The sequence below is a fragment of the Labrus mixtus genome, chromosome 4 (assembly GCF_963584025.1).
Source record: "Labrus mixtus chromosome 4, fLabMix1.1, whole genome shotgun sequence".
Classification (NCBI taxonomy): domain Eukaryota; kingdom Metazoa; phylum Chordata; class Actinopteri; order Labriformes; family Labridae; genus Labrus; species Labrus mixtus.
In genome coordinates, this window is record NC_083615.1 from 10,769,584 (window position 1) to 11,057,941 (window position 288,358).

Sequence of the window (288,358 nt, forward strand, 5' to 3'; positions counted from 1 at the left end):
CCCATTCCTCTTGACACACCAGACCCCACGCCCTGGCCTCCAGCCTCTGAAGCTCCTCGCTCTGGTAGCCCCACGGTTCAGGCCTCCGCACCACTTGCCTCTCTCGTCTCATGTAGTCTCTGCTGAAAGAGGTAGGCGGCGGAGGTGCTGAACCGGCAAGGTGCACCAGGAGCTCCAAGACTGCGTCCACTTCCCTCACGCCGGAGGACGCGCCCTCCGGCAGACTCTCGAGCTGCTCCTCCAACCGCTCCGCTTCCTCTCTGCAGCCGGCCACCCGCAAGTCAAAACATATCATCAGGACTTTGTTCCTGGGCGGTGTATTGGCTGTGGCGCTCGGCCCTGGGGCGGAACCTTTGGTGCCATCGTGAAAAAGTTTGGACAACAGGGCACCATAGGCTCGCTTCTTGAGAGCCCTGCGGAAACCTTCTCTGGAGACTCCTCCCAGGGCACGGCGTTTCCATGACACCCCGGTCAGACTGGCGTCACACAGGGCACCCAGCAGCTCTGTGATGCTGCTGCTGCTGCTGCTGCAGGACTTCATGGGGTTGTTAGGATACATGGTGACAGTGTTTCCTCTGCCTACATGATTCAAATAAAATGGGGGTTAAATTGTGTAGTTTTCTGTTACAATATAGAAAGAAACTGATTATATGAATACACATGCATACACCTGCTGTTGTCATATATTTTAGCAGCTATGTAGTTTGAATCTGGCAACCTAGTTTGTTTACTTATTTGATGCAGTACACATCACCAAATGATAAAGGTGTCCTAAATTGTACATCAAATCTCAAACTGAATCATCGCCCAGTTCCCTTCTGTTTCTTTGTTTACCCTTTGAAGCTGGTTGGTGGATATTCAGTTGACTGAAGACAGTTTTAGATCCCGACGTGACTCCTTCCCGTGCATGCTAGCTAACTGTTGTTATTAGCATGGCTGTCCTGGTTAGCTGAAGGTGCGAAAGAAGGTACGCTCCACACGGTGAGTCATCTGCACACCGCCCAATTGTCAAAAATCAATCACTTTGACAAATTGTTCCATCGCACTAGCGCCAGTTAATCTGCTGTAGTTTTGTTTGTTGTCGCTCGCTAATTGCGAGCTAGCGGCTTCACTCATCTCCGGTGTCTGCCGCGGGGTTACGACAAAATCTGCCCCTTTGAATCTAATTGGACAAAAGATCATTCTGTCAATGCCGATTGGCCAAGAATTCTGTTAGGCTATACTGATTGGTCGAGCTTTTCTGTCAATCACAGGATGTAAAAACCTGTCAATTGCCATCACACTGTGCTGCGTTCAAGTGATGCGACAAAAGTGTAAATAATAGTTTTCTTAGTGTCAGGTAGAACACTTTATACGTAGGCTATTTAAGGATAATAATTGAAGTTTCATTGAATAAAACAATGAGGAATGTAACAGCAAAAAAAAAAAAAACATGCAGCGGGCTCATTGACTATTGTCTCCCGATCTTCGTTGATAAACTCCATGTGATTTGCTCATCATATTGCAGCAAGTTGAATGTACATTAATGCCTGAAGCCTAAAAGTAAAAGCTAAATTGCGTAAATAGGCACTAGTTTGATTTGTGTAATAAAGGGACGGTCCAAATTCTTTACTCATTCCTGATACAATTTGCCTGATTTTAATATAATAACCAAAGCAATTCTGTTGTAAGAGATTATAAATCAATACACAAACTATATATGAATGTAGCCTATCACATAAGACACACTTAAACTGTAGGCTATGTTTAAATTAAATTATGAACAAGCATTTAATAGTTCTCTGTAGAAATATGTTTTGTATTTATCTTATTTATTTATTCTGTTAATATCCCAAAACCATGAGGTACACCTGAGCAATTTGAATATCTTCCATAATCGTCAACTTTACACAGTGGATATGATGGACACTGTATTTGCTCACCATTTGATGTCAATTTGTTAGATTCTATCCTCAAACTACATGTTTGTATTCTTTCATCCATTTGTCTCTGGAAAAGAAGAGAGCTTGAAGTTGTGATTCTAAATTAATTGGAAAATTGGAATATGAAAGGAAACAGACATAGGTTAACAGTTGTGACATTTCTTCATAATCATTTAGCTCTGAATCTGTTAGAATCTATGGTTAGAATGCAAGCTACATCATTTAAATTATTCATCAAAACAACTATTTAAAATGAAACTACACCATCATTTTTATGGTGTATTTCTATTTATGTATTCTTCTTGTACCCCTAAGGCAGAGGAAATCAAAGCCAAATCTCATTAGAAGGTATAAACACATACAGGCAACATTTAAGCTGCTAGTAAACACATCCCTCTCTGAATGAGAGACTGGCTGCTGTATGTAAGGCAAAACAAGCACATTTTTAAAGCAGTTTATTTTTTTAGATTTAGGAGAACATTTTTACCAAATTTCTTGTGTGAATTCCAGCAAGTCTTGATCCAAGTGGATGTTTTAAAATAAGAATTTTCAGTGGAGAATCTTTGATTTCTAGACATTGAAAGAGCATAGTTATCACAAGTGCAGCATACGGCAAATAAATTTAACTCTGGGAATGATGTAAGTAGCAAGACTTAATAGAAATATAGTACAGTATTGCCTTTGATTTTGCACCAGTGATCAAGGGTAGTGTACAAGATGCAGTGCTGGCGATAATCAAGTGTAATCACTCCTGCTTTGGTAGCGGCCCTTGAAGTTGCTCTATCTGTTGCTGCATCAATGATCGGCTCAGTGAGACGTCGGCCTTCGTAGGCCTCTGGTCTGTCTTTGATATGCCCACCCTTGTGTCTGGGTTTGTTAAGCAGTCCGATGAGGCAATTTTGTCTTTCATCTTTCTTTTTTCTAGTTTAATTCTTCGCTGTCAGTACTTAATTAATGTTTTCACAGCAATTTTTCAACCTTCACTGCAGATGGCAGATATGCTGTGCAGCTATTTAGATTATCAACTCGTTTCATGGCGCCAGACCTTTGCTTTTAGTCTGCATTCTGAGCCGTGTGACAGGAACCTGATGTGGCATTTGGGGAAAAGTGTTAGCCATCATTGGCTATGCTGCATATGAGAAGTGATTCTATCAAGGAAGGCTTTTGGGGTCATTACATGCACAAATGTCTGGAGAAAACTGTCACCTTTTCATGCTTATGGCCCTCGGAAAATGGTTGGTTGGTTTAAATTGGAAAAATAATAATATAAATCTGCCTATTACTTCAGCCTGTGTGTGTAAGCTCTTCAGTCAATCTAAGGTAATGTAATGAGCTGTACAAGTACCAAAGACTTCAAGGAAAATGATTCCGGTCACTTCAACAAGAAATTAGCTACCTGCAGCATGTGTTACTTTATCTTTCCAAGGTGATTGTGACTCATGCAATATGCATGGGAGGTGAGTGTTCAATTGAGGCTAATCAATATTCTAAAAGTGAAAGAAACACAGCAGATATGAAGGGCGTATATGTCTCTGAGTTTATTCACGGAGGAGTGTATGATGAAACCTGTGGGTAACTGCTCCGTCCACACAAAACTTTGTAAAATTAAGTTCATCCAGTAAAACCAGACCAGGTACAAGATCGAGGATCATCTGAGCTGCCTAGGATGGGGAGGATACGGTTGGCTTTTATTAATGGTCCTGTACTGAAAAAATGGAGCGTCCCAGTTTCTTTAATCGTTACAGCACATTCACAAGTTTCAAAATGGAAAAAAGTCTCGACAACTGCACAAACAGTTTTTTTTCTCTTTTGCTTTTTTTTGTCCCAGGACTTAATGCATAGGATTATACAGTTAGAATACAGTATTTCAACATCTTTTACAAAGATTCATATGGTATAGGAAAACAAGAAATAAAAATAATAACTGCACAGCAGTAAGAATGGTCATTTGTCGAGTATAGATAGTCATTTATCATACACACTGTTGAATAGCTTAGAAACACAGGGCAAAAAAAAGAACAACGTTGGAACAATGTTATATTCAGTCTACATAAAGATACCCTTTTGATTTCAGACTAATTTAGGAATGCCAGACATTTTCAAGGGAAACCCAAATCACGTTAGCCACTGTTTTACATTTATTCATTTTGGCCTTTTTGCCTTAGCCACCAAAGTCCTACTAAGCACACACCACAGACGCCCAAAAGGAAATGCACACATTAAAACTGCAACCATTAAAGAAATCATACTGAAATGTCTTCAGCCTATTGGCACACAAATGGCTGCAGCAGGGCATCTAGCATTTATGACGGCACACATAATATCACAAGTCCAAATACATTGCTGTGTCTATAGCACTATCGTCATCATAATCACCTAGTTACCGATAGAATAATTTAGAAACAATATATATATGTATCATCCTATTCAATAAGGCACTTTTTTGGTTAAAGAAAGGCTCTGAAATAAGCTTCTTGCATCAACTCTGTTAGCGAGAGAGAAGTCAGCAGTAAACAACAGTGGAGACAAGGATAGAGTCTGCAGTCGGCATGCAATTAAGATCAAAAGCCTCCCCTGCTGATTCCATTATACAGAGTGCCACTCTGCACTGCGCTGAGTGGGCAGTGCCAAGTGCTGTTGGTCGGGATGCCAGGGTGCCACGCTGAGACGGCAGGCAGACAGGCAGGCAGGCAGGCATCGAGGTCTGTGCAACCCTCTCTGGAGCCAAGGCAGGGATCGTTAACATTCTGGGGTCTCCGGAGCTCGTTACGCTCCGTCAACTACACACATCCACGATCAGATACAGGGACTACAATTAAATCATCTGTCAACAGCTAAACCTACAATTTTAGGATGGAACATGGTGGCGTTCGTTTAATGGCCCAAGAAATATCAAACCCTCATTCCTACCCTGTGGACACCTCGGCTCTGACACTGACACTCAATATTTCAATAACAATTATGTACATGATTGAACCTGACCTCGACGACAAAGAAAAAATGTTGTTCAAAACAAACTATTTAAGTACCAACTGCATCTCCAGCTCGTATTTACATCAGCAAAAGGCTATTTCATAGCTTAAGAGGCAGAATGCTTGATGATTATTTGGAACATTACATGGGTAATACTAAAAACAATGGCACTAAAATGATGAACACTAAAATTGCAAAGAATTAATTTGGAAAACTCTTGAACATATTGCTGATCTGCTACTGTATGTGAAGGCAATTAGTAAGCTAATGAGACTGTCGTGGTGTTCTGACATTATTGCAGGGCTAAAATGAGTGACATGGCTCCATGGCACAACACAGTTGCTTCTTGCTGACACAAATAATAAGAGAGGAAATTTACCTGGAAACAGACTCGCTGTGAAATGATTAAAAACCTTGAAATGTCCTTCTGTGCTTTAGTTGAAGTGGAATGTATCATGGCACTGTACAATAAAGGGAGACAGACTGTGCTATTATCGACTTCCCGAAGCACAAATGGCAGTCCAGCTTGAAGCGAATCCGAGTCAAAAGCAAAGAATTTAACTCAAACATTTCTGAACCCTCCGGGGACCCGTCAGGCATATGAGCCTGTACATTGCTAGATTAACCGGTGTCCTTGTGAGGACCCTTTGGTCTCTGTCAAAAGGCTCGGCGAGAGCGCGGCTCCAGTGTGTCACTGAGTGTGGGGAATTAAAATGACAGAAAGCAGGCGTCCCTTCACCATCACACCTGACAGTAGGCATCCTGTGTGTGCACACACATTCTGAAACATTCACACACGCACTCAAGTTTTAGTAACGCACACTCTTGTTCACATGTTGCACTTCACACAGACAGCTACGCACACACAGGCTAATAAAAACACTATCCGCATCACAAGGTGATCCATTTAAAAAGATAATTTTTTCCTTATAAAGCTTTCCGCATAAAGACTGCACGATAAAAAAAATATATAATACAACTCTTAAAACATTTTCTACACAGAAAGAAATTGAACATCTGATTATCTCCTGTGCCAGTGCTCCACAGAAGGGCTTAATTCTTAGAGAGGTCTCTAACGCACTGCATTGTGGGAGCAATATTCAGTGAAGCATGAGTGAGCATGCAGACCTTTAAAGGTTTGGCAAGTGAGCTTTAAGGCGTACCTATGACAGCGTAACCCATCATTTTCTTCCCCTTTTTGCTCTCTTTCTGCATTTCATTAGTCCCCGTTACCCCACTGTTCAGAAAACTCACGCCCACATGAGTCCCTCCTCACCTTTCCTTATTTCCACATTTTATTCTCTAGAAGAAGAAATAAGCCCCTGTAGTCACTGGCTGTATCCTATCGTTCTCTCGCTCCCCCCATCCTCCCTCCCTCCAGCCGGTGTGTTAGAGATCAGTCACTTTGTTTTCCAGGGCTGCTGCTATCTGCTGGAGCCGCAGGGTCAGCTGTTTACTCTGGGCAGCTGGATCCTCGTCCAGGGATGCGATGATCTAAAAGAGGAATGGAAGGTGAGAAGGGCGTTAATGGAAGAAAATGAGGGTAGAAGATAGATATAATAAGAATAATAGGAGTGATTGGGTAGTTCAGCGGGCAAAGGAGGAATGTCAGGGAAGCAGGAGAAACAAGGACCGGAGAGACGGCCGGAGAATGAGCGCAGGACAAAGAGAAAGAAAAGGGGACAAAGTAGGAGGAGAGGATGGTGTCATTTGACATCAACAGTCACGTCATACAAGCTGTTATTGTTTTGTGAACTCCACTTAAGGGAGACTGACAGCCCCATTTGTTTATCCGACTTGTTCATAAGGTTTTGTTTACCCCCCCTTTTTCTTGACCTCAAGTGGCAATGCACAATGGTAGCTTAAAAATCAATTCCCAGAGCAATTTTCCAATTCACATCCCACAGAAATGCTTTCAATTAAAATTTCATACAATCACTCTTCTGGCATATCAACAGTGAAGAGAGAGTGGGGAAAAAAAGGAAAAGCAATAATATAGTGGGCAGTAGTGCATTCAGTGGAATAGCGTCCTTTGGGTGTGATAGTCAGAGAAGGGCCTCTTACCCCATCATAGTATTTGCTGGCGTACTGGTAAAGCTGATGGAGAGCCACTTGTGTGTTCAGTTTGTCTGTGTGCGACTGGATAACATAAGAAAACAAATCCAAGGTTAAAGAGAAAATGTGCAACAGTACAAGAGTTAAATGAGCAAATACTTTAGAGGTTTAGAAAATAGCTGCAGAGTAAACATTTATGGGAAAAAACAACCATCTCAAAGAGGTAATATATTATAAGTAAACATCAGACATTAAAGATATAACCCGCCACATCTCCCTGAAAAAAAACAAAAAAAACAGTTCTTTACACTATTTATGGTCGTCTTTTTACAGCACTGCCATTCGATGAAGCTACTTTCTGAATCCCCCTCCCTATCTCCACCACTCCTGTGGTGAACGTAAACCTCATGCCTTTGCTTAAAAACTTCACAAGACATTTTAAATCACTCTGTAGTCCAGCTGTATTCACACATTCAAATAACTCCTGACAGTGTCCTGAAGTTTTCTGGCCGAGCTACATGTGTGAACACAAACGGACATAATCTTTCTTTACCCAGACTTTTTCCTGCTTACCCTTTAACAAGATTTCCACATGAAGTCGGGGTGAGCTGACGTGTGAAACTGCATGTCATAGAGCAGCTTCATACTCTCTTCTGTCTGTCGACATGTTGTTTTCCACTCTTTAGTTGAACATGTGGCTTGGTAGCATTGATTTAAAGGCATAGTTGTAATTATAGCGTCGGACTCAGTCTGCAATCTTAGATATCTTGTAAACATTACGACCACAGCATCCTTTTATACGTCATGTCCTGCCTCCTGAGAAACAGGAATCTTTCTCCCTGATATCAGCCTCACTGTTTACTGCTTATTCACTTAAATCTGTAATAAGAGCTGTTCAAAGTGGTTCAGCCATTTGTCTCAGTTTCCTCCTCCAAGTGGTTTGCATTTCACTTGGCTAAAGTAGATTGTTTAAGTTTCTGTTCATGATGTCTAACAATGAAAGCCAATGTTGTCAAGTTTTAGCACACATTTTCCATATTTTAAAGGGAACAGGAAAAGAAAATGTCAATTTATTTCTACATCCATTCATAGTAGTTATTCAGACTACTGAATTAGATGAGTTGGTTCATCAAGATAAGCGGAGCAGTTAAGTGGAGCTAATTCTTCAGTCAGATTCCATTACACCATCAGCAAAGAAAAGAGTGCAGTGATGTGACTAATAGGTAATTTGTTATTAGGCCTCCAGTCAGACCTGAAACAACCAGAAATGATGCGTAAAACATGAAATCTGGCATGTCTGTTTGTTTTTCTGTTGTCATTTATTTGAGGAAGGTTTTAGTCTCCTTAAGGCTCAAGAACAAATCTGAGGCCTGGTCAACTGAGATTTTTCATCCTTTCAGTGACTGTTTAAGTCACGCACTTTATGTATGTAATAATTAAATCTCTCTCTGTTGCACCTTTCAGCCAAGCGTACAAGTTATCTTTGGCATGTTTGTCATCTTTAAGGGGATTTTTGGCATTTTTAGTTAGGGTTTTTTTTTCCCCATGCAGCACTTGAAAATGTGCAGAGAAACAGGTCGGTTCAAAGAAACTTGGTGGGCTTTTAGATGATGAGTTGCCAGCAACACCAAGAGAAAGCAGCCACTGTTACGGTGCCCTGGTGTTGTATTGGAAAGTACACAAATAAGAAAAGTAGCACACGGTATGATAAAACAAAAGGGCAGATTATTGACGGACTTCCAGGATAAAAGAATGCAACTTTGTTGTGCTGCACTGAAAATAGATACACTGGTTACTTTTTCGTTGTATTTCTAAAAAAGAAGTTGCTCAAGGGCTTTTTTGTAGTTTGACACTTCCCTCACTGTTATTATCAAAGTGACCACAGGAGGCGCCAGATCCCCAAAGACTGTAATCTTAAGGATTTTATAGCAGAGTGATCTCAGTGGTTCAGAAAACGACAGCTGTGTTGCTCACCCGTGACACTTCTGCCAGATGAGTGTTCATGTCCTGGTCACTGACGGGTACCATCTGCCTGATGCCCTTGTAATAACTACACACACACACACACACACACAGGAGAAAAGGGGATAATCACTACATTGTGTAAGCGTTATTGACACAACTATTACAAGAGGCATTTCGAACTGACATGAAAACAACAGATCGAAAGAATGTAGTAAACTGCTGATGGGACTTACTCATCCACCATCTTCTTGTAGGTGGAGATCTCCTTTGCATAGAGAAGTTTGTTACTCGGAGAGTCCTAGAGACAAAAAGGTGACACAACTGTGAAAACAATGACACTTAAGATGGGTTGACCTTTATTGACATTCCTCTTCTCCATCCTTTGTAGTCCACTTTGATCCCATCTTCTCTATCTTCCCTCTTGCTCTTTCACCTCAACCCCCCCCCCCCTCCTCCTTTCTTCTTCTCCATCTCTACTCACCCGGCTGAGTTTGTGCTCGCTCTTGGTGCAGGCGTCCATAAAGGTCTGGGCGATGACAGAGAGCGAGGCATCCACCACTTCAGACACGTGAACATCGAAGGTGAAGTGGGGATTCTTGAGGATGTTCACCCAGAATCGCAGGGGAAGGCTGCACCGGAGAGAGAGAGAGAGAGAGAGAGAGAAAAAAAGAGCATAACACAGATCTATTATTGCAGTTTTTATCTTCATTATTGCTTTCCAATGGGTGACAATCTAATCAACGGCATTAGATCTTTGAATTCTTCTGAGTCAGGCAGGTTTTTCATAACTTAACTGAGGTGCAATTGTGTGCAGAACAAGATAATAACAGTGAAGGAGAAAAGCCTTTTTTCTACAGTAGGTGTCAGTTTATTCAGAACAATACCCTCAACTGTCACTGAAGATTACTATTTCATATAATACTGACCCCCTCGCTGAATCATTGCTGAGAAAATTAAAACGGTAAAAATATCATCCCTGAGTTTTTCAACAACAGGGATCAACAGAGAGTTTCAGTCAATGAAGCTTGTCTTCCCAAACAAATAACGATCGCAAATGTCTCACCAAAACCTTGACCTTTAATGTTCCCGTGCAGCCTAACAACCCAACACACCGATTACTTAAGGTAACGCTCGAGTACTCTCGCTAATTTCCCTTCTGAGCAGCAAAAAACACGCTCCGTACGCATCTTTCAAACCTCATGTCAGCTTGTGAATTAAAAAAAGAAAAACACTGAAGTATCCCAAAACAAAAACTTCCCCTTCATGATCGAAAGCCCCGCCATCTGAGACATGAAACGCACACCGTGTAAAATTCAGACTGGTTTGGCAATATCTCAGGGGGAGGCTGCAGTGAGAACACAATAGAAGCATAAAAATAGCAATGTTGCTATAATCACAGAATTAAATTAGCTTGGGACATAATTACCATGTTTGTTGTGCCTCATACACACATTCATATTTAATACATGGCCCTCAGTTGATTTGATAAACAGAACGGGTGGATGCAGAATGTGGTGTGGTGTGTAGTAACTAATTAAATCGCTCATCTCCTGTCCTTGTGTGGGTGCTCTCTTGCCAGCCTTACGTCAATCACCGGCATCTACATGCAACACGTCGTCTTGTATGCTTGAGCCTTAGCCGACGTGACACTAATTTATGTACTTAAATGTCACATGGGAGAAGGGGGGGGGGATTGCCATTGCAAACTAAGTGAGCTGAAATTGTGAATTTGTATTCTGTTGTTTCTTGGATAAGTAAGTCTTATTTCTTGAAGAGTAACCCTAACCATACTTACCCTAACCCAGCTGGATTTATTGTGTCAATTAGACTCAGACAGTCAGTGTCTGCTTGTAAAGGTTTACAGTCATTGGTGGACATTTACTGAATTCCACTGAGTCAAAGGTAATAATGTTTTTACCAGAAAGAAAAAAAACACTTAATAAACTTGTAAAGTATAGTCCATCGTCTGACATTAAACAAAGTGGTCCCTAAACCTTTTGGTATGAGAAACAGAAGATGCCTCTAAGATGTTAGCAGCTCCCCCAAAAGACATATTGTCTCTCTAAATTCACAGACAGCTTCATTTTACTATTAGAGGTTTAATCCCCAAAGTAGTAACAAAAAAGTCCAATATTTCAAAGACAATTGGAAGACAAAGAATATTCTAGGGGAATGAATTTTTGATGAAAAGGAAATTTTTAAGCAGTTACCAAAATGTCAGCTATGCGGCAGGAAGTTTGGATCATTCTGTGTAGATCACTCATGTGTTTTTTATATGTCAGAAACTAAATGTGTTTTGGTGAACAGGAATGGTTATTGTGTCAGAATCTAAAAATGAACCTATGACAAAGATCAGTTGGTTCATACATGTCGCATTTTTACCTGTTCGTCTTCCAGATATGGATGGTCTCTTCATCCACATTGTTGTGTTTCAGCGCTTGCTCATCCAGGAAGTCAAAGAAATATTTGACAGCCGGTGGCACCACTGCCCCCGAGCACAGCACGCTGCGGAAGAAGTCATCCACAAACTGCTGCAGTGTTCCCTGAAAATGGCCACAAATAATGTGAGACAGGGCAGAGACAGAGAGCAGAGCCAGAAATATCTCCGCCTGGAGACATAACTATTTGCACATAACGTCAGTGAAGATATTCAGGCTTTCCTGAGACTATTTTAGCATCTGATTTGCACGATTCAAACGTGGAAGCCAGCAATCAGTTAGCTTTTTAAGTGAAAAAAAATCAGTAAAAGTATAATTACTATTTGCAGGAGACAGTTAAATTGGATAACTACTTCAGAAATGTCTGATTGATTAAATGATTCATTCTTTGTACCTTTACAGAAAGGAGTCGTGTTAGATAAATCTCCGTAATGGCTTTGGTCATCGACTTGTCCTTTATGCTCCCTCTTTTAGATTTGATATCATCCAGCTCGTCTGCCGGCCTCACCAAATGAAAAACCTTGTCGTCTTCCAACAGAGCATTTCCTGTCGGAGGAGGAGAGAGACAACACTTTGAAAAACTTTCTTTGAATAATTATCCTCCTTTTTTTATTCATGCACACCCTCACAGAACATATTCTGATGATTAAAAAAGGGACCGTGTTTGTCAACTGAACTCAAATGCAGAGAGAATATCCAAGTAGACATGTGAAACAATAAGCTGCTCAGATATGCACATGAAAGCGCAGAAGATAAAAGAGCATATTATTTCAGCATAATCTAAGCGTACTATACATAAAACAGCAAGTGTTAGTATGGTAAATGAGAGAGGGGATGTTGTTCAAAAGCCCTGGGGAAAAGAAACAAAAGGCCGGCATTAAATTAACAAGTAGACGTCTGATGTACACTAGTTTGGGTTCAACAAGTGTGTGTTTATGTTTTGATTTTCAATCAATCAATCAAACTTTATTTATATAGCACCTTTCAGACAACTTAAATTGCAGTTCAAAGTGCTTTACAAGAGTGCAGAAAAGTTATTGACGAAAAAGTAGTTTATAAAATCATGGATAAAATCATTGAGAGACTAATGCACACAAATAAGAATTAAAAAATATGTATAAAAATGAAAAAATAAAATACGACACATAAAAGCAACAAGATATTAAAATTAATACATAGGAGAAGAATATTTGAAACTGTAGTAGGATAAAAAAAGACAATACAATAATGTTAAGATTTGAATTTCTATAAAGCACTATATAAAAGCCAGACTGAATAAATTAGTTTTAAGACTGCGTTTAAAAATCTCAATATTCTCAGCTCCTCTCAGACCCTCAGGAAGGTTGTTCCACTGTCTTGGAGCGTAACAGCTGAAAGCAGCATCACCAAAGGTTTTTGTCCTGCTCTGTGGAACAACTAAAAGAGAGGAACTGGAGGATCTGAGGGGCCGTACTGGTTCATAAACTAAAATCATATCCGATAGGTAGTCTGGTGCAAGGCCATGTAATGCTTTATAAACTAATAAAATAATTTTAAAATCAACACGAAAACTAACAGGCAGCCAGTGTAAAGATTTTGTGTGGTTTAAGGGACACTTACGCTCTTCATGGTTTTCCTGATTCTGGTAGTAGTTCTGCTGAGTTTGAAAGACTTTGGACAGCACTAATGTGGCGTTATCTCGCACCTGGAACAAAGATAACAGTCCTTTGTTAGATAGAAGACGCACAACAATAGTGACTAACTTCACACATCTTGGATTTAAAAGGTGCTAAGACTGGGGTCAGCGGTCTCATTTAGTGCCCCAGAACTAATTCATAATCAATACGATTGAATGGACAGCAACATTGGGGTCTTTATAGGAGTATTTACAGGCCATTTTCTCTTAAGTCAACCCTTTATTGACCCCCTCAAAACCTGTGATTAGCACTACTCCAACACAGCCAATGGATCTATAGCAGCAAGACTGCACGATTGGAACAACTGCAGGACAATGGCAAGTAGCGTGAATGGAAGAGAAGCACCTTAAAGAAAGGGGGATTTAAGTGGCTGGAAAGCAGGACAACGAGGGGATATTTGTGAGTGACCTTTATTTTCCGAGGATCAATACAGTGCCAAGAAGATTTAGTGTTGTGTTGTCGCCGTTGAGCTGACAACAGCAGCCAAGACCAGGCGCTTTCAAATGACTGCCAGAAATTTTAAATTGCAGGCATGTCGCCAAACTGACAAAAGCAAAAAGTGAAGGAAAGAGTCTGCATAGTGCTTTCTTTAATGTCTGATTTAAGAATACTAACAGTTCTACCTTTATCTTCTGAATACTATTTATTCATACTCATTCATGACAAAAGCGCTTACAACCTGTGAAATGTTCCCTAATCTGGAATTAAAATACATTTTTATATTTATTTTAATATTATTACCATCACCAACATGTTAGAAACAGTTTCTTATTTATATATCCAGCAGATACAGGCACCATTATTGTTCATTTTTACACCACACAAGTCATAAAATTAGAATATGTTTTATTTAGATATATGAAGACTGGATAGATTAGAAGAAGAGACTAATATAAATATTGACACAGGAGAATTAATTAACCTACCATAGTATTAATACAATTGTATGCTATCATTTAAAAAACACCACTATGACACATGATGTACAGCTCAGTCTCTAACTGAAAAGATGTGAAAAAAGGCAACCCCCTTTACGTCCACACACCCACATACAGATCTACTTACCCACTGCCTTCTTACATCACATGCTTATTTTAGTCCGGTACTTTTGTTTTTCAAATTCATTTAAATAATTTCATCAGTACTCACATTGTAATGCGCCAGAGTGTTGATGCATTTCCACCTGCCCTCTTTCTGGGAAGTCAAGTCCAGATCTGACAAAATCTGCCCCGTTGAGCCCGGGCGCCACTCTGTTGTGAGAGCAGAAATAAAGAGTCAATTATCAATCAACAAAATTCGCTCACTCTTTCTCTCACTCTCTCTTTGGATTGAGTGACACACTTGAGGTAATTTCATATGAAGTGTTAAGATCTGTATTTTCTGAATAATTTAAATCCTATTCTTAACAGTGATTTGCAGCTGAGCATTTTCAATTTGGAAAAAATCCAACACAACAGCCAACCTGAGCTCGACACCATCTGGGACACATGATTCATTTTCAAGTACCACCAAATATAAGGGGGTTATATGTCTCTGATTCACCATGAAAGAAGCCAAATCTCTGCTTATCTAAAATGTATAAAGCAATGAGATCTACAGCATGCGTGGGAATAATAAAATGGCTTTGATGTTGGAAAATGTCCACAGAGCTTTTGCCTTTCAAGTCAGTCCCCGAGGTTTCTGACTACAGTAGCAAGTATAACATTGTTTAGGGATGAAGGCATTTTTTAACTTTGCTGACACTGAATAAACCTAACCTCCGTGAAGCTTTTTTTTTTATTCCACAAAAGTAAACATGAATATGAAAAGATCATCCTCTAAATAGAGTTATGTTTGGACAAAATAATTAAGACTTTCTTATTTAGACAAATGCATGATTTATACCTAAATGCCCTTCAGTCAGGACCGATATTCTCCTCCATGGTGACATCCTCACCACTCCTTGTTACTCTTAAATTATTCATGATAATTAGATGGTTCCTGCTTCATATCATCCTCCTCTTAGGCGGTCTTCATTAACTCACCCAGCGTGACGCTGTCGACCTTTGGTCTCTGGGAGTACGGCAGGTTCCTGTACACCTGCTCTATGATCTTCTCTTTCACCTGTGAGATTGTGTCACAGTTCAGCACCTTGACGGGCGTCACGTCTGGGCCCTCTCCCTGCACCAGCACTTGCAAGGTCTTGAAACATAACACACAAACACATACAGAAAATAAGAAACCTCATAATAAGCCAATTTGGTATCAGTGTGTGCAGAACATGTACACCTACACACACAAATAACAAATATGCAGAAATATTCAAACATGGCCAGGGTACCCAACCACCCACCAACAAAAAGCACACCCACACAACCCAAGTCTCCTATGTCTGGATGTTGTCGTCATGGCAACCAGGGCTGTCAGCACACACACACACACACACACACACACACACACACACACACACACACACACACACACACACACACACACACACACACACACACACACACACACACACACACACACACACACACACACACACACACACACACACACACACACACACACACACACACACACACACACACACACACACACACACACACACACACACACACACACACACACACCTGAGAGGACTTCTGTCACCATGGTCAGCTAATGACCAAGGCACAGCAGGAGCAAACTCTGACCCACCTACCCTCCCACAGTCAGTCACTCTGACAGAAATAACTAACTGACCACTCCAAAGAAAATGTAGAAAATTCTATTGAAAAAGCAACACTCATAAGCCGGTCTGTTTTCAAGGTAGGAGGAGCACGCTGTGAAATATATCCAAACGGAAACCCAGCGTCGGCCTGTGAAATCAAGCTCATTGAGTTTTTTCTCCCTCTGTAATTCAATCACATAAGGCGATCCATCACGGCGGGAGACGTGTAATTCAGGCTAATTTGATAATTGTCCTCGACAACGCCATTACCCATGGGCCTTTTTATTTGTGCTGACTTTAACAGAAAACAGCTGTGTTCACATTAGCTTCCATTATTGAAACACGATACAAAAAGGGAGACCAATGCAGGCTTTTTCCCTGACACTTGAAAGCTGCCCAAATGGATATACTGAGCTGGTGCACGTGAGGGGGGGGGGGGAGTGGAGTTGGCTTGTACTCTTTAGTTGTGATAACTTGTAGTACTTTTCATCTGAGCTGTGCATTTCACTGCTACATGGGAATGTGAAACCTGTGTGGTTTTATTTTTTTGAGCCGGGAACATTGACACTGAAAATGGATGTCACATAGAAATGGGCAGTCGCCTGTGGGGTTTTTGGTGGTTACCATGGCAACTGTAATGTGTGTGTGTGTGTTTGTGCGTATGCATGTTTGTTTTGCTCACCAGGCACGAAACACAATGCAATCGCAAAGCAACGTGTGCAGTTTATTTTTCCTAAGACTGAGGTTTTAACTTTGTATGTTTGTTTGTGTGGGGCCTTATTGTTTGTTTGTGCAAATGTTTGTGTCTGCGTCTGCGTTTGTCCATCTCACCAGGACGGAGTACTCGACATCGTCACCCAACAAGCCTGTGTCGTTGAGGGTGTACTTGGCTTTCTTCACTCTGGCGTCCACAGGCCCTTTCTCGATCTGGTGCTTGATGGCTCGGAACAGTTTGTACAAGGGCTCGCCTGCAGAGTCCTGGAACACACAAACACACACAGAGGCACAGAGGACCGTTTACAAGTTGTCTCAGATGCTGTCAAAAGCTAATTGTTGTGATTAGCAGTTTAAGAAGACACAAAAAAAAGCACATTATCAATACTGAGCACTAATGAAAGAAAAAGAGGCATCTCTGCATTAGTCTGTTATCGCTAACTTCAAATATACACATCACTACATATCACTACTGAGTTAATTAGCCTGTCTAAAAAACATGTATACATATTAGGTTTCCCCTTAGAATAGATTTACATCTTAAGTGACCTATAATCTTACCTTCAGAAACTGGTAAAGGCAGATTGACATCCAGTTACACAGCATCCTTTCTACCACCGTCTCTGATCTGGAAAGAGACATTAGATAAGTATTTTTTTTTAATCTTGTGTATTTTATTGATTGTGCATTGTTAAAAATAGTACATACATAACATTAGATAAGGCGTGCCAGGTGAATCAGTAATTTGCATTCCTATGCTATAAAAAGATCAAAAAGTATCAACACTAGGCTGTTTCGTGTGAGCGTATCTTAGGAGCTTTAACATTTGTTTTTACATTCTTTGTACCATGTTTTATGTACTTGGACTTTTAAAGTTTACCATTTATGGTGATCCCCATTTTAAAACTCATAGTGTTACAATGCTGGATTCCCATACTGAACGTGGTCAAAGTTTCAGATCATGAGCTACACTAATGTTGGATTTATCCCAGGATAAGTCTGCAGAGTGCGTCAAATAGAATGGCTTGTTCTCCAAATCATGCCATCGTTCCCAGATATGTAACCCTGCAGCGTTCTGCCCCCAGAGAGCTAGCCAATCAGAAGCAAGTGGGCACATGGGGAACGGAGCCTAGAAAGACACAGTAGCTGAAACGGACTATTTCATGCAGAGGCTGAACGAGGGTTTTTACTGATGCCAGTATATAAGACAAATACGCTGCAAATCATGCAAAGCTGCTCTATAGGTTTCACAGACTGACAACATTAAAGGTGAAAATTTGTATTATATCTTGTGCTAGTGCTAGTGCTAGTTGAATGCAAAGTAATACTTATCGTGGTATCATTGCATCCTCATACTTTTTTTTACAGACCACATTGTTAAGAGAGCTAGAAAATGTCAACAAGTGAAAATCCTGCACTGCTTGACATTGTCAACTCAGATATCTTAATTCAAAACTCATGTCAGTGGTCACTTGACTGATCGCTTGTCTTAATGTCAGATATCCACTGGTGGGGGGGCCTGTTGTTAGCAGCTAGCATGCCTAATTAGATATCTTGTGTATAAGAGGGCCCGTGTTGGCACAATGGCCTAATCAACATAATGAGGCTCTCCACTGGGGGACAATTAAGATGTGTACTTGCATAACAGCCAGTCAAGGCGTGCTGAGGCACAGCAGACAGTTTAGATCACAGAACCCCCTCCCAGCACTGATGAGCCACTGACTGTACTCTCAGACAAGTGGGTCCTGCTGCTGGAGGAGGGGATGGGCCGTGAATGATTTGACCTTGACATTATTATAACAGTGGAGGAAAGGAAAATCAAAATGGACAGCTAAAATTGGTAATTCTTTTCTGAATGCTATTTACTTCAATCAATGTAGCCGGCTGAATGTTTGGATGTGCGTATACATCTCAGTAATAATGAGATCCTGCCAAGAGTGAAAGCATTGTGCAATTAATACTAGGCAATAGACAATCAATATAGGCAATATCAGAAGTTGAATATTAAAGTTGAATTTATCGGTCATAAAGAATCTTTCATTTCTGCAGATGCTGTTAATCACTTTGTCTGAAAGATGCCGCAGGAACGGTTTCAGGCATTTACAATCACACTATAGTACAAGTCAGTCTTTATACCAATTATTGCTAATGTTTATTTTTGTAGCCCATGAATAGGCATTGATATTAATTTCAGATTGTTTCATAATCAGCTTGAAAATCCTTACAGAAGCTTTAAATAAAGAGTACTAAAGGAATAAAAATATTCTTAAGTTCTTTCTCTAAATACAAAAGTCAGGATAAACATTGATCCGTACAGTTTGTGAAGAGAGTGATTATAAATTGGAATTTGGTGCAGGCTAGATATCCACCTAAGCATGTCAGGTGAGATACAGTTTGGTAGATAAAAGCTGGATTTTGTTATAAAGCCTGTCACATGCTTAAGTAAACATCTGTTTTCATTAGAAATGTCCACTGAAAAATCTCTCTGCTAAAGGACTCTGCTATAAATCAATTTGTAGAAAGCTTACAATGTGACATATGTATTCAGCCCAATTAAAACATTGTGGACAGAAAGTACATATTAGCATTTGCCTCATTGATTAACAGCTAGGAAAAGGAGATAAAAAAGCTGCTTGAGGGAGACAACAACAGAAGAATCCTCCTGAACATGGTGCATGGAATCCAAGATTGGAAAGAGAAGCAGACGGAGAAGCAGAAGGACGAGGCCTGGAATAGATCAAGCAGCAGTCTGGCTCTTCACAGTGGACTACAGTAGTCAGAGCAAAATTGAACAGAGAACGTGACAACAGAATGAAACTGTCCTCCGCATCTTGATGTGAATCCCAGTCCTCCAAGAATGATTCATAACAGTGCAGCCAGGGTTTAGATATGAATTGATTGTCATCATGGAGCTCAGAAACAAGGACATCTTATGATCTCAGTGTAAATTATACCAAACACGACAGCCTTCAGCTCTGTAAGCACCTTATGAGGATGTAAAGCTTTGCTACCATCAACATGATCAAATGCTTACAATGACAATGCCAGCGATTTCTTATTAAGGCTAAACATAAAGTAATGCTTAACAGATGGGAACTTTGTTAGTGATGGAGTTAACTGTCTATGTGAGGATGAATTTGATGATAGAAGGTAAAGCAAGGTTTCTTCATTCAAAACAATTCAGACTTCTTCTCAACAAATTCTGATTGAAATCACATGTAGAATCTTTTAGGTTTTTTAGCGCTGCACATCTTAATGTCATGTTTGCATGATGTACAAAAGTGAAGCAAAACAACCCCCCCCCCCCCCACACACACACACACACACACACAATGATCTTAGAAAAAAAATGACAAAGATCCCACAGGTCCCCAAAGTCCACAGCAGAACTGATTCTTGTGTCGGTTTGAAACAAACACTCACAGCTATGGAAAGCTCAATGACTATTGTGTTAGTGTTTGTTATGTTTTCTGTCCCCATTCCTCATGCCCTAACTCTGCTAATCAGATGACCACAGCAATGCAGGAGTCACATTGGTCAACTGAGCAGTCAATCACAACATTTAAGCCATTTTTATAGCATCAAATAACTTCTAAAAAAGGAATGCTTGGGCATCAGCATGATGAGATCTAACTTTGAAGACAAACCATTTTTGAGTAAATGTGTGACATGTATTTTTGATTTCACATTTTTAACCATGTCCCATCTGTTAACATGGAGGAGGCGGTGCTTATGATCCATACTGCGGCTGGTGAGTAAGGGGAGCTCTGAATGTTTTGGCATCATTTTTGGGGAGCTGTCATGTTGTACATCTTTTTATAAATGTATGGTGGCTCTTGATGAGCAGAGAGAATGATCATGTTGGTAACAAGAATGTCTTTAAAAAAATGACAGGCAATCCATCCAAAAATATTTTTGGTATGAACTTAAGAGGTTGACCAAACCAATAAACATATTACCCTCTAAACTTACCCAACTGGCATGACTGAAAAAGCATCGAAGTTATCCAGTATTCCATGATATCTTGCAGATCAGAACTTCTCAGATACCAAATGTAGCATGGGTGTTAAGTGATTATGTGTGACTGCACAACTATCTACTGAACAGCAGCACTGAGTTGCTCCTTTCTCACCTGCGCAGCATGAGTTTAGGGTTCTTGCTGTGGACATATTCCTCCATCAGCTCCAGCAGCAGTGTTCTCATAATATCGGTGTAGTATTCAAGCTTCCCGTGCAGAGCCACTGTCAGCAGGGAGGCAAAGTACACCTTGGCCCTTGCGTTGAAGTCATGACTGCGCTCCAGGGTGCGGATGAACTATAAAAAAAAAAAACACACACACAAAGAAAAAGGCAGATAAAGAGCTAAATTAACTATCCTGGCAAAGCTTTCACAGACACACACACACAAACCCATAACCAAATCCCACATTTTTTTCTTTTAAGTAATCAAAAGCCTAATGCTAGTGAAAACAGAAGTTATTGAGGTTAACTTCAATTCAGCCCAGTAAAATGCTTCAGCTGAGAAAAGATACCAATTAGAGGAAGAGGAATCATCCACACATATGTAGTTAACACCTCAGAGGCTTTTCCTGTGCCATCAAGATTGGATTATTAGGAATCTTCACACATCTCCCTTCACTGTCTTCTACTTCTCACTTCTAACACTGTACTTCACTAACTACATCATAAAGAAATCAAAGGAAGAGTGCATGAATTCAGAATAGATATAAAAGACCTCCCAGTGTACTGACTGTGGATTCAGATTTAAACACGAAGAGATGTAGGGGAGAATGCATCATCCGTGTTGTGGAAAGTAAATCCCCATTAGTGTTTTTGTTTTATTTATATCTATCTTAGTTACGACAATGAAAACAAGTTAGTTGTGTTCCTATCTTTTTACAATCGTCAGCAAATCCTGAGAAGAACCCATAACAATAAATCTGTCTTCTTAAAGGATTGCCCGTGAAGCCACAGCTTTATATAACCCTGTTAAAACATGAAGAGAGGCATACCTCATCATTACGATGAACAAGGCCAGTAAAATGTGTTAGGAAACAACACAACAAATGTATTTTTGATTTGTGAGTTGGGCTCCAAATGAGAGAGATGTGACTGTGAATGCGCAAAGATATAGGCCAATGTTTTTGCTCCTGCTACTTTTCTTTTTTTTTTATCTGGTGAGTTTGTTAATAATTTAAAAATAAAATGAAATCACATTATGTTTTAGATCTGTTTACTGTATGAAGTTTGCTTACATTTTTTAACTGAAAGACTGTTTATCTAGATGATATGAAGACTGATCAATAAAATGTTTCAATAAAACTTTGCCTGTTACAGAAAAAAACATGCGTCTATAGCCATGCTAAATGTTAGCTGGCAGTGCAGCGTTTTAAGCTTCATGCTAACATCTTGATGTTTAGCCATAATGTGCATTATGTTCAATATTAAGCTTTGTATGTTAGCAAGCTAGCATAGGGCGCCAAAGAAATGGGTTCTAAAACCAGGAAGTAAGTTAGCATTTCAGTGCTTTTGAGGTTGAATGGGTCGTTGGTTAGATGCCTGAAATAAGGTCTGGGGTTAACACAAACATATGAGATGTTCGCGTTTTGTTGTACGACATTAAACACGTTAGTGATAACCCCCACTTGTGATTTTTACGTGTCCTTAAAAAAGCTGCTGCTAACAAGTGGCTAAATGAAACTACAGTACGGTTGTCGGGAACATTAAACGTCATCATCTCTGTTTGAAGTTACAATTAGACACAAAGGTCTCCTGTAGGTTTAATCTTTGGGTTTAGGGAAAAAAAAGAAGATCATTACAAAATGCATTAGGCTACAGTTTCACTAGCTAGTCAAAACTGCTAGTTAGCTTGTCGGAGACATCCTGAGGCATAGTGGTGGTGACGTTGAAGCAATGCGACCATGGTGTAGTTTGCTTGTAGCTTAATGTTTTTTTTTACTTCTGGGGTTTGCACGCTTTAAACATCTTAAAAGTGGTGTTCATTTGTGATCAATCTTTCTGAACCAAACCTGACAAACGTGTTAGCCACAGACCTTATTTTCTGCAATGATACAAAAATCTGATGCAAAAATCCAATTGGCTTTTTTTTCCAAGACCCCATGGCAATGCTAACTTCTGGGTTGGCCCACAAAAATACTTAATTTGGTGTCTTCTCTATTAGCAATAATCACATGCTAATTAGCACTATACACAAAACAGTGGCGTAAGATAATAGACATAAAACTATTACAAAATACTTTTCAAAGTATTTCATCATAATAGTTAGGGGAAAAGGCTGCACGGTGATGCAGTGGTTAGCGCTGTTGCCTCACAGCGAGGATGCGTGGGTTCCTCCCACAATCCAAAGACATGCTCGTTAAGTTAATTGGTGACTCTAAATTACCCGTAGGTGTGAATGTGAGTGTGGCTGGTTATCTGTCTCTATATGTCAGCCCTGTTATTGACAGGGTGTACTCCGCCTCTCGCCCAATGACAGCTGGAATCGGCAACAGCATCCCCGCTAACCCAAATGGGAAAAGCGGTAAAGATAATGGATGGATGGATAGTTAAGAGAAAACAAGAAACATTCCAATTTGAGGTAATGATTGTCCTCGGCACATTTTATGACATTCAACCCATTCCACAATTTCCTTCAGAGGCAACCTGTTGGTGGCGTCAAAAGGAACCATCTGGAAATAGTGATAGCACAAGTGTCTGTATAAAATTAGCTGGCAATCAGCTGCTGAGTTGCTGTGATATTTCCGACTGACATTCCAAGAGCCCTTCTCCTAGTATGCTTAAAAAGTGTTAAACGGTTTAACTTTTCAAACACTTTGTAAAACTTGGGTTGTGAAGTATAGTGCAGTTATGTCTTTGTGAAACTCAGATTTTTCCCACTTGAACATGGCTGGTTTAAACTGTGTGTATGCAGACATTTTCAGTCTGTGACCTTGATGTGTTACATTCATGTTCAGTGTAATTACATTGATGAGGAAGGTCTTGGAGTTCAGGAGGTTGGAGAACTGGTTGAGTGCTTGAGTCACTATGGCACGGCGAGCCTCTGGGATGTCAAGCTTTCCTGTGATCATCACGTCATTGGCACCGTCCTTAGAGGGCAGGAAGAAGACACGGTCTGTGTAGGTTTTGTAGTCCAGGAACGGGATTCTTCCCTCACTGAGTTCATTGGTGTGGTCCTCCATCTCGATCATCAAGTCTGCGAGATGGAAATGAAGAAAATAAAACCTCATTTGTATTTAATAAGCAGCTTCGTGTCATTTGTTTGCTGCTCGTCTGTTTCAATCATTAGACTGTGAGAAAGCGAGAGCGTGGCAGAGGAAAATTATTTCAGCTGTAAAAGATTGTTTTCTATTACTGTTGCTGCAAAACTGCTCCTCAATGATGATAACGTGACGTTAAGCAGGAGAATTAATTTAATTCACTGCTGTGCAATACATCAAAGAAATGTAATCAGAGCTATGAAGCACGTCATTACTTTATAACTTCTTAGAAACATGGATCATTTGAGGGGCATTACAGTTATTGCAGTTTCTGCACAACTGCACTGTCTTGTACCTGTGAATTCTTTCTTGCAGCGGTCCCGCACACTCTCCTCCAGATTCTCCAGCTGGTGTTTCACTTTCTCATATTCCCGCTCAGCCTGTTGACTCTTTCTCCTAAACAGATTCAACAAACACAAAAAGCATCATGAGAAACTAAGTCTTTGAATAATATTGAGACCCCAGGAATGATGTGTTACAATGTTACAATTGACTTAGCAGACGCTTTTATCCAAAGCGACATACACCAGAGAGTAAGTACAACATTAATCCATTCATACACCACCACTGAAGCAGCGGGAGCAATGCAGGGTTAGGTGTCTTGCCCAAGGACACATCGGACATGTTGCTCAGCTGGGGATCGACCTTCTGGTTGAGAGGCGACGACTCTACCAACTGAGCCACAGCCGCCCCCTGATATAGGAATAGAGCTATCACATTTTGAAATCAGCCTTCCGACCATTCCAATCAAAAAGGCCTTAGTGAACTTAAAACCTCATGAGTAATATTATGTAACAGAAGATCAGCAGTAGGAGTCTTCAGATGATATTCAGACTTATTTAAACATTTTGATGTGTTGTTGTGTTTCAAATTTGGGAATTGAACCTTTACTCCTGCTGATGTACATTAGCATTAAAAAAAAAAAGATTCTAAACATTTTTTAAAGTGTGAAATGGTCCCGAAGTCAAGAATAATGAATGACTAATAAAGCTTCAGTCATAAGAATTCTGAGGTTGCACCACCTCTGGGTCCCACAATGAATCAGATGGGTGTCAAGGTTTTTGAAAAATTAGAAAGGCAAATTGTTTCTGTTACACAATGTTCTTTTTATCTTGTCTTTTGGGCTTTTCTTCATTCAACCAAAATCTTCGGTATGAGGTAACAAAAACAAACTGTTTGACCTTCCTACAGTTTGTTCATCTGACAGATATCCAAAATATAAATTGTTTGCCCAATTACTTTTTATATTAAATACACAAACAGTACGGACATATGAGGGACCTTAAAGATGAAGGAACAAAAAGTGATTTAATAAAAACATAAAGATTGATAAACCTAAAAGGCTAGAGGAACCTCAGGCATAAAACATAGCTTGTTAGTAAGCCAGATCGGTGACATTTTGTGATGAAGAGCACAGAAATAGCCTCTCCTGAAAGTGAAAAACTGACATAGAGATATAAATGGAGTTACGTGGCATTAAATTCAAGGACCAAGAAGTTTGGATAATTGCGTTTCTGCAGAACATTTTAAAAACGATGGTGTCTGTGGCATTAAAGCTAAATAACTCTAACTCACCTGTAGCAGTAGACAGAGATGGCGATGATGAGCAGCATGGGCACAATGACAGCGGGGACGATGATGTAGAGCGACAAATCATTCTTCTTCTCATACTGCACCGAGTCGACCAACCACTCCCTATTCCCAAACTTGATCTGGGAATAAACACAGAGAAAGAATGGTATCATCAGCATGAGCTCTCTCTTAAACCACAGATTTATACTGATAGGATTAAATGGTAAAGAGGAATCAGGGACGGAGGAGAATCGACATAATAGCCCTCAGTTCTTCTAAAGCAGCGTCAGGAGCTTTCAGAGTTTTTAAGGTGTGTGGGGGATTTATAGGTTGTTGTTCCCATATTAAATGTACAAAATGAATAAATGTAGAGAGTTAAATACTTCCTCATCAATCTTTTTCTATGTAGTTATTCTGTACTATTGATAGTCCAGTGGCATCACTTCATCATGCAGCACAGAGACACAGAAGTAAAACAATAGCTTACGGCGAGGAGCTACCCAGAGGAGAGGTTACAGTGCTCATCACAGTTGTGCCTAAGCTATTATTAAATGTAATTACACAGGCCTGTAACAACAGGAAAACTGTTAAGCAGTAAAAAGTGGCATCTCAAGATGTACAGTAGTCTTGCCTTTAGAGAGGCAGAGTCATGATTCATTCTCTCATTTTTAAGTGTGTGAGTGTGTCTGCGTGTGGAATGTGAGTACGTTTATTTATCCAAGTACTGCACTTAAGAAAACAGTGAGAATCTTCATTCAACATATTTTTTTCCAATTTAAACACATTTCAGACGAGCATACTGCTCCTTTCACAAATGCTGTAACATATTGAGATTATTGTAACAAACCTTCAGCAGAATTCAAAGAGGCTGATGCTTTATTATAAACTTAACACACCAAGACTATACACAGAAAGTAGAGCTGAAACAATTAGTGGACAAACAAACAAATCTTTAACAAATGATAGTCATTTTAAAACATTTTCTTTTGGGGGTGTTGGACCGTTCGACCGAACCCAGTAAACATTTGATGGAAAAAATAATCTACTTATTAAACTGCTATGTAGTATTGTATGTAATATTGAAGTTATTTATAATATATTACATCCTTAGAAAATCTAAAATCAACGGGATAAAGTGCAGCTTTCCAATGTATGCTTTAGAACAGTGGTTCTCAACTGGTCGAGCCTCAGGACCAACCACCAAATTGTTTCATAAAAACATTGCGACCTAAATTTCTAATATTTTTCAATCAACTAGATTCTATTTAATAAAAAATCGTGAAGTTTGGACCTCAAGACTGTACAAAGCGTGATAATAAAAATGAACAGAACGAAAAAAAAAGAAAGACTTTTTGACAAAAGAAATCTTCCAGGCACACCTTCTCGACCCACTGAAAACAGCTCCGCGACCCACTTTTGGGTCCCGACCCACCAGTTGAGAACCACTGCTTTAGAATAAACAATCTTATGATTTAATATACAGTTTTTAATATTCATTGGGGGCATTTGTTGTGTGGTACAGATTTTGAAGGCCTTCTTCCCCCCTGTTTGTTTGATTGCTCTCTGTCTGAACTGACCGTTAAGTCCAGCAGCCTGGGCCGGGTGTCTCTGCGCTGGAGTCTGGAGCGAGCGCTGGGCGGGGTGGAAGGCGGGTCCAGAAATAGCTTGTCGTCCTGAAGCGTGTTGACCAGACAGGGAACGTCGCCAACAAACGCTTGAGCCTCTTTGGCCGTCATAGCTTTGGAGAATCCCCGACCCTGCAGGAGAAGATCAACTGTCATGCTCAAAATCACCAAATTACATCGGAAGAAATTAGTTTCTGCATTTAAATACCACCAAGTCATCATATGAGGAGTATTGAAAACATAATTTTACGCTTTTTCATTATTAAAGAACGGAACGTTTATGAGAGTTATTCAGTGTTCAATTTTGAGCGCTGAAAGTAATTAAAAAGATTGAGATTATATACAATGTAAGCACATTTGCAAGTAATTTTCCATCTAAAGACACTTTGGGCACAGCTCCAGTTAATCGTTCAGTCCTGGCATTGAGTCTGCACATTTCTACAGTACACGTCTGTATCCACAGACATGCTTTCAATTACTCTAATGCAGTCTGAAATATACAAAGGTGAAGTGAGCCAACATCTACTGTAAGTAATTATAAAGTAAATGGTAAATGGACTTGAGCTTGTATAGCGTTTTTGTTGTCTTCCACTCAAAGCGATTTTGAAACCACAGGTCACACCTTCCCATTCACACCACATTCACACACTGATGGCAGAGGCTTCTATGTAAATTACATAATTTTTTATCTTTTAATAAGATGTTAAATTATTTAAAGAGCCCATATTATGCCCTTTTTGGGGTTTGTATATTTAATCTATGTACTTACTTTTGTACGTTCACAATAGCTAAAGTCCAAAAAAAGTGTCTGTTTTCATGTACTGCTCCTCCTTGCTCCCTCTCCGCTCTGAGTCTGTCAGCTACGCTCTGCTGAGCCCCCACTGTTAGACCCCACGTGGGCCAAGTCTGCTCTGATTGGTCTGCTGATCCGCTCTGTCGTTATTGGTCAGTTGCTCAGCACGTGTCTCGGAAATTTCAACATGAGCTGCAGGGCTTGCCACAACGAGCCAATGGGCTTAGATCAGTGATCTCACACTGACAATGACGTCGGACTGACAATTTTTTATCGAGGGGGGCTAGAACCAAGCGTTACATGCAGCTAATGCTACAGCTAACAGGAGGAGGTAGGAGAAGCCGCGTTTCCGCGGACTTTGAATTTTTGCACATAGATGTGCCTAAACATGCACAGGACACTTGGAAAACACACTAAAGAGCATATAAAACCAGAAAAAGCATAATATGGGACCTTTAACATAAATTAACTTTAAATGAAGGCTTAATGTGTTTTACAATCAATCAGACATGCTGTTTATTGAGTCTTCAAAAATGTAAAAATAATATAAAACTGAAAATTTGATGTTAGATTATCCAGTAATTCAAAATAAATTTAAAAAAGAACCAACATGGATTATCAGGAATATGTTTTCTTTTGCAGTTAATCATCTCGTGCCATTTCAGATTCATCATGTGAAACAAATAAACGTCGATAATTGCAACTATTATCCTCCATTTGTCTCAGTTCATTTGATTTCTAAAAATAATCACACCACTGAGCTGAATTATTAAATGTGTTTCTATTTGCATAATTTCTACATGCAATCAAACTTAACCATAACTTGAGCAGCTAAAGAAGGAAAATGTTGCAATTCAGCATCTTTTCCATTTTTGTCACCAAGTCCGATAATAACGGCATTGTGCTTAATCCCTTCACATTAACCGCAGCGTAATAAGGAGCCTGAGCAGCCGGTACTCACAGTGACGATGATGATGCTGGCCTCGGTGATGACTTTCTTTTGCAGCTTATCAAAGCAGGGGTCAGGGTGGTAGTCGAAGGGCTTCAGCTCCTTCACCCAGTTGTCAAGCTGGACGTAGGTTTTGTACGGCTGGATCAGGGAGTCGTTCACTGTCGGAGACCGAAACTGGATGACTGTGTCATTCTTGTCATGAGCCTCCTGAATGTGTAGGAAAGAGTCAAATATCACAACTGGGAATAAATAATACATTACAAGTTATATGTTGACATATACAAAAAAACGGAAACGCAAACACAAGGAGCTGCGGTTTTGGAAGAGGCAGTAAATTACTACATTGTTGTGTAAGTGAAGAGTGGTTTGGGGGTGGTGTGGACTGAGATGAAAGTCTGATGGGTGGGAAGGGGAAAGTAAAAAATATGAGTCCCTTTGAGGTAGTTCTATTTAAATCCCAATCTGCCTTTGTAGAATAACAGCCTCTGATGAATCATAACTTGTACTGAGTCATTCCTCCTCTGGCTTTGTTGTGTTTTTGGTTAGCTGGACTGATGGTGATATTTCTGTCACTCCCTGATTGTTTAGATAGAAGGCTGATAAAACTGTGCATGACAGCTTAGCTCGAGAGTCCTACGCGTGGTTTAAGATTTCCAAAAGACAAGGCAAAAGGCGGAGGCTACATCAGATAATGCTTGGAAGTAATTCAAGCAATCCAACTGTAAATGGCTTACATTAACATCCTTCTAACTTCCTTTAAGTTGTGGTAATAAAATTCATTAAAGGACTAATCTGAAGCAGCTATGTGTGATCCTTTAATAGAAACACGCACATAAGAAATAGTTCAACACTCTAAGGACAATGCGGAGAAGCTAGAAGCTAAATATGGAGCTACTGCAGCGAGCAGCCTGTTAGCTTAGCGAAGCTCAAAAACAAGAAAACACAGCAAGCAGCCTGTTAGCTTAGCTTAAAGAGAAGAAACTACAGCCAGCAGACTGATAGCTTAGCATGAAGATAGGAAATGGGCAACATCTAGCCTGGTTCTGTGAAAAGGTTAGGTAATCCACCTCCAGATCATCAAACGATCATTTATAATTAGCTTGGGTGAATCTCTACTAAAAATGTAGTTATAAAAACATGAATTTTGAGTTTCACAAGGCTTATTTTTTTTGTCTTCTGAAGAACACACTGAGTTTACGTTCATATGAGATGAATATTGAACTGAATTTAATTAAATATCCATTCTCTTCCAAGAGAAACACCTTCCTGGAGTCTCCACTGGTTGCCTCACAATTGCTCAGTGTCAAGAAAATGTCTGCCTAAAAAACTCTTCATAAAAGGAAAGTCTACACAGAAATACTTTGACTTGTCAGTGTGCATAGGATTCAGTGTTTATGATATTATTTTGTTGTCATGTTATTTGAAGTGTCTTTTGTTATTTAAAAAAAAGATCTTGCCTTTAAAAAAATGAATTGTATTTGATTGAGTCTAGCTGGGAATTCTGTTTACTTAGAAACTGACGGGTTTAAATGTTTTTTTTAGCTCTCTGTGTTATTTGTTCACTACCAACCTTTTGATGCAACACATTTTAATTTAGTGTTGAGTACAGATGTACATTATTTCAAGGATAAGTTTGACCAGCTCTTTAATTTTTGAATAACGAATAGAATGAATAGAAACTGAACACAAACCACAGCTTTGAGCAGCTAACCTGACCTACAATGTAAACAACATGTTTCCACTACACAAAGCTAGCTGCATTAATGAGTTAGAAATATTCGGGTCCAGTTCAGTGGATAGACTTAAAACCAAGAGAAGCTTATGAAGTTGACCAGCTAAAGCCTTTGAGATAACACTTTACATCCGCAGATAGTTTATTGCAGCCAGAAGTCTTTTCAAATCTCTGCTGTCCCCGGGTAGTGGGGACCAGAGACTTGGCCAAGAGTAAAGTGGTGAAGAGCGACATAGCCGCATAATCTTCTGCAACCTTAATGCCGGTATTAAATTTAGCCCTTTTAATGAAATGAACAAAATTGCTGCTGCTTAACACAGCGCAGTACACTGGAGGGCAGGCGGCAGCAGGCTGTGTACAACTCCTTCAAGTTTCCTGGCAGAGTCAGTGCTGCTTGAACAAGCTGGACAAGGAACATAGTGATTTTGTGAAACAGTGGTGCTGCTATCTGCATTCCTGCAGGTCTGAAGGATTTATGGTCTAAACAGTGAGATGGAGTCATAATAGCTTATGGAGTAGACTATGAGTTTGCTGGTGTGTGTGTGTGTGTGTGTGTGTGTGTGTGTGTGTGTGTGTGTGTGTGTGTGTGTGTGTGTGTGTGTGTGTGTGTTTGTATGTGTGTTTGAATGTATCACTGTAGTTGTGGGCTCATGAGATGTGTTCAGATCGATGTACTGTGCTGCTACTGTGAGGGGAGGAATGGATTGAAAAGTAGAGATTCCTGGAGTCAATGTGTGCATACTGGAGCAATTGAAGAGCGGAGAGTGATAAGATCAGGGAAATTAAGACTTTTAAAGCTGAATAATAACCAGTGGGTTGATTGGCAGAAGGAAAGAAAGACGATGATAAATAAAGGGAGCATCAGAAGAAATAGAGGACACACACACCTCAAATGATGTTGAGTTGTCTCTTTCGACCTTTAAGACAGCAGTCTGGATCAGGTCAAAGCTGGAGCCGGTCACCACAATGTTCCTCCCTCCACTAAAAAAACAAACAAAACAGGCTTAAATACACAGCTAACAACACAGTAAAACACATATATGAGTAAATATATCAACAGCCAAACAAAGATAAACCCCAAGGGAGAGTTACGGGAAGACATACGCGCTTCTTAAATTGTGCCTGGAGTAATTTTCAGCGGAGATGAAAACAAATTAGTTTAGGCTGTCTGTTCCTCCAGTCTGTGTGCCTAATCACACGCGCCCTGGTGCTTTCAATCGCACAGAAAAGCAAGATAACCATCTAATGCATCCATTTTCAGCGATCGTCAAGCAGTTCAATGCAACATCAAAGACTATCATTTATAACCCCTTCAGCTGATCAGAAGTCAGAGTGGGAAAACTCCTGCATGTAAACACATGAAACACAAGAGGACTCTGCAACTCTTGAAGGACAAATCACACTTTTAGAAACAAAAAGGTTTCTTGGTGTTTTTAACCTCTACAAAGCTGGAGAGAGATGGAAGCTTGGAGGTCAGAGAAGAGGGCAGGTATTTTTCTTAGTGGGCAATTTTCCATGACAGTACTGTTCTGTTTGACCTTGTCAACAATAACAATTTTGTAGCTTTTCCTTTTTTACTTCTCAAATAAAAATGAAAACAATTTGACGTTTCTATGAGCTATTTCAAGTTCTAACTGTTTTTTTCTTCTTCAATTATGGTATCTAGAAGTCATAAAGTATCTATTCTCCAACAAGATTGAACGTCATTAGTTTGCACACATTTTATTGCAATAACTGGTCAAAGTGAAAATTGGAACGTAAAACACTCAGGAAAGTTATTGAGAAGTACCCTAAGGGGTACATGAAGTAATGTGCCATTTTTTATGAAACTACATCCAAAAGTTGTTGAAACAGTGAATACCAAAAACACAAAAATAACTTCTTTGTGGTGCACAGAGAAAAGCTAAGGGGTGGTTCTAATTCATGTGATTCCTTCAGATTAGATTAGATCAATTTTACTGTCTGTCCAAACAGTGACAGAAATTCCCCTTTGACAAGGCTCAAAAAAATAAACATGTCTTACATAAAAAACCCATATAAAACCCCACATATAAATCTGTTTGATTTTGTTCAGGCTGGTTATTGCAGAGGGAATGAAGGATTTTTTGTAAATGATTTTCGAGGCCAGAGGGACTTTGTAGCGTCTGCCTGATGGCAGCAACTTGCACTTTAGCACCATTGTTATTTCAACCATTTGTCATGGCAAGCCATCCAATATGTATGATATTTAAGTCTAGATCAAAATGCTGAACCTACAGGCATTGACAATCAGAATTAATTTTGAACAAAATAAATTGGTCCCTCAAATCAATTTATTTTCTGTAGCAGACAATGCTGTCCCAAATCTCAAAAGAATAAATCAGTCTGGCTATAAAAAAGGAGAGTAACATCTTTCAAATACCAAACCTTCTCTTGCGCATCCTGGCTCCTTGAGATGAACCAAATATAACAAACATTTTGACTCAAGTCAAAGGTCACTACACTACAGCTCAATACTGACCAGACAAAGCTCCCTTTGGGATGGTGGTCGTGCACGATGGGATTTTCCAAGAATTCGAAGGCGTCTCTGATGGTTTTTGTGGTACTCTTTCCATACATCACTGTGACGGTGAGACGTTCGGAGGGCACCTTCTCTAGGTATTCTCCTGTCCTGCAGGTGATCTGCTCTCCAAAGTGCTCCCTGCCAACACAAGGACATATTTCAACGCTGGCTGGCTGGAGGAGTTAGGGGTCGCACAGGGTCACTGTGCAGTGGAAGCCAACATGGCAGCGGCCTGACAGCTTGTTAAATTTTGGCTTTGCTGCTCTATAGCTCGTTAGTTTTGTGTTACCGCTGCCTAAAATGTCACTACGGGCTGGTTTTGACAGAACACCCGTGATCACAACAGCTGAAGCGAAATGTGAGAGAGAGAATAAAAATCCTGCATATGACACCTTAGTTAAGGTCAATTCCATTTTTACTGCAGGAATGTAAAAAAAAAAAATCAATTTAGGCTTCAAAGTGTGCATACTGTAGAATTTGCATAGAATACAATGTCTGAATAACAAGTAGCACTTATCAACTGAATGGACTGAATTGAAAAGAATTGGAGTTTGGCGTGAATGACAATTAAGAAAAGAAATCCTTACACAGTGCAGTCCACAGTCCCCACGGTGACCTGGACGTCTTCTTTACTGCCAGTGTCCAGAAAATGTCCTTTAATTGTAATAAGGGTGCCCCCAGCTTTAGGACCTCTGGAGGGTTTCACTTCTGCGGGAATCGGGTCCTGGTGAGGGGATGTAGGGGGTTGAAGAGGTGGAGGGGTTAGCAAAGATCCAGCATAAATACATACTCATCTTTCTCCTGCAAGGATTTACATGCAAACCGGCGCTCCAACCTACACGCGGCACACTCATAGAATAGCTACACACACAAAAACAGTGCAAGTCATACACACACACTTCCCCTCACCCTTCTTGATCTCCCCCGCTCTATTAGACACATTCACACACACACACACACACACACACACACACTCACACACACACACCCATACAAGCACCACATCTGCCTCAATTTGCTGAGCAAACAGTTAGGCGGAGCACTCCCCTGTGGGGGAGCTTTAGCAGAGCCGCAGATATGAAAAGCCAGTTAAATAGCTACGCTGGAGCCTGTTAAAGTATTAGAGAGAAAAGGGGGCCCACTGCATTGAATCTGGTTAGAGAGGAATGCATACACATTGTGGCTTTTTTGTACGGTACAGTGCATTATTACCGTAATATGAGGGCATCTAAGCGCTTAATTTAGCAACACATTAGGACGCTGGATTTGTACATTCACTGTAAATGACATGACCTTGGTATGATCTGATCAAAGGCTCTTTGCAGTAATGAGATAAAACATAAGAGAGAGGCCTTCAAAATATCAAAAGCAGTTGAAAGCTTCTGAATGTGTTTGTTTTAGGGATTTAGAATTGAACACTTTCATTCTGACAGTTTAGGTAAGGACAATTCAAGAAAAAGATAAACTTACCCTGTAGGTGAAGTACATGGAGGAGGTTCCTTTCTTTCCCCCCTTCACTTCCACTTCCACCTGGCCCCAGTTATTTCTCATATCCCGAACCGGATCGATCACACACACCACGCTGGAAAGGCAACAAGGAGGACTTTTATTGAAAACAAGGGATGCAAAACAATAACTGATATTATAAAACAAAAATGTCACACAACTTAAAGACTTGTCCAATATCCTGGACACACAAGGTATGACTTAAGATTGCTTCTGTTATCTCATTAACAGAACCAAATCTCAAAATAATTACTGACACATAAGGGCTCACATGAAATCAAATGAAACAAGACTCATTACAACTTTGTTTTAGACATATACTATCTGAACTATTGTTTAATTTCAACATGTTTGTTTTTGTGGAAACTGAATCAGCATTTTTAAGCTGCACTTTGAGTACTGCAGGAGAAGACGGTGAAAAGAGTGTAGTAATTTATAAAAAAGTAGTAACAGTAACTAAGAGAACCAAACTCACATGTCTTTTGTTTTCGACATTTTGAAGTGGGCAGACGGGCTAAATAAGTTCCTAAGATTTAAGTACTGTTGTTGACTAAGCAGCTATAAACGTTGAATGATTTCTTATGCCAGATTGGCTGTGTCTAGCATCTGAGAAATTGGACCCTCTGGGAATTTCCCACATTGCATTCGGAATTGTGTGATAAACCAAACACGTCTCAGTCTGGCGCGGTCCTCTGGGAATGTGTGTTGCTTATGAAAGAGGTCAGCATAAAGTGGCAAGCCTTGCTCGCTCTAACAGGTGGGCCGCGAGTAGACAATTAACAGCTACAGCAGTGTTGTGAAAGGATTAAATCTCACATTGGAAAAGCCGACAGTTTAAAGTGAATGAGCTAAAACATGCAGTCGACCATGCAGGACAACTAACAACAAGATGAAGACCACTGTACAGGCACGTTAGCGCCGAAAGTAGATGATTTAAGGTTGGATATCGTTCCATCTGGTCTCATAAATCCTGTTTTATGCCTCATCCTGCAGATGGCGGGGCAAGAATTTGTCATAAACGTTGATCAATCCTGCCAGGTGTCAACAGTTCTGGCTAATGGCTGTCGGGCATCAATGTGGAAGTCTTCTCTTTTAAAGACCATTTGTATGAAGTGAACACTTTTGAAACACAGCTGTGACTGAAGTAGATTTGTGAGGCATCAGTTTTATTCCAGCAAAAGCTCGTTTGAGCACCTCTGGGATGAGGAGAAGCACAGTCTGTGGCGAATCTGTGATGCTTTTTGTGTGAATCACTACACAAACGTATTTAGATTATGGTCCTCTGTCAATTATAAGATGTTTATGAGTTATAAGCAAATCAACAAGAGAGACTTTTACCCTCTTAACTTCTGTAATATTTTTTCATCCAGTCCCCTAGGCCTCAAAAAAAGCAAAGATTAAGAACAGTTGAATATATGAAAACAAATGTGAGTAGCAGAATTTACGGAGCTCATTAACTTCTCATAGCCTCAAACTGTACACATAGTAGCTGTTGTTTCTCGGCATGAATTATCTGACAATTCCTTTTTTTTTTTTTTTTTTTTTCCCACTGTATTTGTGTAGGACTTGAATGCAGTAAATGTATTTTTTTTAAGCTGGTTTTGTTGCTTCTGCACAGAAAAAGCACCAGCCTACTTCTCCCACCTCTGCATTTGACTTTTAAAAGAGTGATTTTGTTTCTGAATCAACTCACACCTGGAGACTTTCAGATCAATATGGTGGCATAATGAGCTAATTAAAATATACACCCAGGTCACCTCGAGGAGAGAGGCAAAGCTCTACTTAGCTGATAAGGTATCCAAAAGTTTATGAAAGAAGCATTTTATGCAGTTTAACCGAAAGTAAATAACCAAAGGACTATACGTGTTTGTGTGTGTTGCTTCTGATTTATTGGCTAGAACAAAGTGGACATGTGTAAGTATTACCTTGTGGAGACGGCGTACTTCTCCTCCTGATGGATACACGGCACCCCGACCACGTTGATGCTTTTGATGTCTGATTTGTGGATGCCGAGGTTTGAGCCCCGGATGGTGATTGAGATTCCTCCCTGCAGTGGGCCATAACGGGGGATGATCTGGATAGTGGGCGATGCAGGAAAGGGGGGGGGGGGGGGGTGGGTGGTGGTGGGTGTTTATAGGAAGAAAGGATTTGAAATGGATTTAGACAGATTAGTTGTGCAATAGGAACATACAAGAGATTTACACAGACTGTGTAAGTCGGCTGAATAGTTGCAGTTTAAGTGTTAAATATTCAAAGCCTTGCTTGAGAATTACATCCATACTGTATGAGTCATGCATGAATGTTTGTGAAGGTATAAGAAGCCAACCAGTGCTGGATTATTTATGATAATACTAATAATACGTGAGGAAAATAAAACACTTTATGACACAAAATGGGCTTATGTTGTATGATGAAGTACAATGTAAACATTTATGTTCTATAATAGTATGTACATTAGTGTACTATAAATAAGCTGAAGATATTTTTTATAAAAGATGGAAGTAAGAGTAAAAACAAGATTATAGTAACTTTGCAAAGTAAATGTAATTAAAATGTTAGTTATTTTGAATTCATCTTAAATCGATCCAGACCGAGACTTTGAGGGCACAACGGATTTTTAAAAAATGCTAATGTCAGCATACCAACATTGTTATAATCACAATGCTAACATTCGGATGTTTTGGAGGTTTCATGTTGACAATGTGCAGCATTTAGGTGAGCAACACATGTCTACACCAATAGACATTCTTCTGTGATATCTTCATTAGCGGTTGTATCAGTAGGGCTGTAGTCTGGGTGGTCATAACCTCTGTCACATCGACATCCACACAATTACTCATTGATTTTTGTCAATGACAATGAGGCACCAACAATTAAGTGAACAAAGAAAGTATTGATCCAACCCCAAATGTGCTGGAGATCACATCAACACAATCCCAAGGAGAAGTAGACTTTCAACTTCATAAAAAAAAAAAAGTCTGTAAATGACTCCAATCAATAATCCAATCAGTGAAGTCCGACCCATTTGACTGCTAATCAAGAGCCTTGAACGAATGTTTCAAGTTAAGAGGTCAAGAAAAACAGAGGACGTTACTTACATCAGTGATCAGGGGGTCAGGGCACTCGGTGTTGTAAGGGTCCTCCGACACTTGCTTGCACAACTTCTCGTACACACACGCCTTCTGCTTGGCACACCATACACACCGAAACTTTGGGTCAGCGTTCTTGCAGAGACTACAGTCCTCCCTCCCCATGGAGCAATTATACAGAGTGACTGTGCGGGGGGGGGGGGGGAATGAGGAGAGAAAAAACTGTTGTTACATCTCTAATTTAACATTTTCTATATACAAAGAGTTGTTATTGCATTGTTTTGGTGTGATCTCACTGTCTGTTAAGGATCTTTCAGGATCTGCATCATCTGCTAAATAGATTAAAATGTAGTCTTAAGTAGGATGTGGCTGAAGATTACAAGTTTGAAAATGCCATAAAAAATCTTGTGCTGTGGGAGAAGAAAGTTGGGATACCAGACGTGTTGCTGGCTCTTCATCCCTTTTTAAAGGCAGTTTTAGGCTAACAATGCTACGGGCATTATTCCCCCTGAAACTCTGACTAAATGTCCTCCAGTGATGTCACTTGTGTCAGCAGAGCCTATGGCAAAAGACTAAACGTTTTTAAAATCTGTGTGGGTATGGAGTAAGAAACAAATGAGAACCACAGACATGTGCTGGACACTCCTCGTCCAAGTTTAAGGCTATCAGTGTCAGGCTAAAGTAGTTTACTAGCATAATACACCGCAAACGCTGGCTGCCAGAGATGACTCCAGAGAGAGAGAGAGAGAGAGAGAGCATCTTGGTTTGGGCTGAAGACTACAAGTTGGGAGACACATTTTTGGACTGTGGTGTAAGAAACCAGTGAGAATACCACACATTTGATACCCTCTTTAAACTAGTTAAAGGCAAGCAGTTGAAGGCTACATTAGCCGCTAATAGCATAACACGTCCAAATCTCAGACTCAACTTTCTCTTGCGAGTGTGAGCAATTAAGGCGACAGGTTTTGATCGGAAGAAGGAGGTCTGGAATTTAAAATATGATATCGCTCGCTCTGCTATATTGATTTTTTTTTTTTTTATCATCCATTGTGAGTACCACAATGTTATGGAAGTGCAATTCTGAGTTGGTGGAGCTCTCTTTTAATGGGCGGCTGCAAGTGCTTTGTTTATCGCTTTGCCCCAGGTTTGCCTTACAGGCAACACACAGTCTACCCTCAGGGCTGAAAAAAGAAACCCTCCACTTTCTCTGCATGTTATGATACAATCTGTGGCCTGTTTCCTTAATAGAGTGAAGATGTTTTTTTCCCCCAAAAACAGACTGGAATCAATAAAAAGGAGGTAGTGAGGCACAATGCTGCTTGTAGAAACATCATTTTAACTGTATCTTATCAGGTGAAGGAAACGTATTTATCTTCACTTGATGAGTGCAGTAATACAACAGATCTTGAAACACTATTACCAATCTGTCTATACTTGTTTAATTTGTTTTGTAATTATTCACTGGTTTTTCAATTTGAGGCTTTTCCTGTTTTGTTAAAATAAGCTTACTGAGACCTCTATTAATCATGTTGATACTGCAATCACTAATTGAGTTTTGAAGGGAAACATTTTTTTTTTCATAATGCAGATTAAATGAGTTTCAAATGAATTGACATAAATAAATAAAGGGTACTCTTTATGTTAAAATGCAATGATTTGCCTGTGCCTTGGTTCTCTCAGCTCCGAAAACAATATATGAAATAAATAATTGTTAGGAAATACATGTATGTTGGAATTTGTTAAAGCTCTTCTAGTTGGCCTGATAAGGAAAATGTAAAACAGGCTTTATAATCACTTGTCCTGAATGACCCTGAATCCTCCCTGTTATGTCATAACTATTTATGATAGTACCGTTTATTTTCTAATTAATTTTCAATTGAAGATAAAAAAAGCAGCCTCTTCAGATCCACCAGAGGTCCCACACTGGGACTAGCGCCGTACACACTGGGCATTATAAATAAGATCTCCACATTAACATGTGAGAGAGTGTACCATTCAGCGTGCTGTCCATCTTCTTTCCCGACTCCTTGTCCTTCACATAGAAGAGGACATTGGTCTCCGGTGACTTGTCGTAGGAAAACTAAGAAAATGGAAGAAGATGAATTATTAATTCAGAGACCAGTGATTAATGACAGTTAAGCTCTTCTCTGCAAACAGTGTGGGCTGCCGCTCACCCGTGCCAAGGGAGAGAAAAAAAAAGGGGGGGGGGGGGAGAATGTATCAAGTCTGGCAGATTTTCAGCTGAAGAAATCAACGTTTGAAAAGAACATAGCTGGAGGCTATGCACTGCTTGAGCTTTACCAATCACAGAATCCACAATGTAGAGATGAAGCTAAAATAAGTGAGGGGAGTCTGTCCATTAGAGGGAGCTAGAGAATATCAAAGGGACTGTGGAGAAGAGCTAAAGGGTGAATTAAAGATGAAATCAGCTGTGCAAAGATGAAAGTTTGCATTTAAAGATTTCCAGGGCTGAAGAATGTGCAATCAAGTGGCACTCTTCAATATTTTTTCGCTTGGTTACAGGTTTTTTTTTTTCTCTATTGCACTTTGATAATCCACATATCAGCTACAGTTCAAGGATCTGGGCTGAGAGGAGTGAAAATTGGTCACAAGCTGTGAGGAAGCTGAGCAAAGGAACAATCAGCAGTACAGTTTTAACAGAGACTTAAATGAGTGTGGAGCAACTGGAAAACAGCCGTACTCACACTGAAGCCGCCGAAGGTGTAGAACGGCCCTTCCTCAAATATGACTTCTTCTTCCACAGTTTTCATCAGCTCAGTGCCGATTGTGAAAAGACGACCCTGAAGAAAAAAGAACAAATAAAAACAAGAAACATTATGTGTTAATTTATGTAGATCCTGTTTGCAAAAAGCTTTTCTCTGATTCCACACCCCCCCCCTCCACCCAGCTCTGTAAAACCAGCCACCCAGAAATGTAAAAGACTATCTTGTTCTGCAGACTCTTTCAGCCCCCTCTGTTCTCAACCACTGAAGTTTGGATCAGATGACTGGCTCCTTTTTTTGTTGTTTGTTGTAACTGTGTAGCATGTAAGACAACAAGTGCATTCACAAGTCCTACATGAGCACCAGGCAGAGCCTCAGCTGCACATCTGTTGGCATAATTTACCTCCTATGTTGCCCTTGTTGGGCTTCAATTTATACGGAAAACAAGCAGACCTGTGAAGACATGTTTCACAACTGAAGCAAGGGATATGAAATGATCCTTTGGTATTCTAAACTTTCATCACTTGGATTCTGTGTCATCAAATGGATTACGAAGAGGTGGGGACTTTTAGAAGTATTAATTTCACAAGAATGTACATTTCCATGCAAGAGCATCACATGCAAAAATGCTTGATGTGTCACCGTCTGTAACTTTCTATCACAATGTTACCAGTCAGTTTAGATCAATGAAAGCCAGCCAAAAACACTGTTGCTTAATGTTATTGCCGTGTAAACATCTGCATTAAGAACTCAATTATCATATAAAAAGGAGCGCATGGTGTTCGCATACATCGATTATATGTGTATGCTTCTGCCTCTTTGAAGTATGTAGTCTTTAATTCATGCTAATGACAATCTTAAAATGTTTTTTTGTTGCATTCTTTTCATTTTTTCAAATGCAAAAGATTATTTTTGCATCTGCAGAGTCCCTTGTGAGCTTGAGCATTTCTTCCTTCAAATGGGAGTATTAATTTATTCCCTTGTTAAAGTGCGTGTCCTTATACCAGACCCATGGGGCTTTTTAAAGAGCAGACTAGTCGTTCAGAAGTGCTTTAAATTCTGTGTGTGTACTACTTTACCGGGTAGTGGTCCAAATTGATCCCCTCGAAGCTGATACGAGTCTTGTAGCCCACGGGGATCAGCACAGGATCTGGATTCTCAAACTGAGGACACTTGGCTCCCTGAGAAGGCAATCAAAACCAATCAGATACACCAACTTTTAATAATTTACATTTTAAATAGCACGCCAACCACTTAACGGACACTCTGATCTGCAGAGATAGATAAGTGTATCTCTGAAACATCTGCTGACTTGTAAATTGATATCCTCAATCCTAGAATATTTGTCATGCAAGATCGTGCCAGCTGATACCGGGATTTGAGTTTTTGATTCATTTTCGGGAGAAATTTGGATCTTGAGGGACTTTATCTAATCTGGTGATTTAATGTGCCTTTTAAAACTTCTTCTGCACTTTTCCTGCATTCATTATACTTAGTGTTGCAAATAAAATACCTTGAGTGACATGCATCTGATGTGTTAATCCTTGAAATGACTAACCTGGCGGTGGTTGATGATGTTGGGGCCCGACACACTGTCGTCCATGTCGCTGCAGGTGTGGTCTTGTGTATTCCACTGACAGCCCCACAAACTGGCCACACATGACATGCACCTGAAAACATGCAGAAATACAGACACATGAACACCTAAGATAAGAAAAATGCTTTTACACTCATAATTAGGCAGCAACAGTGGCTCACACGCACATAAAATGCACACACAAACAAAAGCTTAAAACATGCAAACTCATCAAAGAGCATCCCGCACAAAAAATCTATGCTGCTGACAGCCAAATGGATCTCTGCAAGTTCACATAAGCAAAGCTCGTTCATCACACACTCGCCGGCATAAAAGAAATGACGGAAAAAAAATAAGGAGGTGAGAAAAATGGGGAGATTGACTTTCATTTTTTGATTAATGAATAGGAAACTGAGGCAATTTCCTTGGCTCGGTAATAAACGGAGGGAGAGAAAAATGCAAGAGGTGCATTCAAAACCACCGTGCATCACAATTTACAAACAGAGCCTTGATCTCTCATCTGTTCATGCAGGGTGATACATTTACATCAACCTTGTCAGCTGATGCTGTGTTCAGTGTCACTGTGTATTTTTCGGTGAGTGACAGAGCAGAACTGATAGATTAAGAGTCTGACTCACGGCGTGTTTTCAGATTTCCTCACTGTGGCGGCACAGTTATAGAACTTGAACTCCCGCGTTGCCAGCTCCACCGTCTCGTTGACGAAAATCTTGACCGCAACGGCCACAAAGTCTGAGGACACAGCAGAGGAAGGGTTAACATGGGAAGCACTGGCTGTTAGGAGGATACACATTTAACACTCATAAGAACAGGAGAGACGTCTAGAGTCGTGAGTAATTCCGAATATTCATGACTTCCACAGTTCATGATAAGATTTAATTTGTTCATTTATAGAAGACATGACCTTTTAACAAATTGTGACAGAGCATAACCTGAAATCCCTTTAGACTTATTATGTTCTAATTTAACACAGCCTGGAGTCCACAGCCATGCTGGAGGCTATGTAAATTGTCCTTAAATATAACCATGACTTGCATGCATTGCTTACGTTTCCATGCTCACAAAGGGTAATTAAACTCTGAAGTTTTACCTAATTTACACCATATTTATAGCATGTTCGCATGTTAAAATGTAAAGCATGAGTAGCAGAGGCTTACAGGCATGTGATTCATTTTGAAGGGATTTTATCACAAACCAATGTGTTGGACAATTTAAACTTAGTTTTGATAAGTGGAGGACCAAAGATAGAACAATTTACAGATTGAGATCAACCTGTTAGAAGCACAGACTTGTGGTTAGAACCCTACTGCCTCCCTTTCCAAAAGAGGATACTCAAGCACCTTTGATACTCTTTTCATGATCAATCTGGTAATTATCCGATTGCCAAAGCAACCGCCTAAATCTGTTGCGGTAAACTGCAGTCATTTATTCTGTAAAATACATTATTTATGATGTTAATGGAGCTGGTCTTTGTTTTAGGCAAGGTGGTTCACCTGTGCTATAAAACAAACTTTGATCAATCACAAACTGCCCGTGTACATATGCTTTGCCAATTGGCGATACAACCTTGGTTTATAATGAGAAGCAAAGACACTTGCTTTGAAGGAGGATGTATTAAAGACAGAGGGGTTCATCATAAAGAGTGTACCTTGGCCCTCAGTTGTTTGTGGTATGCTTGAAGAGCTGGGCAGATCGCAGGAGACTTGGCCAGAGTCAGACATCACGCCATCACTCCGGAAATACTCCACGGTGCAGTGCAGGTGGTCAGAAAGTCCGATTGCAGGGAGGGACGGGATGTTGATCTTAACCTGAGCAGAAAACAATGTGTTTTTTTTGGGGTTTTTTTACAGAAAAAGGTTTTTGTCCATGGCTGTGTAATAAAAGATTTTGAAAACTGACAGAAAAGTGTGTAATTGAAAAGTAAAAATTGAGAAATTGTTTCTTTTAAGAAGCTGGAGACTGATTGCCAATGAGAAAGAAGGACAGGTGCTGTTGATGGAAAAACACAAGTGAGTCAGGGATGACGGGAAAGAGAAGTAGTGAGGAAGCGGAGGAATAAAAATTTTAAAAAAACTTGAGAGAGAACATGCACAAGAGAGGCTCTCCATCTTCAGGCTTTGAGCACCATCAAACAGGTCGGTTATAATAAGCCAGCTTGGAGTTTTCTCGATGGATCAATACCGAGCAGAACAACCTAGAGCACAGGGTTTTTTTTGATTCACAATGGAAACAGTTTATTACTCAGGCTCTGCATGTTTATGTGCACGCATGTGTGTTCTGCGGAGCCTGAGAGACAGAAAGAGGAGCAGAGAACAAAGGGAGATGAGGAGGAGTGGAAAGAGAGGCAGCACTGTACCTTCTGAGTCTTTTTACAGGAAAGGTTCGGGGGATAGAAGGAGACAATCTTGACACACTGCTGCTTGGGGCTCCACAGCCAACCATTCTTCTCTTCTGCCCGGCGGCACTCAGACCTCCTGGTACACCTTCAGAGGGAGGATGAACAACTCCCATCAGCCCCTGCTCCACACAGTCTAAATGCTTTCACAATGCCTCAAAAATACAACATCTGTGAAGTAACATATATTTAACAGCTTTTGTGCAAAACAACTCTATGCCCAAGTGACTCCGAGCAACGTCTGTGCAGATTTCAAGAGAAGACTGGATATAGATATGAAAAACATTTGATGCCCTCATTCTTAACTCTGAGCAACAACAGTTTACACATGATCAACATTGATTAGGATCTCCTGATCAATCTAGGTTGAGGAAGAGTACCAAAAAACATCGAAAACAAATGCTTTAGGAAGCAGAAAAAATACAATTTTTTACTGTCTTACAACATTTCAACATTTAAATCATATACTGATCCGGTAAGTAAATCAATGTTTTTGGGTTTGAACTTTTGGTTAAACGATTCAAACCGTTTGACCGTTTTATTAGCCTTCTGTTTTTTTGTTAACAAGGCTATACTGTTGTTTTTCTCTTTGCAGTCAAAATCTGTTGATTGCTGTCAAACCTGCACAGTGCTGTGAAGAAAATGTTCCAATTTAGCACATTAGTCTTAGTCTAGTCTTTCTCTACACTCTACCCTCTGGTCTCTATATAATACATAGGATATAATGAGCTTATTTGATTACTGGTTATACTATAATTTAAATTAATAATGATAAGAGTTTTTTCTTGCATCCCTAAAAATGTGTAATTATTTGACAATTTGCAGAATGATTCGTGAAACCATAAAGGTGATGCACATTTATGGTATATTGCACAGAATAAGATAACAATCCAACTCCACTTGAAATGTCAGCATTTTTTTAACACACATAATTTGGCAAAACTTAATTCAGCACAAAAAGCATATTAGTAAGAGAATATAATGTAACATAGACTGCAGGGGGAATTAGAATGAAATGAAAAGGAAAAAAAACAAACATGCTAAGTTGGGCTGAGACGTTCCTTTATTTTATATAATTTTATTTAATTATTTCATGATTATTTTTGTCCAATCAATGACGCAACATCAAAATGAGAAATATGTAGCGTCATCGGATTATTCATTAATTGATATTATTGTAGTGTAAGACAATGGAAAACAGCAGAAGTATCATATATGAGGAAACTGAAAATGATCAATATAGATCGAGATTGATTACCAGTGAATCAACAAATCATTGAAGCTTTAGAGTAGAATAAAGTGCACATAGTATTTCTGAATATCATGAATCAGCAACCTCCAAAGCATAAAACTAAATGTCTTTGTGCTTTTTTTCTCGTTCCTTGTCACGTCGCTGTAAAATACATGATACATACTGCCCCATTCACCCTCCAGACTCTGATAAATACAGGCTGATGAGAGTAAATTTCACAGACTGCCTTCACTGCATGAGGCTGACAAACAGCTTTAATTCCTTAAGGCTGCCCGGACAACAGGAGATGGAATATAACCACAGAGGAGTAGTAAAAGTGTCTGCAATAAAACACTGAACAAATACCCTGCTGTGTTTTACAAATGGAATTGCATGTGTGGGTGTTTGTGATAGTCTGTTGTTGTGTGCATGCATATATAAGTGCATGCATGAGTGTGTTTGTGTGTGTATGTGATCCCTACCTGCCCTCTAGGACACACCAGCCACAGTAAGGGTCCCTCAGTTTCACACATGATTGGCAGTCTTTCTTTTGGAGGCACGTCTGCACGGGCACCTTGGTGATCTGGAGCATTACAACATGAAATATGATCAAACAGAGCACCTGAGGGGAGACACTGCACAAAATACTAAGCATTTTGTAGTATTGCTACAAATGCTCCCAGGTTGGTTGCAGTTGCGTAGAGTGAGAGTAAAACAAGTCCTGTCACAGTGCGTGGTCTCTCATGTCTAGAATAACTGAAACAAGTTCCTCTGTCTACAATGGTTTTTGTCCTTTATGTGTACGGTTCAATGATTTATATAGGCTGAAATAAAAGGGGAATGAAGATGCAACATGTTGTTAAATTCTCACATTATATAAGATGTGTACAGTGTATTGGCTAAATTACTAAATTACATGGCTGAAGAAACATTAGATAAGGAAAGGTCCCTGTTGATGAACTTCAGTTTACATGTGAATGCATCTGCAACTATAGTCCAATAATATCAAAATGTATGTGAGGGATCGTGTACAGTCAGTAGACATTATTGCAGAAAATTAAAACCTTTGACAGGGTTGCAGTAGTTTTACACCTTGAAGGGATTAATCTCGCACACACTACCTGCGTGATGCATGCTTGGTTAACAACAACTTCATAAAGCAGAAAAATCTGACAAAAAAGTGTCACATTTTGTATCAAAAGATATGACAAATCTTTATACGTGCTTAAAACATGTTTCACTGTTTTTACTGCAAAGGTAAAGAACAGTGAACACCGCAGCAGTCTTTAACAAAATAAATAAACAAACAAGTATATCATTCCATTACTGGTCCAGTAGAATCAAATATTCACATTTTGGAAGGAGAAAAGTTCTTTATGAGTTCTGAAACATGAAGTCAATTTTCTGAAAATTCTTCTTTTGGTACCTTGTTGCATACATTACACATTTCTGTGAAGAATCTACAGCAGTCAGTGACAGTTTTATCAAAAGCTGACCTTTTGATGAATATAAATTGCAAAGAGAGTCATTTCAACTTGAGTTGAAAAAACTTGAGTCCTCCAGCTGAACTTTTGGAACAGATGTACTTCCATTTTAATCAATGCAGCTGTCTAAATAAGTATCATGCAGGCTACTTTTTTACATTTATATGAATAGAGTGATGAAAGATACTCCACATGCAGTACCGTGTCTGAACAGCCCTTGACTTACACACCCTTTTCTCTGTGGTAATGTAGAGGTGGCTCTGACTGAGGTCGAAGAAAAGGTTCTTGTTGACCTTCTCCCCCAAGGTGTCGCCAGGAGCCTTGCTGTACACATACGGCTCCTCAGCCAGGTGTACCTGCACACAAAACAAAAGGTAACTCTGTCAGACATGAGGTGTTCAATCCCCCCACCCCCCCCTCCTGCTGCTTCCCTCAGGTAAAACCTCCAAAGGAAAATTTCAAGTGGATAAAAGCAACAAAACGGATGAAAACCTCACCTTAAAGACTTCCCCCTGGCTGTTCCCCAGGAATGCCACGGTGTGATCGTTCTCCACGGCCACGGCCACGGCAGTCAGAAGGCCCCGCCTGGTCAACACTTCATTTACCTTTAAGGCAAATCTCGGTTTGCTGGCCAAGGGGGAAGGCAGGAAGTCTGCACCACATTTGAATTGTTCCAATGTATCCTTCTGTTCATGAAAAGGAAATAACAAAAGGCATAATGACTCATTGCATGCATCAATGCATTGTGTTTTACCACGGGACCAGTGTCTGCTTACGGCGAGGGATTTGCCAGTGAATACAGTGATACACTTAATTAAGAATAAATTATATTTGCATTAAAGTTAAGGCTACTTTTTGTAACCGTCAGTAGAGAACTGTCTTTGATTAAAGGAATTTCATCATCAAAACCAACCCATCACATACAAATACATTAAACAACAACACACTGACATTTGTGTACGATAAATCAATTAAATCTAATTAGTCAAAGCCAATCAAAACAAACACACCTGAGTACATCAGTTAATAGCAAACAACAAGTCTCACTTTACGTGTTTGCAAGCACACACACAGTTTGTGATTAACATCAGTTATTTGGGTAATTCCCTCTTCTTCTATCTATCTTTAAAGACCATTAGAATCATAATAATAACGATACATTTGAATTATAAAGCACTTTTCAAGAACTCAAAGACACTGACACAATTGAAAGATCACTACAACATAGTAGGAACAAACTACAGAACAAAGCAACATTACACACAGGTGATATAAACAACAACATGCAAACCACATGTCAAAAACACACGGCACATTCACACATTAAAAGCTCCTTTAGAAAGGTGATTCTTGGGCGATGATTGAAATGTGGATGGGTCAGTGTGTTCTTATGTTGTGTGAATAAGTGTGGGGAGGGAGTTCCAGAGGGAGGGGGAAGCTATTGAGAAGGTCCCGTCCCACCAGGTTGGGTTTTGGATTCGGAGAGGTGGAGACGAGGGGTTGGCATTGGAAGAACGGCGGCTACGGGAAGGAGTGTGGAGGAGGTCAGTGAGGTAGGCGGAGGGCCTGGTGGCTCAGGGCATTTTGAGTGAGGTGCTGGATTTTACGTTTTCAGGGGGGTAAGGGAAAGGGAGGCCAATGGAGGTTTTGCAGGACAGGGCTGATGTGTGTTCACAGACGCGGAATGCGTGTGAGAAGGCGTGCAGCGTGCAGCACAGTTCTGGATATATTGAAGTTTATAGAGGACTGTGGATGATCTGCTGTAAAGGATGCTACTGCAGTAAATGAGTCTGGATGTAATGAAAGCATGCATCAGTGTTTCAGCAGCAGAGAAGAGGAGTAATGGACGGGGGTGGGCTGTTTTTAAGGTGGAAGAAGGAGGTTCTTGTGAGCTGGGTAATGTGTCGATTAAAGGAGAGGTGGCTGTTAAACATGATAATATGAGATGGGGGGGGGGGGTGTTTGAGCCTGAAGTTGTGAGTGGATTTGGGGCTGATGATTATTGTCAGATTATCACTCCTTTAGCTAAGAATTACACCAATATGCAAAATGTGTTCTGTGCTGTACTATGGGGGGTTTAACTGATGGGATATCCACACCAGATGAACAGTACACTGTCTCATTGATGGTAACAGAAAATGGCGACACAGAATATACTGTGTCAGCATTTCTGTTACATGGGAGGCTATTTGTTTTTCTTTGACCGTGAATCTGTTCTGGTCAAACTAGGCTAAAGCCGTGAAATTAAAGCCCTGTTTGAATCCAAGGGCTACTAGCTTCATTTAAATGACGCATGTTTAATTACTATTATTAGTGTTAATCATCTCATTAAGTTCATTTATTTCATGTGATGCTCAAATAGCCTGGCAGAGAAGCCCCAGAAGCACGCCTTGCTTCATGTGGAGACGGTATTAGATGCAGGGATAAAAGCTTATATTTAAGCAGTGGACCCAAGGGGCAATAAAGCCCCTTAATTTGGTGGCCAAAGCACATCTTTGGAAACCACAATCAAGGCTTGGGTACCAACAGGACAGCAAAATACAGCCTTCCTTAACTGTTGGGGTTTCAGCCATTTGTCTATCATCGTATTGTAACTGTTAGATTTAAACTTTTGCATTCAAACATAGAAGACTTGAAAATGTAAAACTTGTGAGATCCACCGTGAAAAGGAAACTTCAGCTCCCGACAATGGGCCATATATTTCTCCAATGTGGCCTGATTAAGCCCATAATCGGCTTTTGTTCTATAACATCTTTATTATATTACTCTGGAGGACTCCGGTGAATCGGCAGAGAAGACACAGAAGGAGGGAAAATGTATGAGACAGAACGAGAGCTTTAGACAGAACAATCCTGAAGGATCTGCAGAACAAAGCAAACACTGAGACATCAAAGTCAACAGCGACACATCTCTGCATTATAGATGACTGCAAAGGGGATTCGTCAAATGATATCCAGCTAACATCTACCATTTCAAACAGACTTTTTAAAAACTTCAATCAGCTGACACAAAAGAGGTACTTGCCACAATTGTTGATGTGCAGAATTCTTCATTTTTGGATGAGTAGGGGATGTCCACGGCGGGAAAGCCGGAGATTTTCCCTGAGTCGCTGTAGCAGGCGCTGATGATGTCCGACAGCTGCTCATTGATGGAGTTGAGAGGATACATGCAGAGGGCAGAGTTGTTCTCGTCGTCGTCTGGACTCGCCACCATGAACAGGACTTTGCTCCAGGGGACGACTTTCCCATACATGCCTGCTTCAGTCATGACCCGTGCGAGCTCTTTCCCTGGAGAAGCCACATACGCAGCCTGGACTTTGTTGTATCTGTTATTCTTCCCGCAGTTTAACTGAAGCTCTGTGTGCGAATAGTAATGGTAGTCGTCCTCGCAGAGACGAGATATAAAGGTGAGGTTTTTAGTGTCTGTACCGTCCAGTGTCCGCGAAAAGAGGAAGTAAATAAAACCGTCCTCTTTGAAGGCAAGGCGGAAGTCGTGAAGGTACTTGGGAACAAATGGCGTCGTCTGTACCGTGGATGCCTCAATGATGCTTTCAAATACGACCCAGTCTCGATCGTAGTCGCGGAAGTCCTGAAGGATCCTTGTGCTAATGAGTTTTGTGCTGTCCAGGCTTCCGTAGCCCTTCCCGACAAGAAACACACTGAAGGTGTTGTCGTCTTTCGAGTAGCTGGACATAACGCCCACCACGTTGACGTAATCCTCTATGCTGGCAACGTAAGTCCTCTCTCCTTTGCTGTCGCTGTAATACAGCTGCTGCTCCACGTTGGTCAGGTTCATGAGAGAGCAGATGCCTCGATAGCGGCTCCCGCAGACTATGAGGGAGCCGTTGGATGGATGGACCAGCAGGAGCTTGTTGAGGTTGGGCATTGGCTTTGTGTCCTGGCATGCAGAAGCGGGAGGCGTACAGGTCCGAGCGTCCTCTTTGGGGCCCGTCACCGCGCGAGCCTGCAGGCCAAGCGCCGGCCCCAGCTGGTAGATGGTGTTGACGGCTCCCAGGTAAATGCGACCGGTCTGGGGGTCCTGGACCACATTGTTGATGGGGGTCTCAGAGATGTACTCCAGGATGGGGATGTTGTTGCTGCCCTCCTGGGCTCTTGAGACTGATTTACAGAAGAGGACGAGGAGGAGGGAGACCCAGCTCGCCATCTCTGGAGAGAGCAGAAAGGAGAAGTGTTTCATTATTAAAGCAGTTAAATGCACACAGACGTGTACATTAACATCAGCAGTGCAGAGTAGGTAAGTGGTTAACATGCGCTCCTGAACACACACTTAACATGCAATCTCATGATCATCAGGGAAAAGCCTGCAGACGGAACGCCGAACCACGAGAATTCAAAGGAATATTTTGACAATTAAGGAAATACTTTTTTTTTACGATTTTTATTAAAGTAAGGGTCCGGGGCTGATTGTTTTCTCTTTGATTAATGTGACGATCAAACAATGAGACATAATTACATGTTGATGAGTAAGCTTTAGAGGCAGATACTCTTACATCTGGACAGAGGCAGACCTACTTCCCACAGTCTTTGTTTCAGCTAAGCTACCCGTCTCCTTGCCCCAGATTCACATTTACAGCAAAGATATGAGTTATATTGATCTCCTCATCTAACTCTCGGCAGGAAAGTTGATAATTATGCGTCTTAAGAAGTCAAACTTTGCTTAATTTAACACGAGAGCTTTTCAAAATATACCCTTTGAGAAATTTCATTTGATTGATTAAAGATGAAAAGTATCTGCCTCTGAAATGCCTTTAACCACCTCGAGCTCAGTGCTTTGTAAGCTTTTTGTATTCTTTTAGCACCAGAAAATAAATCTCCCTTGATTCAAATATTTTTAAACCTGAGACAAAAAAACAGGGGCAAGTGCGGAAAATCTGTTTGTTTTCATTGTTATGTGGTGATACAGACCTTTAAGAATACTTCCTATGAAGCATATCAGACTCAATATTTACACTGTTAGGATATATCTAGAATCCAGTATGCCATGCAGCAGTTTGTGTATGACCTAACGTCCTGCTCCACTTCTATAAACGCTGGGTTATTATGCATCTAATTGACTTAATATCAAAGATGATCGCTCGTGAAGAAATAATTCTGCTCAGTGTGGAGGAAGAAAGATTAAGGCCGAAAGCTACATCTCAAACTAGAACACAATAAAACCCTCTTTAAAAAGCTTGGATCTGTTCCAGCCTCATTTGCACGTTTGCTTCTCTTTTATTTTAATCTGTCTCCTTCTACAACACCTTCAAGCACAAGACACAGGAGTAGTCTCAGAAACATGATCAAACAATGTTCCAGTGAAATACAGACAGCATCATGTTCACCAGGTGCATGTGGAGTGCACTCTCGCTTGCTGTTTGCCCAGGCTGTGGTTAATGTGGAGCTGCAGGTGGCTTTCAAGCAGCTATTGCCCACACAGCAAATGTGTGTGTGTGTGTGTTTGCATGTTAGTTTGGAGCTCACACACATTAAATAGCCCCCCCTCCATCCATCCATCCATCGTTCCACCTCAGCAGTCAAGTCCAAAGGCACATTTGTCAAATTGAAAACCCCTGATGAAACTTCCAGGAAGTTGCTTTGCCAGAGCTGTGTTTTATTATTTTAACCCGCCTTCCCTCGTTGGACTAAGTGGGGAGACCACTGATTAGGCATTAGCCCAGGGGGGATTCTGTTCATTTCTCCGGCTCCCATTTGCAGTTAAGTGCCCACTACTCGATTTGATGATTTTATTTTTCTCTCGCAGTCCTTCCAACTCCCCTCCAACATCCAATTGCACTGCGTAAACTAATCGTGCCCTTTTCAATTCATAGCCTTAAATATTTCAATTAAAAATGAAATGATGCAATAAAATCTGTGTGTGCTCTTTTCAGGACAGAAATGTGCAGTTGGTTTTTACAGCTTTAATTAAGAGAGTAGGGTAGTCAGCATTTTTCAAGATTTAACAATAATACACACACACACACACACACAAACACACGGGTTGAGAAATAAATGTGTAATTACTTAAAACAACTATTCCAGCTCTGAAGTAACGAAACATCAATTAAACAGACAGATCCACTGGCAAAGTTGAATGATGGTCACAAGCATGTGTCAGCATTTAGAGGCGCCACAATAACTCACTTTTTTATGTCTTGAGTTTTGAGAAGCATCAAAAAAAACAAAAAAAACTGCAGGATTTGCAGAAACGCTTGTGCCTGCTCAAGATGTTGACAGCATAAACAACAAGATAAGTCAGGCTGCAGTGTCAAAGAGTGGTGACAACTTGCAAAAGTATTCGCAGCGAGACAGAGGAAGAGTCTTAAATATGAAAACTAAAATTAAACCTTGACAAAAGTAGTCGAGAAAAGTTTGCTCCAAACAATAAACAAGCATCAGTTAGCCTTACTTAGGATGTATTGAGGGCGTATCTGCCTTTTGGGAAAAACATGTAAACATAGAACGGAAGGCAGATGGCTTTTTTTGATGCCATCAGTGACAAACACCCAAGAAAAAGCCTGTGTAGGCAGAACATAAATAAACGCTAGAATGCAGTTTCTGTAATAACTGATCTGTTAAACACTAAATTCTGCCTTTTGTGTTCATGTCTTCTTTGAAATTTCTATCTTTTCCGATGTTTTCGGATTCTGAAAGTCTTAACAAAAGCTGATTTTGCCCTCATTAACTCTCAATTTGTCAACTTTTAACAGTCACTTATTCTCAGTTCACTCAAACAGCTTGGCGGTGGTACAAATCAACTCTCTGGCGACGGCTCTGATGGTGTTGGCCTCTCAGGTTCAGGTAGTCTGCAATGCCACGTGACCGTTATTGTACATTTTTTCCACCGTTTCAAACATATGGTCGGTAAATTGAGTGGTTTGTAACTTCATTAGCGGCTCTTGTACACAAAAAATTAAACCTATAGTGGGTCTCTGCTTCTACAAAATGTCCTGAAATGAAACAACAGCTGTTTGCTTGATGCTTTTTTTCTGCACACAAGTTAGAAGGCCATGCTGTCTAAATATTGGCTGTGATTGTAAATATGGACAGTAATTGAAGCATGACAGCCTCACCAAATGTACCCTCCACTAAAACTGTAATATACACATTTCTATCAGTTCACTGGGCCGTGATACGGACCGCACAGAAAGGCTGCACAAAAGGTGGATTATGTGAACGATTCTATGACAGAAAATGACTCGATTCCCTCGACTTTCAATCAAACACGCTGTGACAAAGCAACTTTCTCAGACTCAAATGTACAATGCAAGGACAATGTCTTCGGGGCGTTCATTTAGGTTTCAAAAACTCCAGTTCCACTTACACCCGTGGCTTCAAAGAGTCCTTTTCTTGCTCTAGCAAATCCTATAGCCAGCCCCTGATCAGAAGGGGAAGAAAAATTCCCTCAGATGCTGCATTGTGGGTCAGTGCGAACCAAATTCGAAACTTATTTCAAAGGAGCCTGTTCTCTCCTAGGATGTCTCCTTCTGTTGCTCTATCACTTTTCATCCTTTTTTCATGGGCTTAATCTTGCACGCTGGAATTAAAGAGGCTTCAAAGAGCTGCGGAAAAAGGCAGACGTCTGGTGGGGGTGTCACAGGTGGAATGAGGCCCATTTCTCGCCCAGACCAGCCCACCACTCTTTTTCTCATCACGTCTCGAAGCTGTTGTGAGCAAACACAGCGACCGGGCACACCATCCTACACGCGGTTATCCTGAATAAATAAAAAGCTGCTAAATTTAGAGGCTGCGTGCTGCATCAGCCTGCAGCTAATGAAGCCTCCGATGGCCTGGAATAAATAATAATGAAACGCATCGTGTGCTAATGAAGCTGGCACATCTGAAAAATGTGATCCTGTGAAACAAACAATTGAGGAATTAAAGCCGGCCTGATTGCCACCGCTAAACTGACCTCAAATTTGAAACCAACTAATTCATGTGCACACTTTTCACTTTGTAGTTACAGCAAAAAGCAACAAGGAGATGTTTAACACAGACTCATTAGGACGAACATTTACATTACTTCCTCATTAGAGCTTGGTAAAGGGCTGCACAACATAAACGATAATGATGTGATCACTTTGTAGCAAGTAAAGGGCTCTTGAAGAAAAAATATTTTTTCTAATTTTTGCTCACTGATTCAGTTCTGTTCTTCCTTATCTCATAATAAATCTGACTTTTATACGTTGGCTGAGGTTGGATGGCAATAGATCAAACCTTTAGTCAGTCATCTGAAATCATCTGCTGCACAAAGAACGCTGTCTTGTTTTTTGAGTATCCTAATTAGGACGATTTGCCAATGGAATGATGCCTCAGCCAACCTTCAGTTTATCTCAGATTAGTAGTGATGGGAATTCTGGCTCTTCTGAGTGATCCCAGATCATTTGGCGCAGCTTAGCAATAAGAGCTGTGAAATTCCAAGAATAACACTATTTCATATGATGTTTGATCTAAAACATTAATGTTATACCGGTATGTGCTTGTGGTCGAGCTGTGAGGGAGGAAAAAAAAATTCAATATTTGTAATCTTTGCACGTCATCTAATCATTGTTATTGCTTCTCACTTTTTGTCCCTCATTTTGTGCAGGCCTACTAATCACCAGAAGACAATATTTTCTCACTGGAAAAATTCAATGTAACAAGGTCATGTTACAGGAACCAAAGAGAGTAACAATACAAAAATGATCGTTGGTAACTTGTCAGTCAGGATCAGAATAGTTTAGAGAAACAGAAATTGCCAAAAGAGTCTTAATCTAATACATCTAATAAAATGTTTTCTTCTCATTTCTCATGCCAACCCACAGGGTGGTTAGACAACCATTATGACACTAAGTTGATCTTGTTTCATTTTGTCATTCGGTGCCGATGATCAGCTGATTGTTGCACAGGAAAAAACTCTGAAATGGAATATTGAAACCAGGCCTTTCACATTCAATAGTTTCAATATAACAATAGAAACTGGAAAACAGAGTAATCATCAGCTCCCTTATGATTGATATTCTCAGTGATTCAGCTACATGATTTGATGTAGCACAGTTATTTGTAAATTCCATCTCCGTTTATCATGTCTTGTTGGGGGAAAAATAAACTCGAAGAAAAACTGCTGAGGTACAAACATGCACACGCAGGTTTGAAAATAGCACACGGAGGTGTGTCGGCTTGCTGTTCATCACACACACCCCTCTTTTTGAGCACTTTAGTGCCATCTCTTTTAGCCTACCTCCACGGGTTAGGACATGTCTGGGCAGGAAAAGAAGCTCTCAGCAGAGGAAAATGAAAGATAATTGAAAAATGGCAGGTGTGCACACAAGCACACACACAGATTCGGCTTAGAGATACATGTGCACACACAGATACGTGCTCCGGCGCAGCTTGAAGTGCTGACAAGGTAATCCCGCTCTGACCACACAGAGACACTGTTCTTCTCGAACTGCCTCGCTGTGTATCTTTGACACAGGGGCACTAAAACCCAACATGGCAACCAAGACGCCTTTGGCCATTCCCTCCGCCTTTTTTATTTTTTCAAAGGGAGACGCCCACCAGGAGGAAGTGTGCGAGCATGTCAGGAAGAGAAGACGGGGGAAATATTGAGAGGAGAGGTTGGGGGTTGAATATGTGTGCAAAGATTAGATCCCACACACACAAACACTTCTGCAAACTGCTGACCTGGCAAGTTTTCAAGCAGCGTGAGTGCTCCTCTCACTCATTAAAACAGACACAGAAAGGAAACTGATATAATAAATAAAAAATAGACACCCTACCCCGAAAACATAATAGGATATCACCCCATACCGTGATCGTTCATATTCAGCACTTTCTTTATCAGAGGAGCTGGCTTTGACAGATGCCAGGGTCTGACACTTATGTGGGGGTGGGGGTGGGGTGGGGTGGGGGGGGGAGTGTCTTACATTGAAACCGTTCTCAGTGTAACGCTCTGATAAAAATGAACTGCTATTAAATTACTCCCATGTCCCCAGAGGACTCAGGACTGGGAGGAGAAGAGGTGATCGAAGGGTTAATGCTCTGAAGCTAATCTCGCCGTGTTCTCTGAGGTGCTGAAAAGTGCTGATAAATTGTGTACAAGGCAACATGACAACGTGGGTTAGGCACCATACAAGGAGCCTTAAATGAGGGGCGGATCCTTGTCCTTTTATTTTCCCGCCTGCCGCCATCAAGGGAAAAAAAAAAGTGTCATTGTTAGAGATGAAACATGAAGTGGGAGAGCGAGGAGAACTTCTCTTTCTCTACATGTCTCCAATCTTGGATATTTTTTTTTTTCTTTTTGACATGCAAACGCTCTTGTCCCATCCTTACAGAGAAATTGTTTCATGCGTCGCAATGGGAGGCTGCCGTGACGGCGGCAATCCAATTTCCATATGAACAATTACCCTGCCGTCAGGGTTGGCAGTTCATTTATTTCAATTTGACTGACTGGGAGAACCATGCTCACCAAAGCAGCCAGCCCAGCCATTGTATTCAGGACACCAGGCGCAGGAGGGGGGGGGGGGGTGCTGGATGAGTCTGGACCATTTCTTTTGGATCCAGATCCAGCTGCTCTGGCCTAAATGTGCTAACACCTTTAAAGTTGGCCCGTGACCCGGGGAGAGTGTGAATACTTAGCTCGTCTCTAAGAACATGTGTATGCCCTCTTGTGTGTGTTTTGTCTATATTGATGTATGACCAAGGCAAGTTAGGGGGGGGGTACAAGTGTTAACCCGCCTCCCACCACCCTTTTAGGCACAGCACTTTTCCTCATTAGGACTGATAGGCTGCTTGTGTGTCCGTTTACCGCTCTGTCACCACTTCCAAGGCTCCTGCTATCTCCCCTCTGCCAGCTGGACACTCAAGAAGCAAGAATGCAAAACCCGTCACACACACACACAGACACAGAAACTACACATTTAAACTTGCATGTGGAAGAACACTCGCACACAAACCGATACGCTCTTTACTGCACTTTTCCGCGTACTACCTTTCTCCACAGCCGACCTCTCTGCCTCTTGTAATCTCTCCATCTCTGTTTGTCTCACAAACAAACACACAAATGCAGCCTCTCTCCGTCTGGGCAGCAGCAGCTTGGGCTAATCTTCCAATGTTAACCGCTCACCCCTCCCACCCCGCCGCCCCCCAGCTGGACGTTGCAGCTCTCCAGCGAAACAGAGTGGCTGTTTGCTGTGTGGACACAGCTGGCGGATGTGGGGAACCTGATTAAACGGCCAGGCCTGGCGGAGAAGAGCTACTTTCAGAAGCCAATGGCTTCTCCGACATTGCCGCCACATCCAGACGGTCGCTAATACACACAAACAGTTGTAGGGGCAGGCATGCATACACAATGCCACTAATCAACTTGACTCACTCGCAGAGACGCAGCTGAGATCCAACACTGTAACTGCAACATGAAAAATGTTGCCCACATCCACAACTCGGGCTCCAGCAATATTAAAATGCAAGATTTCCCAATTAAATCAGTTAATTGTTTAGCCTAAAGACTGTCTGACAACTTTGAAATATGCACTTCCAAGTCCAAAAGTGGGGTCCTGAAGTTGTTTGTTTTGTACAGCAATCAGTCTAAAACCCCAAATTATTCAAATTTATCCTTCAGAACCCGACTTTTAAAAAACTGAAAAAGGCAAATGTTGCCTTTTTTTGCTCGAAAAATTACTCACATGATTATCAAAACGGTTGTTGATTAATTCTCTGTCCAACAGGCAGTCGCTTAACGGACTGCTCTTTTCAAAACTAATTTCTTTGTGACAAATTGATTGATGGCTGCGGGGAATTTGCTTTTTTCTTCCCGCTCCCATCAGGGTTCACACTCTCTTTTTAAAGAACAGGTAATGATTCATTGTCTTGCTCAGGGGCACTTCAGCAGTGCTGGATGCTTGCTCACACTGAGACATTTAAATCCAGCTTCCTCTTCTCTGAGGGCAGTTTCTCTAATCTGAACACAACCCCAAGGCGATCCCAACGCACACTCGCTCTTCTTCCATCCTCTCACGTTCCAACACACAGCCACAATTAAGAAGTCAGGCAGGCAGAGTGACTGCTGGGAAAGAATCCATTACACACCTTATTGGTTATAATGATTTCACTTCACCAGCATAAACGCCAATGAGCCATGAAGGTATCTTGTAATGTGGTTTAGTCTCAGTGCCGGCTTTGGTTTGGTTTCAAGGGGAATACTGATCCAGAGGAGCGTCCTTATAGGAAATCACATGAAAACTTCCGAGACAGTGGTCAATAAAAATGTAACAAATGAGGGTTTACAGCAGCTTTGGTCTCAAATAAACAGTTTAAAAGTCATGTAAGCATTTTGAGTTTTTTTCCAAGACTAACATGAGAAATTATATCAGTCTTTTGTCTGTGTGTTCAACAGAGGTGAATTCAGAAACTGTTTAGCCAAGCTTGACATAAATATTAAAAGAAGCAATGTGGGTAAAAACATCCTCCATCACCTCCAAAGCTCTGTAATCTACACATTGCATCTCATTTGTTTTATCGACGCACAAACACGGATGAAAAACTGACAATTTGTTTTTCCATCTGTGACATGTCGTTGTCTATAGCTGAGATGCCAGACGTGTTCACGAGCATAGGTTTGGTTTCTGTGCTTGGAAGAAAACTTGGCAACCCAAATGTGACAATAGAGAAAGTGTGTGCATTTTTTTCTTTCAGAGAAATCAGGTCATGTGGATAATCAGGGAACAACTGTACGTGCACTAGTAACCTGTATACATACAGCAGCTCTGCTATCTGATTTTCTTTCACTTCCCATGGCCTTATTTTAGAGGGATTTCTCATTTAATTCAACTGTAATGATAGTAGAGAGAACATTTAAAAAAAAAGATATATTCATTATTTTAGAGTTTAATTTGTGTTAGTTTTAGTTTGATACAGACTTTAAATGGTATCATCTAAATACACAAGGACACATTTGTCTGTGTAAGTATTCACCTCCCATCTGCTCTGCTTTCAATTTCCCCATTTCAATTTTTGCCTTGTGAATACACACTGGTAAAAAAAAAAAAAAAAAAACAAGGTAAGGAGAAATCAGCGTTTGCCAGGAAATAAGTAACTGGGGAAATCAGGTTTTTCAATCCACTGTGGATTACAGGTATCCTGTTGACATGACAATGTAGAAACCAGCTCTTGGTGGAGAAGCAGAATGCAACCCAGTTACTAAGGTGTGTAAGCACACAGACTGTGACAACAAGACAGGAAGCTGCACACATGTCAACGCACTCCTCTGCTGTTTGTTACAAATATAGTTACAGCAAATAGCTCCTCTTAAAACACGAGTCAAGCTTGAGGACACACTTTAACAAGACCCGCTTCAATGATCGGCCCATGGATATCCTTTTATATGAAAAAAGGATACAAAAATATTTACATTTGAATTCATTTCTTGCAATAGGAGACTTAAACACTTAACTGTAAATTCAATAAAGATATAAGAGTTTGCATTGCTGTTCTGTGGCCTGTAGCACCAGCTATGTGTAAATGATGTCTTAAGTTTAGGTGTAGAAACTATAGGTTCTAATTTAAGTTGTATGATTATTTTGTTGCACCTCAGAGACATGAGTTTGAACTAACGTAGCCTAGTCTGCACACTGGTGGTTCAAATGAAAGAGTCACAGATTATACAGATTATCAAGAGCAATGCCATTATGTTTTTAATAAAGATCTTCTGGTATATTACTAGGTCAATGGCGCTGGCATTGTTTTATTAATAGGTTTAATTTATAGGCTAATTACCCAATCAATTAGTTGTTAAGCACATTCAATCAATTTATTTTAAAACGCTTTTGACCTGGCTGTTTATGCGGAGGTAATGAAGGAGAGCCCAGCAAAGTTAAAACATGTATTAGATGATAATATATATCTTTATTCAAGCCACCTACTTTATTTTTTAGACTAAGTCTTACTTTCACAAGTCATGGTGTTGTCTAGCCCATTTGCCTGCATTTAACAAATGTGGTACAACAAATTGATGACAGAGCTCTACGGGTATTTGTAGGTATATTTTTCAGTTTTTGCCATAAAACACAAAAGAACAATATCATCAGCTGTGTTTTTACTAAAAATGTTTGGCCTTTAAACACGGGTGGAAGAGTGAGTGACAAGAGCACAAGCTGTGAGAGACGGAACTTCTCTGGTTCCATCCAGACTTCTGGGATCTGAATGAGCGACAGAGGTACCTCGAGAAAAAGATAGAGGAGAGATGAAGGCTGATCGAGGCACTAAGAAAGGAAAATGAGGAAGCACAACACATGTTCCTGACTGAGTCTCAACAGGTCCTTTGTGTGCTCTGGCAGGTGTCTGTCACTTGTCAGATTGACTCAAGAGTGTGGACGGTGGCTGAGCGCTGTATGGAGCGGATACGTCTGAGCACGTATGAGCATCGTCTGAGGCACGCAAAGATTCTAGCTCTCTGTAATGACTTACAGCTATCAAGTAATGGCCGACAGATTGTCCAGGTCTCCTCAGCATACGGAGAAAAGGTCATGTTCAGTGCTTAAAAGGTAATGGCTAAATTAGCTGCACAAAAATACCTCATAAAATTAAATAGCTTTCATGGAGAAGGGGCTCTTTCCGCCGGTCGTGCAAGAAGAAATAGACTGGGCTACTTTTTTAATTAGTCTGAGGACGAGAACTAATCACAGGAGGGGTAGACTCTGATTACTTGCATGTATGCCTCAACTCATAACACAAGAGCACCTTCTCACTTCTCTCTCTCTCACTCTCACAAAATGTTAATGAAAAAAACACATTTGCACCTCCACCACTTCTCCTCAGTTGTCTTGATGCTATCGAAACCTCTCCACAACACTCGCCCCTCCATCCAGCCGACCCCTACAATCTCCATCCATCATCTATCAGTATTTCTGTAGCCATAGGGGGAGAGAGCTGCTAAGCAGGGCCTGACTAATGGCTAAACAAACACCATTATCAGGCCTCGATGGCCAAACGCTGAGCTACAGGAGCCCCAGAGCAGCTGAGGCTCTTTAATACTTAATCCCTGCTGCCCTGCTCTGCTGGCGGCTGCTTTAAACTCAGCTAGAACGAGTAAAACCGAAGGCTCACTAATGAGGGAATAAGCACAGAAGCATGAGGGAGGAGGGGGTCTGAGGTAAAGAGCAACGTCATGCATACATGCACACACACGTGCGCAATCACTTAACGCAAAAAAAGTGAGTGGAGAATGGAGTGTATTGAGAGTGGGCGAGGGAAGTGTGGCCTACTCGTCTTGGCCAATTCCCCTTCTAAAAAAGGGGGCTCAGGGAGAAGTTAATGAGCCTGTTACAGCCCCAGAGTTCCCCTGATAAGGCCGCTGATTACACCACATGTTCAGGCAAGAGGATTGTGTGTGTGTGTGTGTGTGTGTGTTTTTTTTTTCTGTGTTTCCATGTGTGTGTGTCTCCTGACCCTAAGCGGTCATCTGCTAATCGTACGTTCACATGTCAGGAATGCACACGTTCAACACACATGTTAAACACACTTTCACACACACACACACACACACACACACAGCTCTCCAGGCCCCATCTATCCCTTGCACACTCGCCCACAGAGTTGCACCCGTGATCGCGTTTCTCACGCGCACACACACGCTCAATCAAGTGTGACTGAGTGAGCAAGCCACTCAATGAGAGTGGGTGATTAGGCCCTCGGAGAGTAGGCCTGACCTTTCCCTCCACATCAAGTCCTCGGTGCGCATGTGTGTTTTTATGAGTCAGTGGTTGCGAGCTCTCGGGCCTGCACCACTTCACATCAAATGTCACTGACTTAAACGAGATGGCCAGAGAGAGAGAGACAGGATGGAGGAGGAGGGACAAGAGAGGGAGGAGGAAACATGAATAGGAAACATGACAAAGTTTTTTTTTTAACAGTAGTCTGCAAGAAAAGCGAGAGAAGGGAAAAACTTAAGAAGAAAAAAGGAAAGAGAGAGATGGACTGAAATGAAGAGAGAGTGCTGTCACAGATCAATCTTCTGTCTCTCCTCTCTCCCTCTTTGCCTGAGAAAACAGCAAAGCTGAGGTATTTATAAATTCCTTGCTGGTTGTGGGAATACAGCTCGGGCCCTTGTGGGCAAAAACGCCTCCCCCTCCTGCTGTCGAGATGGTTGAGTCTGCACTTCCTCGTTGTCAGAGCGCAGACGGACAGAGAGGCAGACAGCCTGAGTCAGGCATCCAGGGAGCTAGGACGCGGCGGGGCAACTGAGGTTTTGTTTGCCAGTTGGTTGCGCTGCTAAATGCTGCTGAGATTTAGTTATCATTCATATATCGTATAACTCATGGGCTCATGAAAAGAGTTTGTTCAGAGTTCCAGTTATTCTGTAACTCGTAAAGTCATTGAAGAAATTAAAAGAAATAAAAGCATTCACTAGGTAAATCAAAAAAAAAAAAAATTCTACAGTTCTTGTTCATCAAAAAGATAAAAAAAAAAAAAAAAATTCACAATGAATATCAATAGCATCAATTGACAGGAAAATCTGAAATTTCCATATTTAAATCTCAGAAAGATATTTCAATAGGGTAAAACACTGAAAAAGTCAATCAGACTGTTCAAACCATCCTCAGGTTAGCCAAACTTTTCTGTAGCAAAAAGAGAAAATGAAATTATTATCAGAAGCGTTTGTTGTAAACACCTTTTATAAACCGAGTTTGTAGACTGACTTTCTGGTCCAACTTTGACCCATAACAGTTTTCCTGTGCAATGAGGGACCATTACCACCACTTCGGCTTCTCACTTTGGCTTTTAACTCCCAATAAAGTGTTTGGGGGTAACAGTTTACAGCCTGTCTCATCCTCTGACTGCTGGCTTGTCACCCTGTCTGACTTGAAGAGAGATGTTGCTTTTTCAGTGAGTACAGCGTCGTCACATCAGATAGAGATGATAGCAGGTATAGAAAATACATATCAAGTTGTGACAAACTGAAAATTTTTCTTAGAGAAAAAAAAAAAGGCTGAGTTATGTGATGCTGCAGGTAAAAGTAACCATCTGTGTTGCCTCACAGCCTTTCCTCGTCTTCCTCATCCCGTTGTCACCTCAGATCTCACAGGAGGTAGCGAGCCGGCATTCAGCGGTGACGGGTTGGAGGATGTGTGGCGCGTCCCCTAGGTTAATTAAGTTTGAAATCGTGAATATGATCAGTGGGGCTGCCACTCAGGGCTGCCATCCACCGCCACCCTTCCACCCCCTCGCTGTGTCCCAGCTACGACCAAAGTGTTCCCGCTGTCTGACAGGTGGAGGGGCGTCTGTGTGCACAAGTGTGTGAGGAAAGAATGTGTTATTATCTACGCTAGAGGTAAGACAGGAGATCATGTCATCAGTGTGTCTACAGATACTCTTACACTGGAGCCATCACGCACAATGTTTGTGGAGCACGTTTTTCCTGTATACTAAAAACTTCTCGCAAATATTAAGACTGATACAAGATTAACCATTACTCATTATCTTTGCCTGCCTTAACTGTAGGGGAGCCTGGAGGGACATTTAAGTGTGATTTGACAGGAAGGTAGGGAGAGTGTATTTCCTGACCTACTAGCCAAAAGCCACACTTGTGAAAAAAATAGCATTTAACTGCCTTTCTAGTATTGTATGTGACTCAAAGGAAAGAAAAAAACAACTTTGCACACCTATTGCATAAGACAGGTGAGCAGGAGAGGATCGAGTCCATGAAAATCAGGCAAGCCTGATGAAGGTCTGGGACCAAAGTTTAGCCAACAAATGTTTGCCAGAGTAAGGCAGTGTGTTGGTTTGCCTGCAACGAAAGGGTAGAAATATGAAAAGGATGTGTGGTGTGCATGAGAAAGCGCTTATATGGTTGGTCAATCCATCTATTAGATTGAAAATTGATTTTTCTTCCTTTTCCGGGATTAAATGTTTTCTGAGGCTGGAGCTTTTTCTAATCTTATCTACGGGTATCTATGTTGTACAGACTGTAGATACATTTTGGCCAATATAAATGGACTTTATTAAAAAGAAAAATGAGAGATTGTATTATCAATGAAACATTTAAGTCACTTGTGAATTACAAAGGGTTTAGCCTTTTCTGATTCTTCTTTCTCAAATGTGAGATTTGCTGTTTGTTCTTTGAGTAATATCATTGAACAGTTTTGTAATTTTGGTCTGACAAAGCTGCAATGTAAAGACACTACCAGGGGGCTCTGAGAAACTGCAAATATAGTTATCCCATAAAATATAATAAAAATTGTACATTACTTTTCCAACCCCTTCACTGCATCGCCTGAATACTTGATAGTGGGGCTGCAACTAATCACCATTTCATAATCTCTTAATCTCTTAATCCCCTGATTTTTTTTCTTGATTAGGCAATTAGCTGTCTTTATGTGAAATTTGATAAAAAACTGCAAAAAAAATTCAGAGCCCCAAAATTATGTCTTCAAATTGCCTGTTTTACTCAGCCACAATCCAACCCTCATAAATGTTAAATATTTAATCATATAACACGACTGAAAAGTGGAAAAACTGTCACATTTGAGGAACTGAATAAAGAGAATGCTTAAATAGAAAATGAATGGAATGACTATCTGAATTGTTGCTGATCAATTTTGACAACTAGATGGACCCATGCGGAACTTCAGATCTTCATTCTCTTAATCTCTCTGACACACACACACACGCACGCACGCACGCACGCACGCACGCACGCACGCACGCACGCACGCACGCACGCAGGCAAAAATGAACAGTGTTGGTAAATTTAAAAATAAATGACAGAGTTCCAGTTCACGCCAGACTGCAGCCTTTTCTCCGGGCCATGATTGCTGTTTTCCCATGGTGGCTGGTGGGAGAGCTGGAGCTGCACTGATTGTTGATAGATGTCTATTGGCATGAGCAGCACGTAGACACACACACAGACCAACCACTAACACTACCTGTAATCCAGGAAAAACGGACTGTACGTCTAAGTGAGAAGTTTAATTGGCAGGAGCCATTTCACATAGTCACAGAGAGAGAGAGAAAGACAAAGAGAGAAAGAGAGAGAGAGAAAGAGAGAGAGAGAGAGAGAGAGAGGGAGAGAGAGAGAAATAGAGAGAGAGAGAGAGAGAGAGAGAGAGAATGGGTATATGTATATTATCCCCGGTAACAAAACTTTTACTGTTCAATGGATTTTGATTCCATACAAGGATCTGTCATTCTGCTCATAATATTTTTCAAACCATTGAATGATGGCATTTAAAAAATAAAAGTCAGTTCTTTATACAGACTGGTATGCAAATGGTAGCGTAACATTTCAGAAAGTAACTATAGTCACAATCTATAGTCTATAAATCACTGACCCTTGACCCTTTTTGAAACGATGCTCTGACATTAATACACCAGTAATGATAAGAAAAAACATATACAGGGCAGCTGTCACTCAGCAGGGAGAGCTGGTTATAGAATAATCTTGAGAATTGGTTGTCTTAAGGGTTTTTGAGCACAGGTACCGAATCCTGCATTACTCCTGGAGACCAGGTTGGCACTATCTCAGTGCAGTTAATTTACCATTAATGGCCAAACGTAGGCCTTGTCCCGGCAGCAGAAGCCAGGCTCTCAAGTATATGGAGCTCCCCCAACCTTCAGCGAGGTGATCGATCCCCAACTGGGCAACATGTCCGATGTGTCCTTCGGCGAGACACTTAACCCCAAATTGTTCCCGCTGCTTCTGTGGCGGTGTATGAATGGGATTAGTTACCTCTGATGGACGATACCACATAGCGACCACTACCATCAGTGTGTGTGAATGGGTAAGCGTGACATAGTCGGAAGACTAGAAAAGCGCTATATAAGCTCAAATCCATTTACCATTTACCACTGCCCGACGCCCAGCCACCACCATCGTTATCCCACATGCTCTTTTGTAATGCGTCTTGGGATAACAGTCGTTATGAATTGGCGCTATACAAATAATGACTGATTGATTGATGTATGTACTATTTTTTTTTTGAATTCACAAAAATTCACAAGTTGTGTACATCTTCAACCACAGGTGAAAAAGATTAAAAGTATGATGTGATGCACATCTACGCCTGTACTTCTCACCTGATGAATAGCGAGGATTATGTTTCATTTTGATTATGTTTTTTGATTAATTGCTTAGCCCTCATGTGATCACCGTTTCTAATCAAAAGCAGATGCACAAAGGTCAGAGGGAATTAGCCCCACCACCACCTAAAAATAAGCTGCTTTAATCAGGTTGCAGATGGTCTGATAAGCAGCGTGATGGCATCAGGGGCTAGTCGTGTGGCGTAGCTGAGGCGTGTCAGAGATAGCATCTGCACCTTGTCTCTAAAGGTGCCTCTGTGTCTTTTATGTCAGGTGAGTGCGCTGACATTCTGCCACATCCAGACGTCAGATGTGGCGGGGTCACCGAGGCCAAACATCAAAGTGTGTATCTATGTTGGCAGGTGGTTAATGCAGACGCATTCATTCTCTCCTGTAAAAAGAAGTGGACACCTTTCCAACACACACTCACATGCTGCCGACATGACAAGCTTTACGTTTGAATCTGAGATAGGGTCTGCAAGCGAAGTCTATGCTTCTGTCTCTTTATCTCCTGAGCCTCCTGCAGATAATTACAGCCATCCCCGTCTCTAAGACTCGGTCACACCAAAGCTGCCAGTCTGCGCAGAGGAATTATCGCCCGGGCAATCACAAAAACGGAGCACGCCAAGGTCAAGCCCTGTGTTCAATTTCACTTTTGATTCCGGTCCACCTTTCTTTCTCCTCTACCACTTATCCACTCCTCCCTCTCTGCCCTCCCACGCTGTCACTGTTGAATTTTCCTCTGAGGCTAACCTCTATTTCCAGGACAACCAACGCCTTGACACTCATTCATTTCCAATCCTGCAGAGTGGTCGGCTGAATGGAAATTGACGATTCAATTTTTGGAATGAAACTCAAGAGTCCTTTTGGAATTGACTCTCCCCTCCTCTCCTGCTTGGGTGCCTGTCCTGCCACCCACCACCTCTGCTCCCCTCCACCGCCACTCACCATCTCCGTCCTGGTCTGCTGACTAAAGCCAATTTCTCCGCTTGTATGGAGACGTGGGCGAGATGGCTACCGCTTAAAACGCCCTGAAGCTCCCGCCGACTTTTCCCAGACACCTTTTCTCCATGCCTGCTCCCTCTCATCAATAAGCCGCTGTCAAACAAGCAAACACTTAAAACCAAAAGGGGTTTATTCTCGGCATTGCTCCCAGCTGGATGTTGGGTGGCAATTTAAAAATGATCTATGCAAATGTAATTTCGCTGTGTGTCATCCAACACAGCCAATTAATGAGTGAGCTTCTCCAACCCAACTATAAATTAACAGGGCTAGATATAATAGCTAGATTAATGTGTTTTTCTGGCACTTGCCTAATTGCGAGAAGACTCCGGTGGGGCTACTGTGTGCTGCCTCATTTCTACGTGTGATAGAGTGAGTTGAGACAGCGGAGGGATAAACGCCTGCGTTGTCTATATTTATCATTAATATGAACTTTGTTGTTGCTGCTTTTATTTATTTTTTTGCGAGCGATACATGAGGAAAGCAATCGGGAATGATATTTTGTTCCTAATGGAACTTGCATCTGCTTCAGCTAATTTACAACTAAAAATTGCTAGATTAAGTTCAATCTGAAGGACAGCATTAGCTTCCGTACTTAAAACTGGAAAACAAACCCATGAGTGGTCAGAGGTACTTATGTGCATAAATAGCATATCTGGTAATGAGAAATGAACACTCAAGGCAGAGAGAAAGTGTTGAAGATGCAGAGAAAAGAGACGCGTCTTAAGTAAAGTAGACAGAGGGGATGAGTAACCGCGGAGGGAAAAAAAGAGGGAATGATAGGGAGAAAGACTGAAAACAAGCTCTAGGATCCAAAACAACAACAAGGAGGCCTTTTGTTTTGCCCCTCTCAGCCAATTGTTGTCGTCGCCAAGGGTGAGAACGCTAATCCGCCTTGGAAAGAGGAGTTGGGAGGATTTACTCTAAGTATCCTTATTAGTGGGAATTCACTGATACGCGAGAGGAGTGGGTGACGGGTGACGGGTGACGGGAGAAGGTAGAGGGCATTATGAACAAGGAGGAAGAGGGGAACAGCAGGGTACTCTGACTACACTGTAGGTGCCATATGAATCTTTAATACAGGGCTTAATGGCGAGGGAGGGAATGAGGGAGGAGTGGATAATATAAAGAGAGTGAGGGAAAAGGAAAAGGGGAATCTCCGAGGAGGTTACTGAGCCGGCCGTATCACAACACTCCTGATAAGTGCAAGCCTCCCAGGATCAAACCTCATTCTCCACAGCTCCAGCACCAACGACGAGTCTCCTTTCAGATGCAGAGCACACCGGCAAAAGGACAGACTCGCCTTTGTCGTTCAAAAACAAACAGAAACGGAACGGGGGAAAAAAAATGGATAAAGGATCTTTCCAGGTGATAAATTTCCTAATTGCTTTTGTTAAACACATACCCTGCTGGAAGCTTGGCCACGGTACATCGTTTTAATTACACGCACAAGAGCCTAATTAGTTGTATCTGTTGTACCAGAGGCTAACGTGCACCCAATTAGACCCGAATCAAAAGGATGGTACAGTCAGACGAGGGAAATGTGCGCTTCTTTGTTCTTTACAGTATTCATCAAATAACAGAGGGAAGAAAAGACTTAACTTCCCAACTTGCTGATGTCATGATCACCTCTGCTATCTTTCAACTAATTAAACACCGTTTCTCGTATGAGTGCCAAAGCGAGCGGCTGCCTCACTTGTCAGAGTCCCCATCTCTTTGTCCTTCTCCCTGATGGCAATCACTAAAGTGGGAAAAATTATTTGTGCAACGATAAAGACTAAACAACAGAGCTCATTACTGAGGCATTCGTGCAACAGTTAGTGGATTATCTCGGTGCAGTCTTCAGAGTCGGATCCACTAGCTGATTCACATAAAATAACAATACTTAAGAAGACTTAATAAAGTACGGGAAAAATGGCACTAATGCAGCTTTTCCAATAAGGAAGGGTAGCTTTATTGATGATATATTAAATGGAGAAGTATACTGCTTGCTGCTCTTGCATTAACTAATTGTTAAGCAGGCCTCCGGGGGAGATAAGACATAGCCTAGCAAAAAACATCTGACAAGGGAGCTTAGAGCTAAATTTATTCGAGAACATCTACAAATGATTTCCCTAATGACAGCATGAACAACATGGGTGAACCAGAAACAAGCAGATCCTCCACTTTGGAAATACAACCACATCAAAGGCTTCTCCAAATCCCCCAAAGAAAAGCTCCTTCCCCTCAGCAGCGGGATGAACAAGATCCTGGTAACTTCCACATCTATCGCAGGTCCTCCCGAAAAACTTTATCATTCGGCACAGGGAGCTTTTTGCCCCCACCTCCCTGGTGCGAATTCACCCCATTTCAGACATCACATAACAGTCTCCTGGGGCAGCACTACAGCGGAGTCGAAAAAGGAGACAGCATTTCGGAGCATGTAGCGTTTCATCTCGGCATGTTCCCCTGTTAGATGTTAACAACCATGTAGGTCTACTGTACTCTACAACCATGTCTATCAGTCATGGAAAGCAACAAGAGTGCAACATGGAATTTGCTTGGGCCAAATGGAGCCTTGTGGCATTTTTTTGAAGCCGTGACTAAAGCCAGAAACAACACCTGGAGAGAATCTTTCAGATATTTATCGGGGACACAGAGAGGACTTGTCGGCAAGAGGTATGCACTGACATAAAGAGGTGCAAATAAACAAGAAGCTGGAGCAGATGGACATGGGAGTGCCCAGAAGGTAATGCTAATAACAAGTGGCATCTGGTGGAGCCAGTCCATTTTCTTGATTGGTTCTATTGTACCTCTGCAGGAGCAATACTGGGCTCATGGCCTGGCAATCCACATGTGTACAGGCCCAAATAGTCCCTGACAAGTCACATCTGAGTGGTGGGATTGGATGGAGGGATGAAGTGGTGGAGATGGGGGGCGGTGTGTAGCTACTGATTGTTACCATGGAAATAGTGGCCCAATGATGTCGAGGTTGGATCGAATAGCGTGCAGCTGTTGATGGCTGCGTGAGGCCACACGTGGGAGATATTCCCAAGGTTTATAATCACTGTCAGCCGCCAGCTCGAGTGGTCTGAGTGTAATCTTTGTGTGTGTGTGTGTGTGTTTGTGTGTGTGCAAGTGTGTTCCAATCTTCCTGGGAAACTCATCTGTCCTAAGCTTCCAACTGGCAGGGAAATCCTAAAATCCTACCTACCCGGCTTTCTCATGAGTGACAATCTTCTCTCGCCGGCCCCTTGTGGGTTTTTAGTTTTTTTTACTTCAAGGAGAGAAAACAACATGTAAAAAGAAAGCAAGCTGTGTGATGCTAACAAGAGATCATCTATGTTTGCAGAATACAAACAGGTTGCAATTCTGCAGCACAACAACCCAGTGTCACCCATGTTTTTCTTATTTCCCAATCAATAACTAGTATGCACATACGGTATACGCAACAACTGTGCACCTCTGGATCAAATCAATGCCAGCCTGCTTTAAAAAAAAAAAAAATCATCATCATTTTCGCTGTAGCGTCGCTCTGCTCATCAGTTTACACACTGAATTTTCATTAGGAGGCACTTAATAGAGACAGGCACGTTTAAGAGTTTGGCTCTGGGTGGGTGGTTTGTGTCGATTAGGCTGACTTCATCTCTATCACAATAAATAACATTGATCACAAAGGCTGAATGAGGAAGGGGAAGGGTGTCGGGATTAAAGTGGAAGAAGGATCTGGGGTGACGTATGATGAGAGCCGAGGAAATTAATAAAACGGAGAGATTGGTTATGTGTAAGAGAGGGTGGGAGAGACACACTGAGCTTGAGAGTGTGTGTGGGGGGTGTGTGTGGGGGGTGGGTGGGGGGGGGACCACAGTCATTCCTCGTAGTATCACATTCTCAGTGAGTCAGTGTGTCAGACCGCTAAAACACACAATGGGTTTTCTCCTATGAGACACATGCACTCTGAGGCTTTAACATATAGGGGAGCTACTTTGGCTGAGGTGAACATTAACAAAACAAAACAATCAGGCTAAACCAGTAATGACATCCTGGCCCCTGGAAATAATCTGTGCCGCTCACTTTGCAGAGAAACGCTTCTTCACCCAGTCACAGTTCACCAAAAGGTCAGAGCGGCAGAGACGAATTGTTTCAGCTAAATCCAATCCTCAGCTGTTACAATATGTTCTTGACAGCATGGAAAGTACAAGAACCCTGGTTCGACACCAGTGAGACGTTGAGTTTTTCTTTCGAGGGAAATACAAAGACGGGATAATCACCGGTGTCAGTACAGTCCTTGCCCATCAATGTTAACTTCATATTCTGAAGAATAATTACTCGTTTATTCATTTCATTTGGGTTGACAGTTGTTTTGCACAAGAGACGAAAAACATCTGTGTTCTCAAGGGCAATGACCTTGCACAGCTTAATAGATCTTTTCGATGTTTGCAGCCTTGGTATGCTGCCTGGATTTGTTTACAATGCAGCATGCTCAACATCACAAATCGGGGATTGCGTGGCTGTTGTCAGGGATTACTGGTCTGGTCTTTGAGTTTTTCATTAAACTGCTGTATCGGAAAACAAACAGCTAAAAAAAAAAAGACAAAAAAATAAACTCCCATCAGCCTCTTGGCAGAGAAGGCTATCTCAGACATACATTTGCAAGACCCAAATGTATTCGTATTATGTTTCTAAAAATTCTATAATGCTATGCTTCCTCATAAATAAAAAAAATGATCTGACGGACTGCAGTGACAGAGACACATGAGCTTCTTTATTTTCCAGATGAGAGTCACATTGAGACGACTGAGGAAAATATAAATCAAAAAAGCTTATGGCCACAGGCTGGACATCCCATACAGTAGGCCTATGTGTCTGTGTTTTTAAAGCTGTAATATGTTTAATATCTAAGCTCTTTATCCTATAGAGGGCCGCAGAGTGATTTTGTTTGACACCGTAGAGAGCGGAATCCTCTTACTTTCCTCTTTATGAGGTCAGCAGTGGAAATGGACAGAGTTCAGACAGATGGGGCCCGAGGGAATGAGGAGAGAGAGAAAGAGATAAAAAAAAATTAAGAAGAGCATCAAAGCAAGCTGGGGAATAAGACAGGACAGGATGGGGAGGCAGAAATATGTAAAACTAAAGGGGGAAAGATGAGTGAGAATCAGAGAAAAGCTGAGGGAGATTAAAAGCGTCATGCTTCAATGAAGCGCTTGCCAGATTGATGAACAGTGTTTGAACAACCCCCCTACCCAAACCCTTAACTTTCCAATGTGGGAATCGAGGGATGTGTGTCTCATTATTCTTATTATTTTTCAAAATAAGTTCTCCCATATTCAAGCCTCCTTTCACAGTAATCTTAACACAAGCACTTAGTGCTTACTAACATTAAAATAATGTGACCTAAAAGAGTTATTCTGGTATCTTTGAACATTAGACATTTCTTTTTACTGGGACTGAATAATTGGTATATAGCTTCTTGGAATTCATCTAAGTACTCAGCCACAAAAAAAGGCTGCAATGTAATCCTTCCATGCAACTGTCTGATCAGTTTATGCCCACTAAAAGTGCTTGTTTTGCCACCAACAGGCCCTCAGTGTTATACCCTTATTGTAAGGTAAGGCTCAAAATGTACTAATGGATGTTCTGAACAGTCACTGAGGTCAGCAAAAGAAGTGTACCATCATAGGGAGTGGTAAGATGAAAAAATATTTAGCTTTGGATCAAAGTACAAACACATACAAAAATAAAGGGGCTAACTTTTAGAGTCCCCTGAACCTTAGTGTAAATCCGTTTTTTGTTATTTTTATTTTAACACTAAATATTCACACGGAAAAACACAACAAGGATATGTATTAAAAGTTTAACACTGAAAAGCTCCAATAATCCAGTTCATCTGAATTATGACTCTCCATCAAATCATATATAAAATAAAACAACTGAACAATTTCAATGTTTCTGAAATTTGATTGTTTCACCAAAGAATGTGACCAAGTGAGCCCAGGCCCCTTACAGGTAGCGAGCATATAAAGTAAAATGAAATCAGAACAAGAAATTATCTATTAACATCAGGGCAGGCTGTATGCAGTATGTTATATTATGTTATACAGTATACTGTGTATATAAATTTTTTTCAGATTTTTGGGGGTCTAGATGACAGTATTATTGTTTTCCTGAAAAATGTCTAATCAAATGCTTTAGAATGGGATCATGGTTAGCTAAATTGACTTTATAGAGAAATTACAAACCCAAAAAAGTGGATTTCACTGTTTAGGAGCAAAAGAAAGAATGAGAAGGCAAGGGCACAATGTTCTGGTCTACAAGGCCTTAATATTGTTTATCCTATTTGCATAATGTTATTCGGGTAGAGATGTCCCATCAGTCGCAGAAGAATAAGAATCCCACTTAGTTAAACCTGATAACCAAGACATTTATCCAAGTATTGATGGACTGTACTGCCTTCCTTTTTCTCCCAACAGAACCTGTTAACTCTGTTGCCCTCTGAACATAGATGTGACCACTTTCCCCTGCCCAGGCCAAGGGGTCCTCTGTAAAAATGACTTGTCGCTAAGTGCTGTCTGAAGTGAAGCTTTGATAAGAAAAAGTGCCTTTTTTCCACTCCACTGCTCAGATCTGCAGGAACCAGTCTGCTTGGGTTGTTGCTTCACCAGACACCCCCCTTCTACCGCCAACCTCCCTGTATAATTTGGAAATGCAGCAGGCTGGCAGAGGGGCTCCTGCTAGTCTCCATCCTCGAGCAAGAACACAGCCTTGACAACTATCTCTTCCCTGCGATGAGCAATCCTTCTCCGCCAGGCAGCGCAAAGAAAAAGTGTTGATGCCAACAAAAATGCATGACAGCCACTCACTTATGTTAAAACACAGAAGCACCACATCCCTCTGTTTGACTTTGGTTTATTTTTCAATCACCCCTCCTAACATCTGAACTCTGCAGTCCCAGTGGGGGAGGAAGACAGTTGACAGTGAGGCAGACAGCTCCCCTCCTTCAGGGGTTTGAACTCTTTGTCCTGCAGAGTAGGGTTGAGTGTGCAGGCTGGGGTAGGGGATAGGGGGTGTGAGATGGTTTTAGGGGGGAATGATAGTTTAGCAAAAGGGGGTATAGAGGGAGACTGGAGAGAAGAGGCCCATCAATATCCTGTCAAGACTGCCTGAGAGAGCTACTGCAACAGAAATGCTGAGATAACACAAGACTGACAAGTTTACTTCCATGCTTTTTACATGGTGTGAGATACAACTGAGGAAAAGTTCACCTATCTTCCATTTTTTAGACAAAAAGCTGCGGAATCAATGTGCAATGTGTGAGGACCTTTGTGGATAGAGCAATCAGAGAGGAAAGGGCTTATTGGATGCTGTGTGTTTTTTGGGAACTCTACAGGGCTTAGTACTGGGCCTCCTCATGTTATTCAAAGTGCAAGAGCAAAGCCAGTAAAATTGTCCTCAGAGGAGCAAAACAAAACAAATTTCAGGTCAGAAACTGGAAGTTTACAGACAAGACTGAGGTGGAATTAATCTTCTCTCTTTTTGTAAACACAGCTTGAGGGAGAAAAATGTACAATGTTTTACAGATGAGATGATACTCATCACCCTGATTTCTCTTTTTCAAACTAATCACTCCAGACAGATGGTGCATAAAGAAGCCTCCCACTTATTCTGCAGTGGTCTACTGCCATATCGTTTAATATGGTGCACGGAAGCTCCAGCTGACCTGCGAGTGCAGATAGCAAAGAGGAAATTTCTCTTATAGCGCATATAAATTGTCCAGCAGACCAACACATACTATCATCGCAGTGAAAAGGGCAATGACAGCTTCCATACACCATTCCACTTCAGCTCTTCAAATGCATGTTAAGAGGATGGGATCTGCAAATTAGAATTCATATCAATTACTTCCTGTCTTCTCTGACTCGTAAAGGGGAGTAGTGTTTTAAGGTAAAATATCAGTCATTAGGTCCACATCATCAAAAATGCATTAGGAGTTGTTCCCGGGGAACCAGAGACGATTTTTGTGGGAGAGAGAGATTTATATCCTGTAATTTTAAAATCAAATCAAAAGGGAGGAAGCAAGGCACTGATGCAACTCCAACCATTTATTTCCAAAGCAGCTCTTCCTACCTTGCAGGTGTCACACAGTCTTGAGTTTTCCAAAACCCCTCTGGTACTATTAATTAAATAAAAACGATCTTCATGTCTCAGAGATCCCTTCATCTCCACTTCTCTTGTCTTTCCAGCCCCTCTAACCAAATATTGCATTGACTTGTGTCTCTCTCTTCTTGGGAGATTTCACACAGACTCAATAAAGCCATGTGTTTGTGTCTCGTATCACATTTAAGACAGCGGATCACCGCGAGTGGGCTGCAGGGCCTCTCTCTCTCGTACACAACAGATACTACTGTTATTGTTTTCGTCCTCTCGCTGACAGTGACAGAGCAAAGTTTGCAACAAGCGAGTCTGGGCCTTTTGAGAACAATTGCATATGCAATGCACCAAGACAGGGGTCTCTTACTAAAACATCACAGTAAAAATACACATGCCAATTGTTTTTTGAACAAATCAAGCAGATGGTTGGCGACACAATACTCTTCAAAAAGGGTGACATAGTTTTGAGCTTGTATTTTTTCTTGGACCCTGTTTGATATTTGGTTCCAGAAAATTGAGTGTAGCATAGATTTCCACAAATTCTCTTCCTCACCTTTGTAAGTCATAATTGAAAAAAGATCCCTTGGGACTGCAGTAACACTGCTCTTAAAAAATAAATAAATTAAACTTTTGGAAGACTGCTGCGTTGATCAATGTCACTTCTACTACATTAACAAATAAAAATCCAGAAGAGGAGGGACTTCTGATATAAACTTGATCAACAACAATGGTGGAGAAGAAACTAATAATTTTTCCTCACAAAGTTTATGTCATTAAATCACTTTAAACATAACTCAAGGTTTAATTCATTTTAACATCTGGTCTGTTTTACAGCAGCTGAGTCACATGAGGCGAAAACTTGATATTAATTACTTGTGAAAATAACAATCGAACCCAACGTTGCTGAATTACATTGTATTCAAACAGCTGCACTTCTTTAACAACAACATAAATAGACATCTAACAGGAGAGGACGAAAAAGAAATAATAAGATCGTTTTTCAGCACACAGTGTGTGTCTGTCAGAGAAAGCTGGAGACGGAGGGGCAGAGCAGGCGGACACAGTGCACCGCATGTGTGTAGCTGTCGCATCTTTGCGTCATTATGCACATGGTGTAGAACTGTCAACTTGTGTGTGTGAATCTGAGATCAGCCCAGAATTGGGTGTCTTTGAGAGGACCAGCTTGTCACCAGCCGAAAAAATGAACTGATTCTGGTCCCCAGCTGGTCAATCGGTGCACCTCTAGTTTTGATTTATATAAACATGACTTGTTTTCAGGACAGAAAATTCAGTCGACTGGTCGATGGTTCGCTAGTTCTTTCGCTCCATCACCTACCATAACTATTAACATAACATTCCCTTCATGCTTTGCTCGTATCATTTTATTAAGCCAATAGATATTCCAATATTTAAGCATAAAAAGTTTTCCCATACCAATAGATGATTATTGCCTTCTCAGCTAACAATTGAATATTCTGAACATTCATTTTAGATTCAGTCTAAAAACTTAACAAAGGCCAAGCTTCTATTAAACAGAAACGTAGGACATCATAATATCAGCTCCTCCTACGCTCCTACGTGGTGGTCATATTATGACCACCACCAATTACCATCCCTTTGAGAATGATAAGACAGAAACATCTTTTAGTTCTTGCAAATTGCAGTAAAGGAGTATGTGCTTTAGGAGACGAATAAGAGGAGAACTTCAGTTCTGAGTGATATAGGGAAGGAGCAATATACAGTAGAAAGTCTTGAAATCAATTGACCTAGAACATTTCTATCCCCCCACACATGGGCGACCATGGGTTCTTTAAATTCACCATTCCAACCAATTACACTCCAAGGGAAAGCACCTTCCCCACAAAAAGATATTCCCTGTCCAATTTCTCTCCCCATATCTTACTTTCTCAGGATGATACACTCAAGCCATCAGACAAGGCCGGGGCAAAGTGCATGTTTGAAAGAATATACAGAACACTGTGGCTGTGATGGAAATAAGGAAAAGTGTGGAAGAAAAGTAAGTTCAATTCTGAGCTATCTCGCTCCCTTTGATCAGGAGGAACGGTGGATTAGAAAGGATTCTCCAGAAGTTCCCACTTAATCCGCATAACATTTTCTAAACCTACCAATAAGCATTCCAGCACATTTACAGCAAACTCAAGTCTACTGCCAAGGTCAGATTAGACTACAAGCCCCCCCACTACAGCAGCCAGCAGGTTTTTTTTTTTACTCAGCCTAAATCACTCCTCAGTATTAGATATACACACACACTGTTCGGTACAGCTTTCACTTCACCAAATAATGTAAAAAGAAACCATTTATCTTTGGCTTTGGTCTCATTTCGTGTCTTTTGATGGATGCCGCTGTGCTGAACCAAGCAGGTCAACTTTCTCCGCTGTGTTAGGTGAGGATTTTTGAGAGAGAATCAGACAAAGAGTGACAAGAGAAACATTTCTCCAGGGGTGTTAACTATTGAGAGCTGTGATGTTTTCTGCCTACAACAGCCCTCCGGCCTCTTTTGAACTTTAAGTGTCACATCTCTGGAAACAATTTCAGATTGTGTGGGGAATGCATCTTTGTGTGTGTGTGTGCATTTGTCCTCTGAGGGAGAGTATTATGTCTGTGGGGGTGGACTGATGACACAGGCATGCAGACTGAGTTTTTGTGTCGTCAATCACCTTTCCCATACAGTAAATGATTTTTCAACAAGCTCCAGGGTGATGGATAATCAGAACGAAAGGGTGGGCTGAGTACTCCTCTACTAGTTTTTCAATGGACGGTGCAGGGAAAGCGAAGGTCCCTACATCATCACCACACTCTTGTTGTGCGGCGCACGTTTTTCCATTTGGTGCGCTAACGTTAAACGTGGCGCCCTGGGCCAAAGCCATGATGGATTCCCCCTCCTGGCAGCTTCCCTTGTGTCAAAAGGAGCACTCAGGATGAGAGAGGTGGTGGGATTGGGAGGGGGCGATGTCTGGGGACAGCAGCCCCCACATCGAATGAGAAGCTGCCAAATGGAGCCTCTGCAGCTCTTCATCAGGGCCGGTGGTCCTGGAGGGGTGGCTGCTCCAGGCGAATGCTGCAAACTGCAAGCCAGGCAACACATCTGTGCAGCTGGGTTCTCTCATGGCATACAAAGCCTCCAGCAAGTAGAGGCATGCTAGGCTGGGACAGATTGGGAATACAGAGGGAAAAAGAGAGACAGCTAGTCAGACAGACAACAACACAGGAAAGTGTGTTTTTTTTTGGGGGGGGGGGGGGGGGGGGTTTGGGGGTGTATGTGGCTTCTGACTCTAGATACTGAAAACTAAACTTTCTCATCCTCTGAAACCAAAAGCAGCCGTTCAGTGGTGAATGCACAAAAGCAATGCAAGGGAAATTTCTATGGTAATTCTTCCCCTACAATCATTCTTCGTGTCTCTTTTCAGCTGCAGCTCTCACATGCTTTGTCTCTATTTTCATCCAGGTATAATTAAAGCCCACTGCTTATATTGTTGATCATCAATTAAGATGATTCACAGTCTCGCAGGAAGACTTTTTCACTTGATTGTATTGTTGTCGCGGCATCTCCGTCTCGCTGTTGATCCATCAGAGGAATTTATTCTGAACTGATGCAGCAGTTTTTGCTGACATTTGCTTTACTGATGTTGTTGTTTGCCTCCCCTCTCTAACCGTGTTCGTCTGGAAAGTGACACTTTCATTCTTTCATTGTCAGACAGCCTCAAACATTTAGAACATTGAAGCAGAGCTGCTCTTCCAAACAATGCATTAAACATAAAAGCTCAACTCAAAAAAAAGGAGGTTCCCTCCTAACAGGCCATTTTGATGTTTTTTCAGAATATTCATGCAAATATTACTAGAAGATGAGGATTTTGGGAGAGAATGCACATTAGCTTAATCTTTCATCTAGAATTTTTTGGGGGAATGGGAAATCTCAAGTGGTGCAAAAACTAGGGAAGACATAGCCCAAATGTCCAAGACCATCTTATGCCAATAAGGCTTTTAATCTCCAAGCAGTTGCAGAAAACTAAAGGTTGGTAAAAATATCCATTATGTTGCTTCTGACTCTGAACACCTGTGTACAGCTTGATATGTCTTTGTGAAGTTTAAACTACTCAAAGCCCATGTTTCAAGCGCAAATAGACAGAATGTGCTTAAAATAGTGCCAACCTCATTTGTATGACCAATTTTAATAAAGGAGTCTTATATTAAAGCAGCTACATGCACCTCTTTCTGCATCTTGTGCTTGTTTGTGCGACTGTGTCCCCTACACGTTCATAATGTTCTAGTTTATTGGCAATTACAAAGCCAAAAAGTTTTTGTCATTGCACTGCAGCTGTCAGCACCAATAATTTCAGCTTGTCTCATTGAGAGAGAAGTAATATGATGAGACGTATGATTGCAGTATGCTCGCTTATTACGCATGTATGCGGGCCAGCCTTGTATAATGCGACCTTAAGTTTTATCATGACAATCGTGACCCTGTCCAGCATTTCCATTAAAGAATATCTGTCTCATTAGATTATAGAATGCAATCTGTGGAGGGCGAGATAAAGTGGTACCGGGTCACACACTCAATATGTCATCATTATGTAACAACGGGGGAGCACGGCCATCGCTCTCATGCTCACATGTGCACATGTACTTTCTCTCTCTCTCTCTCTCTCTCTCTCTCTCTCTCTGCCTCCAGATAACGGTCGAACTGGCAGCTCTCTCATCAATTTACAACACAAACACACATCAGAAACACAAGCTGCAGCCGCCGCTGATAGGAAATGGGATTTGGAGGGAGTGGCTGAAAATCAAAAAGTCCAAATCCAACAGAGTTTTTTCACACTGCATCCCATATATACTTTTCCATCTCATTACCGTGCACTTTGAATACTAATGGACATGCTTTTGCAAAAGCCATGCAGCACTAATGATTTACAGCTATGGAAAGTAAATACACTAAGACAAGAACGGCGAACAGGCCTTGGAGGTATTATTCAGGGACATTCCTGTATACGCCGTAAATGTGGTTTCATGTGAAAACATTATTTATGAGAACAATTTCCCCAACAGTGTCTGGAGGAAAATTGGTAACTGCACTTAACGTCTTTGTACTTCAGGAGGAAAATGTCATGCAAATGCATGATTTCTCATGTGCTCGCCATGTACAATCCTACTTTAAATGCTGCCCCGCAAATCACTTAATGCGGCGGGAAAATGGGCATTTCAGCCTCGTCTTAGATAGAGTACGAGATTTTCACTGTGTAATTCCACTTCTTGCTCAGTGCCAGCAAAACTCTCCCTCAAACATTTCAGCCACAATTTAGGGATAAAAAAAAAAAAAAGCCCCCCTCCCTCGTAGCTTTTTTACCCGTTTCTGGTGAAATTATTTTTAGCTTTAGAAATCCATGAGAATGAGAAACAGAGAAACAGCAAGAGGGACACAGATACATGCTGCTCGTAATGCCAGTGGATTATTGGAAGCTTGCAAAATCCCATCAAAAAAGATAGGGTAGAAACAGATCAGACTGTGTTACATGGAAAAATAAGAGCAGCTGCACATTGTTTAGCAGTGGCCTGCCCTCCTCACCACACTTCTTCTCATCTCTTCCTTTTGAGCATCAAGGCCACTCCTGGGGAATTAACCCTGTAGTCATTATGTTGGTGAGGGTCACTGCATCTGTGGCATGTGTGGAAACACCAGTAGTGCTCTGGCGTCAGTGCTCCGCCTTGGGCGTCCTGCCTGCTTTCACAAATACACACACAGGCACACATGCACACCCGAAAAAATGAGCCATGTCACGTACAAAGAGAATAGCAATGCGGCCAGGCTTGTTGCCCAGTCACCAGTCAGCCTGCTTAATAAGGATGGCAAATAGTCCCTGCAGCACAATAACAGCAGCCGCGATATTCTCTTTGTAGCTGGAGCTGGAGTTTAACTGTCTCCATGTCTAGGCAGAGGGCTGCAGGTTCACAAGGCTAAACGCACACGCTCCATTTGAATTAGAGCTGGACTCTCTGAGGTGACAGAGCTCGTTTTCAGCTCCAGCCTTCAGGGAGAATCCAGCCAGGCTATCGCCTAAACCAGCAAGCACATTGATGTGCCACAGGTGAAAATGACAGCCCAAATAATGAACGCCATGAGAGTAGGCAGGGCAAACAATGGCTCCAGGCACCTGCTGTAAACGCTGGCATCACTTTTTAATTGCCAGCAGTATCGGTTACGCTTGGTTGCAAGGGGGAGGAGTGGTCCTTTCTGTCGGGCTCAATCTGCACTGTGCCATCCTTTACGCACAAACGACGACAAGCCCTCTCCACCTTTATCTCCAAAATAAAACAGATGGATGAATAACCTGTTTAGCACCCGCCATGAAATGCCTTTCAATAGATCGCCTGCCTGTAGCAATTTTCCCTCCTCCAACTTCGACCGAGGTGGCAAGATGAGCAAACAGACATTCAGGCGCACACTCAGCCCCGGGGGCACCATTATCCGAGGCACAAGTGTTGCCGCCAAAAGTAATGGAGCTGTGGGTCTACCTGGCTCATGGCAGCCCTGACTTTTTTATATTGAAATGGAAGAAATGGTAGAGATCTGAACTGTGTTTATGAGGGGGAAAAAAGCTGCCAGGGGCCTTGCTGTGGGATTAAAAGAAATGGCCAAGAGTCAGGATAAGTAGGGCTGGGCGCAGCCGGGCAGTCCCGCTGTTGGTGTGTTTTTTTTCCCTCTGTGTTGGCTGGTGCTGTACTGTACCGGACTGGGCTGGGTTAAACTGGGTTGGGTCAGACTATTGCTGCCAGTTCCCAGAACACAAGGAGCCTTTTTACTCCTGCCAATCACAACCAGATGTGCCCAGACTTGTTTAAGAATTCAGATCCTTCTCTCAGCCTTGCTTTTCTGCTCTAAGCAAGTCATGAGAGTAACAGCATACAGATGCCAAACTTGCTGGAGCACATATATTCTGACACACATACAGAATTACACACATCCACAGGGACTTGCATGCACACAAACACGGCCTGGCTGAGGCGCTGTAATCACAGGGGCCCAAAAGGAATCCCAGAGCAGGAATGGGCTCCAATAACATGCTTTTCAACACAGGGGCGCCTGTCTCATTCACCAGTTCCCTCAGGACATGTCGTTTGAGGAGATTCCACCTGACATGACTGAGAGGTTTACGAGTTGTAGACAGAATCCTATTTTCACATAGATACCAGGTCCTATCTAGACAATGTCCAGGCAATCAATTATCAACCAGACGGGATCCTTCACCCCGGAAGTTCTCCAACGGGTACCCTCAACATCTACAGTAAGACAGTAGAAATACAATGTCAAACATTTGACTGCAGAGCCATTAGTCTGCCTGTGGGTGTATTTTAATATTTGAGTGCCACTGGAATGTTTTCCCTTCAAACACAGTGGGAACACAAATTTGTGCCCTGCAGCAACATAAAGCATTGATGTAAAAGATAGCAGCACAAGAGATCGTTCCACTAGGCAACCTTGCAGCTGCTGTTTGTGTTTAAATGAATCTAGGGCTTGGAGTGGGTCATGTGTTGCATGTGTAGGCAGTCAGAGCTGATGTGCTATTAACTATTCATTACATAAATCTGATTAGGGAATTATTCACCCATGCAGGTTTGGTGAATAAGCATTAACACGGAGCCTTAACCTCTTTTCTCCTTTTTCCTGTGCTCCGGAGGATCTGCTCTGCCCTCTCTGTATCTCCTCTGCCATGGATCCACCTCCAGCAACATTATCAGCCGGTACCATCTGTTCCCTGCAGCAAGTGTAAAATTGAGCTGCTTGAGAGTTGTCCGATATCGATCGCAGGCACATTAATTTCATAACGTCACATACAGAGTGTCACCGCAATCGCATCATGGGATCGGTGCACCCGGTCATGCCCACAGATGTCACAGCTCAGGATCTGAATCGAGTGCGAGCACACTGCAGGGCGTGATGTGTGCACTTCTAATGTCAGAGCAACACGACTGCTCTCTCATGGAAAATAAATGGTGGTTACACCAGGCTTATTCAATTAGCCTTTTTGAAGGTCTACATAATAATAAAAAAAAGAAGTTTCAAGCAGCTGGACATTTGCATTTAATTTCTGATCTATAATGCTAAAAATGTTAATTAGTTAACCCACCAACTTTTAAATCCTAAAAGAGAATTAGGTTTCTGTTGATATGTTTTAAAATAATGTGCATTGAAGATATTTTAATATTAATTTTGACAGAGTTCTTTCAATTCCTTCTGCTTAAACACAGACTTGACTTAAAAATTTGCCAAATTTCCCGATAATAAAATGAACACAGTCCAAACACACGTTACTCAGAAGTTTGTTTTTTAATGCAGTACTGAGTTATCCTTCAAACATATCAACTACCTTTACTCTCCTTAAGTTCAGCTTAAAAATCACATTCAAGTTATATAGTAAAATAAGTTCTGTGATGCTAATTGATCCAAAGGCCAGATTGAGATAGCTGAAGTGCCAGATCGGACCAACATTCAACCAATTTGAACAGATCTTGTTAATAATCAAAGGATATATTAACATAGATGCATTTTATAACATCTCAGAATATGTTTGAATAATTACTGTTCAGGAATTATATTTGAATGACCCCCTTCTGCCAAGGTGTTAATACCATCATTTTGTTGTTAATGGCAACTGTGAGAAACAGGTTTTAATAAACATGAGGAGCTAATGTTTGAGATGACCGAAGAGAACCATCTACAGCCCTGCTTCCAAACCACTACACAGCGCTGTGTTAATTGCACTTCAAACAAGGGCAACAAATAAATGCAACAGAAAAAAAACTGATTTTCAGAATCAGAATCAGAAATACTTTATGAATCCCAGGGGGAAATTTGTTTTTTACTCTCTTCTCTCATATATGAGTCATCTCATTTCTTTTACACACTTGGTAGTCAACTTTGATAGACACCCGAGAGATAAAATGACCTCACTTTAAAAGCACTTTCATTCCACTGGTGGCTCGACCCAAGAGTGAAAATCAGAACACAAGATGGTTTTAGGAGTCATTTGTTCCCAAGATTTGGACACAAATTAATCAATAAAACAAGAGACCAGTAGGAGTGTTGAAACCCAACAATAAGACTGTGCAGAAAACACTAACCTTTATTTCACATTGCATCACTTGTAAGGTGTACAACCAGCAACTGGGTGGGAGATCATAAATAAGAAATAATCAAACAATAAAATTATGTCTAATTTTGTGTCACATTTTTAGGCCATACTTGATTTTATTTGTTTTTTTATTTGGTTTAAGTCCAAATGTATTCGTTTTTCGGACATGTAAACAATATGTATTGAAGATATAATCGGATATATTAGAGCAGATATAGCTTTTTGAGATATCCCATTGTTACCTCAACTGCTCTTACGGTAGATTTTATTCCAAGATGGTGTAATAAAAGTTATAAGTTTAGCAAAAAAATGTATTAGAAATAGTCTTATTGCAACTATAAAAATCAAAACCAAAATTCTAATCTAAACAACGGTTACAGACAGGCAAGCAGAGTGATCAACAACCTTTGCAATATCTAAGCTGTGCAGAAGTCATGGCAGAAAATATCCTAAAGCACAGGCAAAATCCAACAAATGAATCGAGCACAGTGTTGTCATTTACTGGTGTCTTGCAAACCCTTGAGGTTCTCACCCATGACAAGCTCAACATGTCACAACAACAGAAGTTGCACTCACTCGAAGGTGCCACACTGCAAACAAGATATGGGGCAAGATCCGGTCAGAAGTGTTGCTGGTTTGTTAAATGGTTTTCACATACAGTATGTTAGACAGAACATATACCGGTGTGCACATCAGACTGTGTGTATTTCTGCTCTCCTTATGGCTGCTGTCGTCAATAACAAGTTAAGTAAAGAAAACACAAAATGAGACGCAAACCGAGCTCCATTTCAAGTTCAACTCATTCTGGTGCCCTGTTTTTTGATTCAATCAAGAAGTAAGCTCATGCAGCGAGGGTGAAAGTCATGATTTAAGAAACTTCAAACAATGCACCTGAATGGCTAAACAAATCAATGTAGGCAACTCTTGTGCCCTCAGACATCAAGTTTAATGAAAAACAAAATGATCAGATTTAGCATAGCCAAGTCATCTGAAGTGTAAAGAGGAAGAGCACTGTTAGATGGCAACAAAATGCATGGGCCACTTTACAGCCAGATGCTTAAAACAGGTTTGAGGTTAAACAGGGAACCAAAGAGCATGTGGCAGCTACAGGAGAGGTGGAAGGATGTGAGCTGAGTGGGACAGTACAGGAGAAGAGTGCATGCCCTACAGGCTCCTCTTCAGTAGCTGGTCCATTGTGGTCAACTGTACGGATCGGTACGTCGGGTCAATAGATCATTAAGCAATCCCTTTGCTGCCCAAATAACACAGGGATCAGAGTGGAGATAAGAGCCCAGATCAATGCCTGATGGACGAGAGGATGGAGCATTGGGTGGAGTATGAGGCAGAGATGTACGGTGTGGGTTCCATCATGGCAGTGAGCTGAACGGGTCTGCTATGTGTCTTAATGCAAATGGTTAAAAGGGTCGATTCCCAAAAATCATTTTAAAAATACATTTTTTCATTAGTTCTAGTGCTAGGCCAGGCATGAAGCATTGGTGTCATACGAGGTCCTGCTAACCCCAAACCACATAACATAAGTCGATGATTCGGGCGGTTTTCACTCAAGGCAGAATACAGGGGCTGGTTTTGTTAGAGACAATGACGAGCTGTTGGATAAAATCAAAAAGATGAGCCTACTACGCTGAATATCAGACTTTTGGTCGTAAATGGACTGTAACTAAAGTACTTTTCTATTCTTGCTTCCATACACTACATGCCGTTCACCTCACACTCATTCTTACACTGATCCTGATGGCTCATTAGGGCTCGTGTTTAAGAATCACTTCAAACATTTTTTTACTACTGTACAGGAACAATTTAGGTTGCAATGTATTGCCCAAGGACACTTAAGGCTGGGATCTAACCACAAACCTTCCTTCCCATCTCAAAGCTGCCCAATGAATTTGACTGTGGTCATTTTTGTAGTTGGATTATTGTGATGCACATTTTTGACTAATTTAATTCAAAAAACCTTATTTATCCGTTAGGAACTTCAGTTGTGTAAAAAAGCATCATTGCTCACATGGCTCACATGAATGAAACCACACATATGTATATCACACATCAACACCCAAAGTGCAATCAAAGAGCCCTGAGTGAGTGAAGCTTGTAAACCATAACAAATGCTGCATGCCAGATTAGCAATAAATGATGTTACAAATTATACATTTTCTAATTTAGAATGTAAGTTGGGCTATGTCTTTACCCTCAAAAAGGGAGTACTAATGCATTGGACGTGAGTTTGCAGTGTTTCCCCTAGGTTTACAGCGTTGGGGGGGGGGTGGGGACAAGCCGACAAGCCGACACGACGACACGACGACACGACGACACGACGACACGACGACACAAACACTTGAAGGAATCTTGGTGTTCACGTGTTACTTTTAATGACAGCTGTCCTGTTCTATCGGAAAAGTATCCTTAAATGACTTCTTTCCCTGATTTCCGACTCTATCCACTATCCTATCCCTACAATAAAGGCACAAAAAGCCCATAAATAAATCTTTTTTTTTTTTCACTTGACCTTCAGGAGGGGCGGGGGGGGGGGGGGGGGGGGGGGGCGGGCTACCAATATAATGGTAGGGGAAACACTGGTTTGTGAAGAACTTTTCTAGTCTTCTGACTACTCAAAGGGCTACTCAGGGCACACTCACTCACCGGGCCCAGCGGTCCTGTACCAACTGCAGGAGACGAACAACTCTACCACTGAGCCACAGCCATCCCACACAGGTGCAACTATATTAACTTGACTTATAGAATAACATTACAATAACCTTTAGGTATAAGCTTTTTAAGTCTTTGAGTCCTTAAGTTTATCTTTAGTTTCCTTCATCGTATGAGTAGACTGATAAGGAGCATCTGTCAGGTTTGAATCCTTTTCTTATTTTAAGCAATGCGTTGAAATGCAGAGATACACTTGATTTTTTTTCCCCAAACAAGCGAGAAAGTATGTTTTTTGTAAGTTGGGTAAACTAACACTTGAGAAATGGCTCATTTGAGCATGGCTTGGACTCTGCTTAGCTTTTATCACCTCTTTGACTCTATAGATTGGATACCTCTGTGAATGAGGATTTGGCGGTATGAAATGGATGAGGTTTTTTTCATTGGCAAATGGGAGAGCACAGCTGGATAGAAATCCCATTAGCCTTTTCTACTAGGTCTAGGGATGGGTTTATTGCCTTTTTAAAATTCAGATATACAGATCATTCTGTCTAGTTAGCTCATTAACATCAGTAGTTATCAGGAGTACCAATTTAACAGCATACATTATTCCAAACACCTCCAGGCAAAAGCTCAGCTATGTGGTGCAGGCTATAAAAAATGTATCAAATCAGCATGTAATTATACAAAACACAACATTGTGTTAGCTAATGCTATAAGGAAGCACTTAATCGTATAGAAGAATTAGCATGCCAGTACTAATGCCTTAGTATACGGCCAATATAAGTTAAAGCCCATTCTTATGACCAGGATCCCCTCTTAATGAAAGAGGTTCATTTTAAAGGTCAACATCTGGTGTTTATCAAACTCTTAATAAAAACAGGTTAGAAAATTGATTTAGAATCACAGCAGCTTCAAATTCCTTCTGAATTGATTTTGTACTTCTTAATATGTCAACATGCTCGCATTATTGGAAGAAAGAGAGGGTCTGTGTCTTTGATCACACGTTTTCATTATCATCCATAAGGAGGGCTTGTATTAAAATAAACACAGCAGGGGGTAAAGCCTGGGGACCGCTGCTTCCTGTCCCCCTGTCTGATGTCGACATTGGGTCTTCCTGTCGGTGTGTCTGGGCCAGACCTGCCTGCTGGGGGCCCCCGAGAAACTCTTGAACGAGGAGGGTGGAGGGAAGAGGAGGAGAAGTGGTGGAAAGCCATACACAGACACTCCTCCCTAAAGAGGAACAGCATGCCAGCCCCAGTGGACATCTGTTTTCACAGGTGTGCTCACCCGATGTGATTAAGATTGGCGCTGCACACACCCCCGAGCCATGCCGCACTTGTACGCCAACACTGTGGGTGCTGGGGCACGGGTGCGAGACGTGTGGAACAGTTGTGTTGTTTTGGGGGCAGATGGAAGTGATGATGAGAGTTTGAATGGAAGAGTAAGAGGCAAGTGAAGGGGAAACGGTGATGAAGGAGGGATAGTTTTGAGAGAAAACTCTAAAAGGCTTATACTCTGCAAACAACAGTTTACAGGAACAAAATTGAACAAGAGTGGGATTATTTGGAGCGCATGCAGATTATCCGTCTGCAGTTTGATTCTTTAAATGTGTCAGAGAGAGAGATCACATGAAGGGATCAGAGTAAACCACACATGGGAATTGCTTTTTATAAATGCATATACATGTGTACACAGAGATATCGGCATGGCCTGAATGGAAAACCGTTCACCCCAGAGAAGCCTCCAGGAAATAAGTGGGCAGTTGTTTAGGCAGAACCATAACGGCTTGCACCCATAGCTACAATGTACCTGCTTCTATGGCAACCAGAGAGAGGAGGGATTGCTTTGCCTTACACCAGCAAGCCACTTCATGCTTTAATGTAAAGCGACAACTTGCCGGAATTAATTTGTGTGTTGTCAAAAAGTCCCCCAACAGATTTAATTCTAAAAAATAGAGGAAAAAAAAAAAAGCAATTTTCTGTATTTATGTTGGATCCCCATCCACCCCCAACCCATGACACTGTAATTCTCCAGTGGTTTTGAGAACTTTCAGCCATTTCAAGTGATCTCACTCCTGGAGTAGTACGAGGCGGCGACAAGAAAATCTTTAACGAACGAGAAAGCAATTCCATTTCACAGCAGCGAGTAACAGAGGAGGAGGGGCGGGAGAGTCAGTCACCAGCTTCTAAAGAGAAATGGAAGCCTTGGATAAAAGCTGCTCACCCTGAGATATCTCCCCAAAAAAAAAAAGAACGGGAAAGAGGAGCAGACAAACTTAACACCAAATAATGCTGCTGTACGACTCAGAAGCTTACCTAGCACTGACAACTGACAGGATGAGTGCCACGCTGTATGTAGCTTATTAGTATCTGTGAACCTCACTTTGCTTGTGCCCTCAAAACGTCTTAAACCTGACAAAGCAACAACATCTCTTACAGTAGGGATGATTTGGAAAAGAGGGAATAAACAAATAATAAATACACACTTCTGCATGTTCAGCTCGGTTCATAAAGGCTTTGAGCAGTTTCCATCACACAAACCGGCGAGTGTGCACTGTCGCTGTGCAGAAACCTGTTGCTAATGCATGCAGAAGGAGCCCAAGAATAGAAATGATAGATGTGCACATATAGCAAGCAGTATTCAGAGTTAATGTTGCTTGCTGCGATATCAAGCTGCTGGAGACAAACATGTTCCATTAGTGAGTCTGGGATATATTACAAACCCTGATCACACAACCAATCCACAGTCCTTGTTCCATTATCCATCCAATCATGTGCACCCTCATTCCTTCCTCTCTTCTGTCCCTGCCGTCAATGAAGCAATGGCAGGCATCACTCCCACAGCTCTGCCCTGCTTCAATCTGCTCTCACTTCCCGAGCATTTTCTCAGCGAGGGGTACGACTTCTCTCCAAAGCTAGATGTGAGAAATGTATATATTTGTAAGTGCCAGTGCTAAGCGGCACTGAATGTCGGGCCAACACCAGACAGATGGTTCTGAGAGAGGCAGGAGATCAGAGAGAAGCTCCCTCCCACCCTCTCTGTCCTCTTTCCCTCGATTTTATTTTTTTTTTCTCAGAGAAGCCACTATCACAGCCCCGCATGCTATCAAGGAGCTACAGTGTACAAAAGCATCTTTAATTCCCCTGATGTTGGATTCAGCTCACTCTAACAAGGATATCAAAGTAGTTCATCAATGAGGGGATATTTAAAACTCTAAACAAACCAAGAGAATACTACTGGGAGGTTTCCTGGGGTATAGAAGGACAAATACAGACAAACAGAAGAAAGGAGTGGGATAAATAACACAAACAACAAAGATGCAAACAAATAATCTGGGGGGAAAAAGAGCAGGAAAGAGCTTCTCAGATTTACAGTGACTAATGACATGGTAATTCTTGTGTATAACCGGTTTAAAAGGCACAATTAGCCTTGCCCTGTGTGTCCTTCATAGAGCAAAGCACTGCCAGCTCAGATTAATTGATATAATCAAAGGCCAAGTGAGTATAAATTGTATAGCCAGAATTCTCCAGAGCAAAAGTTCCAAAGTGTGAACAAAAGGAATGACTGACTCAGTGTAAATGTGCTGTGTGTGTGCTTGTAGCGGGGATTGTTTCATTTTTGACATGAGGAGGAATTTCATGTCTTTATTTGGGATACATCTGTTTTACACTCGGCTTGCTTTGACACCTCATAGGAGGCCGGGGTCAAATGAAGTGCGGGAGAGCTTAACAGCCCTCACACACACCAGGGGAGGCAGGGCTACTCAGCTACTAAAAACACACACGAATGGATTTGCATTTACGCAAAACAGACAGGCAAGGAACCACACAGACAGACACATTCAAAGTCTCCACAACCCTGCAGCTACCCTGTGTGTGCCACATCAGCCGTGCTATCCAAATTCTGCGCCGTGTTTTGCGTCTGCCTTTCACAATCTCTTTCTATCTGTAACTCGCAAACGGAATGTGCAACAATTCACCCACAGTGCAAAGAACTCAACCAGGGTCGAAAGGCGCCATGGCAGGAGTGCTTTCCCCACAGAAATATGTCTCTTGGTGCGGAGGAAAGAGAGGAAGGTGGAGAAGAATCTGCCAATCGATTGCGATTGTTCGAATTGGATATAAAGCTCTCTTTGTCCGCCCGTGCTCTTCTGACCTTTATCGGGCCACTGAAGAAGGCATACGCTGCGAGGCCGAGGGGGAAATATAGTGTCTGTTTTGTGCTTAACACACTGCTCACAGATTGCAGAGCTGGCACGACACGGTGGACACAGACTGTCATCCCGACCTGGGCGCTCTCTGCCCTGCCCGACCTTGGTACCTCTGCGCCAATGAGCCAATGAGAGCCATAATACTGTGTCCTCGCCTAAATGAAAAAAGAAAACTCCCAGAGACAAGGCTGGAAAACAGAAACAGGCTCAAGACACAGAGTTCATTAACAGATAAACGGCGGGAGGTGGGCAGAGAGAGAAAGAGAGGGAGAGAGAGAGAGAGAGAGAGATGGGAATAAATGAGGAAATGACAACGGACGGAAGATACGGGGAGAGGTTGGCAGCCGTCCATGAAAAAGACAGCTGGCAGCGACATCCTTCACAAACCTGGCGACGCAAGCGGCATGATGGAGGCAACCTCCAGAGACATAAAGAGAGGAAGAGAGGAAGACAGAAAGAGATGAGGGGGTGTAAAGAGGGAGAGGGGTGTTTAGGAAGTAGATAACGTGGCTTTAGCTCCAGATTCCCCATGCTAATTAACATGGTTCCACATGCGAGGCCCCCTGCCTGCCTTACAGCCTGGCCCAGTCTTCAGTGATGACACTCAGGGACAGAGAGTGACGGGAAAATGAGAACATGTGAGTCTGTTAGGAAAGGCCTGCAAGTGTGAGGGATGAAAAGGGATAAAAGGTGAGGCAAGGTCTGAGGACTGTTGGCCTTGTCTGAAGGTGAGCTGGCTCCCCCGCCAGCCTGCAGCAGGGTTCCTCTGACGGAGCGAAGAGGAGGAGGGAGGGGGTGAAGATGAATGAGTCTGAGTGTCTGGGGTGCTGATCAGCAGCCGAGGCGCTCACCGGCCATCTCGCTTTGACTCTCACCTCATCCAAAGCAAGAGAGAGCGAGATGGAGAGAGAGAGAGAGAGAGAGTGAGAGAGAGAGAGAGAGAGAGAGAGAGGCTGAGAAAGAGAAGTGAGGAGGCCAATGAGCCAGCACCGATCCAGTCACAACTCCACAGACACAAATCCTGGTTCTGTACCATTAGCCCCAGACTGTCATAAATCAGACAGAGCCAGCCAGCAGGACAGAGGGAGAAGGCCAAACAGAGAAGTCAGAAAGCCACAGACACACAACACTGATCAAACAGCGAAGGGGGGGGGGGGGGGGGGGGGGGAACAAATGGCAACCTCTGAACAGTCAAAACATTTGTAACATCACATGACAGGCTTTGCGCACATAATAGAAGAGCTGGACTGAGTAGGTTTGGGTATCGATTCTAAATGTTTTTTTGAGTCCTTGCCAAAATGTGTCAATAACATTGAATTCTGCAGCCGTTGAATCCTGAAAACTTGTACTGTATGCCTGGTTATATTATTTGTCTATTCATTCTTTAATTAGAATAAATACTTTTGTAGACCTCACCCAAGTATATAATGGTTCATAAACCTTTCTGCAGATAGCTCTGAAACTTATTGTAGTCTAAGTAAACAGAAAACACTGATCAATCAACCAATCAATGAATATTTATATAGTGCATAACAGCTACAGAGGTTATCTCATGACACCAACCATGTCATGAGATAAGCCTAAATTATTTATTTTTTTGCAATACAATTTACTGCAACCGCACATTAGTCCTCCATGAGCATGCAATTGGGAAAGAATGGCAAAAAAAACCCTTCATTTGACAGGTAGAAACCTCAACCTGAGCCAAACTCATTGCTGGACAGCTGTCATTGCCAACTTATGCACTGAAAAAATTTGCTCAAATGAAGGTTATATAAAAAGAGTTATGGTCACTGAATTGCAGTTTAACTACTGCAATGTTTGGCACTGGTCTAAAAAATAGCTTTAGGACCAAGAAAGCCATCCTTTTCTAAGACCTGCATGGTCATACACATGATCCATATTCTCAAAAAGCTATTAGACAAGAAATCTAATCTTTAGGAATATGTCATTGTAAATTGCAATGCTTGATTAGAACATGAAGGTTAGCATTTCCACTTGGTAATGCCATTACTGGAGCAAAAGCTTCATTAGCATTACTGCTTGTAATAACCTCAACAAGGGATTTCCTAACCCAGATTTCAACCACACCCAAACCCAGGCATGCTGCTTTGGCATTCGCCCTGCTGGCAGATAAACAACGCATCTGCCTCCCTGCTCAGTAAGTTGTACATCTATATTGTATGAACCACTGTAGAAAAGACAGTTGTTTTTAGTATGTATGTGTAGGAGCGTTGTGTATCATACTGTGTGTGAAAAGATTGGATTCCATGCAATACTGTGTGTAGGAAGTGAAGCACAAACTGGCAGTCTTGCAGCAAGTTATGGCAAGCTTGTGCCAGTACTTCCTTACACAGCAGTACGCCATGAGGGCATGCAGACTTCTACACCAACATCCAATTAATTTAATCTCCGCACACCACACATTTCGATATGCTAGGAGCATAAGGAGAGGAAGTGAAGGTATGAAGAGGGTGGAGATGAGCGGTGAGGCAAGTGGGAATAACTGAGAAAAGTGGAAGTGGAAGGATGGGCCAGGGCCGGAAATCTTAGAATTTCCTGTATCTTGCATTTGAGTTTCTGCACGGGAAAAAGAAAATGCAATTACACGTGCCCTCTCAGCCTTTTCAGGCAAGTGTGCTGTGTAGAAATGAGGGTTGTAGTGGGGTTTGTGCCCTGTGGCAGCCAGCTCTCGCATACTCTATGCTAATAGAGGCTTGTTCTGCATTCTAAGAGTCGTTTGGTGGCAAGACTCTATATGAGGGGAGCAGCGCAGGGTGAATGCAGGGGATCAGCAATGTAAGGGGGGGAGGCGGGGGCAGTGGGTCTGTGGCCTTGTGTCTCCGGAGATAGTAGGAATAATGAAAACCTCTGCTGGGACTTCAAAGCAAGCGGCTGGTCATTTCCTGTGGTGATGGCTGATATGGGGTCTACATGTTCAGGCAACAAGCACGCACACACTTAGTCACACATTCCTGCCAGCAAAACCCGGCCAATGAACACCACTTCCTTTGATGGTATAGTTCAGCCAAAAAGAAGGAGAAGCAAGTCTTTGGACGACGAATAGATTTGAAAAGCCTTCATTTGTTGTTGGCGGAACCATCTAAGTGCTTAAACCACAGCCCTGGGGTCAACACTAACGCAATCTGGGTGTAAAGCCAGAAACCTGTTGGCCATGTTAACCGTTTTCTAACACTTTCATGTTGACAGATTCCATATTGAAACTGGCAACATTTTATGGACAACACAACAGAACAAATACAGCATTCAGCCGTGTAAATACATAACCAATTTCTATTACTCCATGTTCAAAACAATAGCCCTTTCTTGGCAGACACACTGACATATTATGGGAAAGAAAACAGAAGTATAATTACTAACATCAATAATAGATGAAAGAGTTGTAGTTCCAGGAAGCCTATTGGATGCATGGACACCAACTGGAAGTAGTGGTGGTTGGTGGGGGCGAACCCGTATCAAAATCGGCACCAGTATATTGTTCTGCCACAACACTGATTTTTGCAACACTGTCATGGCCAGTTTAAATACACATTTTCAGTTGCAGTGCACAAACGAAGCAACAGCCTACCAGCCACAGTGGGACTGGCAAGGAAATAAAAGTAGCTATACGTAGTGATTTGTGACTGAAAACAACTAACAAGGGTTAACCAGGGTTAATTGATGTCTAAGAGCATGAATGCATTTTGTGCTATTAGTCCTCACTGAATAGATAGTTGTGCATGCTGTAGTTCTGGTTGTTAGGAAAACGTTTGGGCTCACATGAAAAACAACGCTGAGGTTTCTGTACTGCTCTGAAGAGAAAATAATATTTTGTGTTCACACTATATTATGAAATGCAGATTGTTTAACAAATGCTCCTCTTCGCTCTCCAGATGCAATTTTAAAACATTTAAATCCATCCCCTGCCGTCCCCGGGCCGTCTGTGACCACTTCTGCTCCCTGCACTGTTTGATATTGTTTGTTCTGTTACACTAGTTATTTGTATTTATTTTATTTTGTAGTTATTTATAAGAAATATTAGTGTTCTTACCATTTTATTCATGTTTGTTTATAAGTATTTTTTATTTTAAAATAAAGAAATTCTGTTAAATATAAAGCTGAATGCCAGTTTTCTTTCAGTGGATGAATTGGATGAATATTGGTCAAACTGTCTATAATTTAAGGGGCAACGGCTGAAATCTTGCCTAGGGCACCAAAATGGTTATCGAGCAGTGCCAGCAATATGCAACTCAGGAATGAGTTGCATATTGCATTGCAGGCTTATTTGAGGTGGAGAACGGGCTTGTAGTGAGTGAATATGCGTTCATACTGTATCTGTATGTGCCATCCTTTTAATATTTTGCTACATTAACCAATATCGTAAAAAGCAAAATAAATACAGTGATATGCATCTCAGGTCATATCGCCCACCTACAGTATACTGGAATGGCATGTCAAGTATTGTTTTATATCATGATCAATTTTCCATATTAATTTTAAGAGTGTATAGATAATTCAAACAATATACGCTGCAACACAGTTAAGCTTTCAATTTCTAGGGGGTTGGTCTTACAGCAGAACCTTTACTGTACTTTTTATCAGTTTAGTGGTGGTACTTTGTGTTGCACACATGTTTACATGACATTTCATTTCCAATTAATTTTATCCTTTCAAATACCAAATTCCAACACCTTCATATTTTGTTTGGCTGTGTCGAGTACCAATCTGATCACATTAGATAAAAACATAAATATGATTAATTTAACAGCTTTAAGCTTTTATTACTTACTCTGTTTCACAACACTAGTGCTACCCCTTAAAACTGAAGCCTTGCATACGGTACACATTGAACTGTATATATTTGCCAAATTGCTAATATTTGACATTTTTCTCTAATAGTACTGTACATTTCCTTGTAATAATTTCTATATTGTCCATGGAAGTAGTTGCCAGTTGGAGCTATATTTGCGTTCATGACAGCAAAGCCATCATTTCTGCAGCTTTTCGTTATCTGAGCAGGCCTATGAAATGTAACATATGCAAAAGACAATAAATAATCTAGTATGCGTATGAGAGTAAGCATTACATATGAGGTAAACCATTTTTAAAAGTGTGAAATAAGATCTGCTTGTTGCTCATCACGTGTACAAAAATACAAGAAATGCAATCTGAGTGGCAATCTATGTGAGGGAAGAGGCGCGGCTGGCCAGCAAGCTAACATAAACAAGCCTGCAGTGACCGTGTCTGGCCAGTCCTGTTTCTTATCATATCATCAAGTTCTGTTATGAATGCCAGACTTCTTGTGATTGTGTGTGTGTGTGTGTGTGTGTGTGTGTGTGTGTGTGTGTGTTGTGTGTGCGAGTGCCTGTCTGTCTGTCACCCAGAAGAAAGGTCTATGTGCCTTATGTGCAACTAAAAATCACAGATAGAGCGCATGAGGCAGACGTGAACAAAAACACACATCTGGTTCCTTTCAGGATGCCTGGAATTCTTTGCCTTCTTGGATCAGATTACTTCCCGAGCCCCCTTGCTGGCTGTGCAGGAGAGCAGATAAACTATAACTGCTCGACACAATGTTTCTCTATTCAACTTGCACATGGAAGGGTGTGGGTTGACATAAGTAGAGGTGAAGCTGAGTTTAGAGGGAGGTTTTGAGTGTAAAATATCTTTGAGCAGGAGACTCCTGAGTAGCCAGGTATGCTAATTTATTGCTTTCAACCCTTAGCAGACTCCTTCCTTACAGTGTGTCATGCAGTAGGCCCTAGAGAAGTAGAGAAAGGGCACATTTAAGGTGCTGCCAGCCAGCCAGAGAAGCAGTGTGATCCTAAACCTGTCCCTACTGGGGAAAGCCCCAAAAGAACAGGGTCAGCTCTGCAGAGATCTAAACCTGAGAGACAGAGATACAAGGTCAGGAGACTTTTGAACCTTTAGAGTTGAAGCTGTACCCCAGTAAAAACACTCCTAAACTGCATGAGTTGAGTCCAAAAGACATTTTCCTCAATTCACAGTCTGATATATTACTGAAGTAAACCATGTTTATTGTTGTTTAGCTACAGGAGACCCCATGTGCAGCTATAAAGAACAAGATAATTTCTATTTCCATATGAAACTACCACACACCTTCGCATAAGTTCTTGCTATAATTCCTGAATGGCCCCTCTCCTTTACATTTTAGGGCACCCTGCTTCCAATCTCACCGCGCTACTCTCTTATCTCCAAGGTTTGACAGAGTGATGTCTTCAGCCAAAATCACCTCAGCTACTCCGGTTCCCCAGGAGATGGAGTGCCGCTGATGTAGACGATTCAATCAGCGAGAAGCGAAAGAGCAGATCGCAGACAATACGCCGCGGCCCCATTACCCCCAGTCCTCAGTTACCGCTAGCGACGCTTAGCTCGGGCCCCCACCTAATGGGCCATAATATCATTTTATGCTGTGTTCCAGCTCTTTATACTAGCTCTAAACATAACACTGTCGCCAAGGCACAATAAAAACAGATATATTTCTTTATTACTCCTCACAAAGCATATCACCAGATCTGAGCAACCCTACAAAGGAAACTAATATCTACAGGAACCCGCTCTTTTCCGTGGCTCATTTAGAGCAGACGCACAGTTGTTATTGCATTGAGCTGCACTCTGCTGGCCTCACCTCCCCATGCCGTTCACTCAGAGTGTAATGGATGTTTTATTATAATCAAATGAATACAATATCTTCACCATAAATAACACACTGAAAAAGCCATTTTCATGTCCATCACGCCTCAAGCAACGAGCTGCCACATGTTTAATTCAGAGTCGATGTAATTTGCGGTTTTTTTGTGTGCTTCTGTATAGGTGAAAAGCGACTCGTCTCCCTTTTACTCACCCTCACGTCCCCCAAGCTGCCCCCTTTCCACTCATCCAGTAATCGCACGCCACACTTTCTTGCATAAAGTCGTGCGGGGCTCCAGCGGGTTCATTACCTTGCATGATGGCAGGAAGAGAAAATGTCACCTGGGTACTCTGCTTTTGAGGCCATTCACTTCCCTCGTCTCTTGGGGGACAAATGCTGTGCTTGTAAGTCTCGAGCAAGATGAGGAGAATTTTACTTCGGCGAGGGCAAAGTTATTATCTGCTACCACGAATCATCACCTACACCGTGTATACGATGCCATTGTCCTCTACCCTATAAATCACTGGGTCTGACCAGCTCGTTTACACTACTGGGATCTGAAAAGAGATGACCGAATACTCGGACGGGAGTGTGTGCTTTCGTTGGTGTGTGTGTGTGTGTGTGTGTGTGTGGGGTGTAAGATGGAGCAGGAGGAGAGTTGGGGAATCCAATCTCTCACACAGAGGAGCAGAGACAGGCGGGTAGATACGCTCTGGGCGCAGAACAACCCTGGTAGTATCTATGAATGAAATGACAGGATTACAGGGGTATTAGAAAACCTGCAGAGATGGTTGATAATGCTGTTTATGGTTCAGGATCCCTATTCTCATAGAGAGAAAGTGATTGACTAATGAAAATATGGTCGAAGTCTTCACATAGTCACCTAGGAGAACATTTTGAGGGCGATCCCCCTTCTGTAAATAGGTTGATGTTTACTGCATTAACAGAAATACATAGCAATTTAAGTGTGTGACATTATTTTTGCTGAACCTCTTTAAAATAGGGACACTAAACATAAGCTCTTTTATCCCGGTTAAGAATGGGATTATTGTTGTGTCAACAACCCCCATAGATAATAGTAATTACTGCCTTCGTGATTCAGTGTTTCGGCGCAATCAGACTGCAACTTCGGTAGCTGACAGCTTGGTCCTAATTACCAAGAACCACCAATTACTGGCTCCATTTCATTATTTATAAAGCTTAGCACACCCAAATAAAAGAGACTTCAGTGACTCGGAGCCGTCACATCTCTGGCAGCTGCAAAGGGAGCATCCACAGGACCTGCTGAATCATTTTCCCCAAAAAAATCTTCTAGACAACTTTCCAGTCAGCATGCAAGCACAATATTGTTAGAGTAAAGAAAACTGAGTAAAATTCGGAGCACAGAGCCAACAGGGGGCTGCCTTTATTTCCTCTTGGCAAGCCACAGGAAGTAATAGAGCTGCAAAGGAAGTGCATTATTATCTCTTCTTTACCTCCTGCTTGTTTATCTGCCAACAAGGCTGCAGAATCAACTCTATAACATCAGCCCCAGAGCTTTTAACTACTTAAACACTTTGCATGTTGTATCTACATTCATATTTCATGCATTCCACTGTGAGGTCTATGATACAATCATTTACTCGTCTGCTGCCATGTCAAAAGATGCCTCTATAAATAATAAAACAGAACAAAAAAACAATTCTGTATCTGGCGAGTGTGTTCAACTATCCACACACACTGACATTCACAGATGTTTCCCATCACCCTCTGCTGCCAAGCGCCGTCCAGTGATGGCTGAGCGGGGGTGAGTGGGGAGCTCAAGGCGGGGGTGTGAAATCCTGCTATTCCTGCTCCAGTGAATTCTGCAGAAACTTGGCAGATCATTGAGGAGATTTGTATGTCTGTGGATTTGATATGAAACTGTTCGAGAGACTCGCCTGGAGTCTGTCTCTTAACGTGCCTCCACTTAAAGTGGGCCTGTCTGTTTAGCTTATGTTCCCATAAAGCCTGACGGCCACATTTCTCAGCCCTCAAGGGTGCAGATGGACGATTAACTCAGCAAACAGGTCCTATAGCATCATCTGAACAATAACCAATTCAACACGTTTGGTGATTCAAAAAGTACGCCTTTGAGTAAAGAAAAGCCCATAATCCTCAAATATTGGAACCAAACAGGAAACATGTGCCTCATCTATTCAGATTCTACAATCGTACACCTTGTTTATTAACAAAGATTCTTTCTGTCTTGGTGATTCAGTGTAAATTCAATGAATCACAAAACCGGCTCAAACAGAAGCTCATGCTCAGCAAGCTATAAAGCATGTAAAGCCATCACGTTCCAAAATGACAAGCAGTCCCAAAAAAAGAGATTAAGTATGTACAAAAGGAATCTACTGCCGTGATCCAAAGGGCTTTGCATTTAGATGACAGTTGCGCTGGGCAGGCCTTGTTTGCGAGGGCTGGAGAGGAGCGGTATATGTGGCCCGGAGGCCGGATCTGTTCCAACTGTGCCCTGGCAAGAAAACGTTCTGCCCAGTCAGCCTCGACAGCTTGGATATTCACAGGGGGCGATGGAAAACTGCAGGGCTTGAGGGCTGAAGTAAGGCTGGGGGAGCTCAGTGGAGAAAAGGAAGGTGGGGGGATGGATTCAGGAACAAGGTGTTTTATATTATTTTGGGTTCCGCAAGGACATGGCATTTGCCGTGTTCGCTGAGTGACATCAGGCTTATGCTGGTGACGAGGCTCCTTGTAGCCGAGTTGGCCTGTGGTGATTAAGTTTATCACTTGGGAGGTATGTTTGGAGGGGGCTTTCTTTAACCACTTTTAAACATTCTGTATGTGTCGTGCAGGTTCAGCAATACCTTTCTTTGGTGATTACTTTTAAGAGCCTGAAATTGAATAATGCATTTATTACTGCAGCGTAAAATAAACATTAGTATCATCTATGGTTCACGGGAAGAAAAACAGATGGATGATGTGTTTCCTTTTTGACTTTAACCTTATCATAACTATGGCCATTAGATAACGTGGCATATAATCTTTTGACAAACCCCTGTGACCATTTTCTCGAGATGACTGACATTAAAGTTAGCACCATTACTTTGATTTAGTGAGACAAATGAATTATTCACTCTCGTCTCTGGGGATGCATAGTTAAATTCTGACTCAAAGGCATCACATAAAGGACTTTTGATGTTAAACAGTTTCTCTCCACTTTAATAACCTGAACCAACTTCTGAAGTGCCACAGTTAGTAAAATGCCAACAGATATATTATAAACAAAAACAACATTTCATTTTTCTCTTACAATATGAATAAAATATTTGAGTAAGTCATGCCCACGAAAAAAAATAATTTTGTTTACCTTTATGATTATTATTGCTACCTCCATCAAAGACACACTTAAAAAGGTGAACCAAACCCGTATCTCTCACAAGAACTAAAGTGTGGAGCTGTAAAGTAGACGGCACAAATTAACATTCAAAGCATCTAAAAGTAAAGCAGCAGATAAAAAAAAAGCCAGTGTTGTAGGACACAAAACTGTTGGCTTCACTTTCACCGCTGCAAAAAAAAAAAAAAAAAGGGACAAGAAAAAAACAAAAGATTTGTTTTCTCTTGTGCATCCTAATTCATTCATCCCCAAGTACCTCGCAGCTCTGGGGTTGTACCAAGGCAACGCCTCATGGGAGGAATGATTGACACCTCCTAATCCTTGAGGATACCAAAAAGCATGCCATTACCATGACATTTACACCATCTTCAAGAATACGAGCTGAAGTGCGCGAACAACAAAGGCATAAAAACAGTGAACAAAACTCCAAAAATAGGATGATTGAATTCTTAACGTGTTGTGTTTCAGATTAGGTGCTCCGAGCAAAAGCATCTCCCCACCCTAGTTCTATTAATTCACAACTGGTTTACCCTACATTTCAAAAACGAGCCATATTTTGTTCATCTTTAACACCAGCGGGCAGGCTGGCAGGCTTGCAGAGCTGGAGGATATGTGATGGAAAGTGGAGCACAAGAGTTTTGACCTCGAGAAACAGCTGATTAAGGAGGAGATGAGTGAGAAAAGGAGTTGTCTGTCAAGCTAAGCACTAAACAGATGGACAAGTGTAGCACACTAAAAACCAGCAAGTCCTGGGGCTTAATGGCAGATTTGGTTTTATGGTAAACCACAAACAGTCACAGTTAAAGAGGCGACCATGAACCAAAAACAGTCTTTGGTTAGTATTTTTCATCCTTTCATTAATTTTGTTTTTGAGACATGGTGCTAACTGATGTTGCCAAAGTCAGAGCTGAATTGGAAAAAAAAAAAAGCTTCAAGGTTTTAAGCACCTACTTTTTGTAAAAATCTACAAACTAGCCTTCAAAACTGAGCTATCCTGAATGTTTTCAACCTAAAAATACCAGGCTCTCTGTGTCTTCATGTTCCAGCTGATCATTTAATGGTCTTGCTCTACTGAGTGTGTTTGACTGTTTATTGTTAAAACTGTGTTTTCCTTCCTTGTAACATCTCTACTCTCTATGGGACAAACTTGGTAAAATAAAGGTAAAATAAAAGATTTTATATCATCAACTGAGTGGCTTCCAGCAACATTAGCTTCTCCACTCTATGAGCAGAAGAACAATTTACAGCTGTCTATATAAAACTATTATTGCAGCAGTTAATTGCCGGGGAACTTCATTTAATGAGCACCGGGGTAAATTTAATCACTTGCAGCCTTTCATAAACAGGAAAAGAAAGAGGGTGTACAAGAAAAGTTTTGACAGACAACAACGTATCCTAACTCGTAGGCTAAGGCCTGATTTATAATTGGTCCATTGTTTCCTGACAAACAAACACACACTGTTGACAATTTACTAGCCAGCAATGTTCAACTTCTGTCAACATAATAACAGAAAGTGTTTATATTGGTTTAATGTGGCACTAGGGGGCTGACCATTGCCTGTGTTTCCCCCAGGTGAGATGGTCTCACTGCTTCCCTCTGCGCTCCCTTTAGTATTTGCCCAGAGCTCACTATCGCCCCGCTACCTCTACTTTTGCACTGACAGCTATACAATGGGAGCCAGGACTGCCATAACGAGTAGAAAGTGGAGGCTCGATTAATTAGAGCCACCCCCCCCTCCACAACATCGCCTCCAACCCCTCCTGTTAACTCAGAAGAGTGGGACACAGCTTGGTCATGGCTTGGACTGTTGAGCCCATTGTGAGAGAAATAGGGGATGGAAGTTGTTGGGTTTTTTTTTTTCCCTTCTTCTGGCTGCCGGCCAATGGGGGACCGTAGTAATTGCCCGAATCCCACTGTGGCAAGTGTGGAGAGAGTGTAAGGGTGGCACAAGCCAAGGAAAGTGGGAAAGTGAGAAAATGCTGGGGCTGAGTGTGGGAACAAAAGTGTAGCATTTCTTTTTCTAATCAGACCAAGAAAGAGATGGATAGAAGAAGAGATGCACTGATAGTTATTTTTTTCCTTGCAAACACCAATTCAGTAAGTAAAGTCTATGCAGACATTAAATAAAGACAGTTACACAAAAGCAGACATAGACAGATCAAAACAAACAGTTGGGTCTTCAACTGCATTTGACTGTTACCACATAATGGCAGTATCGGAGGCCATAACTGTTGATTAAATTGATGCTGCCATTATCGGAAAAACTGTTGATAAAAACGGACTAATCTAAAAGAACATGATGACATGTAGGACAAGTGATTCAGAAAAAAGGAGAAGAGCCTGAGGACTCTGTTGCATAAAAATAAAACAGAAGAGAATGTCCTATTACTTCAGAGTTAAGTGAAAACAGAAGGACCTGGGGTGCTACTTACTAGGCAGAGGCGGACAGGGGTGCAGGGAGCGTCTTGGCTGTTGGAGTGGAACGGAGCAGGGTGCAGCAGCGGCTACACAGTGGGCCCTCGCTGGACAGTTCAATCACAGGCAGCCAAAGCCCCGGGCAAACTTGGCCAATTAGCCGCACACTGCCGCTGACCCCCAGCTTCATTAAGGGCCTGGGCTCTGGATGAGGGGGGAGAGAGGAGAGAGGGAGAGAAGAGGATTAGGGGGGGAAGAGAACGTGCGCCAGGTTTAAGAAGAGACACAGATGCATTTGCACAGACACAAATGCCAGAGGTGATGCTCAAGGTTACAGATAAACACAATCAACTGTGAGAGCACCCTATACCACACACCCTATACCCCCCCATAGGGTTTACAGACGCAGCAAAATGTGATGGTGAGGGGACCGAGAGCCATGGAGGCCAGAGGCTACAGCTCCCCTCTCGGTCCCACATCCCTGCACTGACAGCAACAGGTGTGGTGGCCAGTAGACATGCAATTACCAGGCTGAGAATCTGCTCTTTGTGACAAAGACAATGGGGGATCAGAGAGAAAACCAGAGCCAGAGGGGAAGAGAAGGGGAGCAGAGTGGGAGGAGAGGTGAGAGATGATGAGGAGGAGAGGAAGATACAGACTACCGAAAGTCCCTAGAGGGGAGGAAGAGAGAGCGGGAGAGCGATTTCCAGTTGTTTCTTTTCATCGCAAATCCCTCGCTAACAGAGCCTGGGCTTGCAGAGCGAAAAAAAAACCAGATCAAAAACCAACACATACAGTAGTTCTGGCACACCTGTTGTGCTGCAGGAGTAATACAAATTTACACGCTTTGGTGGTCTGCAGAGACCTCACATATGTGTGTGCGCGAAACAATGAGACAAAGGAGAGAAGAAACTGACAACATCCCATTTCTATTCAGCCTGGGTGGGGCTGTTGGAGGTGCTTTGGGACAGGTTGCGCTCAATGAGCCCTGACAGGAAAGCTGTTTGGTGTATGCATGTGTTTGTCTGCATTACAAGTGTGTAAACCCACATGGGACCTCTGCTTGCATCAGCCTGGTGATGGAAGCCTCAGTGGTGCTCCAGCAGGGCGGGGGGAAGCAACTCCATACTCTCCCTCCCTCTCTCTTTCATTCTCAGATTACGAGCCTTCGATCAGGCTAAAGTAATGTTTGTGCGCTTTGCCGCCAGTAGTGCAATAACCACTGTCAGAAACATTGCATGCTTGGGTGAAGTGGAGATACTGGCCCTTTATTTAAAACAAGCGGAGGATAAAAGATCAATGGGGCAATTTAGGCCGTGAATTGGAGGGAAAAGTTCGCAAACATAGTGGGAGATTATGAGAGGGAGATATATGTGTGGAATGGAGGGGGGATAGTGGGACCAAGGGGCATCTAGCTCATCTTGGTGCGAGTGGCTTATTGATCGGTGGAGACACACAGCTCTGAGCCATTCATCACAGGCCACTCAGGCCCTTAGATAACTCCTATGATAGTGCCCCGGCTGCTGAGCAGCTGCAACTGGCCACATCCATTATCCTTCAAAAGTAAGCCCCCTTGCCTGGAAAGAAGCATGGTGGGGCTGCTGGGTGACAGGCTGGAGGGAGGGCTTGGATGGAAATGGAAAAGGCTGGGCCTGTGGTTGGGAGCCTGAGGCTGAGGAGAGTGTGTGTCTATAAAGTCAGAAGCTGGGGTTGAAGGGACAGGGTTTCATGAAAATAGGTTCTTTGGAAAGCCAGAAAGGAGGGGAGAAAATGTCCCTTTTTTAACTCTTTTTTTTTTTTTTAAAGTGTCATGGCACTATTGTTTCCACTTCTTGGCTAAACAGTATTAGCAAAGCTGTTTTATAGCAGATAGCACACGAGACATCCAAGGGACAGGCAGCTCTGAAAAACTGCTGAGTGGCTCTGTGTGCATGCGTGTGTATGTGTGTAGAGACAGAATTCCCTGATTGGGCAGGTGGGGATCAGCCATAATGAGCCATGCAGGGAGAGAAGATGGGGGGGGGGGGGGGGGGGGGGGAGAGAGAGAAGGGAAGAGGCCAAAGAGCGAAAGAGAGATGGAGTGAGAGTGATGGAGACAGGCTCAGAGCCAGAGACATGGCCCCAAAAGAGCAATTACAGGAACTCCGGAGAAGGTGTGGGCCCAGCCCCCAGGCAGAGTTTCACACACCACACAGCCCTGCCAGACACACACATAAACACACCAAAGATATGACAAAAGACATATAACAAAAACTAACAGAAGACATAAATGAATGAAACACTGAAGCCTTGTTTAACAGTCAAAACTGGAAGGAAGTGAAGGGAATTTTTTATGGATTCAAAACCTAACCATAAGACTCCTCCACAGGTTTTTGTTGCTGCAACATTCTGAACTGGTCGGAACCTGTTACCGTAACAGCATGGCCTGAACAAAGGCTCAAACTCCAGGGCTGAGGTCAGTGTGGGTAAAACTTTCACCAGATGTGATTTTCCTCCGTGCATTGAGTGCAAAACAACACTGAAAAGGCTGGACAGCCTCTCACCATGGTGCCTGTCACAAATACGAGTCTGAAATGGTTTCTGAAGGCGACGGTTTTTAAACCCCCCCCCCCCTCCCCTCCCCTCCCCTCGAACACCCCACCTCACCCATCAGCGCCACCACTTTACAGAGACCGACAGGCGAGAAAGAACAAGCAAGAATGATAAGAAGAAGAAAAAAAGAAGAGAGTGATGCAAACAGATAAGGGGGAGGGGAAATTAAATTAAGAGAAAAGTTCTCGCGCACCGGTATGCACCATTGATTTCCTATTCTCTTGGAAACATTTAATGAGCTTAAATAGGAGCCTCGTTTGACACTGCCACACTGACTCTGAGGAGCCTCCCAGTGAGAGGAAATCGTTCAGCAGCTGTGACGATACCAGAGAAAGGGGGGGGGGGGGTTAAGATGGAGAGAAGGTAAAGGTGGAGGATGAAGAGGGTGGGTGGATGGGAGGGAGGGGGGGGGGGGGGGGGAGTAAAGGTTTTAATTCCAAAGCAAGAGACGTGTGTAAGACAGATGTTGGATTATCCTAGGGAAATGGTCCATGGTAGCATTACTTGCCTGTTTCTCAGTAAGTAGGAAAAAAAGTATGAAGGATGAAGAAGATTAGAGGAAGAGAGGCAGGCGGAGGAGGAGGCTAAAGGTTGTCTACATCTACCCAAGATGCCTAGTTATGTAGGTGCTTACCTCTCACAACAGGCACTCATTATAACCCAACAATGTCCAAACTGATTGACAGCTACTGCTCTGCTGCAGCGTTTCACCTCATTACTTCCTGGATGACCTCCCTAGAAGGTATTCAACAGATGCCTATTGCTTGGCGGCCATCTTTTTTTTTTTTTAACCCTCACTGCTCTCTTTTCTCCCTCTAGCTCGAGAAAACCATTGTCACTTCAGAGAGTAAAAGTCCAGAGAAGCTTCACTGCTCTCCGCCGATGATGAGGGCCCCACTGGGAACCATCGGCAAACGCTTTATAAAGCCGTCCGGCTGAGTGAATGGACGCAGCGTCCCGCCACCTTTCGAAGGCAATCATGATAATAAGAGTGTGGAGTCAAGCATAGCTGTACACTGGCACCACAGGGGGGCTTCCCTTTATCGATTGCTGAGTGTGGTGGTGTGTATATGGGGAGTGTGTTTAGGGTTGGCTGGGAAATAAACTGGATTCAGTGCACTTAGTGCGTTGCAATTTTCAACAATTCTCCATATCAAAACTCATTAAACTGACAAGTCCAGAGTCATAGTTTTAATAGTGATTCAATATAATCTGCCTACCAGAAGTAAGTCACCACAAAAAATGTATGGACAAAAAACATTATAAATTGCATTTTATATAGCTAGAGACTAGAGTTAAACTCAAGGGCAATGTGATGTTTTAAACTTTGAATTATTCACACAAGACAAGATAAAAGGCGGGGTTGGTAATTTTGGAAAACTAGCATGATTTTGAAAGTGGCATTCCCTCAGTGCTACGTCTGCACTCACCCTCTCCCCTCTGTGCTCCCTCAAAAGCCACGCCCCTCACACACATTCACGAGTGACGTTGCTGCAGAAGCGGACCTCAGCTCATCGCTTACATTGTGTCGAAACAACGTGGTCTCATGACTCATGTCTCATTCAGGCAGGGAGACAGGGAGGTTCCTTAAATTGGTTCCTCGTGGCAGATATTGGTCAAAGTTTTTACCTGCCTTCAACTGTTACAGTTGACGCATTTTCTTTGTTCCTTTTTCAGAGCACGATTTATTCATTGTCTGTCAGGACTTCAAGATAATTTCAACCAAATTTTAAAAAGTGTATCTGGAGAAAATGACCAACACTGCCTTTAATTTACAAGACTCTTTTTTGCCCTTGAAGGATCAATTCAGAAAAGCTCCAGCTTATGTGTCCTTGTTGTCTTCAGTCAGCCTTTTTTCACCATGTCTTAGCAATACACTCAATGGAGGACAATTCTGCAAAAGGTTGCCACCTCGACTGGCATTTTGTCAGTTTGTCATCTACACTGTATTTAGCTGCATCAAAGCAAAGCAGGAGAAACAACATGGCAAGATTTTAAATGTACATACCCAGAGTCAAAATGTCCCTTCAGTTTTCATAGTTAACAATGTGTTGACTAGGAAAAGACTTATTGCACAGTCATCCCCACCTCTCCAGAGCAATGTTCACAATGATAAAGAAAAAACAATTATCGGTATTCCCTCAATGCTCTCCGGTGGACACAAGATATCAGCAGGGTCTGGAAGTGTTTCTGCCTCTTGTTTGCTGGATGGTGCTCAGCTTGTTTTTAGGTTAGAGGTTCTTCAGTGTTTATTTCAGGTTTTAGCAAATCATACCCAAGGCTCTGAATCTCTTCTAAACAAATTTATCAGGTAATACAAACTGGTTGAAACACGTTATAAGTAAGTTTCCCATTTAAAAAAAACAGTCTTACCAATGCTCTGTGGTTCTTATTTTATTTTATTGTCACAAAGACATTGTTGTAACTTGAAACACTTAGAAATAAGTTGCCAGGAAATGCTCCAATGTAGGGCCGACAGGCAGCATATTTGGCAAAACAGTAGACTCATTAAGGCTGCCTCAGGAGTCAGGTGTGAATAGGAATGAATAGTTGATGCTTCTATCTAACAACCAAATCTCATTCAGATACAGACCCTTTCTGCATAAAGAGATCTGCTCGAGACTCTGCTTAACGTACATTTAATAGGAGCGTTGGATAGCCTATCATGCAAACTGTAGTCCTCAATGAGGGCTACTCGGGTTCGACACAGACCCCCTGCACTTTGCTGCATGTCATTCCCCACTCTCTCATTCAGATCTCATATTATCCACTGTCCTTTCATCTATGAATAAGGGTATAAAGGCCAAAAACATTTTTTTTTTAAATGCATGAAAGAGTGCTGTATAATGCTTTACTGCTGGCTAAATGACAGACTCTAAAGCATGATAAGTAGCTGGTAAACACTCTGACTGTAGACTTGTGTTTGTGTGTCTAAACACCCTCATATTTACATGCATGTGTAATTGTTGCTACTTAGCTGTTAAACCTGTTAGGTCCCTGTGTATGCTTTCTGCAGGGTCAAACATGTTTTCTGGTTTAAAGCATCTTTGACATTCCTCCAGTGTCTGGTTCATATGTTAGCAGGTCAGACAGGACTTCTTCAGTCCCTGACCCCTGTTTTTTTTCCTCCCCTGACTCTGGCTCAGCTGCTGGGAGAGCTGCTGGCTTGCAGAGTATCTATCCAGACAGATGCATAGTAAGCAGTGTGGGTGTTCGGCACAACTGGCAGCAATGCTGAGGCCATGTTTCGCTGGGCTTTCATGTGTGACTTGCAGCTAAAGTTGTGCTGAAGGAGATTTTTCTATGGAAATGATTCTTGGGCTGAAATAATCATGCGATCCTCTGGTGATTAATTACTGTGAAAGAAAAACAGCCCACATGAGAGTGTCCTTTTTTTTCCCTCCTGAACAGTTCCAGCAGTTGCATATAGGTGTACACCCACACACACCCCCCCACACACCCACACACACACACACTCACACACTCACACATACACACACACACCAACTATATCAACTGAGTAAATATCTGCATCATAAGGACAACAACTTTGGAAGGCATGGTGTTGAATTGTCCAAAACTTCTTTGACCAAAGTCCCAACCTGTCATTCCAACCATTTTTTTTTCTCAACACAGTGACAGTGACAATTTCTCACCAGAAACTATCATTGCACTTCCTAGGAATCCATAGGCCATCATCTATACCACAGTATGGACCATTCTCTAAATCACTTATACTGGCCTATATATAGCCTGTGGAGAAAAGGTTATTATTGAAACAGAAAGCTATATTTCATAATTGCTCTACCACGCTTCTATCCCCTCAGTGAAATTGGCTCTCCAGAATAAATTCCCTCTCAGTCTTTTCCATCTCTCTTTATCTCCCTCTCTTGTCTGTTAGAGGGTGTGATTTTGACAGGCCGACTGTCTCTCCTGGCGCAATAACCACCCTCCATTTGTATCTGCGGAGGGTGCATTAACTAGACAGCGTAATCAGGCCGCACAGGAAAGGCAGCAAGCCTCAAAAACTGACTGCTTTTTACCACTCTTCGCTATAACAGCTCGCCATTAGGCCACAATTAGCACGGCTCGGTCTGGCACATATAAACCCTCAAAGACCTTTAGACGACAGAGTGGATGCCAGAAACATGGAGACTTTTTTTTGAAAGTCCATTGTTGCACAAAACACTCTGGAAAAGTAATCTGATTTGATTAGTCTGGATGCTGAAATCAATAAAAGTAGGAGACTTAAAACATGTCATTGTGCCGAGGGACCATGCCAGAATCTAACCCAATACCACTGACATCTTACAGTCAGACGTTTTTGATTTAAGAGTCTTACAGAAAAGGCTTATCGCCAGACACTTCAGACAGTGCATGATTCATCTAAAGAGGCAGCAAGCAAAAGGAGAAAAAAACATCCGAAAAGCACTGCCTTATCATAAGTGTATGCACTCTGCGAAAATGGGAAGTGAGTTTTATTGAAGTACCCCTGTGGTGAAGGTGCATTTCAGGTGAATGTGTTCCTGTCGGGATACAGCCGCAAAAGTCTGTAGAAAGCTAAGTTCAGTACGCACAAACACTTTCCCTCCCTCAGGGCTTTGGAACAATACAGAGAAATGCATGTCCCTGTGGTCATTTGTGGCATGCTGGCAGTAGGCAGACGCAGATAAGAGTTTGGATCGGTGGAGGCTGACACGCTGTGATTATCTCCCGCTGCTGGAATTGACCGTCCATCAATCCAGATAGCTAAGAGGACCAGGGCTGGCCAATTCAATTGTTGTCTTAGAAAAGATTTTTATGATTCAATGACCTCGAGAGAAAAAATAAAAGAGAAAAATGTGTCAAGGGTTTCAAATGTGTGTATTCAAGCTTTGTTGTTATTCGGTTTCACAAATGCTCATGAGAGAGATGAGAAAGTGCTGCATTCTCAGTATAATCACAAGCACATATGTTCTCTCACACACACACATGGTGACACTCAGAGACAACCACCTGACTTTCCATGGCACCCTCTGAAGTCCCAGTCTGCCTTTCCTGGCTCTCTCATCACCTTCCCCCTCACCTCATGCTGCGTGTTCTGGACCTGGAACCAAGTCTGTACAACAGACTGAGTCACAGGAGAGATGCAGGAATGAGAAGGAGTGAGGAGAGAGAGAGAGAGAGAGAGAGAGAGAGAGAGAGAGAGAGAGAGAGAGAGAGAGAGAGAGAGAGAGGGAGAGGGAGTGAAGGAGAACGTCAAGAAGCACATTCTTTCTGCTGAGCGCCATCTGGAAGTGGAAAGGTAGATAAACAATGACGTGAGCCGCATCCCATCTCCTTCCTAAACCCTGAGCAGACATACACACTTTGCCACAATGCACGAGCGCCATCATCCACCGATTCTGTGCTGCGCGCCAAGCATTGTCAGGGATTGGGTCTTATCAATCGTTGGCCAGATACTGAGTGGAAGCGTGAGGCAAACAAAAAGGGGAGGGGAGAGAACAAAAAAAGTGGAGGGGGAGCTGCAGGCAACAATGAGAAACACAAATGAGATGATGGCTGGAAGCCACCCGTCCACGCGGCCCTGGACCAACTCTATTTTAATCTGGTCAAGTCTGCCTCAAAATCAAAGCAATCTCCCTGAGTGAGCTGACAGAGGGAGAATCAGACAGCCAATCCCACCCAAAAAGGAAGTTGCTGAAGAATCGACTGAGGGGATATGGTGCTATGCTGCATTGTGCTAGGAATGTAGACTATTATGGCTGGGGAATTGTGCTTTATTTAAAAAAAAAGGTCCATTTGCATTCACTCAGCGTGCAAGAAGAGCTCGGGGGCAACGTTAGCTGATGCTCCTGCTGCTTTTGAATTCCTCACCATCTTTTTCAGGCCCTTCTGGCATGCAATATATCACAGAAGTGGTAGAAATCTTTATTATCCCTTATGGGGAAATTGTCCTTGTAGTAAGTCAGAGATAATAACAAAAACAATATCCGTACAATGCAAAAAGCACAGAAGTTTGAAGCAGACGACGAGCAACAGCTGGAGCAACAGCCGGAGGGATGCTCCCTGTGGGCGCTGTGCCTCTTGGGGCCACCCTGTCCTGAAAATGTGCTTTGCTAGACCCGAGTAAGACTAGAGTGAGACATACAAAGGCCACAGTGGGGTCGACTCAAAGAAGGAAAGCCAGAAAGAAGGGACTTTGACAGCTATCCCTCGGGCTGCAAGAGGAGCTGCACCTGTATGCACCTCAGCTCTGCTCAGTTTAGTTTCCATCTATTCAGACTCCCTGCTCGCTCGAACACACCCGCAGCAGACACTTCAGCTCTGTTGGCACTGGCGGAACAACAGGAGGGAAGGATCAGGTGGCGGGGGTAGGCAGACGGAAAGAGAAGGGTCGAGGGGGAGGGTTGACAAATGAGTCTCGTCAGGTAACACTCACAGATGTGAAAGGATGGAGGGGACGAAGAGAGAAAAAGTAGGTAAAGGGAGGGGAGGGTGTCTGTCAGCTCATATTGGTTCATCAGTGAAAACCTCCTTGCCTGATTAGAAACCGCTGCAGCCAGGCAAGGCGAGGACAGAGACAATTTAAAGGAGGTGTCATTTAGGTAGCATAGCATTCCTCACGCTTAGCCCCACTCCTCTGTTTTGAGAGACTGGAGCCCCTTTCTTTTTTGGGATCCAGAGCTTATGGCCTTCTTCCCCTCCATAAGGCCCCACATATAGAGTGTTACTCTCAGTTTAGTGATGCACGATATGCGATAAAATAGTTCAATTTTGGGATACTGTGATAGATTTCTAAAAAGTTAAAAAGGGCACAATAGCAAAACTTCAAAGTTTGTATGTACTATATCGGCTGTTCTTTATGTGTTCTACAATACCCCAAGGCTTTCTAGAGACCCTCCTAGTAGCCAGCTAGAGGAAGAGAGAGAGTGCACATACGCACAGAAGAGCAGACACTGAAGGAAAGAAATCGACCAACTTTTTTATGCTTAATCGGCATGGCAGGCACCACGTTGCTGCCACCGGTGTTTTCTGAAGAGGACCATAATATGGTAATTATGATAACCACCTCTGTGTAGTAAAATGCAATTCTTCTTCTTCACCTCAATTATGTTGCGAATATTCATCGAACACTGACATCGCCTCCCAGCTGAGCGCTTCAACCAATGTCCGTTGGCACAGAAGGACAGGTATCTTTTTAATAATGGTAATCATTTTAGCACAGGGCAAGTGCTTCTTCAATGTACGGGGGAAAGCAGGGAGCAAGTTGTGAGTCAAACTTTTTTTTTTTTTTAAGTCAACAATGAAAAAGTAGCTGGCTGCCATGGTTTAGTCAGTAGTTGGCTGATAGCCTGTGTTTGTGGAAAGCTCTGAATACCTGTGTTTGTAACATGTTTTACCTGAGCTCACAATAAATCCAAAAAGCATTTATTTTCGCAGCCATATAGGCACAGATTAATCTAAGTGTAGCTGATTGACAGCTTGAGCCTCATCCTACTGCATCAACATAGTGAAAAGCATTGCTTGTTTATGTAAATTAATTATGTATACATCAACTGATGTGTCTTAGATTATGTTTTTGTTCAGGAACTCTTAACTGGATCATTGAATTAAACATTTTAAGACAACTGCAAACAGAACTTCTTGCAAACAATAATTTGTGAGTGACAATCTACTTTTGTCTCGTTTTTTGAAGTTTTAAAGTATGACATAACAAGTGTTGTCCCATTTGGGTCTGCTTAACTGTGACTAAGAAAACACAAAACATAGCGCCTATCACTCCTGGCATACTTCCTTCTGCAATGGATTTGAAAGGAAGAGCCCTGGAACCATTCAAGGGCCTGGAAATGTGGGTCAAACACATGACATATTAATACAATGAGTGACTTTAAAGAAAAGTGAGAAGAGAGAGAGAGGGAGAGAGAGAGAGAGTAAGGGAAAAAAAGGATAGACCGGAATAGGAGCCAACATATGCAGAGCAGAGAGGATTTGTGTTTCTACGTGCCCCAGCATGCAGGGACACAGGGAGCGTCTCTGGAACCGGCTCCATGAAATAAAAAGGAAGATAATCACTTTAAAATGATTTTGGCCAAATAAATGAACGATCCTTCCGCTATATTGAGACCTTGATAAATGCCCACTGTCGAGGTTGTTATTAAACACCAGAGAGTCTAGTGGGTCCCTGTGCCAGGCAAAACTAATTAATGCTGGGCAGATGTGTCTGAACAGTGGTGTACCTACCACACACACACACACACACACACACACACACACACACAGAGTGCTAGACGGCTGTTCACACTTCCCAATGCACGTTTACACACATGCTTGCTGTGACACACACACCCTTTAAATGGGCTGTTAACCATGTCCACAGTGCAATCAGTGCCAGCTGATGAGCGGTCACCATGCTAACTGGAACAGGTGAGCACAAAACAACAGCATCTCAGCTTCAATTTTTTTACTTTGTCGGGCTTGACTTCGGAAACTCTTTGTCAGCCAGCGGCCAGAGATTGAAAAACGCCTTTCCCTGGTGCCTTATTAGACTTGCCAAAATTGGGCAACATGTTTCAGCTCTGTGTTCCCTACCTTCACTGCTGGAGGTGATGATGAGAGTTAGAGCTAACAGAAACCAATTAATCTTTCATGGTGCACGTGTTCTTGCTTTTGTTAGATCCGTTTCTGAAATTGTATGAGACTGCAGCTGTACAATAGAGGGCTTGTGACACGTTCATCCTCCTCCTCGTCTTCCTCCTCCCCCATCTTCATTTTTTCCACATACTTTGTGAGCAAACAGCTGGGATTCTTTTTTTTTTTTTTTTTTTTTGCGAGAGCTATCATTACTGCAGCCTACAGGCATGAGAGCCACTCTCCAAATTGCTGATGGAAGGCCAACTAGCCAAGTTAGAGCTAGAGCTAGAGATGAGATTGCATTGGCAATGTGAGTACTCAGGTCGAGTTGGGAGAAGGGGGGGTAGGCCATTACATGCTGAACACACAAACTACACATCTGTGCACACACAAAGAAGAGCGTGACATGAAACAAATACAAGCGCCTGTGTTTTATCTTCATTTTGGCTGTCGGTTCGTCATCCTGTAACCACATCAATCTAAGGTCACACAGTCATCAGGAGCTCTCACATATTCGACTACACACAAGGTAGTGACTAATCACCCATCTGGAGCAACCATTCCCAGGTCTAGATGACAAAGCGCCTTTGCAGCCACAAATATAGGCTAATGCCCTTCTAAACAAAAGGCTTAAGCTGTATTACAGCTAAACATGCTGGTCTGAGGGGGGAGGGAAGACAAGCATGGCCAGGGGAGAAATCAAGTGAACTCACAGATAGGCTAGCTGCTAGTGGCTACATGGAGCTGACAAGTCTGTACGTGCACTTGATTTCAATAGCAGTTCCCCGTGTCAAGGGCAGTGAGAGGGCAGAGCTGAACAGTAGGAAAAACCATGTCGGTGTACCTAGGTAGTTTGTGAAGTAAAAAAAAAAAAAACAGTGAGGCTTGTCCACAGGGCTTTGCCGGAAACCTTCTCATCACTAAATATTAGCATGTTAGAACTGGCAGGTGCTAGCCATCACCTCTCCCAGCAGTCCACGGGGGTGAGGCTTACCCTCGAAATGCCTCCACCACTCCACACCACTCCCGGTTCTCCAGCAGAAGCAGGCAACTAGCTTGCACGATCCAGGTTAAGTCTCATAGTTTTTGAGAGGATCCTGATGCAACCAAAGCCAGGTTCAGAATGTGAGCTAAGGTTGGATCAGAGCCAGGAGCCATTGGTGAGCAGTGCGTTTTGACACAACAGGCAGAACACAACATTTTCAAAAGGCGAAGGAGGACTTGAACGGCGCAGTGGTGAAGAGTGCTAGGCAGCTGTTTCAATCAGACCCTCTGATAACAACCCCTTGTCCAGAATGACGAGTGCAAATAGGGCAGGGGAGCGACAAGCTGCACAAATACAAATCACTTCTTCGATAGTCTACACTGAGCTAAGCAAAAAATACCGCACTTGATTCCCCTCGTTCATTTATAAGCTGATCAAACCTCTTGGGATTCAATATGAGCCGCTATAAAGAACTTTAATGTACTGCCGAGCATTAAGATTAATGTGCATGCTTACAAAAGAGCATATGACAGTACAGTTAATAAGCAGAGAACACTTTAGCTATCAGGAAGATACAGCCGTATATGAACAGACAAACATCTAGCTAATGGAACTGGCCATATCATTTACCGTACAGCTTGTAGCCAGACGCAGGATGACACACTGGCTCCAAACGCAAGGAAGATGGGACACTTTCATTACTCGATAGATAACATCCCAAGAATACTTTCTAGAGGATGAATCTTTGCTTTCAACCCCCACTGTGAACAGACAAACAACTAGCAGATCAATTATGAGTGGGGGAAATGAAAACTCAGCGTTATTAAATTCTCTTTTTCCATTTTGTGTTGGGATTTAACAAGAAAAAATGCCTTTGCACAATGAGACAAACAGATGGAGGCATAGGCACTTAACCCCAACAGCACAGACATTTTATTGTATTTTGGTTTTCGGAAAGGAAAGGGAAAAAAAACATTTACATTTTTATTGTAAAACCAGTGCAACTAACGTGATTCAAAGCTCTGGCTGGAAATCACCTGGCTGTGAGTGTGCCTGATCTAAATCTGTAACAGATTCAAGTTGCCTGTACTCTGCTGGTCTGACTATTACATTCTGACCATTGCAATCACCAAAAAAAAACAACAAGCCTTTACATCGGTGACTGTGCCTCAGTCCCATTAAAAACCCATCACACCCACCACTGCCATGCTACGCTTACTGCGCACAAACCCCATGGCTGTAATTGGCTCCACTGCACCCTTTACCCACTCTGGACGGGCCAACAGACGAATGCAAACAACTTCTCAGTAACTGGAAGAGAACAAAATTCTAGCGAAGTCTCAGTGACATCAAGCATGACAAATGATTTCCAAACATAGGGGGGGAAGTGAAACCAAGAAGCCTCTTTCAACCAGACAGGAACGAGATAAAGGGATGTAACAAAAAAAGAGAAGAGATGGAGTGAAACAAACAATGTTTAGAAGGCTAAAGGTGATGATGGTGTGACCACGGACAGACTACAACACTCCACACAAACAGACACTAAGGTGTGAGAGTGAAGCTGAGCTGTTGTCTCACGGCGACCGCGTCGAGGGCCACAACCATGTCATTACCCCCGCCAGCAAAGAAGAGAAGAATACCAGGGCCTGGTATTTTTGGGAGAGTCAAGAGAGTGTTTGTGCAGAGCTGTATGACAATAGGAGAAAGATCAACAGAAAGCAGGGAAAAGAGACTGTGGATGTGTTTGAAAGTGTGACTGAATGAGGTTTGTGCGCATGGAGTGGATTGTATGCCATCAAGACTCAACGCTTTAGTTTGAGCAAGCGGCAGGGAGATGTTTGTCATACCAGAACATGGAGCGTGTCTGGACTGGGATGAGACGGAGAAAACTCTGGCCAGCCCCTAAGGCTCTCTGAATGATAATACACTGCCCAACATCTGACTCGCAAACTCATGGTTTAAGGGACCTCGGCGCGTAGGGCCACTTACACAAAAGGAAACACAAATGAGAGGGGAGAGCAGAAGGGGGAGATATTTATGGAAAACGTATGATTAATAAGCAAAAGAAGTAAGTAATTATCACCAGCAAGAGACAACAGAAACCCCCAATCAGTCATAATTGTTTCTCGGTGTGACATGACTGTAGATAAAGGAAAACCATAATTGATATTCTGAACTGACTTTTGTTAATTAAAGAACTGATTATTCTGCTTAACAGACTTCGACAACCAGAGGCGCAGCACTGCCCTTTTCGAAAAGGCACATGCACAGCGTTAAACTGAATTCCTTTGAGGCCTACGGTTTTGGCAGCGCTGCTGACCGGGGACGAGGGCATTCAATGATATGTAAACAAACACACACAAAAATTGGAAGAGGGGGCTTGCATACGAGACGATCCCCCTAACCAAGCACTTTTATTTGTTTTCTCCAATAAATGTCAAGCTTTATTAATTGATTGAGCCTGAGAGGGATAGAGACCGGGAACTGGGAGAGAGGCAGTGTGTGGACTATTGTGATTTCATTCCTCTTTGCTCTCTGGGGAAATGAAGCCAAAAACCTTACATCAACAATATAAAAACTCTACAGAAACAAAAAATAAGCCTCAGAAATGATCTGAATTCTCATGTAGGAAAAGTCTATAGCAAAAATACCATGTAATTACCAAAGCATATCTGTAGACTGAAGGGCTTGTGGATTAGAAAGGTTGGACTCTGAACAAAAGGAGACCTTGGGCTTACTGAGAGCCAGGTCTGGGCATACAGGGGAGGCAGTTGAGGACAGCACACTAAATAGAAGTGACAGTCAGCAGATACGCGCCAGTCCCCTCCACCCGCAATCACTCTAGCCCTCGCCTCCACCTACTCCGCCTGTGGTTGGCCTGGAAAAGAAAAGGGAAATAAAAAAACACACACCCTTTTCTCCCCCCATATCTACTGATTACATACAATGCACCCTAACATACCGGGAAAGAGGAAGGGGAGGCGGGGAGGGGAGGGGAGGTGGGGAGTGAATAGACAGGGAGTGCTGCCAGGGCTTACTTTTAGATAGTGTGGTTATCAGCAAGAAGAGGAGGGAGAGAAACAAAGAGGAAGTTTACCGGCGTTGTTTTATCTGGAAGGGCATTAAACGGAGAGGCGCACAGGGGACAAGACAGCAAGAGTTACAGAAAGACCGTTCAGAGGAAAGGTAGAAACTGTCCAAAGTCACGCAACCTTCTGGATTGTCCTTTTCTTTCAATCTCACAGTTACACATGCACACTTTGCCCTTGGCTGAAAGTCATTCCCGGTTCGTGGTTGCTGGATTTGATAGGCGTTTAGGCCTTTAGACGTGTTACCGAATGCAGCTCGCTGGGTTTTCAGTGTAGCTTGATATGCAGCTAGAGGCTGAGACTGGGATGTAAACTGAATGTGGCCTTTGATAAAACACTCAAAGGGGGACAAAAACTGAAGTAGAAGTGGGGAGCCCATTAGGCCATGGTAGAAAGTATGGGAGATACAGAGGGTCAGACGATTGGGATGGGGAAAATCTGTGCCCTTTTGTGTCATTCTTGACCCCTTTAGATGGAGTCGAAGCTTGCACTGAGGGAGTCTGATGGGCACTCTGCCCCACAGGTGTGAGCTGGAGAGGGATGGGAGGCATTCCAATGAGGGGACCCCCAGCCCTTAAGACTGCTGCCGCCAAACACAGCACTCAGTCAGCCCGCTGGAGCCCACTAATCAGAGAAGTTAGCCACTGACCTCTCCACAGGCTCCCTACCTTTTAATGAGACTCATGCCTTTGATTTGTCCACCTGCCTGCAGGGAGAGACAGATCATGCATAAGCTCCTACAAACACGCGTGCACACACACCAACTCCTATTCACTGGCACCACTGTGTAGATTGACACATCCACACTACTGTGGACACGAAGACATGAGAGATGCACATAGTTGAAAATAATGAGCGCTCTGTAATCCACAATGGCCACGGGCTCTACAGACGTGTACACACACGCACGGGGAGAGGATACACAGCGGTGGACTAGCAGAAGCACTGCCTGAGAACTAACTACAGCAGACTAATCAGCACAGCACACACAAGGACACACAGCAACACACAGACTTAAGCTGAACCGGGCTCAAGGACACACAACACCCAGCTTGTTAGGAAAAGGATGAGGAAGGTGCAGGTGAGATTGGATCCAGACACGCTTGCTCACAGATAGAATTGAATTATTGATCAGCCAACAGATTGTGTTATGAGGAATTCATGGATCCGCGCCTGGGCTGTCCAGCTCCCCGAGGCTGCAAGACAGACTGCGTGTGGACTCACTGTACGAGTTTGTGTATCTGTGCGCGTTCACACGTGTGCTGGGGAAGCCTAAGGGAAGCAGGCAGCGTTGGTCGAAGTCCGAATTATTTTCCGCGGGGCGGAGTGGGCAAGGTTGAGTTCGCATTTAGACAAGACAGAGCAAACAGTGAATCGATCAAGCTGGCCAGGGCGATGCACACAGAAGGAAGGGCTCACCCTCACTGCGCTGAAAGGGCTTTAACTGCTCACACACTGAGTGGCTTTTTCATTGGCACTCAGGCAACAGCACAATCCTCAGCCCTTCATACCACCAACGGAAAGAGAGGAAATGGGATTTTTATTTGTCTGAGCTCCACGGGTGGTCTGCTGCTGCTAATAATGCGCTGAAGTGGAGGACCCTGCTTAGCTTGGGTACCATTACCAGCATCAACATCAGCCGACATGCGGTGCGTGCCATTAGACAAAGGTATGACTATATTGTGACATGAACATGTGGTACCTGAGCGCACACTTCTGCCCAGAAACATTTCAACACTTCCTCTATAGTCATCCACAGCACGAGCTCTACTTTAAAGAAAAAAGAATCAGTCTACAGTCAGCTCATGCTACTTTATGTCTAACATGTATACAGTTAAGGACACATCACCTTCACCAGTTGCTATCCTACCACTGGAGACTACTTTAAGGTGGGGACAAGCCTGACAAAGGTCCTGTGAATCCCAACACTGCAGACGTAGATTAAATACCAAATCATTTTAATTCGGTCTAATCAGATCATTGCCAGAAAATGCAGACACTTCATCACTGGAATTGCAGAACATTTGATATTCCTGCTTGTTTGTGGTGATTAGGATTAGTCAGAACAGATGTGTGGTTTTAACACGCAGCTCGTTTAAGGTTCATGTTTTGTTTTCAAGTGAGAAGGTGTAGAGATACATAAAGAACCCAGCGGGACCAAGATGTGAGTTCATTTTTTCCATTACCCAAGAGGAGACCGTATGAGTAATTAAACGACAGACGCGGAGGAATGTGTGATGACATGCTGACGGCAGACTAAAACAAGGATGGAAGTGAAAAAGAACAGAACCCGGTTAAAAATAAAAGCACTGGCTGAGGGAGGAGGAGGAGGAGGGGGGGAGGCATGTAAAAGGAACTGTAGATCTCAACAGGGAGAACTATAGAATGATCCTAATGGAGGTCTGGATCTGTAATTAAATGGCATGCGACCAGTCTGCACTAGTTCACCAGTAAATGAGCAACGCCACACTGACATGGCCTTTTACACCCCACTTTTCTTCAATCTGTTACTGGGAATGCTGCACACTTCTCCTCCATATCCAATTGAAAGAGGATGAAAGTAAAAGGGGAAAATGTCTCCTGGTGAGACTTGTGTGATTTGGGAATCCAATTTGGCAGTGTATTTTTTTGTAAACATTGTAAGTGCAGCTTGTTTTCAGAGAACCCAGTAGCAACAAGCAGCATTAGGCTGTTCCGCTGTGTGGGGAAGAAGGAGACAAGGTCTTGGTAATAAGGTTTTCTAACCCCAGCAGCAGATCTACTCCTGCTAATGACTGTAATTAAAGAGTCCAACTCCACGGAGGGATCAATGACGTGGGATCAGCCCAGACAGGACGCAGAGTAGACACAGCAACAGCAGAAGGAAGCGACCACAGGGCTGAGTTTAAAAACTTACAGGCTGAACAAATGGGAGGCTGAGTGGTAAGCTTGCATGTGTTACGAGGGCCTGTAAATATTTAAGCATTCTTACTGGGGCATGTGGCTGCGACTCTGATGTCATTTCTCAGAGGCCTATCATTTGCTTTAGTTAGAGGCTGGAAAAAACAAGTGTGGAGCGACTGTAAACACAGATCTGTGAAAAAGAGGAAATACTGGGAACCACTGCATCACAGGACCGGAGTAAATCCTGCAAGAACAGCAAGTTATCTGCATGACCATCACATGTCTGACCAACTGTATACAGATTAATGTAGAGAAGGAAGAGGGTTGGAAATTGCAGATACAATGTCTATTTGATTTGCAGACACCAGCATAAAATAACTGAAAACTTCAGTTGTTGTTAAAAAAGTTCAGAAGGGAAACCAAAACTGGGCTGCTTTAAGGCTGCCCAGATGAGTCAGTGAGAAATAATGCATTTTATCAAGGCTGCATGAATAGGAGAGTGAGGCTGGGGGGCAGGCACAGACACCCAAGACATAGAGCTATGATGACACCTCCACAGATCTGCATTTCAGAAGACAGCTAGGAGCCCCAGGCACATTTTAGGCACCAGGATTAATATCTACACACCACGTTAAAAAAAAGACAAAGAATAAAGTTGAAAAATAATGGTTCAACATTACGGAGCTCCAGAGAATTAATGAGGAGAGACTGTTCTGCTGATAAAAAAGGAACTAGAAAGTATGTTCAGAAGTGGACACGCCAACAAAAACAGGAAGTTATGAACACAAGGGCAGTGGGTACTTCATGGTCCGTTGATCAGGCATCGCTAACATTCCTGCAGATCATGACCAAGCCAGAGGTGTACACTGCTGAAGGTCTGTCTGCCTGCCACAATGCCCCAGCTCAACACGGTCGATGCCAAGGTAAAGGTGTGACTCATACATACTAGGTGCCCTACATGAGCGTGCCCTCCATGAGCGTGCCCTCCAAAAAAGAAGAAAACAAAATGTGAAAGCTCCCCTCCAGTCTGAAGTATTTTAACTGTTGTAATACGTTTTGTGTTTTATATGTGTTTTTTTCCTTTTTATTGCAGCATTGATTCGTTGTTTTTGCTAGTATTTTACACATCTTCTTCCTTGCCAAATCCCTCTGCTGCTGCACCGGTCGGCTAATTTCCCCAAAGGGACCAATAAAACAACCTAGAGTATCCTAACAAAAAAACATTGCTTTTGCCATAGAAAATCCAACCTCTGACATTAGAAACTACAAGTTTTTGCGACCAGCGGTCACTGCAAAATGTCAGTCTCTAAGGTTAAGGCCGTATCTCTGGCAGTATTATAACGGCTGCCGAGACTGCTGCCACAGTGTAACGGTCTGTCAGTTTACAGATGAGAAGCAACCGAGCCAGTGGCATTTAACTAGAACCTCAGTAACTTTAACAATCGCTGTATGAACAAATTTTAATAGGTCCCTCTTGGATCATAGGCGATTGAAAGGCCACAATACCCTCCTCATTTAACAGAGACAAGGACATGACACTGACAGAAATTATTTCATTCTCATAACACTTTTTCATTATGAAGTGTAATAAAAGCACGTAGCCTTCCCTATAGGCTGCTTCATCCAAGCTTGATTATATGGATTGTGAATTTATGTCTTGACATTGCTCTAGATGTACACATGCTTATAAAACGACACAGTTTACATGAGTTTATGTACTGTGCAACTGAATGAGAAAAATCTGAATTACACTAACATGTAAACTCTGTGCCTCATTTCACTCATTCAGCATTACATTTCAATGTAAAGAAGACATAATGAATACAGCAATCGAGTTATATAAGAAGCCTGCGGGGTTTGCAAAGACAAGTACAGGTGTATGTGTGAAGAAGATCTTATATTTCCTCTGCAGAAACCTACGACTTTTTATACTGATTCAAATGGACAACCGAGAGACAGACACCCAACCTCCAGCAGTGCTGCCATCTCAATGTCCACTTCTGGCTGCCAACGGATTTCAGCAGATGTCAGAAATAATAAGGACAACATATATTTCTTCAAGATCTAATGGTGCAATGCTATTTTAGAGCCCTTCTGCAAAATATTCGTTTTTACCATCAAGATAATTTGAATGGTTTAATTTAAATGGAATGTAAAACTTTAAACCTCAAAACATTTTCTAAAAATCTCCCTGAGGGGAAAAATGTCACACGCTTGTTTTGTTTCATGGGATTCAAAATGTCATACAATTAAACATTTTAACACAGGATTACTTTTTTTTTAAGTACAAAATATAAAAGTACACCACAAAAAAATGCAATAGCTTAAAAAATATAGAATTTTAAATGGTGCACATTTTGATTTTTGATATATTTCTGATAACATCTCTCATGCCAACAACAGGGGCTCTGTCTAGTAGCGAGTGTAGTTTTTAAGGCACCATCTATTAATAATAAGGTTGCTCTGAGTCATACACTGCTAGTGAGATACTTCCTGAATCCACAAGGATCATTCATCTCTCTCATCAAGTTACACTCACACAGTCCATCCCTCTAAGCCGTCCTCAGCTTGCCACATTATCTTCCCTCTTTGCTCTCTCAGGTTGGTGTGACCTTCATCTCCAGCTGCCGCCAGTGCACTGACCCTTCATGCATCTGTCACCCACCAGTCCTGGCTCAGAATCACATACGGTTCATAATTAATCGCCCAGTGTGCGTACAAGAAAAAACGAAAAGAGGAGGGCCAATACTTGGCGGCAACTATTCCGTATAAACCTAAAACAGCTGGACGTCATATTAGCTGTAAAACTGAAGTGATAATTAAAAGTGATCTTGGCAGGAGTAAATTGGTCATTTTGAGGATTAACAGTGATGTGATTTAGACGGATAAAAACAATGAATAGGACCCTCTGGTGCCTGAGGTAGGATTAAATGGCAGTCACCTCAAATGGAGCAACTCTGTTAGGGAACAAAAAGTGCAGTGAAAATACATTACAGGTGGAATAAGTGGCTCTACACAGTTTCCATTATTCCTCAGCTACTGTAAGCCTTAGTCCGTTTCGAAGCCAAATCTCTCTGAGCAAAAAAAAAAAAAAAGAGTGATATCAGCAAGTTGCCAAATCCTGCACAGGCACCCTTAATTTGCAGAGAAATGAATTGCGACTCATCTTCAATATGTCAAAGTCTGAGGGATCTGTGATTCGTCTTTTCATCATGAAGCAAGCGAGCTGGACTAAATATCGCCCATCACATTACAGTGATTGAGGCAGGCACCAGCAACTTCCCTCTGAAGTGTTTAAATGGATAGCATTTTGATAGCAGTACATGCCAGACTCAATTACCAAAGCGAAAAATAAATTAGCTTTCTGGTCTCTTTTCTACTGCCAATACAAGCCTCGAGAAGAAAGCATCTGACTAAGATTTCCCAGGATAGGAACCAAGGTGACCCTTTACTCTCATCGCTGCTGATAAGTTTTTGGATACCTGCTTCCGTCTGGCTACAATGCCTGGCTGGGTGTGAATGTTTGCCAGTGTCCTGAATGGGTTGAGGTGGTTGACATGCCTCCTGTGAGCAGGTAGCATCCAAAAAACCTCCGCAATGCTGTGTCTGTGTCAGCCTGTCTGTTCAGCTGCCATGGAGAAGAAGGTGAGTGGAGGGAGAGGCAGATGTCTGTATTGTGTATCCATCACTGACGCTCAGTCCTCAGATATGCAACCTCAAGCCGGCTGACAGCCAACACCACTGGAAGTGCCTTTGGAACACACAAAGATTGTGTTTTCCTCTGGGAGAACTTTTTTCAAGTAGCCGCCTACCTCTCTAAACCTCCCATCACGTCAACCGTCTCCCTCTGCTTGACTTTTGTTCAAATATTGGGATCTCTCGGTTCTCTTGCAGAACATCCAGCCCACAACCTCTCAACCGAGCAATTAAGGCAGCTCCCTTCCCACGTGAATCATTTATCTCTTTCAGGACTCTGAGCATATTTACAATATTCATCATGTTCCTCTTAGTCATGCTCCAAGACCTGAGAATTTAGTGAAAAGCCCATGCCAGATGAAGGTACAGGTGAGGACAGAAGGAAAGCAGTTTGAGTAACAGTAAGGTGAATAAATATGAGTCGGCAGTAATGCTGTAACCGAGTCAGAATGTTGTCAGTCAAATTGGATTTGGCCGCTCAACAGACTGCTGGTTCCCTCTTTTCAGTTCAGCCCCACATTAAACTCATATCAGCATACATGGGTCTCATATTTTACCACCAATGCCAGCTATCAAACATATATTAAAACATACCCAACCAAGTGCTATTTTAGTCTTTATGGTCATATTACCATCTTTCCTTACATATAATTTAAGCTGATGAGGGATTTTAGTCAGCCAGAGAGCTAAAGTTAGTGACAAAGTAAGCTAGCAGCTGAGCTAGCCCTTGTGAAGAGGCACAGAGAAGCACTGACCTTTAACCTGACACTAATCAGGGTTGTTCTGATTACCTGGTATGTTTTCAAGGACATTGCTTATCATTTGCTCCATAAAAAATAAAAATAATGAATAATAATCAATGGCGACAGCTCCACTTAAACACTGCTGTGTATCGGATATACAACTACTGTAGCCAGCTAAATTATAACACCTCATCAGCCCCCAGTCGGCACCAGAAATACTAATTTGTCAACCGTATTACTATTTTTATCAATTAAGGCTCGCAATGCCAGGAAGATGTTGTGTCTAAGCAGCCGCCAGCTGCTAGCCCGTACTATAGCTCTGGTTAATGACTACTTCAATAATGCTCTACTACCTGGATGTAAACCAACACAGTAGATGGATGGCATCTCAGTGTGGAGCAGTTTGACAGTGTTTTGATTTACAAAAAAATTAACATAAAGTTGTATATCGGCTGCGTTAGGTTAAACTGGCATATCAACCGGAGCAATTCGTAACCAGCACAGGAATTTGGACATTAGCCTGTAGGGAGGACTGACAGTGTTAGCGCTGCTTACGATAGCCACACTCTGCAAACCAATCTGACATGGTTTACCCACATATTTAGTTGTACTGGTACATTGCTAATAGAAACACTGATTTTAAACTTATTATTGTAGTGTTAAACATTTTCTGAGCACTGCATTAGTTTGTTGTGAGGGAGAGTACCTATGCCGAAAATACAGCTAATTTTAAAACCTCATAAACAATGAACACTGAAGGGTCACTTGGTGTGTTAAGCGAAACAGTCTGCTCTGTGGCTGGCCATGCATCATTGTGTACAATGATACAGCCAAAAATACAAAAGCCCAGATTAAACTGACATCAGAGTCCTGTTCCCCCTTGACTTATGAACCACAATATCAGTTGCAGCTCCGTACAGTCATGGACATGGGTTGAAAGACAGTCTGGGTTGATAAATGTCAGAGTTGCTTTAAAAGATACAAGTAAACCATGCTGAGCTGAACTTGCCGGGGTCTGGAGTGCTGTTCCAGAGAGCTTGCAGGCTAACTATATTAAACTCTGGATTTCAGTGAAGTTAAAGCTGCTTGAGGTAGAAGAGGTTGAAGCAGGGGTTGAAGAGCTGGCCAGGCTGCTATCTCCCGCCACAGAGCCTATCCTCATGGCCTGCTGCTGGGTGAGAAGGCAGGTGAATAAGCTTGATCACACCTTGTAGGTCTGTCATACATCAGCTTTGTTATCTTCGATCACAAACACATAGCAGGGTAAGAAGTGTTGAGTGGAATGGGTTGGGAGGGTTTGGTGTGTGAAGTACAAACAACCCCACATGGGATAAGAGGGCAGGAAAGGAAAGCTTTCGAGGGGATCATTTAGGACAAGGCCAAAGAAGTCCAAGGGCAAGGGTGGCAGCCGTAAAACCCGGTGGAGATAAGATCAGAAATCCACCTCAGCATGACGTTCCTTCATCATAGGATAATCCTCCGACATGAAAAGACAAGCCAATCCCCAATCTGAAAGAAATCGCTATTCCCCAGATTCTTCAGCAGTCTAATACTAAGCTGAGTGACACGCCCTTCACGCATCTGTCCACACGCCCCTAGAGACTGTGTACTTTAGATAAGACAGGAACAAGGTAATGCATATGGCACTTTCTCATGTGCACCACACCTTTTTATGACACAGTTTACTAAGTCCATCAGAGGGGAGAATGATGGTCTAACAGTCACCTCTTTATGTAAAAGTAGGTCTCACAAATGCTGTATTATGAATATGATTAAGGAGCCTGTATTTGTTAGGACAAGAAAAGGGATTAACAAGTAATTTAAAATGAGCCACTTGCAGTGAACCAACCCATATGCACGATTCATCGTCTTTTGTGCTGGTTTTTTTTTTTGTTTGTAGGCAGCAGACAGGAGACCGGGGATTGCTTGTTGCTTACAAGGATTAGGGTTTTATTTTCAAAATGAAAATGACAGAAGTCCATAATCCAATGCAAAGGAAACAAAAGAGACACAGGATGAGTTCATATTCATTTGACCTCAAAAATATTGCCGCGTTCTGTGAAATGCAGCGCATGCCTCTAGGAGACGAAATGGTTTTTTAGACTATCAGAGAGAAACAGTGTTACGGTAAGAAGGGCAGGATGAACTTTAGCTCACCCAAAACATATAGGAGCTTAACAGCCGAGTGCTCCCTACCTCCAGTTTCTCAGTTGGTCAGAGGCTATTTTACTGAATCCAAAAATACCCAGAGAGGATTCTCACCACAAAGTTGCATTTCCAGCGCCAGCGGTCGGTTACAGAGAAAAACAGAGGGACTCAAAACGCCTGCTTTGTTTGTTATTTTCTGCTTCCCTAGTATTACAGGGTATGAGTTTGCATCCGGCTTTTTGGATTGTTCTGCTGAATCCTGAAACACTTGCATGACCTGAATGAGGAATGTCTTCTATTCTATTGCCCTGAAAAGAGCATCTATGATGAAGAAGTGTGCTACGCTTGTCTTTTTCACCCTTGCAGGGAGCTGGGGAAAACATTTATCACCACTCTCTTGTGCATAGATAAGGTGTCTCTATTTATTCCGAGTGGTGAGATAAACCCTGAATGAAGCTTTGTGGGGCGAAAAAAGGAGAGAGAGAAAAGAGAGATGGTGGAAAGAATAGGGAAAAGACAAGAAAGCAGCTAACTTTTCCATGGCTTGTGTATGTCCATGTGAGCAGATGGCATGTATTGGAGATGAGAACCATCCCTGCTCAGTCAGGAGCCCGGAGGCTGACCCCCTGCTCTGACCCCCTTCCAACCACCACTCCTACCACCAGCAGCCGCTTTTCCTGCCTGCACATGCCCCCCTGCCCAGACTAATCCATTCCCGCTATGAGACTGCTTGTGTAATGTCATTTAATAGGTATAATCCCCAGGAGCTAGAGCATCCTCTGTACAGTCGGTCTATGCAAAAGGGCGGAAGACATGAATAAAAGGACGATTTAGAAAGACAACAAGGCAGTACAGTGAGTGTGCTGAGGGGCTGAGCCGGGGACAGAGAGATACAGACTGACAGAACTGCACAGGAGATTCAACAGGGACATGAATAGTGCTTCTGTCTCCTTGTTCTCCAAAGAGAGACAAGAAGAAGAAAAAAAAAAGAGGAAAAAACAAACAAGAGGCAATGCTCACTGCTACTTCTGTCCTCTCAGCTGTTGATGTACAGCCCACTGTCCAGAGGTGAGGAACACAGTTCACATGGTCATTTCTCACAGAAATTGCCAGTGTATATGGGGACAGACGGCTCCTTGTGAGGTGACTGGGCAGATGCTGTGACTTCAATGCTCCTGAGATGAAATAAATGGTTTTATGAAGTCTACAGGGAGTTGTTTTGTTGCTCCGAACATACATTTGTTGACGTTTACAGTATAGCAACTTTCCAACCAGACATAACTACAACCAATGAGCACGTTTTTTTTTAAAATTCCAGTACAATAAAACAGCTGTGGATATAATTTCATTGTTTGAAAGAATGATAAAATCTTCCTAAAGCAAAGCCTTTTTTTGTTATTATGATGATGCTTTGGTTGTTTGAGGGACATGTTTGTTTGCATTCGCCTATAGCCTACATCTACCGTAGCCTATTTCCTTCAGCTTGTCTTTTCAAACTAAACATCGGAGGCAGCCTATAATATTAAAAGCGGAGTACGGTTTGCACTCTCATGCTATATCGATAGGGCGTGTAGTAGGCTATCAAAACTTGGTGCACACGTGTGCCAGGATCTTGAAATTGATACTATGGTTCAACGCCGACACCAAAAGAAGAGTCCCAACCCCACTCGTAACGGGATACAGCTGCTTCCCCGGAACTCACCTTGGAGGAAAGGAGAGCCAAAGAGAGTAGTTGCACGAACGAACGGGGAACAGTCCGGATAGGCTACTGAAGAACTCCTTCCCTTCGGTGAAATAATAGTCTACATTAAAAAAAAAAAAAAAAGAAGAAATAAGTCCGTCAGCAAGTTCACATCGTCCTCTTCCAGGAGGTTTCAGGAAGGCACTATTCCGTAGAAAACACGCGCTACTTGGTTGACTGATTTGTCAATTCCTGTTGAAAGGCGACCCGGGCAACTCCTCAACAAAAGAGTCTCTGGTTTCAATACAGGGTACTTTCTCCACGCCCAGGTGCCAAGTCACATGGTCATTTCCAGGTGTGTGTGTGTGTGTGTGTGTGTGTTAGTCTCCACGAGCGGTGGCTCTTGGCTGGTAGCAACACACCTGTGGGATCCGCTCACGCGCTCCCCTCCACTGTCATCGCGTTTAAAAAGCGGGATGTTGTGCGGAGGGAGGAGAGTAAAGGAGGGAGAGAGGGAGGGAGGGAGAGAGAGAGAGAGAGAAAGAGAGAGAGCGAGAGAAACGCGCTGAAGGAGAGCCGTAGCTACCGGGTATGGATAGGAATTATCCCCCCTCCCGCTTCCACACTCACCGCCGGCTGAGAGACGCTGTGTGGAGACAATGAGCTGCAAGTAGTAGTAGTAGAAGAAGAAGAAAAGGGGGGGGGGGGGGGGGGGGGGGGGAGAAACAAGTTGTGTCGTCTGTTCACCGACGCGCCGGAATATTTCCGCGGGCGGTGGGAGCGATGTGGAAGCAGCCGCCGAGCGCTGTGGCTCCCAAAGTGTGGTCCGGAACTAACAGGGGTCTGAGGGGGTGGTTCCAGGTCATTCCAAACAAAATAAGAAATATTCACAGGGTCATGTTTAAAAGCAGGCTAATGTGTTTAGTTTCGGTAGCTATAACTCCCACGTCATCAGAATCTAGGCTAATCAGCCATAGACAAAAACAAAAACATGTGTATTTGATGCTTTTTTTTTATTAGTTCCAATGAAACAAAACCTATGGGATGATGATGTTAGATAGAAAACACATACTATTGTATGTTGCTGAAACCTTATTTATCAAGTGACACAATTAGGCTTTTCAAATCCATCATTTTGCTTCGTCATATTGGGAAAGTGCTTAAACCTAGAATGTAGCCTACATCACAAACTTTGGTTGTAATCAGTGTTACAGAAAGCCATGACAGCGAGTCAACATTCACATAACCAGGACCCTGAAACACAAGTTAAATTGTATTCAACAATTATTCATTCATTAGCCCATTTTAATTATCTGTGTTCCCTTAAATGTCCCTTTGGATACATCCTACCTGTAGAGGGGCAGGATTTCAGTCATGGTGATGATAGCCTTACTATTGATTTGTGGACTGGACTATGCCTACAGTTAAAACATCCAGTTTGGCATTTTTGTTTTAGAAGGTAGCCAAATCATAATGACACAGTCAACCAGGTCATCAGAAAGAATGCAGGTTCAAGACATTAGGGCACTCTTGGTTTCACTTTTGAATCAGTCCACTTCATCTTTACAGCCCATGGTCCAGACGCAGTCATTTTTTTAAAGATACCCACATTTGAAACAATAGCAAATATAGTACTGTGTAATATATATCACATATGGACTATCCATAAAAAATAGTAATAAACATCAGGCCTATACTTTGATATTGAGCAGATGACACTATGGACAGCTTTGCAAAACTCTGCTATTGAAAGGATACAGTTGGCCCTGATTGTTGACAGGGAGGTCTGTCAGTTCTCCTGAGAAAGATGCATTGCTGCTGAGTTTTTCAAATGTCATTCCTTGGTCCTTTGAGCATCAGCAGCAAGTTTCTGTTCACAGTTATAATAGAAGTATGACAGCAGAAAACCCAGCAGCAGCTATCTTGAATAAAACTTAACTTTATTACAATCTTTTTGTACGTTACAACTATGTAATGTGAACCACTATGATATCGGCGTCACTATGATCAGTGCAATTTTACTTGTATCTTTCCATGTTTGTGCTTTTATGATGATGTGAATCTGAATTATTGTGCACTGTATTTTCCAGTGGCTGCTTAAAAAAAAATCAGCTTTCGTTTTAAATTTGGTAATTATCTAAAAGCCCACCTAGAGACTATAATTGTAAATTAGCTGTCACCGTGTAATCAGATGCAATACACCTGTTATATTTTAAGCATCTGAATGTAATGATGTAAACCGCACCTTCCTGTCAAAACAAACCATCAAATAAAACATAATTAGGCATTGGTTATTGAATGGAAATGAAAACAGATTAGTGTAAGCAGGGAATCTGGGGACATTGCTTGGTTTAAAAATAATTTCAAGAGCAGCTACTCCTCATTTATTTGTTTATTGAGCCTTATTTGACTGAGTCCTTACAAGAGCTGTATTAGTATTCATTATAGCACATATTGGTGTGCTTTCTGTACTTCAGCTGCTGAATCGTTAATCACAAGAAGTATAATTTCAAAGCTCTTTAGTCAAGCTAAGTTTTAGAAAGTGCAACAATCCCTCATCGCCCTATGAATATGTAACAACCTTTGAATTGGCCATATGTTGAGATCTTTTTGGAGAGGAATGTATTCACACATTCATGCTGTGAGGGGCTAAAAGTTGCTCTGATTTCAGATGTGGGCCATATGTGAGTAAGTACTACTCAAGCTTGATTGGCTCTATCCACACCCAAGAGGTTATATGAATAGTTTATTTCTGCCTAATACCACAGAACACTGCAATCTGGCACAGGGAATATGTGTGGCTCTGTGTCATGTCACGTTGTGTGGCCGGGCGGGCGTCACTTTTGTGAGTGATTTATGGGCATGTAAATGAGGCTGTCTGTTTGGGGAGAAGTATGCTGCCTTTGCCCAGTGGGTCCAGGAGGGAAGACAGGGACTGCGTGGGTGTAAGACGGTCCCAAACTGCTGACACAGGCACAGACCTGGCAGAGATTCACAGAGCAAGAAGGGGGAGATGGCCTTCACAGGTCTTCACACTGACTGATGAGATCAAGGAGAAACTAGGCCAAGCCAGACAAGTGTCAGGCAAACAGACACCGAGAGATAGAGTGAGAGAGACAATCACTTCCCAATCACAAATAGAGCCTCGAGAGTGGAAAGTGTCGGGAGAGAGCCGGGTTGTTTTGGGTCTGAGTTCAATATGTCTAAACCTGTTTGTCTAAAGAGTAATGAGGCTGCAGAGTCTGGGAACATGCTAGCCCAGGGGATGTCGTTGGCCAACAAAGGCCAAGACAAAGCTCTCTAAATTCACTAAAGTGGAATAGAAGTTCACTTTGTTCTACTACATAGCCTCACTGTGATGACATTTTGATCAATGCTCCTAAACCTTCCTGTAGCTTGCCTTTATGTTCCCTGAATAGTGATGATCTGTTATCATGATGTTGTCAAATGGAAACCATTAGTCATACAGTGTGTCCCTCAGCTAGTCCGGCCTGTAAATGTTTGACTATCAGCATATTTTACAATCTTATGACACAGCATTCCAGTTGTCCATAATGATGAAGTGTTCATATCAGAAGCCAGGTTCAGAGTTCAGCGGCTGCTTACAATGTGGCTAGATCGCCCTCTGTTGGTAGTAGCTTGTATTGTTTAACACATGGTTTAGAACTTGTGTTAATTAGTTGTACTCAATTATAAGGAATTTATTCATGTACAATAGTTTTCAACAAGTATACCTTCACAAATATATTCTATATAACCACAACAGTTCTTTATGTTTATTTTAAGTTATAAAGCATCCTCTGATTATTGTCCGTGCAGATGGAGAAGAAGATGATAATAAATGCATGAATAAAGAGCCATTCACTCAATATCCACATGCTGACTATGAAATATATTGGTACATAAAAAGGGTTTCCAACACTGTCAAATATTGAATTCACATTTTATATCTATCCAAACTTTTTGTGTGTAGTTTTTATACAAAACTGTCCAAAAAAACCACAAACAATACAGTTCACAAATGCTAAATCTTACAACACTGTTGTGATTTACCTTATTTTCTGTCAAATGTTTTACTATAGGGATGCTGATACAACATTATTACTGATGATATTAGACCCTGTTCCCATTCATTATACAGTACATTTAGTCTTTATCTTTTCCATTGTAGCATGGTAATCAGACTGTACAATATGTTAATTAAGTATGTTGTACAGAAGGCCAACAGGACCAACTTTCTTCTGTTTTTTGTGATTAAGAGCATCATGATTTGCTTACAACTTCAAATATAATTAGGCATTGTGCATAATAAATGTAGTTTTATCATAAGCAAGTGCATTAGCACGATGACACATATGGTAGCCTCTTCAACAAGTTATCACTTCCTTTTGCAAAAGATCAGAATATATAAATAAATGTATTGCATTTCAGAATTAAAGGGGACAGTTTGGATGCTATTTTTCACTGACACTAATAAAGTATGAACTGCTTAAGCTTTAATTATGGCATAAAATCATCATCGATTATGAGGGATGAAGTTGTGCTAATCTTATGCTGTTTTGTCAGTAACACCCCAACTTGTACACCATCACTGAATTATTAGTTTAGGTAAGGATAGGTCGTTTAGTAAAAGTCAGCACTGGGGATGTAAATGCTCTCATTGTCTCATGTTCTTTTTCCTTTTGGTGAAAGAAACTGGACATGTCCATGGTGTTCTTCTAAGATTTCCTTTTTTTTTTTTTTTTTTTTGGATTTTCACCTTTTTTGAACTGTTTGACAGTGAAGAGGCAGAGAGGAAATGGGATATGATTTGCAACAAAGGTCACCAGCTGCAACTGAATCAGTCATATCATATTTTGGCATGTTGTTATCATTTGGCCACCAAGGCATGCTAAATCGTTTTGCTATTCTACACATTCTCACAATTGTACCCTTGTCTGTGCCCTTGCTATGCAGCTGTATTGTCGGAATATATCAGTCTTGTTATTTGCAGTATCACCAGGTGAAGGTTGCCAGATATACAGTGATGGCAAACCTAAAGATGCAGAGACAACAGATGGAGCAGTTCACAGACACAGGAAACTGTCATGGTGGTGAATGATAAAGGTGTGAAGAAAGACTCAAAGGGCGGTAGAGGGAAGGTTATTTAAAGCGTTAGGAACACTTTGATTTGAATGGCTTCCTGACCTAGCTAAGTGTGCCTCCAGCTGTCAATATGACTTATAAGTAATTACTGAGGGAGGCAGGGAGGGCGAGAGGGAGGGAGAGATGTGTGAGCCAGAAGGCTATGGCTACTGTATGCAGGGCTCAGATCCTTTGCAAAGGCATGTGCGACAAGGAGACATCAGGTTTGGCATAAAACGGACAGACAGGCTTATGGTGCCATTCTGACTCAGTCTGGGAATAACCACAAACTGGGAATAGCAGGGTGGCATCAGTGTGGGGGTTGGTGTGAACAATCTGCAAGCATGTGTGTGTGTATGTGTCTGCATGTGTGTTTCAAAGTGGAAGAAAGTCATAATATCTGACTAAGAAGATTGATGATTAAAGATGCTGGTCGGATGTAGCGTACAAAACAGTGTGGAAAGATAGTGTGTCCATTTCTGTCGCTTTAAGGCGTGAAGCTAAAATACTGTGTCTGACCTTGAAGTTTGGAGAGAAAATAAAAGGCACCATGAGCGACATTTGTCTTCTCTTATCAGATGTCTCCTTGTGGTGGCTGAGCTGTCCCTCCTCTAAAGAAAAATGTCATTGTTTTTCCCTCTCTGCTCATAACACAATCTAATCACACTGTGCCCAGCTCATCCTGTATTGTCCAGGTGGCCCCTCTCTGAGATGGAACAGAGGGACTCTCAGCATCAATAAATGTCCTTAACCAGGATGATGTGATGTAGCTCAGATTACAGCAATGGCCTGCTTTCATCCAAATACATGTGTGCTGTATAGTAAACAAAGACACAATGAGTATGGTTATATGCACATCATGTAGGTGCAGGCTGTTTAAAAACAGCAGCCAGTAAAGGAGATTTATCAAGATCAAGTTTATCTTCAGGTGACAGTTTTTTTAATTTTTGGGCCCACATCCTTCTTTATAGATTTGTACACCAGGCTCTATGATGGCAGGTGTGGTCAAACATTCAAAAACCCCAAGGTGAAAAACATCTCTATAAAACATCATTCAACTACAACCAGAGGGAAGCACAAATTAAAAATGGATAGCAAATATATTAACATACAATTATTCAAGTATATTAATACACTAATCATCTTCATAGACAAGTCCAAAACATATTACATGGATATAAAGATAACAGCAGAATGGAGAAACCATATCTATTTTGTTTGTTAAGTTTGGGTATTTACTATGTTTTATATTTATTTTATTTGTTTTATTTTCACATACAGATGTGCATTCAGGTTTTAACAGGTGTTTTAAATGTTTAACCATACCTGCCATCATAGTGCCTGCTAACTTATTGGTGTACTTATCCATCTTTATTTCTATATATTGGGCCCTCAATTTCCAAAACCTGTCACCATAAGAAGACCTCCGGTTGAAACATTGTGATTTTAGTAAACTTTTTTAAGTGTGCGGTAACATCTTTGTTTGTAAAGTAAACAACTACACATACCTGCTTGCATGCATGCATGCACTCTAACACAAACTCTGCACTGTATCCTTTCCCTGTTGAGTCAGTACCATCAGTAATTCAAAGAGGGTTGTGTGTCTTGGAGAAGGTCTGCAGAAGTGTGATTATAAGGAAAAAGCTGCACTATGTGGTCTAAGCTGGATCAGCCTTTTTGGCACATACATCGTCTACAGACTTTCACGACAAGCTTACATTTCCCCAAACCAAAACAGCTCTACTTAACTCACTATGAGCTGCTCCGCCTGGTGTAGGTTGAACGTGACCCGATTGTGATAGACACTGATTTTTCTCCCTCTCTTTTCTTTGAGATGTGTGATTGATGGTTCTGGGGGGAAAAAGCTCTCAGCATGTTGAGGACTATAGGCTGCCCACTGAGCCCCTTTTGGATGGCATGGTATTATGTGGGCTGCCCAGCAGCCTGCGCTGAATGGCAGAAACAGCTAAGCCATCTGTTACACTCTATTTTCATCTCCCTGTCTATCAGCAGAGAAAAGCAACAGCCAAAAGGGGGTTCAACTCCTCTCACAGAGTCCTGTTTGTTCAACAGGTCAAGTCTAAGCCTTGCAGTGAGGGACCACCAAACCAGATCTCATTTGAACCAAGGCCCAGGTAATTATAAAAGCCCACACCGCATCATTGAGCAGCTCCAGTGATAAAGGAGAAACTTCTAATACAAACAAGTAATCAGGTTTCTTTGAGAATTTGAGGAGATTAATGCTGTCACAGTTGTTAAATGACCATAAACCAATGTGTCCACTAATGCCTCTTAAGCCAGGTTAAAAGGATCATCTTGTGAATTGAACTGCGTTCATGTAATGTGTTTCTTGGTTTGAAAAAGGAGAAATTGAGGCTTTCCAGGTGAGGATGAAACAGAGGCTGGCAGGATTCATTTGAGATTACCTGGCCCAAACATGGTGTAATCCCCTTATCTGCATACTTACCTGTCCCTGACAGTGATCCAGACGTACCTCTATGAACTTCATTGGCCTGACATTCTGGCATGAGAAAATCCCTGTCTAATGTGTCAGCCCAGGCAGCTTTAACACCTGGCCCGCCAATGCTTATCTGCTGAGCACCCAAAAGCACCTGCATTATCCCAGTGAAGCTCCACCACAAATGAAAGAGCTCCCTAATATCCACCTGGTGAAATTGCAGTTTATGTCATGCTGCAAACACACAGTTTGCATAATACCATTAGCCTGGGATTATGACCTGATCTAAAATACATGTTCAGTATCAGACATTTCTAGTTTTGGCAACCTTTCTCCTCATGGCTGGCTGCTAGAGGATTTTTTCGAGCTGATAAATCTAGCTTGCTATTTTTAAATTGATAAACTGTCTAGGCCCTCTTACCATTTCTGAGTTTTTACATCTGCCTTCAACTGGCTATCTTAGAACTTCCATTAAAACGTAAGGCTGCAGTTAATCCCTTAATCTAAATTTCTGATGAAAAATATGTGCAGAAAATGTTGTCTTTAAACCAAAATGTGTGCTACTATTTTGGTATATGTCTCTATAAGCCCTGTTCTCTGTGAAATACTAAAACATTTGCTTTACAATCTGTGTTTGAGCTTTATTTTTCATTTGACTCATGCATCTTAAAAACACAAGGTCGCTAACTTAAGTGTTAAAAAGCAAATATTAGAAGACATATGAGCAATTTAAACAGATAAAATGCTTATAATTCGCAAAAATCACATCACATTTACAAGGCTTTTACTCTCTAGGGGTTTAAAGCCTTGGCCTATGTGGATTTTACCTATAGTGTATTCAAAATGTTTTGCTTCCATAGCATGAATACATTTGCAAACAGATGATTTGTTTTAGGCAACACTATTGAAGGTAACCCATTACACAGCAGTCATTTTAACAAGTTAACAGCCGAAAAAATAAAAACTCGTTTAATCTATTTCCTGCCCAGCCATCTTTATTTGTCACACAACAGGTCAGCATCACAGGAGAGCATCTTCTTAACAAGTATGGACCAAGTGGGAGTAACTTTACTCTCTGAAGCACTTGTAAGGATTACTATCTCTTTGTTTTGGATATAATAAATCGAGCACTTCCAGCATTTCCCCTTTTGAAAGTCGTAGCATACTATTTCAACTTTTCTTGGGAGGCCGAAACATGCGAGCAGGTGAGTAGGCTACGGTCACATCTCGTCGTACTTGCTAAGGTAGCCTATGTTAGAGGGGACAGCTGGCTTTGGCATGCATATATGTAGCATGCATATATGTATGACATCGTTGTGTCATTTCTAATTTATTACTATCCCTGCTTTTAAAAGCTTCGTCATTTAGACGGTGAAAAATGTGCACGTCCATGTGACGTCAGAGTAATTAAAAAAAAAACACCGTGCCAATTTGAAGGGGGAAAAAAAGTTTTTGGGGTCAAAGTAAATACATTTAATAAGTTTAGCCCCTTTTGACAACCAAAACCAGCCTCTTGTACTTTGTTTTTACTTAATTGTCGTTAATTACAAACTTAAAGGCAGAAAAATCACTACATTCACAAGATGTACTGGGATCAGAATAAGCAGAAGAAAAAAAATACTCTGAAGAGTAGAGCAGATTAATCCGTGTCTACACTGACATCTGGTGGTGTGTTTATGTCGTAGCGTCGTCGATGGTCTGGTAGTTTTGTGAAGTGCTGTTTCTTGAGCTCATATGTCTAAATTGATGCGTTATTTCAATAAATTTAATTTGAAAATCGACCACGCTTGTTTCCACACTACGCCCCGTGTTACCGGAGTGTGCCAAACAAAGCCCTCTGGAACAGCAGTTTTCTGCCTCGATATTCATTCATACAGTACTTTTCATTTTATTTATTTAATACACATCGTATTTTGGAATACATAACATACTACACTGCCTAAAATGTCAATGCCTTTAAATAAGGCAAACAACTGTCAGCTGTTGAGTGTCTGTGAGGTTACAAGCGGAGCGTGGTACATTGTATCCCGAAATGCATTGCGGCACGGCCACAGTTTGATTTCTTTTTTTAATTAAACTTTAAACCGACAAACTGTCAAACGTATTATTTAGCTTGTTTAACGTGTACGTGGGGTAGAATTTGCTCAGTCGATACTCTGATTTATTAGGATTAAAATTTTGAAACCGTAACTGAAAGTCGTATGCGGCAGAGTGACCTACCCTGATCTGACGTAGCACAAATCAGCTTTGCGCAGTGGCAGTATCGTAGCCTATGAGGTTTATCCGAGGCGCGATTATTGCTAGTTGAAAACTTTACCCAATACCCCGCCTAGACGACTTGAAATATAGTCGGCGACGGCAATTTTTGACGGTCTCTAAGGAGACTGATTTCATTGTTGAAAAAAAAAAAAATTAAGACTAGTGACTGATTACGTCACAACGTGTTACTGTTTCGGTCATCATCCCCGTGATGTGTGTTCACAAGTCAGTAGGGCAATTTTAAGGAAGAGTTTCATCATATTTGGGCTAATAGTTTGGGCATATTTTTTTCTTACAACAAATACTTTAAAACATTTAAATCAGATATTGTAGTAGTTATTGTTGGGGTAATTTACAAACAAGTGGGAGCATGGTGGACTTACGTTATCAGGTTACAACTCTCATTCTGTTTTATCTTTCTTTCTGGCGTTTTTATAAATTACCGTATGTTAAATATCCACTGAAGATCAGGGTTTCGTATTACAAATGCACGACTGGTCATGCTTTTTAGTTTCCTTTTAGTGCCCCCCTGTAAAGCCGTATTGTGACTGTGTTGTATGTAGTCTCATAGTTGGTTTATTTTGTACCTTTAAGCTGCACACGACGTGGTATTGGATATAGAAGCATGTGCCTTGTTATTTATTAGCATATTTCATTGTGATGTGAATTTAATTAGTTACAATTCAACCGTGGAACATATTATGCTTACGAGTCTGATAAATTGAGGAGCACAAACAAAGACACACAGGGAGTGTACGTCATTTCCGCTTACGGCGTCTTTCAGATGTTGTGTATTAATTTAACGCTGTGGGAGTTTTTATGTTGGATAGCTTGTGTTTATATATATATTATTTATTATTACACATTTATACATGCTCGGACCACACATCCACAGCAACAAATGTAAACATTACTGCCGCATGGTTACTTTTAACATTTCAGAAGGCGTGTCTTTTTTTTCCTTCTAAATATTCTCAAAGTTCACTGTTTCTAGATCTGTAGGACACTTTTAAGGTTTTTGAGAGTCCAATCTGAGGAAAACGTAGGTTGTGTGTCTACGTGATTATAAAAATATATTTAACCCGCAAATGAAACCACACCCATTTCAAACCGTGACCCAGAGGTGTAGGGACTTCATATAGTAGCTTAGCTCTGCTGTTAGGTCGTCAGCTTTGCGCAGTGGCAGTATCGTAGCCTATGAGGTTTATCCGAGGCGCGATTATTGCTAGTTGAAAACTTTACCCAATACCCCGCCTAGACGACTTGAAATATAGTCGGCGACGGCAATTTTTGACGGTCTCTAAGGAGACTGATTTCACTGTTCAAAATAAAGATCACTTTAAATAAATGTATGGATGCGGACATGTCGCTGTACTGCAAGTCTCATACATATAAGTAAATGCTCAGTTTGTTTTAGCATGTTTTACTTGGTACCCACAGTTCTCAGAAGTCAAATTCCTTGTGTGAGTGTGTGAACCTGAGTCTTCAAAAATGTCTCTTTAAAAGAGAGACTTGTAAAATAGAAAGATCTAAATATACGGCGGCAGGTGTAGTAAAAAAAAACCCATTACATTAGTACATTAATGTTGAGGAAATGGCATATCTGTTTTATGTACTGGAGATACGTACACTTCAGTCATCTGAAAAACACATTTGTTTTCGGTTTAGTGGTGTTCATTCAGCATATTGAAAACAAACTATTGGTAACTTAAAGTTCCTCTGACATTGTGACAACTGTATTCATGTTTTTATTTATTTATTGCTTACATTTTTACATTTTTGGGAATATAACCACTTCAATTATAGCATGTCTTGCTGTCCCTTTCAAAGCAGGTTATTTAGAGGATGAGTACGAGTTACACGGTAAACAGTAGAATAGATAAATACAACAAAGTGTTTTGAGTTGCACTTTTGATGATGCGGTATGAAATGACCAAAGTCCTTTTTCTGTGACAAGTTGTATTGTAAATTGAACTTTAATACAGGAGCTGTTGGGAGGTGACATTTCAGAAGTTTTCTTTTTATAGATAAACTTTGGGAATTTGCCAATATCCTGAGTCGTGCCTCTGCAGATACTGCACATTTTAAAGAAGCATATTTATGAAATGTTTGCTTTGTATGGGTGCTTGTAAGTCACTAGTACATAAAAAAGGAAAAACTTCAAATAAATGGTAAAACACAGGATCCTGTTTGTGGTGCAATGTCTTTACCAGAACAGCAGATGGCACTCTGACACAGGATACCGGGAAGTGGCTTTAGGTAGAAAACAGATGAAGGCAAAGAAACACGTTTCTCTGGATAAAATCGACCAGTACAAGTCAGTGTTGTTTTTGACCAAGTGGGGAGACGATGTATAGATTTAAAAGACGGCAGAAGTGGGAACCAAAAGAGTTTTTTGTGACTTGATGCTGATCATTCAATCAAAAAGTAGAGCCAAATAGTCTTCTGTGATTGAGATTCCTGTTCATTTGTAGAATGATGTTTGACTCCCCTGTAGAGAAGCATAATTGCAGTGATCCCTGATTAGAAGAGGGGGTTGCTCTTCAGCAGTCACAGGGGTAGAGGGGTAATCAAGTCAGTTTTCTCATTAGGCAGATGAGCTCAAAGCCTCTTGAAACACTAACATGCAAGCAGCCATTGGAGCATACTTCTTTTTCTCACTCTGTCACTACGACATACTTTAAACTATGATGTGTTAGGCTATTATTTCAACCTTACATTCACAGTTGTTGCTCCTAATTACAACATAGTTCATAATAATCAGCAGAACATTGTTACTCTTCATCAGGGTTGAGTTAATGATGACATACAAATAAGATGTAGTTCATAAAGTGTTTAAAATAATGATATCAGCTGAATGTTTGATGTCATTTGGTTGTACCTTGTTTTATTGCTTTTCAAAAGCTTTATATTCTGAGGCATACTGCAAAAAAATCAATGACAGTAGACTGGCTGTTAATAAAAGTTGCGTTATGTATGTATGTGATTTCATCTCAGTTAAAATTGATTTGATTCATGAAAATTCTTACACACAAGAAAAATATCAGCAAACTTCACCACCTTTTCAAGTTGTAAAAAAAAAAAAAATCACATCATGTTCAAATGACAATAAAATGTTTCCATATTTTTCGGAGCATTCTCAGGAAGTGAAACTACTGATAGTAATGAGACAATAGTTCATGTGTGAGAGAATCATGGCATTGAGTTTCATTCCTGAGGTGATGGTACTAAAACATTTCCAAAATATCTCTATCATTGATATCAATTTAGATCCTGTTCCCAACGTTTCAAACTAATTGTTTGAACGTGCATTTCAAATCCATTATAATGTCAAACTTTAAAACTCATGCACTCACTCATGCAAAACATCGATCTACGTCGTCTTTATTTTGAAAATCCTAACGCATGCCTTTTGGACCGTTTCCGCCCAGCTGTGCATCATCCTGAACTTTTAAACGTGCAAGAGGCAAGCAGACATTAGTAAGCAGCCGAGATTAAAAAAGAAGATATTAACTCCTCTCTCAGGACAACACAGCCGTGTGGCAGTGTTGCGGACATAGATTACACCTAGGCGGGCCGCACAGCTTTGTTTATAGACCATGATTGCATTTTTCTTTTTTTTTTATCCGCATTCGATTTCCATCTAAGATCCTGTATGGATGAAAAACATTCTCCCCTCGCTACTCGTCGCTTAAGTAGAGGGAGCAGCGTTTGATACAGGCTCTGCAGGTAAACAGAGATAAATCCACTGTTACAAGTCTCCTTAGATACATTGATTGTAGTGCGACGTCTCATGTTTAATGTAACATAAGCTGCTTCAAGTGATCTCAGCAGTCTCTCTCTCTCTCTCTCTCTCTCTCACTCACTCACTCATTGTGAGGCCATTCTGTCAAACAAAACTTTGTCCCAACCCCTCTTTTTTTTTTAACAAAATCTAGATTCCAGTTAAACAAAAAAGAAGATCAAACAGCCTGAGAAAGAATGAAGGGCTAAAATAGAACAGTAATAATTTATAGTAGAGATGCACTGATTGTGGAAATCAGCGCCGATAACGATGTTTGAACAATAATGTAGCGGATTGACGGATACCAATGATTTTTTTTTTACAACTTCTTTTGGTGTAAGACTCAAGAAGTCAGTTCAAGCACACCTTTTAGCAGTTAGACCTGTTTTAATAGAGACGCAAATCCATTCCAGCATTTAGCCTGTGATATCCCTGACAGAGAGAAAGACATTCGCTACAGACGAGCACACTAACTTAATGTTGATGTTATTCACTGACACTTGGAGATGGGAGAATACAACTTTACCTGATTGCTGTTCCACAATTCACACCCCTTTTTTTAAGCAATGACACAAGGATGAAGGGGAGCCTTTTAATCAGTTAGCCGCTGGCTTTGCTCTGAGTGTCTGATCGAAACATGCAGAAGAGCAGGGGCTCAGTCAGAGCCGTTGTCTGACACAAATCCATATTTTACTACTAGTATTTACCCACCACTGTAGCTGGTAGGTTTAGCAATCAGTGTTGCCTTGTGTGTGCTATACAACCAAATGTGTGTATTCAAACCGGTGATGGCCAAAATCCAAGTCTTGGCAGAAAGTAATACTGATGACCTTACTAATGTCAGTTTACCGCACACTCCTGCTAGATGCCGGCATGAAATTGTTATGCCACACCAGATTCTGTTACTGACATCGGTTCATGCCACATTATACGCAGATGGGCGGATGTCTGTCAACAGGGCTGATATCAGCCGATCCCGTTGCGTCGGTGCATCCCTCATTTAAAAACTCTCTCCCAGCTCTGCTAATTGATTATTGAAAAAAGACGGATTATGCTTTCAGACAAATGGAGCATTTGGTGTCTTAATCAAAGGTGAAATCGAGGCTTTGAAGAGTGATTCGTGTTTACATAAATTACTCGAGGGTCGGCTTTTGCATTTAATCTTCATTCAGTACGTATGACCCATGATGCACCGCTTTCACTGTCTGCAGCCCACAATCATGGAGCATTGAGCCCTCCGCACCAAAATGGAGCCCCAAGGTTGACGTTGTCTGTGTGGGGTCCTGTTGACCTGCAAATGACCCGGTGCTTTCTGCATATTAATTATGGTACTCTACTCCTCAGACAAATGTGGTGTGATAAGTGGGGAGTGTTTTTGATCTTTACAGCACATCTTTCAAGCTCTGACCAGATTTCAGATATCACTGACAGCTCTTCATCTGTCTGAAATGAAATGTCATGATACGGCTTTGATCTGTGGCGACGGCAGCTGGAGACTAGCCAAACACGAACAAATGAATTGAACAGCATCACAGGACTAGTTTCTAGGTAACCATGTGACAGCAGCGACAATCGCTATGGAAACCAGCGTATTCTCTCCGTCTCTCAGTTCTTTGAGGCAACGTGTGAGAATCTTCCCTTTCCTGTGAATTGGTTTTTCTTTCCATGTTTGACAGTTGTGGAGGAAGACACCGCCACGTCATTGGAAGTCATTTCCCCTCTTTCTCCGTACAAGCTGTAGAACAAATTCAGACAGGCATTTTTTACTGAAAGCTAGACACCAGGGAGAAATCATGGTTGATAATAAAATGTCACAAGTTGGGCTGAGAATGCGTCCTGAAATATGAACACTACTTCTGTTCATTACTGTGCTCACTGCTCTTATGACTTTCCTGCACCTTGTATAAAATGAAAACTGCAATTATACTAAACTCTATTACAAATGAAGACGTGTTTAAGATCAGAGTAAACAGAAGGTCGTTTTAGTCATGTTCCTCAGATCTTTTGTTCAGTATGTTAATTTGCAAGGCTTTCTGTTTTGATCCTGTTTATCACAAATCCAGTTACAACTCGATGCTCCGAATGGAAAAAAAAAACCCAGCTTGTCTTCAAAGAGGAAGACATCACAGACGGTGCTAATAAAAAAAACCACAAAAAAAACAGGTGCAAATCTAAAAGAGGGGCTTTGATTTGCGGCCAATTATGGACATCCTTGATGCATCACCTACCCTTCCTCTTTCCTCAGAGACGATCAGAAGAATTAGCCCATTATTCTTGGGAGAGAACCAGAAATGCAGAGATCACACGACTGAACGGAAACCTCAAAAGTTATCAAATTATTCACACACACCCAATTAAACTCAATCCAAACCCCTCTAATGCCATCTCCCTCTTAATCACTTCGGATGTACAAGAGGTTGCCCCCAATTAGCTGCCTCCTGTGACACCCTGACACCCGGCTGCACCGTGATTGTGTTTCAGCCTCAATTACTGAAAACTCTTCAGGCATTCAGGTGATGGGTCTCCTCCGCTCTCCTTCTATCTTTCTTTCTCCTCCTCCCTCTGGTTCCAAGGTGCTGTCTAAAGATGGTCACTCATGTTTAGGAATATTAGAGCCTTAAACTACATAGATTATTATTATTTATCCTTGTGCAAGACTTGGCCTGTTCCTTGCAGATAAAACAACTTGACACTGTTTCATATATATATATGTTCTGGATAAATGCTTGTTATGGAGTATTACGGGCTATCAGGTTTCCTTTAGGTGTGATTTTTGCAAGTTGAAAAACCTAATAGTCTGCCATGGCAACTTCACACATTTCTGGAATAAGTAATAAAATTCTCCAAGAAGAAGAGAAAATATTGCTTCAAAGTGGAGTTTGGGGCTGACAGACAGAATCTGTAATTCAGGTTATTATTAATCTATGATATATAACCCTCAGAACTCCAAAGTAGAAGTGATGTCAGGGCCCGCATCGGTATATTTTGATGGTTGTGTTGTCATTTTCTTAGTATCTTTAAATGCTTCATAACAGAAACATAAAATATCAAACAATGTGATGACAAAGCACACATATCACAAATTTTACTGTTGCATAAAGGCTTTCATTCTTTTTGATCTTAGATATGTTTAAACAGGATCATGTAAAAACTAACATGTGTCCAGAGTGCTACTGCTCATTCTTTGTCAATAGAAATAATTTTAAAAAATCGATTTACGGAAAAAAAAATTGAGATTCTTATCTTCTGAGATTTTAAATTGATTCATAACTTCCAAAAAACGATTGATTTTTTGGCTATAAAGTCACTCCCTGCTAAGTGCTAAGGCTAGCTCTTTCCCTCAGTAGAATGCCAAATAGAGCAACAAGCCAGTCTCACAGATGACTGGAGTAGATCTAGAAGTACGTACTAATTCATAAATAGACTTTGAATCATGATTCAAGAATTGTTTTGAATCGAAAATAGATTCTGAATGGTGACCCCAAGAATTAAAATGGAATCAAATCAAATCACACCCAAAGATTGTTAGATCTAATTTGAGTCATGAGTAATGTAATGACAAAAAGGGTTGCAAATTTCAGTCATTTTTCTTAACCGATTCTTCCTTTAGAAGTAACAGTAGTTTTTCTGAGGTGACGGACGCCCTCTTTTGGTATAAAATGGTATTACATTTGTATTACGTTTGTCAGTTAATACATTTTTAATTGGTCAAATTCTTAACGATGAATCATTTACATCCCTAATGATAACATCAATTAGGGATCTAGGGATTTTGAAAATGTATCACCACTAGTCATACTAATACTAATACTTCTCCAACAGGGAACAATGATTCACTTAATCATCTGAAACACAAACCACTTCCATGAGACTCCAAATCAAATCTTAAATTAAAACAATGATTTAATGATTCCTAGTCGAAAAGGTGACCATATCCTTCTCTTTATCAATTTAAATTTAATATTTAATTTTCTGATATTTGTTGAGTTGTTTCCCTGTGAACGTGTTGTGAACTTGTGGACGATTGTGAGGACTTGAATGTTCTGCCACTCTCCATAGTCCACTTGTGCTCCTTTTCTAATGTCATTAAGTAAAAGACTATGCTCATCCCTCTAATGATCCCATCAGGCTGACAATGGATAACCACAAATTATAATGGTAACTGGGCTATTCATAATCAGATATTATAATTCTAAGTATTAGGGCTAATATAGTTATACTTTGTAATTGATCAGTGTGAGCTTCATTGAGCTAATGTTGAACTGAGCTTTTCTTAACTGAACTCCACTGTGTTTGATAGCTTCATGTCAATCATCACAAGTCACATTTCCCCAGGTTAACTTTGATTCATACCAGTAATGTAACAAAAAATATTCCCCCATGGGGGATCATTAACGTCTATCTTTATCTTACCTTTATCTTTAATTTAACAGTATTTGTGTCCACACTGCTTCCTTCAGCTTGTTTTTGTGTCACTCAGACACAAACATGTTTTTTTCCACTCCTCCCTGTCCAACCATTAGTTGTGCCACCACATGGGGAAAGAGAGACAGCCCCCGCCCCACTCAGGGAAAGTGTTGTAGAGGCATAATGGCAGAGTGTTGTTGCAAGAGTACAATTGCAGGAGAACCATCAGAAATTTCCAACTCGAAGAAAATACATAGTTTGGCTAAATAGCAGAATGGAGATCAGTCCAACAAGTGGCTGCAATCCTGTTGACACACTATGGGAGGGGTTGGGGAGGAGGTGAGTTGGTGCACTGAGAGAGTATTGTTTTGGTGCTTAGGTGTGACATCTACTTAATCGAAAGTTGCATAGTATTGCTTTAAGATTTGTGAAATGTGTCACTTTTTTTTTTCCGAGTCCTTTAGTAATGGGATTAAATACCCTGTAAAGACAAAGTTAAACTGAATTAAGAGGGCTAGGTTTTTTTTTTTCAATGGATCACATACATTTAAATTCACTTTTAGGCCAGTATTTGTATCAAGTCCGACTTGATAGAAGCAGATACCAAATATATAAGACTTGGCTATGGTCCAAAACTTGAAAGCTTAAATTTTGTATTCCTTATTTGAGATCTTAAGTCAGTGTCTACTGATTGCTTGCATGTTCCTTAATATACGTATTGGTTGTTAGAAAAGGGAACCCTGACTCGTTCAGATGATTGGGAGCAGAGTTCTGGTAGCCCCTGATAGCCTGTGGCTCAAAGAAATGGCTTTTTAAAAGGTACCAGTCTTCCCTGTTTCCTCAGGAGCCAGATGCTTTTAATTGGATTTCTTTGACAAGATTATTGCCTGCTCTGAGGCTCAGCTTGGATAGTGTGCAGTTTTAACAAGAGAGTCTACAGCCACTTTAATCATAAGCAAACTTTACAAAGATGGTTGATTTGGTTCCAAATTACAATATGACCTAATGTTGTCCCCCTTTCCACCTCCCCACTTTTGCAAATTGTGCAAATCATGGTCATCTGCCATAGAGCCTGTTGAGACTTCAAAAAGATATACAGATGTGTTTGTAATCAGCAAGACATATGATGTGTAGTATAAGTTGATGTAGTACCACAGATGTAGAGGAATTAAAGAGACGTGTCTGTACCATCACTCTCATAGAGGGTAACATTTAAATCCACAGACTGTAAAAAAAAAAGAAAAAGCCTTTCCTCCCTGAGACCCGTCTCCTCATGGGTTCTCTGACCTCTTTAAATGAAACAGACTTAAGGAAGAGCATGTACTGTAGGCAGTGAGTTACACCAACCAACCTTATAATCCCTGAGAGGAAGGCTCTTTTAAAATCCTATTATAACGGCATAGCAGGTCCAAGCTTGGTCGAAGCAATTAGTCAGAGCAACCTGTCTCAGTCTGAAGGTGCACAGGAATTGATTAAGACGAGAAATAAGATCACATCATGCCAACTGGAATGGCACATTGTTTAGTGTAATTGTGTCAGAATACTTAGAGCCCATCAAAGACAAGAGGCTTCCACAAGGACAATTAGCACAAAGGATATTACCTCAGTAAGTGTTAGGAAGGGAATTCATTTTTTAAAATGTGTCCTATGACTTGCATGAAAATATGCCCTGAAATGAATGTATGGTTTAAAAATAAAAATAATTTATGGATTTTGAGTCGGCAGGTTAAGTACGACTGTTCAGAGTTAGAGCTTTCAATTTAAAAGTCAAAATGAAAATGCTCAATTAGAAAGATTTATGCTTCTTTTTATTGCACAATTCTCAGTGAAATCCAACTTCTAATGTTCCGGCTAGATTATGAAACAGCATGAACTATGAAAATGTTCAGAAAGTGCAAAATTTGATTACATCACAACACATGAACATACTGTCTGTTTATGTAAAGGTAATGTAACTCATCTGTAAAAGGGTCACGTTGAGATGATGTGTGTATTACTCAGACTATGAAGGCCTCCTGTAAGTGGTTGGACTGTGAGGGTGTTTGGTCAAAGTGCGACAGAGAGGCTCTGCAAGTGATAGAACAGTATGAAGTGAGACATAGGCTACTTGTCTCTGGGGCTCAGCTGGACATTTTTTTAACAAGGTTCAGGGTTTTGAGGTCAGGACGTCGGACGGGAGTTTATTAAGGCTCTCCTTTTGACTCTGCAGTGTCATGGCCCTCACGCTGTGTCACATCTGTTCTCATATCATCACTTGTTAAAGCCAGCTAAAAAAAGGATTCTGGTGTCACTTGTGCCAATCTGACACCAGATGATTTTTGAGAAACATCGGGCAGTTGAACAAATTGAAGTGTGATGCCCCTAACCACGCTAAACTCCAAAGTATCAAGGGATTGCTCATTTATCAGCACTTCAATGTTGTTGTGAATTTGGACAGCAGCAGTACCCGTTTTAGATTGTAAGTTTCAGTGTAACAAATTGCTCCTTTAATAACGTTATGCTACTGATTGCAGTCACACAGAACCAGCAGCTGATATTTGCAAAATAAATATTGACACGGTGAGGGAGAGAAGAAAAGTAAGCATGCTGAGCTACAAAGTGTCCATACAAAATGAAATGAAACACTTCAATTTCATAGCAAATCTCCATGGCGACTATGCCCTCTATTAAATGTTGCTTTCTTCTTACTGAAACTCTGCACATGTGATGTACATGTGATGTACATGTATGCACTTTACTGTGATCCTTCGCGCCACTAAATCCTGCCAAGGGAAGTTCACTTAAAGCCATTATTTCATATGTTAATGAACTACATTAGTGACAGGAAAGAAAGTTTTACAAAGAGACACGATGACCTTGTCCTTTTCTATTCCTGCCGCCTCTGTTCCTGCCGAGACTGTTTACACTTGGGCTGAGTGGTGAACAGACCATCAATGCCTGGGCAGAGGAGGTACTTGTCTTTCATAAACTTCTTTCACAATAAATAGGCTTGAACATTGTGCACGAGTTGTTGAGTCGTCCTAAATTAAGTGTTCAGAGATACCAAACTCCAATGTTTGCCTCAAAAATCTGTTCTGTGCACGGAACAGCACAGTATCATTGGGATACATTTATTTTATTCACAAATAATTTGTTCATTTTTAGAACTACCCAGATCAAACATACTGTGTGATATTAGTTTAAAAAAAAATAAAAAATTTGTGAAATAAAACTATCAATGTATTTATTGAAAAATACCCAATCTTTGTTGAATCAGTTTCCAGTATAGAATATAAAGTTACTCAAACAAAAATAGAAATAACCCTCACACATCTGATTCATAAGACAGGAGCGTAGGAGAACAATGTGTCCATCAAAAACGTAAAGGTAAACTCCTGTACACTGACAGTCGTCAGCAAACTGTTTGTCTGATGAAGGTCTAGAAACGTTGCCATAAATGGTTGTGTGAGAGTTAGACCGGGTGCAGTGAGGCCTTCAATATTAAAACAACAAAATATTTAATGTCAGTTCTTTTTCAGTTCTAATTTCAGCTACTTGGCATTTTTAATGTGCATAAACAGTCATTTTATTTCAAGATAAATTCCTTTAAATGGAAATGTCATTAACAACGAAGCAGAGTTATCTTTTAAGTAATGATAATTTAGGCAGCATGGTTGATTAAAATCAACACCCATTTCAAATCTTTAAAAAATAGTATAACAGTTCATATTACTATGAAGGCTGAATTAGTTTGTCCATTTGTCAGTCTGAGGCTTGGATGACAAGTGTTCGACTACACACTGCATGTTTTTCTTAATTTAATTTGAGTAAATCTGGGCACTTAATCCACTTTAACATTTATATGATGTGCATAATTCATAGTGAAGCAGAATGTTTAATGTACCAAGGAGAGTACATTCCCACTGATGTTGTGGTGATTGGCTTCATGAAACATGATTAGAGTCCTCGTAAGTGCAAGTCATCCTTCTTTCTGAACAAATCAAATTTAGAGGACATAATCATACATACTGCTCTGATGGCAGCTCAATGACTCCCCTCAGGGTCCACAAGGTCTTTAGACTGCATTAGTATTTATTCTGAGATCACATGCAAACATAAACACGAAAGAGGATTTTTAACAGAACAGTGTGTTCCTTTTTTTTTTAATGGTTATTAGCAATCTGAGATGGGTCTTTGTGTTGGATTTGTATTGGTTTCTTTATCACAGTTTAGTTGTTGATTTTTGTCTTTCCTACAGTTTCTCATGTTTCATCTTGCAAATGAACACTTGTTGTCATATTCACAAGGGGTTCTAAAAGTCACTACAGCTGGATGTATACTCGACTAAAGGGGGTTAACAGCTGTCCTGTGCCTTTTGATTTATGGTTCAGATTTCACCCTGGAAACAGATGGATGTACTGTACATCACAGGGCCATATGGTGCTTCTGTTATATTCCCCACTGTAATATTATTTACACTCTTTCACTCACAATGCCATTGAGAATTATTATGGGAACATTCGGTTTGTTCTCAGTACTGAGTGGGAGACTACTACTGTGCAACTGCTCGGTTAATGTTTTTTTAATTTAGTTCCATTATGTAGTGATTCAAAATGACGCAATAACCCCTCAACACAAGTTCTGGTAAGAAGTATTGTTCTGATTTACACCTTGACCTGTAAACCCAGTTAGAGGGTGAGCTAACATCACAGGGTAGAACGGTTGGCACTGCACTTGGATACTATGAGATACCAGATTTTGAAACAATTAAATCTTCATTGTTTTAATGATAGATGGTGTCGAAAATGGAAGGCGTCCTCAGTTCTATTTTTTAACAAAAAGCTGCTGCAAAGAGGTAACAATAATATAAAAATCTGGTATTGTGACAACCCTACGAGGTAGCACACAATGCATCAGGATTTTTCTATGGAAGACGCAGAGAGAGTTCAGAAAAGGCTAAATGATATAAGATGGAACCAACTGCATTAGATCTTGTCTTGTTACATTTGCTCAATAGAACAAAAGCAGGAGTTTAAACCTCCTGAAACACTGCTGGATGCTTCCAAAGCACACATACTGCTGTCTGCAACCTGCACATTTATTCCACGGGCCAGTGTGAGAGAATCTGCCGGGCAAACAAGATGGTGTTTTATTGACAATTCTCTTTGAGCTCCTTTAGAACATGTCGGGAACCAATCCCTGTCTGTAGACGGGAGCTTGCATAAAATAAGCTGTATAGAAAGTCAAAAAACCTCCAACAGCTTTGCCATTCAACTCTTTCTTTCTTACTCTGCATGTCGTTATCTTTTTGTTAAAGAAAGAATCGTTGTTAGAGTCAACTTCCACTGTGGGGGGGCCGCAGGTCAGTCAATGAGACCAGCCATTTTTGACATTTACTGTTCAAAGCTTCTCAGTGTCAACACCACTAAGTCTGCTCTATCAGAAAGTGGATCTATTGACTCGTGGGGGAATGTCAATGCAGGAGCCAGCATGCGGGAACAAGGACTTAGCTAGATTTATTATTGGATTTCTGTCCTAACCTTCAACCTGTTTCTGCCACAGTGGTTATTTTTGACCAAACAGCAGGCCGATCCGGTTCTTTGTCCCTTTCGGGTAGGTCATGAACACCCACACAGAGACTTGGGAGTGATGGAGCGTCACTACATGGTCAACATCCATGACAAATCTTCTGTCAGACAGGTTTTCATTCCAGGCACTAAACACAACGGGCAAGACATTGTCTTGGAGGCAAGGCCAAAACACCCTCCAACAAAAAAATTGTTTTCTTTTGACAAATATGAAAATAAGAAACTGAAATCTTGAATCTTGATGTCTGATGACTGTAGATTGTAAATATTCTACCTCCTTGTTGGAGGCTTTGAAGCCAACAGGAGTGTACAGAGCATAACAAACCCATCTGACGCTTATGCAACAAATACTAGTGATGCGTAACGCCATTCGATCTAAAGAAACCCATGAATGTAGTATGAACATGAAGAAATACAAACTGTTAAAAACACCATCTGGCCATACTTCTGTTAAAACGGTACATCAGCAGGGATCTGTTTTCTTAAATATGGCTTATACATGTTGAGTATGTGAAAATGCCTGTTTAAGACCAGTATGTAGGATAAACACCAACAAAGCCAACACAGCAACTAATATGCCATCACTTTAACTATACTGGTTTTAAATACCTCCTGTGAAACAAAAAGACGGAAAATAGGACTGCCGGTGATCTCCAGCCCATAACTCAAATACCACATAACCCGGCAATCTTGACATGCCTGGGGAAAAACAGAAACCTAGATAGGGAAAAGTCAAAATGGGGAACAAGAGCTCCTCACCACATTGCTGCCCAGAGTGTATGCCCGAGTCTCTCCGACCTGGCTCCTCTAAATATCCCCCTAAATCCTAATTACCTAAAATATAAAGTTTTCATTGAATGGGTCTTGCCCAAAATATCACCATCAATAGTAATATCAAGATTTCTTTTTTTTCTTTTATCAAACCCAAGAACATGTCTTCATTATTGGATTAATGTTGATAAAGGCGACCTTACAACCAAAGTTATACGATAGACTATATCAGAACTTTGTTGATATCTTAAAGAAACATAAACTTTTAACTGTAAAATGTAACGTGGGGAAACTAGAAATCAATTCGATTTTTCTGTGGAATCTGTGTTGGTTTAACCTCACGCATTCATTCAAGTTTCCATACCTCTTCTGAAAAAATTCCATCCAAAAGTACATAGACAAGAGGACACTTAGGATTATACTTGAGAGTGAGTTTTTGATGAATAATTCAAATACCCAATGCAGAATGTGACACATGCATGGGAAACAATGATGGGATTTTAGTTTGAACAGCATTTGTAATGGTCTGCTGCGCAAAGAATCTGTCAGAATCTCTCATTGTTTTGTGTAAACAAGACGGGCAATAAAAAGCTTAGCAAGGCATCAGTCAACAACCCACACAGCTCTGCACAAGATTGTTAAAAAGCAATTTAACAAGAAAGAGATGAATTGTTTGTCACATTAATACGTACGAGTGAGGGGATTATTTGAACGTCAATACATGTGCAAGCAATTTGAAGGTTAGGTTTCCAGTGTGCTGATAAGAAAGGTTGCACAGACTGTCAGCTTCAAGCTTAATATCCGATGTGAAAGAGAAGACGCAGGATATTGGCTGTCAATTGAATAGTCAACTCCATTTTGAGCACTTCCTCCCAATTATAGATGGACAGGGTGAGGAAAGTTGCTTTTACTCTGAATTCTGTAAAACACACTTCTGTGACAGCTATGTTGAAGTCATTGGATGCAATAAATGTCCCCCTCCAGAAACAGATTTCTGAGCTGTTAAATTTAGAACACATTATTGCCTTGCTCCCTGCGGGCCAGCCAAAATGATCACTAACATGTTGTACAGTGTTATCACCTTGATTCTAGGAATCTCTGAAGCAATTTTACTTTTGACTACAGGAAACTTTCTCCTGAGTTTTGACCACAAGAGACAAGTCATAACTTTCGTTTCTGTTTCAACAAAACATTAGCGCTCCAGATGTTGCAATACTGGTGGACCAGAAAGCATCTGCAAACCCCACTGGTGAATTCTTGTCTTTAATTTAGGAGTCTTTTCAATCAAACCAGCATTCCACACGATTAGTTTATTTTACATTATACTACTGTGGCCCCGCCAGCCTGGTCCTCATCACTATCAATGCACGCTATGCACATCGAAGCGGCGGTCTGCAGAACGAATGGATGCAAATTTTAATTTATGTCAGGTTGCGTGCAATGGGGTTAGGTTGCATCTGCACTTGCAGTCATGACGGCACATGTCCGTTACATAGCTTTGGATACACAATCGCGCCATAAAATACCTCTCTCAGCATTTGATACTGGTATATTGGTTGCACTGGTGAATAGGACGCAGCCCACTTTGAAATTAAAATAAAAAGGTATAAAATTGTATCTTAAACATCGGATTTTATTTTCGGTCTTAACATCTTTTGAAACTGGAGATTCAAAAAATAGAAGGTCTGGTTGAGTTGACTCCAGAGAAAAGGTATGTTGTCAAAAGATCCAGAAGTGAAATTCTCAAAGTAGCCAATCGCTGATCTGAAACCTTCCCAATAACACCCCAACAATTTCCCAGCTCTGTTCTGTGCTGTGAACATCCCTCCTGCTTGTTTTGGCTGCCATCCACAGTGCCATCTGAGCCACCAGCTCGCTGACTAAGACCAAGGCTGTCTCCCTCAGCCTGGAACCTGGGGTGCTTGTCTGCCATCCATGCTGACATACAGAGCTCAGGCCAGCTCTAAAGGGTGGATGAATAATACACAAGCACAGTCCAGAGGTTTTTTTTTTATCTATTGGTTGAATAGAAAATGTGCAGGGATCTGTTTTTTCTCTTTCTTCTTCTCTGTAAGTTGCACATCAATGGACGGTGTATCCAAGGATGAGTTCTTTTTGGGCTCAAGAGAAAGAGAGAGAGCAGAAATGGGTGTAACTACATGAGGCAGATGTTAGTGTGAAAACCATATGATGATAATAATAACTTTATTTATATAGCACCTTTTAAAAAACACAGGTTTACAAAGTGCTTTGACAAACAGCTAAAACAAGAGATGATAGCTCTGATAAGCAGTTAAGACTGATGCATTTGTGTTTACGAACATCCCTATGGCATTATCTAATAAATTCCACAAATAATGAGCCTGGTTTCAACTAGATGGAAAATACTGCTGTTGTGGAAGTGGAAAATGTGCCGATAGCAGTTGCTAAGAAACTACTGAGGTGTTGCTGTCGGACAGCGATAATTATACGGCTGGAATGTGATCACTTGTGAATAATTTATCCAGCATGAGATGGAGCGACAGGAGCGCAGGGAATGTTGCATCCACCATATGTGTCAGAACCAAAGTAAACACAGTGATGAAAAGCCTGCTAATGGTGCCACTTGGAGGACCTCCGGTGTAGCCAAATGAAAGATGGCCATGCCACTGAGTGTGATATAAAAAAGTGTTGTGATGATTTTGGCAAGAGGATTCTTCAGATGGAAATGAATGACAGAACCTGCATCAGGAATCAGTGGGTAGCACAGCAGACAGCTTGTTACCGCAATGAATATAACAGCTGTCACAATTTATCAAGTGACAACCGAATGACTGCTCCATTTTGTTAAGCAACATTTAAAATTGCTTGTCTCCTTCAATATACACATTCTTACATTCACTTTGCCTTGTTTGGCAGTTTCTACAGATTCACAGGAGCTGGCATCAGTCCTGGAGACTGTACGCACTGTGTGAGTGCAAAGCCCTCAGTTCACTGTGTTTTAGATCGTTTGTGTAAAATTGATTGACAGTTTGTTTGTGGAAGATGTTCCTAAAACATTAAATCAACCTTTCAGGCCTGGACTTGTACAGTGCAGGACTCTTTATGTCGAAATAAAAAAAAATGTGTTAAAAGCTCTGCAACCTGAAATCATGTTAAAAATGTACTATAAAATACGTTGGTTTAACTGTCAAATCAAACCTATTGTAAAGCACTGACAGCTATGTCAATCATTGAATTTAATGTAATCCTTGTTTCCACTTTTATTAGGAAATTATTCAGAATTTGAGCATGTCTCTATTTTTCCAGTTGTCTCAGAGACGTGACGTATTCCAAACATTTCAGTAAATATGCACAAATTGTCCAAAGTACCCTGCCAAGTTTATATGTGGGCAGATGTGGGGAGAAAAAAAAATTTGATATTAAGAAATTAAGATTACAAATGCTCATGATGTTTATAATAAATATCAAGTAGTTTCAACAATTTTTTGATTAAAGAATCAAAAGCTACTCCGCTGTATGAAGAGCAATATAATGTTTTGAATAATTTTTATCATCAGTTTAAAGCTCCTGTGAGGAGTTTTTTTTTTTATCTGGTCATGAAATAGACGGAAATTATTACTGATGGCTCTAAAAGACCTTAAACAGCAACAATAAATGAGAGCTCCTTACTGTTGCTTAAGATTAAACCTTAAAATTTAAGCTGATCTGCTACTTCAGACTTTGTGCATATGATTTGTTTTTGTTAATTCTCAAGTAACGATTAAATAAAATATGACTAAATGTTTCAAGGCAGTAAATGGCGTCACTGTTTTTCCAACAAAGCGTCACACAGTGTGAAACAAAAACAGGGAAAGATAAGAAACACGTATTAAATGTGTATTATTAAGATTTTTGAACAGAACTTACAGTATGCTGCTCAATGATGAAAGTAGGTCAGTAGGAAGCTAATAGAGAAAGTCTGTTTACAGGGACTTTAGGACCATCATTATTTTAGCAGATTTTACACTCAATGTGTGTTTAATTTGTGTTGAATGAATTTGCAGCAAACCTTGGGACTTTTCAAGTCACATGGAGACTATACCGTATACATACTAAAACAGTGGAAGTAACAGAAGGGTTAATGTGAGCCAAGCAGTTCTTTTTTGCCCTTAGGCGCCCTCACTGGTTAAACTGGCAATGCACTCTATTTTCAGCTTATTAATGCAATTCCATCCAGGGCACAGGTGGCAGAGCTCGAGAGCTGCAAATTGCTGTTGCTGGCAGTCTAAAAGTGAGTATAGCTGTATCTATAATCCACTAACTACCATTCTGGGTGGAGAGTTACTTTTTTTTTTTTACAAGTTTTTCTTCAGGGTGTATTTGACAAAGATGTGATATGACAAGGAATACCCTTTTGGACTGTTCAATCATTATTATCATTTAATACAGGGACTGCCTTATATGCCAGGCTCTCAAAGGTCAGCATCAGAATAATCTCAATTATTTATAATGTATTTAGCTTTTTAATATCCCACTGTAGTGCACAAAAACATGGTTTGGTGTCACATTAGGCCTAGTTGCCCCGTACTTGTCCTCCCTCCCCAGCCCCCCTATTGGCCTGCACTCACATTGCTCCAGGCCAACCTTGGCCAGAGCACGGTTACCTCTTGTACACTAGTCATCATGTTGTAATACGAAACATGCACATCCTGCACAAGCTGCATCTCAGGTCTCTTAAATGATGTCTCCTCGCTTCTCTGTCGAACCGGAAGTAGGTCTGGACCTGTCATGTTAAGGAGCATTCCAAAGCTTTTAAAGCTGCTTAGGGGAGAGGAGAGAGGAGAGAGGAGAGAGGATACACGAGAGTTGACTGCATGGAAGTCTCTTTTCTGACAGACTCGCCTTATTGGGTTTCACTCATTGATTGATGGGATGCTGCAGTGGATCGGACTTCAATGAAACTTGATTTGATTTGTTTTCTGATTCACCATCAAACAACATGTCTGTTGATGATTGTAACATATGATGTATTTTCTGTGTAAAAATGACACGTGCCAAACAGCTATTTTATCTATTCGGAAAATACAGCCAGTGGCGTGTCTGTGCAAAGCTGATGGATTGAGGGCACCCCTGTTGTGTTTCAGCTGTGGCTCCCTCAGTCATAGCAAATAGGACCAGGCTGCAGATTGTTCATTGCTGTACAACAACATGCATTTTGCCTACCAGCCTCCCCCTACTCTGCTGTCAGTCATTTTATTTAAGCTCATCACCTTTGCCCAGATCTGCCTAGAACCTCAAGCCCATCAAAGCGGCAAACAATCTTTTTTGATGAAAGGCGGGAGATGCACTGTTTTCCACATCAATTTCTCAATTGTGCCTTTCCAGCTTGATGTATTGACTTGAAAATGAGAGCACCTGTGGCTGCTCCTGTGTTCTATTGAACCATGAAAATCTTCTTTCGTATGATTTTATTATTCACTTGGGTTGTGATTGCATTGAGATGCTTGCCGACATTGTTTTATTTCACCTCCCAGCAGGACCTGATATTGTGTTGTATACTTTCATGGAGCTTTCACTGTTTGTAAATGTCAGGGATAACACAGTGTGGAGAGATTTGTGAACGGCGCTGTGAGAAAAATAGGTGTTAAAAAATAAAAATGTTTGACTCAAGGAAAACATTTTCAGAAATGGACTTGATTTTTGATGATGTTATTCAACTTCATGAATTTATTTGCTAAGATCAGATTTACAGAAGGAGCATTTGAAATGTTGGAAATATTTCTTGTTGTTTTCAGAGTAAGAAATTGTTTTTAAAAATGCTTGACCTTTGTTGTTTCATGCCATGTTATGCCATCAAAGCCTATAAATTCTAATGTCTTTTTTGATCTTAGAAAATGTGTTTTCCACTACTTTCCCAGATTTGGTTTCCCGGATTTTATATGTTTGCTGTAAAATATCTACTCGGTCAACAACCAAGGGAGCCTGGGGCCTTAGTCTGTGTCATATTTTTGATTAAATTGTTTTTGGGCTTTTTATTGGATAGGACGGGTGAAGAGAGAGAAATGTTGAGAGGAGAGAGTGGGGCATCACATGCAGCAAACGGCCGCTGTGTTAAGAAGAATTTATACTTTATTGATCCCGCAAGGGGAAATTTGTTTTTACACTCTGTCTAGTTAACATGCTACACAAACATAGGCCGAAATACACAAACAGGATCCTATGGACATGCACTGATGGGGGGGTCTCGGGGTGGGGGGGCTGCCCACGGTGGGCGCTCCTGGGCTGGTGGGGGGGGGGGGGGGGGGGGGGGTGCCTTGGCACCTTGGTGGTGCTCGGGAGGTGGACTGGCACCTCTCCAGCTACCAGACCAATTTCCGGACTTGGTCCGTGCCGGGACTTGAGCTGGTGACCCTCCGATTCCCAACCCAAGTCCCTACAGACTGAGCTACTGCCGCCCACAGGACTGCAGCCTCAAGGACTGCAGCCTCTGTAAATGGGGCTCGCAAACAGTATGGTTGTGTTTTTTTGTGCAGCAAGAACCATATAAGGGCTTTAACTGAAAGTATTATTTGTGATTATATAGGTTAAGGATATCATACTGTGAAATCATACTGAAATCAAAGGCACAAATCCCTCACTTTCCAAGCAGCCACGCAGAATAGTTCAACATTTTCACTCTAACGTTATTTATTTTCAATATAGAAATAATGTACAGCAAATTAGTGACAATAAGAATAATCCTCAGGGTGAATCGGTGCCCAAACATCACAAACAAAACTGAGGCTAACTGATAAACCAAGCCAACCTGATAAATCATGGAAATCAAAAGACAACCAATTTACCTCCCTAACTGACCAAAAACATGAGAAAACAAGGTTAAAGTAACTGGTGATTCACCCCTTTAATCTTTAACACAAAACAAACTTAAAACAAACATATTAACAAAGAAAACATGGCGTGGCCGGTTGGAAGGTGAGGAAGATGGCGTTCCCCATAGCGCCGCGGCGTCACCATCTTCCTGCTCTTAATAGTGGGGAAGACCTCTCTCTGCAGCCTATCATAGGCGGGAGCAGGAAATTGACGGGCCAATTAGCTCCCGGCGCTGGCACACCTATTAAGATACATGAAGAACAAACACAACCAACACAGCCAATAAAAAAATTCTGAAAACGGATTCTGAGTTCACGGTAGTCAAGCTGACCGGGCGAAACCGACCTGAGGAAGAGAATATGTTTACTGACAAGCTAATGCGTCCAAGTATAATTTACTTGACGTTTTTATCACAGCATCACATACAGCAACAGTAGGCAGCTTTCAGTAGCAGTTTGCACTTCATTTTGCAGCAATCTTTGACGTAACGTCCGGTGTTTCCTTGGCAACAATTGTCTTTTCTGTCATTGGCTGCCACCAAAGACACATCCCGTTACAACTTTAAAGTTAAGGATTTCTCTGACTTTGATCATATTTTAGGAAATGTAAGTACTCAAACAAAAACATATAACAGGTTCAGTCATTTTTTAAATTAGTTTAGATATTAAAGTGTTAAAATTCTACATATTACACCTGAATGAATGTAATGCAGATCCCTAGTCTGTGCCCATGCCTGTGGGCAGGACTCTTCTTTTTCCCTGTAATGACGTAATTTATACAGAGGATAAAGGTCAGCATTTGTCCTGTCATCCCAGCTAGAGGTGCTAGAGGATATGTCCATGGTTACTTCTGCACATTAAGCACAATGTCACCAGCTCAGAGCAAGCTTAATCATGCTTGCTTTTAACCACTTTTGACCGAGACAAATCTTGGAAAATATAATGCACGTCTCTTTTCATTTTATTCTGCTTTCTGGTTTGCTACAAAAAACCCTATTTGTTTTTTTTATTCTGTTTTTTGCAGACATCGCTATTTAAAGAACCTTCACATGAATGTATTTGGACATGCCTGAATTAATAACTGAAGGCGGGATCAGTGAGGTTGACTTTCAAGGAGCTATAAATTCCCCGCCTCTTGTTGTTCTCCCTTTAAGGATGAAATCAGAACAGCATTTGAAACCTTTCAGCAATCCTTTTAAAGACACACCTATTTATATTTTTAAAAGCTCCAAGTAGCTTAATAGAGACGAGTCGCCTGGTGCCTCATGGTAATGGATATGCTCTCAAACTCTCTTAGCATTTTGGTTTAGGAACTTTGATCAGCTGAAAAAAATATTGCATTTTTAAACCGATTTCTGGGTTACAATTTTGTTAATTTTATCATCTAATATTTGTAATTAAATTAACTTCAAATCAGATATCTATAACGACACTTGACATAATTTGACTCTTTGCCCCCTGACAACCTTTAACTAACTGAATTAGTTAAAGGTTGTCTTTTATTGATTTTTATAAAGAGTGTCCTTTTTTTAGACACAAATGTCTGCTGGTTACTTCAGATTCAAAGGTCAGTATTTACCACCAAGTTCCAACACTGTGGCTCAGTGCAATGTCGTTGTAATGGTATGTTATCTGTGACAGAAAGTGATAAGGACAGAAGTAGAGAGTGGACTGTCTCTGGCCCCAGCTTTGTCATTGGCCTGGTAGCTCACTCAAGATAATTAACTGCTGGAGAGTGGAGTGTCTTGTCCCTCTCAAGCATGTTTGTTGATCAAAGGCATTTGACAGATTCACTAATCCCCTCCGACGGCTACAGTCACCATAGCATCAGACCGTGGAGTGGCAGCTGACACACTCAAGGATGTAAGACAGCATGAAGCTGTTTGCGCTCATGTTTAAGATCTCTCAATGTAAATAAGGAATCTTATCAAAGAGTGCTTATATAAAGGACAAGGCTAGTGTAATTTATAATTTCTATATGGTCAAGAAGCCACCATAAACCAACAGTAGACTGGAGGACCGTTTCATGGTTGTAGTTGCTTGCTGGCTACATCCCTCCAGCTCTTATTGGCCATGAAAAAGTAAACAAAAGAAATACCTTGACGGTCTAGCCTCACTGCGTGTCTCAGGAATCCCCCAACCTTGTGTTTGTTAGCCCCCCAATACTTTCCCACTTCCCCATGTCTGTTTTTCTGAAAGCATTTTCTCATCATTGCCATCCTTTTTTTTTAAATTGTTTTTAAAATATCTGGTTCCTCAGCAGCTTAATGCTCTATAATGTACACATGGTGATTGCTGACTTTGTTGGTCTGCTGTTTTTTTTTAGCATGTGATTCAACTGGCTTCATCAGATCCCTTTTCACTGGAATTATCAGTATATCTGACTTAAAAAGGACTAGAAATAATTGATGTAAATGTATAAAAATGTATGTTTATTGATATTTAAAATAAACTGTTGATGTAGCACTTGAACGAAAATGGGAAAAAAAATAAATAAAGAGGGATGTATGAGGCAGCCAGTAGATGTAGTTTAAAAGTAATACCCTTGATCTAAATAGAGACGGTGTTCACATTGTTCCCTCTTTTCCTTCAATTCAATTTCAGATTCAGGGGGTGTAAATCCTTTACATGCTACAATAGCCACTTGGCCAGCTTCTACTCTCTTTTCACTCCATTTGTCTCTGTCTTCCTTCCCCCCTTCTGTGATTTCAACAGAGGCTGTTGAGCTGAAAACGTAAATGGTTCTTCAGGAGGACACCAAATATAATTTAAAATGGCCAGTCTCTGTCACCGGGGAGTTTCACTCTCCCCCTGCCCTCAAAGCCATTTGGGAAATGAACTGAACAGCCATTGTGTTGTCGGAACAGACTATGGACAACAACACTGTTGGTCAAGAGTGAATTAAAGGCTGATGTTTCCAGTTACACAACTCTCTGATAAGCCTGCAGTTAAATTCAAACTGGGAATGTTTGGGTCAGTTTAAACAGATAGTGTTAGATGGGCAGGCAGGATTTAAAGTTTCACGATTCATGAAGGGATCGGCGTTGCTTTGTGAAGCAAATGATTGATATTTGTCACTTGATTCCAGAACCTAAATAAATAAATAGCTGGAATGCTTGAGAAATGGAAAAAGGTGGACAAAAAGAAAACACACAGACTGGGGAGGAGAGTACAGTAAGTGAATGAAGGTCAGGTGAACCTATTGTTCTCCATCCCATTTAAAGCAACAACCACAAAAGGCTACAGCAGTTTCTGCACACAAGTAAAAGTTGCACAAAACCGATGTTATTGAGATTTTTAAAATGACAATTTATTGGATCGCGGCCTCTCATTCTCCCCAGACATGCATAACTTTCTGATAGCAAAGTTCCTATATTGATTTATATATGTCAGTGTGCTTTTTAATGGCTGCCTTTCAGATCAAACGCGCCGTGTCTGATAGCTAATGAGGCCCGTTTTGTGAATGACAGAGCTAAACCTGTAGAGTGGCAGTGTATCTTTCCATGCTTCATCAGTGTCATGTCAGGACGAGCGTCTGGCAGCAGATACGTGTCACATCTCTTTGGCACAGCTGCACTAATTGTTGTGTCAGCCGGGGATCCCAGCAAAGCAAATTCAATCTGGATGTCAGTAATGTTTCTGCTGCACTTCTGTCAAGGCAGCTATAAATGGACATGTGTTAAATGTTTGTGTTGCATTTGCTCAAACTGAAAGCTAGACATGTTTGTTTATAAATTGTATTTATCTGTGAATTATGGTGTCTTTTAAAAGTTCAAGCTTAAAGAGTGCTAGAAAAATAGCTGCAATATGTTATCGTATTTCATTCTGGTAGAATAAAACAAAATATTTGATGATTATATTAAGTTACTCCCACATTTTGTTTAGAGCAATGCGTTCACAAAGCTGGACTGGAATTTAATTGCGAGAAACAAAAGTCGCCACTAGTTTTTTGCCGTCTCCTTGGTGTGTCAGGGCCTTTAGGACCTCTTGATTTGTTCTCACCTCCTTCTGATTACCATCTCTAAAGGCCCTTGTATTAGCATTCAGCATGGTCTTAATGCCCTTTGTTACCCATGTCTTGTTATTTCAATAACAAAGGACAATAACTCTACTATCTCCTACAACACAGAGAACTGAAAACAAGGAAAAACTGTTCCGTAGTAGTATTAGCATCTTTTTAAGCCATTTTAGCCTTTATTGGATAGGACAGCTGAAGAGAGACAGGAAATGTTGGGAAGAGAGATTGGGGAAGGACATGCAGTAAAGGGCCCAGGTTGGATGAGAACCAACAGCTTCTGCAATGATGATAGCCTACATACATGGGGCATGCAACATAACCGGTAGGCTATTGGTGCCCCATCACTTAACCCAGATTTGAATGTTTGACGCAAGGAACTTAACTTGTCTCTGTAGTGAAAACCTGACGTTTTTCTTCTAATTACAGGCTGCCACATAGAAGTGGCTCTGTTGGAGACGTTTGTGTGGGAGGGAAACAGTTCTGATAATAATAATGCTGGTTCCTGTAGTTCTCTGTTAAAGTACTTGGAGGTCATACACATGACATGATGTCTGTCCAGGTTAAAGTTAATTAAAAATGGCTAAAAACTTGTTTCACCCACGGGTCTGCTTGGTTTCAACGTGACCTCAGTGTGCACATTAAACAATGCAGTGGGATGAAATTGCCCCAGCTAAAATAATCTTCAAACTCCCCACATCTAAGCACACAAGGGAGATCATTAAAAGAGAGAAGAAATGGAGTCCTGTTTGCCAGCCACCTCAGCAAACTGTTCATTCGACGGTTTATTAGTTTGGCAGTCCCATCTTGTGTGAAAGCACCTCAGTCCAGTATAATGCAAATACAATTCATATGCTGAAAGTATTTTTTCAAGTATTTTTTATTTTTCAACTTCATTTCTGGTGCGTAGGATCTAATCTTTAGAGTAGGTTTAATTTGGAGTCTTGAAAAACAAAGACAGCTATAGAGTTTGGATTTGGCATTTTTATACAGTTTCATCATGTCATGATAACATTACATGAGGTGAAACTCTTCTCACCTCTCATTATAATAGCCAACTGAACTCGGTCAAGAGCATCGAACCCCCCTGAGTTTGAGTCATAGCTTGCCTTCTGATATGAATGTGATCTGAGTGTTGAAGTTGACCTTTGAGTCATTCAAATCATTTACAGACATCGACTCTGCGCGGAATGACTGGTCCGTCTGTGCTGCTAGTATCAAGATTACCAAGCTCCAACTGGAGCTTCAGGCTCTGCAGTTTAACCAAACTAAGCTGGATCCACTTTATTCAGCTGTAAAGCCAAAAAGAGGAGATTTCAGTCTGATAATAATGACCTCAGTTTGCAGTCAGCAGTGGAGTTCTACTGATGGTGTGCAAAGTTAAAGTTGTAGTCTTCAATGTTATCAAAAGATCTTTCACTAAAGTGGTTAGCACAATGTTGGTTGAGCTTTTGTCTTGCTGGTGTGAGTCCTGAATCATTTTTCATTACCCTGCTGTGTGAGGGGAAGCAGTAGAGGGTGGATACCTGACCTGAGCCCACCTGGGCTCGTCGGTACCTGACGGGTTGGATCGGTTTGAACATGAATTTATAAATTATGTTCAGGTTGGGTCACATGGGCTTAACAATAGGCTGTCGACATTTCACTTTGAAATACTTATTAGGATGGGCTTGTATACAGGTTTTATGACAGATATTATAGTGTAAAAATACATCTATGATGGACCTACTTTCTTTGTGTGGCTAGCTACAGTACTTGTGTTCAGTGGTGAGGTTTGCTTTTCTATGGAACACGTGGCTGATTCAGGTGGTTAAAATGCATGTGATAAGGATGGAGGACATCATGCAAAATATGTCACCAGGAAAGTTTAAAAATACTGAAAGCTATGCAGGAAAATCTATGGCATGGACACAGGATCACGTCATGCAGAACGACATGCTGCAGAGAATGTAACTTTAGCATTGCTGAAAGAATCTTCAACCCGAGGAGAACAGCGCTGAAGACGCTCTTTCTCCATGACAACTTCAAATGAACCACAATGGTTGAATTATGTGTATAGTTTACAGCAGTAACAGTTAAGTTCACGACATGGTAACATCAACTCATTGCTCCGGTTTACATTTACTGTGTCGATCTAAGGCCACATTTGAACGTAAAAAATAATTATTAACTCGTTCAGGTTGTGCTTGGTTCCTACTGTGTAATTTGGGGTTGGGAGAGAAATATGTGGCCCGAGCCACACTCAAGGAAGCAGAGCTAACAGAACACACTCAACCAACTTGTCTGTCAAGTGATGTATTTGATTTGAGGTTCATATTACACTCTTTCAATTACAAACTTTCCCAATAGATTGCCATAAAGACAAATCAAAACACTCTAGATAGTCACTAAACTTATAATATTTCAATATTTCAATGTATCAGACTCCTGCATTTCTTGAAAGAGGTCTGATTATGCACCCATCGATGGCTATTTCAGCCAGTCTGGGGGGAAAGTCGACACCTCGAAAAAAGGAGAAAATAGTCTGCAAACTTACCATGCTAATAAAGCATCATGAAATAGAAACATTAGTGGATGAGCCCAATGTTAGAAACTCAAAATGAACAATTATATTATTATTGTGTCTGTTATGATATTATAAAATAATAATCTATATGAAAAAATGCCTACTACCCCTAACTACCCCTACTGCAGAGTCTGTGCCATCAGAAACAGGTGGGACATTCTCCTAGCTACTAAATGGTTAAGACAAAAAAATATACATTTTCTTTAAATATTTCTCATGTTTCTTAATGTCCTCTATTATGTGAAATATATTTTATAATATATTTTTATATATATATATATATTTTATATTTTATGTGAAATATATTTTCACATAATTTAATTCATATTCTAATGGCAGCCCTGCTATAGAATCCGATTATCCCATCACATTTCCATCATGTGATACACCAGAGACTCTGGCCTATATCTTTCTGAAGTCCCAGCGCTTCAACGAAGCCCAGATATAAATCACTGTGGCCCAAGGGTCAATGTCACCATTTCCTGCTGTACAGGCTGGAGATAACTGATGGGCACCATGAATCTAAAGACACAGGGGGGGGAAAAATCTAATGTAATTAAGTCTTGCCTGAGGATCAATGAGGCCCTTTGGTGTCTCAAGAGCACAATTATTGTTTGCCAAATTGCATTTCTTGGCATCCAGAGAATAAACATGACTAATGTTTTCGGACAATGATAGTGACATCATCTGAAGACATGTGTACTAAATTCTGCTAAATATATTTTTTCATGGTCACTTCTTATTGATCGAGCTGTAAATACAAACTACAGAACATTTTATGAGGGACACTTCATGTGATATGCATGACTGTGTGAGATGATTCACATCCCTCTCAATGGTAATATATTGTACATTGTAGGCTGCTCAGTAGAATATTTTAGATTTTTGTTTTTTACTTCTACGCATAACACCTTCATCCATCGATGCTCCTATCCTTCAAAAATCTTTAATAAATCTTTTCCCCTGCCCTCTTTAGTCTTTGTTTGAATGAAGTAAACATTGCCTGTTTTTAGCAGATGCTTATTTTCCCTTTGGCTGAATAATGTGACAAACATCACTGTCTGTGTAGACTATATTAACTGAAGATAATCAACAGACACTTGGAGCTTTTCTTGTTGTCTGGTTAAAGCTGTCTTTCAGAAGAGATTGTTTGTGAAGGAATGCAAACATTTCCTGCTTTTCAGGTTCAAAAGGTCCAATTGAGTTACTTATAAAAGTTTATAGCTAATTAACCAATCCATACTGAAAGAAAAAAATAAACAATTATAGTAAAATACATATAAGTGAAAGTTAAATAGTATATAACATGAGATGGAAGATTCAAATCCACTAATGAAAGTGTGATTTGAAAGAAAACAGCAGTGCACCACAAAGTTCCAAGTGTGTACCAGACAATTAAGAGCTACTGAATGGCAAAAATGAAGAGTTAGCAATTGGGGAAATATTTCTAGCCCATTTATGATTTTTAGTTCATGGAGGAGGACCTTAGAATACAATTGAAAACTGTATTATTGGTCTCTTGCTGTGTCTTTTTTTTGTTAATACATTAACGTATTACAAAGAGCTTTTTGTGCTCCCCTGGATCAAAGGCCAATAGACATTAACCGTCTTTTTAAAAGGCTGGCTCGACTTTGTCTGCAGGTTGGCTCTGAAGGTCAAGCTATTTCTTTCTTAAAAGTGAAGCAGGGGGAGAATTGGTAGGCATTAACATATTAATAAGGTACTGCCCTCCATATAAATAGGCCTGCTGGATCCTTAATTCTCTCAACAGTTAAAGGTCAGTCAAAGTGCAACTTGTCTGGGCAACATGAAACAGAAAAGAAAATCAACTAGTGAATCAATGCAATGCCCTGACATCTTGTCAGATGTCTTTTAGAACAATTTACAGTGCACCGTGATTACTCGTGAAATAGTGTTGTGCCACAAAATATCTATATAATTGCTTGTAATGCCTTATGATACTCCTGCACAACATTTAAGACAACCCTAGTGTCATTATTTACACGCCTGTGGCACACTCAGTGGTCTGAGTGCTTTTTCATGCCCTGCTTCCATGCAAGCTGAAGCATGAAATAAATTTTACATGAGCTGAAACTAATCCTCGGCGGGCTGATTAGGTGCTAAAAAGGGAGTAATTCACAAGATAATGAATACAGCTCGATAAAAATGTTCTGCAAATGTCAATGATGACGCATAATCCCTCAATAAGTGTCACATTTCTCCCTTTTCCACTATGGCTCACAGGTCTCCTGTCTTTGACTGAGAAACAAATATACCAGTTATTAAGGTACTGATATGAAAAACACATAACTCATTCGAAAACAGATGTCCCTCTTTTTGTAATGCATCACAATTGAAAAGGGATGACTAAAGTGTTGACAATCTGTTGTGGTTTTTAATATAATATATATATATATATATATATATATCATAAAATATTAGATGTTTTATAGGACTATGGGAGTGTGGCAGCTCACAAACTGTATGTCAATCAGAATTTGCCCCCATTCATTGTGTATTGCAACTGGCTGACTCGCTGCTCAAAGCATCCTGGGATACGCCACCCTCACTTTTTAACATCTTTTCTCCCTTTTTATGTCAAAATCATCAACCACATAAAGGCACCGGTGATATGCTGTCTAGAAATAAACTCTGATTGTTGGTTTGTTTGAATAGAAATTAAAGACTATGAGTGATCAGCCAAGGGGGGCGGTAGGACTCGAGCTGAAATGTTGGCTTTCAGTGGGCTGGCATGGAGAGGCTGAAGAGCAGGGAAGCAGGACACCATTTCGGGTGTCAGACTGAGCCGTTTGGCAAAGCCTTTAGAGCTCTCCGGACAACACTGGTTAACCGGTATTGGGGGTAATGAGCGGAGCATGTGCAGGAGTGCTTTTGCACTACTCAGTTAAGAAACATAGCATGAGCAGCCTTTTTTTTTCACTAAATTACTTATTTTATTCAAGAGCAATAGTAATATACAAAAGAGATAATAAGAAATGTCTCTTAAATGAACAACTTAGTTTCCCTGTTTGAAAGAAAACTTGTTTTCTCACTTTTTTAAAAGTATTTTCTTTTACTAATTTTTTACTAATTAAATCGTATGAGTATGAATGTGTAGCCATCTTAGCCATGAAGTCCTGAATGTAAACATGAAGTTTTGCCAAAGTTACTCCAAATCTCCTACTTCATCATCATAAAGAGACATTTAGTAATTGCCTCTATTATTGTTTTGAATGTCTTTGGCCTTTGCCTTCATATTCGCCAGCTAAAGAGATGAAATCTGAGATGAGTGAATGTGATGACATGCAACGAATGACTGCAGAGTAGGAGTCAAACCTGAGACCAGTGCATCAAAGACTTAATCCTGTAGCGTATCAATATTCTGATGACACAATAATTAGGAACTGGTCGCAGTTAAGTACTGGCTGTTCATACAACAGTATAACACAGCCTCACAATTACAGGTTACCATTTGTCTCTCACAGTCATGAGAGGATTTGAATATTTTCATTTCCAATCCTGGTTCATAACAGCTCTACTTGCTGTACTAGGGATAATAAAGCAAGAGAGACAGGGCGTCCACAAATATATTGTATCTCTCTGAGCAAAGGGGGATTTCCAGCAGTTTAAAAGAAAGCAACAAGGAGAAGAAATGCTCAGTGGGGAGCATGGAGGAGGAGGCTTTTGGTTAGCTGAGCAAAGGTCCAAGTTACACAACGTTATCTTTCCAAACACACTCAGACACACACTCCTATGGAAGCAGCAGCGCTGGCGCCCATTGTCTGCTCGAGGCGACACACTCAGGTGACATTAAGACAGCAGCTATTGTGTGGCGGCTCTGAGATGGGTGTTATATAATAGACTGGCAGAGCAGCAGCAGCAGCGGCCTGTGGCTTCGTGGGGCTGTCAGCTCGCTCCTTCGGCATGCGTTGGCAGGGCAGATGTGACATTTAGCCGGCCGTTGCCCCGCTGGTCCCCTCTTTTGAGCTGGAAGAGGAGATAATGACATGGCTCACTCTCATACTTGGAGAGGGGCCTGTGTGCGGAGTGCCACACACGACCTTTAACATTCACGTCACAATATTTGTCACTCTCATTTATCACGAGCTCACCTTGATGAATTTCCCTGCACTCCTGTGGCCACAATCCTTCATGGTGTCACTGAAGCTAGGAATCCATATTGAAATGTCAGCTTCTGCGTTGTTGTCTCAGTGTTTGTGTGCCTCTGTGATGTAATTCAGGCCACACTAAATGAGCTGAATTTTAATCAGTGGTTCATAGTTAAACAAAGAACACCATAACAAAGGGGGATTGGGTTGTCTCGGGATTAACCCAGAGTGAGAGAGAAAAATTAATGTGTTACATCTGTATAAACAGGAAAATGTGGCTCTCTGAACCTCCAATGCGTGCTGCTTCACTACTGAATGTACTGCATGCGTGTTGATCTGATTGTTAGGCAAGTTGAAGCAGCTGGGGGGGGGAACTTTCATTTTTCTGTTGATCATGGCAGCCCCTGTACCAAAACCTTACCAAAATTCCTCATTAATATTATGTCGTCATATCGATAAAACAGCCAGATAGCTTTTGGGCAAGTCCAACATTGATGTTGCATTAAAAGCTATTTTTTACAGTTATGTTACTGTACACATCCTATGCTGGCAACATATTTCTTCAAAGTTACTTTTTGGGCCCTTTCGCCCCCATTGGATAGGACAACCGAATAGAGACAGAAAATGCCGGGACAAGAGAGTGGGGGACGACATGCAGCAAAGGGCCGAGGTCAGACCCGAAGCCCCAGCTGCTGCAATGAGGACCCCTGCCTTTGCACATAGGCACCATAAAATAGAAAAGACATATTGCTCACCTGTGATGGAGGGTGAGGGCCAAAACAGGAGTAGTTCCCGATTGCAGGATGCATTTGAAGGAGCCACACTAATGTAGCCTTCAAATGGGAAAGCCTTTGACACACCACTGAATGATTCAGGACCTGAATTGGGACATAGCGTCAGTGACATACTCATAATAATGTCTTTGCTTGTGCTTTTCAACCGTCAATTTTCTCATCCAATTCACTGCTTTTTTTCTCTTAAGTGATACTGTCCGGTTTTTGCTTGTTTGATATTGTTTGCTTTAGTCTGACTATCCAACTTTGGATTCACTGCAACACTTTGCTGAGGAAGATAACGACTCTTAGGTCTGCTTATTCTAAATGTCTTTGTTGGAATCCTTACTGATGACATTCATGAAGAATAACAATATGAAAATGGTCATCCGGCTATTCAGGTAAACTCCTGGATGTTGAATTCAAATGAGCTAGAAGAAGCCTTCACTGATTTTGTAACAAATGGGGAGAAATTCAGTCCAAATTTTTTTAGGGTTGTGGTAAATCACTGGTTCTCAACTGGTCAAGCAGCAGGAACCACCACCACCTCCTGAATGAAAAATCGCAAATTTTTCAACCACTCATCTTTATTGAACGAAAAATTATGCAGTTTAGATTTAACAAATTGTAGCAGAATAAACATGTCAAAATGAAATTATAGACTTAAAAAAAAAAATCCAGACTGACAATCAGGACCCATTTTGGTCTTGACCCACCAGTTGAGAACCACTTCGGTAAATGATACCCTGTATCTCAGATTAGAGCGCCGCAAGATGGGGAGCTGATGCTCCATGTTCTACCTTAGCAGGCAATGAAAGCCAGGGAGGTGGAGGGCTGCTGGTGCTGGTTGGGAGACTCAGACACAAAATAGAGGAACAAAGTTTAGTCGCTGAGGCAGAGGAAGAGCTCTCATAGCCACGGGGTTGATTTGAATCAGATTCAAGCCGTGCTATCAGAGAAGTCAAGCAGCTCATTATTACATGAAGTGCATATTAAAGGGGGATTATGGGGGGAGAAAGTGGGCTCAAATGCTAATCCTTTTCAACAGGTGCAGGAGTGTTGATTACAGAAATGCTACGAGGGGTTCAATGAGTGTTTCCACACTGCTGCTTCAGATAGTGATGAAAAAACTTTATGCTCCTTTATTTAGATTTTCAGTTTTTAAACCAAACCCCCCCCCCCCCCCCCCCCCCCCCCTTAAAAAAAACCCTTAAAACAGTGGTTTCCTCACAAAGCTAGCTCTTTGGATGACTGAGTGCTGAGTCAGAGAGGATCGCTTTGAAATTGCTCGTCTTTCAGTTGCCCCCTAATAGTCTTTATATAAAGAGCTTGCGTATCATTATCACGAGGTGATTACGGCAGACCACTGTAGAAAAAAGAAAACCTTCCCAACAAAGAAGAGCTCCGGCTCAACAAGGGCAATCCTCTCCACTCTGCGGTTGCCATGGTAACTTATTAGACACTGGGAGTGAGGATGCACATTTTTCAGTCTTATTGGCCTTTTTTTTTTTGTTGCACAATTTCATGGAATACTTCACATTCATCATGAACATTCATACGTTACCAATGCTTAAATCGTGTATGGAAATATGAGCACTACCTTGACTCCCTCATGCAGATTTAGAGATTTAAATGAAACCTTCCAGCCGGTTTCTTTTCCTTCAGGGAGAGGCATGTAAATAAGGCTTGTATGTCTCAGACAAGCTGTTTCTACATTACCAGTGCTGCCATTTCAGCAGTGGCACTTGCAGAGCACAGCAGGACAAATATTGCAAAAGCTGCCAGATGGTGGCCCAACTGATGCGTTCATGCCACAGGGCATGCACTGGCACAGTACAGTCGTACTTTGTCAGGGAGGGTGTTAAATACATGGGAAACTCGTGGGAACAATTATGCTAATAGATTTTAAGTACTGTAATGCTTAGCACAGTTTATACTGTACACAAAACAGCATTAAAAAAAATCATACAAACTTACCAAAATGTACCCTTGAACAATACTGATTGGCTATTTCAGGCAGCTGAGCCGACTTCGTCTAAATATCTTCTTCTGTAACGAGATAATAACAGCTAACATGAAGCAGTGTTTAGTGTTGGCTGAGGCCTTGGTGATGTGCGCCAGGTAAACACACACCTCCCACCAGTACAGACACAACAGCTTTCCCTAATCTATGTGATCACAATGAGAATTTATAGAACTCCCTCTCAACTCTGCCTGCTACAGTACGTTATCTCACTTTGGACAGCTGGCTAACGGCAGCGCCGTTACCATGGAAACATGCTCAATTTCTGACAGAGAGAAATAAGTCTCAGTGCACTTTTATCAGAAGAGCTCTCAGAGATATGAGGGAAACAATAGGGGGTTAAATAGTCTGTGATACTCGTATGAAGGACATTTTTTTATATGAACAGCTGACGCTAGTGTTTGAAGATGCAGAGCTGAGAGCAGATTTTTTTTCACTGCCAGGAATGTCTCGCAACTGTAAACAATGTGTGACCCCTGTGAAACGTTTGCATTTCTGAGCGGCCTTACTGTTCTTCACTGAATGTTTTACCATTGACTAATTGGTTCTCCGGTTCTTTGCCAGTTGACTCTGAAGTCTTCGCCATAAAACCGCCACAAGGCACACTGCCCGGTTATTAGAAATGAAAATATACAAAAATGTCTTTTACAACCAAGACGTTAGGGCTCGCACAGATGTTTCATATTTCCTCTTGCCTTTGAACTCCCACTAAACCTTCCCTTCTTTTCTCTCTCCTTCCTTTCCTTCCTCTTTCTGAATGGCAGCCATTTGCAAAGTAATAATGAATTGCAGTTTGAGCTGGTTAGAAACAGCCACAGAAGTAAACTCATGCCCAGGTCAAAACTGCCTCAGAACACACAGAGCCTTGTTATCCTATTCAGTGTTGTAAACCTGTATGAATCAAGCTGATGTTGTATGTCAGTACAGTCCATTATTGACTCAGGAAGTGATCCAGACTATCTGTCAGGGCAGCAGGTTCTTCCACTTAACTTTAACTTCATTTTCTGTGACTGTATTTTCTTTTCTCCTGTAACATCAATACTTCTCATGCCACATTTGTTTAACAGCTTTGGTTTGTTTTAAGATTTTTTAACCCTTTCTTTCTTGTAAAAAACATTCATCTTATAGGGTCCTATTTTGCCAAGGTGCATGGTGCAAAGTGATTTTGAGTGTCATACTTCATTTTGCTAGTTTTGGCGCACAGTCGGGTGCTAAGTGAGTTGTAGGTTTCTGATTATACATAGGCCTATCATGAATCAAACCAATAGCGTCAGCTCTCATTGACTACAGTATAAAAGCGTTGTATTGTTATTTACACGGTGGATTTAAAGGCTTTATATGCGATATATATATATATATATTCACACTTAAATATAGTAGAACTCAAGTATCTCCTCTGAAAATAACTCTGTGAGTCATGACTGTCTAAGATGGTTGTAACACCCGAGTCCCACTGTCTGTGATGTTTTCAGAGTTTCTTTTCTGTATGTTGACATAGCCGGCCCGACGGCTGGCTCCTCCCCCTCGAGTATAAAAGTTGTTTAATTGAGGGACTAGAGAAAAGAAGAATAACATACTGTACTCACTGCTTAACTGTGTTTCTAGATCACGCTTTTGTCGGGTAAATGTACATGCAGTGTGAAGATACGAGCATAATCGCTAGCATTAGCATGCTAACCCACAATGCACCGCGAGTTGTTTTGGTTTCATGCTGGTGCTCAAGGGCGACATCTGCTGGATCAAAAAATCACACATAAAGCCTTTAAGTCTTTATTATTTTTTTTCTTTAGTCATTTTTGGGGCCTTTTTCGCCTTTATTAGTTAAGAGAGGCAAAGAGAGACAGGACATGTTAGGCGGAGAGAGTGGGAGATGACATGCAGCGAAGGGCCGATGTCGTATTCGACCCCACGGTCTCTGCAATGAGGACTACAGCCTATGTACATGGGGCGCGCAACACAACCGCTAGGCTACCTACGCCCCAGTATTTACTCTTAAGAATGAACTTAGTTCAGCTGATCTAACTTCTCTACTTTCGATGTGCCACTGATCACAAATAACACACACAGGACAGTGTTTGCAATATGATGATGGCGGACTGAAGTCTCTTTTAACTGAATCACTCTCACAACATCAGAAACGATCAACAAGGCCTGGTGAACATTTCGAGCACGAAAGTGTAGCCTCATTGATTATTCAAAACAAACAAACAAATAAACAAACCCAATAAAATAGTACCACAGTTGTTTTTTCCCTCTTTTTTACAAAGCTGAAGACTAACTGGCTTCTGTGTCGTGAAAGATTCCCCTTATGGTGAGACAAGAAGACCCCGCCTCTTTACATTTTGGGTTGTTCATGTCCCTGTCAGAGTCCCTGGCATAAACTTATGTCACACATGAACCTATGACAGGGACCATTTTCTGCAGAATTGATTATTTGCCTTTGTCACTTAGAGTCCACAGTTTTAAAACAAGGTTTCGATTGCATGGCTAAAACTTTTCTTTTGTTCTATGTTAGTACTTAAACTCAAGGAAAGGGCATGAAAATCTGCAGGGGAATGTTGTAGCTTGTTTAGCCAGTGTTAATATTTCTGACCACTTTCCTGCTTGAGATCAGTGAACACATTTTTCTGAGCTGCCCTGCGTCTTTCTTCTTTGTGCATAAAGTTAAGTTGTGGTGACAGCTTCATTTACAACAAGTTCAGCTGTAGTCTTGATGCCTCGCAACATTTTGACCCCTTGGACTTTTTCTAAAGTATTCCTCTTTATAAATCCCAACTGTATCCTCTAACATGAGAAATATGCAGTGGGTGTGAGAGCCACGGGATCACAGTGATGGATGGGAGTAGTAGCACTAAGAGTAGCTGTGCGTCCACACCAAACATGAGTTCTGCTCCTACTGACTGTGAAAATTGAGCCGGGCTGTCAGCTGTAAGATGCTGATTAGTTGCTAATCTGCTCTCCTGGAGCGGAGCCATTTTTGATTAAAAATCGTGGCAGGAAGAGCTTCGAAGCATCAAAAAACGTTGAAAAGTCCTGCAGTACATTCTCCCTTCATAGGGGTCATAATGTTCTGCCTGCTGGAAACTATTTCAGATAGTTTGATTTAACTTAATGATCTTTTGGATGTTGTAGTTTGTGCTGTTGATCTGTATTGCATTATACAGAGGTAAGTTCTTGTTTTTCAGACATCTTGTCTTAACACAGATTTATAGAAAATAATATTAGGGCTTAAAAAGAGAATTTTTAATCATTTGGACAAATTAGGTGCAAACATCCTGAAACAGGAGAAAACAACAGGTGACAAAACTGACAGGTTAGCTGGAACCACCAACTGGAAAAAACATTTAATTATCAGATATTTTTTTTGTCATGTTAAAGGAAAAACATACTATATTTAACATTTGTAGTATTCCAAATTCCAATTGTTCTTGTTTTTTCCCCCCCACAAATTTATTGAACATATGGAGGTGTAGGACTGCTTTTAATTCGATATGACCCTGTGCTGCTTTTTTTTATTTTTTTACACAAAAATAATACTATTACTATACCATTAAAGAAAATAATAGGTGGATTATTTTCTAAAAGAAATTGAACTCTTTGGAGTTGAAGTCTCAAATGCTTTCAAATAGCTGCTCTTAAAACACTCTTGATCTTTGCACTAACATTAATGACAATATGCCCGTACTTAAACCTAGTTCACACAGAGAGAGAGGGTAGTTTAAAGACGCTCACCATTTTCTTTGGTCTCTATTAAGCATCACATAAAAGGTTACTTTGGCAGAAACACAAGATAAAACTTCAAAAACTCGTGCAAGTCCAAAGTTAAAAGATGGAACTTGGAAAAAGGTAAAGTCAAAACCGAGAGCTAGAAAGCTGTCTGGTTATTTGTTAAGAGTGAAGTTTAAAAACATACCCGCCATTACTGTTTCTCACCTGAGACGTGGGGAAGAAACACACCTGAGGGCTCATGATCTCCACTTTGTCTGATCTAAACCTGATCATCCTTCTTTATCTTTTTTCATCTTAAGCACTGCTGTTCCATTTTTGATCCACACAAATATTTTTTAATAAAATCATAGTTATGATGATGGAAATTGTGAATCATAAGAAGACAGAGAGAATAAGTCACATGTAATCTTGCCTGACGTCAGCCGACTGTTCGTGACAGCTGCCTGAGATCTTCCATTATAAACAGCGAGGCGCAGGTGTCTGCCGCCTCTCTGATTCATCCTGGTAATAATCTTTCTGACTTGCTGCTATTTCCAGGTTAATTGATGTCTGGAAAGCAAAGTCTTCCAGGTCCTAGAATAGATCTGACTTCTACCCACTCATCTGGCAAAAGAAATCAAAGTGGCGTTTGTCCAATTGCTGCTGCTGGTACAACATATAACTACAGTATAAAGTACATGTGCATGAGTCACTAAAGCTGTTTTTTTTTTTTTTGTGTCACACCGAGAGGCCAACGACGTCCCCTTCTGTGATCAGCAATCGGAAAAATATCAACAAGAGACATTGGGAACAATTTTGTGCAATTGTCCGGAATCTATGATGGCAAAACAATCACAAACAATTGAAGTTATTTTCTACAAGAAGCGGACAGAAGTTTCCGTCATGCTGTGAAAATGCTTTTAAGACTGCATTCGAAAGGCAATCGAAGAGGCTGTCTGTCTACATGAAGGCTTTCTGTGTGAAAGCGGATGAAAGAGTGTAAGAGGGGCAAAGTTGGCCTGGATAACAAGCGGCTCTCCTGACCCCCCCACTGCTGCCACTTCGGGCTCTGTTCCCATTATACTGTCACCTGTTACTCTCTTGCTCCAACCTCCACCTCCACTCCTGTCAGCCTCTGATCTCTCTTTCTTTTCCTCCCCCTGTCTGCATCCTGAGGGACAATGGTCAAAAATGGAGCACTCAAATTATAGTCTTGTGGAGCTTAAAATAGCCAACAACAGCGAGTGTGTGCTTGAATGTGAGGAGGGAGTGCGGATGGTTTCCTTTTTTGCGTCAGCCTCTGCCATGGCAACCAGGGCTTTGCTGCTAAGCGTCTCCCCTTCTTCTTCAAACATTTCTTTTCATTAACATCAAAGAAAACTGTCCATGCCAATACTGCTAATTACACTCTGTATGTGGTGTTACGTAACAATTAGGCATAAAGACTGAGGGAGTAAACATGAGTACACACAAGGGACAGCAGACACTGTGACAAGTATTATATGCACGCTTTATTTATTTCCCCTTCTTTGTCTCTCTCTCTCTCTCTGCATGTACAATGAGCACACTGCCCTTATTTACAAACCCCTGTCTGCCAGGTAGTACAGCAGAGAGCTAATTAAGGTTGTGTGAAATAAAAATTTTGAATTAAATAAGACAGTTGCAGTAAGACCACAGAGCCAGACAAAAACAGTTTGTGTATGTTAGAAATCTATGAAAGTGACTTTAAAAAAAAAAAGGAATTTAGGAATTTTAAAAGAATTTAAAAGGACCTGGTGGTTTATAATGTTATTCTAAGGAAGGCACCTAAAAGCCTAAATTGGATTTTTCCCACAGTCCATTGGGGGAAAAAAGGTTCCCTGTAAAATATTGTGGATTATGTAAAAATCAGTATGTAAATCATAACCTTTGCCCTACCATTAAAAAATATACTTTTAATGCACATAATCATAATAAACAGAAAAAAGGTAATTCTCTTGTGACATTATTTACATCGTTTTTGTCTTTGTCCCCTTCTGTCTTTGACATGATGGCTATAGTATAGTATGTGTGTGTGTGTGTGTGTGTGTGTGTGTGTGTGTGTGTGTGTGTGTGTGTGTGTGTGTGTGTGTGTGTGTGTGTGGCATAAGAGCAATGGCTTTATTTCAGGGTATACCAAAGATACATAAGAAGACAGAAGAGTATTATCATTGCAGGAAAAATCCAGAGGTGTTTAAACTGTCGAGATGATTACATCACATGTGAGTTAGTTGATAACCCACTAAGTAGCTGGTTTTACATTGTGGGGTATTTTTCAATCGCCAATCATCTTGGGGCATCTGTTGCTCAGTTGGTAGTCTATCGTCTCTCAACCAGAGCTCCATCCCCAGCTTCACGGCCACATGTCTGATGTGTCCTTGGGCAAGACACTTAACCCCAAGTTGCTCCAGCTGCTTCTTCGGTGTGAATGTTTATGAATGGGATATTTTACCACTGATGGTGACTTTAGGTAGCAGCCATCAGTGTGTGAATGGGTAGGTGTGGCCTGCGGTGTAAAAGCACTTTGAGTAGTTAGAAGACTAGAAAAGCGCTATACAAGCTCAGGTCCATTTACCATTTCAATAAATGTGGGAAAAAAACAAACAGATTCTTTAGGGCCCTTTTCACCTGCTTACCCATCCAGCAGACACTGACGACCATTCATTTCAAGCCCCAGGATGAATCTCAAATCCCAATATTTACTCTTCTTGTAGCTCCAACTCCTGATGAAAATGATCAAGCTCTTCAGTCTGTGCAGTATTCAACTATTTAGCTTAGCCTCTTGCTAACATTGTGTGACATGTACTACTGATCTTGTCTAGTACAACACTATAAGAGAAGTGAAAGTGTACCAAAAAAAAATCAGAAGAATAATTGTTAAGCCAGGAGACTTTTGGACTTCTCTTTAAGTAACTTTATTTTTCTTTGTAGGATGGGATCTATTACCAAGGACTTGGAAGCATCTGACTGGGTCACATCTCACCATGCAAAAAGAGAGTCCAGCTAGATTTCTCTACATGTAGATTTCATGTAGAGCCTGAACAGTGCAGTAAGGTAAGCCCATGTGACTACACATCATTGGTACTGCTCAGCTTCCTACACATGCTCAGGCTCCCTGATTGCTCTCCTTGCGGGTAGAAAAGCATCAGTGAGAGCCACCTATTCTGTGTGCTCACACACTGAGCCTGGCCAGCCACCTCAGGTCTCAAATCTGTCCTTTTTTGGCCACCTCATCAGAAACCAGGGAGACCCAACCTGCAGCTCCAGGTGACATTCACATCTGTGGTTGTGTATCTTGATATAATTTGGTCATTAATCCTAGACGCAGGAAGTTGTCCGTGAGGTTGCACTAAGTTTCTCACCAAAAAAATGAAAACATCAGGGACAGTTATTTAAAAAAGTCACCTATTTGGCAAAAAGCCTAATGAACAGGAGTAATTTACCGCAATAAAAGAAGGGTGTTTTTCTATGAGTTGCGTATGAAATGCTTTCTAATCAAATAACCTTCTCTTTGTGGTTTTCCACTTGGCTGCTGGTACACTGTGAAGCTGTCTGTCTGTCTCTACCTACACGCTGTCAACTCTCATCCGCCATCAGCCCTTCACTGAGCAATCAAACTGCACTTTGTATCGCCTCTTCTTCCACCATTCATGTGCATGCTATTCTAGGTGTGTGCTTATCTACAAGGTAAACACACCCTCGGTTTGATATACCTCGTGCACACTCATTGGAGAGTTGTTGTTGCCAGACCCAAACACCGATGAGCATATGTTGTTATTATTCTTTGGCATATGTTGAGCTTAAAAATAAGATCTGGTGGTGCTCGAGTGTGTTTACAGGAATAAAATAATACCAACAAGCTGAGCGATAGTTCAAAATATCCATCCCAGATAACCAATGGGATCTTCAAATTGTTTATTTATTGGGGATCTCCTTTAGCTGTTGCCTTGACAACAACCTTTCCTCCTGGGGCCACATTAAAATAACTTCATACGTCAACAATGTTTGTTTACTCTCTGGCTCACTATAGTAAACACAATAGTCACAACACTAACAATCTACAGAACTACAAAATGACATAAAAACATAACTAATAAAGCCTTAAAATAGGAACATAATCACAGATAATCTGAACATAAAGATTGTAAAAAAAAACATCTTCAACTGCTTTGTACAGACTTCAGCTGTATATTAAATATAGCATGACAGTATTTCACAGCATTGGTGTTTAGTTGAGGAAGCATAATGTTATCCCTCCTACAGCTTCTAGGATGTCTTGTATTCCACAACACAGATTTCAAGTTAATTATCCTAGAAGACATATAAAACTAGCTATTGATGCTCATTTGAACAGCTGGGGTCTATCTTTTTGTCAGTTTTATTTAACAAACTGACTCAAATGTCTAAAATAATTAAATTGAGCAAATCATCACTCCGTTAATTGCTTTAGCGGCTCATCAGTTTAGCTCTAATGCTAGAGACAATATCTGATTGAAACCTTGAAACAGTTGTAACAGTCTTTATTCCAGTCACCTTATTTCACACAAGCTATCTTCTCAGTAAACTGAAGGCTCTGATTCAAAACTGTGTGGTTAATTAATTGACAATTGATTGTCTAATTTGAATACAACATGTACAACATGTGATGTAGCCCTCTGATGGATTTATTGGAACTACAGAAACCCACAGTACATTTATTGTGCTGCATAGTTGCAGAGTGGTTCTTATTTTTAACTCATAAACAATCTGTCTTTGAGTACAGAAAGCCCAGATATCTAAAAAAGGCAATGTTTTCTTTTGGCCAGCTATCAAGTTACTAGCACAACGAGTGTCATTAAATGGTCAATCTTGTAGAAAGTACAGACAATGTGTGTACACTATTTAGACCTATGGAAGTCTGGTAAAAAGAAGAGCGTGTGTAAAGCTCTGAGCATCGTCAGCATGCAGTCGCCACTGTGCTCGGTCACAGCCTTTGTCTGGTGTCTGTCTCTTATCATGTTGAGGTAATGTTTTGTGATCCATGACAAATCCAATTGCAATCACCTTGTCTACTTTCCCAAGGCCAGAGAGAGGTAAAGACAGTCTGTCTCTCTTCTTCCTCCCACCAGTCTCAAAAGAGACAAACACACAGAGAAAGACAGAACACAGACCCCGAGGTGCATTAAGTCTGAGGAATTGACAGATGGATTCAAACAGCGAGAAACAGATGAAAGACAAGGCCTGATGTGTCTGTTTTTGTTTGTGTGTGTGTGTGTGTGTGATCAAAGCTAATCTCACCTATCCCTAAGGCGATCCAAAAAGACACAGTGTCACCGTTCGCTCAGAGGAGGTTTGTAGTGTGAATGTATTGCCATGATTAGATTTGCAGTTTTCTTCAGATCCCAGGGAAAGACGAGCACAATGCACACAGCTCCTCCAAAAGCACAAATAAAAGCGGGAATATCTCAAGATGAGCAAGTGCGGCTTCTCGAGAAATCCGTAATCCATATTTCAAGATCAACGTGATAACAAAGAGGCTAGAGAGGAGTCAAACAGACACCTTCCCGTTAAAAAAGACATAAATCTCGTCTCATTTGAAGACTGTGCGCAGCAGCCTCGCGGCAGAGAAATGTCATTATCAAGCATTTATGCTGCTAATGATGAGCAGGATAATATATTTGCAAATCAGAATATTATTATGCAATTCACTTGTCACCCTCTCAACCTGCTGGAGTAATTTGGGGACTCCCCACCAGTGATTCAGGGCGGAGGTCTTAGATTTATTTTCTACTCTCTAGCCTGTTTGTACAAATGTTGATCATTTAAATATCCACAGAGCAGAGAGAAGAAAGAGATGATTGACATTTGTTCAGACTTTACATATGGTTTATATCGTGTCTTGATAAATGACGTGTTGCAGCCCCCCATGGGGATTGTGGGATCTACACTGCTCATAAAACCATTGGACCACTTGTCTCTTACCTTGTTGTGGATCTCAGAGATTCTCAATCATTGACTTTGATTCAAAGTGATTCACAGAAAACACTCAGATTAACAGGTTGTCACTAGAATACACGAGACACAGAGCACAGAACTGATGCAAGCTTTACATAATAAAATCAGTTCAAAGTATTTCGTTCTTGCAGTTATGCCTTTTTTAATTGTCTGAATTATCATGGCGTGTTAACACCCTTCAACTGCTTTTTCCCATACTCCACGTTCCCTGTTCTTTCCCCTCAGCTACTATAATTATATTGTTGATTTCACAAGTGATCTTGGAGTGGATGATTCGTTCTTGGACAGCTTGACAGCTTTGTCTTGTGCAGCCAAACCCCACACACCGTATGGAATAACAGAGGTTTATATATTAATGAGAGGAGCCTGGTTCTTTTTAAAGCCAGATTTTAGGACGAAAGAAATCCAGGAGTGTTCTGGCAGGACAAATGCAGAGTCTGAATTAATTTTGCAGTCCAACCTGTTGTAGTTATGGCTTTTTTTTTTTAAGGCTTGTGAGCTTTTAAGACAAGCTGACCATTCATGTGCAGATTTAATAAAACCATATTATCCATCCCGCTGAGCCAGCAACAATGCTACTTATATCTTAATGCATACATACTTATAGTCCATCCACTATTATAATAACAGTACAATCATGTACACTTTAAGCCACCAATTCAGAGGGACAACTCTTTTTGGACACAAATAAAGCAACTATATGGGGAACTGTAATTTTATGTAGAAATTGGCAGTCCCTGGATAAACCAGTAAGTAGAGTCAATGTTCTAACTGGTAGTGTGGTTAGTCTTATCAGGTCATTGGTAAGGAACAGGATTATTTTACAGCCAGTTAAAACAATTCGTTCGTTTAAGTACGTTTTTCAGATACAGTATGTAACTAAATAATTGTTTTGAATGCAGATTCTATAATCTTACATTTTTACATTTTGATATTATTACTTGTACCTGCAGGAATGAATAAATATACTTAGAAGAAGAAGCCTTGCCTGTAACCGCTTCAGAGACCACTCCACTACCAAACAGAGGTCAGCTGCTCCAGTGTTGTATTTTTTTCTATAATTTGTCCCTAAACGGACAGTCACCTGGTATCACCCATTACCCGACACACAGTGAGCACGCCGGATTCCATTCCGTTTTGGCAAAAGACAACACGTACTGTATTGGGTGTGCCACTTTAACCAGTGAGAGTTAACTGGAAATGTAGAATGAATTACAAGTACTGTTGCTATGGTTACCCGCAATATACCTAGTGCGCTTAGGTACAGTTGTTAAACCAGTGACTGAAACTAGGTTAAATGGTTTCTTGTAAGGACATTTTTAGAGACACCAGCTTCACCATCACTGTGATAGTTTAATCATTTGGCCAGAAGGAGTCATTTTATTCGCCACGGTCCTACTTGACAGCATATTTGACCCTAGATTTTTCATTTATCAGAAAAGGTGATGGGGGGCATTGGATAGCCCAGCAGTTGTGCCATGTGCCTCATGTACAGAGGCAAAGTCCTCGCCCCATCAGCTGATGGTTTTGAATTCGACCTCTGCCCTTTGCTGCGTGTCATTCCCCATTCTCTCTCCTCAGCTGTCCTGTCTAATAAAGGCAAAAATACACCCCAAAAAAAAGAAAAGAAAAGGTGATTGGACAATAATTACATGAGCTTATATCTTATTTATCCAAGGTTGTGTCAGTTCAACGTGACATGGCTTTAATTAGGACTCAGAGAATTGACTGTGACTGCAATCAGGCTGCTCATGATTGACTATCAGGCAAATGATCAGGCACACACACACACACACACACACACACTGAGGATACAAGGTAATTAATAAAGTATGCACCTTTTCCTACAAACCAACAGGGACTGAAAATGTTCTGGCATAAACACAAGCTTTCAATATTCACATGAAACATGACAATAAGCCTGGGCAGGTTTAGTGATTAATTATGAACTATTTTGTGTTTCTACACAGTTTTTGCCGTTTCACTGCACAGCCTTCAGTCTATTGAGCTGCAGTCATTCCCTGCAGCTCAAAGTCCTGCTTTTAAACCCGAGGATTAAGCATCACTCTAGAGACGCAACATTTTTTTTTTTAAAGGCAACTAGGAACACTCCGAGATCTTTGGTCCGCAGCTTATCATCAACTGCTCTGAAAGCTGCTTTGAGATTTCTTAATTTAGCTTGTAGACTATTTTCTGATCAATCTAATCAAAGCAGAGCAGTGATGTTTGGATACCAGACTGTACATGTCTCACAAAATGAGACTTTATACTGAGTTTCTTGTAAGGAAAGGATAATAAAACATGTTTATTGTTAAATTGTAAGACCCTTACAGTCACTTACTACAAACAGTAAGAAAGCCTGCATGTCTCATGAGCTCTTTTAATTGAATATATTACAAACTCACCTTTGAGATTGACCTATCTTTACAGATTTTTTACTTTAACACGAATAGATATTTTATTGGGCATTAATTAGTAGTAAACTCTGCACCTATTCACCATGAACTAAGCTTTTTGCTGGTCAGTGATCTTACATGAGAATACTTCACTAAGTTCTTTCCAGTGCACTCATGAACAGCATCTTTTATCTGTAGGTGTTTTATCATTGACATTTTGCAATTAAACTCTGAAAGAGGAAAGAGCACAAAACTCTCTAACAGTATTAAAACACATTCTATGCTCAAAGTATGGTACATAAGAAAAAGGTTGTTCAGTCCCTCCATACCTTGGCTGAGTCCTATCCTTTAGTTCAAGCCTCAATGGTGTAGAACAAACACTAATACACGTTTGTTTCCGAGACAAACAGATCAAATAAGATAAGTTACACTTCAGTGTCTTCTGAACTGCTATTGTAAAGACAAAGAAGTAGAAGGGAAAAGCAGATGCGATTTTAGTGAAGGTTGGGTCCCAGAGGTGCTTATGGTTCAATTGCTCCCAAAAATCAGAATGAGAATCCATTTTTATTGCCAAGTAGGCCTACCGGCACATTTTCACAGACAATAATTCTGAATTGGTGTTTTGGTGCAACTGAATTAGCAAATGGTCTAAGGCAAAAAAAAAAAAAAGACACTATAAAAGATCAGTGCTCCTGCTGACAGGGAACTTAAAGAGAGTAAGTAACAAAAAGAAAACAGAACATACAGTGTGTTTCAGAGTCATATTGAAAGGAAACTTAACGTTAAATTGGCCAAGTTTTTGGAAGCTGTTTTCCCTTTATGAGGCAGTGACTGCTTAAGAGAGGATGATAGGCTGGATTTAAGACGGAAAAAAATATTATTAGAAATAATTTGTTTTTATAAATTATAAAGTCCTTAATTATAATTATAATTGTATAATAATTACTATAAAAAAGTATCACTTAGAACAAGATCCATAATAAAGTCAAGTAGTAAAGCATTGCTGTTATCTAATTAGTCCCTTGGTAAAAAGATAAAAGTGTTAGGTTTGGTGGATAAGGTTTATAATAAACTTTCATCACTGCAGCGGTATGTTTCTTGTCCTACCTTGGGCTTCGTTACAGAAGCAGCCTCTGTACAGGCATAAGGATGTTGCAATGCCATCACCCACACAAAGGTCAGGGGTCAGCTCATCAGTCATGTGGAGTGTGCTCCCAAGAGCCACACTCACATCCTCAGGTTGCTTGATTTAATGCAGCTAGACACACACTTACAGAAAACACACACACACACACACACAAACCCACACACACAGGAGTAGGTCCTTGAATGGGACTGAATGGCTGTCTGAGTAATGGCCTTGTGCAATCACATCAGGTACTCTTCTGCTGATTGACAATTAAAGTGCTGATCATTATTCCACATCTAATCAACTGCAACTTTAACTTTGCCACAGATGTTTACTCTTTGCTTATGTGCTTATCTTAATGTAACATAGTGTAGTTTTTTTCTTCATTTCTTCAGTGTTCTCCTTATTGATGCGCTGGTGTTCTCAGGGTACACTAGCTTCCTCCAAGGCTAAAGACATTTGTTAATTGGTGACTAAATGAATTGTAGGTGTGTTTAGAGATGTGAGCAGTTGTCTTCTTCTATATGTCAGTCTTGTGATTAACTGAGGACCTGTTCCAGGACAGAAATGTTAATGATACACTGCAAACTATTATTTAGGTGGATTAATGCCGCCTATACATTGTGTGATTTTTGCAATCTCATAAGTTTATTGCAACCCACGCTGTGCTAAATGGATCTTATAATGTATACGACATGCATGCACACAATGAGCTACCTGTGAGTCATAAGCTGCGATGCAAGTCGACAATCAGCATCATTAGTGTGTGGCTGAGGTTGCCATGGCGGTCAGCCAAGTGGCGTTCATCTGCGTAGAAAAATAAGAAAAGAGAGCAGGAACATAAAGATATGGACATGGTTGGTGGCTAGGGAAAAAGAGGCCAAAGGGGGACGCCAGCGTTGCAAAGAGAGTTTGAGATTAGTCATGTTATTGTTAATATTCGCTTTCGACAGCTCAGGCGCCTGTGTTGTCGCGTTGATTAGTGCGTCGTTTCAAAGCGTATTTCTATCAGTTGGTAGTTGACGCAGATCGTAGAAGTATTTCACATTGTATGATGAGATCGTTTGACGCAGGCTATCTCTATCAAGACCGTGGGATCGGTCGTCTTTAAACCTCTCACAGTGCGACTTAGGACCATCGTTTTGAAGCCATCACTAAAATTGTGTTAGTGGGGTGGGGGTAACACCTGATTTTTTTTTTTCACTTAGCATGTTCATTTCACATGCATACAGAAGAGTAGGTATAAAGGGTTGATAACATTTACTTAAGACTTAGACTTTTGCTTGTTTTTATGAATGCTTCAAAAAATACAAGAATCTAAAACCATCTTTAGTCAAATTAATCAATCTTTCTTAACCCCCCTTCCCCCAATCATGACATCATGTAAAGTAATGAAGAACGTGGAAACCTCCTGTGATATATGAATGTTTGGCTATGATTGGATAATCACTAAAATATATCAAATATGTGCGCTCAGAGCTTTTCAAATAACTCGCTAAATTCAACACTAACTATTGCACTGAGTGTTCAGACAAGACTGTAAGAGGTGTAAGAGGCTTGGTGACATTGTTGTATTTTACAAGTTATTGTTATCTATAAAACTGTCCAGGGAAGAGTGCAGTGTGGTGGCAGACGAGTGTTGTATTTACAGAGGAAGTTTGAGCGATTTGGTCCCCACGGCAACCATGTTCGTGTCCCTGAGCTATTACAAACTCGCTCATTTTATGTTCCTCCTGATAAGCATGTCTCTAAAAGCCCTCACATGTAAACATCATATAAATAGCACTTTGCAGGGCTGACAGAGTTTTGGAGCCCTCCCTGTCGAAGGCTTCATGAAGGACTTTAGAGTCGCAGTGGACATCATGTTTGTGTCAGTGAACCGAATGACGTCTTCACATCTCTCTTAGCCATTGCAGACTCAGGTGACTGTCAACATTTTTTTTTAAATTAAAATAGTCAATCACATGGAGCAAGAGTGAAGATGATTGAGGTTATTCATTTAGCACTTTATTAAAAAAATTCCTTGGGTTTTTCACATGTTTTAAAAAAAGTTATTTATTGATATAGCTTTAATGTTTATTTAAAAAAAAAAAAAACCTGCAACTTAAATGTAAGGTGTGCATTTAAGGAGTGATAGCCGTGTTAGCAGAGTGGCACCAAGCACAGGGTTCTCAGTTTGGTACAGAACCAAATATCTTAATTGCTACAGGATGAATTATCTGTAAAGTTAGGACGTTTTGTATGCTTTTATTTCAGAGGAGAGTGGATTGAGAAGGAAATCAGGGATAGAGAGTGAGGAATAAGGAGCATGAAAGGAGCCACAGGCCGGACTTGAACCCGGGCTGCCTGCTTGAAGGACTATAGCACCCCGTACATGGGGCGCAACCTAACCCCGAGGCTACCGGCTACCCCGGATTGTTCACCTTTTTCAACTCTTATCTCCCTACAAGACAGAAAGAAAAAGCTCTTGTTGCAGCTTATCTTCTCCATCTGGGTTACAGATAGAAGTATCTGTTCTTCCCTTATCCGCACAAACGCTGTCATACGTCATGTACAGAGACACAGTACTTAGTGACAGAAAAGAACTAGAGCTTAGAAGTCTTAATTGGTTCTCCATAAGGAATAGAACACTGAGGAAAATGCTGTCCACACAGATAACGAAGTGTCTTATTCAGACAGATTACACGTTGACACTGTAGACCAGAAAATGGAACAACAATGAACGAGGAATTATTTTCGATAAAATAAACTTCCCGGAAACTTTTTTCTAGACTTAAAGAGTTTTTTAGTAGTAGAGTGAAGCCAAACTGGGAGATCTGGAGAGCACTGAGACTAGGTTCAGATAAACAGAAACTTGAGATGAGACACTGCAAGGTTACTGAAGCCTAATTGGATTTTCTTTGAAAACGGACACAAGTGTTCCGGGCAGGAGTTCAGTTCGTTTAAGCCTCCAAACTATTAAAGCACTTTTCAAACATGGAGTCTGCCACAGTCTGCTTGTCTACATCTGTCTGATTTATCTATCTGTCTGTAGGTAAAGCTGGCTAAAATGATAGCTGGCATTATTACCACAGAAAAAAGGTGTCATGTAAATGCAGGTTGCTTTGCTGTACTTACAGATATTTGCCTCCTCCGTCAATAGGAGGTACACTAGGGTCCTTCATCCCCCTTCTTAACGGGCCAATATTACCAGACTTATCTCGAGCACATGACAAATTAACCGTTTTAAATAAGCCCTATAGAGGCATCATTGCCAACACTCACTGCTTAAAGGTGTAATATGTAGAATTTTTACACTAAAATAACTAAAAAAGAAAAATGTTGTTGAGTGCTGACATTACCTTAAATATTTCCAAGCGTTATCAAACCCAGAGAAATCCTTAATATTATAGTTGTAACTGGATGTGTCTTTCGTGGCAACATGACAAACACATGTTTATCGTTACCGTGGAAACACTGGATGTTAAGTCAAAGAACGCTACATAAGGAAGGAGCAGCTGCTACTAAAAGCTGCTATGCTGTTGCTTTATGTGCTGCTGTGATTAGTTATCAAAGAGTTATAAGATAAGAGTTATCTAAATTATACTTGGATTCATTAGCTCGTCCGTAAACATATTCTCTATCTCGTGTCTGTTTCGCCCGTTTGTCTTGACTATGGTCAACATTTGAAAGAATCACTCCCATGATTCCCCGCAGAATTGACATGCTGTGCGTTTAATTGGACACTAAAACATTTGTGTCTACTTGATTCTGTAGGCCAAATCAGATGAAGACGGTCTTTGGATCAAATGTTTGTCTCTTTTTCCTCTCAGGGAGCGCACTGGGTCGACTAGTCAGAGCTGTGAATCACAACTTGAGACATGACCATCCAGACTTGCAGGTGTGTTACATTTGACTCGGGCAGATGAAACAAAAGCCTTTCTCCAAAAATGTCACTGTTGACATTTTTGCGTCAAGGCCAGGACAAGTTGTAATTCAACCTGTCGTCTTTAAAGGTCTCTCGCACATTACTTCTCTGGCTTTGATTTGTAGCAGCACAGTGCTGAAGCTTTCAGTAGTGTTGGCCTGAGATATAAAAGGTTTAATAATGGCGGTGCAGAAAGTACTTCTCAAAATGACATTAAAATGTACATTTTCATGTTCAAACTCTTTCCATTCATCTTCATCTTTTTGTATTTTTAGCCTTTGATATTGCATGAATTGTCAGTGACTAAGCCGCTGATTTACATCCCTGCTGTTCATCAATCATTCTTCAGTCACTGCATTTTTACAGCCTGCCTTTCTGAAGCACTTTTATTTGACTATCAATACTGTGAAGACAAACCACCTCTTTGCAGCCAGTGGGTTTGGCAAAGAGAGGAATTGATCTCACTTCTGAGAATCCCTGGGTTGTTGTCTTACTAATTATCCAGGATCGAATCGACAGTGAAAGCATCAATCACAGCGCACTACATGGCTGCTCTTAGGGTAAAAAGCTTTTAAACTTTGCACAAAAAAACATCATCTCAGGGGAGTATTGTTGTAATAATGCATCGTGTTTATTCACAAACACAAAAGTAATTCCAGTGCTTTATGACTGCAGCAATAAAGCTGCGCCGCCAGCCGTGACGGTGACTGTGACCATGACAGGGGAAGCATTGTATTTTTCTGCTCAAAACATTAGGAGGGTTGCAGATATTCACATAAATTCATTTTGAAAGCTCCCCCCCCCCCCCCCCCCCCAAAAAAAAAAAATAAAACTCATAAAAAATGTACACGGCCCTCCAGTTTCATCAGTCTGTATCAGTGTGAGTGACAGTCGCTCTCCCCTCCGAGGCCTCAGAGTGAAATCATGATAGGTGGCAGCACTCTGAGGCTTTTCTTGTTGACACCCATGCAGTGATGAAAAGTGCAGATCTGATATTGACAGCTGGTTAATATTTAATGGTACTGTTCTGGGTATCCTGACATCTCTGTTGGCCTCTTCATCTTCTGAACAGATTCTGCAAAAAGCTTTTAAAAGCTTTGTTCCCCATTGATTTATCTAACACTTTTTCAAAATGGACAACAGACCGCAGACTGCTGGGAGACACGTTATGATTTAGAGACCATCCTTTGATGAATGGGATGAATGTGTCTATAAAAATTGCTATTTTTGAGGAAACAGTGTATTAGGTTGTATAAGTTTTGCTGCATTTATGTTTTCAAAGACTATTTCAAAAATATATTTTTATGCTGACAATGATGAAATGAGTCCTAGACTGAAAAAATAAAGTTTGCTTCAAACAAACAACAGGTATAGAAAATGAAGTTCAGGTTTAGTATAGCCTGGTAACTTTTTTTGTGTGGGATTTATACTCATTTATTTAATGTATTAATTAAATTAGGCTAACAGTGATTGACCACCTGTGTATTATAGCGCTGTTTTACACTGTTGCTGAACAGAACTTTATCATGGCCCTCTACCATGTTTAGTCTTGATGGCACATCTTAATTTATACCTGACCAGTATGGGAAAAATAAACATTTATTTTCATGTCTCCTCCCAGTGTTAAAGGGACCATTTATAGTTAAAAATGATACATAAAAGGGAACAAATCTTCACATTTCAGAGGATGAAACCTGGAAATTTGTGGCTCTTGCTAAAAATAACAATTAATGGGGCGCTGGTGGGGCAGTGGTTGGTGCGTGCACCCCATGTACAGAGGCTATAGTCTTCCAAGCGGGCGGCCCAGGTTCAAATCCAGCCTGTGGCTCCTTTCCCACATGTCATTCCCCACTCTCTCTCCCTGATTTCCAACTCTATCCACTGTCCTATCGCTCAGTTAAAGGCACAAAAAGCCCAAAAATAAATCTTATATATATAAAAATAACAATTAACAGCTGATCAATACCATTTAAATGTACTTATAATCAATCAACTTATTGTTTCAGGACTCTTTTTCTCTAATGAACAAACTCTGATTTGACTAATTGACACTTAATTCGAAGCAACATCTCTGACAGAGTGCTCAGATGGAGAAACAACAGTCAATGTTTTTGTTTTTGTGACACTACAAATGTCAGTTATTACGTGATGATGGTGAAATGAAAGGAGAACAGGAGAAAAAAAAAGTCACTCTTGAGCTGACCTGAGTCTTGGCAGCATGATGACATTTATAAAAGTTTGGACTCCAGAGGGGAAGTGTGATGCCTGTGGAAGTGTGATGCCTGGACCGACGTGTCCCTTCACTTCAAGAGGAGATCACAGGGAAGAGACACACAGCTGCTACACAGGGGAGGTATGAGTCAAACCTTGTCATGGAACCTTTGCACTTCTTTTTTTAAGTCCAAAAACCTTGGAGAAAGAAAAGAAAAGATTGACTTTGACAGATTCTCATAAAACCCCCCTCCAAGGAAGTATTTGATCTAAAAATGTCATTACAAGTTATATTCTGCAACAATGAAAGCTAATTTAAATATGCATATAATCTAAGTTTGTAATCCCCTCGAGACATTGATTCAGTGCTTAATACAGCTGCTCAACTCGGAACAACACATTTTCAAAGACAGTAAAACAAATCATTAAAGCGATCACCTGTTCAGGAGGTTATTAGTTTGTTCACTGGTCTTGATGTTTAAGGTGTAGGAGAAAAATGATTACCTAAATGTTCACTTTAGATGGCTCAGCAGTTTATGATTGAATCGTGTAATTGCTGATGTTAAGTCACACCCGTTGCTTTCAAAATGGAGTTTACAGATTTGCAACAAGCAGCACTACTTTCTAGGTAATTGTGAGGAGGTTTTCAGAATGAGGGAAATCAGAGAAACACTTGTCAGCAGATAAGCTAAAAATGAGTTGATGATGTGTCTGAAATGTATTTTTGTAAAGACTGCACAAGCACCAGCATGTGACGATCACATGAAAGGGTGGATGTGTTTATTTATATGTATTATTACCATCCTGATCCCGAGTACAGGCCCTCTATGCAAGCCTCAGGATTTGGGCAAACGAATGTTTGAGAATGAATGTGTTCAGTTTCCTTGAACTGTTGTGTGTTCAAGGAAAATGAAATGCTTCAATTAAAAAATATTCCTTAAACATGCTTCAAGCACATCTAACAAACATCTCTTAGCAGAGGATGAACTGTGACATCACTTATCACCGGCTCATCATGCAGTTTTGAATTCTCGGCCTAAACATTTAAAGACCTCATTCACTCGATGGATCGTGTCACCCCAACGACCCCGAGATGACTGAGGATGTTAACCACTCGGTGATATTAGGTCAACAGCTCATTTGAAGGACTCCCATTTGACTACAACTAGACACAAAGAATCCTTTTGGATGAGAGGGGAATCTTCTTCAAGTACTTCAACACAGTCCAGTTGCCTTTTGGAGAAAACTTGAAGTCAACAGAACTCACAGAGAAAAGTGTGCAGAAACAAACGTCTCCATACATAACTGTTCATTTTTTTCCAAGATTGACTTACTGTTAGTTTGCAGTGATGGCCGTGTGTTAAACAAGTTGATGGTGTAAATTACAAAGGGCTTATACCTTAAAATACAATACAACAATAAAGCAATTATAGCACATCTGTACTGCTATTAGTAAGAAGATGTTGGAAAACATAAACACGTCTTTTTTGGTATCAGGTATCTGATCAGTGCTTGTCTCGATTTGTCAGATAATGAAGAGAAGAAACATGTTCTTTTTGAGATTCTTTGATGGAAACCATTTTTCCTTAGGAAGCAGCAGGATGCAGGATGTTTCTGTTAGCAGCATCCATCTAAAGACCAAAGGACACGCTATGACTTGCAGGGATTTTCACAATTCCCCATTCCTCTTCTGACCTCCATCTAGTGGGCTTAAGCAGGGCCCCTGAGAAAAGCTTGACAACAACATTCACTCACTTTATTGCCATGGGACCACATGGCATCAGCTGCAGGACACTAATTCATAACCAAGGCCATGATTTTGCTTAAGAACCTAAGTTCATCCTTAAACCGCAGTTTTAATCGGAAAGATAACCTAGCTGAGGCAAAAAAAAAGAAATGAAAATACAGTCAAACCTTTTAAAAAAAGTCATTTCCTTTCAAATTGACATTATAATGCAAAGCTGAACTAAATTTCGTTCTTAGAAGACTGAGAGTCACATCTGTATCAAATACCCTGCAGGTTTATTGCTGGACCGTGTAAGCTGATCCTCAACATTTATGGAGCCTCCTAAAAGGATTCAAAGAACTCTCCCAGAGCTTGGCGAAAAGAAAGAAAAGGCCACAGAGACAGAATGACTTCTATCAGCTGATTCTGTTGAGGAAGATGAGCACGATTAAGGAGAAAATGGAACTGGACTCGATTTATTTCATTTCAGTTTTTAGAAAGTAGAGGTATGATTAAGGTGAAGATGCAAACAGTCCTTTTTTTTACATGAATAATGAGCCAAGGCAATTCAGCCTCTCCAGTCCAAAGAGGACTCAAACCTGGAGGTAAAACTCCCAAAACAAAGCATGGCGGATGTACAGCGTGTACAGTGTGAAGACATGAGTGCTTTCAGAGAGGTTTTATCTTGTGACCATGTGCCGCCAGCAAACAATCTGCTCCCCTGCTTTGCATTCATTTCTTATGACCTCATTTTACAAGAACATTTCAAGCCACTTTATATTTCATGAGGTTTTTAAGGGAAATCTATAATAGTTACTCTATAGCGCTGTGGGTGAGAGTCACTTTCCATATAAAGACTAAAATTCTGGCAAAAATTACATCACAGCTCTTTCTTGTGAAAACTGAAATCATTTTGGTTTTCCTATTTATCTTCCCATTCAGAAGCTTTTGAAAAAACGGACATGGTTTGGCTATTAAACCTTTCATGTGTTTGTATTTGCACTGATTGCTGGTCTCAGGGAGAGCGCAGCACAAACTACGGCATTTGGATGATTGAGCTGGTTTGTTAATGACTATGCTACTTGTATGAGTAGTTACAGTTATTGCCTCAAAACAACAATTAAAGTCCACATGGTGTCACACCAACACCAACACCAACACACACTGTGAGGATGCATTATACCACTCCTGACTGTCCATACTTCCTCCTGGCTGAACAACATACAGCCCAGTCTTCACATACTGTAACATACCTCAGGCCTCCCGACTTCCCATACAAACAGAAACCCTCATCCTGTTAGAAGAGCCTGTATCGTGCAGTATCACCTGCCAACAGAGACAGCTCAGTACCCACAGTGCTCTGCAGGAGAACCTTTTGCTCGCCCGGTCAGCGGGCTAACGTGCAGCCTCAAAACAACACGGCCATATGCTTGTCCCCACCGTTTCCCCGCTCTGTTGAGTTTCTTTATCACTTCATCTGCGGTGTGACCGAGGATTTCTGTCACTTCCCTCATGGTGTGCGTGTCTGTCTGTGTGACTCACGACGTTCTGACACTTTATCAACATTACAGAGGAAGCTGTCAAGCCGACCCCTGATTCACCTTTCACTGATGTGCGTGCCCTAATTGATCCACCATTTCACGTGCATATTGACGCAGCGATGCAGTGTACTCGGGGGAGACCCTTAAGCTCTCTGTCTGCCATGTCACATCAGGAGTCAGTAGAGCAAAGAGGCAGAGGATCGCACAAACATCCAGTTTTCACACACACCGGCTGTGCTGACACTTGCAAGACCAAGTCACAACTGACAATTTTTTGTTTTAACACTTTTACAATTACACTTTTACTGTAACCATGGCAGAAAGTCTTACTTTAAAAAACGTTTTCTCAGTTATTTTGATCGTTTTGATTTAAATCTTCCCAACTAAAAGACGACATGTGTTTATGAGCACAGCTGCGATTTGGCTAAAAGAACTACAATTACCTGTGGATTGTTTTATCAATAAAATCTTAAACTTTGAAGCTGGAAGAGTTAGGTGAAAAATTACAATCACACATTCCTGTAGTCCAGTGTTTTTCCAATGGGGGTAGATATACTCCTAGAGGTCGAGGTAAGATCAGCAGGAGATACTGGAATTTGTTAATTTAAAAAATATCAGGCATAATGTTCTTAAAATTAAAAAAAAAAATTATTGTAAAATAAAAATGTTCACCCAAAATGAAAACAAAGTGTAATAAATTATAATTATATAAAATTTTCCTATTTGAACTGTCACCAGTCAAAACAAAAGCAGGATAATTGAGTTCATGTTGTATGTATGCCTCTATGTTTGTGTGAAGTCTGTTTTGATATTGAAAAAATCAAGTGAAGGGGTGCATGGTCGACCCCTCGCAGTAAACAGCTGAGCAGCGCTGAAACAGATTCTAATGGTATGGTGTTTTTTTTAATTTTGACTTGATACTCTCAAAACAGTTATGCATCAAATTATGTACATTTTTAAAAAGCTGTATTTATTTATTCCTTATACATTAACACATCTGGTTCATTATTTTTTGTATGCTCAGGGTGTATCCAAAATCAAAATTGCAGGGCAGACCTTGTTAGGTAAATAACCTCTAGACAGGCAGTGATGGGAGACAGGAGATAAGGAGATCTACTCTCACTAGGTTGATAATAATTCAAAACACAGAGGAAGAGAGTGAGGTCGTGTTTGCAAGAGTGAGAGAGAAATAGGAAGGAGGTTTTTTCTTCTTCTTTATAAACCAGTAAATATAAAGTGATTTCACTCATGAGGGAAGTTGAGTGAAGGACTGACAGGAAGTCTTTTCCCTCCAGAGGAAACAAAGTCTCGTTACTGTAAAAGCTTCTGACCTTGTGGCTTGTGTCGGGAAGGAATGCATGCAGAGGAGACACAGAGATAAACAGGAGCTCATACAGTGGAGAGGATCACCCTCCTCTCTCTCCCCTTCCTTCCTCTCTCACTTTCTCTCTCCCTCGCCCACTTACTCAGTATCGTTTCATCTCTCCCTCCCTCCCTCCCTCTCTCTCTCTCGCTCTCTCTCTCTCTTTGCTCACACACTCGCAGTCGCTGCTCTCTGACGGATGGGGATACACTGCCAAGGAGGACTTAGGGGCGAGAAGAGTGTGTTTCTTTTCTTCTCTGGGTGTGTTTCCTTTCTCTTCTGCCCGGCTTCCCCCCCCCCTCCCCCCCTCCTCATGAGCTGTTAACTCCGACACGGGTCCCGAGGATGAGGAGGATCTATGTGTGAGGAAGACACAACAAAGGAAGAGGAAACAAGGAGCAACAGGGTGGCAAATTCTGCGAGCGTGAAGATCTCTTGTTCTCTGAGTGAGGTTAGTGAGGAAAAGCTGCTTGTCGTTATTGTTTTACCCCCTGTTCTTTACTTTCTTGTCTCTAAGGAGTCATTTTCTAGTCAAGCCGTTTCATATTCAAGTGCTTTCAATACCTTAGTGTCCATTAAGGCATGCGTTAAATATCCTCACAGAGCAGTTCAATTAATTGAGTTTCTTTTTCAATTTAAAAGTCCCCTAGTTACGTTTTCAAGATATTTTTTTCACATAGCAGGTCTCCAGGTTGGTTGCTGAAGTTTCACAAACGGTCAACACAACTGTTTAATTTCCCAAAGGTGCACGGTGTTGTTCTCAGGTAGAGGCTCAGCAGTGGGTGAGCTGCAGGAAGAGGCTACGGAAAGCTTTTGCTCTCATCGCTCGGATCTCCTCAGTCGTCACTTTGCATCAGGAGGCAATTAAGAGAGATTGGCAGACGACTCCGCCGGTAACTTGGAAACAGGCGTGTGGGAGACGAATGGTGGCACATGATAGGATTTAGAGGGGATGAGGAGGCAGAGGAGGAAGGAGATTCCCTTTGTTCATTCACACAAAAGCCTGCTCCTCTGTGAAAAATCCTGCTGCCGCCTGCGTGTCTGTGTGAAAACTGGCCCTGGGGGCAGCTGTTAGGAGCTTTTATGATTTTGCATGACAGTGAGCATTGTTTATGTGTGTGTGTGTGTGTGTGTGTGTGTGTGTGTGTTTACTGTAAGTGCATGTGCACAGAGATTGTGTTTGTGTGTTTGTGTGTTTGTGTGCTGTATGCGTGGCTGCATGCGCATGGATTATACATCTCTCTTGTGTTTATTGCAGGTAGTGAGTCTCTTAGGTGAGCCCTCATATTTAATTACCACAAGTGGTAGAATTGATCCACACCTTGAATCAGCTGAACAATAGGGGGATGGATGGGAAAAAAATTAATGAAAACATTACAACCCGCCTTGAAATTCTGTGATACCTGGATGAGCAAGTATGCAGTTCTCTGTAATGAATGGATGAGCGGTTGAGTAATTTATACAATAAATGAGCTCCCTGAGGACTCTGCTTTTGTTCAGGGTATTTATTTAAAGCAGGTGATCAAAAACAATCCAGCAATTCTCTGCTCACTGTTTGCCACAAAGCATCCTTACGGCCATATTTCAGCGTGGGTGAGATAAGAGTGCCCAGGGACGCTGAGGCTGACCTCTGGCTCCTGATGTAAGTTTTTTTTTTTTATGATTCCTTGTTAAATTAAATGTTGTAAGGGAGGGAAAGAGCGTCCTGATCTCGGTGTAAACACAGGTGGAGGTACACGGGGAAATTATTCATAAATGTTTTGACACAAAAGGAGAGATACTGCACAAGCCTAAACCTTAGAGTCCATTTATTTCAGAGATAGTGAAGTGTTAGTCTATTTTCGGCAGGATGTGTTTATACAGAAAGAATTTGCTTTCAGCTGCAGATTAGCGCTTTGACCGTCCTCGCTCTGTGTTTATTCTCTGGACTGTGTTTGTCTCACAGTCACCGCCACATAAGTGAGGTCAGAACAGTTGGATCTGGCCGTCAGTCATCAGTAGAGGACTGTTTCTTGTGTCACCTTGTCTCAGGCACACTAACACAGCCTCAGTACTGCCTCACAGGGACGACCACACTGAGGCCATCAGTGGCTCCCTGACTTTTCCTACTTGGAGGAGTCAGTGACATTGAGACGGTGTTAATGCCTGCTCGGTACACACGGCAGGCTGTACACACTCACATTCCCCGCCAGGCATATGCACAAAGGCAGAATAACACATGCACTGGGTCCACATTTGCACACACTCACACCAGGGGGAAGAGGGTGGAGCAGGGAGAGGCGTCGTGACCGGTGACTTGGCAGAGGCCCTCAAGGTGAAAATTTGGATTGAGGAGCATTTCGAATTCCGAACAGATGATCAAACTGGAGTCGAAAGCTGCAGAGTGGCTGCCGGCACCAGATGCAGACAATCTTTTGGCAGAAGAAGACTTTTCAGTGCCTGATTCTCAAACATAAAAGTCAGAGACGCGGAGCTGAAATGAATACAACTGTGGCATCGTCATCTCACCGGTGGTGGTTCTGGTCACGCTCCGGATGAGGCGAAATACTCGCAGCTGTATCGGGCAGCATTTCCTGCTCCGATATCATTATTGCACACCTGAACCAGACATTTATCTGGAAGGTGTCAGAGTTTAGACTTTGTATGTGTATAAATAGTGAGCTCAAACTTACTCTGTGATTTCAGAGTCCTTTCTCAGTCGTGGTTAGGTCAAAGTGTGTCCTCACTTCCATTTCAGTTCAAGACAGAGTGAAATTAATCTTCAATTGTTGAGTTTAATTGTTTATTTCAAAACTCAGCGAAAAAACTTCTGCGTCTGAACGGAGCAAAGATCTGACTTTCTGAGTGCACTGCCTGACCACATCCCCCCACTTCACAACATCATATTGAACAGTTTCCAGCTGAGAGTTTAACTGATTAATAACACCAACAGCAGCACTGGCAGCTGAATAATGACATTCTACATTCCAAAATAAACAGCAGCATGCGGCCGCGCAGCGTGCACAGAAGTGTCTTGTTTTCTGATCTGCGGTGCAGAAAAACTCTGCATTTATTTTCATTTGGCCTGTCTGTCATCGTGACATCTCTCTCCCCCGGGTTCACACTGACTTCCTCTGCCCTGGGCTTGGCTCTGTGTGTGTGTGTGTGTGTGTGTGTGTGTGTGTGTGTGTGTGTTTGTACAGTGTTTGTGTGTGTGTATGCATTTTAAATTGTGTTGATCTCAACATATGCGTGTGTGATTGTTAGAGAGAGGCAGAGTTTGAAAGAGAGTAAGAGTTTGTACAGTGTGAATGTTAATGTGCTTACACGATGAAGTGTGTGTGTGTGTGTGCATGTCTATTGTTATATGTTTAAGCGTGGGTGAGCAAGGAAGAGAGAAAAAAGAGAGAGAGAGAGGCTGACAGAAGCAGGTTCCTTGATGCAGCGTCGATGTTGCCTTTGATGCCAGTTTCCCTTCATATCAGATTCCACGGAACAGATGATAATCAAGGGGAGGCCTACAGATAGCGAATAGCGCACAGTTACACACATACTGACACGCACAGTCTCTACTCATCAGCTGTCGCTCTCCCTCCATGTATGACCCCTGTGTGCTTCAACACTGTAACCATTAGACGCTAGAGGCAAACAGCCAGCTCGCGTTTTGTCCCATTATACTATCAATGCTAATATCAGTTCCTCGCTCCATGTGTTGACTGACTGTGCATCCTGACCCCCCTTTAAGAAAAATACTGGAACACTTCAGTTTTCACAGCCACAGCCACACAAGTTAGCCACACAAGTAAAGAAAACAAAACATTGCTGCACTTTTTACTAATGGCATTTTGCAGCAGATAAAACAGCCCTATACATAATTTTACTGTATGTAAATGTCAATATATGAGTGCATTCTTCTTTATCATAACTCCGTGATGTAAATATGTAAATAGCTTTGAGCTGTGTTGTGTAGCTGTGGGGGAAGGAGGTGGTGAATATCTGTGTGCAGCAACTGAAACAAGAGGCTGAAGGAATGATCAAATAACGAACAAGTTGTTGAAATGCAGACACAGGTTCACCCAGTGGCTGTTATGAATATTAACGCACTGTGTTTGCACTATGATTGAATTTGAGTGTCTGGTCCACTAAAAAGCGAAGAAATATAACACAGATTGTGACTCATTTGAGGCGTTTGTATTATTGACCCTGCTGAAACAGTTAAATCAGAAACAAACTACTTTGGGAAATCAAAGGTCAGGACAATATTTACCTATCTATGGCTATTGTTCATCCCAATGCATAAATAATAAGCTCCATTTGTGAATTGTACTCTTTTAAAATGCAATCATTCCCTTACAACCATGTTCTGAACAACCATAATTAAGGGGAGAGGGTCAGGGGTCTTCTCTCGAGGGGGAATTTGAAAAGAGAAAACTCTCGGAGCATAACAATAATATTGACACATTGGAATTGAACTCTTTATGCATGGCCCAACTCCTTCCTCATTGACCCCACTCAATTCTCATTATTTGGTGTACCGGGGTCTGACCTGTGACGGAGAGGGGGGGGGGGGGGGGGGGGGGGGGGGGGGGGGGGTTTCCACATGGCCTCCTCATCGACTTGTGTTTAACCTCCAGTTCACTGCAGCACCTCATAGATCAGTGCAACATAAGGCCTGTAATGAGTGAAAAGTTGTAATCATCACCATTCATGTTCTTACAATGGACTGACATGCAAAATCACATGTTTCTAAGAAGAGGAGGCAGAGGAGGAAGGCATATGTATTGGTTCAAATATATTCTTCTTTCTTATTTATATTTTATATTTGATTTACTTTATATTAAAACAGTAGTGTACAGAGCCACTGAAGTCCCAAAAAGTAAAAAAAAATATATATATTTTGCGCACAAGTTAATTATATTGTGTGCACAAGATAATTACTTACATTTTTTTTTTTTACTGCAAAGCAGAATTTAAGCACAAGTAACATTTTTAAGACGTACAAAAAATACTAATACTTTTTAATTTTATTGTAAGGTCTGCATATATAGCCTAGAAGCGACATAGAAGACAATACCTAATATAGAAATATACTACCACAACACAGAAGCAGAACCAAAAACAAACAAACAAGACAACAACATCAGGAGAATCTTGAGATAATCTTTAGGCATCCAAATTCAAAGCAGGCAACACAGATAGATTCACCTGCTCTAAACAACTTCCGTATGAAGCCATATGTGCATATAACCGTCCTCCACTACTGAGGTGTTGTAGTTAGAAAGCAGACTTGAGCGACAGCAGAGACGCTGGGTTGGAGTGGACAAAGGGTTAAACGGCGATGTCAGACTCATGCTGTTGATTACAGAGCCAGAGGTGCAGCAGAGCCTCTGTCACTTTGGCTAAGCCATGCAACAGAGAGAAAAAGCTTTTATCACCAGATAAAAGGAGCATGTCAGGGTAACCGCTTAAATGCATCTTCAGAGTCAACAAGAAGTGACGAGTGAGGGGGCTGGAGGATCAGCTGGACATGAAAAACCACTGGATTAACTGTTAGATTTTAAGTAATGAAATAGTTCTACTCTGTATAAAACTCTGACAGTGCTGGGCAGTTGTTCCTGGTTAAATCATAAATGTGAAGGGCTTCCTGAGCATGGAACACCCTTATTGATCTTTAGCAGCAGTATATAAAATAAGTAACCCATTATAAGCCCAATATGCACCCCTGTCTCTTTTTAGTCTACTTCAGAGAGACATAAGAGGCTCTTTGGTTACTAAATGATCCACTATGTTCACCAGATAGCAGCTTACTTTATCTGTCTGCTCATTGATGCTGATCACGTCCAGTACAGTGGGATCTCAGAGCTTTGTCACAGAAAAAAAAGAAAAGAAGAAGCTGCCTACTGCAGAAAGAAAACAACATTATCGCTGAGAGAGTGAACCTAAACAGTGAAGCAGAGGGCCAGGCAGCTGAAAAACGAACCCACTTTGTTATGAAGCTGTACTTCATTTGTTGTTGAAGGCTGAAAGGGAGCAGTTAGTTCATCTTTGTGTTGGGCTTATTTTGTCACATTGACCTTTTCTATTTTTTTTACTTAAAAGTACAGGTCTCTCTTTTATGCAGTTCAGGCTTTGAAAAGCATAAAAAACTCCAGTCCATTCATAATTCCTTGTAACAAAAGACCTTCCTCTGAAAGATCTCTAATAGACCTTCTCTATCTGTAATAGCCTCTGAGCCTGTGGTACGCTTTTGCAAATCTTAAGAGGTCCTCAATTAACAATTCATTAGTTGTTAAAGTTTACACATGTCTCTAATTGATGTTCATCCATCCAAACTGTAAACCCTCCTCCTCTGGCTGCTCCTTGAGATCCGGTCTGTAAAGATCACAAACCGAATCTGTGACAAGGGAAAACTCGACGGAGGCCAACAGACACCGGCTACGTGTAAAGACTTTGTGCAGAGTGTGCAGACAAATCTGTTACTTTGGTCATTAAGTTCTAATTTATGTGTTTTTTTTCTTCTTCCCCTTAATTACGTTTATGACCTTGGTACTCTTTGAGGTGAAGTTATCTCTGAAGCGTCTCACATCCAGTTGGCACATTTTGAGAAGTAGCAATACAAACCAACCCCTTGTTGCATTTCTTCTGATTGTGTTCTTACAAAACGAATGTTAAAAAGTTTGTAGCAGGCTTCTAAGGATGTTGTCTTTTTCTTGTTGGGTGTGCCAGAGGTTTTTTATTTCTCACCATGTCTACATTTTCTGTGAGCTTCTTGAAGGCATTAATGCACAACATTTCTTTTTTTTTTTTTTTTTAATTTTTTTTTTTACATTTTCTCAGGTCTAAACAACTTTGGCCTAATGTCTGTCTTTTATTGGACAGTGTGGATGTTTTTCCTACTTCTTACCTGCCCTTAATGTTCCTTGTAATTGTCTTTTCTTTTGTGTAATTATCCTGCAATAGTTAGTGAAGTTGATCTGTGTGTATGAATGTGAAAGAAGGTGTGTGTGTGTGTGTGTGTGTGTGTGTGTGTGTGTGTGTGTGTGTGTGTGTGTGTGTGTGTGTGTGTGTGTGTGTGTGTGTGTGTGTGTGAGAGAGAGAGAGAGAGACTAAGCTTCTAAATCACAGGCTTCTTGTTTGCATGTGTGAAGATTTGCTTAGATATTATAGGACCAAACATAAACGTGCTCATTATGCTGACAGAGAAAACGTGTTATATAAAAACTCACTATAATCCATGAGTCATTATGGGCTCAAATGACTAATTCTTTATTCACCATGTAATATAATGATTTTATCCCTCTGTCCTCTTTTATCCCTTATAAGTTAAAAAGAGACGATAATCACATATTATCAGTGAAAAACAGCAGGTGACTGCTATTTTTCATTTTAATCATGAAAGATAAATTCCAGTCACAGGAATCAGCTAAATTGAACCTTAAGTTAAAATATTAGCACTTACATTTGAGCGCAATAGCATCCAGGGAGCATTTCAGGACATATGAGGAAGTTATTATTCATAGAAGAACTGCCAAACTTATGCTAAGCGAGCCGAGTTCATTCAGCGTGGGTCAAAACCGGGACAGCCTCATTAATGAGGTGCAATCCCACCACGGTGGCCAGTCAACCAACACGTCCAATAATGACTGCTGGAACGCTACATCAACGGTTCCTTGCATTTAAGGGGTTTTTCTAACAGGCTGTATAAACTTGGCTGCCAAAACACCATTAGCGTTTGGAGTTGGAGCAGCGTGTAGTATTACCAGCTCTCTTCTGAGGTATTCTTGGCGGCGCAGGGTGACGTTGTCTGTGACCGCTGCCCTCTGTGACCTCTTTGGACCTGGAGGTGTATAAAATGCCTTCCAGGTCCCTGTGGTTTTATCTGTCATGGCTATTTCTGGGCTGAGTTACTTGAGGTTTGGTTTGGAGTGTTAAACCTCTTAAGACACACTGTGGTCCAATGAGGTTATCTGAGGGGAAACTCACACCCTTCTCTGTTTTCAGTGTGCCAATTTTAGAAATGATGCTGTCAAACACCACCAAGGAGTAGAGCTTCTTTCTTTTTTTAAAACCTTTATTTCCATTTATTGATTTGTAGTCATTTCTTCACGTAACTTACAAAGGAAAGGTTCCTATATGATTCTATTTTTCACCTGTTTGCATATGATCATTTTTCTTAAGGTAAATTTCTACTTCTCTACAAGTTTCATGTCATTGAAAGTTATAGGACTGTTTATTTTCTGAAAGGGTTAGCCTGCAGCCGACCCTTTTCGTGAAGTAATCCCTTAAAGCCAGAATTATTACCAAACCTGTGCTAGTTAGTTCAGGATAAAGCACTGGGGGGAAACGTGCAATCAAATAAGATAAGGACATTTTAATTACCAAAGGAAATTGTAGTCTTAGATTGCTGTAATTATAGAACCAAGAGTAACACAACAAAGCTTCAACATTAAATGAAAATGAAATATTAAATGTGAAGGGTTAAATGCAAAGAGAAAGTGCCTGTAGGTCCAAATATCAAAAAAAGTTCTATAGATTTATCAATCACTTGACAATACAAAAGAATGAGAAAGGAGTAAAAATAGATGACATGTCAAACTGTTTTTTTTGTTTGTAATCCTCCATAGACTTTATAAAAGAAGCAAACTGGACATTAGCCATTGGCGTATGGATCACAGCTTCAAAGCCCTGAGTTTGGCATTAAGGCTGTCACTCTCTTGTGTTTTGGGTTTTTTTTTTGAGCCAAAGCAATATAACCTTGATGAGAGTGTTGATACCTAGGGGATCGAGTTCAGTGACTGGAATTAGCTGAGGTGATGCCAGCAGACAGCTAGAAACACACCTGTCACTCACAGGGGAGACGCCTTTAATTATGCATAGTGTTGAGCCTTAATTATTTAAAAGAGTGACTAACATAACACCCCCAACCCCCATATAACGTTTTCATGGATAGGGGAAATGAGCTAATAAGACCCAAATATTTTGTGGCACCGTAAAGTTGATTTCCGTTGTTAAATGAGGAATCTGTTGGGAGGTGCTTTTTGAGTTGTAATAAGGTGCTATTCAAGGTTCAATTTCCATTTTTTGGCTCTTTTACACGGCCCTGCAAATTTACTGGTTGGTTTATTGATAAATACCACGCGATAACTGCTGGGTAACACAGAACGTTTTATTTAGAATTACCTTTTTTGTGTTGCTTCGTTGAGTTGCCTTACAACCATGGTGGTCTTTGTAAAATCGAGAATGTTGAAACCCGCCATAGGGAAGACAACAAAGATTATCAAGCCGCTCTGTTTAAGCTGCAGTTTTGTCATGCATTGCTGTCCCATCTCATATTATTCTTTTTCTTCATTTTTCAAATTCCCACCAGGCTACTTGTCTGTGAGTGGAGAGTTATTTTAAATCCAGGGTCAGGCGGATGATGAAGGGAAACATTTCCAAGAGAAACCAACTGAGCCCAGAATGGGGTGTTAAAGCAAATCCAAACAAACAAAGCAGCCTTGTGTCTGGGAGATACAGTCTTGTCTGTCTGCATCAGACACCAAACAGTCCACGAGATATGTCTCCCAAACCCTGGAGCCAAAAACAAGTTTGGTTGTTGTGTGTGAGGCACAGGCACGCTACCAAAGAAAACTGAATCTGAGGGCCGAAGCATTGATGCGCTGACAGATGAGGCCTCGGTGTAGCCTGCAGGAAAGTAAAACCTTGTTGGAACTGCGAGTGTTGAGAGCTAGTGAGGAACCATTCCTGGAAGGTTTTCTGTGGTCTTGAAAGTGACATCACTGCCACAGCTACTGTATCTCTGTGACATTTAGCAGTGAAACTCAACAACACCCAATTCTCGGAGTTTGTTTGATCAAAGCAAAACTCTGAACAGTAGAGATGCAGGGGGACTGCAAACTCAAATCAAAAGCAGAACTGCAAGCAAAATCTTTAGTAAACTATTCATCTGTCAATACTTTTTTGATAACTCAATGTTTTTGTTTTTTTAAGTCTTTAAAATGTCTGGAAGCTGCCAAATGCCCAGGGCCGATTTTCAACAACTCAAAACTACATCTTCAAGTGCCTTGTTTTGTCTGATCAGCACACAAAAAACCTTTTAAAAAATGTAGGCGCATCCATGATAGCAAGTAAATGGAATTTGAAAAATGATGAGTGAACTTTTGATCTCAACCTAGGGGTCAAATATGGGAAAGACGTGATTAGAATGTGGAAATGTAACATCTGGTACTGTGGTTCCCATTTGTCTTAACATTTGGACCTTTAATGTGAAGCAGTCTGCGCATGCTTACTAACCCTAACCCTGCTTGTATTAGTCAACAGGATAATAGTAAACTACCTGCCCATATTATATGAAACTTGGTGGGAGGATCCATTATGGCCCAAAGAAGAATTCATTACATAACAGATCTGGCTCCAACTCAAGATATAAAGTCCAAAAATTAGAATTAAGTATAAGTAATTTAAATAATTATGGTTGCAGAATATCATGTTATTTCATAGTTATCTTGTTGTCACCTTTGTGGGTCAAACCATCACGACTGAAACTACTAATCCCACAATGCTTTGCCAACAGGGAAAACTTAATGTGCAGAGAAAATCATTTCATTCAATTAAATCTCCAGAGCAGCCTCACAAACCAGATAGTAAGAATGTTTTTTTTCCTCAACTAAAGATATTCAGCTTCCATAATCAGAGAGGAAAAGAAGCTAATATTTTCATTGTTTAATGATAGTTGATTGATTTTCTGTCAAATCATAATTTGATAAACATACAGCATTAGTGCTACAGTACAGTATAGAATCTAGGCAGTGCAGCTGCTTTTTCTGCTTTCTAAAAATGTTTAATGAAAAGGCCATTAAAGCGTAAAAAAAACCAAAAGCTAAGTTAATTTATTCTGAATCACATGGAAACAGATCTTTGGGGTCTGCTTTACATCAGATGGGCCTCTGAAAGATTTCCCTCTCCCAGCTGATTTTGAGACCTTGATTGCATAATGAATTCAACTTATAAGACTCCAGCAGCTGTCTCATTAGCCGCCTCTCCCTCCCTGCATGCATCTATTTACTGAATGAGAAAAGAATTGCCCTGTTTAAACTCATCTGGTCAATAATAAACTTTCTTACAGTAGATACTGGATCACACTATTCAGCTGGAAATGTTGATGTGTTACAATTACCTACCTCTTCCCTCTACACGGTTAAAACTTAAAAAAATGTTTTGATATTAGTTTCCTATTTCATTTGAAATTAGTTAATAGTGACTCACTCATGGAGGAAGATGCTAATGTAACATCAGAAAAATGTGTAAATGTGTATTAGTCTAAAGCCTGGCAGAACAATTATAATTTCCCAGTGTTGTTTTCATTTGGGCTTAGAATAAGATGCTAATGGATTCTATTATCAATAGGAACGAGTGTACAAAGGTTTTAATCCTTGTTGCACCGGCTATAGGTTCGAATCCGACCTCGGCCCTTTGCTGCATGTCATCCCCCACTTTCTCCTCCCAACATTTCCTGTCTCTCTTCTTCAGCCAATAAAAAATGCCCCCCAAAAAATAACTTTAGTGGCAGGCTGCTAGGCTAGGTAGCTAGTTCAATCATCCAATAAATTTGGCCTCCAGTTTAACAAAATATAGGAGCATTCAGTTTGTCACTTACTATTTTAATGAAACTTAAACTGTCGTCCATTTCTTTTATACTGAAAGGATTGCAGATTCCTTAATGTTCTCCTTTTTCTTTTACTGATTCGGTGACATACACAAAATGTGACTCCCTTTCTGGTTTTGGAAGCGTTCTGGTTTTAGTTTGCACAGTTCTACAGCAGGCATTGGCTGTATGCAGGAAAACACTCCTTGGGAACCTAAACCTATAGGCGGTGATCTGACAACGACTTGGCTTCTATAATTCTCAGAAAACAGGAAGCAAGTGAAGCTCACAATGCACTCTAACTTTTTTAGACGTCCTATCTCAACTCCAATTCAATTCTTGCTTCTGAAGTTTCTAACTGGACGCAAAAAAAAAGGCATCCTGAATGTTTGCTCAAAAAAGGCCTTAACAGAGCTTAAACCGGTTCCATATGACTGATTAACAATTTTAATTGGCCTGAAGCTGAAAAAGGATTGAGAAAAATTATTTCAACTTTTAGGAGAACAAGATAGATCTGTAAGACACCCCCCCCCCCCCCAAAAAAAAAACAACACATAATTGCAGATTTGTCATGTTCGAAGGCTATGATAATTTTGCCCTCAACAGAAACAGCAGATGGTTCAGTGAGTCTGTTCTTCAATTTCTTCCATTCCCACAGCTATCTATTAAAAGATGTAAGTTGTTCCTAGTTAATGTTCTGGTTAGATGTTGGCAGATATTCAGTCCGATATCTTTATTATTTCCTAATCTGCCTTCATGATTCAAACTGATGATGTATGAGTGTGGGTGAGGGTGTGAGACTGAGTGGCTAAGGAGGCACAAATGTTTCCATCAAGATGACAGCTCCCAGCAGGTAGAAACATAACAAGCCAGCAGCACATGAACGATTACATCCCTTCTCTCATCTTCTGCTTGTGTTAAGCTAACAAACCATTACCTAGTCAGAGAGAGAAACAGACCACCCATGCAGCAAGGTGGATCCACACACTGCACTCACAATAGCTGAGCCCATTATGTTGCCATATTGACCGAACTCTCCACAACAGGCTCTATGGCAACCCTGCTGTCTCATTCTGCCTTTAGATCAACTTTATTCATATCCTGTGCTCTACATTGTGGATGCTAATTACGACATGTTATATTCTCCCTGTACCCTCAGTCTCCCTAGCGACATCAAGCCACCAGACCAAAACACGTTTCTGCCTCTGAGCTTTATTTAGAATATAAGATCCTGACGATTTATTCCCGGTGGTTGATCATATAAACCAAAGACGTACCGTCAGCTCATCACTGACATTGATGTTCAGTTCTGCACATCTGGGCTCTCAGTGATACAACACAAACGGATATTCAGTTTTATTACCCTCACAGTGCTTCATCACTTGATGATGGAAAGACGCCTTCTCTGTTTGGTTTTAAAAACATTAAAAAGTACTCAAAACATTATTCCATGCTTTCTGTATGTTTGCAGAATTATTAACAGAAACTTCTTCTTGTTTCTTCCTTAAATTATTAGCTTTTTGTGTATCTGTATTTTTTTTTTTGTTCATTTATAATAATTCACAATAACTAAAAATAATAAACCTATAAATCATCAAGTCCTCTCTCGACCCACCAGGTTTTTGTTATAAAATCATGAGTCATAGGGGAGCTTTTTGCAAAAGCTTGCAGGGCAATAAAACTAAACTTAATGTTCATGGGATTGCATTTCCTGCTTACAGCCTGTCTGTATTAAACACAACAAATCAAAATTGGATCAGCATCACGGAGCCTAGCGTTAAATATGGTTGGAGCCTGGGGTTAAGGTTGGCACTAAAGGCCCATAATAGTCAACAGTATTCTGTTTTTTTTACAAGTGCAGTATAAAACCAAAAGAAATAAATCAGAAAACTTACGGGAACTCTAAACAGCAAATAATTTCCCAGTGATATTTACAGTTAGATGAATTGCTTTTGACCTCAAGTCAAGTTGTTTGGTGAGTTCTTATCATTTCCAGCTGTGGAAAATATAATGCTATGTATAAGTGGCCACTTGTCGTGCTGAGTTTTCTTCCTCTCTTTTAATTTGAACCCTCGGTTTGTGTTTTAATTAAAAGTTTTCAGTGATCCAGTGAGTCCACTGGGTCCGCATCATGGCCAATAAAACCTTGGCTGAGTAGGTCAGGCCTTCGGATGGTGAGACCAATCCAAATTCAATAAACTTTCTTTGTCAGTGGTGTTTTAAAATTCTCTGTTTGGTTTACAAAAAAATCTCTGCCCTTGAATTGCCTATTATTGATAATTATTTCTACTTTTGTGTGTGTGTGTGTGTGTGTGTGTGTAAAGATAACTTATAGGAACCATTCGCTCTTCAGTATGAAGCTTATCTAAAAGGAATCTAGCTTTAACAGTCCTGATACTGATCTGTTCTATTGGTGTCATCAAACACACAATACCAATCCGATACCAGTGTTGAATTATTAAGCTGTTTGTTTGCGTCAGTGTGTGAAAAAAAACAAACCTGGATCATACTTTGATATGGAAGGCAACTTTTAGGCTTGACTTTTTACTTTGTGAAACAAATGCAACACCTTTACAGACATTGCACGAAGCCTGAGAGTGTTGGCATAGAAAGCATGACGTACATCCAAACAGCTGACTTTCAATCTGCAATGTTATATAAATATTGAATTATATGTAATATATTTATTTAAATCCTCACAAAGTTATACGATCATCTCTCAGTCATCTCTGTTGTCAAACCCTTTATTTCCTGTAATCTCTTGGAATATTTTTTGGTCATGATCATAATTGATGTGGGAAGTTTCTTTACTTATGTGTAGTGAGAGAAACAAAAAATTCTATTAAATGAACACATGATTTTCACTGACTGCATGAAGTTGTTCAATGTTACACATTATTGAATCAAATAAGAGCAACAGAGAAATGTACTGCTTCGCTCTCTTGAGCAGGTGGGCCGCCCCTCGAAATGAATGGTGGGGGGAAACACTGATCTGCCTCCATCCTTCTTCATTTAGACCAAATGGTTGCCTGGCACTCTTGTGACACATGACAAATTGAATGCAAGTAGAGGTAAACATAGAATCTGGGATCCAGTCTGGGATGGGCACTATTCTCACAGGTAACCAACCCATTGACTCTATTTGACTATATTTCAGACCGATATTCCAAAAGCAGTATGAGCTCAGTTTAATCATAACGGAGCACTGTGGGGCTTCTGAGTGAAGCTTTGATGCCACCGAAAGTGAATAAAACCCACTTTATTAAGATAACAGTCAAAGGGAGCATCAATTAAACACAGAGCTCATTCCAGTGGAATACTGATCAGTAGTTGGATGCGAGCGCATCAGCAGAACCAGATATGAGATTCAATCACTTAGCGAGTGTGCGCTCAGTCACCGTGTGAAGTGGGAGTCTCATCTCTAAACTGTACTTGACTCCAAATGCTCATGAACTCGTGTGTTTCGGTGTGATTGATTATGCACATTAACATAGATTAGGGGCCGGCCCAGCAACAGAGTGTATTTGTGAGCTCTGAGGGAAAGACGAACCTAATAACGAGGCACAGAGGCTGCATAAATATCCAATAAATATCCACCTTCAGGATTATAATCCACTGGGAAAAAAAGGTTATGTAAATACTGAAAATGACAGACTTCACCCAAAAAAAATCACTGAATCAGTAGAGCGAGGGAAGTGTAATGTTCGAGTACATGCCTTCAACTTGAACGTCTCTCATATCAAATTCGAGACACAGCAGGCCGAAATAAATAATGATTTTTGTTTTGGAGAGCATGGTAACGTGTTGTAGTCTTTCAAGCTAATGTTTGAACAAAAAATAAGACATTAAACGAGAATGTTCATGAGCGAGGCCCAGCATATCGCTGCGTGTGATCTTCGAATAGCTCCAAAAAAAAAAAATCTTCCCGCCGCACTTCTCCTCATCAAACCCTCTGACAGATTTGGGTCTCCTGCTGCGTTGTGATGAAAAGTGTGCTTTTACATTCACAGTGGTTTGCTGCAGTAATTGGTCACTTATTATTTCCTTCTTCTCTCGGGCAACAACATTGAGGGAAATCGAATAAACGAGCTCCGTGCTCTCTGTGAGTCTGTTAATTTTTTACACCCTGCCACTCATAACAGCCCTTACATTTACTCTGAGAGTGGTTACAGTGTGAGTAGGCTCTCATGGTCTTTATGTATATTTTAGTTTCTTCTACATAAAATGCAAGCAGCGAGACTCTCCATCTGTGTTGCATGCCTGTTCAACTGTGCGGTATGTTCTATTTTCAGTCGCAGGGAGCACCGTGTACTATGTTGTGTGTGCCTGTGTGCGTACACGTCTGTGTATTTACAGTACATGTTCTGCTTCACTACCATCAGGCTCATTACACAAACCTCTCACACTCCCTTTGTCTTTGCAAACAAGCCCAGCAGTGTGACGAAGTGAACCTTGCCCTTTTGCAGCGTGTACAGCACAGGGAGTAATGTGACAATGATGTGACTCCTGAGAGTGAAAAAAACAAGGAGAAAAATAATGTTTGTAAAAAAAAAAAAAAAGCTTGGTAAGAGCACAACGGTTTAAAGGAAGAGGAGTTTGCAGGGGGAGATTTCGTAATGATGGGAATCCCTCATCGTATACTGGACATGTTGTCATCTGGCAGCACACTGAAGCTCTCACCGGGAGTTAAAAGATTGAAAAAAAAATGGATAAAAATGCCACTCTAACAAGCCTCCTGGGACCTCAGCTGCCTGCTTTTCTGAAGAGGGAACAGCTTGTCTGATCTAAAACCCCTTTTAAAAGGCTCCAACAGAAACCGCCTGCTGCGCTTCACATAAATATTCTGTACACTCGATCCATAGCAACGGCTTTATATATGAGTTTGGTCATGTGCAATCATTAGTCTGTGCTGTTGGGATTGTACAAGAAACAAAGTAACAAGTAGGAGTCGGAGCCGTCATTGAAAGGGAACAGGATTCTCGCAGGTTTATCCATGGAGGCTTAATTAAACAGACCCACATATTCTCATTAATGCTCCACTTCACATTCATTTGGCTACATACCAAATTTATAAACAACCAGGTTTTTTTTTTGGTTTTTTTTACAGCGTATCCTCTCATATTGTTTAGAGAGAACAGGTCGTCACAGGCCAAAGAAAGTTTCATTCTAATCAGGTCAGGTAATATCCTGTAGTATTGCTGCAGGTCTGTGTGTGTCAATATGTTTTAACACTCATGTGTATCCAAGCGCACACACGATCAAAAGCATCACAGGAGAAAACGTGTCCTGACATGAGGTGGATCCCTGTGCTAGTCTGTTCGGACAAATCACATCTATTGCTATCTTTTTCTTTTTTTTTTTTTCCAGGGGTTGCATGTTAGCTGGTGGTGTATCCTGAAGCTGGCGCCGAACCAGAGGGAGAGTCAAGCAGATTCTGGGTACAATTTGACCCTCCAAATAATCATAGAGTTGTTTCTGATTTGAGGTTGACCGGAACAGTTGTATCTGCCCGAATGATCCTGTATTGTGAAGAGAATACATCCCTGATCTTAATGTAAGGTGTCATTTGGAATCTTTCTGCCTTCAAAACCTTAAAATCAAACATTTGTTATTCTCCTTTTTTTAAATCCCATTGTTTGAAAGTTGTAGTGTTGAAATAATGAGACAACATCTTTTGTCCCTTAAATTTAAAGATTGCTATGTGTAGAGGATGTAGATTTGAACATGAAAACTGTCTAAAGACATCAGGTAGCATTAGACTATTGCTGTACTAACAGTTTTGTAAAATTATTTTCCTTGTTACATATTTCTTTCTATTTTATGTTGTTCTTTATTGTTTTTTTTGTTGGCCCATTGGTGTGCAAAATTAATGGATATGGTGGTGGCTTCCATTTTTTAAACATTCCCCCTGAAGAAAATTCAATTAGCATCAAAATGAAAATGATTATTAAGGATTTGTTTATCCAGCATGTGAGATTTCAAGCCCCTGGAAAAGCCAATCTGAAATCATTGAAAATGTACTTTTAATCAAACATAAGTCAAAGTGTGGTGGCACAGTAGAAGATGTGCTCTCTACTTTATCCTACTTAGCTAGTCAGAAAACAAAAACCTTGTCACATTTAACGATAACGTCAAGAACAAAAGGTAAAAGCCAGCGAGCACATCGTCCTATAGGTGCAGCCAACTACCAGGCCAGATGTGTGACAAAATAGACTTATTACCAATACATTGACTTATTGTTATAAATTATGAATTCTATAATTATTGATTATAGAATTCCTAGAAGATAGAGAATTGATCCTGTTATGATAGGAACCATTAGCTTTAACTCTGCCATCATCTTTCAACGTTCAATTTCTCATCATGTCTTTATGAGAAACATATTGCCCAACTGGACGTTTTTAATCTCCATCCAAACGGAGATTTTTCTGCACCACAATTGGCACCAAGAGCTCGCCAAAACAGCTTGTAAATAGTTGAAGAAACGAGTAAACGGTGATGATGCAACAATAAACCGGATGGGATCCAGCGTTGCATTGTTTCATCACAGCAAGAGAAAAACATTGATGGCTTTCTATGGACTTGTTTTCTTCTTATATGTGGTTTCCATCCAGCTGTCAGCTGCTGTCGGCTGCTCAATAATTCAGGACTTTGGCTTTGTAATGTGTCCCATGCAGCTTCTACGGAGAGGATGTTTTAACTTTCTTTGCACAGCCGCACAACTTAAGCCCTCAGTGGTGTTGGGGTCATTTCAAAGGGAAATTTGAAATTGAAGTTGTGTCATAAATCATGGAGGTGAAGATTTTATGGTTTAGGGGAAGAGGAATATATTTTCCAAATGGTTTAAACATCCTTCTTTGTGTAAATCTTATTCAGACAGCCACAGCTTTGGTGTCTCACATTACAGCCTCCCTTAAATGATCATCCAAGTTTCTCTTTCACATGTGGCTGACATTGAACAGCCTCAAAGTCACATTCAGTCACATTCAACTGCAAAGTGTTACATACATTATTAACTTTTGTGAAGCCTCTGCCAAATGCAAATGGTTCATTGACAGAGCTCGTAATAAATTACCGTAAACTTCACCTTTTACCTGTGAGTCAGGGACAGAGACCGTTTATGTGTGTGTCCCCCTGGTGCTATTAAAGGAATAAATCTGCTCAAGTACAGAAGGAGCATGGCTTAGCACAATGTGCTGATGTCCCCATTAATCTCACTTGGAATCAGAGGACAGATAACTGTGACGCAGCACTAAAGGTAACTGTGCATTGATACTCAGCTTGAAGAAGAATAGTTCACAAACTCCCATGATGCATCATTTACAAGCAAACGGCTCGTCAGCAAGTTTTACAGTCAAAACTGTGTACAGTATGCTGAAGGAGCAAGTTCTGTGTAAATCATTAAATATTTGGTGAAAGCGTCACTTTCTCTTAAAACATCAGACATTAATGCACTCTGAGCACTTTTGGCCATTTTTTAAACTGGCTTTTAAAAGTTGGTCTGAATGAGACAAACGGATAAATTACACATATTTGTAATTTAATTTTTTTTAATCAAGACATTGATTATATTCCTGAATTAAATAGTTGATATAATGCATACATTTGTTATATGTGAAGAAATTGTAAGAACATAATTAGGGCTGCATGTAACATTTCCCATTTCCTACAGTAGAGGTAACCGTTTAAATTCATGAAAAAAGTTTAAACTGAGCTAAATATTATTGGCTCACTTACTGGTTATTGTTAACATTATATTCTATTTTATGTTTGCTAGAAGATTGATTTTTTTGTGTTTTCATATTTAGTTAAGATTTAGTAAACTAGCAGTTGTTCCCATTATTTTGTTGATTTTATTTTTGCTAAATATTTCAAAGTTATTTCCTTTCTATTCATGTCTTTATTTAAACACCAACTATATTGAAAAAATCTGTTCCAGACTCTTTATGTTACTTTCCACTTTCTCCTGATGATGTTCTTGTTTATTTAAGTCCTTAATGGTCTATCTTTGAGGAACAAAACACATTTTTTTCTTAAGCTCAGGATGACTTTTCCAAGTTCCAAATTGAAGCAGCATATTGTATCATTTGAGAAGGGGAAACTAGGTAACCACTGGCATAATGGCTTTATGGAACTCATTTTGGGCTCAATGATACTGTAATGTAAAGATAAAATGTGCTCTAAATATAACATCCAAGTGCAACAACATCCTCTGCTTAAAGCAGAAACAGTCTCCACAATAGAGATTTATGCAAAAAAGGGACAACTTAGAGCCCTGTCTTGCCAGAGTGCCAAGTTCCATTTAAATCAACGTCGAAGCCTTCTTATTAAACAAACCGCAGGATGGATTTTAGAAGGCATCTTGTGCGCTCACTTTAAGACAAGCTGTCCACTCAGTGGGGTGGAACTTCCTGAACCCTTAAATCTAATGGTTAATCTTTCCTCTCTCTGCTTGTCTTGTTCTCATCAGGAGTCCTGACTCTCCGAGCAGCAGCCATGTGAGTGGAGCTCTCACACAGTAGAGGATGTCCACGTCCATCTAGAGAAGAGCAGCCTCCCTCCTTTCCTTCCTCCCTCCCTCTAGCTCCCTTCCTTCTTCCCACATGAGGAGGAGAAGATGACTATCACCAGCCGGCAGTCCTTCAATGTCCTGACGGTCATCTTCCTGCTGCTGTCCACTGCAGGTCTGTAAACTTTACAGAGAGCTTATCAGCCCTCAAAAGGTCATATTTTTCTAAACACACTCATATGAGAGTTTCAGGGTTGGCACAGGCACGCTAACAGCAGTTTCTACAATCTTTGGATGCTCCAAAATCTGTTTTTCTGTGGTTTTCTGGTTTAGCCAGCAAACAACCTCAGAGGACACAATTTTAAGGATGGAAGTTGTTATCTGATGGCCAAAAGTTCAGTCAGAGACACTCACCATCAAGGAGCTTAAAAGCATTTTTTGCCCCAAAAAGAAGTGCTCTTGGCGGGAAAAGCTCTGAATCTTAGGGTGCTCTCAAAATTAGGCCATGCAGCGTAACAATGTGAAGAGGGAGCATTCTATCCCCGAAAGACACCAAGAGAAAAAACTCAGCCAGCACAAATTTCTGAGCAATGGAATATATATATATATATTATGCACAAGGGAAAAGATGCCAACTCAAGACTTCAAAATGACAAAATAGGGCAGGAGAAGGATCGAGTGTTGGAGGAAGAAATCAGTTCAGCAGGAGCATAAAGAAGGTTGGAATAATCCGCCTCATTGAAGAGGAGTTGAACAACCTTTTAATTTGAATACATAAAAAAATATAAATTCATTGCCTGCCAGGGAGAGGGTGCAACACCTGGATTCCAGCCTTAAAGAGAATACATTTGAACCTTGAAAATAAAATAGATGATGATCCTGACCAACACATCCTGAACAGTTGCAACTTGGGTCACGAAACATTTTTACATAACGTCATTAACACATTTGGGGCTAAGTCTCTCATCTGCTGCTTTTTTTCCATCTAACCCAACTTCCTCCGAACAGAAACTTTCTCTGTCTTTATTCTACAACTGACCCACACCTTTAAGGTCTTCTATCATTTCAACTGCTGCTACTGGTTGCAGCTTACCAATAAATGTAAATGATGTAAATATAATCCATAGCAAGCTGCCTGGTAAGGCGACTTATATTGCTGTATCTTTGTCAGACAGTCTGGATTTATTTGTTTTTTTTTCTATATCCTTATAGCAAATTCCCAAGATCTCAGATTATTCAAAAGATTTCTCATGGTCAAATTCAAATTTCCTCCAGTCAATGACAGCACGCAGGTGAGTTTAGGAGTGGATAAAATTCAGTGATTGGATGCGATTCAAACCAGCGAACATGATGACAAACAGAGGCATAGAAGAAAAATGTAATGATAGTGAGGTGAAACACCAAGCAGATAAAGCTCGTTTCTTAAACGAGGGTGAACCTCGGGTTAACTCTCACCTGTGCTCTGCTATCTGTTGGACAGGCGTGTGCCAAACACTGACGGTTAGCTTGTGCAAGCGTGTGGTAGCCTGAAGTAAAGGTAAACATACACACTGCGACCTCCAGTGAGTGTGAGCTTGTAGGGGGCGATGAGCCCAGAAGGTGGTGCCCAGTTTGAATGTTGTGTTTACATGCTGCAACGAACAAAGCTGTACCTTTAATTGTCTTAGTAATCTCTTCGTTAACTTGCTCTTTCCTTACAAATGTTTGGATTTATTCCCTATTGTATATGAAACAATATAATACTGACAGCAGGAGGGATGTAGCTCACAGATATTGAATATATCTCAAGGTGTTTTTTTATTGATCTTATATATCTGTAGAGTAGAACAGTTTTTCTTAATCCTCAAATATATTATTGTAATAATGATATAAAACTGTGAAAAAAAAGAACAAAAATTCACACTTGAAAAGCAAGAACCAGCTCATGTTGCTTCCTAAATGATTGATTTGTGTTTCTTGAGAAGTTAAACGTAAACAGAATGAGGCTTCTTTTCCTCAGCTGTTCATTTATTATTCACAGCAAGAAGATGCATCATGCTTGTCTTTGGTTAAGGGGATAATAAATCAGTTCTATTGCTCAGGCTACCTTCAAATGAACCATTTGTGAGTAAATATCTATTTCTTTGTAGATGAACGCTGATTAAAATACAGTTACAACACAGCAAACATTTCCTGTTTGTCCCAGAACAAAGAAAACAAACTGTGCGTGTGATTGTAGCGTTTAATAAATGAATGGGATGTGTGAGTTCTGACTGATGCCCAAATGTTGCTGGAGACGGCCATGGCAGTTCTCAGACCGCAGGTTGTAAACATAGTGTAGTGCAAGAGCCAAGCTGTTAACTGTATCCTAAATTTCAAGAGGTGTTAATGAAATTAAGCAGGTGGGTGTGTTTACAACAGCACGGTCTCCAGAACCAGCTGTTGTTGATTTGAGAAGCCAGAGACTTCCCCTGAACCGTTCTCTTTCCAGACCTTTAAATCGTGCATCGTTAGAGGACTTTATGGCTCGCTTCCCATGTCGAGGGCATCCGTTTCCTTATTGCGAGTTCAGGTACTTACAACTGCTGACCCCCACTTTATATGCAAGGATTTATTGGAGATAAACAACTTGAACAGTCCATACGAAGGTCAGATGAAGAGTTTTCTCCCACCATATTTCCATCCTTGACATCTTATCCCCCGTGTCCTCGTGTGCTGCTTCATTTCGGCTCTTCTCGCGCTCACATAGGGTTGTGGAAGGGAAGATGGCCGGCAACACAGAGCTCATTATAACCTGAAAGAGCTCTTCCCTTTCAAATGCTGATCTGTCTCCCGTCTGGGATTACTGACAGACTTCAAATCACACCGCAGTATAAGTTGACCTTGAACTGAATCCCAGCTACAACACTTTTACCGACCCCACTGCCAGATTTTATAGGCTCCACAGATGAAAGAACACACACACACACAAGACAAATCAATGGAAATGGAACAAAAGTGTGCGCTCAGTAGACGTAGTTGCATCAATGGATTTATGCTTAAAAGAGAATGATCAAGCAAAAAGAAACAAACAAGATATTTTTATGACAGATTTAGCAAATGACACAAATAGAGCCTAATTTAGACGTGCGCATGGATGATATCATCATCTGGTTTTAGCTTCTGGCACTTGAAAATAACATCAGCCTGTCAGCAAATCAGTCACATGAAAGTGCAGAAGATAAATGCCAAAGATGTTTGTGTGGTAATTAAAAATTACAGTAACATTATTACATAAAACTGTCTATTTGGGAGCGCAGACACGTTTATGTCTTGATTGAAAAAATGCCTTCTTCAGGGCAGATATTGGTCACAGCTCTGGCTTCATATTGAGGAATATTTTAGGATCTACTGTACGTGTTTGCATCCTTAAGGTTTCATTTGAATGAGTCTCAGTTGTGTTCTGATTTTGGACAACTAGTGGGTTACTTTGATGAGAATGTCTTGTTGTCTTATGTTCACATTGCAATAGCGCTAATTCATAACTAATGTTATCTTAAGACACTTTTCCACAAGCAGTTAAAAGACCTTACTCTTTGTCATATTACCCAATGTTAATCCATCATGAGCCTTGCAATAAGCAACATTAAGGAAAGTTACAGTGGCAAGAAAAAACGTCCTTGTAAGAGGCAGAAATCTTGGGCAAAACCAGACTCGTGATGAACAACCATCTGCTGACACCGGGTTTGAAAATTGGGATAGAGATGGAAGGAGATGCATTATTGTGATTTGTTCGTTTTTTTGATATTGTTTCTCTGGACATGTGCGTTCTTATTGGTTATATTGGCCAGGAAAATCTTTTTTTTTTAAAAACACTGACAACTCCAATAAGGCTTTCCTGATTTCATTTTAGATCATCTAAAACATTTTATTCACACACAGGACTGAGTTAAGATGTGTAATAAAGACACATTCTGAGCAGGCTGACACTCTACTGTGCTGTTTCTATATGTCTTACATGCAGCTTATAGGGTGTGACCGTAGGCAAACTGTTGTGTATTCATTATTGGTGTCACTGCTTGTAATAGAAAGTGAAAAGGTGCTAAAAATGTCAGACTGATTAGTAATGAAGGTGTTGAACAAGTGGGTGTAACTTCCATCAGCCACGTAAATTTGACTCCCATTGTATCTGGGTCATTCCTTTCTCTGACAGATCGTGTAATTTATAATTACCAGACAACGTCTCGGCTACGGTGAAAGTATATTCCTGTGGGTACTTTAAAGCTAAGGTTTTATTTGTTGCCAGATTTCATAACAAAGACAATATTGCTTTTCTTGACCCTTTATGAAAGAAACAATGCATTCATTTATCATGCCTTCCTAAAGCTGTAGGGACTTGAATGCACAGCAACAGAGGAATGCAAATAAGAAGTGCATTACTTATACAAAAAATATTCATATTCTCCATTATGTATTGCAAGCTCTGTTGTCCTCCTGTATGACTCCAGCTGCCAAAAACAAGTCGGAGTATATTAATGCTCACGAAAAGCTTTAAAGAACAGGTGATGAGATGCTTCAGCCCTGCTTGTGGACAGAAAAATACTCTTTGCTTTTATCTCCTCTGGTGTTAAACATTACTCCGACATCACCAAAAAGCAGCCTCTAGAAATGTTTAATGTAATTCTGAAGGGAAAAATTCTGCAACTGGTCTCAGGGGCATAATAGATGCTTCTATGCAGAAGGACACGTTTTGCACAATGACCTACAAAGTAAGATGCACTGTTTCCTTTTGGAATTAAAGGTTACGGAGACAATGCCATCAGCGCCTGCATTCTAAATGTGATGGGTGCTATCTGATTACTTTGCAAGTACACCGTTTTTTTCTGTTCCTACAGTACACCCATATAATTACATGCACCCTCAATCTAGTTGTGTTTTTCTTCTGAGGCTTTCAAAGAAAACAAAATGTGTTCAGTACTCTGCTGCTGCTGTTTGAACAATTTTTCCTCTAAAGCGGTTTTTCACACATTTTTACACCTGAAATCTTTCTCTTTCTCCAATCTGCAGCTCTATCGGCTCATTACAGAGTGTGTGAACCCTACGACGACCAAAAGGGGAGGCCGCACTTCGGCTTTCACTGCCCGCGCCTCTCAGACAACAAGAACTTCATGTTCTGCTGCTACCACAACAACACCGCATTCAAATACTGCTGCAACGAGACCGAGTTTCAGATGGTCATGCAGATCAACCTCACCACCACCTCAGACGGTTATGCACACAAGTAAGTAAAATAAAGCACACGCACCACGATTTATCACATTTTGAAAGCACTCCTGTCATTTCATTATGACCTAGAAAAGTCTAATGGGTGTACAAACCCCCACCGAGGCTGTCTCTTCAAGAACAGGAAGTATTTAAAAAATTTACATCTGGATCTGAATCAAGATATAAAAGATACAGGACAGTAAGTTATGTTGATTTCGGAGGAAAATCAAATCCATGGTTGGTCAAACAGAACTGCCAGTCACAGGCTAATGGGCCCCTCCAACAGAATGTTTTATATCGTTTGTTGAAAAAATACAGAGCCCACAGTGAGAGTAAGGGATACTTCCATCATTTTTGTGGCAGAATCTGCGGTTAGAAATAAGATGTCAAAAATGTACAGAAAAAATGCCAATCACAACTTCTGTGAAAACAAAATATCAAGACCATTATTGTTTTCTTGACCATCGGACAGAAGAATCCAAATTTGTTTAACGATGAAATATAACAAAACAAAACAGCAAATCCTCACATTCGAGAGGTTGGAACCTCCCTCCAGTGTCACTGGTGGACAAATTATCATCCATCAATGCCACTGTCAAGAATTTGTGGAGCTCTGCCTAGTTGTGTGACAGAACCAAGGAGGCTTGAACAGCTGCTACCTGTAAATACAGAGGCCTGTTAGTTTACATATACAGCCTGACTTCTCAATACCACCAGACAGTGGTGATTATTTTTACTTCTCTCCAAATTAAGGAAAGAACAGGTGATGAGATGCTTCAGCCCCACTTGTGGAGAGAAAAATACTCTTTGCTTTTATCTCCTCTGGTGTAAAACACAAATCTGCCATCACCAAAAAGCAGCCTCTAGAAATGTTTAATGTAATTCTAAAGGGAAAAATTCTGCAACTGGTCTCAGGGGCATAATAGATGCTTCTATGCAGAAGGATACGTTTTGCACAATGACCTACAAAGTAAGATGCATAACATTGCAATAATATAATTGTCTCTTGGGATTGGCTTAAGAATATCTAATCGCCCTCCTCCACAGAAATTGGTTGGACTGGAGCCAATGAGACTGAAGATGAAAACAAAGTGTAACCAGGTCTCTTTCTCCACCTCTTGGTTCAGGCTTGTGTTTCGAGAATGAATGCCGTCTAGTTGATGCTCGTTCTCTAACACAAAAGTGCATACAAAACAAAGGCTGGCTGGCGGTGTTAGGGTGTGGGCTTACCTCCGATCAGCAGTCAGCAGCGAGCTCAGACCGTCAGCTCTCACACATGCAGCCAGCCCAAGCACAGTCTCTTTCTCAAGTTTTGTAGTTGTTACAGGTTGGTCTAACCTAAAGGGACAAAAAAACGAGAGGTGGTGAATGTCCGTCTACGCGTTTGCGTCTGTGTCGTGTCACATAAGGTGATTCACAATGGGTCAGCCAAACTCAAAAGAGGAAGTCATGTTTACTAAGAGACTGTGGAACCTAACACTTGTTATTGAACTCTAGTGCTTCAGTAACACACTATAAGAAGCCTACAAGTTCTTCTATAGGCCAGGAAGAAACTGTACATCTAGGTTTTAAAGGTATCTTAAAAACCACAAACAAACAGGGACTAACACATAACCTCCTTGGTCTTTGGGAAGCTAATTATACAGAAAAACAAATCTTAGGTAGAGAGTTTTATGTGGAGCGCTATGGGGAAACAAACAGATTCAGTTGCGTGGCGTTCCCTCAGATGAGATAAAAACAGCTGCTTCAGTCTGCCCGCTCACAAATGTTTCGCTCCCTTGACGGCGTCGCTCTCATTGACACCGCTTGCCTCTCGCTCAGAGGGTTTGCTGACATTGATCTACACCTACAGAGGCATTCAAAAGCAGCTCAGAGATGGAGCAGATGCTGAAAGCAGTTGTTGTTGTTATAAGAGAGAGGCGCCGCTACATGAGCTCACAAAGGCAGGTGTTAAGTGCTAGCTGTTATATCAAGTATCACTATGCTACACTATCACAGTACAGTTGTACTTTTAGTGTTATAAATAGTTTACAAATGCTATGATTATTTTGGATTTGTTTTCTTTTAATTTACGAGTATGGTCTTTCAGTTTAAAAGGAATGACATATTGGTTTTATGTAGCGATTTAGAGACGCTCTCCCTAAAACCCTGCCCTCATACTCAGACCTGCTTGCACTTTGATAAGCTCTGCTTTTGTCAAAATAACCCCCTTGCAGGTCACATTACCTGAATATTTTCTGTCTTTAATGAAATCTTCTGAACAATGCTGTAAAATGTTTTACGAGTTAATATACTCTTTTATATAATTGGTGCACTGACCGGAATACTCTTCCATACCCATCAACATTTCAGAGGTTTCCGAGGCTGATACAACTGCTGGTATATATGAATGTTGGAACAACTTGAATATGTAACACACTCAAACTGAGATACCACCCTCCTGAATAAAGATGATAAAGCGGCTATGATATCATGGTTGCTGTTCACAGAGGACACACACAGCAGAGGACACACTTATTCGTTGCAGTATAAGCAGATTTAAGCCGAGTGATGGATGCAGAAAAATGAGCCTCTTGTTCTGTGTGAGCTCTCAGTGGGAGATTTAGGTATCCAAAGCACAGCTCTCTGTACTAATGCCCTCCCAGCATGCCTCTGTCTCAGACCGGCCACACTGCCCTGCAGCAGGTCGTGATATTTCATTTTAGTGTCAGATGGCCTGTCAGGCCACTCTTTCATCCTGGCTCACAGGGCGTTAGGACTGAGGGACTGATATTTACCACCACAAGCAAGTCAAACTGGTCATAATTCTGCTCTCTGCTCACACTGCACAGTTGAAATGATATTACTGTATAGCTTGAAATTGACTGCAGTTCAAGGTAAAAAAAAATAAAGGTGTTAGTCCTCTGAGGGTTTTCCCCTAGTCGTTTAAATTTTACAGAGTGGTTTATATGCTGCAGAATCCAAATAGATCCAAAGAAGAGTCACCTCAGAGAAAAATGTGTAAAGCAACAAGAAAAGCTAACCTTTGACAGATAATCAATTGCATCTACTTCTCTTCCTTTAAGAAGCAGTGTTGGATAACATTTGTTTCAGCTGTGTGGTCATGATCGATCTATCTAAGAACTGAGCACATAATGCTGTTTACCTACACTAAGGTTCACATAATGCTACGTTAGAAAGCCTGATATCTTCAAAAATGACCTCAGTAGACATTCAAACTACATTATAGTTGAATGTCTGAAGTGAGAAGAGGTAAATGGAGTTTAGAATACATTTAGATGTGAGTGTAGGGGTAGTTCTAACCTGCCTAAAGTGCTCATTTGAGCAGCTCACATGTTCATTTTGAAGTCATTTATTCAGATAAATATCCCGAAGGCCACATCAATTTCAGACAGAAGAGGATTCCCTCCTTGACTGACTGACTCAATTAGAAGCATTTGGACATAAAAATGTTTGAAGTGCTTCAATCAATGCCGTCAAAGAAAGAAACCATAAAATATCCATAAACGAGGAATGTCCAACTAAATAATTCTCTATTCTGAAGTTGAATTCTTTCATAACTGAAAGCATAATAAATCTTTGGTTATGTCTAAAAGAGGAATTGAACATGATAGACTCCCTTTCACTTTGCCTGGGAGTCCCAGACTTCATGTCCTCAGCTCCCTAGAAACAAAGAACTGAGGATATTTAGCATCACTGTTGTGACAAATGCAGTTCATTTGCTGTACTTTAATAGATGATGATGGACTAAAAGAAAGTGTTCCCAACATATATTCAGCTGGATCATGAAAAACACAAGGACATTAGTAGAGGTGAAAATGGAAGCAGCACCGGTTCTATTTATAAGCCATTAAGAGACGGATGAAAAGGGTTAAATGTTTTTATTAAATACTCGGTCCAATTCAAGAAGCAATATGTGTTTGTAACTCTTTAACTAGTTTTTCAAGGGTCAATTTGAGGAATGTTTATGTTTTGCCACATGAGCAGCAAACATTGGCAGCTTTATTGTGGCTTCTGGGAATTAAGATCCAAGTTTAAGTGTATCTGGATGGCAGCCATGTTGATTACATTGTGCTAATACTCTCAGTCTGTCTCCGTCTCACAGCAATTATACAGCCCTGGTCGGCGTGTGGATCTACGGCTTCTTTGTCATGGTGCTGCTGGCGCTTGACTTCCTCTACTACTCAGCCATAAATTACGAGCTGTGCCGGGTCTACCTGGAGAAATGGGGTCTTGGGGGACGCTGGCTGAAGAAGGCCAGGAGTCAGTGGCACCGGTCCATGCCGGAGGAGAGCGAGGCCCAGGCTCAAGCCCAGCCCATGGTCCCCAGCCACTACCAGCCCAGACACAGCCTAAGAGGGGAGAGCCACAGCCCCACGCTCCTGCCCTACAACACATCCACAGCATGGTGAGTCACTGTTGGTAACATGATTACTGCCAATCTGCAGTTTGGCACATGTCGCTGCAAGAATGAGCAAATAAGGAACAAAGACTCTGAGTCACAAATGTCCTGGGTAACCACAGCTGGTGTCTACATGGGACAGCTGGCAATGTGCAAAGAATTTATACAAGACCGACAGGTAGCTGGAGAGGACAGTTAGGCTGTTGTCATCAAGAAACTCCCAAATTAGTCTCAAAGGGATTTAAGTATGAATATCAAACTGGGGTATAACTAAAAGTAAAAAATACATCAATTAAATGCATTAGGTATTATATGGAATTCATCTTTAATGTTATATGTAATAAAGCTTTGGAATAAAAGCAAAACTATGAAGTGAAGCGTTGAAGGTTTGCCTCTTGCTTTGATAAGTCTCTTAAAAGACAACGAGACCAATTACAGAGCTAAGACGGACCACTTTCACAGCTGGTGAAAAGAGAATTCATTCATTTGAAACCCAAAGGAAATGAAAGAAATGATTATTGATTTTAGAAGAGCTTCTCCTCTCTCCCTTGTTATTATGAACAACAAATCATTGAAATTTACAAGTAATATAAGTAAGTATCTGGGCACAGTTATTGACGACTAATTGACATGGAACACTAACACTAATGCAAGATTTGCAAAGGCTCAGCAGCGTCTCTTTATTTTTTAAGGAAACTCAGAAGTTTAAATGTTGACAGCACCATGCTGACATTTTTTTTTCAAACGCTTCATTGAAAGTGTACTGACCTTTTGTAGTCAGTGTTGGGAGTGGGGGGGGGGGGCATAGTCCGTGCATAGTAAGAACAAACTAGACAGGGTTGTTACACTAGGTAGGAGAATAACAGGAAAACCAATGTGCAGTATTTCTTTCCTAACAGACCGCTACACACTGAATTAAGTTTACAGCAGACCCAGAGCATTCCCTTTGGTCTGAGTATGTACTCTTCACTTGGGGGGCGCTGGTACAGAAAGCCCTGGATGAAAACAAAGAGGTATCACTTCCTTTGTACAACAGAGCATTCAGCTGCTCAACAGGCTCTGACTATACAGTATGAACTCAGAAGTTTGCACTAGTCTGCACTTTATTGAACTTGCTACTCGACATCCCTCACATGGACTCACGTGACGCTATAATTATGTATTTTGAATGATTTTAGTCTCCCGTTTATTGCGTGATGTCCTGTGTGCTTGTTGCCGTCTTTGAAGTTCATGTTGTTTTGCTCTTGGTGAAAGACAAATTCCCCTCTGGCAATAAAAGTTTAATTAATTTTCTTTTAAATCTTTCATTACTTAAGGGCCATCAGAGCGTAACCTGGAAATGGTAAAATCAGTTAACCTTGACAATGTTTTAACAGCACACGCAGCTATAGTGTGGGCTTCATTATGCACTCCTATTGTTTGATGGACTTAATTAGGCAAAGAAGCCAATGTTCAGGTCAGAGCTGCTGTCAGACCTCAACTGCAAGAATGTAATCCACTTTCAAACTTAGCAGGCTCATTTTTAGTTTCAGACAAAACTTCTATACCTACCAAGCCCATCGGATGTATAGTTTTATTAATATCAATGGTGATCAGTTTCTGGTCACAGACAATAAAAATGTTTAAAACACTGAGATCATACAAATGGACTAGGGCAGTAAATACAACTATTTACCTTTCTTATTATTGGTGTATAGAGGATCACAGGTTATCCATGATTTGTTCAGATCATCCCCCACGGTTTGGGCCGGATCTGATCTGCGGATCGATGAAAAAAATACATCATCATTATGTAAACTGAATGAACTGCTGCTAAACCTCCCGTGCAGAGTCTCAGTAAAGGAAACAACGTTTAAGTGCTGCATCTAGGATGACAAGTTCTTGTTTTAGAATGTATTTTTACCAATGTTTTTTGCAGACTTTCACACAGCAAATGGATCATAAAGTGTTTTGATTTCATTGTGCATGGTTACTTTTTCCAAAACCTCCTTCTACCTTTTCTCGGCTTCATCTCAAGATGTGATCATTAATTATTAGATAATTGTTGGGTGTGACAACAACAGAAACTTAACAAGAGCAACGTCACAGCCTCTAGTAGACTTAATCCAGAAAATACATCACAGAGGGCTTTGTTGGGTCCTTAAACTGAAGATATAGTTTGTTTGGTCTGACATGTTTTAGTAGATAACAGCAGATTTTTTATTTACAGAAATATTTTTTTGTTTTGATTAACTTCGTTGGGGGGTAGCAAGCAGTGTTAATGAAATGCTTTTTGATATAACAGTCAGCTGTACTTAGACAATAAGAAGCTATGTCTAAATCAAAAGAGAGTTCAGGTCTACCTGTTTGTATTTTTATTGTTGGAAATACTGCAATGAGTATATAGAAGAAGATTGAGGATGCTATACATAATTTAGATGATGATTTTGATTTGTAGTGCTATTAGAATTCCCCTTTTGAGTCATAGCTAGCTGAGGAGTAGAAAAGTGATATAATAAATATTTTTCTTTCTTTTTTTTGTGCCTTATCCAAAAAAAAAAGAAATCCAATCTGGGATTTGTGACTTTTGCACTGCTATTGTTTATTAATCGTTTGATTATTTTGAAGATTATCCAATCAATTGTCTAGTCTAATAATACATTAGTGATTATGCTGTTTTCAAATTGCTTATTCTGTCAAGGGCCAAAGACTTATCATTATCTTACAGATTACAAAATAAAGCTAAAAATTCTAATCTGGAAACTGGGACCAGAAAATGTGTTTGAAGATTGTTGACATTTGCATTTGAAAATGACTCACATGATTATTAAAATATGTTATTTTCTTAGCCAGCTTACTTAAAGTGTCTCATCATTGCAGCTGTTAGATTGACAGCCATACTGTAGGATGTGTTTCCTAACCCTGTGCTGACCGTTTCAAAACATGATTGAAACAACATTTGTTCTGATCTGATGAGCATTAGTACAGAAGAGACTCTTGTTTTTATTAGCAAAAAGCGATGAGTGTAACTGATGCTTAAAGTAATTCATTTAGTACCTTTAGAAATTTGCTTTTAGTTATTTTTTTCCTCAACAGTTTCTCTCTGAGTCTTTTTTTTTTTGCTTTGTATTCTTGGTTTTGTCATGCGGAGAGCAACATGTCAGGGATACAGTGTGAATCACAGCACAAACATTAGAGCATTTCTAGCATATTATTCCCAAAATATCATGAGGGAAGCTCAAACATTGGGCTCCTTGTAACTTGGATTCCTTATTAAGATTGCAGTGTGCACAACACATACACAAGATTCCAGCCTCCTGAAAATCATGCTGCCGTTTTTACTTTAAAGAGCACACTCACTTCAAGACATGCTTTGCCTCTGATTTAGGAATACAGACTTGATCATTTAAAAAAATTCTGCTCTCTCGCCCTCTAATGGATTTCTTTAAAGCATCTGATCTGTATTGGTCTTTCATCTCAAAATAGCTACACTCAGTCTCACCATCTAAGTCTTTTTAAAAGAGAAATTTTCTTGGTTTTTAAGACAGACCAGCTCATTTGGGGGTTATCATTATTAATGAATAGAAAAGAACAGAATAATGTGAAAAGCTTCACTGGCCGCCAGGGGCCCCTAACTCATATTTAACCTGAATGATTCGAATGAGTCACAAAAGAAACCTCTCATGGAGTTTCTGTGGCAAAACACCATCTGCTGTCCTTTCTGTTTATCTTTTTACGGCCTTTGAGAGCAGTCACAGGAGTGTCTGAGGGTGTACTGGGCTGCGTGTGACTGTTGTTAAAACATACAGGATGATTTACGATGCCATGAGTGAACTTTAACACCAAGCATCCGCAGGGCTTTCCTTCTTTTGGCAGACATTGTTCATACTTTTATAACACAGCAACAGAATCACAGAGCGGAGTGTGAACAAACCTAGATTCTGCACGGTCAATTTTTCATTCAGTTCTCCATCTCAGACCTATCCGTCTGACTGGGGCTCAGAGTCTCTTCATAGAGCTAGATATCTCTCTCGGGTCATGATAATTTAATGTAGGCAGAGGTTTGACAAATGGCTTGCAGGAGCTGTGTGGACTGCGCGAGCTGTAGATGCGAGAAGCGGGGATGCTGCAGAGGGATCCTGAGGCTGCTCTGCTGGTCGAAAACAAGGTTAATTAACGCCGGACAGCATCCATGGAGCCTTCTCATTAGACATGAAGTCAGCTCAGAATGAAAGGACTCATCAATCCTAGACATGTGAGGTTGACCTGTAGCAGCAGCTCTCCAGCTTTAAGCTTTAAGATATCTATAAAAAGCTGCAAATGCTTAGTGACAAATTGAACCGAGAAAGAGTGCTAAGTACCTGGTTATTCATGTTGATGATGGAAACTGCTTCAGGATGAATGTCGGTGTAGGATTATCTTGTGCAAGACCTCTTTCTATAAAAAGTATAAGCTAATAAACAGGACAAAATTAACATAAAGCTAAGAATAGTCTTTGGTAATCACTCACTTTGTTTTAAAACATAGTGACAGATGCTGGGAGCTAAATACAGTTTCTGGGGCAAGTTTGGAGCTTATTTGCAGTTTCACACTGAGAAGCATTTCTCACAACACAGATAACACTTTTTGTTTAATGTGTTAAATAACCTCGATGGAGGAAACGGTACATATAGCACAGATGAGGTTGCCCACACAGTGCGTCATTGGATGGCCCGTGGTTTCTTTGCGGGGGTACAGATCTTTATCCCCAGAGAGGACGCAGGGTAAATGGCTCAGGAAACTGGGTCCATTTAGTCGAACATCTGTTGGCCAAATGTAAACAAACAAAGCTGGGGTCAAGTCCCACAACTGACGAAGCAGCGTCTAAAAACAACCCAGTCACACAGCCACTCAGGAATCCAGCACGAATGGTTACCAACGCAGCAGAGCAATCCTGGCGTTAAGTCAAAGTAACAAAACATTCCTCCCCATGCACAGAGATGTTTCTTTTAGAGAAAGTACAGCTTGACGTTCAGCGTGTGGGAATACTGTTTACCATACTGCAATGTTAGCAGGCTTATACTGCTGCAGATCTGCTGGGGCTTCAGTGTGGGCGTCAAAGGAAACCGACGTTATTACTTTCTCTCAGTGGATAACCTTTATTCAACTCTCACATTCATATATTCAGCGCAGTTTGAACCAATAAAAGGAACTTAACTGGTGCCATTCTTCACCAACTGACATGTTACGCAGGTGCGGGGAAAAGAGCAGGTTTGCTCAGCCAAATAAGATGGTTTAAGTTTAATAAGAAGAATGCATGGTTTCTTTATGAGCAGTTGAGTTTCAGAGTAATGACAGAACGTCCACCAGAATACAGCCATATTGGTCCTCTATCAAGCAGCTTATTATCATACCAATATAGGTTTATTTGTAATTATTGTAGGAGGTTGGGTTAGATTGATGGTTCAGATCCAAATTTGGATGCAGTTGCACAATTTTGAAAATCTCTTTCTTAAGAAGTAGTTTTTTGCCTTAATCTAACCTAACTGCCACAGTGTCACAACAACAACAATGTATTTGTTGTTGTTACTCTTGAGTGGACAAATCAGTCACTTTGGAAGTCATAGTCTTTTCTGTTGTTGGTAATGTGGCACTTCATGCCATCAACAACGCAGTCAGTTGCTAGGCTGGTCTTTTCCTGTAATAGCACATGGCATGGGTACAGAGTACACCTAATCCCTCTAGCCAGTGCTGATGGTTTGATTAATGTTCAAAAATCAGGCATAACGTTAGAAAATAAAGACAGTAAATCTCTTAAACATTGATTTCTAATCAGGGGTATTTGTTCTTCTGCAGTTCAGCAACTAAGGAGTAGCTCTGCTGATTTGAAAATTAGTAAAATGATTTGGAAGACTCCATGAACTACATATTTGCTCTGAGGAGAAAAAAGAAAACGGAACAATATATGATTACAAATTACTGTACCGCTGCCAGTTCTAAAAGGGCAAATGCTGTAGTGCTGAGATGAGGGAGGGAGGGGTCCATCTTTTAAGCAGATTTTTTAATAGAATGCAGTGACGGCACAACTTAACCATGCCGAGACAGCTTAGATAACTTGAACACCACAACATTTTTGAGAGATAATTACAAGTAGTTTGCAAGACACTTCAAGGTTATAGTTTTATGAATAAATGGTTAAAAAATGTTTGCTATTCTGGTTGGCAGATTATAGTTTAAGATAGAGCAAGGCCTTCCAGTTTTTGACCCATTTCCAGTCTTTATGCTAAGAAAAGCTGTATAGATGGACAAACATTTTACCTTCACAACCCCAAGACTGTTAGACTACGGTAAACTCTGCTGTTCCTGGAAAATCTTGTTCTCTCACTATGTCTTCAGCAGCATTAAATCCCTGATAGGTGGTCCTCTCATGGTCATAGGGACTATCTTGAACCTGACACTCTCTACTCATGGAAAATAAGAAATATCTGATCTGTTGCTGTCCGGCTTTTCTATGAATTTGTTGTAAGTGTGGGCTAATCAGGACGTACAGTGCAAAAACAGCTGTGAAATCAAGATTAGAAAAACACATCATGAAAAATATGCCCATGTCCCTGCCCTGTGTCAGCTGGGACAGGCTGAAGCCTCCATGCGATCCTCAAGGATACATACATTTAATGCATGATTGGGGTCAATGACTCATCTTTGGTTAATGTGTGCTGCGCATCAGCCAGATGTGGCGTACATAAAGTGGCAGAAATGTTGGCCGACATCAAATGGCGCCACTGCAAATCAACAAGATCACGTCAAAGAGTCCCTTGATGATTCATTTATGACTTGGCATCACGTTACAGCAGCATCTTGTGCCAGTAACCTCTTTCTCAATCAAGGTCGGATGCTTATTTTATCTGCTTAGCTAAACCCCGGATAGAGCCGTCCATGTGAGGTGGCATCTGTCACCACATTCGGCGTATACCTGACTCACCAGTGATCGTAACACTTCCTCTAACAGTCAGACCTCCGTGACTCAGCGCTATCAACCAGCCTAGTTAAATAGGTTGCAATAACTCACTCAGTTTGTCTGTAACATCACTTTGGTCATATAACCCTAACACATGCACCAACACCTGAAATGACACTGAGAAGGCTGACACGACATTTCACAACTCTTTTTTTCCCTCCTGTCAGAATGTGATCAAAGCCTCACTCTGGCTCCTGCATATTCACATCCATCTTTGAACTCACTGGTTGGCTCTTTGTGGTAATAATAGAATTGTGAAAATTTTGAAAAAATTATTCCTGGCCTGCCTGTCCACAGAGCGGTATGCCAAGGCCTTGTCCAATTAAAGCAACACGCTCCATCCATGTGGTGCGAGTTAATTAACATCATACACGCAACAAAGGCAGCCAGGCACAGAGTTCTGCTGCAGGCTAAAGATAAAGAGCGGGAGAGCAGGTTCAGCTCTCTGCAGGTAAAACAAAGCTTGGCAGCGCCACAAGCATATGGAATAACTGAAATCTTATTTTAGAGATGCATTTCTGATTTGTCATGAGATCTTTTGTCAATTATGAACTTAATTTTATACCTCAAGAGGGAATAAGAATTTACCCTGTATTGATTAGCACATGTATCAGTGACGTATCACTTTACTGGTAGCATATGTTCGTCTCAATAAGAGATCAATATGATCAGGGAAAATGTGGAAACTTTTATTGTCTTAACAACAATGTAGTTTTATCATTCTGGGCAGCAGAAATGGGTGCAATGGATGTGATTCATAGAGACGAGGCAGGCTTCAAGTCTTTACAAGAATTACGGACGTGTAAAATATTCCTGTAAATCTGATCGCTTATTGAAAGGCAAAGCTGCTCTCTTTTACAAGTCTTTGTGTTTTCAGGCCATGGGTGGATTTTTAAGCCAACATGATCTTCTATAAAGATCAATGAGGACTGTTAAGCACAAAGCAAACACATTGTGATCTTAGACAATCGCAGCTATGCCATGTCTGTTGTGTTCAACGCAATCCAGAAGTTTTTTTTCCAAACAATTTTCCCCAAACACCTCAGAGGAATTCAATGCTGCAGACGAGAGTGCAGTATTACAGCCTCTCTTTTGTTCCATTTCTTATTTGTTTTCACTCAGTTTGTAAGAGGTTTTACAAATATCCAAACATGTAATTGTGTTCATCAACGACATTTTGTGGCCCTGACAAGTTGATGGATATTGTAGGTTGACGTGTAGATCATTTTGATGTTATAAGGGGAACTAATACCACAAGAAAGTCATTTAAAGTTGGAGAATTTATTATGGTTCAAAGTTGTCCTTTCATGCCGAGTAAAAGGGCCGTTAACTTTGTTTGGTTATGTTTTCAAAGTCAAAGAGTTTTTACAGGGTCCTCTTTGTTTTGAGAAACCCAGCTCTATACCACTTTATGTCTGGTCATGTCAGGTCAGGGTCTTTTATTTACTGCCAACAGTTTCTGGTCTTTGTGTGTAACATCCAAATGGAGCAGAGCCTACTGAGCTCTAAAGACTTTGTATGTCATTATCAAAGATTGAGAGAATATTTTAGCTGTTTAATTACGGTTACGTTTTAAAATTGATTAAACAATAATTAATTGGATAGAAGAGAGTAATGGTGTCTGTATTTGGCCTAAAAGGCTTAATTGTTGATGCTCAAGGGGGAAAAAAGGATCACAGGTCTAAGATTTTTTTGATTCCAGTAGGAATTCTAATTCAGAGACAGCTGGTGTTGTATTTGTCCTGTTTTAAAGTCATGTCTTGTTCACTTTGCTACCCTAACAGAGCCAGAGCAGAAAGCATGCAATGTACAAGACAATATTTTACGAGGCTTTAAACCTGTTATTGTGAGACATATACTGGGGTCAAATGACAATGGCTAAACCTGATGTTTTCCAAAGTGAAGATGATCCAAATGAAAAACATGGGGAATCAGTGAATGAAAAATATAAATTCAGGTATTTAATTTGTTGTCTAAAGGAGATCAAATCCATAGACTTAAGTCTGATGTGGTTAAAGAGAAACAATATGGGAAATCTGCAGTTTTTGCACTTTTCGTAAGTTTAAAACTTACATTTGCTTCGGGCAGACCTCTTTTATTCATGATGTAATATGAAATTATTCCAAACAGCTTTTTAAAGCTTTATTGACTTTTTTGGTGAATATCAATGGGGACAAATAACATCGATTGGTATACAATAATTGAGTTTTAAAAAGGCCAGTAATTGGGGCACGGGTGGCGCAGTTTTTAGTGCGTGCGCCCCATGTATGGAGGCTGTAGTCCTCCAAGCGGGCGGCCCAGGTTCAAATCCCACCTGTGTCTCCTTTCCCACGTCATTCCCCAATCTCTCTCTCCCTGATTTCCGACTCTATCCACTGTCCTATCTCTCCATAAAAGGCACAAAAAGTCCAAAAAAAAATCTTGAAAAAAAAAAAAAAAGACCCAAGGGGCCATGAGTGGGGACTTTTTTTTAACCAGATTTTGCCTGGGTGGAGGTCCACAGTCAGGATCTATTAAAATCCTCTTATCTCAACCATCTTTGTGACAACTGGAAAGTTCCATCCTTCCAGAAATAACTAAGGGATGTTGTTTAAGTTTTATAAAATAAAAGTACACATTGTTAGCAAAAAGGATTTTCAAGAACAAACACTAATGCAAAGTTTCTGTGTTTCTCTCTGTGCAGAAAGATGCTGCAGGTGGACAAACTGAAGAGTAGCAACACCTTTCCTTACGTGGTACGGTGCAGATGCCTGACAGAAGCCCCTCTCTGGAACACAGACACTTACTTAGTGGTGGGCTAGCCATATTGTAGTAGTTAGAAGAGACTACTGACCCTTTCTTAAGAGCACAAAAACACCTATGGACTGAAAGAAGCAGGCCGACGTGGAAACACAGAGGACCTAGTGCTTCTGCTACCACAGCTGAGGAGCAGCAGACACATTCAGTAGCTCACAGGTGTTCAGTGATCCCTTGAAATGGCTGCCAAGGCCTGCAGTATCCCAAACGAATCCAGGCTGAACTGGATAAACTGTACTGGCAAGCGAGGAGCCCTGCCTGTTTTTGAAAAACAAATCTCATCTTTCTAGATAGAAAATGTTTATTACGCTGCTGTGTCAGTTTGTGTTCAGTAGCAGTTAGACACAGTTGTGGGTTATCTATTTGGTGAATTATTTATGTGAAGTAGTCAGAGAAATATGTGAGTGGTTAACATTCGGAACATGTAACAGCTTAGATTGATGCTGAGCATCTCACGTAGAGTAGAGTTTTTGTTACTGAAACTAGACACAAAATGTCTCTGCAGCCTTGCTGAAAAACACTATCTTATATGAAATGTTTGTGATCTCCTTTCTGCAAAGTAAGCGATTTCTCTATATTGTAACGTGTCTGACAAGGACACAACGCCATACAGTTCAACTGCTGTAGATCTAAAGGTTTTACATTAGGTAATTGAGATTTTTCTCTTTGGTTTTTGACGGTGAGGAACTCGGGATCCTGACACTCAATAAGTTATTCACCCAAAACATTTATGAGGATCAGGGATGCTTTCTCAACAGCAGCGCGCTTTATGCTAAGTTGACCTTAACCCTAATTGGCTCTGAGCCTACGAGCCCATTTAAATCCATCACTTATAAAGTTTAGTGTGAGACAGCCGGGGTAACCTCATCCGATGACTTGTTTGCCCTTCCTCATTACCGGAGATGCCTGAAAAACAGCTCCATTAGCAATATGATGCAAATGAATATCCATTTGGTTCTTTAATAAGGAGCACTCTACATCCCACACTGCGATGAGATAATTGTTGTAAGTGATTAGCCATAATAGAAAATGTAAAAAATAAAAAATAAAAATTCAAGCCCCCTCCACTGTCAGCAATAATGTACAGTAGCTTAAATAGAAAGGATGATGTGGTAGAGTCAGAGGGGTCAGCCAAATGAGCACGGGGTACTCATTGAGATGTATTGCAGAGAGTTCAGATCCGTTTACATTTACTGTAATAAGAAGGTGAAGTCAATGGAACAAACAAAAAGTGTTTCTGAATTATGAATTGATACAGTAAGAAGTGTTTCTGAGTCAGCTTTGCAAGGAAAAAAAACATTATTTTCATTATGAATCCATGTGCCGTAACATTATTTCTCAATTATTCAATGGGTCCATAAAATGTCAGAAAGTTGGTCAAACTGTCTAAACAACCCATGGTAAGAGATACAAAATCCTTGTTTGCTTCTTTTAACCAAATTTCTAAACTTGTAGTTTTCAGTTTACTGTCGTGTACAGAACAAGCTTAGATTCTCCCACACTTAGACCCTGTGAGGCCTTGAAAATTGCTTTAAGGATGAGTCAAGTATCAGTCAGTTATTTTCTTAATCAATGAATTGTTTGGTTTATGAAAGGTCAGAAAATAGAAAATAATAGATTTCTTTGCATTTATGCCAAAACAATTTTGAAAGTCTGAAGGATTTTAGTTACATTTTTATATTTGAGAAGCAAACTCATGGGAACTGCATGCCTGTTTGAGAAAATTACCTTCAGCATAAATCAATTTTCAGTGTAATTTTCTCTCAGGGACTTAAAAGATAAATTGACCTATTGTTGTAGCTCTATGATTTTACCATTTAAAGAAAGAGCAATTAAGGTGAAAACCCTAATTACTGCTGAGATAGCATTTCTTAAAACCAAGCAGTTTTAGGTGCCCGGCTGGATATAAGCAAGAGTGCCTGTAGACCACAAGGACAGACGGCAGGTACATAAAGAGAGGAGCGTCTGGTCTGTCCTAATCTTTGCATCTTCAACTGGTTAACACACTTTCCTTAGTACGGTCTAGAACTGCTCTTTTTGCAAAATGTCTTATGATAAGATCTGAAATAGAATGGAGCTATACCTCTAAATATAAAGTGATTGATTTCAGATAGCAGCAAGCAAAGCCATGAGACTTCCCATGTTTATCCTCCCAGTTTCATAAAGTTACAGTGAACCCTCTGAAATCTGGTCAAAAGTGCTGCAGGCGTCATCCTCAGTTATCAGTAATAATGTTCGTATTTGCAGAGTTGTTAGAGCAAGTTATAACCCATTTCAGTGGCTAAAGTTTAATTGCGTGTGCGCCCCAGCAGGCTCAAGCTTTCAGAGGAAGAGGAAAAGGATGTATCCAAGTGAAATAATTGGCCCAGAGATCAGCAGTAATTCTGAATTACACTGTCTGGCTTTCCTCTCTAACTGTCTCCTTACTCGCAAAGTGTCAACAAAAAGGCAGCAAACATGGAGAAGTTTGAAAAGGTGAATGGTGAATGAACTTGGGCTTGCATAGGGATTTTCCAGTCTTCAATCACAGCTGCTTCTATACTACAGGTCACGGCTGCTCCCTAAAGTGCCCGATCCCATTTGTAATTAACTAAACCCAATTATACAGATTCACACGCCAATGGCTTAGCAGCAGGAGCATTTTTGGAACACTTCTACATGTGGCTGCAGGAGCTGAGGATCGAACGCCCAACCTTCCTGTTAAAATACGATTGAATCTACCACTAAGCCACAGCTGCCCAAGGGTTAGGGTTAAAAAAAATGGCTGCCGTATGAAAATGTTGAATCTTGTTCCGTAGCACGGTTACTTGAGTCGCAAAATAAAACGAGAACAGCTCCCATGAAGGTAACAGTGATGCTAAATGTCGATAGTAGACATTCACATTTCAATTGTCGGACAGTCACTCATCGCATTGCCCAACTCTAACCAGAGCATTAGTAAGGTTCTTCTTGCAGCCAATCTTCAATTTAATGAGGCGTTTGATTTGTTCACTGTAGCAGCATCAACTCAGACAGTGTGTGGAATGATGTATTTGACAGACATGGCAGTTGCAATGTATTTTGTGTTTAAATTGTTTGTTTTTGGAAACGTTAAGGTCTGATTTTACAAAGCTGAATGTTTTTTGTTTACATGACAGGTATCAAATTTAGTAGGAAAAGGTATCAAAGTACTCTTTTAGTGTTGTTTTTACTTTAAGGGTTCTGGTACATTTTCTGATACAGTTATTTTTTTACAACAATGCCCAGCCTTAAGCAGCGGAGATTTGAATGGATCCAGATACTGAAGAAGTGGTAAAAACTTGATATAGAGAATGTGGCTTACAGGCCTAGACTACCCTGTGTATTTTGGCCTGAAATAAGTCAGAGAAGGTCTGTATTATCACCAGTAACAATATTGTGACACCCAGGGAAATAAAAACCTAATTTAGCCTCTGACAAGCCGTAGCAGGATCAAAAATGGATTCCCTCAAGTTACAAATGAGGGATCTTTCCCCCCCCTCATTTCTTAAAACATGTTTTAACATCAATGGTTTTGTGCTGTTTTCTGTTTTTGTTGGAAAACAAACAGTCTGACTCTGGACTGATGTGATGTGGTACTGTGAATTGTATCAGCTCAACCTTCTTCCTTAATAAAAAACAAACAAACAAAAAAAAACCATAGGAAGAAGGGAGCACACATCTGTTTCAGTCTCTCCAGGTTGTCATGGTAACAGTTGCCTTACAGTTGAATACCCACCTGTACACAGAAGCTTTGTAGTGGTTGATACCTCACTTTTTATGTGTGGTGGTGGTGGTGGTGGTGATCTTGTGCACCACATTCTGTCTATGTATTTACTACTAGATAGAATGTCCAGTACCGTTTTCAGTTGGATTGTTATTGCACTTGTTGACTTTGTATCGTCACGACAGGGAGAAATAAAGTTTTATCTTTTCCAGTGTGTTTAAATCCCTTTGTGTGTCAAATGCTCTTTGGAAGAAAAACATTTTATTTCAAGTATTTAAAACCTACAGAGGCCTGATACAGACAAAGGTTAACAGAGGAGTCCTAAATATTTCAATATATAATCCTGTTAGTTATATTTAAAATCAAATGTAAAAATGTAATTTATTTCAAATTAATATAATAAATTGAAAACATATTCATTGAATTTTCTATGTCTTTTTATTTGCCAATTTTTATTCTTCAGCTGCTTTGTTCTCTACTTTTGGGAGTCAATGGAACACATGTTATTGTCAGCACCTGTCTAATGCTTATACGTAAGCGAGATAGGTGTGTGCATTGGAGTCCATAATACTGTGTGTCCTGTGTCTGAGTACAGCAGTCAGGGTCTCCTTTGCAATTATTATGCAGTAAAATTCAAATATTGAAAGGTACAGGCTTACCACTCAAAATGCTAACTGATGGCTCTAAAGTGGACAAAAGCAGCCTTGAGACTTCTGCAGGGCTGAATTACAGAAAAATACTATTGTAGCTAGCTAGCTTGCTAATTATCATTAGCTCCATTAGAAACACAGGGTAAAGCCTGTATGTACATGGACATAATGACTACATACATAATATTATGCTAAAATCCTGAGGCTAAAGCTACAAGTCCAAGGTCATTTATTGCAGTGTAACTCTAATAAGGCATATTAGTAACATTATATGGGAAAAAGGTGATCAGCATGTGTGGAGGCTTATTGATGACGACACTAACGGTGTGACTTCTAAATGTTGAACGTTTAGAAAAACACTAAACGTTAAATAAAATCGCCAACCGTCTAAACATTAATTAGTACTTTTTTTTAACGTGGTAACGTGCACATGTCACTGAACAAAGCACTATGCAACCGTTTTTTTTAAACAGGAGCCGTGAGAGTGCTGCCGCCCGCGCTCTGTTGCACGCGCTCTCTCCCCCACCTTCTCTCTCGTTCTTTTGTGCACGCAACAATTTTATGAATAAATGAAAAATTAAATAAAGACAGGTCAGAAATATACTTGGGCGTCCCGCCCAGGTATCCTCTATGTGTGGGAACCACTGCGTTTATTTAACAAGCCGGCCGCCACCGCCGCGCACACTACCATTTAACCGCCTCAAGTGTTTTGTGAAATAGATGTTTGCTTTTTATTAATTTGCACAGGTTAGGGGGGGCACTGCTGAGCTTTAATGGAGTAGGACGTGAGTTTGGAAGCTCCTGCCGATTTCGATTAAAATTGTAATTCATCTGCGCTTTTTGGTCACATATTTAGTCCTGTCTCACTCCGCAATACTTTTTGTTGGGTAGTTTATCTCTGGCCTGCGTAACATGGCTGGAAAGAACTCTAAAACTCGCAATACTATTCAGACACAACTGAGGCCTGGTCCACAAACCGCGGCCACATCCTCGAGTGAGCCGTCGGCTCCTGCAGAGGCCGCCTCGACGCACCCTGACACCGCTGCTCTCAAGCTCAAGTTGCTGGCCTCGCTGAGGAAAGATATTGCTGATATTTTTAAAAAGGAGCTCCATTTGCACAGGTTAAGCAGGTGCAGAAGAGCGCATAATTACATCGACAGCAAGGAACTGCATAAAAAGAGTAAAGTGAAGCCATAAGAATCTTCTAAATTTAACGTGAGACGTCGCACCTCAATTGGTGTTTTTCCAGTCTTGAAAAATGACGCCAATGCAGAAGTGCCTAATCCTGCAGGTTGTCGAAAGTCTGCTTAAGGCTGGCTCCAGGAGTCCCAGAAGTCGCATACACATCAAAGCAAAAAAAGCTTTTTTAACAGCAAATTAACATGTTTACAGCCTGGTACAAAAAATGAAATAGGTCAGATTAGTTAATGTCATCATGGGCACACACTGCAAGGACTGATTTTTTTTCAGTTTCAATTTCATGAACGATACGTGTTATCAGTTAGTAACAGTTTGTCATAAGGCTTAAAACCCTCAGCTCCAGCTCTCCATGCATGTTGTTAGGTTAACTGAAAGCTAGGCTCAGACAGCATTTCCAGGATGGCGGCTGCCGTCGATTAGCCTCTGGATCCCCCGGGCAATATAAATGTGTGACGTCACTCAGGCTTTGTCCGTTCATATTTACAATCTATGGTTCCCACTGGCTATTAGCGGTAGTTGCAAATCTATAATTGGACAGTTAATCTTTGACCAGGGATTTTATACTGTCAAATGAAATTAAAGTAAAATATTTCAAACATTTTCTGATTCATACAACTATGAGTTTGAGGTACAGGGGAAAAGAATTATGATTAAAGGCTGAAGGGGGGGAAAAAAATCTGTTTTCAGTTGTGTTGTTCACCTGACTGATAAACTTCAACTTCCTCTTTATCAGTCGGAGAGGCTCAATAAGCCTCTGAATGTATTGTGCTACACCATCAGATGATTCATCTGGCCTCAAAGCAGTGACCCTCTCAAGCTGACAGAGCCACATCCAAAGCTCGCCAATATGGAAACCTCATTAAAGATGAAGAAAAGCGAAAAAACCAGGGTGAGAGACTGACAGTGATGTGCCCTGTCAGACCTCAACACCTCGCTTTAATCAGACACCTGCCACTGCCTGCCTGCGTCAAAGGCCCTAGGCAACCAAGAAGTTTGTTACCAAGTTGTCGAGGACCCCTTTTGCTTTCCTAATAAGCTCTGACTCCTACTTTTTATCCAACCCTCATCCACCTCTACCCAACATACTGCGCATGTTCTCCTTCCTCCCTCGGCTATCTCTCCTCCATTCTCTACATCCTTGACCTCTTTCTTTCTTTTCCAGTACGCCTGAAACCAACTCTTCCCATCTCTGCATATTAATCCAATTGACGCCATCCATCAGCATTTAAAAACCATTGTCTGGATTTCCACATCCTGCTGTTATTGAGGAGCCAGAGATACATCCTGCCAACATTTATCTATTAAAACTCCATTAAGCCTCCTCTCTCTGATGCCCTGTCTACTCAAGCCGGATCTTCTGTGGCACAGACTCCACATTAAGATCTGTCTGAATCAGATACTGTTACTTTTTTATGACGTCCATTTAAAGTGGCCAGTGAGAGTGTTCATGTATTCCTGCCGCGGTAGACCACACAGAAGCAGAGGAACCAAACATAAGTGTATGACAGACATTTTGAGCAATGGTTTTGTGGTATTTAAGTTATATTATAGCCAAACAAGGAGAAAATAAAAGCCTCTTCACACTCGTCTTTTAGCCCAATTTTATGTTTGTTGCTTTGTATTTCCCAAAAATCTTTAAGTCTGTATGTGTGACAAACAAACTTTTCTTGAATTATCGATAAATAAATTAAAGTCCCCTTGAAACAAAACTTCAAGAGTATCTAACTGCCGAGTCATGGCGCATTTCCAATTAAAGGAGATAGATAGGTTAGAACCAATCACAAGATAGATGGTGGGACAAACATTGGGATTCATTTGATTGGAGAGTTAGCTTTAACAAAACTTTTTAATTGGTCAAAAATTAGAAAATGGCCCTGAGAACAGCATGAGTCATCAGACATTTGAAACGTTTTACAGGAAGTGTAAAAGAATATATCCATGTCAATTTTATTTCTACTCAGTATGCAGCAATTGAAACACAACTAGCTAAGTATTATCAATCAATCAATCAATCAATCAATTTTTATTTGTATAGCGTCAACTCATAACAAGTGTCATCTCGAGACACTTTACAAAAAGCAGGTAAAAGACCTTACTCTTTGTCTGTTAACATTACAAAAGAGCAGGTAAAAAGACCTTAGTCATTGTTATGTTACAAAAAGCAGGTAAAAGACCTTACTTATTGCTATATTATTACACTAACTGGCTATTATAAGTGACAATAATAAACTTTATTCTCCTAATACTGGGGACACGAGTTGGAAATTAGCAATAGCTATATACCCTTTATGCAGCACATCAATTTCATGCTTTGTATTGAAATTATGTTAAATTGCATTGTCCCTATTAAATAAATAAATTCAATTCAATACTGGGAGTTTACCAACTCACACACACAAAACAGAATCTTTAGCATCAAGCAAATATACATTAGGTGGGCAGACTATGATTATCGAGCATATCAATCTTCACAAGGTGTCATTGACAAGCAGCACAATCAGTGTCTGAATGCAGCTGAGTGTATAATTCCCGATAGACCACAAACAGTAGACTAACAGCTAAGATGTAATTGATATGGGGGCGCCGGTAGCCTCATGGTTAGTAAGTGAGCCCCATGTATGAAGGCTACGCTCATCCAGGTGGGCGGCCCAGGTTTGAGTCTGACCTGTGGCTCCTTTCCCGTATGTCATTCCCCCCCGATCTCTGACTCTATCCGCTATCCTTCCTCTAAATAAAAGGATAGGATAGGCTCGGATAGGATAATACTTTATTGATCCCCAGAGGGAAAAGGCATACAAAGCCCAAAAATACACCTTAAAAAAACATGTAATTGATATTTTTACAAAAGAAATGCAAAAGAAAGCTGTCAAGTATCCCTCATTTCTCAGAGTTGATAATATTTCTGTAATGCTCATGAGAAAACGTGGAGTAAATCTGAGTTGACGTTACAGGAATAAATGTGTTACACTCCTAAGGACGACACCACAAGTTTACACAACACATGTATCTTCTCAAAACAACTGTAACAAGCAAAGGAGAAACACAACTCACCACATAATAAGTGTAAAACTTAGCTTCATGCCCAAACATCCACCAATACAACAATATTATTAATATCAGATACACCAACAAGTTAAACCAAAAATATCCAGCAGCAGCATAAATTAGCAGAATGTTATTTATATCTCAAGGAAAAAGAAAACAGCAAGGCAAATGGCTTATTGATAAGCACCCAAAAGACTTGTTTAAATGAGCCAGTACATCATTTTACAGCATTCATGAAAGCACACAAAGTTAGCTAGCTAAAAAAAAAAGCTCAAACACACAAAGTTAGCTAGCTAAAAATAACTCACCTTGAAGGCAAATTAACAGCAACAACCAGTTGAAGTTGATGTTTGGAAGGAGAAGTCACCAACAGCAGAAAGTAGCCCCAGAGCATTTTGGTTGGTTCACAAATCACCCTGAAGTGACAGGACGAGACTGTTTGGAGGGTTAGCTTGATTCTAACATGTCACATTTGAACAAACATTAGTTGAACTAGCAGCGCGAAAAAAGTGGGTTAACTGTTTATTAAAGCCGCCATTTTGAACGGGTATGTTTGATATAGCCTACTGTTACTTGTAGCCAGGAGCCAGAGGATCACACTTATTTTCTTCTTTTTTTTTACTTAGGCTTTCTCTGAAGCTTTTTCAAATTAGTTTGTTCTGGTTTAACGAGAGAAAAACCGTAAGAGATAAAGACTTATTAGTTGGTTATACAAATGTTATGTTTCTGAAGCATCCAGTAAACTGGTGCAACTTTCCTGAGCTTTCCAAGGAGAAACTGGGAAAACTATATTTAAATATAGGCTAACTTGTGAAATACACAATTATTGAATCAATGCCATAAGGTCATATAAACAACACATTTTGACAAAAACGTATCTACTTTCTTTTCCAAATTCATCTATAGCAATTTTAATTTAACATCGTTTCCCAATCACTTTATTTTTTTCAACAATTCCATTAATGAAGACAGAGAGGGCAGAGCCAGTTGTGTTCGGTGTAGGCTATTTATGGAGCATCTTTTTACGTCAGACATAATAAGTGCTTCACAATAAACAAAAGAAGCAAAAAAGTATAGAGCTGATTCCCTTATTTAAAACAATAGCCTTTCACATAATTTACTCATGGTGTGTTTTTTTTTTCCAGAATGAAAATGACTGGGAAAATTACTTGAACTGAAACTCTCATTCTATGAAACAAAGTGAGAAGAAATAATATGAGGTCTATTAATAAAAAGCTGAGTGCTAAAAATGTAATTTATTGGATTATTTCACATTACATGCTTAAAGGATGTATGGAGCCAGCAAGTATATTTGTTTTACTTTATGGGACTTAAGGGGCTCCGTACTTATGTTTTATTCACCTTTAAAAAATCTATTTCCATATTTATTAAATATTAAACACTGGGTATCATCAACAGCAACCTAAAACTTGTTTAAAAAAATGACTTAATCTGTAAATTCAACAATGATGAAGGTGATGATTGCTGCAACAGCTCCTGTGTTACATCAGTATCTCGTTTGGATCAATATCAGTTTTCAGCTTGGCTCTCCTACATTGTGATCATAAGCCCGACATGGCATCCTGCAGGTTGGGTTTAATATTTTTCCAGTTGCCATTTTCTTCTGGCTCCAGTACAGCATGTCAGGGTTGAGATAAGGACAAACCTGCAAAAACTATTTAAAAAAAATAATAATTGTGTAACCCCAACGCATAGAGAAATTAAATTAGAGCAAATGACTTTATCTTTGTCATTCATTCACAGTGTTTCCTCTGTAACATCTTATTATACAGATACAGAATGAATACTGGCTACAGTTCACAGTCCATCAATTATTAATTCAGCTGCAATTATAAATTAAAAAAAGTCTAATGAGGTTTCAGAGGTTGAACAGTAAAAAAAAAACCTAGAGTTGGTCTATGGGCTCTACTTTGTATGTGGATATTTGGTATGAGCTGCTAGAGCCCCTCGTTCTATAAATACTCAGGATGGGTCAAATACAGAGGACAAGTTTCCCCCAGGAGGATAAGTAGTTTTAGCATTAAAGAAATGAGGGTAAACAGAAGCAAGTTTAAATCACTCTTCGTTGTATCCTTCTAGGTCACAGCCCCGAGTGAGGAGATGCAGCGTGATTTATTTTCAGTAAAATAACAAGCCCACTCTGGGGAGAAAAATAATGGATTTGTTTTTCTTTTTGCAGAATTTAAATGCAAACAATGTGCTAATTTTTTAACAATCGAAACTTTTGTGTCCAGAGACACTTTACAAAATGTGATAAATGACGTGAGTCAGACGTTTTTCATATCACTCGTGATCTTCAGCAGAAATGATGAGGTTATTGTGTTTACTTTTATTTACTTCACATGAGGACTTCAGATTCAAGTTTGATGTTTACTTGCTTTGAAAAGAAAATACACCAAATCTGATCATAAATAACCTCCGTTCTGGCAACAAGAGTGTAATTTATGTGTAACTTCACTCAGAAAACCACAGGGGGCCGTGTACTTCTTAAAAATGACAGAATGCCGATATCCCTCCTGTGGTTTTCACTCCCTCCCCTGAATCCTGCTCCACACTGAATGATGAAACGTAACCATAACCATAACCTTCATAATGATCTTTGAGTGTAGAAGAGAGTGTAAATACTGATGTGAGACTCATTATGACGAGAGAAACAGTACAATCGTCAAACATTAAAGACATTAGTCACTGTTGCTATAGAAAGTCCTGTATCTGGGTTATAGTTTGTAAAGTCTTACTGGTTCACCCACAGCAATACATGAGGTGATCTTTTGACCCTTTAGTGAACTCCTCGAGCATGACATATTTTTTGTATTCCTAATCAAGAGCAAATGGTCATAGTAGGATACTGCACTTTGAGGTGTCTGTTATAATCAATTTATGGATATCTCAGATCATGCAGCTCAGCCGTTAGCTCAGTACTCAACGATACGCTGCTTTGTTAGCTCTGCTCGCCTGTTCCTGCACAGATAGGCATCTGTTTGCTGAGTTGAGGAAGGCACATTTTTACTCATGTTTCCTGTCAACATTTTAGACGGATCTCGGTGAGTTTCTCTGCAGACAGAGAGAGAGAGAGAGAGAGAGCGAGAGAGAGAGTATTGTTTTCTCTTTCTCAGTTTAATGAGAAATCCTGAAGTGTGCTCACCCCAGGCAATATAATACTCCCACAGCAGCCTGCATTAAAATAATTCTAAAATATCCTCTGCCCCTGTGAGTTATTTTTATTTAAAGATTAACTGTCTTGTAATTTTGAAAAGTCACTCTAAATGAGGTGTCTATAAATGAGAAGAATGTGTTTTCTTTGGAGCAGATCAGATTGAATCCCTCAAACATTTTTCCTTAAATGAATCCTTGTTGCTTCAGATAGATCAGAAACTTGTGACAGACTAAGCTCTGACCTTTGTGCTGAAATGCATACAGTGGCTTGAATAAATGAATCTGCACTGACTGTCACTCAGGTGGAGTACACTAGTCATCATCACAAAGGATGAAAAATAATAATGTCATGTTTATCGATACTGGTTCGTTTTTCTGAATAATCACACACCCTTATCTTTATAATTTGGGTACTTGAATGAATGAATGAAAATATTCACAGGATTGACTCAGAACAAGGTATATGTAACAGTGTGGATCCCATTCATAGTAAATTAGAACACATTTAGATTAACAGGAAAGCAGATAAACGGCAAAGCTGAGTTATGTTAAGACTTCCAATCTTCATAAACAAATGAAAAATGAATAGGCAAGGCTTTTTAAATGACTCACTCCACTCTGCCTCATTATCGCCGCTTAACGGTTCACGTCCTTCCAGGCAGGGCGCATGCACAAGGCTTCTTTTCTTTTATTGCAACATGTGTAGACTCTGGATAATGACCAAGCAAGCTTGATACAGGAAGTCCCTGACCTCAAAACACATCATTTGATGAATATGAAGAAATATTTAATGTTTAATGTAACAACAATTTATGTGGGGAGGCTGAGGAGGTGAAGGTGGTTGGTGGTGATTGGTTGAAGAGTGTCTGTATGGACCGAGGTATGTAAGAAACAGCGAGGCAGCATGTAAAATGGATAGAGATGTAATATTAGTATTAAGTGATCAAACCTTAAAACACCATCCTGAACACTGCACTAAAAGCATCATGGACAAATATTCTATAATACTGTGAATTGTATCATCCCAAAAGTTCAGTATTCCTATTAATAAAGGCATTATACATGTGAAACATTCATGATTTATTGCACAAGTGCAATATTCTATATTTGATATTCTTAGTATTTATACAAGTGCAACATAAGATCTTGTTCTCTTTGAGCTCTACTTTGGCAGTGCGACAGATTTTCATTCTATAAACTTTTTACAACTGCTGCTATGTTTCTGATAAAATTGTCTTTAAGGTCTCATGTAACACTTGTCCTCGTGCTTTGTGCTGACTTCAGATCCAAGTCAGAATCCATGTCTACACTCTCGTGTTTGTGTCAAGCGTCTGCACATGTTAAAGAACTGCTGAAGCCTTGCAGGACTCTGATTCCTCTGATCAGGGTTTGCTGGTTGCTCCTCCTACCAGACTCAAAACTAAAGGACATCGTGCTCTAAAGGTCGGAGCTCTTTGGAGGTGTTTTCCACTGGAACTGAGGAGGAAAAAAACTGCTGAAGACCCATTTATTTCAACTGTCTGTTTCTTTCCATTATGTGTCTTATGTTGTATTTTATTTTCTGTTGCAATCTCTCTGGTTTGCCTTTTAATCTTTTATTGTGAAGCACTTTCTGACGTCTGTTCTTGCAAGGTGAAATATAAATAACTTTCCTGACTTACTTACAACTTACAGTTACTATAAACCTACTCTATTCTTTTCTACTATTTCAACTTTGAACAGGTTTAAATTCCTCTCATGGCGCACTGACTTGTGGTAGAATTTTTTTCCCCTTTCATTCCCACCTCGGCTCAAACTTATTCTCGTACTTTCTAACTTTGGTTGAGTGGATCTCCCGTGAGAAGTGCACAATGCTTTACGGCACGGCTTTCTGGCAGAAAGCCATGATGGAAAACTTCTCCCGTTACTGATCCTGGCTCAGTATTCTCATTACAAACACCATGGCAGAGGTTTGGAGACTGAAAAGGATGCTGCTGGAGGGAGCTAAGAGAGAAAAAGAGAGAGACGCAAGAAGCCAGACCGAAGTAAGTGCCAAAATGCAACAAAAAAAAAACACATCAATTCTTGCGTAATGTTGCCTTAAAATGCATAAAATGAGCACTTTACTACTTTATTGCTTTTTTCATGGTTTGACCAAGCACTACAGTGGATTTCATTTTCAACAATCAAATCCAGTTTACAGTCACCCTGGATAAGGAGCTCACAGGGTTTGTAAATTGGAAAAGAGAAGACCTCACTTTGATATCATATGACTTTAACTGTCAGCTGAAATGGTCAATGCACATGATGAACAAGAGCAACACACACCTCAATGTCTCTTTAAATCCCAACCTCCGTCTGTCCCCCTCTCTGCAGCAGCTATGATTTCACCTGACTGCAGAGCAAATTTTTATGCAAATTTTTTCAAATGTCAGGGGAAGGAAAAATAGTATTTTCCATCACCCTAGTAAGAAATATGCATAAATTGGCTTCCCTGAATGTCAACAAACACATTTGCAAGAAAACTGCAGGGAATCAAAAAGGGTGAAAGTGTCTGTTGTTACTGTTTAGCATTCCCCAAATTTGTATACAAATAACCCCAGGACACAAACAAAGAACTTCACTCTGCACAAACAGAACCAGACAACGAGGCAGTGGAAGACAGATACCATTAGTTTACACTCAGGCACTTTAAAGTTTCTACTTAGTTATCACTAATGGTGTCCATAAATTTGTAAAGATAATTAAGTGTATCTACCCAGCTTTGGTCCACTATTTATCGTGACAGTCCATTTGCAAAATATGCTTGAATTCAATCACATCCATTGTTTCATCCCCTCGTTAATCTCCGCTGCACTCTGCATGCTCGGGACATTGAGTGTCTAACAAATCAATGGCAAAACAAACAATTGCTCCAAAAAATGACAATTGCATTTAAATTCTCCAAAGAGAACAGTTCACAGACTCTCTGCACGAACGCGAAAGAAGCAGAAAAGACAAAAAAAAACAACACATTGTTTGCTGAGAAGTGGCAGCAAAGGACGGTTGCTTTCCAATAGCAGGAGTGAAAAGTAAAGAGAAAACATTGACAAATTTGTTTTTTGTGTGTTTTTTTTTTACATCTTTTCGAAACTAAAACTCTAACTTTCACAACCACTTCAAGCTGCAATTGGCCAGCTGTGTGTAGGTGTGAAAGGTTTGAACTTCTCTCACTGGCACCATTTTTTTTTTCATTCTTCACACAACCATTTCTTTCACCTTTGGAGTGAACAATCGAGTACAACACCATGAAGGTTTTCCGGGAGAGACTGTCTGAAAGCTGTCTGCTGTGTCTGCCAAAGGTTTGAACAATATCTCCATCCTCCTTATGACGGGAACCTTCTTCCTCTTTCAGGTATGAATGTTAAGAAAGTTTCAGGATTTTGATTTCAAAACACATTGAGCCCCTCACTATGATGCTGCACAGTCCAGCCGTCAGTTGTCTTTGCAATGTAGACGGTATTTTAACAGACCATGAAGGCAGAGCAAGACCAGAGAGTGGTACAAATGTTTTGGAAAATGCAGCCTGGAAATACAATTTTGATAAAGAGCCTCTGTACAAGCCACGGCCTCAAGATCTGGTAATGATGGAGAACCTGCCTTAGTTTGATTGCAATTAGCTGCATTTGTAAACCAATTTGCACCTCATTCAGCCATTAACACAAACATATTGATGTCAGAGAGCTAACCAGTTCTTATACGTACCCAGAGGGACACACACACGTGGAGAAGAGGAGCTGGGGGATCGAGCTGCTCCATCACCTGAGCCACTGCCATTGATTTCTTAATTAGTCACATTCACAACAAACTGATTGAGATTTTGAGATTGAGATTTACAGAATAAAATACAAATTGCTTTTCTTCCAGTCCACAGCAGGGTAACAGTAAATAAAATAAAATACACATATCTAAAAAGAAACTCCGATAAAAACAGCTCAACTAAAATAAAATCCCTCTCAAAATACTCAAAACAGTTTGTATAAAAAACAGCCAAGGTAAAGCAATTAGTGAGAACACAACTTTATATAGTTTACTTAAAGGTAGGGAATAAGTTGTTTTAACCCACAAGCACACTTTCTTCGCCAGCTTTGCCAGCTTTTCCTGGGTCATGTGACCATATAAGGAGTGTCACAAAATCATCATGGTAGAAAAAAAAGAAAAACGTTGCCAACTTTCAGTATGAATATCCAACATTGTAATGATGTATGTCTTAAAATAGAGACAGCACAAAACCATGCCTCTTGGTTTAAAATGTCTCATTTAATACTTTTTGGCCCTCTGTATCCTTGAAGGTCATCTGTAATAAGATGGTTTGTTGTAGGTCAACAGCAACAACAAAAAAAACATGGCAGATTTCTTCAGAATTAACGAGCAGATCCACTAATTGCAGCAATTAATTTGAAATGAATTGATGTTGCTGCCTGGGCTCTTAGACAACTATTGATTACGTTAAAACTTCTTATAATTACTTAGAGTTCTGGCATTTATATATTTTTTTTTCTATGGTGTAGCCCCAAATAGTTTTAAAAAAACAGTAAATTTAACCCTTTAAATATTCATTTGTTTAGTGTGACATAATTTGCCACAGTTAAGAAACACACACACTTCTTCTCTGTCTGTATTTCTCATTGCTGAGTTCCTCTTCACACATCCGTCCTCTTTACTTCCCTTTGTGCTTCTTGAACAGGGCGTACAGGATCTTCAAGGTGGCAGTGACGTCCTGAGAGACAATATCTGTCACATAAAACAAGGACATGGAGTGAGTATTTATAATGCACCATCAGCATCCAGTAAAGCCAGTGAAGCAGTGAGATACACGAGGACGCTTTTAGCAACATTAGCTAATAACTATTCTCACAATCCATCCGAACAAGTCATAGATCAGGATGACAAAATTAAATAAAAACACTGAATGGAAATTGAATTGAATCAATATGTCCTTGGTGAGACAACAAAATTGCTCTCAGTTGTGAGATGCACTAACTGAATGAATGTGACATAAAGATCGACTTCAGCACCACCTAACCTAATTTATGCATGCAAGCACGCTCCAGTTTTAGACCCGGATCCCTCATTCCATCACAGCAATTATGTGGGTAATTAAAAAGGCACTAAAAATGAATTGAATTAGCCACTTGCTCCTGGCTTAGATTAATTGTGCAGGTCCCTACATTAACAGTTATCATGTTGGGGATTTACTTCACGATTACGGGCGTCACGGCTGGCAGGCAATATGCTGGGGAAGTTTTGGTGATGGTGACAGCTCAGAGAGAAAACAGAACATCTTGTCGATAATGGATCTGGAGGCAGGAGAAGAAGATCCATTTGCTATTGATTGATTCACACACACACTTGAACCAGTTGCCAAATCGCACTGAGTCAGTCACTCTATCTTACTCTCTATCTCTTTTTTGATTTATTTACTCCACATGGGCACCCAAACATTACACCCACATGGGATTGTTGGACATCTCATTCCAAAAACCTTAAAATGGGCCTTAATGTTCTGCTGAAACTTATATAACCAGCCACTATTCTTCCAAACCGGCTGCAGAGTTTGGCTCCAGTTCATCTTCATGAGCATTAGTGAGGCTGTGAGGTGACTGTAGGTGATAAGTTCTGGCTCACTGTCAGCAATGCGGTTCATCCTAAAGGTGTCTGATGAGGGTGACGTCAGAGCTCGCTGCAGGCTGGTCAATCTGTTCTACCTCAAATTTAGATATGTGTTTGTTTTGAGCACTGCATGGAATAGCACAAGCTCTGACCCCCTGGTCCCTCTTCTATATTCAAACCCCTGAAACAATTTTATCAGTTACTAATACTTCAATATGGCTATGTAATTGCATTTCGGTTCAAATGGCTTCTCGTTTGTTTGCCACAAAATTGCCAAAGAAAAGTGCAACTGAGCTGCAAAAGGGACAAAATGTTTAAATTAAAGTTCATTCTGTCAATACTGAACAAGGCGCAGATGTCGAGTGCAAGACTCAGAGACAGGAAGTCAAATGAAAGGTGGTGTTCATTACACAGCAGGTCAGTAAGAACTGGTCAAATAAGTCCAAAAACAGGAAAAGGTCGGATCAAGAGCTTACAAAATGATGAGGGAATACTGTCACAAGAGTCCAAGATGAACTGTCACAGAAGGGAATAGAGACAATGAGACATAAGTGAAACACATATAGGGCAGGGCAGGTAATCAAGGTTTTCTCTTTGGCCATTTTTCTCTTTCCTACAAACGTAAACGGTGGGTCGCAATGTAGCTTTGCCTGGGGATCAGGTGCTACTGTACTATGGCTGGTTGTTGAAACACTGGAGCTCGGAACAATGTGATGTAAGCTTTAATCTTTGGTCAGATCTGATGTGAAGCCTCAGATTTACTTAGATCCTGACCTGCAGCTAATGAGCCACCCACATGCTTTTTACTTTTTGCCGCGAAGCCTCACTTTTGACCCTTTAATGCGGGTCGAGACAAGCTGATGTGCTAATGCCTCACTCGTTCACATAGATTGAACCTGACAGAAAGCTACTTATGACTTTAACTCACATATGTCACCTTTGATTCCAATGATAAAAGGTTTTTTGGTATTCATAAAACAAAGAAAAAAAAGTGTCCTATCTAACATAGATCTTGGTATTGTAGATTTTGCTGATACTTTGTTCCTTTTTGTTTGTATTTTCCTGTTGGGCCCTTTAAGAAAAAATGCCAAAAAAACAGAACCCTAATGCCCCAATCTCGCAAGGGGGTCAACACAAAAACCTCGTACTTAAATCTGCTAGTGATGTCATACTGCTCTCATTCAAACATTTATATCATAAATCATGAACCATTAGATGTCTATAACCGGCAGTCGCAGGTTGAAACTGACAATTTCAGCAGAGATATAGTGAGTATATTCCTGGGATCTGTCTGATAAGTGGGTGGTATACAGTGGCAGTGCTCATGAATACAGATAAGATATCTTCCTCCATTCAAACACACACGTGCGCACACACACACACACACACACACACACTGAGTAGATAAAGCTATGGCGGTGGGGTTGAATCCCCGTGTCTATCAGCCGGTACCAGAGTAACATTGTCCCCTTGAGACTGTCTCCCTCGCTGCTCCTCTCTAAATGAATGATGATGACCTCGGACTGAGCCAATCATCCGCAGAGATACTGAGACATGAGTCGCACTTATTCATATTCGGTGTGCAATTCCATCTCTCCCTCCAAAACACTGTGAAACCCACACTCCACCTAAAAATTAACTCAAACTACAGGGGCGACCCTCCACCTCCCCGCCTGACAAACTAACAGTTTCTGGCGTTTCCCCTGTCACACCGATAAATGCTCTTGAGTAGAGGATATCAGATTAATTACTTTGAAATCGCTGTCTCTGAACTGAAGTGTCTTTTCCCCTGCTGCAATTATTTTACTCACAAGCCTTCTGGATATTTTTTTTCATCCTCTGCCTGGCATTTTAATTCCAGTGAGGAAAATCTGTTGAAGACAAGGTGTGAGTGTGTATTTTGTGCACAGTGTGTATTTCCTCACCTTGTGGGTCAACGCTGGACATCTGGATGCCGATGTCATTGAGGAGGTCTAGAGCCAAGGTCACATTGTGAAGCTAGAGGTCAAAGAGAGAGATGAAAATATCAAGCATTAAAAATTAAAAACATTTTAAAAATCCACCCAAATTAGGACATTTCATCCGAAAGTTTCATCTATAGGTAGGTGCTATGCTTTTCTTATTATTTTTTTCTTACCTTAAACCTCAATATTTAACTGTAATACAGAGAGATAAGTTGTTTTCAGTTTAAAGAGTAACTTTGAAGATGTTTTAAATGTTTCACACCAAGTTCTACAGTATGCAGGCTGTAGTTGGCAAAATAATCTAATGTAACATATTAGCTTAAAGAAGGTGAAGGATTGTGTTAAACTTGAGTTCTGGCATCATAAACAATCAAAAAGAAATTTTAAAACACATTGTAGTCACATAACAATAGTGTAACACATAATCAAACATAATGCAATATTATCATTCATTATATGACATTACTACCCCCAGAATATTATTAATTTTTAAGCCGTTGAATAGTCTAATATGGACTTTCACAGTGTCTTTAGGGTCTTAGTAATTCATAAGCTCACTATATCAGTGATAAAAGAGTCATAACTTTTTCAAAGACTCATCTCATTGCTTCAAGTAAAGTAAGAAAGTAAGATCAAAGATATTATAAGTGAGCCATGGCACAGCAGTAATTATTCATCTACTTTTGAATGGGAACTGTAAAATATTAATTTTACCATAAAATACATTGTAATAAGCACAGTTTTGGATCAGGTTGCACTATAAATTTAGATTATTCTTTCCATTTTTTATGAATAAATACATTGCAAATGACATGACAGTCATCTGCAGAGTGGCGATGGTAAAGCTATACCAAATAAAGTTTAACTCAGGTGTGTGCTTCTCTGTCCTGTTATGCACTTCACTCACTAATGCGTGAGGAATCCATATTGAATCCATACTGTACCATCTCAGAGGGATTGACGGGGGTCAGGTTGAAGTCATGGAGAGGGATGAAGAAGCCCTCCAGCTGTCCAATGAGCAGCAGCAAAATCACCCCATCAGCAAACTAAAGGAAAAACACGGGAAAAACAAGGTGATATCATCTCGGGAAGAATATTGGGTTTTTTTTCTTTGAGTGTTTTTTTTTTTTTACCTGCTTTTCCATATCAGCCACCTGCAGACCCAGACTCAACATATTCTGGTTTACAAAGAGTAAGATGGCCTGAAAATGAAAAAAAACTGCAGTTAGGCAGTTTGAAATACAAAGTGGTTTTATTCAGCTGATATATTAAAGTAGTATTCTTGAAATAAGGCTGCTAGATAAGACTAATAACTGGTGATTTTAATTCAATTTATGTAAAAAGTAATATCAGTCTTTGAATCAAAGATTTAAGTGTTATTTTATGAGCACATTTTGCAATTCATATTCCTATTTTAATCTAATCATGAACTATTTTAATCTTAAATATGCAACAAACTCTTTAATTATTTTTGTTTATTTGTTACATTGTGTGTTTGCAAAATGCTGATTTTGATGCAAAATTACAGATGAAATCAAGAAAATGGTTTGATAGATAAAATGTTGTAGCAATACTGTTAAAAACGCAGAGGGAAGTGAGAAGCAAAGCAAAAATAAAAGCGTATGAACTTAGGCTCAGTATCAGAACGAATACACTAAATGTTGTTTCAAGGCTTTGCTTGCTTTTGCTATTTTTTCAGCTGCAGGAAGCTTACACACACAATAGAGGGGTTTTCAGATAAAAGGTTGCCGTTGACTCAATCAAAAACGGATGGTGCAGGACTGCATTATGTTTCTTTACAGGCTTATTTCTTCCACACAAAAAAAAGTGTGCAATAATAATAAAGAGGAAAAAAATTGGGTTGCATTTAATGAAAAAAACGTTTTAAAACCCCTGTAATAAGGAATCAACAAGACAAAATCAGATTTTGACAAAATCTGTCAAAATCATTTTATATTCCTCCTCCCTTGGAGACGAGAAACTTAACTCTGTAAACTACCTCAGTCTCCATCTCCTCCTCATTATACCTTCTTCACAGTGTTGACCTTGTGAGGCTCGAGCTTTAGCAGTTCCTCGATAGGATCTTCCCCTGGGTGACCAGACAGACACAACAGTGCGTTAAAACTGTTGTATAGGCTATAGAGTAGCTTGGATGACATCCAAAATGTCCCATCAGCTCAAGCTACCACTCTGTACTCACTCTCGGTATCCCTCTGGGAGTTTGAGCCAGCACCTCTGTCGAAACATAAAAATGTTGAAAAATACAAAATTTGAGGTGATTTTCTTTTACAGCATCAACCCAATCATAGGACAGAATTCTTCTCACCTCGCTCCTGTTAGGACCTCAGTCTGAACATCTGATTTTATTCCACTTTTAGTTACCTGGAAGAAAAACAAAATGAAGAAACTCCACAACTTTGTGTTTAATTTCACAGTGATAGGCATAGCAGTAATAACAAAAACTTACCTCCACAACTATAACTTCAACCTTTACATTTGGTGGTAAATCCAGCTCAGGCTGAAAACATCTCACCATGGCAACAAGCAGATGAATAGTGGCCAGAAGGTCTTTGTTGTGAATGACTGACAGGCAAACAGAGGAGAACAAAATACAATGAAAAAAAACCACACAACTAGCACTGTTATGACAGGCTCAAAACCTCACAGATGAGCGCAATGCAAGGTCAAAATAATCTGAGTCATATAAAGAAAGTAATATCTAACTTTTATTTTTTAATAAGGGATAATGTATAGTTGGGGTGTGGTGGGGGGTTTGGTTGTTAACATGGAATTGAACCCCAACAGCGGAGCAATATTTGCTTTTCTTAGTAACAGGCTGCTTTTGAGGGATATGTTGCTATGTTTAATCGGCCAATCTCAGAATCAAGTATTTAACACAGCCATGTAATAAAACTGATATTTCTAATTCCTTAGTTGGTCCAAACCAGACTGTATATGCTGCTATATAGTCTACAGTAGTCTTAGCCTACCAGATAGCACATTAGCAGTAAACCAATTCCTCACTAATATAATTGTTGGCTAGCTTACATTACTGCTACAGTACCTAGCATGTAACAATATAATGGTTAAGAACTGGAAGGATGCATACAATTACAAATTTGTGTTTTTAATGTCGGCCTAATATCCCTACAAAATGTAACTATGCACTTGTTGGCTAATTACTGCTAGCCAAGTATTTACACCTTTCTTTTTGTATCTGTAACACTAGGCCTACTGTAATTTAAGCTAGGAAGTACTTAAACTGAAGTCTAGCAGTAGCCTAATAAAAAAAATGTTGAAATATTGTTTTATCCAGAAATTTGACCCAATAGCTGCATTGTCACGGTTGTGTTAAGGTTTGCATTCAACCAATTCCTAGCTAATATTACTGTTGACTAGCAGTCAGGCAGTCAGTTGTGTGTGTTTTTTTAATGTTTTAACTTGATATTCTTGAAATATACCTCCAAATACAGTATCACTCTTCATTTCGACTTAGAGTTTGAGGTTGAGAAAATGAGAGCAGTATGAGTAGTGGGATATTGAATCCATAGGACTTCTGTCCTTTCAGAACATCATCCTATAACAACCTATTAGTAGGCCAATATAAAGGAAAAGTTATTTTGATCAAAACATAAGTCCATGAGTCAGTGAATTTTATCTCCACCATAATCCCCATCAGTTGGTTTAAGCTAACAAGGCACACTTGAGCTCGAAACAAACCCTGCTGTTATTTGAAGTCACTGCCAGAACAGAACATTTGTCCGCTTGTTGCTTTGTTTTTGAAACCATTTCAGCTGCATGACTCACGTGTGACGTTCCACTTGATCTGGCTGCTGTCCTGCAGGCCCAGTCTCTTGTCCAACTCCTCCAGGATCACCTCCAGTTTATGAATCTGAGCCTTGCTGGTCAGGGCCATTTCCTCCAGAGACAATTTTACACCAGCCAAACTGGCTGGAAATCAGGAAATTATTATGGAATGTGTTTTAGACATTAGAAATTACATCTTTTGGGAAAACTGCAAATGGAGGATCCTATGTTGTATAGCTGTATGTTTACTAAAAGTTTTGATCTATTAACTTTTTTTAAAGGTTAATTTTGGGGCTTTTTATGCCTTTATTAAGAAACAGGACAGTGGATAGAATCAGAAATACTGCAGAGAGAGATTGGGGAATGACATGTGAGAAAGGAGCCACAGGTCGGGTTCAAATCCAGGCCGCCAGCGTGGAGGACTACAGCCTCCTCAACTTTCAACTATGTACAGTGTCTTTGAGTACCCGAAAAGGGCTTTATAATAATAATTGTTTCATTATTGTTATAATTTTGAGCATTATTATAGGAACATAGGGAATCTGACACTGCTTCTGTATTGATCAGTGGCTGAAAAGACAACTGATACTGAAAACCCTAAGGGACAAGTATGAGGTAAAACAACATATTTGATAACTTAATAGCTTATATGTTTGCATTCAGCCGTTTCCTATCAAACATTACCATAAACCTGTTCAAATTAAATCTGCCTAAGCGTACTCACCTGTTTGTATTTGTTTTATTTAACACTAACAAATGGTAATGTTGGTAAGTTTATGCAGGAAGTGATACAATACCTTTTGTCTATAGGTAGCAAACCCTTTTTTACATGCTGTTTTGACATAAAACATGGTCTGATGTCATTCCAAAGTTTTGCTTGCCATTGTTTTTTCTTTTTGAAGTATAAAGTGTTTACAGTAAATAGTGAAGGGGTTTACCACTATCCACTGTGAAGAACTGCAAGGGAAGTCATTTCATAGTTGTCCTAAATTTATATACCGGTAAAGTGGAAAGCAATGATGATTTATATATCAGGGATAATAGTGTAATCATATAATTGTGTATTAACTCACACAGAAGGTGATGAAGTACCAGTCCATCGTACATATCCTCCTCCAGACTCTGAACCACTATGTGCTCTGGTTTCAAAGTGCTATTGATCCAATAAACCAATGCCTACCAACACACAATTCATCACACAGTCAGATGCATCAAACCCTTTCATCTGCCTGTCTACTTTTATTTTGTGCACCGAATGAAAAACAGCAGGAAACCTTGTTTGTTTTGATTATCTTTGTCAATTATGAAGAATGATATGCCCCGTAAGCTGATGGGAATGATGACAGATACAAAGCACTTCCCCAAAATAAGCAATATTTAATCAGTTTTATACCCCCAGCCTCTTGAGCCACAGGCTTACTGCATTAAATATTCATTTATTGCCACTTGCAACAATTGCATGAAGAACCTGCTCTGCCAATCATGTGCTTCATGTCATCAATGTGTTTTAAAGTTACATCCAGCAAACCCTGCTGAGTCCTTGTCCTGGCTCTTTGATGTGTTTACCATCACCTCTTATAAGCATGCTCATTAAAGTTTCACTGATCCTTCCACTTCTCTTTCTGTGTCAGTTATTATTCATGCTTTTCACTTCACAGATACATACATGCACGCTCTTTAATGTACTTCCTGTGTAGCATTGATCTCAAAGCCATTAAGGACTCACAGTGAGTCCAGCATGTGATACTCAGATCCAGGAGGATGATTATTATGTTGCAGCACAAGTTCAGACAAGGAAGGTTTAAATGTAAATTCAGATGTTTGTGTCTTACCTCCTTTAGTTTTTCCAGTTTGGGGTCATTTAAAGATGTTGGCTGAATCAGCTTTTGCTTTCCGCCTGTACAATAAAAACATTGATGAGACAGCCTTTTGTATTTTTTTACATATTTTGAATTCGCTCAAATGCATTTGCTACTAAACGTTGGTAAACCGATGCCACCCCGAGCATTGGTGAATGTATATTCTAGATAATATATAGTGGTTGGAGGGCTTGAGAGGCACAACATGATGGAATCTATTTACTGTTGTTTTGATCACTCATTATTATTATTTTGGTTTTAAAACCATCATCTTTCCTGTTCTGATAAATCACAGGAAGTGATTATCGACCATTAGGTAAACATGGAGTCCCAGCTTCAGAGCCAGATATTAAACACCAGGGACTGATGGAGACCAAACCATTAAGATGGAAATATGGACCCAACATTGATCTGGTTGATCGAATTAAGTTTTATAATGACCCTGATAATGATGTTGCTTATATAGGCTAGTTTATACGGTAAGTCAATGCTATCCAATAAAGGAGTTATTACAAGTTTAAGTACAGACAGATTTTAAACAATCAACCCTGTACCTCAAAATAAGGTTTTAGAAACTTGATGTTCATAGTGAGGGATACACAACGCAAGACAGTTCACTCACCAATGAATGAAAATTAATGGAAAAAGATGGCTGCTAAAAAACAGGAAAATATATCGAAAGGTGTTCAAATCAGTTAAATAGAAAAATTTTAGGCTAGTTTTAGCATGTTTCAGTTTAATGAATACCCCAAAACATGCAAATTATTAGATTTTCCTTTAAAGAAAAGCCTAGAGGCTGATTAAGAAGTCTAAATTAAATACATTTATGCAGTAAGGGCAGTAAGAGAAATGACAGCCTCCAGTCACCCTATCATAAGCTTACTTATGTAATCTGTAAATCTGTCCAAATCTTGATCAACTAACTGAAAATAATTTCAGGGTATCTGGAAATGATTACATGATTTTTAACAATTAACTGCATATATACCTTGAAAAGTATCAATGTCCACAGGCTCTTCTTCTTTGTGATAGTCAAAGATATCAGCCTCCATCACTTCTCCACGAGGTGAATTTTTTAACCACCTGTCAAAAGAAACAAACCTGCAGAGGATCAGCTGGGCTCTACCAGCTGAAAAGATGTGCTTTAAATATAAACCACAGAAGAATACGGGAACTCATTTCCCCATCAACAACCCGAGCAGAAAGTCTCTTTCTCTCAACAGGGGCTCTTTGACCTTGTTGCTCGACTCTCTGACCGGCAGAGAAAATGATGATTGCACTGCCTGGAGGCTTAAACTGCTGTGTGGAAATCTTCCAATTTTTGCTTTTCAGGTACAAAGGAAAACTTGTGCTCAACACAGATCTCTTTAGACTTTGGATTTGGATTCGAAAAGGGTTTTTCAAGTCTGTGGGTGTTCAGAAGTTTCACACGAGTCTAACTGAACTGGTCGAAAACTCGTCAAACTGGAAAAAAGTGTTTCCTCACTTCCTTTTTCTCGCTTTCAGATGCACACCTAACACCCATGACATCAAGTACTGTTGATCCCCACTGAACTGCCAGGAGCTGAACCTCTGCCTCTGAACATTTTCAATCACAAGGTTTGAGACAAAGCACCGCAAACTCACAAAGTAACACAGTTTGACAAAGCCGACGTGACCTGGAGCGTGTTGAGCTGTTGTTTCCTGGATCTGGGGGGGAGAGAAAAGCCTTGCTTAGCAGCTTCTCTTTTCCTGTGTGTTTAACGTGTGTGTGCGGCTTCCTTTTCCTGAGGTTGACAGTAACTTTCAAACAAGGTCATAAACAATAAAAGTGTTTCTGGAATAAGCTTACCTTTAGCACTCTGAGAGCAACTCGACAGAACGAGGTTGACGTGAGCTTGAATTGAGTTCCTGAACTGATGTCAAGTCCGCCAACTGTCACAACAGCGATGAAAGAAGCGGACTCAATCTGAATACAGCCTCATGTAAATTCTATCAGCACAAAAGGTCTGACTGCACTCAATTTCAAACTGTGGCTTTGAAAGAAAATAACATGTCACCGGGTCGAAAGGGAAGATAAGTACAAACGAGAGGATGTGGCGGAGAAGTAGAAGGCAGCATTTCCTCTTTTTGATACTGGCTTTGCACAGTGTTTTCTTATGAGGGCGTTTGTGTCCTGTGTCAGAAATCACATTTGAGGCTCTACTAATATGTTTGTGCCGACAGAAAGGGAAGATAGAAGTCTCTATGGTGCATCGATGTATTGTTTGGGAAAAGCCACGCTTCAGGAGGGCTGAGAGAAACGTGACACTCAGAGGCCTGAACCACTCAAACTCGACTCACACGTCCCCATCTGCCACCGGCTGGATCGATTTGTTGTCATCTGGTGTCCAGCCTTCACTATTCTCCAACAAATAAAACAAACTATAAGTAAAAAGAAAGACTGATAGGAAACGATGGAGACAAGAGAACAAAAAGCTTCGCTGTGCACCGGTGTTGTAGAAGAAAAGAAAAGAAAAAAGACCACCCATCAGCCAGACGAAGGGGCAATTTGGGGGATGTGGAAGGTTACCATAGCAACAAAGGAATGAGACAAGAAAAATAAAGGCCTAAAATAAACCCATAATTCCTTTAGCTGAACTGAAATTGCAGGAATTGGCTGTTCCAAAGCCAATCTCCTTCAAAAGCCAAAGCAAATCTAACCTATCACACAAATTCAAGATAATGAAATTCTCATTCTGTTTGATTCAAGGCATTTATTTCTTGATAGGTAAGATAAAAATAAGAAAAGACCTGCACAGTGATGAGCCATCGAGCACAGTTTAGACCCACTTCTCACCCTCTCAATAATTCAGCTCTCAAATGGATGTAGTAGCAGTGAACTGTACTGTACGTCTTGACAGGTCTAAAGGTGTCCCCTTCCGGATCCAGCTCTGCTAAAGAAGAGCACTGAAAGGTCCCGGACATCCTCAGAGGCTTGTCTGCAGGACCGATCAATACAAAGACACTCTCTGACTCAGGCTCTCCTGGGACAGAGAGCGACTGTAGCACTTACGGCAGGAGGCAACAGCTTTTAAATATGGCCTGACACTTGAAGTGCACAGTCCAAAGGAGCTAGATAAGAAGAGTTCACAGTTTTGTCAGATGTCAAGTAAAAGCTTTTAAAGAATAACTTCAGGCTATTAAAAGCATTTTGATACATTATATAAGAAGTAATATTTTAGAGTTTCTTAAAGGAAGTTTTTTCTGAAAGTTAGTTGAGCAGTTCAATTACACCTTTAAATCGATACCATTCAAGGTAGCACAAGGGTTAGCATAAAGGTGGAATTGGGAGGAAAAAGCTCTGAAACTATGCTTTGGTCAAAACTGAATTTAGACCAGCTCTGACTTTTTGATATACTGTAGGTTCATGTTTTTCAATATAAAATAATAACCTATTTACAGCTTTTTTATATTAATTAACTGTCACAGTAGATGGCTTAAGACCGAAAGTTGTCGAGTAAAAGCTAGCTATTTAAAGAGCCACAGCTAGCCAGAGCCAAGATCCAACTAAGTCATTTACCACGGTCAGCTTTCCTTAGCTGCTGTCTGCATATGTTAACATACGTTTACCTAAATAAAGCAGAAGCAAAATCCAGTCATGTTGGAGATGATTGACCCAGCAGAGTCTTGCTAGCGATACTAGCTAGCAGAGTAGCAGTTAAATACCATCATATTTTTTTAATCTGGAGATATTCTTTCGGTTTATTATGCTTAATTTAAATACATATGTGAATTGTAATCTTCTTTTGGCAGCAAAGATGTAAGTAGGTTTATTTTATGAACTATGTAGTTAAAGCGACCAAGAAAGCCGCAAGAGCATGTTTGTAGGTAATGTTCAAAAATGTATTTCTTGAATATTTTTGGCAAATGTGTGACATATTAATTAACGTACAATTTTCAGTATCATGACCAATGGTTACGGATTACAGTAACCAACTTAAAGAGCTAAATGTTAAAGGTTAGCTAAAGGTTAGCTGAGCTTTTGATATTTCAATGAAACTCTTTTGATGAAGGTGAACACGTTTATTTCTATTACTTTATTTCCATTTCTGTTCTTTAAATATTTACATAAAGCACTTTAAGATTATATATAAAATATAACAGCATTTTCAACTTTCTTAAACATTCCCTAATGACGAGTCGAGTTGAACACGCAGTAAAGTTTCCAGTGTTAACATTCTGCCCTCGTACATTTTTCCTGCAGCGACAGCGAAATATTCAAATTCAGGCTGAAGGTTGTGGGGTTTTCTGGGCTACAGTTAACGTGCGGGGAAGGAATAAATAAATTGTGACATTAGGGAAAGATTAAATACAAAGATTCTGAGCCTTTTCCTGGCTACTCCCCATGGGTCTTTTTAAGTCTGAAAAAATTATGACTTTCAGTCCCAGTTGGTCTCCTCCAGTGTCCAGACTGTAATGTAAAATATCCACACAGGCACTAGGGCAGTGTTCAGAGTGATACGGGGGGGGGGGGGGGGACACATTCAATCAGAGTTTTTGTAGTTGGTGAACAGGTTGTAGAGGACTCTGAGGGTGGATTTGAGGTTCAGGTTGACAACATCTGGAAAACAAAAATAAGACAGTAGAGATCATTATGGTGTGCTAAAACTGTTTGAGGAAGCTTCTGGCAAAGAATTAAGTAATTATTTGGCGGACGCAAAATCAAAAATGATTACAGAAAGATTTAACCTTTGCGATGCTGAAGCCAGAGGACACTCCTTGTCAACAGGCAAGTCAAGCAACTGCTTGGGCCAATGCCAGTAATATGCCCCTGTGGGCTGACAATCCTTAAACTGCAGCAGTTGCTCAAAATGTGCAAATTTCTCAATGACAGTAAAAAACCTCCCTAAGGTGGCCCCATCTACAGCACTCACTCACAATTCCCAGCTTAGTATCTCATGCATTATTCCTATGAAAAAGTAAATCAATGAAAGTCACTGAAGGAAAATTGAATTATCTGTCTGGGAGTGGAAAGAAATAGGAAGAGTAAGAGTGTCAGGACAACGGCAGACATAATGGTGGTTGGATGGGCCCCCAATTAATTTTTGCCTCGGTTCCCAACAAACTCTTCTGTGATTGATGTTGGACTACTTTCCTTTAAAATGTCATTCTTAAATTTGTGGAGGAGATTTAGCTTAAAATAACATAATTACTTACAAATGTTTTTCATGTGTTCCTTTTAGGGCACAAAATAAATAGTTCTCTTCGTCTTTAAGATGGTGTTCTACTTTTTAGTTTTAATGTAATTCTGAAGCTTTCATCACCTGCATTTCCCTGTTAGCATGGGTGACACTGTTGATATCATTAAGAGCTCCAGGATCTGCGCTTTCATTTATAATGAACCTGCATTTGTGCGCAAACCTCAGCGAGTCATATGCTAATCAGGACACATGTTGTAGAAGGAGCACAGTTGTGGCGCTATGAAGATAGTAGCTATTATATCCAATTACTGCAGAAATCTGAGAAGTGATTGCTTTTTCTGCTCGGGACATGTTTCCTCTTCAGCTTAGTCCAGAAAATGTTTAAAGAAGGGACATCCATTTGCATAAGTGTGGAGAGAAACAATATTTACACATTTGGAAAGTCTACAGTAGCTCAAACTGGTTAGAAATTCAAATATTGAACAACCACACACCAACCAGCGAGTCTATTGAATGCTTTGGCATTATACTGGCTTGTACACACTGGGCACAGACTGGGCACCAGAATGCTGGGCTGAGGATAATAAAATGAATACAGACAAAAGTAGTAACACTCAATGAGCAGTTTGGACAAAAACTAATGCGAAACAGAAATGCTAATTGAAGTACCTTATGTATGGTTGGATTCGAAATATACCAATTGAAAATCAACAAAATTGGACATAAGGGACTAAATCTTTCAGACACACAAAGTGGAATAAGAAGTTTAATGATCAAATCTTGAATATAGTGGAGTAGAGGTATATAGTACCATAAAATAGAATTCATGAAGTACCTCAAATTGTACTTATGTAGAAGGCTACCTAAGTAAATGTAGAAAATTACTTTCCACCACTGGCTGCCAGTCATCTGTATACAATCGTATTTTAAAATTTTCCCTGAAATCATTTATGACTCCACAGGGGGGTGTGAAGCATATTAAATGTTGATAAAAAGCACATTTGAGAAAACATAATCTGTAATAAGAGTAAAACAATGTGAAACTGGAAAGTCACATTTTGATTATCAAAGTATAAGCTCTGATATTCTCTTTGATAAGAACGGGCTACTTTATTCAAACTGGTCAACAGAGTGAAGCTTCAGGCTGCATGAACTTCTTCCTCTATGTGAGTGTGTGAGGGGTGATGCAAGGTTGCCATCTACTGGAAAAAAATATGGCTGCTACAGTAGGATACCAACAACTTCACTCCCTCCAAAAAAGTGAATAAGTCATCTTATCTTCCCCAGAAACTTAACAGTATATGTCTTCTCTAATAACTAGTATACGTTCTCTACTGACTGACTATCTATAAAAATACCTTCTGGTCTGGCTTTGGGTTTCTTCAGGCCTCCATCCTGCATCAGCTCAAAGGCAAACGCCACATTGTGGACCTAAGAAAAAGGAAACTCAGTGAAGTTGCAAGATGTCAAAACCTGCTTATTTGAGCAAGAAACTTCACTTCATGAGTAAAAAAATGACCTTCTGTTCGAAGCTCTCAGGGGTGAGGAAGAAGTTGTAGAGAGGGACAAAGTAGTCTTCTAGCAGCCCCATCAGCAAAACCAGGTACACTCCATCAGCAAACTGGACACACACACACACACACACACACACACACACACACACACACACACACACACACACACACACCATGAATATTTATGTCACATCAAATATTAAAGCTGCATAAAAGTTGAAATTGGATGAGGAGTATTTAGAAATTAAACTTGTGCATGCAAATATGGGGACGATGAGATGATGGATCTGTTACATTGCACATAAAAAACCCGACTAATTGATTGTTTGTGGATAAACCATCACATCTCTTACCTGAGATTCCAGCTCTGTAACCTCCAGGTTCAGCTTGTTCAGGTGTTTGTTTACGAAGGTGATGAGAGACTGGTGAAAGGATCAACAAACTTTTAATCAATTATACAAGTAAAACATTTACTACTTCACTGTCCATTATTAGGGAAAGAAAGGTCTTACATACCGATTTCACTACGTTGAGCTTGTCAGGCGCGTGATCCAACAAAGTGTCGAATGCGTCTCTCTCTGTTGTAAAAAGAAAAAGGTTAAGAGCACTTCAAGGAATATTCCAGAAAGTATGAAAAGGTAGATCTATTTTTTTTTCAAAATGTGGAATTCAAACCTCTTTCAATAAACTTAAATAACTAATGTGTCATAAAAGGAAAGAATATGGTAACTATTTTTTGTTTGTATGTTAAATAGTAAGCCAACATTGTAGCTAACAGCGGGCTAGCTGAGCATTAAATACATTTGGACAAATCCGACATAAGTTCTTCATACCGGAGTTTTAGGACAGTATTGAGGTGGATTCTGTTTTCTGTGGACAAAGCCATACTCGCCGTTTCCCCTCGTCTCCAGTCTTTACACTATTCTTAAATGTATGACGTTTATCAAACAGCTATGAGAATAGAATATTAAAAAAGGCCCTGCTCTTAAACTGAGATTACAGATGAGATTATCTGGGTCCTCTTTGATTAAAGGAACATGCATTGAAATGCATTGAAACCTCAAAGAGCGGTTTGAGCAAATTAAAAGAGAGACATTAAAAATTGTGACATGAGGTACAAACTCACCAAACCTTCCCATCATCATTCTGAAAAACAAAACAAACAAAACACAACTTTTCAGGTCCTTTCATTCTTTACACAGGACTTAAATGAAACAATAAATATGAGTTGAACTCAACAGTACAACAAAGATAGAAGACGAGGGAAAATGTGAATGTTTATAAAACTGTATGAGCTCTTACTCTGTGGTGCTCGTCAGCTCCTTGGTCACTAAAGCAGTCTGCAGGATGCCCTCGCGCTTCTGCTCAAAATGAAATAAAGAATACTTAAATTACTTTATTACAGAACAACTACTAATGTTAATGTACATTATAAAAGTTACAGGTATGGAGGAAACCTTAACAAACAATGAAAGATGGCACTATACTGCCCTCAACTATTATTCATATTTTTACATTTCTACACAGCTGTTTGGTTGCCTTAAGAGGTTCCATTTAGGTTGTTAGATACATTACTTGTATTAAAGATGTAATGTGTGATTTTCTGAGTGAACAGGTTTTTGTATAATTTAGATGTATACCCGTGTTTATTTTGTGCTGTGTTATTTGTATGTAAGCCGCTATTGGTTCTGTCTGACTTCATTAAAGACCTCTCAATAATGTTAGTTATAAATACAAAATAACCAAATAAATAAATAAACTTCACACCTCTTTATTCACCCCTACATCATAGCTTTTTTAATGACGCCTGATTAGATACGTGACCTACCTTGACTACCACCACCTGCACAGAAACATGCTCCGGCAGTCTGATGGGGGCCTGGAAGTGCATTGCGAGAGCCACCAGCAGGTAGACGATGGCCACCAGGTTCTTTGAATGGATGGCTGTAACCAAATAAAAAAATCAAAGACAGACTTTCAGCTGCAAGCTAAAATAATTATTGGAGCACTTTCCTAAAGATGAAAGGTAACAGTTTTTGTCCAGAGACAAAAGACAAATTAAAAAGGAGAAGTTAATGGAGCATGAATTAAATTAACTCTGAGGTTAGCTCCTCTGGGAAATGAATGTTTGAAAGTCTTTAAAAGTCTGTACAGGATTAAACACTCTATATTTGTAATGCAAATTAGGAGAGTTAATTATGTGATTAAAGGAGCAGTTCATTAACCCTGTACATGACGTTCAGTTTGTTTGTCACGAGGACGAGTATACAGTCTATAAAAACTAGAGCCCAATCCAAATTGGATTTTTGAGACTGAAAACCGCCAGAGTCAGCAAAACTAAGAGTTAAATTTAAAATGATATGAAGCTCATATGATGAATTTATTATCAGCAATGAGAAATCCTTGCTGAAGAGGGGTGTGCATGATGAATGTACACCAAGCAGCAACCTCCGGTGTTGAAAGATGAAGCCAAAGCAGAAGTACAAAATCCTGCAGTTTGTTGAGTGTCCACTTGAGGCTGGCTCCAAGAGCCACAGAAGCCACATTCAAAAAGCCCATTTTCACAGCAGAAATTAACATGTTTTAAAGCCTGGTACAAAAAAAACAAAATAGGTCTAATTAGTTATTGTCCTCATGGGCACACACTGTACAGGGGGCAATTTTTTTTTATAACTCATCAGTTTTGATTTTATGAACGATACGTGTTATCCATAGTTAGTCGTGTAGCTGATTGATTGACAGGTGGGCGGGATGTAACGGTTTGTCAGAAGGATTAAAACCCTCCTCAGCTCCAGTTCTTATCCTGTTGTTAGGTTGACTGAAAGTTGGACTAAGAAAGGATTTCTATCTTGGCAGCTACTGCCAATGAGCCTCTGGAGCCCCCTGCTGTAACAGATGGGTGATGTCACTCAGGCTTTGTCCATTAATATTTATAGTCTATGATTTACACCTGTGAATTAAAAAAGGCTGTTTTCCTATACAAAAACTTTAAGAAGAATGTTAAATGTATTTCAAACTATCAACAAATTCTAGTGCTGATCACCACCTGTTTAACTTTCTGCTACACGTGGCTGCAGAAAGTTCAATATCTAGGCTGAGCTTCAGCAGCCCACTTAATGACAACATGACAACCCCTGTCATTGATTTCTGCATCACATGTCAATAAAAGAGTTTTATCTCCGGTGCACAATAGTAAACATACATGTAAAAGACATCATCACTTCGTTGTGCTCTGGTTAGATAGATGTTTACTGTCTATTTTACATTTTACAAAATAACAGAATTAATCCATAACTTGTAAATTCCCTAGCTTAATAGAATCAGACTGTTTTTTTTATCTGTAGACTTTCTATTTAGGGTGACAGTTCACTGAAGTTCACGTAAAACTCACAGTCAACACTCCACTCAATGGTCCAGCCGTGAGGTCTCAGAAGTTCATTGACCGCCTCCAGAACCGTCTGAAGCTTCTGTTTCTGTCCGATCTCTGACTGTGTCACCTCGGCCACATTCAGCTTCCTGCCGGACAACTTCTCTGTCAACAACAGGAGAGACAAATACAAAAGATTAGACTTTCCATACACAGAAGAGAATTATGAATAATTGAATTCGGCATCATGAAGCTGTTTTATGTTGTATTGAAAGGGTGAACTAGAACAAACAATGGGCTCAGAGGGGAAAAAAAGAAACTCATACACAGATTTAAAAATGGAAAAAATCCAAACTAGGTCAACCAGTGAAAAAAAACCTTAGGCTAGGAAAAAGACTGTTGTAAAAAAAGTGCACAAAAAAAAGTCCTTTCATGTCTGTATCAGTTTGGGTTGTGCTTGCTGGACACAAGGACATGATGATCTTGAAAAAGTATTAATGTGAAAGTTTCAGAACAAAGATGACTTGGAAAGAGAGAAGTCTCTGCTCTGAGGGATCTTATGGAAGAGGATTTAGGAAGCTTTTCTTTTGTGTAGGCAGGTTGAAATATAATAGAACAATAGAAACAGCTTTTAAAAAGGAAATAAAAGCTGCAAAAGTGATCCAAAAAAGTGTGAATTTTCTTTCAAGAAGCTCAAACAGTAATAAAGCAATTCCACATCACAGCACGTTTCCTGCTGCTTGTTTTTATGACACATCTGCAACATATGTAACATAAAGTGTTGTATAACTTGGCTTTTGGAAAATTAAGATGTTGATGATTTTTTCCAAACGTTTCATGCTTATCAAACAATTTGTCAGGCTACAATCCTGTTTTACAGAAGACCAAAAAATGAGAGAGAAGAAGAAGAAGAAGAAACCGGTTGGAGTGCACAGAGAAAAGTGAGAGGAGCTGAAGAGAGAGTTTAAGTCCTTTCTATCCAAATAAGCAAGACATAGGTGTCAACAAAAAACGTTTTTAAAGGGCTTTATTTTCTGTTTTTCAGTGTGGTTTGTGTGTTTGTGGAATAACAACATCATCTTATGTTAGCCCACGTAGGTGAATGTGATGTTTTCAGCCTGTTGTAACAAAAAACAGACACAAGGGGGACCCCTCTAACGGTCTAAAGACACAGCAGCTATACCGTTTTGCTATTTAAAAATGCAGACTGCGGCTGTTATTTCAACATGTTAGATGATGTTGGATAAAAGTCTCAGAGATGCAGAGATGCAATCAAGTACTTTTTGTTTTTTTTCTGCTCATGTATGAATACAACAAGTTAGAGATGAAGCTGTTTTGATTTCTTACCAAATAACTTCTGGAGCACTTGTCCATCATAACAGTCCTCTTCCAGGTCTTTGACTATGATCCTGTCTTCCTCCAACTCACTGTTGATCCAGTCGATCAGGACCTGGATACACAAATCAGAAAGCAAGAGTGTGCTGTTTCATTCACTTCGTTTGTTAATGCTCTGATTGTAATTTAATGTTCGTGCACAAAATGTGAAACCTCAGTACCTTCAGAAGATCTTTAAATTTAAGATTGTCCCGTGACGTTGGGTCTAACATGATCCTCTCAGCATTTTCCTCTAATGAAGATGATACAAGGGAGAATATGTGAGCATGTTTCTAAACACTCAAACTGCCTTTGAATACAATCACATTTTGTCTCACATTAATTAACACATCAGTCACTAAAAACAAACACACACATGCATTGTTTCACACGCTGTTCCTTCCCCCCCCCACATGTGTGACTGAAGACAAAGGCGTCTCCCTGCCACCCACTTTCATTTCCTGCTCCTCAACGTCAAAGTCTCCATGTGTCACCCTGTTTCGAAGTGTTACCTCAGTCACCTCCGACACTGAGCATTAAAATATGGAAAATATTGGAATTGCAACTGCAGTGTGAACAACAGCTACATATGAGCCCTATAAATGAGCCCTATAGAATATAGAATAATTTTATAGCTTGTATTCTAGATAAAATGTGTTTTTACTAGGGCGGTCAGCATCACAATTAATTAAGGTCTGAAATGATTGCATTCTTGTTATTTATTTATTTAGACTCTCTAAACGTATACTAGATGCAACCTTGACCAAAGTGAGAAAGCATTTTAAACACTAAATCTCCCACAGTGTGACGTAACAGGAAATTGGCTTCCATGTCATCATGGTCAATAAGAGTTGAAGGTGAGCGTTTGGTTTGAAATGTGAAAACATGCATGCTCCTGTAATGTATCTATCTTCCAACCCACTGAATCAGCAGCTGATTTGATGGCCATTAGCTTCCGTTAGCAAGCCACGGCGTAGCAACCAATCAGGACATGCTGCACAATTTGTATTTCAGCGTTCCAACAGAGACAGTAAGGTAACTCATTTGATTTGTAGCACTTGGGAAAGCACTGAATAATATCAGGGCTGTCAGCATTAACTAGTTAATCTTAGAGAATTAAGTATTGAAATTAATGATTGTTTTTCATGGTATTTTGTCCCTTTAGGCGCAGCGTGGATAAACTTCCAAAGTGTCTCCCTATAGTCACAGTGATGGAAAAGAACAACAGTGCTGCATCTTTGAATGTCTCACTTCACTTGACGAGTCAAAAGTAATATCCACCTTATGACATCAAATATTTCACCTTTTTTTGCAGTTCACTTGAGCTGTTGACATAAAGTTTATGATCTGAAACGTGTTCCCTTTTCCGTGGTTAAGTTAGTGTCATAAACTTTGATCTAACGGGAGGTCCTTACTTTATTTCAAAATAAAAGCGGGGTTCAATTTAAAGAGCAAGTAAAGAACCCTCAGCTTAGGGCTTCAAAATAAAATCTTAACAAAATAAACTATTTTTAAATGCCAAATTATGGAATTTCAAACGCGCGATTAAAATGTGATTAATCGTTTGACGTCGCTAGTGTGTTTATAAGTGTGTGTTTACATACCCAGCAGTGTGTCCTCTGGATGGATGTCCGTCCCGGGGGGAAGCATAGGAGCATTGATGGCATTCTTCCCCTCCTCTTGGAGATCACTCACTAGTCAAACAATCAAAACAGAAAAACTACTCAGAAAAAAAAAAAAATAGGCACAATAAAACAATCTAAATATACAATCAAGCTAAAGAAAAAGACCTGCTTGATATTGTTTTTGTAGTTCAGTTTATGAAAGATCTCAAATTAATTATTTCGTTATCTTTGAATCTTGATTTCTCAAGATAGTGGGATAATTATTTTACAAGAGACCTTTTTCCAACATCATAGGATCATTTCTGAAAACTTAGAAATGAGTGTGTTTCTCATTTGCTACAGGTGTCAGGAAGTTACTGATGCATGCTGGGGCTGGTACTAAACTCTGATCAAATCTATCATAAATATGCAGAACCAAGCTTTTGTTTTCTCTTGGTAACCAGTCAAATATCTCGTTGTGTAGCGATAACTCTATGAAACATTTCACTGCTGATCATAAAAACTTCAGTGCTGCGAGGCAGAAAACCAACAGGTGTTTTATCATTACGATTATGAAATGATATAGATAGAGAACATCTTTGTCAGTGTGGTCATAGATAACAACCACCAACAGTGGTGTCAGTCTGTCACTAATTTTGAGACCTCACCTCCTCTGTAAACAGTCATTGAACCTCCACTTTTTTCTCTATTTGGTGTCAGCTGAAGTTCAACTCAATGACAATTGAAGAGGTTTCATGGGACATTTAATCCTTTAATCCAGAATCTGTGACAGGTTTTGGGGAGAACAACAACATTATATGCTACATTTGTATCAACATCTTTTGTTGGCCTAGAGGAGGAAGATGAGGTTTTGTGCCTTGGAGAAGGTTCCGTCATACTGATGAACACTTTCTTAAAGAGGTTACAAAGGGCTTTCATGTTTTAAAAATGTCACTTCAGTCACTCGGTCTCATATTCTGTAACCGAATGGCAACTCAAAAATGATTTATTTAGAACTGTTGTGACGTCCCTCCCGTCAGCTATTGTGTTTATTTCCGTCTGTCTGTGTGTGTTTGTCCCCGCAGGTCGCTGGTATGGGCGGTATTCCACCACACCTGAGCAGACCTGGCCAGTCTTCGAGATGAAGTCTATTTAAGATCGGGCAGCCATCCTCTCAATCGCTCTCATCCACTCCCAACGTTACACCATCACCACAGCTCCTCATTGCACCATGTTCTGTTGTACCTCCACACACACTGATTCACTGACAAACACACCTCACCCTCGTTGTAAAAAGTTATTATTTTTAATTTTTTGTAATAAACTTTTAAACCGTTTAATTAAAACCGTACGTCCCCCATGCTTTTGTCAGGCCGTGAGAGTCGGGCCGTGACCCTGTTTACTTTAAAAAGTCAGGTATTATACAATCCTACACAATAAATTAGGTCAAATAGTTTCTATTAATAAAGATAAACTTAACAAAGTAACGTACTGTGCTAATGGGACTTTAGGGAGTGTGTCATGCCAGACTACGTTGTCATGCTGGGAGTCGCAAACATTGTTAAAAACATCTTATTTATGCTTCTATGTGGATGTTAGGCGGCTGCCAGACGACTGACACTTCATCCAACTTCTCATGTCACTTGGGACTCCTGTCATTTTCACTACAGACAACATGATGGGGAAGAACTGTCCATCAACATCTTATTGTGAAAAAGTAACCGGCACTTAATGGTATACATGCTTTTATTGTTGTTCTTTATGTTTATGTGGTTGGAAATCTAGTGTGAAACATTTAAGTCCATTAAAGATGATAACACAAAGAGAGCAAAACACTACCACACACTCTTGAGTCATGCTTTGAATAAAATCTATTTTTGTAGGGATGCTTTCAGTTTAGACTTCAGAGACACTCCGGGGATATAAAAGCTTTCTTCCTCTAATGGCTGTGCAGCTTTTATCATCCTGCACGTCAATTAGTAAGACCTGCAACAGGCTGGACCACAATCAATGTCTGAAATATCTATAATTTAATTGACTCGACTATTTATAAAAACTGACAGGAGAGGAAGATGCGCTTTTAGTTTTGTTTTAGAAAAAGAAAGCATGGATGTTTCTTTTAGAAATATGGTGAAATCAATGGTGAATCAGCGTATTTATGGTACAGTCTTGATAATCATCTTAACTTCAAAGTGCACAAAGAGAGGACACACAAAATGTTCCCAGGGAAGAGGAGTCCCTACAGGTTTCATATCTGATTCAGCCTTCACATAAGGAGCGCCAAGCTCTGAATCTCAGCACAGATCAGCGTTTTGCTTTGTAATTACTGAGCCGGCTTGCAGCGTTTCATCATAATTGTGCTGCCTCCTCCCTCTATATGGAACTGACTGCATAGCTGCTGCATTGGCGCTAACAGAGTCAAGTAAAATGCCGTTAAAATTGAAAAAATAACTGGCTACAGTGAACTTAATAGAGCAGATTCATACAGAACGATTTGCTAGGATTTCACACTCCAAGTCCTGAAATAAAACCGCAACATTCGCACAATCGATTACATTTTAGGTAAACATTTAATAGTGTCACTCACACGTTGATGACTTCTTACAACAGCCAGCAGAACACATTTCTGGATATCAAAGTGCAGTGAACTAACAACTAAAGCTTCCCCATTTCTACTTCCAGGTTCCTCTCAAAAAACAACATTAAATTACCTTGTTTCTTCCTCTTTGTCCCACACAGCAGCCCTGCCATGTCCCCGCTATGAACCTATGTATTCTCCCTCCGATGGCAGCAAGGGAAGGTAGAAAATGTAGGAGCAGTATGAGTATATATAAACGGTGTTTGTGTGTGTGAACCGGAGTCTGTGGGGCTGAGCAGTGGACGGGGGCGTCATCACGTGTTTATTTCTGTCACAACCCTCCAACCCACCTCTACGGTCCAGTTACAAGAGACCCTGAGCGATGTGTGTGTGTGTGTGTGTGCGTGTGCGTGTGCGTGTGTGTGTGTACATGGGACAGGAAGGAGACAACACACTGGATGCACCAAAGTAAATGGACAACACCAGTCATCTCTGGTGCTGTTAACCCGTGGACACAGGACAGACTTGACTGACCTACAGGTATAGTTTCAACTCCTTTCATTTGTTATTTTATATCACTTAGAAATAATTCCTCGTTCACAGTCTATCTTCTTTTAGTTAAAACTGACCCGCTAGTTATTTCAAAGCAGTATCAGAGAACAGCCTAATAGACTGACCAGTGAATTAGCCAAGGAGCATGTGAATGGAGCCTTTAATATGTTTTACTGCAGCAGATAATCAATCAGGCACTGGCTGTATCCCTGTTAACACAATTACACTAATTGAATACGAAGCTAAGTCCGCAGTCGTGAACATTTATCTACCTTGCATAATACAATGCAAAAAAAGGTGCATTACACACCATAACAGGAAAGTGTGCAGTGGCGCAGTATGGCTATGGTTTCTTATAAGGTTATAAGACACAAAATAATCTTTAAAAAAAAAAAACATTTGCAGTGTTGATGTAAGGCTAATGTTTTTGGTCCCACTGCTCCCAAGGGATGGAGGGAAGTGTTTCACTGTGGCACCAGGGGGGATATAAATAATGCAGCAGCATGGAGAAGACCTTAAATATAGCTCTGGTTATTTACACCAACCAGCAGCAGTGAGTAACAGCAGTCAGGAGATGACAGTGAGTGTGTGACACAGGGGGCATTCAGCAGATATTAACCATGACAGCTCTCAATGTATATTGATTAAAATTTCAATTAAACAACACTGTGAGGTTTTAATTCTTCTGCCACATATCTCTATTCTGCAAAGTGAACACTTACTCCATGACACTCTGTTTGTCCTGGAAAAGCCATCCCCCCTCTTCTTTCTCTTCCTTTTTAAAATGCTTTCCTTTTGTTTTTCTTATTGAAGTCAAGGGTCAAATATCAGCGGGACTCAAACATTGTTCAGACAGTTAAGACCTCTGAGACAAGTTTTGGAAGTCTTAAACTTTAATAACGTGGTATTTCAGTCTGAACTTACAGCTTCAGCAAATGTTTTCTGGTGAGGGGTCTTGCACATTGCACACCTATACGTTTAAGTGACTGAGAAATGTTTGTGATTTGACTTTTTAATGTTAGAAAACTTCAATTTAAGAGCTTTCCTGTGAAGACTCTTTAATTGCATTAATGTTAGAAAATTACAATAACTCAAATGTAGTTTTTGCATTTCTTTAAGGGAATATCAATCGCCATTTTCCCTCAACCCAAATGAATGGGCTAACATCAGTCTTTAAATAATCTACAACATTTCTTGTCACAACCAATATATCTGTTTTTGTCGAGGAAGTAACCGTGCTTTTACATTTTGTAATATATCTTTCATTCTCCTGGCTTCTTGCTACATATAATGCCATAACACTTAACACAGTAAGCAAAATAGTGGAGTTAGTGGAAACAAGTTAAAAAGCAACAAACAGTTCACTTACTATTGTCTGCATCCATCTCAACACTTTAGTACGTAGTTACTAATGTTCACTAAACATGATCAGTTTGTGTATACTCTCAACTTTAAGATAATTCAGGGAGGATGTGATGTGCCACTTCTTTCAGTCCCTTATAAAGAAAAACGTTTTTTTTCCTTCACTAAACTCACTATCACAGCAGTCCTGCTGCTGGCAGAAGGGGTTGTGCTTTGTCAGAGAAATGCAGACTTCCTTTCTCTTTATCTGGGTAAACAGAAAGAAACATGATGGCTTCTTGAAAAAGTAGCTTTGGGGAAAAAAGTAGTTTTCTTGTTCAATTGCCTGAAGCAACACTGTCCCTCACATCAATGATACAACAGTGACAGCTTCTTATTACTGCACTGCATCGTGTTCTAAGTGTTGTTTCTAAGGTTCCTAAGTAAGCCCTTAATGATTACTCAGCGTAGTGTTAGGCAACTTTTCCAATGGTGACTCGTCCCCCTTGGGTGTTCCCTTTAAAAGGTTTAAGAGTACCACACCCAAATGTGGAAAAGAGGAACCACAGTCCTGCACATGAGACGTGTGGGGCAAAAAGATGTGCTCCATTATCTACACATCTGTATTTTCTTATGATAGACTGATTCATTATTCAAAAGTCACTGAGACCTTTTTCCTTCAGAGTAACATGCAAACTGTATCGTCACAGCTTTAACCCGCTCTGACCACACAGGGGCACTGCGCCTATACAAGCTCTCTATTCACTTGACCCCACAACATGATTCAACTGATTTAATCCATTATCAAACACTAGTGCTACATAAAGCAATAATATATTTCAAAAATGTGTATCCTGAAACTTAATGCTGAGGTCAGTTTGCACATGTCCTATCAAAATAAAAAATTTAAAAAAAATTCAATAAGTTCAAGTCTTTTAGCGTAACATCTTCCTTTCATCAAATAAATCAAACACATTTTTTAACCTTTTTACCAAATGAGCTTTCTATTTGATCATCAACGATCTTCCGCTAGCCTATAAACCATCTATACTTGAACATATTTAAATCATCTATCACTTTAAGCAAACTTTTTAAAACACAATTATATTTTAAACTAACATCCACTAGTTACAATTTATGTAACTATAAAAATGTATAGCCTACTTTTAACACATTTTAGGCTACTAAAATTATTATTCATTATTATTATGATTAGCTTTTTTTTCCTTAAAATGATTTATATGATTTAACCTATATTACAAACATTTATCCGTGTTAGCTAACTCTTCCAACAGTCCACCAGATACTTACATTTAAGCGATATAAAAAGACGGGGCTAACTAGTTCAGCCATTTATCCATTAGGCTACTTTTAGCTATCAGTATCAACTATTTTGAACTCTACCTAACTATTGTGTATATTCATTACAGTAGTTTACTCTGATCATATCAACCATGATAGCATATCATATTTGACTTCACTACTAGCTCGTTGGCTTAATAGTAAGTAGTAACTAGGCTATAGTTAGTTAGCAAGCTTGCAATTTAACTGCTGTAAAATAGGCTGAATTCAATTTACCCCATGGAAACTGCAGAGGTCAGGCCTATAGGAAGGATGTCATCAACAAAAATAACGTTCAATAATGAATAGCCTACAGTAATTCCTCATATGAGACACTTGTACAATAAATATTTGGCTTTTTTTTTTTTAAATAACTAAAAAATAAACCATTTATATCCATCAAATGCTCAACATATTATTTCAGATTAAATGGTTTTAAATAAGCTGCAGTCAGTTTTCTGATTCAGGAGTGTTTTCTATTTTGTTCAGCAATCTTCTTCCTTTTCTTTCTTAAAATGTCACATGTAGGCTACAGTAATCTATTTAACACCACAGTATTAGTTCTGGTTTAGGGAATCAGATTTAAGTTTCATTTAGAAATCTCAGACTGTTGTAAAATCGGAAACCAGTTCTTATTTTTAGATGTGGAATTTAATGAGGCTCTTTAAACAATTGCCGGGTTTCTGTCCTCCTGCAGGCGGACCTCCTTTAATGGAGAATACAAACACATGGCTGTAAACACACACACAGTAGACACACACACTATAGCCCACACACTGGGTTGTTAAACCCTGCAGCTGTCCCTTTGACCACACACTGACTGTCCCGAGGGAGGGCAGAAAATAGTTTGGACAACAACTGCAAAATGAGACAAGAAGTTCAAAAGAGAGTCTTTGTGTCCAAATGACGATGAAAAGTAAATCCTCTTACACCTTTATCTTCATAACCTTGCATTCCTGTCACCGGCCACTGACTGTATGATCTATTTATGGTTATTACCTCATGTCAAATGCCTGTGGAGGCACTCAGATGCTTTGTCTCGCCTCTTATTCACTTCTTACCCATTCGGAAGAATCAAAACTGTACCAAAGCTGAACATATGTTAATGAGTAAGCATTGCCTATATAAAGATGGATTTGAATAAAAGATTGCAAGATTATAATATTAGGCCAAAGAAAGACAGAACCATAGACAGAGAAAACAGTGTACCAGGGAGACACTATAAAAGTCTTCATGCTGTAAATCATGTGCACAGCCCATGATTACAGTGCCAGTGATGTCCCAGAGGAGAATATTTTAATAGGGCATCATGTGATTGCAGCACCATGGACAGAAACACAACAAGGGAAACAAACAGGAGGCTTTGAACAATGTTAGAAAATCAGGAAAAAAAATAAATGACATTTCTGACCTTCTTTGGCTTTTTTCTTCCGCACCAGTGTTCCTCCCAATTTGCCGAGGAAGGATTCGTCCTTTTTCATTTTTGCCGACTGCGAGGACGCAGATGTGTTAGTAGTCCCAGACATCTTTCGGTTCAGGAGTCTGTGTGCCTGTGTGCGCTATCGCGATGTGTCGGCTAATAATAATATCAACTCCTGCTTGTCATGCATTCAAGCGCCGTCGCACGAGCCAATCACAGCGAAAGGACAACAAACCCACACATTCACACGCTGTCTGGAAGAAAGAGGGCTGGTCGGCAGCATCAACGCGGACAGATTGACTCACATGTGTTAAAAGCTTCATCTGACTCACTGTTTACAGACGGTTCATGCCCACAGCGCCACCTAACGGCACGATGAGGAACTGATTTTATAAGGTACTGACCTAGAAGCCAACTTTATGTATTTACATTCATGACTAAACATGAAACCCATGGCATAGTTTAAAGAAAGTATATTTAAATTATTACATTATAATCTCATTGAATGCAGTAGTGGAAAATAACAAGCTACGTTTAATAAAGTAGACCTACTGTACCTTGGTGCAAATTTGAGGTTATTCTACTTTTAGTAGTTTATTGTCACGCAATTTTAGGAGGAGTTTTTAAAAAAAGAGAGTTTAAACAATATGATGTGTCATTAATTAAACTAAACAACAGTAAACACAAGTGGAGCGAAAACAAATTAAAAGAAAATGAATCAGTAACCATTTTGTAACTGTTAAACACAAAGACACACAACATGTGATTTCATGGCTCAATTTGTTTAATAAAACGTCTCTTTAGACAATTAAATCAGTCAAAATCTACAAAATTTGAATGGAGCACGATCACTTTCAGGGTGCATCACCTCGTCCTGTATCTGGTGCTGTTTTTGGGAGACAAAAAATGACAGTTAGCATGGATGCGGTTATCGGGGGAACCGTGAGCATGTCTGATGATGTGCCGTGTTAATTAGTATGGCTTCTGTGTATTCACCTGTAGTCTGCAGAAGCTTCCAATCTGCCTGCAGCCTGTGTCTCAGCCTCTCCAATGCCTCCACATCCTCAGGCAAAGGAGCATCAAGCTGCCCTAGAGAGGGTGCAGCGTCCCCAAGGAGAGAGGAAGCTGTGAGTCCAACCCGAGCCTTTTCAGCTTCCTAAAAAGACAAAGACATTTAAACCTCCAAAAAAAACATACACAGAGATGAATACATACAGTATATGAAGGATTGGGATGGCGTTTACCTGCATGAGTACGAGTGTCCGTCCTTGTGCCAGGCCCAGCAGCAGGCCTGTTAGCTGCTGCCACGCACTATCACACACACCGCTATCTGACATCCGCACCAACAGAACCAGACTAGGGTCGTACTCGTATCCCAGAGGCAGAAGGAGGCTCAGCACAGCCTGTGTGAACCCCAACGCGTCGCTGCAACCCTGCAGAAGGACAACAGTTCAACACACTCACCAAACAAAAACACATCACCATAACACTATGATAAATAACTATATTATGTATTTAATGAAATATTCCAAAGTATATTATTAACACTCAGGTCTGTGTTTATCACCTTTAATTAAATGGAACAAAGCTATAGAGGCCAAACTTAAAATCATCTAACTCAAATATTATCACTAAAATGTATTCATATAATATATATAATAAATAAGAGTCTCAGATATCTTGCTGTGACAGTAAAACTACACAATCTTATGAGCAGATCTTGATAACAGAGAAAGACATTAAAACAGTGTGATGATGTGCAGCACCACATGCAGACCTCTGTCACTTATAATACAGTAACACATACACTACCTTCTTTAGGCACACATTGATGTGATATTTGCTTTTCTGTTTGTCCGATTCTTTGCTGCTAAACTGAACCAGGAGTGTTTTCCTAAAGATGGAAAGATTTCTTTCAACATGTTGCAGACACACGTCTTTGCTAGTTAGCACAAAAGGTGACAAGTTTTCATCAAAAAAATTGTAATTAAGGGAAAACAAATAGTTCTGATCACCCGTCATCTGTGTCGAGACTCGGGACGACTTCATCCCCAACACACACAACAAGAAGCCTGCATGAGGAGAGAGGAGTTTCAAATCAGACTGAACTCTTGACAATGAAATAATCATTCATAAAACATGTGAAGTTAACTTGAAACACTGTTTAAGCTCAGTTGGTAAAGCAGGCCTGGTCTCGCACTGGTCTCAGGTTCAACTCCTTATCCTGACACTATTTGGAACCCCCCCATTCTTACTCCCCACATTTCCTGTCTCTCTTCAGCTGCCCTGACCAAATCAAGATGTTAGCCCAAAAAAAGAATCTTAACCTTTCGGAAAAACATTCATTAGTTTACTGCACTAACAAGAAAATCCAACAACAAAACCACAAATTAAACTTGAATAAACAGAAAAACTAAAGCACACACACACACACACACACACACACACACACACACACACACACACACAGCTTATACATGTTTAGATGTGTAAAGAAATTGTTCTAAATTGAGGGTTATTGGCTTTATTTCTAAGGGATGCTTAAAAAGCTCAGTACCACGCTCAGGTTTTTCATATCAACATGAAGCTACAGCCAGTAGCTACTTAACTTAGCTTGAAGACCTCCGTCAAAACTTGACTGAATGTAATTATTGTTTAGTTAATGTAAATATGATGATTCAAGTTTTACAGGGAGGGTTGTGTTTAAGGGCAGTTTTACAATTATGAAGTTTAAAAATCAGAAAGTAACTGCTCTCTGCTGAAACAAATTGTCCTGCACACTCACCCATGCCAAACACTAATCTGTCATTTATCACATGCTAGCACGTATAGTATGATAATTAACTGACCCTAAAACATACTTTATTGCCTCTGGTAGGACTGAGGCTACCTTTTCCAAGTCTTCAGGCTAGGCTAAGCTAACAATCTCCTGGCATTACATTAAGCTTTATATTTATCACACACAACAGTTTTAATTTAATTCTTTAAGTGTGAATGTTTTCCTCTAATAAAAGTAATACAGGCTGTCTTCATACAAGGTAACTCTTGTACCTCAGTAATGACCATATGAACTAGATCCATATTGTTATACCGGCTGTGTGGGGCAGTTGCAGCATGCTGGACAAGACGCATCATCGCCATGGACACATCGGCGACCAGAGCCAAGCCATTGCAGATCTGAGGAGAAGTCATTAAACATAATGACATCAGCTTGCAGCTCATGCAGCAAAGGGGAAAAAAAACCTGTATCTACAATCACATCTAATCAGAAAAACACGGCAGGCATGATATCCAGACTGTACCTCATTCTTCTCCATCTTCTCTACGAGGGCAATAAGACTGGAGAGGGTTGCTAGAGCAACGCTGTCAGCTTCCGCTTTGAGCAAAGTCTCTCTAATTAATGGAAAAACACATTCACGTGAAAAGATTTGATAACTTTGAATATTATTTGACTAAATCAAACCCTAACCCTCCAAAAATAAACTCCAAAAAATAAAGTCTATAACAATGCTACAACAATCTAGCCTCAGCTCCATACCTGAGTTTGTTGACACTTTCTTGGTTGGGATCCTCTAATGAGCTGAAGCGCTTACATCCGTCTGGGCAGGTTACACCGTCAGGTAGGACTACAGCTGTGCGGATCGGAGGAGGGACACGTTTCAGAGGCTCAGGCCACACCTCTTCACTTGTCTCCTCTTCTCCATTCTCCGACTTTCCTTCTTCTTCTTCTGCTAATTTAATGCGCTTTGTGCTGATATCAGAGGTGGGTAGATCCGCTGGAGAAAAGGGTAATTCACGTTTTAAAGGCAGTGCAAGT

At 40.6% G+C, this 288,358-nt stretch overlaps 6 protein-coding genes and 2 non-coding genes across 14 annotated transcripts in view; 3 read left to right on the forward strand and 5 right to left on the reverse strand.

The window, feature by feature from the left end:
* tubgcp6 (tubulin gamma complex component 6) overlaps positions 1-1,137 on the reverse strand; it is a 24,715-nt gene extending 23,578 nt beyond the window's left edge. The window contains exons 1-2 of the mRNA XM_061035821.1: positions 835-1,137; positions 1-579 (exon numbers count right to left, since the gene is read on the reverse strand). The exon at positions 1-579 is cut by the window's left edge and continues 224 nt beyond it. Coding sequence (XP_060891804.1) covers positions 1-559 — 559 coding nt within the window. The 5' untranslated portion in view covers positions 560-579; positions 835-1,137. The remainder of the gene's footprint in view (positions 580-834) is intronic.
* A 2,299-nt stretch (positions 1,138-3,436) lies between these two features.
* On the reverse strand, positions 3,437-131,643 carry plxnb2b (plexin b2b). The gene is made up of 37 exons (XM_061035823.1): positions 131,045-131,643; positions 104,611-104,797; positions 49,977-51,118; positions 47,450-47,638; positions 47,183-47,308; positions 45,951-46,051; positions 44,199-44,325; positions 43,491-43,650; positions 42,463-42,574; positions 41,807-41,918; positions 41,328-41,429; positions 40,231-40,326; positions 39,518-39,605; positions 37,535-37,710; positions 36,362-36,510; positions 34,401-34,512; positions 33,518-33,654; positions 32,889-33,068; positions 31,276-31,369; positions 28,666-28,863; positions 26,864-27,043; positions 25,290-25,426; positions 24,010-24,110; positions 23,421-23,650; positions 20,571-20,752; positions 17,000-17,066; positions 16,556-16,702; positions 15,054-15,210; positions 14,179-14,279; positions 12,953-13,037; positions 11,748-11,899; positions 11,298-11,458; positions 9,397-9,544; positions 9,149-9,213; positions 8,925-9,000; positions 6,960-7,034; positions 3,437-6,389 (listed from the first exon to the last, which is right to left on the reverse strand). Exons 3-37 carry the CDS (start codon positions 51,114-51,116, stop codon positions 6,285-6,287), a joined length of 5,568 nt encoding a protein of 1,855 aa, XP_060891806.1. The 5' UTR covers positions 51,117-51,118; positions 104,611-104,797; positions 131,045-131,643; the 3' UTR covers positions 3,437-6,284.
* A 9,205-nt stretch (positions 131,644-140,848) lies between these two features.
* Positions 140,849-140,989, forward strand: LOC132973633 (U4 spliceosomal RNA). The gene has a single exon (XR_009673042.1). It is a non-coding gene; the product is annotated as a U4 spliceosomal RNA (small nuclear RNA).
* A 1,043-nt stretch (positions 140,990-142,032) lies between these two features.
* Positions 142,033-142,173, forward strand: LOC132973636 (U4 spliceosomal RNA). Its single transcript, XR_009673045.1, has one exon. It is a non-coding gene; the product is annotated as a U4 spliceosomal RNA (small nuclear RNA).
* Positions 142,174-199,701: 57,528 nt separating this feature from the next.
* On the forward strand, positions 199,702-242,886 carry shisal1b (shisa like 1b). 2 transcript variants are annotated; one of them, XM_061035825.1, is made up of 5 exons: positions 199,850-200,153; positions 219,796-220,009; positions 224,860-225,073; positions 229,163-229,465; positions 239,119-242,886. In XM_061035825.1, coding segments are annotated over exons 2-5 (585 nt in total). In that variant the 5' UTR covers positions 199,850-200,153; positions 219,796-219,942; the 3' UTR covers positions 239,120-242,886. The 2 variants fall into 2 exon arrangements, with proteins under 2 accessions (XP_060891807.1, XP_060891808.1); XM_061035824.1 differs by lacking the exon at positions 239,119-242,886 and having other exon boundaries at positions 199,702-200,153; positions 229,163-229,469.
* Positions 242,887-253,096: 10,210 nt separating this feature from the next.
* parvg (parvin, gamma) lies at positions 253,097-266,365 on the reverse strand. 3 transcript variants are annotated; one of them, XM_061035832.1, is made up of 14 exons: positions 266,120-266,365; positions 265,947-265,977; positions 265,277-265,371; positions 264,262-264,326; positions 263,503-263,605; positions 262,430-262,573; positions 261,090-261,205; positions 260,949-261,004; positions 260,823-260,857; positions 260,650-260,711; positions 259,756-259,824; positions 259,567-259,668; positions 258,584-258,656; positions 253,097-255,779 (listed from the first exon to the last, which is right to left on the reverse strand). In XM_061035832.1, the coding sequence occupies exons 3-14, from the start codon at positions 265,338-265,340 to the stop codon at positions 255,706-255,708; spliced, it is 963 nt and encodes a 320-aa protein (XP_060891815.1). In that variant the 5' UTR covers positions 265,341-265,371; positions 265,947-265,977; positions 266,120-266,365; the 3' UTR covers positions 253,097-255,705. The 3 variants fall into 3 exon arrangements, with proteins under 3 accessions (XP_060891815.1, XP_060891814.1, XP_060891813.1); XM_061035831.1 differs by lacking the exon at positions 265,947-265,977 and having other exon boundaries at positions 265,277-265,389; XM_061035830.1 differs by lacking the exon at positions 265,947-265,977 and having other exon boundaries at positions 266,120-266,364.
* Positions 266,366-268,138: 1,773 nt separating this feature from the next.
* parvb (parvin, beta) lies at positions 268,139-284,719 on the reverse strand. Of its 3 annotated transcripts, none has more exons than XM_061035826.1 (13): positions 284,533-284,719; positions 277,310-277,399; positions 275,888-275,958; positions 275,679-275,781; positions 274,356-274,496; positions 272,793-272,908; positions 272,267-272,325; positions 272,091-272,110; positions 271,481-271,542; positions 271,318-271,386; positions 270,970-271,071; positions 270,809-270,881; positions 268,139-268,870 (listed from the first exon to the last, which is right to left on the reverse strand). In XM_061035826.1, the coding sequence occupies exons 1-13, from the start codon at positions 284,645-284,647 to the stop codon at positions 268,794-268,796; spliced, it is 1,098 nt and encodes a 365-aa protein (XP_060891809.1). In that variant the 5' UTR covers positions 284,648-284,719; the 3' UTR covers positions 268,139-268,793. The 3 variants fall into 3 exon arrangements, with proteins under 3 accessions (XP_060891809.1, XP_060891811.1, XP_060891810.1); XM_061035828.1 differs by lacking the exon at positions 284,533-284,719 and adding an exon at positions 281,809-281,922; XM_061035827.1 differs by lacking the exon at positions 284,533-284,719 and adding an exon at positions 280,021-280,537.
* Positions 284,720-285,304: 585 nt separating this feature from the next.
* The window catches only part of hdac10 (histone deacetylase 10), an 8,627-nt gene continuing 5,573 nt past the window's right edge, over positions 285,305-288,358 (reverse strand). The window contains exons 13-20 of one of the 2 annotated variants that reach the window (XM_061035885.1): positions 288,080-288,317; positions 287,844-287,934; positions 287,633-287,718; positions 286,557-286,613; positions 286,354-286,435; positions 285,786-285,974; positions 285,538-285,697; positions 285,305-285,427 (exon numbers count right to left, since the gene is read on the reverse strand). In XM_061035885.1, the coding sequence (XP_060891868.1) occupies positions 285,396-285,427; positions 285,538-285,697; positions 285,786-285,974; positions 286,354-286,435; positions 286,557-286,613; positions 287,633-287,718; positions 287,844-287,934; positions 288,080-288,317 (935 nt within the window). In that variant the 3' untranslated portion in view covers positions 285,305-285,395. Of the gene's footprint in view, positions 285,431-285,537; positions 285,698-285,785; positions 285,975-286,353; positions 286,436-286,556; positions 286,614-287,632; positions 287,719-287,843; positions 287,935-288,079; positions 288,318-288,358 lie in introns of both variants that reach the window. The other variant, XM_061035884.1, reaches the window with a different exon arrangement.

Bases quoted from the DNA above. Each gene is read 5' to 3' on its own strand.
- plxnb2b (XM_061035823.1), bottom strand. From the start codon at position 51,116: ATGGCGAGCTGGGTCTCCCTCCTCCTCGTCCTCTTCTGTAAATCAGTC. The intron at 33,655-34,400 runs GTAAGTTTATCT...TCCCCTCACCAG, and splicing joins CCATGTACTTCACCTACAGG to GACCCGATTCCCGCAGAAGT. The intron at 17,067-20,570 runs GTGAGAAAGGAG...GTCTCTTTCCAG, and splicing joins CCTAAACTCATGCTGCGCAG to ATCAGAGACGGTGGTAGAAA.
- shisal1b (XM_061035824.1), top strand. From the start codon at position 219,943: ATGACTATCACCAGCCGGCAGTCCTTCAATGTCCTGACGGTCATCTTC. The intron at 220,010-224,859 runs GTCTGTAAACTT...TCCAATCTGCAG, and splicing joins CCTGCTGCTGTCCACTGCAG to CTCTATCGGCTCATTACAGA. The intron at 225,074-229,162 runs GTAAGTAAAATA...TCCGTCTCACAG, and splicing joins TCAGACGGTTATGCACACAA to CAATTATACAGCCCTGGTCG.
- parvg (XM_061035831.1), bottom strand. From the start codon at position 265,340: ATGGAGGCTGATATCTTTGACTATCACAAAGAAGAAGAGCCTGTGGAC. The intron at 260,858-260,948 runs GTGAGAAGAATT...ATGTTTCGACAG, and splicing joins GAGGTCCTAACAGGAGCGAG to AGGTGCTGGCTCAAACTCCC. The intron at 259,669-259,755 runs GTAAAAAAAAAA...TTTTTCCTTTAG, and splicing joins TGGCTGATATGGAAAAGCAG to TTTGCTGATGGGGTGATTTT.
- parvb (XM_061035826.1), bottom strand. From the start codon at position 284,647: ATGTCTGGGACTACTAACACATCTGCGTCCTCGCAGTCGGCAAAAATG. The intron at 272,909-274,355 runs GTGAGTTTTACG...ATTTGGTTACAG, and splicing joins CATTGAGTGGAGTGTTGACT to CCATCCATTCAAAGAACCTG. The intron at 271,543-272,090 runs GTGAGTTTGTAC...TTTTTACAACAG, and splicing joins AATGATGATGGGAAGGTTTG to AGAGAGACGCATTCGACACT.